Source organism: Astatotilapia calliptera, chromosome 14 (genome assembly GCF_964374335.1).
Source record: "Astatotilapia calliptera chromosome 14, fAstCal68.1, whole genome shotgun sequence".
NCBI lineage: Eukaryota > Metazoa > Chordata > Actinopteri > Cichliformes > Cichlidae > Astatotilapia > Astatotilapia calliptera.
In genome coordinates, this window is record NC_137435.1 from 19,792,491 (window position 1) to 20,042,500 (window position 250,010).

General features: G+C 41.0%; 16 protein-coding genes across 25 annotated transcripts; 9 read left to right on the forward strand and 7 right to left on the reverse strand.

The window, feature by feature from the left end:
- Window positions 1-8,075: 8,075 nt before the first annotated feature.
- On the reverse strand, window positions 8,076-17,380 carry ccdc92ba (coiled-coil domain containing 92Ba). Its single transcript, XM_026192778.2, has 4 exons — window positions 16,928-17,380; window positions 16,540-16,680; window positions 12,119-12,166; window positions 8,076-9,605 (listed from the first exon to the last, which is right to left on the reverse strand). The coding sequence occupies exons 2-4, from the start codon at window positions 16,670-16,672 to the stop codon at window positions 8,872-8,874; spliced, it is 915 nt and encodes a 304-aa protein (XP_026048563.2). The 5' UTR covers window positions 16,673-16,680; window positions 16,928-17,380; the 3' UTR covers window positions 8,076-8,871.
- Window positions 17,381-20,563: 3,183 nt separating this feature from the next.
- On the reverse strand, window positions 20,564-43,593 carry tlcd2 (TLC domain containing 2). Its single transcript, XM_026192550.2, has 4 exons — window positions 42,911-43,593; window positions 42,532-42,614; window positions 37,907-37,989; window positions 20,564-21,597 (listed from the first exon to the last, which is right to left on the reverse strand). Exons 1-4 carry the CDS (start codon window positions 43,087-43,089, stop codon window positions 21,217-21,219), a joined length of 726 nt encoding a protein of 241 aa, XP_026048335.1. The 5' UTR covers window positions 43,090-43,593; the 3' UTR covers window positions 20,564-21,216.
- Window positions 43,594-52,934: 9,341 nt separating this feature from the next.
- On the forward strand, window positions 52,935-62,108 carry aifm4 (apoptosis inducing factor mitochondria associated 4). Of its 4 annotated transcripts, none has more exons than XM_026193402.2 (20): window positions 52,944-53,068; window positions 53,850-53,934; window positions 54,898-55,006; window positions 55,824-55,933; window positions 56,016-56,125; window positions 57,131-57,175; window positions 57,261-57,342; window positions 57,530-57,642; window positions 57,750-57,836; window positions 58,393-58,484; window positions 58,587-58,717; window positions 58,874-58,989; window positions 59,079-59,150; window positions 59,363-59,426; window positions 59,621-59,697; window positions 60,313-60,430; window positions 60,526-60,624; window positions 60,725-60,800; window positions 60,890-60,994; window positions 61,918-62,108. In XM_026193402.2, exons 3-20 carry the CDS (start codon window positions 54,918-54,920, stop codon window positions 61,946-61,948), a joined length of 1,617 nt encoding a protein of 538 aa, XP_026049187.2. In that variant the 5' UTR covers window positions 52,944-53,068; window positions 53,850-53,934; window positions 54,898-54,917; the 3' UTR covers window positions 61,949-62,108. The 4 variants fall into 4 exon arrangements, with proteins under 4 accessions (XP_026049186.2, XP_026049187.2, XP_026049189.2 ...); XM_026193404.2 differs by having other exon boundaries at window positions 54,917-55,006; XM_026193401.2 differs by lacking the exon at window positions 53,850-53,934 and having other exon boundaries at window positions 52,935-53,068.
- Window positions 62,109-63,678: 1,570 nt separating this feature from the next.
- Window positions 63,679-68,797, reverse strand: LOC113036976 (arsenite methyltransferase). 2 transcript variants are annotated; one of them, XM_026193633.2, is made up of 10 exons: window positions 68,459-68,797; window positions 68,050-68,183; window positions 67,539-67,689; window positions 67,327-67,463; window positions 67,160-67,229; window positions 66,975-67,056; window positions 66,749-66,880; window positions 66,535-66,677; window positions 66,251-66,373; window positions 63,679-65,993 (listed from the first exon to the last, which is right to left on the reverse strand). In XM_026193633.2, exons 1-10 carry the CDS (start codon window positions 68,492-68,494, stop codon window positions 65,916-65,918), a joined length of 1,086 nt encoding a protein of 361 aa, XP_026049418.1. In that variant the 5' UTR covers window positions 68,495-68,797; the 3' UTR covers window positions 63,679-65,915. The 2 variants fall into 2 exon arrangements, with proteins under 2 accessions (XP_026049418.1, XP_080145111.1); XM_080288985.1 differs by having other exon boundaries at window positions 66,749-66,901.
- A 334-nt stretch (window positions 68,798-69,131) lies between these two features.
- Window positions 69,132-84,940, forward strand: prpf8 (pre-mRNA processing factor 8). Its single transcript, XM_026191462.2, has 43 exons — window positions 69,132-69,423; window positions 70,113-70,266; window positions 70,383-70,551; window positions 70,661-70,825; window positions 70,924-71,142; window positions 71,238-71,450; window positions 71,633-71,758; window positions 71,910-72,015; window positions 72,283-72,473; window positions 72,634-72,753; window positions 72,872-73,061; window positions 73,186-73,305; window positions 73,532-73,666; window positions 73,776-73,905; window positions 74,019-74,215; window positions 74,475-74,681; window positions 75,026-75,189; window positions 75,314-75,440; window positions 75,767-75,959; window positions 76,101-76,288; window positions 76,390-76,628; window positions 76,720-76,866; window positions 77,003-77,213; window positions 77,339-77,455; window positions 77,572-77,819; window positions 77,920-78,099; window positions 78,186-78,321; window positions 78,615-78,784; window positions 78,971-79,100; window positions 79,220-79,366; window positions 79,465-79,625; window positions 79,751-79,942; window positions 80,066-80,303; window positions 80,436-80,564; window positions 80,716-80,829; window positions 80,944-81,117; window positions 81,241-81,434; window positions 81,570-81,809; window positions 82,815-82,956; window positions 83,051-83,191; window positions 83,287-83,426; window positions 83,677-83,879; window positions 84,334-84,940. The coding sequence occupies exons 2-43, from the start codon at window positions 70,122-70,124 to the stop codon at window positions 84,486-84,488; spliced, it is 7,053 nt and encodes a 2,350-aa protein (XP_026047247.1). The 5' UTR covers window positions 69,132-69,423; window positions 70,113-70,121; the 3' UTR covers window positions 84,489-84,940.
- A 390-nt stretch (window positions 84,941-85,330) lies between these two features.
- On the forward strand, window positions 85,331-93,723 carry rilp (Rab interacting lysosomal protein). Its single transcript, XM_026191463.2, has 8 exons — window positions 85,331-85,936; window positions 87,697-87,820; window positions 89,094-89,215; window positions 90,712-90,897; window positions 91,153-91,322; window positions 91,422-91,547; window positions 91,659-91,742; window positions 92,218-93,723. The coding sequence occupies exons 1-8, from the start codon at window positions 85,607-85,609 to the stop codon at window positions 92,336-92,338; spliced, it is 1,263 nt and encodes a 420-aa protein (XP_026047248.1). The 5' UTR covers window positions 85,331-85,606; the 3' UTR covers window positions 92,339-93,723.
- A 372-nt stretch (window positions 93,724-94,095) lies between these two features.
- scarf1 (scavenger receptor class F, member 1) lies at window positions 94,096-101,578 on the forward strand. The gene is made up of 11 exons (XM_026192169.2): window positions 94,096-94,371; window positions 94,640-94,701; window positions 94,788-94,889; window positions 95,021-95,561; window positions 95,925-96,143; window positions 97,388-97,516; window positions 98,076-98,182; window positions 98,296-98,413; window positions 98,537-98,661; window positions 98,885-99,022; window positions 99,148-101,578. The coding sequence occupies exons 1-11, from the start codon at window positions 94,271-94,273 to the stop codon at window positions 100,260-100,262; spliced, it is 2,757 nt and encodes a 918-aa protein (XP_026047954.1). The 5' UTR covers window positions 94,096-94,270; the 3' UTR covers window positions 100,263-101,578.
- On the reverse strand, window positions 101,222-107,229 carry vtna (vitronectin a). The gene is made up of 8 exons (XM_026192170.2): window positions 107,031-107,229; window positions 106,345-106,464; window positions 105,860-106,252; window positions 105,607-105,746; window positions 104,658-104,814; window positions 104,417-104,569; window positions 103,846-104,334; window positions 101,222-102,080 (listed from the first exon to the last, which is right to left on the reverse strand). Exons 1-8 carry the CDS (start codon window positions 107,086-107,088, stop codon window positions 101,959-101,961), a joined length of 1,632 nt encoding a protein of 543 aa, XP_026047955.2. The 5' UTR covers window positions 107,089-107,229; the 3' UTR covers window positions 101,222-101,958.
- A 1,376-nt stretch (window positions 107,230-108,605) lies between these two features.
- Window positions 108,606-120,309, forward strand: sarm1 (sterile alpha and TIR motif containing 1). Of its 3 annotated transcripts, none has more exons than XM_026191999.2 (9): window positions 108,606-108,670; window positions 110,857-111,441; window positions 114,291-114,909; window positions 116,368-116,580; window positions 117,068-117,159; window positions 117,240-117,566; window positions 117,667-117,856; window positions 118,550-118,671; window positions 118,933-120,309. In XM_026191999.2, exons 2-9 carry the CDS (start codon window positions 110,978-110,980, stop codon window positions 119,039-119,041), a joined length of 2,136 nt encoding a protein of 711 aa, XP_026047784.1. In that variant the 5' UTR covers window positions 108,606-108,670; window positions 110,857-110,977; the 3' UTR covers window positions 119,042-120,309. The 3 variants fall into 3 exon arrangements, with proteins under 3 accessions (XP_026047784.1, XP_026047783.1, XP_080145110.1); XM_026191998.2 differs by lacking the exon at window positions 108,606-108,670 and adding an exon at window positions 110,275-110,424; XM_080288984.1 differs by lacking the exon at window positions 108,606-108,670 and having other exon boundaries at window positions 110,452-111,441.
- On the reverse strand, window positions 120,265-125,927 carry slc46a1 (solute carrier family 46 member 1). Its single transcript, XM_026192005.2, has 6 exons — window positions 125,392-125,927; window positions 123,506-123,897; window positions 122,930-123,408; window positions 121,932-122,015; window positions 121,552-121,708; window positions 120,265-121,453 (listed from the first exon to the last, which is right to left on the reverse strand). Exons 1-6 carry the CDS (start codon window positions 125,698-125,700, stop codon window positions 121,399-121,401), a joined length of 1,476 nt encoding a protein of 491 aa, XP_026047790.1. The 5' UTR covers window positions 125,701-125,927; the 3' UTR covers window positions 120,265-121,398.
- Window positions 125,928-136,929: 11,002 nt separating this feature from the next.
- Window positions 136,930-158,659, forward strand: foxn1 (forkhead box N1). 3 transcript variants are annotated; one of them, XM_026192001.2, is made up of 9 exons: window positions 136,930-137,449; window positions 149,654-149,735; window positions 150,353-150,649; window positions 150,842-150,937; window positions 151,088-151,209; window positions 151,333-151,429; window positions 154,573-154,780; window positions 154,885-155,346; window positions 155,715-158,659. In XM_026192001.2, the coding sequence occupies exons 1-9, from the start codon at window positions 137,292-137,294 to the stop codon at window positions 156,023-156,025; spliced, it is 1,833 nt and encodes a 610-aa protein (XP_026047786.2). In that variant the 5' UTR covers window positions 136,930-137,291; the 3' UTR covers window positions 156,026-158,659. The 3 variants fall into 3 exon arrangements, with proteins under 3 accessions (XP_026047786.2, XP_080145112.1, XP_080145113.1); XM_080288986.1 differs by having other exon boundaries at window positions 136,931-137,449; window positions 150,353-150,937; XM_080288987.1 differs by lacking the exon at window positions 136,930-137,449 and adding an exon at window positions 141,606-141,765 and having other exon boundaries at window positions 150,353-150,937.
- Window positions 158,660-160,121: 1,462 nt separating this feature from the next.
- Window positions 160,122-184,989, reverse strand: unc119a1 (unc-119 lipid binding chaperone a1). Its single transcript, XM_026192734.2, has 5 exons — window positions 184,615-184,989; window positions 164,496-164,609; window positions 164,203-164,296; window positions 161,299-161,471; window positions 160,122-161,193 (listed from the first exon to the last, which is right to left on the reverse strand). The coding sequence occupies exons 1-5, from the start codon at window positions 184,736-184,738 to the stop codon at window positions 161,081-161,083; spliced, it is 618 nt and encodes a 205-aa protein (XP_026048519.1). The 5' UTR covers window positions 184,739-184,989; the 3' UTR covers window positions 160,122-161,080.
- Window positions 184,990-185,746: 757 nt separating this feature from the next.
- Window positions 185,747-189,695, reverse strand: crybb1l3 (crystallin, beta B1, like 3). Its single transcript, XM_026192733.2, has 6 exons — window positions 189,439-189,695; window positions 188,411-188,484; window positions 188,171-188,289; window positions 187,949-188,081; window positions 187,324-187,466; window positions 185,747-186,755 (listed from the first exon to the last, which is right to left on the reverse strand). The coding sequence occupies exons 2-6, from the start codon at window positions 188,474-188,476 to the stop codon at window positions 186,587-186,589; spliced, it is 630 nt and encodes a 209-aa protein (XP_026048518.1). The 5' UTR covers window positions 188,477-188,484; window positions 189,439-189,695; the 3' UTR covers window positions 185,747-186,586.
- A 2,763-nt stretch (window positions 189,696-192,458) lies between these two features.
- Window positions 192,459-195,519, forward strand: cryba1a (crystallin, beta A1a). The gene is made up of 7 exons (XM_026191321.2): window positions 192,459-192,528; window positions 192,691-193,025; window positions 193,528-193,594; window positions 193,754-193,872; window positions 194,142-194,283; window positions 194,611-194,753; window positions 194,977-195,519. The coding sequence occupies exons 3-7, from the start codon at window positions 193,556-193,558 to the stop codon at window positions 195,122-195,124; spliced, it is 591 nt and encodes a 196-aa protein (XP_026047106.1). The 5' UTR covers window positions 192,459-192,528; window positions 192,691-193,025; window positions 193,528-193,555; the 3' UTR covers window positions 195,125-195,519.
- A 2,527-nt stretch (window positions 195,520-198,046) lies between these two features.
- cpda (carboxypeptidase D, a) lies at window positions 198,047-219,683 on the forward strand. Of its 2 annotated transcripts, XM_026191320.2 has the most exons (21): window positions 198,047-198,846; window positions 199,447-199,694; window positions 204,597-204,739; window positions 205,076-205,245; window positions 210,589-210,986; window positions 211,093-211,284; window positions 211,838-212,005; window positions 212,248-212,357; window positions 212,509-212,611; window positions 213,341-213,483; window positions 213,570-213,739; window positions 213,848-214,150; window positions 214,250-214,445; window positions 214,593-214,728; window positions 214,903-215,049; window positions 215,895-215,993; window positions 216,078-216,139; window positions 216,383-216,514; window positions 216,657-216,842; window positions 218,348-218,450; window positions 218,710-219,683. In XM_026191320.2, the coding sequence occupies exons 1-21, from the start codon at window positions 198,197-198,199 to the stop codon at window positions 218,934-218,936; spliced, it is 4,086 nt and encodes a 1,361-aa protein (XP_026047105.1). In that variant the 5' UTR covers window positions 198,047-198,196; the 3' UTR covers window positions 218,937-219,683. The 2 variants fall into 2 exon arrangements, with proteins under 2 accessions (XP_026047105.1, XP_080144478.1); XM_080288352.1 differs by lacking the exons at window positions 215,895-215,993; window positions 216,078-216,139; window positions 216,383-216,514; ... (1 more) ...; window positions 218,348-218,450; window positions 218,710-219,683 and adding an exon at window positions 215,682-215,884.
- A 7,347-nt stretch (window positions 219,684-227,030) lies between these two features.
- On the forward strand, window positions 227,031-249,393 carry gosr1 (golgi SNAP receptor complex member 1). Its single transcript, XM_026192055.2, has 9 exons — window positions 227,031-227,187; window positions 230,001-230,112; window positions 230,837-230,924; window positions 231,050-231,157; window positions 232,175-232,266; window positions 234,863-234,937; window positions 246,566-246,595; window positions 248,472-248,554; window positions 248,795-249,393. The coding sequence occupies exons 1-9, from the start codon at window positions 227,154-227,156 to the stop codon at window positions 248,917-248,919; spliced, it is 747 nt and encodes a 248-aa protein (XP_026047840.1). The 5' UTR covers window positions 227,031-227,153; the 3' UTR covers window positions 248,920-249,393.
- Window positions 249,394-250,010: the final 617 nt, after the last annotated feature.

The window sequence follows — 250,010 nt, forward strand, 5'->3', positions numbered from 1 at the left end:
CTAATTTTTGTTTGACCTCTCTGCTGTAAACCTGTCAGACGTCAACTTTTATGAAAATCTTGTGACTCAAGAAGGATGTAATCTAAGATTTTCAAATTGATACCGTAGGCGCATCTACTAGAATGCTGAGGGTAAAACTGGTGGATTACATTATTTTTGCATATTTTTCATACTTAAATGTGTCATCAAACAAAGTTCAATATTAGAGAAAGATAGCTTAAGTAAATATAACATGCAGTTTTCAAATGAATATTTAATTTTTAAGGGTTAAAATTAAAAAGCTGTACAAACCTTCCTGCCCTGATGCAAAAAAGAAAAATTATAAATTAGCCGTGATTAAGTTTTGTGGAAAAATAAGTTCAATGTCGGTAGCCAGTCATTGTACTCATTATTGTCAGAACTGTTGAATCAAGACTCGAAATAGTCTCAAAACATATTATCCCATGATCTAAATAAACAACAGCTGAGAACCAAAGTCATTGACATCAATCAATCTGGAAAGGCATTACAAAGCCTTTTCTAAGGCTTTGGGATTCCAGCAAACTTGATGATGAGAGCCATTATCCACAAATGGATAAACGTGGAACAATGGTGTACCTTCCCAGGAGTGGACAACCTACCAAAGTTACTCCAACAGCACTCCAACAACTGATTCAGGAGGTAATAGAAGAACCCAGAAAAACATCTAAAAACTGCAGACCTCAGTTAAGGGCTGAGATCATGATTCAATAATATGAAAGAGGCAAAAATGGCATCCATGGGAGAGTTCGAAGGAGAAAACCACTGCTGATCAAAAAGAACAAAAAGGCTAATCTCGCATTTGCCAAAAAACATCTTGATGATCACTAAGACTTTTGGGAAAATACTCTGTGGACTGATGAGACAAAAGCAGAACTTTCTGGAAGCTTTGAGTCCATTAAATCTGATGTAAAACTAACACAGCATTTCATAAAAAGAGCACCATACCAACAGTCAAACGTGGTGGTAGTAGTCTGACGGTCTAGGTCAGCTTTGCTCCTTCAGCACCTGATTGACTTGCCATAATTAATAGAACCATGAATTCTGCTCCTAAATCCTGAAGGAGAATGTCCATCTATCAGTTTGTGCCCTGAAGCTGAAGCATACTTGGGTTATCTAGCAGGAAAATGATCTGAAACACACCAGCCAGTACACGTCTGAATAGCTTAAAACAAAATGATGAAGGTTTTGAAGTGGCCTACTCTAAGTCTGGAGCTAGATCTGTTTGAGATGCTTTGCCATAACTTTAAACAGGCATTGGAGGTTTTTCAAGCTAGAAAACTCTCCAATGTGGCTGAATTATAACAATTCTGCAAAGAATTGTCAGTTATTAAACCGCAGTTACAAGCTCAGTTTGGTTTGAATAGACAGGCGTTTCTCTGCTTTTTAAATTAGACTTAAAAACCTTTTAATTACTCTTGTAGTTTGAACTGGATTACATAACCATAGCCCCATGCTACTGGAGGACCTCCCATGATGGAGTGAGCACCTTTCTCATCTCCTCTAATCTCTCCAGACAGATACCTCTCTGAAGGTAAATCTGCCTCCCCTACCACACGTTTCTAAGCCCTCCAACCTACGCAGTGTTTAATGTTATACTTCTTTTGTTTACATCCCCTTCTTTTCACTTTACCCTTAGTCAACTGGTCGAGGCACATAGCCGCTCTCCACCAGGTTTGTTTCCGTTAAAATAAATGTTTTTTTTTTATCTCCCATCTGTCCTCAGGTGCTGGATTAAAGGGACTCATTGGATTTTATCTCTTCTGCTGAAAGGTCAATGCTGATGAAAGTAAGGTGCCATCAGGCACCTGTTGTTGGTGCTTCACCAATAAAACAGAAGTGAATTCAGGTTGATTTCGCTGAACTTTAACAGTTTGACATAGAGATGGACCGATCCGATATTACGTATCGGTCCGATACTGACCTAAATTACTGGATCGGATATCGGAGAAAAATAAAAAATGTAATCCGATCCATTAAATATCACGAAAGCACCTCACAAAACTTGCAACACGCCGTAACTCACCTCAGAACGTTAGCAGTCGGAGCAGTATGCATCACGTGATAGAGCGGCTGTGGCATGCGGGACCTGTGGTCTGGATAGCATTTGGAGCTTCGCTAGCAACCCGGCATTTCATCTCCAACAAAGTTATCCCCGAGAGAAGTAAAGCAAGTGTGTAAGTCCATCTCTGAATGTTTGTAAAGCATTCCTGCGTTAAGCTTAACGAGCGACTGCCTCTCGCTCTCCGGCTGCTACTTCAATCATGAAACTGCTTAATGATCAGCTGATCGGCTTTTCTGTCTCGAGTCCGTGTCTCTTGTTTGTTTTTGGCCCACTTTGCACCAGAAAGAGGAAACCAGCGGCTGAACAACAGCAGCACGTTTAAGCTTGATCAGCTGTTGTTAGAATGTATTTAATATTTCTTTCTACTCGAGGATCTTTTTCTACGTAGCTGACGCTGGTAACTGTGCAGGGGCGGATCTAGCAAAGTTTAGCCAGGGGGGCCGATAGGGCATGAACAGGGAAAAGGGGGCACAAAGACATACTTTTCTTTCTTATTCTCATTTAAGATGTCTCGCTTTTAATTATTTAATATTTATCTGAATCTTACACCCAAAGTTTTAATCTGATGTAAAATGTATAGAAGTCCATTACTGTATATAGTGACTATTAAGTCTAATATATATACCCTAGTAAGCTATAGTACTTTTTCCTTTGGGAAGGTACCATCTGTGCAGTCTGCAATTTTGTTGAAGAAAGATGTTGAATCTATTTAATATTTCTTGAAAAAGAATTGATTTCCGTGCATTTTTTTTCACACTGCATCAAATTAAGGTTGATTACGTCGATTAAGCATCATGAGGTGGAGCGTGAGGGGTGGTTCCCTATTTTTTATTTATTTATTTTTGTTGTTGCTGGGAGTTGGAACCCTGTTAGTTAGGTTGCTTAATATTTATGCTAAGTACTCTTTAAAATACCAGAATAGGGAGGATGGTGTAGGTTTAAGTTTATTAGATTGATCAGTATTGCTGAACTATGAAATATTTTTTTTTGCATACAGGTATAACAGAATAGCTTTAGTGTAGTTGTTGTTTTAAACTTGAGTATGAACTTATACAAAATGCAGCAAGATATTTAAAAAACAGTTTTGTTGATTAAAAAACACTATATCGGATTCATATCGGTATCGGCAGATATCCAAATTTATGATATCGGTATCGGTATCGGACATAAAAAAGTGGTATCGTGCCATCTCTAGTTTGGCACAGACACATGAGCTTGTGTCACTCACACTAGCTCCTCACTTCCAGCAGCTCACTGAGATTCATCTATCCATCCATCCATCCATCCATCCATCCATTCTCTATTACTTTTCCAGGTTTGAGTCGCAAAGACAGCAGTCTAAGCAGAGAACCCTCTCACCCCAGCCACCTTTTCCAGCTCATCCGTTGAGTGACATTGAGTTGTTCCCAACCCAGTCAAGAGATATAATTGCTCCAGCGAGGTCTTGGTCTGCCCTGAGACAACCTCCCAGTAGGACATGCCCCAAACACCTCGCCTAGGAGGTAAATGGACTGGCATTAGTAAATGTTTTTCCAGTCAGTTTAAGCCCTCAGAGCTGTTTCTTACTAAAAATCTCATTCTGCGTTCACACACACATTCATGTAAGCAAATCTTTTTTTATTGTTACACACTTTTAACCTAACAATCTCACACAGTCTCAGTCCGATGATGTGTTAGGGTCAACTCGGGGTTCAGTATAAGTCCAAGGATACTTTGACATGTGAACTAGGGGAGCTAAGGGATCGGCCTTCGGGTTAGTAGACAAGCCACTCTTCCTCCTGAGCCACAGCCACTTTCTGTTCATACATAAAGTGCACAAAGTATCTGCTTTCTGCTAGGAAGACTGCCTGCTCATCCATGCAGACACAGACAATATGTTACACATAACCTGACACATGCAAAGTTGGGCTAGCCTGCATGCTTTCTGAGCATTCAGCGAAATCAACCTGAATTCAATTCTGAAAAGGATAAGCAGCAGAGACGGGTTGATGGTTTTACCACATTGTTTAGAGACAGAAACTAATCACATATTTTAATAGTAATATTTTACCGTGTAACAGACCCATTGATGCTCATTCCCACATCAAAGGAAACTATAATAATACATGAATACAAAATAATTTAATCACTTTATTGACAAAGCAAGAAGCAGACTTGACAACCTTCCAATTTATTTGGGTTATGGGTACAGTAAATCACTGTAGGAAGCAAACACAGTATATGCGGTAATCAGTCATTAGCAAATAACAACCCAGAGCAACCTCTCTCTGTTTTGCATGTTGGGTATTATTGCTAGAAACCACATAACACATCAAACGAGATGCTTCACGGTGCCCTGAAAATGCTTCTGTAAGTCGGAAAATCAACCAGGAGTCACCACAAAGACCTGGAAGAGTAAAACTGACAGAGATGCTGCTGTCATGTGACCGATATGAGGATTAGAGTCACATGAGTGTTTTGAAAGATGGAAGACGTTCTCTGCGGATGTGTGCAGATCATTACCGTTTGTTTGCATGATGTGAGATATAGTATGCTATGCTCTGAGGCAGTGAAGATTTTGTTGAAAGAAAGACATCTTCGTTAGGCGTCGCACCGTTTGTCTTTGTGCTAATTTCAGTGGTGGGCCTCTTTGGCTCATTAGCGTTTTCCCTCAAGGCAGACAAACAAGTCGTCAGTCTCTGAGTTGTAAGAACTGTAGCAAAGATGCGTACAGCAGCCAGTATTTTGATGTTACATAAAAAGCATGGATCATCTGCTGTGAAATCTATTAAACTGATGATTACAGGTGGATGGAGAGTTGAATCTACCTGGATAGGAGGTGCAGTGATTAACTCATGGAGTCTAACAGTCTAAAGCTCAGTTTTCCCTGTCAGAGAAACTGTTTTGGACAAGACAGCTTTGCACTTATATCACCGACTATCTCATAAAACTTGAGGAAGAATAGTGCACACGGTCATGCTAATGGCTTCCCAGCTAAGAGGTGAATGGAAACCCTTGTCATGTTCGCATTTCTTTGCTAAAAAACAAAACAAAAGAAAACAAAAGAAAGAAAAAGTGTACTTCACTCAGGTTGCATCCAGACCTTTTCAGGTGGCATAAGAATATGCCGATTTACTCACCGCTGCGTCACGTGCAACATATCATTGAATCCCTTAACATTTAGCGTAGCAACTCATCTCATAAAGAGTCAGTGACAAAACTTTAAAATGGAACAATCCATCGGACAGTTCAGAAAAAAATAAAGCGAAAACACTGTGAGCTGAAAAATTACAAAGATAGAAACTCTTTTCACGCCTCAAATGTCCTTACACCAGCTGACCTCACCTACTCATAATATATAAATATACAATATATATTGCTTTATTAATAATAGTCCTACAAACATGATGCTAAGCCGCTAACCGGTGGCTTAGGAGTGAAAGAAAATCCTTACAATCAAATTCAGTCTTACAGGAAGACTCGCATCAAGCTGCGGTTACTCAGTTAGGTTATGGCTCAAGGAAAGCATTGAAGAAAAACTGTGATCTGACTTATATGCAAACCCCAACCAGAGTTGTATAAAAGGAAACCATCCGTTAAGTAAAGACTTGTAGTTTCCTTTGAGTCCGCGTGCACGTTTATTACATCACGACTCCTCTTATATATTATAAGGCAGTAGTTGCAGTGTATATGATGGTAAAGTCATAAACGGGCGCCGTTAATGCAAGCCGTAGCATAAAAGGTTGATTTCACCTGCTTGCTTCATGCTGTTTGCTCATTGTTTCACTAGGGGCCACCATATGCATGTGTTTTGATAACAGAGGGTAACAGCCACTGCATCCGTGTGCACTCACAAGGCTAGTTTGGGAATTTGTTAAATGTGTTTTTAAAAAAATGTGAAAGGAAATTCCATCAAAACAATCATCCGGCTCTTCAGTGTAAGACACATCATCAGACACATCATCAGACACATCATCAGACACATCATCAGACACATCAAGAAATCTAATTTTTTTTCCTGAGGTAAAAAAAAAGAAAAAAAGAAAAAAAAGTGAAACAAAACAACACAAGACCCTCAAACACAAATATGCCGAAGAAGGCGTCGTACGTGTGTGTTTTCTGTACACAGCCCACACCTGAGTAAAGTGCACAGTCCAGTGAGTCAGAACTGATTATCACCAGCATGTGGCCTGTTTACACGCAAAGCAGGCCCTGCAAAGGAAAGGCAGCACACCACCCCAATCCATCACTTCTTAAAACATACAGACTGAAGTTTCATGTGGCTGACCGCTCCTCCTTTAGAGACAGGCACTGATAAAATATACTGTGTACCTTAAAGGAATTAAGTTAGTTATTTTCACATTGTATCTCTACCGCTATTTAAAAATGAATGACAAGTTGTGATGCTTTCTTAGTAATGTAGTGATACTATTTTGTCTTTTTCTAATGTTTTTTTAACCTGTTGGCTGAGATTGATGTAGACAAACAAAAGTCTAATGACCTTTAGTACCTTTCAGGACTTCAGATTTGCACGATTCACAGTTCAAAATAATTCTTCTTCATCTTACACTTGCCCTCATCCACTGACTGAAACAAGCTGTTGTAGCTCCTTACCCTTTAAGCCAGCCTTCTTCTGATTGGTTGCCTCTCATAAGCAGAAGGTTTGGACGATAGGTGGGTGGAGCCTGAGAGGACCACATAAGGATATCTCCTCCCTTCATCATGCAGAGGCAGTAGACTGAGCTTTTGCCTTACATACAGTACTTAAGAAATGTATTAGACCACCGCCCAGTGTAAGGTTTATGCCTCAGCTGCCCTAAGCGAACAGTATCTGTAACTAATTTTTTTTTAATGTTTCTGTAATGGTTAATATTCTGTATGCACATTTTTAATGCTAAAATATAATTATTGTCGTCAATTATTACTTTCAAATCAGCTGCTGTAGAAAAAAAAAGGTATAAAAACAATATTAAAGCACATTATATTTTTTTGGTTGAGATGCCAAATTGTATTAATTTACTTGCATTCCTGAACAGAATTTTTGGTGATCTAATAAATTTGCTTAGAACTGTATTTACAACAAAAATAATTTTAAAAAAAGCATAATAGGTCCACTCTAAAACAGCGGTCCCCAACCTTTTTTGCGCCACGGATTTGTGTCCGGTTTATGTCCGACAATATTTTCACAGACCGGCCTTTAAGGTGTCGCGGATAAATACAACAAAATAAAACCTGTACAAAAAAAGACGATTTATTCATAACACACGGGAAAAGACACAGGGAAACCAAGTTAACGATAAAACGATAAAAAAATAATGATAAAAACCGATAACAACCCTGAAAACCGGGTTAGGGTTAGCCTCGACTCTCGCGGCCCTGTACCAAACGACTCTTGGACCTGTACTGGTCTGTGGCCCGGGGGTTGGGAATCGCTGCTCTAAAGTGTATCATGATCTGGTCACTAACCAGAACAGTGAAGGCGGGCTGTGGGAAAACGCTTTGTTGTTAGTTGAAACACTGATTGGCTGCTTTGCACATGGCAACAGTTTGCCTTCAGGCTTTCTGTGATGTGGGTGACATTGTTAAACAGGTGTACTCTGACTCAAACCAGCCTTGTAGCTTTGTTGCCCAAACGTAACCAGGCTGCTGTTAGGGAGTGTTTCTCAAACAGGCATTCTGCTGGTTACAGAGAAGAGTTTAGGGCCAGATTTATTAAAAAGGGCAAAATAGCGTGCTTTACAAAAGTTGCGCTGCTTTTTGAACGGTCAATTTCAGCATCAAGTTAAAAAAAATAAGACCTGCTTTTATTCTGTGTTAAATATCGGCACAATTAAAAGTAAATTGCATTATTAAATTAGTGTGCGTGCTTGATTTAAACATTCTCCTTCTTATATTTTGCACCTTGAGAAGGGAACTCCCAAAATTACATATTTAATATCAACATATCACAGGCAATCTTGTCACTGTGATCTCTTTCTGGATGCTGATAGTACTTTTTACTGTGCCGGGCAACATTTTAGTAACTCTGGCAGTTAGTGCCTGTTGAGTGAGCATGATATTCATTTTAGACACGGCCTTGATGCCAGGTAAAACTGACAGAGATATCTAAAGTCTGCTGTGAAAATGTGATTTGTACCGTGCAGTTATTTAAAGCAAGTTTCCTTAAAAATCGTTGCCTGGACTGATTACTTCTGTTTTTCAGATTACACCGGGGACTTTGATGCATGGCTATGGATTTTTTCCAAAAAGAAGTAAAAAAAACAACCCAAAAAACCCAACAACAACAACAAACTATGTATGTTTCTATTCAAAGTGAGGAATTTCCTGGGGATCAATCGTTTTTTCATGTGCCTACCACCTCAGATATATTCAGCTGTGCCGCACGCAAACACTCAGCCACCTAGGGTGATTTATGAAGGGCCTTTAAAGGTCACAGCTGCCTGGGTAACACAACTACCACAGCAGCTTCTAGTCCACTCTAAATGACTGCTACCACGGTCAAACTCAAACCAAGAAGGGGGGGCTACCATAAAATAAGGCCCCGCAGTATGCAGAGAGTATCTGACAGCAGTGTAAACAATTCCTTCTAGTTTAAAAGACTGACCTAAAGTGACACTTACTGACTTTTGCGAGTTATTTAAGGTTACTTCAAAGTTCATATTTTAAAAAGAGCGTATAGTGAGTGTGATATAATAAAATGGCTAAAACCAGTGTCAGTGTGGATTCAGTCAAGGTGCAGAACAACAGTTATCACCATTAACAGTCTGACAGATGATACAGTGGTTGAAATGCACATGTCACAGTAGTTACTAATCTGCTTGCGTCTCCGCAGCGGGAGGCGCTGCTGCTGAAGACACCAGTCTAGCAGCTTCATCTTGGGGCTCCACTGGCCCTTCCCCACCCCCTGCCCCTTCATCGTCCTCCTCTTCTTCCTTCTCCATGCCCAGTGGAGGCTGTCTTTGTGCCGCACTGTGCCTGGAGCGGGCCCTGTGCCTTCGAGGGTGGAGGAAGAGAGCAGGGTCCGGCATGGCTGTGGGCTCTGCAGGGCCCGTCACTTTCTCTGTCGGCACACACTCTCGGGAACGCTCAACTCTCGAGGAAGCCCTAGCGCTCTTACGTTTTGGTTTAACCACAGGAGAAGAAGGCGAAGCTCCTGAAAGCATCTGTGGAGAAACTGTGGAGTTATACTCAGCACCGTACTGGAGCCCCTGGTTGTTGGCCCTGGAAAGCAGGCCCTGCCTCTGCTGCATCCGCTGCTGGTGCAGTTTCTGCCTCGCAGCGTGCAGCTGGAAGGAGAGGTATGCCGCAGCCTCGGTTTGTTTCTGCAGCTCCGTGTTAAGGACGGTCGAACAGTGGCTGCGGCTTTTCAGCTCCTCCAGAAAATGGCGCTCTTTTTGCTTGAGATTGGCTCTGAGAACTCCCACCAAAGCCCCTTTCTGAGTGAGCTCCTTCCTAAGCTCTCCCAAGACGCACTCCTTTTCTGCCAGGCGGTTTTCAACCACCAGACTGCGAGCTTCCAAGAGCTCCTCTTCCTCCTGCAATTCTGATGCAGACCAGAAATGCAAATTATAAACATGTAGAGTTTCAGAATAAAGTTTGTTTCACATTTATGGAAACCTCTCTGGTATGCAACATACTCTCCTCTGTTTTACCATCCATCAATCCATCTTCTGTTGTAGCGACACCCAGACCTCCCATGTCCCACCCATCTCAACTGTTGAGGTGCTCCCTCATAACATCATTATCCATTTTTTCCTACCACAGGGCCTCCTCCCAGTTTACCATGCCCAAAATACTTCATTTAGGAGGCGCCAAAACAGCTCCTTTAAATCTGGAGGAGCAGCATTAACTCTGAGCCACTCCTAAGTGACCGAGCTCCTCAGTCAATCTCTAAGGAGCCCAGACACCCTTCAGAGGAATCTCATTTTCTGCCGCTTGCATCAGCAATCGAATTATTTTGGTCACTACCCACAGCTGATGGCCATAACAGCGCAGATCGACCAGTAAATCGTCAGATTTGCTGTGAAGCTCAGCTGCGTCATCACCATGAAGACAGAGCTGAGCTGAGACCGGTACAGCATCCACAATACTGCAGACGCTGCACCGATCCATCTGTCAATCTCCTGCTCTCATTTCCATCCTGGGGTGGGCATCCCACCATTTTTCTTTATGTGATAAAATAATCAGAATGATTTTTTTCTGGAGAAATATAAACATTTTCTCCTGACCTAAAAAATGAAAAGATAAATATTTTCTGATTGATAAATAATCAAAATTCTCGATCAATCACTTTGTTTTGGTCAGTGGATCAAACTAATATTGTCCTCGTTTCCATTCTGATGTTTGATAATGAAGGGTCGTTTTTTGTGAGGCCGTTCGGTCCATATTATGGGAAGATCTGTGTGTTACTGTGATATTTGATATCTTTAATATGTCCTGCCCACTGCAGGCCGACTGATGCTCACATGCCGAATTTGTGGATCAGAGAAAAACAGAAGCTACAGCTTGATTCATGTGTTTCACTTCTTATCACCAAAGCAGAGCTAATGCTGCTCCATAAGCATTTATATTCTGTACAGTATGCAAAGCTTGTCCTCACAACACAGTCCCACATTTAAACAGACTGCACAGACACAGACTTTCATTCAGGCTACTACTAAACGCCTTCTCTGCCAAGGTCGTGTTTAACACAGCACACTGCTCATTGCTTTTTCTCCTTTTTGCCTCTGTAGACGAGCTTTCATCTCTTTTTATTCCAGTAAAATTCCCCACAGGGATGAGAGGCAGGTATGGGTGAAAAGCCCTGAGTCAGTGCGGTTACCTCAGGGCTTACTGAGCAGGAGAAGCTGCTGGAGGAGCAGGAGGAGCAGGGGATTATAACCACAGAGGCCGGCATTGACCCTTCTGCCCAGAGGGAAACCGACCTGAAAAATCCTAATAAGCTGCTTCATATACTGACAAAAGCTTTGAAATTGGGGGTCCAAACTGTAACATCTTGCAGCTTATGGTATCCCATTCATGTAATTTCTCTGTCCATGACAGGCCTTTTATTGGGTTTCATCTCTGTTACTCATTTATTTCTTTATTTTCTCCATTTTTCTTACAGGATCGATCCTCTGAAGGCCGACCGGCTTCTCTTTCGCCCATCACCACACCCCACCTAAACTCATACGCCTGCTATAGAACTACCTAATGTGAACTTTACGTCCATCCATACGCCTCCATGTCTGCAGCTGACTGCACTCTGCCGCCTTTCCTTTTGCCTTAATTGCCCTCCTCTCTCCCCCTTGTTACTTCTCTCCTTTCTTTTCCTCTCTTGTTTGCTACATCTCCTTCTCTCTCGCTCTCAGCAAAATCTGTAAGTGGACACCCCCACCGGGACCTCGAGGAAAAAAGGAGAGCAGAAGACGAAAAAAAGAGGATGGATCAATTTGCCGGGGTGAGGAGGAGAACACAGGGCTGTGCTGCATGATGTATCGTGAGTGGGGGGATAACCTGCCCTGGATAAAGTAGATGGGATCTAATGGCTGAGTAATGCAGCCAGGCACAACTCCTCCCCCCTGCCCCCCGCACTCTTTACAAGCACACGCACATTTATACAGCCTTTTGACTGCTCTTTCTGGAGTCTGTCTCCAATTCGCTGAGACAAAATGGTGCCTCTTTCTGCACTGAGCCACCTTCACGAGGTACGCTTTAGCCGCTGAGACAGTTTCTTCATCTTACGTGTGAAGCTGTAGCATCTTTTTACACACGTGGCTTTACCAGAGACTCCTCCCTCCTGAAGAGAGAGGCAGCGGTGGCCGACAAAGATCTGTTCCCTGGAGGATGCAAGGGTGGAAGCATGGCGAGAGACAGGGGTCATCTGGGGGTTAAAGCTGAGTATGGGGAGGGTGAGTGAAAACTAGCTCGGGGAGATGTAAACATGTGGCTGTCTTTGTGTCCTCAAAGCCAAAAAAAGATGACAAAAATCCAAGAGGCACGAACACAGTCAGGCACGGCAGAGAGAGGAGAACTAGGAAGAGCCTGTGAAGGGAGCGTATGTGAACTCAAACATACCTATTTGACTCCTGCCCGGAGGCTTCATCTTCAACTCGCTTGTCAACTCTGAAAAATGCAAGAGACACACAAAGACAGCGGGAAGAGAGAGAAATCAAAAAAATCAGAGATTAAACGCAGGCGATCAGAGTCTTATTAAAGCTGTATGCTGACAGTTTGTGTTTGCTGCTGCTGGTGGTTAACATAACAGATGCTCGATGCAGTACATCCTCGGCGAGCTCATGCATAATTTATGAAACAAAATCTGAAACTTTACATCAAAGACTGAGTGCTAGAGACTGCCACAGTCTGGATCTGTAAGGACACATTTGTCATATTAGCATTTTATTTTATTATCCTTATTTTTGGGATATAGGAGTGAAATCAGCATGGTGGAAAAAGCTGCTTTTGACTGCTTTTCTGATGTATATTTTGTTTTACCAGCTATCTCTCTGCAAGTTTGATTTGGCAAATCCAACCCCAAAAGTTTTTCGTGCCACCGCCGGGGATCTTTTGCTTCTTAAACAAACGTGTAAACCACTACACTGTGGAGCCACTCTCAGTGTAATCAGAATATATTTAAATAAAAATGCAATCCCCGTGAGCTGTGCCACATTTAATAAAACATCCGATGAAGCTAAACATCCTGTCGTGCTTTGTACGAGAGAATCATTTCAACTTAAAGCCACAGCTTACAATCATATCATTAAAAGTACCTTTACATTATTTTAATAGTTCTTTTTTCCCCCCCTTGTATAGCACTTGAGTGAAGATGTGCATCTCTCTGTTGTATCTGTGTCTGCTGTATGCTTTGTCTGGCTTTTATGTCTCACATTAGGCGCTCGCCTTTGAGTCCATTTCACTTGAGCCATAAAAGCAAAGCAAGCAGATTAGAGGCACTAGAAACTCAGCAGCTTTTCTGGACAATAAAACGCATCTGATCAAAAGATCAAGCCATTAATGCCTTTTTTAGGGGTATATCAGGCAGGAGCAACAGTCTCAAATAGTGGCAGTGATGTTAAAAGATGCTCAGTGTGATATGCAGCATATTTTTAGATGGATAAAATAAAGCATTTCTGATATGTTAAGATAATGTGTCAGACTGAAGTATTCAGTCGTTCAGTGATTTTTGGACTATATTTCTGCATATAAGTGAGTGCAGAGGGGCAGACTGCTGGTTGTGTCTGTCCTGTCAGTCATCTCGACGGTCATCCACAGCAGCCTGACTGCAGCAGGAAAATCTCCACATTCAGCCTTTTTCTGCACACACCACAACACAGAGAGCGGTGCTTCATTTAATTCCCCCGTGACCAGAAAAACTCTTATTCTCTTGAGATATTCGAGTTTATTTAAGTCAGAAATTATGAGCAGTGAACTTCAGGCTTTTTTTTTGATGGAAGAATTTGCAGTGTATACAGAACAGGCTGTACCATCATGTGCGTGTGGCTTGGTTATCCCTAGCCTTTCTTCTCCTCTTGCTCTCTCTGTCACACCCTCTCTCCTTCCCTCTGCAGTCAGCATACTGTAGCACACCCACCCATGCAGCTGGCATGAAGAGAGAAAGACAGATGGGGGGTGTGAGGGTGGAGGGTTGGGAGTTAAAGAAGGAAGGAAGGTAGGCGTGAAAAAGAAAAGGGGAGCTCCAGAAAGGCACACTCAGTGATTGCACCCAAATGTGAGTGACTTCGAAAGCATCTTATTTTCTAGTTATCACCCTCATTCACAGCTTCCATGAGCCTTGAAACTCCGTGAAATTCATTTAGCAGCGGGGGAGCACAGAATAAGCGTAACTCTAAGAATTATTCCTGACACAATGAAAATCAGTCACTCAGCACATTGCAATATCCAGCGTGTGCAACACTTTGTAGGTCAGTCTTATCTCCTGCAGCCTGACTGAGCGTTCAAGGCTTTTGTTTAGTCGATTCAACCTTGAACATTGGAAAGATATCTGGAAGGACAAATGCAACTCGTTTCTGGGATGCACAAAAAACGCATTAGACCAGACAGGAAGACCTCATTTACAAACAGTGATGCAGCTTGTAGCTCATGAAGAGAGAAGCGCCTTTATGTGCTGATTAGGAAACTCTTGGAGTTGAGAACAGTGAAAAAAAAAGAAAAAAGGCAGAACTAACGTGCACAACAACACTGTCAGCCCAACCTTGCAGTAACCTTCCACGCTTTATTAGTGAGCTGGCAGGGTACACCTCTGAGTCCTGCAAACTGCATTAGCCTATCTGTTCTTCACTGCCTCAAGTTACAAATAAAAACGTTCAGCAAAGAAAACTAACTAATCCGTGACAAGCAAATATTCAAAGACCACGGACAAAAAAAGCGACATCTCTCCTCCTTTCCTTTTCCTCGCTTGTTCAGATACATACGACTGTTTGATCTTTGCCTTAAAAAGACATTTGCATGGAAAACCTTTTAACAGCTTTTCCACTCTGGCCCGACGGCATCGTGAGAAGCTTTAAAGATGTTCAGCAGCAACAGCTGCTGAGTATTGTTTTTAGTGAGTGCAATCCCACAGAAACCTCTGAGGAATGTGGAAATTAAAGGCAACAGCAAACTGGAGTGAGGAGAGCAGGCCGATGCCACCAACTGCTGAGGAAAGATGATTTATTTGTGTACACGTACTTCTGGGGGCAGAAATGCACTGTACTGTCTTTACGCAGGTTTGGCCTCGTTTCCTTGCAGCTGACAGAAATATGACTGAAGCTCCATGTGGACCAAAAAAAAAACAAAACCCACTGCTATAAACAATCTGTAAGAGCCCCACATTACAGTGGGAGAGCCCACAGAAACAAAAGGAAAGGAAGAGGAGGAGATGGCAAAGAGCAGGCCAGCTCTCTCTCTGTTGGTGGTGTCATTGCCACACGCAGCTGCACTGAGCAGATGTGACATGTGTGCGGGAGAAACACAAAATAATGGACCCAGCCCTTCCCCCATCCTCCTCCACCCCCTGCAATCCTCTTCGTATGGATTACTAAAGCTATAGGACCCATGGACTCATTACAAAGCACGTGTATTTCTGTGTCTGTCAATTAACTAATGTGTGTGCTGCTGGTTGTGCACTGGGGACAAAAAACTGTTCACATAACAGGATTCACGTCCCAACCAATGATGATCTATTTTAGGCTTTTAAGCTAGAATTATTATAACAGGGTTGATGGTTAGCCAGAAATAAACAAAAACATCTCCACAAGAAGGCTAATACCAGACTGTGTGTGTGTGTGTGTGTGTGTGTGTGTGTGTGTGTGTGTGTGTGTGTGTGTTTTCATGTGCATCTGGATGCTTGATTAAATGGAAGAAGGCACCATCCATTAGGCACCAAACAGGAAATGATGCAATCTACAGGAATTGTAGCATGACATCATCATGTAAGCATTGTCTGGCACTGAGTGGTGCTGCAGACACACATTAGAAGAACAATGAGGACACACACACACACACACACACACACACACACACACACACACACACACACACTGGCTTTAGCTCAGTGGATGTGTCTCCTTAAAAAAATTAAATGTTATAATTCAGTGAAATCAGGGAAATGACAGGATCAAAATATCAGAGTGTCTGATGGTTTATTGTGAGGTTAAAACCCCATTCAAAGAAGGCTGTTTTCCAAAATCTCAGTAAATCCTTTCTCTGAGGGTAAAAGGTCAATTAGATTGGTCTTAGCTGATTAATAAAGAGCTGCAGAACACCAGCAATGCCTAAAGAGGATTAGCCAAAAGGATTCTTCAATTAAATATGAACTCATAAGACCGCAAACGATTAAAAATTAAAATGTACATTACAAATGTACCTTCCAGTGTCCACTCGGTACTTTTTTTGGGAGGGGTTTAAAATTTTTTTTAAACACATCTTGGACACTCAGACATTGTGTATCCTCACATCTTATATTCTATAAAGTAACAGAAGTCATTTAAAATAAACATATAGCAGAAACCCAAGAGGAAAACTGATTTAACCTCGTAGGACCTGGCTTCCACATATGTGGTCATCACATTTTGGGTTGTCTAGACCAAAATACTAAATCTTGCTCTACAAGGGCCTGATATCCACTTACGAGGACATTATACTGCCACTGTTCTGTCGAAATTTAAAACAAATGTCCTGATATGTGGATCTCATTTTTCTCAGAAGCAAAAATCATGTAAAAAAAAAAAAATCAAAAAAAAAAAAAATCTGGTAATTCTTTGTTTTTGCATTCATCAGGTCCCAATCAGTCCAAATAGCAAAGAGAATTTAAAAATGCATGCCATGAAAGAGTTCGGGTCTTAGGAGGTTAAAGAAGCCAGGAAGTACTCCTGCTGATTCTCTAAAGGCCATGTGGTTAAATATATTTTTAGCGTCAGTAGAAGTAGGGGGTCAGGTAGAGTTTTTTAGGGCTTTACTTTCAAAAACAGCAGCAACAGCAGCTGAGAACCCCTCACCTGTGCATCGTTTCTGCAGGGAAAGGATCTCCAGGTGAAGACCATGGAGCATGGAGAGGTGCTCCTTCCTGAGGAACACCATGCTCCTCTCCACACCCTCTATCTGCTGAGACAAACTCCTCTCATCGCCCATGGCTGAGTCTAAAGAGACGAGAGAAGGGGAGAGAATCTGCGTTTACTCCTGCCAGACACTAACTTAGAAATTCAGATTACAACCTAGGAGCTCCAGCGGCTCCACGTAACTTTGTCTTCAGTGGGAAGTGCCCGCTCGGAATTGAGGTCATGCTGGAGCTATAAATAAGGCATTGATAACCAAAAAAAAAAAAATCAAGCCTGACCGATAACCTCGACTTATATTTCATTAGATAATATAAGTGTCCCTGCTTACCTTAAATTGACGTTAAGTACCAAAATGTGAAGAAATGTGATTTGCTAGCGTTATAAATACGTCCTCCGGTCCGAGCATGCTGGCCTCCGGCGTCGGTCCAAATCCTGCGGGCTGCCGCATTCACCCAGACATTTTATCTGGAGCGTTTAAGTGCTTTTCAGCAGCATGTGACGCTGTTTGATCAGAGGAAGAGCAGGAGGAGGAGGCTGGATGGGTGCGTAAAAATGCAAAACGACGCATGGCACCGCGATCCGCCGACACCAAAAACAATCCCTGCTGAAACATCTGCAGGGTCGATCATCAGCAGCAGGAACATGAAGCTGCTTTGAAAACCGACGAGCAAAGTGCGCAGTCCATTTTTTTTCTTAACGTGCGCACCTTTCCTCCGCTCCCACCAACTGAGGCGTCATCGAGCTGCTGGATGAGCAGCGAGTTGAAGACGGTGATGAAAACAAGCCATCGTGACCAGAACACGCGAGAACATCGTACGACGGGGTCAGTCCGCCAGCTGATTGGCTGAGCGGCACATCACCGCTCCGAGTCGACTCTGTGGAGCAGCGGTCCCCAACCCCCGGTCCTCGGACCGGTACCGGTCCGTGAGTCGTTTGGTACCGGGCCGCGAGAGCTGAGGCTCAGGTGTGAAATGTATAGTTTTCAGGGTTTTATCGGTTTTCAGCGTTATTTTGTTATCGTTTACTCGGTTTTCCTGGGTCTTTTCACGTGTGTTATGAATAAATTTTCTTTTTTTCGGTACCGGTACTAGTTTTATTTTGTTGAATTTATCCGCGACACCTTAAACGCCGGTCCATGAAAATATTGTCGGGCATAAACCGGTCCGTGGCGCAAAAAAGGTTGCCCGCTGCTGTGGAGGATCAAGGCGCAGCTCGTGCGTGTGAAGACGCGAAACTTTAAAGCCTCGCGTGCACGAAGCGTGTTTGCTTTGTGCACTTTAATAAAAGGATGCGCGTGATTCCAGCACCGTGGACAGCGAGACACTGCTGCAGTGGTTCTCAACATGAGGCATGACCTTGAACAGATTTTCACCAAAATTAAATCAGCCCCGGTATCTACCGTCACAAAAATTTAACACAAACTCAAAAACTGTGGATGCCAGAGTGCTAACAAAGAGACAGACAAACACATAGATCCAATTACATACTCCCTCCTTCAGGCGAGAGAATAAAAAACAAAAACTCGACTGTCACTCCCCCTCAGCCTCCTGGTAGATGCACATATAGCCTAAATTTGAAAATCGTAGCTGATCATCAGAAAAGTTGATTTTTCTGATTTTGACCTTGAGGACAAGGTCGCTAAAATTCGAACTCGTCCAACATTTTTACTCTTCTCGAGTTCTGGGTAGTGGTTGCACAGCTGGAGCCTATCCCAGCAGCACACCGGGTCAGGTCTCCAGTCCCCTGTAGGACTAAGTGAAGAACATACAACATGAATGTAGGTCTGTGTAAAGTTAGTTTGGGCTATAAAGAAGTAAACGCTGTTTGCATTTCTTTCTAAAACTTGTTAACATATCTAACCTTTAGTGCTTTTCGTAGATTCACTGTGATCTGTACATTTTAATGCACTTATAATAGCAGAAGATGGAGTTTGGACAAAATAATCCCTGTTAAAATAGTTCTGGTTTTTCAAAATAAAAGAAGATAGTTTTAAGAGGTCACCACAGTGATGAGTGTCACATGTTTTATTTGACAGGACGTCCTTCCTGACCCCAAAAGCATTTGTGTCACCTCCGCGGACCTTTTGTTTCTTTAATACGAACAATACCTTTGATTGGTTGGGTCCACCTGAGTCTGGGTCACGTCACCCATGACTAATAGTGAGTCGGACGCCCCAGATCTGGACCTCGAACTGGCTTCTTCTTTTATAACCCCGATGCTAATCCAAAAATCTGCAGAGAAACTAAAACAGAACGCTCATTCCTTTGATTTTATTCACTTATTTTAATCGACACATTAAAACAAATAGCGTTGTTAGATAAACATACATATCACAATTTTAATTACAAAACAATTTTGACAAAACTTGAAAAAATAAAACTGTTATATTTACATGCGACAGTCTGATGACAGGATAATTTTTGCTTTCACAAAGAAAGAAAAAAGTGAACTTCATGAATGAATAAACAAGGGCACACTGATGGAGTAATTATAATTTGTGGGTTTTGATAAAGTTGGTGGACTTTAGAATGCCTCTTGGCCTAAATATTTTCTCGTTATGCCGACAAGTCACAAATATTGAATCTCAATATTTAATATTTTTGACCTCATAAGATCTGGGGACAGTCGCATTTGGAAATCAAAGCCATACAGGTGATCAGAGCTACTACGAATGCTTTAAAAATAAAATAAAATCATCAGGTCATTAATATGACTTGGCTGCTAAGGCGTGTCACAATTCATTAAAGCACACAGCAACATGATGAACAAATGATGTCATACAAGCACAATTTCAATAACATTACAGTCGTATTCATAACAGGTTCACGAGTAAAAGCTTGTTTGTTAGAAAGAACTTCAATTACCAACAACAAAGCTGCCCTAAAAAAGCAAATTTAACATTCAAAAGAAAATTAATTAAAAACAAAAACAATAACTCAAACTTTTGTCTTCTCCCAAATAGTGTTTTTGTTTTTTGCTGTGCGCTGTGATTGTTACTGGGGCTGGAAGGCCTGCTTTTCACGGCTTGAACATAAACCTATTCAAGCATGCACACTGTGAGGAAACTGCACGTGAAGAAAGGAGGAAAAAAAAAAATTGCTAAAAAAAATGCCCTCCCACCCTCTAACAACATGTCTTAACACAATCATGTCAGCGACAGGAAAACTCAGTGAACACTGTGTCACCTTAAACTCGTCTTTTATAGCACAAATAAATTACAAAGATATACAACAAATCAAACACTGATTATACACAAAGGCAAAACATCAAAAATATCAAAAGCAAAAAACTAAATCACATCAATTATATTTCCATGCCATAGAAGAGCTATAATGCTGTGAGCTGAGCTGGAAGGAGAGGCCGTGTGAGGCTGTGTAAATAACGGTCTGCTGTATTCACAGCTCTCAGACCAGTTTGTTCCCGCCCACCTCGGGGTTTTCTCTGCTTTCTGTCGCGCTCATCTGCGACTTTAAAACTAAATGCAGGATGGCAAAGATCTACAAAAGCCCTTCAAAGTAAAAGCATCTCTGGTGGTCTTGGCTGAGCTGAGGTCACTGAGGTGAGGTGTAGGGATGTGCTGATACTTCCTGCCTGTCTGAAAGCTCCTACTGCAGACGCACATGCCACGGCGCACTGTTGAAATATTAATTGCTATTCTAATTATTGAGTTTACTCAACTAATCTACATCATTTAGGTTTTCCTTTCACTTCACAGGGTTCAAGTTTAAAGCGCAGCTGCCCGCTCATGGACAGTGATGCCATCAGTGGAGATTTCGCCTCGTTCCTCTGAGGTTTACCGACGCAAAGATCCCGCCGCGTGAAGGGCACGAGCTGTGTTAAGCATCAGGGTTAAATGTAAAAGGACAAAACAGACACACGTTGTTGCCTCCCAGTTGTCATTATTCTTTCGTTAAGCAAAGATTTGCATTTGCTTGATTTTCTTTATTCAACAAGCAGACATTACTTTTGTTCCTTTTTTTTTTGCTGCCAATCACCGGCAGCATTGCGAGTGTTGGAAAGAGGCAAAGAACTGGTGTGAGCCCTGAGGTAGCAGGCGGTTTTTAGCTGAGGAGATTTGGTGGGAAAGGCATTCACCTCTGACGTCACCCCCACCGAAGAAATAAAACTCACAGCAGCATAACGTGTATATATCCTATGTATAGAGATATATGTCTATATATGAATAAGAGATTATTGTTCCAAAGTAAAGAGAGATATTTTATATTTATGTTTCTGTTTCCGCTGGCTGCATACATGGACGTTTGAGGGGCTCAGTGCATTGTCACTCATCGCGAGCTACATTTTAGGATCGATTGAGCTGAAACGCCGTGTGACAATAAGGCGTTTGGTGTCTCACAAGGCCTCGATTTGTTTATATGAAGCACTGAAATATGGGAGAAAAACTGCAGCTGATTGGTAGATGGGTCTGAGGTGAGGCTGTTTGATTACACTTGGAGTACTTGTACCTGTAATGTAAGGGAGGTGCAGATCTCTCTGTCTTTACAGCTATGAGTATTTAAACGCTTGCAGTACAGACAGTACAGAACCTCAGCCACGGCGTGTTAATGTACAGTAACGTGTGCCCCTCTGAATCCTTCACCTTCCTCCCCCTCCTCTCTACATCTCCTTTTCTTTCTTGGCCTCCCGGGTGCTGCTCTTTAAGAAGTCGCTCCTGAGCAGGCGGCAGAAGAGGACGATGTTCATGGCCGTCATGATGGCCATGCCCACGCTGCCCAGCGTGTAGGCCAGGAGGGGCACCTTGTCCCTGTTGAGCACCAGCCACCGGGTCATCCAGGCCAGCGTGTTGATACGGAACACCACGTACGTGCCCAGGTTGATCATGCTGTTGACGCGGTACAGCGTGCTCGCGGCCATGTTGGCCATGCGCAGGATCTGCCTGATGTGGAGGAACACTGAGTTTATCTCCACCAGCAAGGCAACCACGGCGAAGCCCACGTAGCGGCACGACACCACAGCGAGGCCGAAGCAGGTGATCACCTACAGAAGAAGACAAGGAGAGAAAACGGCACAGAGGAACATTACAGCAGGTGAAAAAACAAAAACAGTATTATCCACTACTACTAGTTCTACCATAACTACCACTAGGATTATAAATATTACTCTCTTCTCGTCTGTGAGTGCATCACTTTTTCATTGTGATGCACTCACCAGCAGATTCATTAGATACTCATCTGCTCTTTAATGCAAACATCTAATCAGCAAATCACGCGGTAGCAACTTAATGCATTTAGACACAATCAAGTGAGGTTCAACGCGAGACTCAGAATGAGCACGAAAATGGGTCTCAGTGAGTTTGAATGTGGCATGGTTGCTGGTGTGAGACGGTCTGGTCTGACTGCTTCAGAAACTGCTGATCTGCTGGGAGTTTCCCACATGACCATCTCCCGGGCTGAAAAAGAGCAAATTCGCAGTGCAGTTCTCTGTGTGTGGTGTCGATCCCACAGGTCAGAGGAGAATGACAGGCTGTCCTGAGCTGATCGGAAGGCAACAGTAACCAGATATACACTTTTTATGCTGGTGTAATGCTGTGGAGAATATTTTTTGTTGTTGGTGCACTTCAAAAACTAGCCAGTGTTCACACATCACACCCATTTTTGCAGGAGATCCTTTAACCAGGGTCTCCTGACTCTCCCACATGTTGATATTAAAACCAGAGGCCATCGTGCTTTTGAGGTTGTGGCACCCTTATTTTGGAACAGCCTTCCTGATGACTCTGTTATTTGTTTTAAATGACTCCTGAAAACACATTTTTATAGGTTAGCTTTCCTTTAATCTTTTATTTGCATGTATGGAAGTGCCAGTGAGTGTAGAGAGCATATACATATCTTAAAAGCTTTTACGCTCGTCATCATTGAATAAGTTTACAAGATAATGTTTAACCAGACACTATGTGCTTAATGGAGTTTGATAACTGATATGATAAAAGAAAAAAAAAAATCATAGCACTGTAACTTAATCTAAAAACATGGCAGTGAGATTTGAAGCAGTCGCTTTCTCTTATCTTCTCAGCCTATCAGGAGGAGGCGGATGTGTGAACATCTGAACTTCTGCCCTGAAAACGCACCGCCACTTATGTCAGGATTTTACTTAACGACCACGTGAAGCTCCGCCACTCCCACACAGTGCTTATGAAAGTCTGTGATGTAACTGACACGGACGCGCCACAAGGTGGCAGCATCATCATTCAAACAACTCAAACCCTGGAGGAGTCATACTGCAAAAATTATGGGATGTTGTGAAAGAAAGAAAACAAAAAGCTGCTGTGCAACATTTTCCCAGCAGTCTCAGGTATAAAATCTGGATGACAGGAGAGCGTCTATACTCCGTTCGGCCAACTCTCCACAGGAGCCGCGCACATTCATCAGGCTTCATTCACACTCAGTCACTGCACCGCTTAAACTGGCTTGTTTATGCATTAGGAGTGGAAGCTGGAAATAAAGGTGGACTTAAGGAAAAGCAGAAAACAGCTGCTACAGGTCACGGGGTGCTGTGATGTGTGAAGTGACAAAATGACCCTTTCAAACAGGGCTGGCTCTGTTGGAGAAACATGTTGTGTTTCATGTGATGACTGTAATGTAGCAAAATGTCATGTGACGCGTTCCTGTAGATTAGGCAACAAGCCATGTGAGGGTCACACCATCCCCAGAGTTGCACATGTTACAATATAGCGGATCCATTAGTGCCAAGAGGTAAAGTTCGACGTCTTCTTCTTTGCTGGATGTGTTTCATTTCCTCCTAAACTCCTAAAAGCAAGTGCACACTGTGACCGCAGCACAGAGGAGTTACCTCACTAAATTTCATTTTAACTGTAAAAGACTATTTTTGAATTCCACCTCACTCACAACAAAACACACACTCAGAGCACAAATCACACCATTTACCTGCCTTTAGCTCATAATGACAGTAATAACTAGGAACTGCATTTGGCAACCAACCTATGCCTCATAATTTGAAAGGCATACAGCACCAAACATTCACACACAGGTGAGATCACACACCCAGCAGTGGCCCGGTCACCCTTCTCTGACATTCCTCTGTGGCAGCACAGGTGCTGACTCCAAACCCCTCAAAATAACAAGGTGACGTGTCATGTCATGACATTTTGTCACAGGTTGCCAACAACATATGAATGGATTAAGCAACTTAGTAATTAGTAACTTAGTAAGAACAAAAACCCTGTGTTACACTTAAGGACAGTGCGCTCCGTTTCCACCACTGAAAACCAAAAGGATGAATGAAAAGTCCAGACTGTTATCATTTAGACACACAACATGCACCAGAAAACACTCTCACGGGTACCAACAGAGGACCGGACACCTGCGAATCATCACACACACGCTCCAGTTAGCAAACCCACAATCTCACAGTGAATTCAAATCTAAGTGACAATTGTCAACTCAAAAACTGCAGCTTCTCTGGAGGCCACACGAGGTTGGTTACAAAAGCAAGTCAATCCCCATGCCCGACTTTAAAGGCTGCTACAAAAACCTGTTTGGCCTCCAAACAACTGAATGTGAGTGAAAGCCGTTGTTGCTTCCTTCACAAAACAGAGTTTCCATGAATAGCTACCACATCAAACTGAGAGCTCTGAATCAACTCCTCTGGTGCTTTGATGAGGGCACTCACTGCCTTCAGGTTAATTTACTACAGTAAGGACAGCACAGTGGAGGGTCTTTGACTGAAAAACACATCCAAGCTCTATCCCTGTTGCTAAGCGCATCAATAACCCTTAGTGCCCTTCTCTGTCATCTCCCAAGCACTCAAGAAGAAGAGCAGTCTGCTTAACCTGTGTAATCACCCACATATCCACACGCCCCCATAAGCAGCCAGACTACAGTTACAAAATCTAGCAGTGGTCTTTATAGAAGCTCATCTGAAGTCTAATCTGATGTGGGTGAATAAACCACGTCAGAACACGGGTCCTTATACAATCCGGTGATAAGGTGACACAGATGGATTTAGTCTTTGTTCATTGTGTCATAAAGGAAAAAAAACAACTACATTTACTACAACAACACCACCCGCCCCTCTCCATGGTTACTTAAAGAGAAAAATCACGTGTGTCCACTTTGGCAGTTCGCTCTTTTATTGGTGTTTGTTCATGTCCTTTCAGCCGTTAACCTAATCTTTATCTGAACGCTGATAGGAGAATGCCACGCAGGGCCAGAAAACATCTTCGGTAATACTTTTCAAGGCTGCTGAGAGTGTCGTTAAACGGTTAACGGTAATGGGTCGTTAAAAAAAGAAAAGAAAAAGAATGTAAGAAAAAAGGGATGTGCACAAAAGTCCTGCTAAAAAAAAAAAAAGATCTGAATTTATTTATTCCAATGATATAATGGAGTGTGAGCACAGTGCATGTGACGCAGGTGTGCAAACGCTCCACTTTCAGGAGTTTTAACATTGCTGTTTTGCAATAAACAGCTCTAAGAAAATCATTCTTATGGATTGGATTCCTCCAGCTCCCCTTGTGGCCGAGCAGCCACCAGATACCAGAAAGTAGCCAAAGCTGATCCTGGTGTCTCCCATCTGTTTGTCATTTCTAAGCAATGGTGGCCAACCCCGATTATCAGTTCTGTGGTCAGCACTCTGCACTTATAGAGGGACTCCCAGTAATCCCACTCCCCCCTACACCACCGGTCTCTGCGTCTGTTGTGATGGAATTAATTCAGGATTAACTGGATTTGCCACACTGAAGCACATCTTTCACACAGAGGAGCACAGGAACACCCACATATGACCCCCATCAGGTAACTGCACAACCCACAGCAAAATGGAATTTAAAAAACAAAACCCCATCATACCACATTTAGCTGTTAGAGTAAGATTTTTTTTTAAACACATTAACATGAAAATATACTGGTTGAAAAGCTTGTTTTATATATGGGAGTGGTTAAAAAGTTAAAGGAAGCTTATCTGAGGAAGATTTTGTGGCATGATTGAGTTTTTTATGTCAAGAATGAACTTTAAGTTTAATTCTTTGGAAAAACATGTTAATGCTTCATCTGCAGGAGATGATTGCAACATATAAAAGAAAAGAAAAAAAAATCTAAAAAGGCTTTAAATTTACCGTGGGGAGCCACTTCACTAAAATCACCAAGCTCAAACATAACCTTGAAAATTTTTAACTTGATTGAAAAATAGTCTCATACAACATGTCTATAATAAGTTAGTAATGAACCTATATTACACACACCTGTATGAAAACAAAGCAGCACGAGTGTTTGTTGCTGCATTCTTTTCCCTGTGGGCTCAATTAGACAGACAGGTGAGGGACCATCACCTCTGCCCTATTTCAGGGGGAAAACACTGGGCGCTGAGATAGTGAAGATGACAGAGGTTGTCACTAATCCCAAGTTTTCCCAAGCTTTAAAGGAAAGGGACCAACCCAAAAGTGGGGCAAAGTTCACGTGATAGATGTGCAAAGACTTATATTTGTGCTGAAAATCGGTCCGTGCAGGCTGAACTGACTAGAAGTACCAGAGCGGATAAACCTGATGAAAGAGGAAGTTATTTCTTCCTTTTTCAGAAATCTTCAATCAAACATTGTTGCAAAGAGAGGTAACACCTGTTAAAAAAAAAAAAGAAAAAAAAAAGGGACGAAAGTTAGTGAAAAGATTCCCGTGACAAACCAGTTCTTTCAGTACTTCGTACTCTGACTCAGTCGGAGAAGAATTTCAGGTTTCGGTGACGTGCCGTTTGCACAAACTGAACGCTGAATAATAACTAAAGAAGGCAGGGAGGTTATTAACAAGGGAGGTGCAACGCTGTGTTTGCAGTTTACGTGTGTGCACATGTGTGGGAGATATATCACAGACATGGGAGACTGAGGAGGTGCTTCATCAATCAAACAAACCCGTCTGAGTACAGCACAGTACAGCTGTGCAACACAGTGTGCCATATAATAATAATCCTGATAAACGGATGTAGGTGCATGTTTTATTATTGATTATTTACTGCTCTACACATATAATATATAAGCACATAAGATAGTCACAGCTCATAAAAAAAATCTGTTAATGGATAGGCCGAGTGTGTCTAAAGAAGAGGGCAGGAAATGCTTAGCTGATGGAGAGGAAACTACAAAGAAGCTCAATGCATAGGATGCTGGAAAGTTGTTAGTAGGTACAACAGCAGTGGAGCGATGGGGAGATGGGACCATAGCATGCTAACAATCATGTGCACAATCCAAAGTTTGAAGGTTCACGCAGGCCTGTCTACAAGAATGAGGCATGGGGCCCATAACTGTTATCATGAGACCTGTGTTAACTCTGCTCAGCTGACAGCAGCACAACATCTGGTGAGTAACTGCACAAATATTTGTTCGTGCATCTCCGTGATCAGTTTAAATTGTGTGTATGGCTTTCATTTGTAGCCGGGTATGTCTCATTTCAAATACAGGCTATGGAGCAGGGCTCAGTGATTGGTCAGTTTTGGTGAAGCTTGAGCTATTTTCACACGTGCACAGCAGCTCTATGGCGTCCCAGCCTTTTTGACTACTACTTATTTTCCCTTTGCTTCATAGCACAAAGTCTACTGTTCTTTGGATAGTATGCAAAGATAATAAGAGGTAATCCTGTAATAGGTAACTCCTGCACACATTACCCAGGTGGCACCCTTGCCTAAAAATCAGTAAATCACACACATTTCCAGGAGCGACAGCTGGGCTAAAGCAAGCGACCTCATCTTTGGACAACGTTTGGATTATCCCGACATCTCTGACGTTCCTGTGTGAAAACAGCTTTGGTCACTCGAGGTTTTCAGGCACTGGCTGTGCAGAGACAGGTAGTGGTTATTTCCAGTGGACTGCATGCCTCATCAATGACCTAACTTCTGTCCGCAGTGGCCAAGGATTTGAGAAGAGCGCTGATGATAGGATTTGCAGTTGTGCATGTTTTGGTCATCTTTAACCGTAAAATAAGACAGAAGAATCCTTAAAGTACCACAACACGGCTGTATCCATAATCCTCCATTAAAGACAGCGTAGGCTCAACAGACCGTTTTGTTAATAAAGAGAATATAAACCTTTTTGGATGCAAAGATAAACATAGCTTCCAGATCTGACCCACTGACACCTTTATCCTGTAACGCTGTAATCTTAATAACACACATGATAGAAAAGCTGGGACAATGTCTCACAAAGGATTCGTACTCGTATAAGATTTTTAGGGGATGCGCCTATAGTTTTAAGTTGTCTCGTTCTTGAGTTCTTGTGTTCACGCCGCCCACTGGACAGCCATCCGGTGGGTTACAGCAATACTCCAGCTGTCTTTCTTGGCTGTGGGGTAAAAAGACGATGAAGAGGAGCGTGCTTTAGGGTCAGTGCACCTTCAGTTTATCGTGACGGGTGTGCTACCTTACGAGCGTCCATCTGCGTTTCAAAACAACAGTGAAAATGCTCAAATGTGTCACACCTCAGCTGTTTGTCACCATCCTGCAATCTTTGTTATGTGCGTCACTACTGTGTTGCATTGTGTTATATTCATGTTCTTGTCCTGTTCACTGCTTGCAAAGTAAGATCATAAGATTTTAGTTGGTAAAATGCTTTAAAATCTTAACTAGCATGTTAGTTTGGAATATCAGATACAGACCATCACTGTGTTCACCTTAATGATAAATGATTGTTGCCTTTCTTAATGAGAGGTTGAGGCCAAAATTAGCTCTGAGGTTGGAAAGACATTTCTGCCACTCAAGAAACCCACAATTTGTCAAGTTAGAACTATAGTTAGCGCGTGCACTGGTGAAATCCCGATGACTACAGTAGGACAGGTGAGACTAACGACATGGAAATGAAATGGTTAACTGCATTTACTACAAAGGTTAAACATAAGGTTGTTCCTCCGCTGTGCTCTCACATGCTTTCACACCCACCCACACCCAATCACACGCAAGAACCTCTGGTGTTCCCACAGTAACTATCTTTTTTTTTTTTTTTTAATTATTATTAATTTTTTAAGCTTTCGTTTGAGGCTATGAGGTGTGGAACTAGTGGAGAACAAACACACAGTTGTTATGTGCCCCACCTCGCTTTTTCTGACGTGACCTGCAGCTTACCGACATCTACTCCTTCCTTTGTAAACCCACTGATAGATGAATGCCTCTACAAACAGCATTCCTGGTTGTTATGCCAACAAGAACAAGCGCCATTTCGCTTTTTCAAAGCCAGCCTCTTTGGGAAGCATGGCATGTGTGCTCTTTCCTGCTGTAGGCGGAAGCCACTGTAACAGAAAAGCCTCACTGACACTTAAGACTGATGCACCGTGATGGGCTTCACATTGTTCTGGCTGCTGTGCTCTCTATGGTTTTGTCTTAAAAACATTTTAAAATCCAAGAATCAATGATAATATTTTTCCCCCAACTTCTCAGGCACTACAGATGAATCGGTAACTAATTCTTGTAAGAGAAGCATGAGCAAATTTGCCAGTGTTTTTTGTTGTCACTTTACATTAGTAAGCACCAACTATGCAGGCACCCTATGCACCCTAGGTGTAGACTTCAAAGAAATATAACAGGAATGACTATTTGGCCGATGTGCTTCCAGCAATCTGTGACGTTGTCTGCAAGACAGTGTACAAAATAACAAAACTATGTGACCCGGACCCCAGCAGACTTGCAAGCACGTAAGGTATGATCGAGGCATGGAGCCGTACCAGCCTTTACACTCTGTCACTTAACAAGGTCTCCGTCGGATGTTGGGGAACAAGGACATTACCTCCATTTTAGTGACATGTCAGTGTAGGAGCTCAGAGAGTCACAGATTATACACAGGGGATGTTGCAGCAGTTTGAAAAAGCATTAGAAAAATGTCTCTCCACCTACACCAGCGCTGATGTGGAGGTTTTCGTCAGCTCTCCCACTGGTATAAATGGTGCAAAGCTGTGGGAATATCACCAATATGGCGTGCATGAAGGCATTCTTATCCCGAACTGTGAATTATGCAAAGTTACTCTAGTAAGCCCTAAGCAAAACATATGAAACAGGAAATGAGCAGTAAACAAGATAAACAGATAAAAACTAGCCACTATCTGGTGCTGGACCGGTAAAACGTGTGAGACCCGGTGGGATAAGATGCTACTGCAACAGGCATAACAAACAAAGTCAAATGCCTCTACAGCAGGCAAAAAGCTCTGTATAAACAAACAAATACAAAGTCCAAAGCATCTCTGTCATCCAAGACAAGAAGCTGCGGTCACTGAAATTGTTGTTTTATTTTCCTACTTTGTATTTGTTGCATCATGAGTATAAACTGTGCCTGTCTCAAAAACAACGGACAAGGAAGTTCTTCAGACATACCATGAGGGTGGAGAAAAAAGAAAAAACCTCAACAAAAACCAGATATTATACTACCAGTGTGGAGAATCTCATTGGTATGTAGCCATGTGAGTGGGTGGTACAAGCTGCGGAGAGTAGGTGGACGAGTGGGGACGGGGGAGATGTTTGGCAGTCACACAAGGATGGAGGGGTGGAGAACAAGGCAGAGTGTGTGATATATGATGTATGGCTCCAGAACAGAAATGTGTGGAGAACGAGCGCACATTTGCAGAAGCCCACTCAGGAAGTTAGAGGTTTTCTGCTCCATGTTGCTCATGGGAGCCTGAGGTTCATGTGGAGACCAGATGTCTGCCCTCCTGTCTGGATATACACACAATCTGGGGATTTGCGGGGTTCCCCCACCAAAGAAAAAAAAAATTGAGCAACATACACATGGATAAACCATATTTCATGGCCAAAATAAATATATGCCCACATTCCAGTCTCTGCCATCTCATTGGCCTACTTTACTCTCAGCGTGTTGTCTTTGTATTTCTCAGGCTGAAATACGACTACTAGCAAAGACAAAAACACGTCATATGCGCTTAAAAAACAGCTGATGTTAAACTTCCAGTGGCAGAGGAGGTAAAGGCTCAACAAATTTCTGCATGTGCAATCAGGAAATATTTAAGTTCTGCGGTGGAGTCAGGGTTCCTTAGAACGAATACTGGAAGGAGTAGCTGATAAAGCTACAAATGTGCAGGTTAATCAGGTTTCAGTGTCGAATGATGCAGAGGATATGCGGCAGGCAAGGCATTCCAGTAAACATGCGTCCCGACACCAGTAACAGCCAAATAAAATATGTTCAAGCCTCTAAATGTGGCATTCCCCACTGGGTATTTGAGACAGCTGAGCTCTCCTCCCACAAATATCTGTTTTCATTCCTGGTAAACTGACACAAGGTCCATTAATATCTGATGTTTGCACAACATGAAGCAAGAAGGACTGAGACTATCCCAGACTGAATTTGAAAACCTGGCTAAAAGGATTTTTGTGGAACACCGATAGAAATGAAATGGACACAGCAGAAGTTTTATCCAGGATTTGTCAACATCTAGAAGAACAAGAGCAACTATCTAGGTGTAGATTTGTCCAATTCTTTGGTTTATTTACTTCAACATAATCAGGACATTAGTCATTTTAACCAAAGATAAGGCTGATGCAGCTCTCTGACCTATATTTAGGAGTTTACTGAGTCAGTTTTACTCATGAAATCTATTGGAAAGGTGTGCTTTAAAGCAAAAGAACCCAACTGCACTTTGTTTACAGCACTATAATAACACAATAATAGTGTTGCAATAATTTAGAACTAGGTAACCATGTAAAACTATTTAATTACATATATCTTACTTTTACATATAAGCTAAAAGTAAGAAACAGCCTAGTATTAACAATGTTTTTAGCCAAGTAATGTATAGGGTTATCATAACAGATTAAACTGAATGTAAGAAACTAACAGTTTAATATATTTTCTGGTTATTACACAAAAGCTAATACAAATGTTTCCAGGTACTAAACTATGGCAGACATGTGCCCTAGTACTAATGACAACAACATAAAATATGTTAAAGCCAATAAACAAAGGACAATTTTTAGGATATAAGGTTGACTTAATTTCAGCATTACACATCGTCATCATTACATCATTATACTAAAAATATTTAGTTCCAAATAGTGCTCAGAAAGTACCTCTTTTGTTTGCGAGTCATTATATTACAATACTACTATTGCCAACTGGTTTTACCTCATAGGTATTGTTACATTAGAATCTACATTATTACCCCTAGTTAGTTTAACATTACCCAGCAGGGTTATTACTTGGTTTTACCTTGTAATTAAATGGTAAAAGCTATTACATAGTTATGTCTTAATCTAATTGTTTCCCCCCAAATTACTGAGTTGTTTTGAACCCGTTTTAGAAGTAATGTGACAGATGATTAATAGCTCCATATTTCACTGTATGTGTGATCTGGGCTTTTTATTGCAATATTGGAAATAACAGAGCAGCTGAGAAGTTAATGGCTTCCTCATTAACAATCCTATAATTCTGCATTTGTGTTTAAAACACCAACTTGAGCATTCGAAGTATTACATGGGACTAATGAGAGCATACATGATGAGGAGGAAAAATAGTAGAATCATCATCAGCAATACTATACTTAGATTTGGGTTTTTAAAGGGCTACAGCAGTCAGGAAGCAGTCAGTTAACCTGTGAAGCCCTGATCTGCTTCAGAGAAGTGTCTGCTATGGTACGGCTCACTGAAGATAACTCAATTTTGCCTAATGAGAGAGGGATGACAGACATTTATGAAAGAAAACATGCCGCAAAACATAAAATCCCCTGTGAAGGAGCTGTGAGTTTATCTGTGCTTCTACTGTGTATCATCATTAAAACCTCAAACGAGAACATTCAATATATACTGTTACTCACATGCTTTCAGGCTTCATGGAAAAAAAAAAAAAGTCTGTCCTACTGCGTCTGGCTGGCGTCCTTCTGCTTTTTAATTATGTGCTCACAGTTTCCGAGAGTCATGAATAAATATGGCTGAAACATACTCATCGTAGGGGTGGGTGTTTTCTTTAGGCGATCACTTTGGTACAGTTTAGCTCAAACAAAGGGAAAAAAATTGACATTATTTAACTATGCCCTACTCTAGAAAGCTCTGCACAATATTTTTATCACACATTAAATATACCATTGTAGGTACATATCTTTGACCTTTAGAAGAAGCCACCCGACTCCTGTCAGAGTGATCAGGCCTTCCTGTTTTGCAAAGGAAGCTTGAGTTTACGGCAGACAGGATCTCATCAGGCCCGAGTGAGTGTGGCAGGGCCCACATTTTTCTGAGACCGAAATAAGAAGCTGTATTCTGCATAGCAGTCAATAAGGAGGAGGGGGAAAAAAAACTTTCCATGGAGAGTTTGACTTATTATTTCTCCTGGACCGCGAGAACAGATCAGCAAAACTGCACTGAAGTTAGTGTGCACTTCACATTTACAAGACCTAGCAACAGGTGTGACCACAACTGACATTCAAAATGTATTTTTACACGCGTTTCCACCTGTAAAGTCAACAATATTTAGTCAGAGGGTTTGTTTTGAGCATTTTATTTTATGGCCTACATTAATCAGCAGTCAACATATAAGGATAAACTTTTTTAAACACATGTTCAAAACTTTTCTCTAAAGACACACCCTCCCATATTTTCCAATAACTTGTGGACAATATGGGAGGGTGTGTCTTCCAGTCACACAATTGCTCTACATGCAGCATGGCATATGCACATTTTAGTTTGCATGTGTCACTGCTCAGGCAAAGCCAGATTGTACACTAGGTCTGCAGCAATGGGGAGATGAAATGCAGGGGGAATATGAATCAGCTGGCTGCCCATATGAGCTGAAGATTAACTAGAGAGCAGCCTTCTGTTCTAGGACTGCATGGCCAGCTGGTCTTACTGGGTTCAGGTCTTAGCACACTGGGAAAACTCCTTGGACTTCAGGTGACTGGTATGTGAACACCTGACACAGTAACCTTCTGTATACCATATGCATTTGAAAGAAACAAGGAAAAGAGCAACAAAAGTAGAAAAGAAATGAGTCAAGATGATGTCAATATAGCGAAAGAGTTGAGGGAGGATTGCTTAACGCTGAAATGAAGCGGAGGACGTCACAGAAAAGGATGAATGGTACAATCGGGAAACGAAGGGTGTAAAGAGATTTAGTTTGCTGAGAAGCACAGAGAGCTGTGTGAATGGCCTCCCACGCTCTAATGACAATCCGAAGCCAGCTGGCCTGGCCAAAGCACCCATTCACTAAACCTCCAGGAAGTGAAAGAGGAAAAGACGAGACTTTCAGGAAAAAAGGGAAAACAAATATCTCCTCCCAGTTAGTCCTTTGTCACCTACAGACAAGTGATGCTGGAGCCGTTTCTCACAAATAATCCAAAACATTTGAGAATTTCTAGCAAAGCTCATTTCTAGCTCCATCTTGACACTGTTTTACTCCACAAGAGTATCTTTGCATAATAATCCATCTTTACCTTACACCTGCCCTCTCTATATGACAGCCTTCTTCCGATTGGCTGCCCTTCGGAAACAGCAGCTTTGAACTGCAGGTTGGTGAGGTGGTAAGGACAGTGATGTCTGAGTTGAATAAGAACTAAAAACCAATTTTGCCAAAGTTTTATTAGCAAAATAATGCTGGAAAATAATACTTTTAGTGTTACCCGGCACCTATAAAGCCAGACAAAGACGCACACTGAGAATCCCCAGAAAAATCAATCAATAGCAGCCCTCCATTCCAATATTTCCAATGTTTGTTATCTTAGTTGTATGCAGTGAAGTTCTCTTAAAACTATGTCCACAAACACATTTAGTGAACAGTTTCTGATACCTAAACACCAAATAATGTATTATTTTGCCCCAAATCCTGTTCCAGCAAAACTATTGGATATGAGCACAGCCATAAAGATGGTGTTGCTGGGAACTTTTCTTTTTTAATGCTGTGCAGACTGAGATTGACCAGTGGTTTCTTGTAAACCTTCCAAAGTTTAATTAACTGCAAATTTGCTAGATGCAAGTATTTCTCCAAGTGCAAGTGTTTGCATCATTACTAATAATTCAAAGAACACACATGGTTTGACATTGGCAAGTTAGAAGAAAAAGAGATTAATAAAGTCTTTTTTTTGCATGTTAATCTAGAGCTTTTGAAATTTTAGGAAACACACACACACACACACACACACAATTGCACTCTAGCCACTGAGTACAAACAGAATTGCTCCTGCCGGGTCAAGTGCTCAGTGACCACTTTGATAATGACAGTGTCCTTCCAGCAACCCACAAAGAAAATCTCAAATATTTGTTGTATTTTTTGCTTATGCACACTTTCTGTAATTGATCGGACATTCTGGTGCCATTTCAGGGAAAACTTTTGAATCCATCAACTCCTCTGAGCAGGCTTTTGTTGTGGCATCATGTAAAATAACTAATAATTCACAACTAAAGAAGTTTTCTTAAATTTAAAATGAGGGATTGGATTAACTACCGAAGATGGAGAAGAAAAGTTCGACTGAAACGTGAGGTGGAAAATACAATAACAACGCGAACACTACTGACCAGCCGTCAGCTACAGTATCAAGTGATGGGATTGGTTGAAACGGGGCCTTAACATGGCTGTCAAGCTGTGTGGCAGAACAAAGGAAGCGCACTAACAAAGGGGACCATATTTATCTTCATGTGCTCTCAGTGTCGCCTCACACCGGAGACTGTTTTTCCTTTGCTCAGCTTCACTCTCAAAAACCCACCAAAACCAGCATGCTGGCCTGGATGCATGTCGGGCGTTGTCCTAAAACAACACTTGATTCAGGCGGATTCATTGCTCTTTGGCGATTGGTTAAAGGAAAAACAAAAAACCCAAATCCTCACAGAAGAGTGGAGACAATACCAGATCGATGATGCATGTCAGATATCAGAGAAATGACGTGTATAAGGAATTTCCATATACTATCTTGGAATCATTTGCATTAAAAAAAAAAAACATAACGGATGAGCCAAAAACATTCCTGTATCTTTCTAGCGATAGCATTTATTTATAGCATTTCCGAAATACAAAGAGTTGTTTTTTTAACACATACTTTACATCTACAAATATGCAACTGGAAGATCAGCGTGATAATTTCCGGTGACCTGCTTTTTAAAGTCTGCAGAAAAATACTTCCACACAGTTTATTAACACCCAAACAGAGGCTTAAATTGTGACTGCTGCACAGTACAAATCTGCTCCAGCCCTGGCAGCAACCTGCACCTGATAAAAATTTCAACAAAGCTCTTGCCAGTAATACACTTACACTAACAAGAGAAAGAGCTTGGCAACAGAAAGCAATACACAACACCTGCATGGTCCTGGATGTAGGTCATGCAGTCAGAAGCGTGGAGAGAAAATAATCAGTGCTCCTTTCCCTCTTTAGAGCAAAGCCGGAGGAAGGGTCAGATCCTCTGACCTCCACTTCCCCTCAGGAAAATATGCCAGCATGCTAGGGGTCAACATGCCACTAAGATGCCCCGCTTTCACAGGAATGTGATAGAAACAAATGAGTGGTTGAACAGTGAGTGTGAGGGGGGAAGTCAGGAGGACTTCAAAGTTCACAAAAAAGCAGGTTGAAGTGAAGTGGAGGGAGGCTGTCGCACTGGTATGATCATCCCTTTAGTCCTCGCTCTATGTTACTTGACAAGAAAGACCGGTATTTTGTCTTTCTCGCAGGTGCACCAGTACTCTGAGCTGAGATCACTCTGGAAGAGGCCTCTCTTATAATGTGAAACAGCTTTAGCCAAGATACAGTGGGGCAAAAAAGTATTTAGTCAGCCACCGATTGTGCAAGTTCCCCCACTTAAAATGATGACAGAGGTCAGTAATTTGCACCAGAGGTACACTTCAACTGTGAGAGACAGAATGTGAAAAGAAATCCATGAATTCACATGATAGGATTTGTAAAGAATTTATTCGTAAATTAGGGTGGAAAATAAGTATTTGGTCACCTCAAACAAGGAAAATCTCTGGCTCTCACAGACCTGTAACGTCTTCTGTAAGAAGCTTTTCTGTCCCCCACTCGTTACCTGTATGAATGGCACCTGTTTGAACCCATCATCTGTATAAAAGACACCTGTCCACAGCCTCAAACAGTCAGACTCCAAACTCCGCCATGGCCAAGACCAAAGAGCTTTCGAAAGACACCAGGAAAAGTATTGTAGACCTGCACCAGACTGGGAAGAGTGAATCTACAATAGGCAAGCAGCTTGGTGTGAAAAAATCAACTGTGGGAGCAATCATCAGAAAATGGAAGACATACAAGACCACTGATAATCTCCCTCGATCTGGGGCTCCACGCAAGATCTCATCCCGTGGGGTCAAAATGATCATGAGAACGGTGAGCAAAGATCCCAGAACCACACGGGGGGACCTGGTGAATGACCTGCAGAGAGCTGGGACCAAAGTAACAAAGGTCACCATCAGTAACACACTACAACGGCAGGGAATCAAATCCCGCAGTGCCAGACGTGTTCCGCTGCTGAAGCCAGTGCATGTCCAGGCCCGTCTGAAGTTTGCCAGAGAGCACATGGATGATACAGCAGAGGATTGGGAGAATGTCATGTGGTCAGATGAAACCAAAGTAGAACTTTTTGGTATAAAGTCAACTCGTCGTGTTTGGAGGAAGAAGAATACTGAGTTGCATCCCAAGAACACCATACCTACTGTGAAGCATGGGGGTGGAAACATCATGCTATGGGGCTGTTTTTCTGCCAAGGGGACAGGGTGACTGATCCGTGTTAAGGACAGAATGAATGGGGCCATGTATCGTGAGATTTTGAGCCAAAACCTCCTTCCATCAGTGAGAACTTTGAAGATGAAACGAGGCTGGGTCTTCCAACATGACAATGATCCAAAACACACCGCCCGGGCAACAAAGGAGTGGCTCCGTAAGAAGCATTTGAAAGTCCTGGAGTGGCCTAGCCAGTCTCCAGACCTCAACCCCATAGAAAATCTGTGGCGGGAGTTGAAAGTCCGTGTTGCTCGGCAACAGCCCCAAAACATCACTGCTCTCGAGAAGATCTGCATGGAGGAATGGGCCAAAATACCAGCTACTGTGTGTGCAAACCTGGTAAAGACCTATAGTAAACGTTTGACCTCTGTTATTGCCAACAAAGGTTATGTTACAAAGTATTGAGTTGTTTTTTTGTTATTGACCAAATACTTATTTTCCACCCTGATTTACGAATAAATTCTTTACAAATCCTACCATGTGGATTCATGGATTTTTTTTTTTCACATTCTGTCTCTCACAGTTGAAGTGTACCTCTGGTGCAAATTACTGACCTCTGTCATCATTTTAAGTGGGGGAACTTGCACAATCGGTGGCTGACTAAATACTTTTTTGCCCCACTGTATGACATCATTTGTCTTTTATTTTTGAACACGTACCACGATGTGATGAAAGAGCAGCTCCCAGGACTGGCTCAGCTTCTGGCTCCTCAACATGTCAAAGAAGTCATAGATGAAGTAACCTGTGGACACAGAGAGCATTTCGTTAATCACTCGATCAATCAAGCCAAACGCACCAGATTCCTCTGACGACATCAGACTCGAGCTCATCCAAGCGTGTCTGCTTCCGTGACGGCAGCGAAGGCAACCAAGATGCCTCTTAGAGAGAGCCTATTCATATCCTCCACTGCTATGCGCCCCTGGCTGCTATTAGCCGTATCCATGGTGATGGCTTTTTAAAATGCTGAAAACATAATGAAGGCTTGAGGATGGGGACGGATGGGGTGCGAGGGGCATTCATCGAGGCTGGATTTAACTCCATTATGTTGGAAATTTGACACCAGGACCCTTCTGTCAAGCTTGGGTTCCACTCGCCATAAACAAATTAGAGCCCACCACAGATTAAATAATCCATGCAGACTGACATCAAGCTTTTAATTTACGCGTTGCTATTATCTGATCACCAGTGTAGTCTTTTAGACACCAGCTTTTTCAGCTTCAAAGGTTATTTTCAGTCAAAGTCATGACATGCCAACCGGAACACATGACTTGCTGTGTTTTCATAATGATTCATTCAGTATTGTCTGACACACAGGTGTGAAAAAGAGGAGTGACAAAAAAAAAAGAAGAACAAAAACAAAAAAGGAGGGTGTGTGTGTTTTTTTTTTAAATGATGGGCACATCTCCAGTGTAAAGCTGACACAGAACAATCACCAAAGCTCAGAGAGGCAGAGAAGATGAGTTTCTACTGGATTCTTCCAAATGAGCTTGATTGTCATGCTTACATTAGAGGAGGGGAATTGCTTACTTAAGCAGGGGCAGTCAAACGGTGTGATTTTAGGGCCGATACGTGACTTCAGTGACTTTGTTGAAAGACTTTCATAAGTACGAATCTGAAAACTGCTGTTCACAAACGCTGTCGATCTAATCTGACTGAGCTGGAGCTGTTTTGCAAAGAAGAATGGGCAAAGCTGGTAGAGACATACCCTAAAAGACTGGCAGCTGTAATTGCAGCAAAAGGTGGTTCTACAAAGGATTGACTCAGGGGGCTGAATATTTACGCACACCCCACTTTTCAGTTATTTGTTTGTAAAAAAAAATGTTTGGAATCATGTCTGATTTCCGTTCCACTTCTCACGTGTACACCACTTTGTATTGGTCTTTCACGTGGAATTCCAATAAAATTGATTCATGTTTGTGACTGTACTGTGACAAAATGTGGGAAAGTTCAAGGGGGCTGAATACTTTTGCAAGCCACTGTAAATCAGTACAAATGTTGCAGAAGGACCAGAGCTGTCCTGTAAGGAAACCCACCAACATTGAACACTTGAAGTTGTTATAGGCACGGGAATGAGCCGGAGTACTTGAACGGCAAGTATAAAAGATTGACGCAACAATTTCTCCATCTGAAACTCAAATTTTTGGTCATTCTCTCAAAATGCCAACTTACTGACTTCTGAGAAATTAACCCGACATTTGGAGTTATTAACTCAAAGTTACAACTTCGCTCTGTTTTGGGAAAATGTTTTGTTTTTTTTCCAGTGGCAGAAAAACACCTTCATAGATGGGTGAAGCCTTAAACCTACATCCTCTTAACTCCTAACGAGAGAGCTGCATACAGATTTGGGATCATACAGAGGTTTATGGGAAAACTCCACAATATCCTGACCTCTATAAACATTTTCCTGAGCAGTTTATGGGCTCAGGTCAGACCGAATAAAACATCAAGTCCATTTTATAACTTGTGCTCATTTTAAGTGTCTGAGCAGAGGATCATCCAGGCTCATTGGCTAATAACTCGCAAGTGGTTAGCCAGGGAGGATGCAGCACTTACAGTCAGTAAGACCCGCCCCTTATTAGTCATGGTTTCAAAACACCAACATGGCTAACAGAACTTCATGAATGGGTGAAGTCATAGAAGCTACGGCCATCTTTTATACTGTACTTACGCACATGTGCTCACAAACTTTCAAACAACAGGGAATAACAGCATTTTTTAAGTAAAAGTATACACAAAAAATCTCCCAATTTAAACTAGGTTTGACAGGCAGTTGGAAGGAGATGCACAACAGTACTTAAAAAGTAAAATAAAATATATATGGCATGAATCTTATTATGCTTATCACTGTATAATGAGAAAGCAGGATATTGTGTTAAATTTTTTATCTCAGAGACAGCTTTATGTACTGGACAAAAGTGGGGAACCACTGCTGTCATGTTACTGTGAGGTCTGCAGCGTGGTAACACAGCGAGGAACAGCGCACAAATCTGCTGCCCTAAAGTCTCTGAAAACCTGCTGAGGGCCCAGAATCACTCCACATTTCTGCCTTTCTGTGGTATCTGATGTGGACAGCTTGCACACATCAAGTGACTTTCTTTGCACAGTTGCCGTCTTGGTCAAGTCACATGACTGTAACAGGGGTTACACCCAGTGCTTGGGACCGATGATAATGGCCCTCATTGATCTTCAGATCCCAACACTGCTCCTCGTTTTCGTCCCCTCCAAAGCAGCGTTTCCTGAAGGAATGTCAAATATCCCGGGAATCCTCTGTTAGCCCTCGCTGGCCCGGCACAGATCCAATAAATGTGCAGAGTTAAGAGAGCTCACGTGCCAAAGGCTGCTCCAGAATACTCAAAGCATTAATGAGGAAAAAGTAAAAACAGAGCAAAGTTGCTATTTTAAGAAATCGGGGTAGCAAGAGCACCTTGGTTTGAAAGATCTTAATGAAATCAGGGAAAATCGAATTTTTGCAAGTTTCTAATCTGGTTTAGAGAGCTGATGGTAAAATTCAACGTAGCCCACTTGATACACAGTATGTGAACTTCAGCCGAGCTTAATTGATTCAGTCAAACGCAGTTTTAGGTTTAAACACATCCTGGTAGCTGCTACGATGATATTGATTAATTTAACGGTAAAAAAGAAAGCAGGTTAAACCTGTGGTTTAGCTTATTCACTATTTCAAGGCTCTAGGGTGTAAAAATGCTCATTTTAATGTCCACACCATTCTGATTTGGTCCGGTGTGATTCAGATTATCTGATAATATAAACTTTATTTATCTCAAAAACTGAGAAATATCTCAAGTTTACAAATTAACCTAAATAAAGTTGAAAGTATATGTGCAGCAGGTAAACAAACATTACAGAGGAATCCCTCACATGGGGGATAAAAGTGAGAAAAATAAAAATAAAAAGTAAATTTTTTATAAACTCAATAATTGCTGTTGAATATATTTACGAATATATTTTTTTCAGATAAAGTAAAGTGGACTTGCCCTTTTTGAGCAATCTTTGAGTCAAACCATGCACGTTCCACCATGTAAAAGTTGACTTTAAACCTTTTTAATCATTTGCTAACAGAACTGTAGCAATACAAACAATACTATTTGTTTCAGTCACATTTCCAGCATGGACTCTTTACCCTCCTCACCGGTTACCCAGTTCTCACCTATGACCCTCAAAATTCGTGTTTTTTTTGTTTTTTGTTTTTAAAAAAAAGGTGGCTCACGATCTAACAAATCTGTTAGATGACTCAGGTGAATTAACCAGCGTAACAAACAGCAGGGCCGCACAGTGGCTCATCAGCCAGTGTAGGTTTGAAGCTGTCCCAAAGACCTGCTTGTCGGGTTATCTGGTGATTCTGAAGTGGCTGCTGGAGTGGCGGTAAATGGTTATCTGCTTCTCAGTCTGTTAAGAAAAACGGTGACTGGGTGTGCCAGCGAGAGACACGTGTGCAGAGGGTAAAAGTAATAAATCAGCCATGGATGAAGGTTACATGTCTGAACCTATGGGTGATAGTGCTATATAAAAAAAAGGGGGTAAAAAGGTAAACCTGCACAGCTCGTGCAGCAGCTGCACCTGTTACTGGACCTCTGGGGCAACATGTAACATATGTGTGGCATTACAGTTATTTTGTTTGAAGCTCTGAAGAAGTTTGACTTACTCATAACCACAAGCATAAAAAAAAAAATCAGTAGTGGTTTAATTCTGTAGCAAAACAACAGCTGTTTCCTAAGATGGAGATATGGCCAAACTGGAAATTTTTAAAACTCAAGTGGTTCAAACTGATGTCTCCAGAGGTTGAACATGCACATTCTGACACTCCTACCCACATCTGCTGCACTAAGGGAACAATGAAATAAAAAAAATGCATATAAAGTACATAAAAGAACTGAATTAAATAGATAAAAATCAAGAAAACAAATATCTAAATAATAAAAAATGAAAATGTAACTAAAATATCAAATCATGATTAGTTTTATTTAAAAGAAATAAAGAACAGTAAGCTAAGCTCTGTTAAATCACTTTTTTTTTTCATTTGTTGAGATGAAATTCAGTTAAAAAGGGGCCCAATTGGTTAATCTAATATAGATAACTGCCAAGCTATGGCTCGGATTTGCCCGTTAAAATAAAAGGTTTTACATAAACGACGTAAGCCCTTTAGTCTGGAGCTACTTTGGCGCCATCCAGGAATTAGATTTCACACTTCCCCTCAGGATGGTTGCACTCAGTAAAACCGTACACATAGCGTCACAACTACGAGATAACTAAGTAGGAGACTACTCACCGATTGAGAAAGACACCAAGGCGTGAGAAAACACGGAATGAGTCTCTATGAGATCCTCGGCCATCTGCGGGTGCAGGAAAAAGCTGGAAAAACGGATTGACAGCGGTTCAGATAAAGCTTTTCCAAATGCCTGGGTCAGTAAGTGCGCTTCTTTTAACACATGGGGTCATAGGGATAAGCAGAATAAACCATAAGCTATGTAAACAGTGACTAAAGAAGTCAAACAGCATTAAAAATAAAATCAAATACAGCCGTGTTTAAAACCACATTATGGACCCATCCCTGCGCATCCATCTATGCGCACAACCAAACCAAAACCCAACATTTTCCTTTCCTCCAAGCAGATCTACACTGAATTAAAAACTTCTTAACGTCTTACCAAAGCACTGCCCACGTCGCGGTGATCATACTGTGCACACACGACGTGGAGATGTTTCTCCATTTCCAAACGTTCCTGCAGGCAGACTCGGGTGCGGGGAGTTTTCCGACCCCGCTGTTCACGAACTTGAAAAATCCCACAGAACCCCCGATCGTCAAAATCACTGACCCCAACTCCATCGCGAAAAGGTTTGGTCCACGAGGTGAAGACTTCAAAAGCCACAAGTGCCTCCCCCCTTAGTCTCCACAAAGTGAGCACTGATATATATAGACGCGACGGTGGTGGTTGTGGCTGTGCTGCTGGCGACCGTGGCCCAGACAAACACACGACAGCGGGCTTACTTGTTTGCGACGACCCAGACAGTCACGTTAACACACTGGAGAGCCCCCGATCAGCTCAGGTCACCAGGCGCTCCGTTAGGGTCGTGAAACGCACGGCTTGGCGCTTATTGTCCACAGAGAGAAGGCGTGGACGCGTCTGGTGAATGATTTCCCGCTGACATGCACTGAACGTGGAGTGATTTCTCTCTTTTTTCTTTCTTCTCCCTCTGCCTATAATAATCCCGTAAAGAACAGGTCCGCGATCACAGGAAGAACCGGTAGGTGTGAATGGAAGCTATCGGAGTGATGCCCTGTTTCCAGTTGTGAAACCACCCTGTTGTAAAACCTCATCCGTGCTTGTGTAACTTTTTGACATCAACACACCAAACAGCAGCTTCTCCCCGCCCTACTATGAAGGGGCGCGGCCAAGCGCGTTTTCACGTGTTGTGTTGAGTTCACGTGCTGTCCGAAAAGCCTCACATAACTTCTCTCGTAACATTTACGGGGTTCATAACGACTATAAACATTATAGGTATGTGTACTTTAGACTTTGCTGCTCTGAGAGGCTCTGCGGGACAGTGTTTCAGTGAATACAACACTGCCTATTTTACGCACTGTTATACTCTCATTTACAATTTATAACTTTATAAAAATAAAGAAATATCTTCTTTATTTGGCTGTTTCCTTTGATGGTTGCCACAGTCAATCATTTGCCTCCATCCTACCCTATCATCATGCACGTTCTCCTTCACTACATCCATGAACTTGCTCCTGTCCATTTTTGACATCCTTTGGTCCACCATTCCTCCAATGCGCATGTCCAACCCATCTCAGTCTTGGGTCTCTACCTTTGTCTCCAAACTGCTCCACCTGAGCTGTCCCTCTGGAGTAATCATTTCTCATCATGTCCATCCTCTTCAATCTTAACACCTTCATCTTGGCCTCTGGTCTTTATCTTCAAACTGTGCATCAGAGCAGGCTTCACTATTGTCTTGGAAACCTTTCCATTCACTCCTGATGTTATCTTTCTGTAACAAATCACCCATGACACTTGTCTCCACCCACTCCACCCTGCCTGATCTATCTTCTCACTTCTCTTGTGCACTCTCTGTTGCTTCGGATGGTTGACTCCAGGTATTTAAACTACCTGTACTCCCTGCAGCTTCACTGCTACACCTGTCCGCATCACACGGATGTATTCTGTCCTCCTTCCACTGACTTTTCCCCCACTCCTCTCCACAGCATGCCTCCACCTTTCCAGACTCTCTTCCAAGCTGATCCTTGATGTAATCCCACCCCCACTTTTAACGCATCGGTCACTCCGACCACACACCTCCCCACTGCCTCACTGCCCTGCACCACCCTCACATACTTCTCTGCCGCTCCAAACCTCCTCATGCAGTCCCACAGCTCCTACCTTGGCACCCTGTCACATGCCCTCTCATATCAACAAAGGCAAAGTGAAGCTCCTTCCGACCTTCTCTACCAACTGTTAAAGACAGCAGTTGAATGTGCAAACAGATATTAATTGCTGGACCATCATGTGCAGTTTTTATAACAGCTTGTTATTGTTGCTTTATTCAAAGAACAACAAAAACAAACAAACAAACAAACAAACAAACAAACAAACAAATCCTCCAGAATTCACTCGAACCTCCCATAAACAAAGTTGTAAATTACAAACAGCCTTTAAAGCATCACCGCCTCTAACGCAAATCATTGGCTCAGAAACCACCGCGGATTCATGGGAGTAGTAGTTTATTTGTATATGTGACTACAGATCATATAAGGGAAAGCGTGGTGCTTTGATTCTGACATATTTATGATATATGAGTGCAAAATAAATAATAGTGGTATGATCCACTCTTTTCTGAATTTACATGGAAGCCAAATTAATGTTTTGTTTCCCACTCATGTTTTTTTCCCCTGTGGTAGAGACCAAACGAGCGCCGCTTTCATTCACGTCCGGACCTGAACATGCACACAATGATTGCTGTGATCTTTAATGACACAGCGACATCACGCGGCTAAAAGCAAAAACGCACACAACCATAAAGCGTACTGAGCTACAAAGAAGAGCAAAATGATTTGTAGGATGAGTGTTTTATTCCAGTATAACAACCAAAGACTAATGCAGCATAGATTAAAAAACAATACACTTTGGGTTAAAGTAAGATTCAATAAGCTTCTCAGCTGTATAAGAGGTGAATGAGCTCTACCACCTCCTCCATATGGGGTAGCTCAAAAGTGGGACGGCCAATATCAGAAGGTTCTGATTGATAATCAATCTCTGTCTCCCCAGTCCTTGTGTCAAAGTGTCTTTGGGCAGCCAAAGTTATTGCATAAATTCAAGTTGACAGTGTGTGTGTGTGTGTGTGTGTGTGTGTGTGTGTGTGTGTGTGTGTGTGAGAATGTTATATAAATACCATTCCCAGATCAGGGCATTAATATACCCACTTCCATATTCTAAGGGCCAGCTGGAGGGCCAGCTCTGTTCTAGGATGCCCTCTGGTCCCAGTGGAGGTGGTGGGTGAAAGGAGAACGGTGGCTGAGCTGTCATCCTTGTTGGACAACATCTCCCACCCCATGTAGGAGACTCTGACAGCACTGAACAGCTCCTTCAGTGTCAGGCTGCGGCCTGTGGAATGGAGAGATTTCGCAGGTCTTTCCTCCCCACTGTTGTCAGACTCTACAACACACACACACACACACACACACACACACACACACACACACACACACACACACACACACACACACACACACACACACACACACACACACACACACACACACACTCTTGCCCTTTCTCCTTGATGTGTAATTTCCCGATATAACAAAGTATTTTATTCTATTTGTATAGTACTTATTCTATTGTATATAGCATTCTTTCTATTTTGTATAGTATGTTATTCTCTTTAACTTATTCTATTCTATTGTTTTTATGCTTTTCTCTTATTTCGCTTAATTTTTTACTGCTCTTATACTTTCTGCTGTGACCAAAAATTTCCCACGTGTGGGACTAATAAAGGTTTATCTTGTCTTATCTACTTTACTTACTATTTAAATAAAAGTTCTTTGAATGCACAAAATACACTTGAATATTTTTGGCCAATATATCTTATTGCATATAATTTCCCCCCATTTAGATCATAATATATTACCATTGGTAAGGTGACTAACACCGACTGGTTTAACCTATTTCGTGTATGTTTGGTCAGAGATTATAAGAGACTGGCTGACAAATGCACCTCACATTCAGGTTACGGCATGTTTATGTTAAAACTATAGACACAAGGGAGATGTTTCTCAGAATTGTGGTTATGGCTCATGGGGTTATAGCAGTGTGTGTCTGTTTCCCAACACAGGAAAGGACCTCTTTGTTTAAAATCCAAACATACAGCCAAAGATAGACTATAAGGGCCACATTTTTTTCACTAAAGCAAAATCCTTCTGAACGTGTTTCTGTGCTATGATACTTTATACTTCTACTACTGTCATGGTCCATGGGAGTGTCTGGGGTTTTTCCACCTGTGGTTGCCAGTCTCCTGTCCATCCCTTTGGGGTGGAGCTTCCTGCGTCTCTCCTGGGCCTTTACAAGTAATCAGCAGGAGGGTTTCTTAAAACAGGGCAACCTGCCACTCCTCACCAGTTCGTTGTGCACTCTTCGGTGGTAACTAGGCAGCTCTTTTTGGAAATTGTTTTACCTGTTTTCCTCGTGTAATGTTGTCTTCCCTGTGTACAGAGGGTGTGGCTTCCTGTGATTGGTCTCACCTGGAGTTGACTTCTCACTCCTCCGTTCTGTAAACATCTGACTCTCCTCCTTGCCTGCTTGGCTGCCCCCGGCCTGACCTGCACCCCTCTCTCGTTCCTACGTTTATCGCTGCAGTCTCCCCCGCCCTATAGTTCCCATCGTGATTGTTCCCGTTGCCATCCCTACCCAGATCCTCACTTCCCTGTAGCCTTCACGGTTCAATAAAGACTCTTGTAAAAAGTTCCCTGGTGTGTTGTGTCGGGATTTGGGTCCATTCCTTGTGCGAACCTTTGGTTCATGGCAACTATACTTTATTTTGGATGCAAATACTGTGTACTCCATGTCATTTATGTTAAAAGGTTCATTTGATTATTATTCATTATTCATGCATCCGAACAGTATTTAGTAACAGAATGGTGGTGTCTTTTCCCCCCGCCTTTCAGCTCTGGCTGTACACTATGCACACTACACTATACATCTATTAATATTACTAATGATAATAAATAAATAAACACTAAAGTAAAAACCTTTTCCCACATAAAAAAATAAATTGGCTAACAAGAGTAGACTATAGAGAGTTTATAGAGCTCGTCTTGGCTAAGTAAATGTTTTTGGCACAACAGTGGATTCATATCATGACAGGGCAGGTTTTCATGTCTTCATATAAGTTGATGGTTTTGCCACAGTAAAGTACATGTCACTGCTCAATCTTGCTGAGTCATGTAACAGGACAAATAAACGGTGCACCATTAAAGGCTTTCAACTGTCTTACAGATTTATTGTCAAAATGTTATCTTTTAGCGCCTCTTTATTTGGCCTGAGAAATGAGCTTAACCATTTCTTCTCCCCACAGTAATTCTTAATTCCAAAAAGAACCTTCACACCTAAAATCCCAGGACCAGACCTGTTCCACCTATTCAAGTCCTACTTACTCATTTTTCAAACTTCACTGAGAGTTTTTACTGAGAACAAGAGGTGTAAATACACATCTTAATACTGCAAAAAAAACCATGGAAAGCTCAAAAACGAAAGTCCAAAAGCTGCTACAGGTGTTTTATATTTAATAAGTTTTCTGTGGGTGTGTGCAGCTTCCCTCACTAGTGATTTGCGATACCACTGATTTCCTTTCCGATCCGATACCGAGTAAAATTCACGGTAGTATCGACGATACTGATCCAATACCGATACTCTGTACAAAAACTTAATGTTTCATTGTATTTCATAATACAATATATAATTGTATTATGGTAAATGGCCTCTATTTGTATAGCGCTTTACTAGTCCCTAAGGACCCCAAAGTGCTTTACAATACATTCAGTCATCCACACATTCACACATAGGTGATGGCAAGCTACATTGTAGCCACAGCTGCCCTGGGGCGCACTGACAGAGGCGAGGTTGCCGGACACTGACCACCACCAGTAGGCAACAGGTAAAGTGTCTTGCCCAAGGCCACAATGGCTGAGACTGTCCGAGCCGGGGATCTGACCGGCAACCTTCCGATTACAAGACGAACTGCCAACTCTTGAGCCACGATCGCTGTATTATGTACATATTATCTAATTGTAGTTCCTTCCAATTTAGATGATCCGAATGATATAGTTTCTTTCCACGGTGTTCCTGTTAATGAAAAACTACAAATTTACCCCAAAGTACTAAAATATCGATATTTTAATATGAGAATCGATTCTAGAACATAAATTACTGGCATCAGAAGAATCGATATTTCAGTATCGATCCGCACACCACTATCCCTCACAGTTGTACTGACGTGTGGGAAGTGGAAGAGGAGGACAGTAGCATTGAATTTCTCGAAACCTGTCACCCCACCTCGAACACATATGATAGGCTGCTTTTGTCTTTGCAAACAACAGGCACCATTAGAGTGTCCAGCTTCAGAGGGCTAGGAAATAAATGAGTCTGTTTTTTGCTAAATCATCATTGCTGTCGTCTCTGTCCTACCCTTTTCTGATTACATCACAGGAACATTTAGTTTTTGTTGTTTTATTTCCCACAGAGTAGGACTCTAAGTTAGGAGAGAAAGATGCCTTTACAACAACAGCGGTTAGTTTCGAGCTTAGTTTAGTTTAGAAGTCACATGAATCATCAGGCATAAACCACGCTTCTTTTATAAATTTCACAATCAACAGAGATAAGAGAGAAAAGCATCCAGAGGCAAAGCGTCACCGCCTTGGATCCTGATTGTGCATTGCCTGTTATGTTGAGAAGATGAGGGTGAGAAGCTTTAAGGTTTTCATGCATTTATTCAACAGTCTGCACAGGAATATTCATTCTTTCTATTGGACCGAGGTGAGAAACAACCCATACTTATGTCAAGCAGCATCATGATCCAATAAAAGAATGATTCACATAAATCCATGAGTATGGGTTATAGGTAACAGTTTTCAGGGGTTTCACTATCACGCACGCTATGATATGGTACTACATTATTGAAGGTCACATTGCCTCATGATTGGTAATTTGGTGATGGGAATGGTCATTTGAGGGCTTTTAATGATATGTTTGAACTGTTCTCTTTCTAGAGTGGAATGATTGTCCAGTGTACATATTCAATGATTTTGACAAACAGACAATTAAAAAGATAAGACACACTAGCAAAAGATAAGAAGAGAACATGAGCAGATTTCAGTCTCATGTTTTAACTGTATTTTTTCACAGCAAGGCTAATGACATTTGAATGATTGTTTCTTGAGCTCTGATAACCTTGTGTATTGTTGTTAATGAACTCTTCTTCCTTTGGCAGCTTCCTTTAGGGGTTGTATGGCTCCATCCCACCATATCCACACCATCCTTTGTGATCATTTTCATGTGCTAAGAGCTTTGTGTTCATCCATTCAAACCATCCAGCCTCATCTCTCTTAACTTTGTTTCCAAATTCACTCCACCTGAACTGCTCCTCTGATACATTCATTTCTCCTTTCTTATTCTAATCATAAAATATTACAGAGCATTAACATAAATTCCTCAAAACCCCCTAAAACATTGAACAGAAAACTAAAAACCAAGGGTCCAAGACTCAGGGAGCAATTCTTTGCCTCCCTCTCTTCTCTCGTTTTCTGTTAATAATGACACGCCTGAAGTATCATTTGACCTCTAAACGAAGCTGATTATCCACAACAAGTGTGTTCTTAACCACTGTTGTTGTAAAAGCATCTATCTGTTCTGACTGTGAGTCCTACCATGGAGAAAAAAAACCCTATATGTTCCTTATAAAGTGGTCAAAAAGGGTAGGACAGAGACTTCAGCAATGGTGATTTAGCAAAAACCTACTTGTAACTGTCATTGTCATGATGACCCTGAAACCCGACACTCCTAGCACTGCTTATTGTTTGCAAAGACAAAAGCAACCCATTGTATGTGCGAGAGGTGAGGTGATAGGTTTGGACAAATTCAACGCTAGTGTCCTCCTCCTCTCACATGCCTGTACACCTGTGAGGAAAACTTCACGGGCAAGTACGCACACTTTTTCATTTTGTTTGATTTATTTTTTTGCTTTAAATTCAGTTTCAGTTAGTTTCCAGATGCGATTCTCTTATTTCACTTTTGTTTTTAATAGTCTGAAACTGTTTGGTATTATTTTAGTTTTTATTGGTCTTAATCTTTTTAATTATTATTATATGGAGGGAGTAAGTCAGTGGCAATATTTAGGAAAATGTGTACAGGTGTTATAATAAAAAAGCAGTAAACTCCCAGTGGTGTGGACACCCAGAATCTCAAAAAAGTTCTGATAACATTTTTTTTTTTTTTACCAAACTAACATAAACTATATTATAGCTCATTGTTATTTATAGCTAATCTTAGAAAGACTGTTCAGTACAGAAATTAAGCCCAACAATCATGTTTTACAGTCCTGTGGTCTCAGCCTCAGATACTTACCAAATCAAAGCTCATATGAAAACAAACAAATGAACGAAAGATTTCTCCTTCATTTCTGTCAAACGAAGCTGTATGAAACATTTCCAGCGGTTGGTGTCATGGTTGCTAGGCAACCTGGGCAGCATGATGGAGGCCAGACTGTCCCATTTCACAAGCCTCAAACTTCTGGCCTTAGCTTTCTTTGAGTACGCGGCCCTTGTGGACCGTTAAGGCTGCGTACTTTAAGGCTGCAGACCCTGAATTGGGATACAGCCATATAATACTGATGACCAGTGGCGGTTTGGCGCGCACACACACACGCGCGCATACATAAAACATATTAAGGATTGTACATTAACATAAAACTGTTGTCGGAACTAATTAATATTAAAATCTGTAACATAATGTATTGTTTGGAGTTTTGTCTGTTACTGTTACTATTTTTACCATTTCTTTTTGGAGCAACTGTAATCCACATTATTTCCTTAGGGATTAATAAAGTATTCTGATTCTGATTGTTTCAGGTTACATGACCTGCCATTATCCAATGACACATCTGCTTACCTGTATCTTTTGCTCGTTTCTCCTCCTCTTCTTTTCTATTTTTTTCTAAAACTAAGCACCTGATGGCTTTGAACTTTTCTTGTCCACCTTCCATTGGTTTTAATTTTGCACTCCAGTATGAAGATCCCCCATATCGAGGATTGCCACAACATAACCTAATAGACCTACACCTTAGTTCACAGATTCACTTTGTTTAAGGTGTATTTCTGGGATTTCGCACAACCCAGGATTCAAATCATGAATACATAATAGGCTTGGATTTCAAACATTATGAATGAAATGTGCTCTATTTGGAAGCAGCCGGCCTCCCTCCCGTTTCGACGGGTTGTGTGTGAGACTTTAAATCATCAAACTGTAAATTATAAATTTTAAATTGTTATTGATCCCTTTACCCCGAGTCCTAAAGTGTATATTTATTTTCTTACTCTTCTTATATTTATTGTTTGTTTACTTGCACTGCTGTAACTGGAGCCTCGTCGTGTCGTCTCTCTATATACTGGACTGTATGTAGTGGAGATGACAATAAAGTTTACTTCAGCAGCAAGCAGGCGCACAGAGGACTCTCGCGCTCACTTTTTGCATATAGAATTTATAGAAAAAACATCGGTGCAAATTATAAGTCTGTATTATAATGTCTGGTGTTTTCGTGTTTGTTGTTTTGTTCTTATTTTGTTTTATTTTGCGAGTTGGTTATTAGATGCCGGCGTTTTAGGCTAATAGTTAGGCTAACAGACTTACCTCTCATCTTTTCTTTCCTCACAAAACCGATAGATCCTCCACTTCTTTTAAGTGTCACCCAGCGCAATTCTTAGCATATTTTGGTTCCTGCAAATGGTCTGTCGGGTTATTGTCTCCCCAGGAACACTTCCCTTGTGCTTTTGGGAATCTGTTCTTTCCTATTTCTGTTTTCGTTTTTCCTATTTGTGTTTTGTTTTTCCTATTTCCATTGTGTTTTGTGCCTTTGCAGTGTTTTTCTTATCGCTGGTGTTTTCTTAAGTTGCAGTCTGTTTGGCCTCTCAGGGCCACCGTATCATCATCATCATCAACTCTCACCACATGACAGCTGTGATTGAACTAAAACTGGGTTATGACTTTTACGTTTAAGGAATAGAAACTAATTTTCAAACCTTTATGCTTTGCCTCTTTCCATGTAGCTAATAATAGGGCACATGGCTGTACACAAGCCTGAAAACCATGCACAGAATCAGAATCAGAAACTTTATTGTCATTGTCACAGCATGCTGCAGATCATTTATGATTAAATGCCCTCCCTCCCCCCACCCTGGTGTGCCACCCCACTGACGACAGCCCAGTAACGCCCCTGCTCCTTGCTATTCTACCGAGTAAAACCTGCAAAAGCGGTTCTGCAGGTATCTATCCTCTGGTACACAGGTGTTCGTACTGATCCTTCGTTAGTCAGCGCTAATCTTTTTTTTTCATGGCGTAACTGTACGGTCTGTTCCTCCCGTATACGGACTGTATACGCTATACGTGCTGTGCAGCCCATTGTCAATCCCTTTATTGTTCCTCCTCGGTTACGGTTGGCTGAGGGAGGAGCTCGCGGGACCGGCTGGCTGTCACGCGGGGGGTGTTTATCTGACAGTCTGGCATTCTCCTCCGTGCTGCTCAGCTGCAAGGAAACAAGTGAGTGCAGCCTCAGGGGGCTCGCTGTTTGTCTCTTTAAACCAGCTAGCTGTATTTTTATTGTATACGTGGAAATAATGCGTAGTTTCTGCACGCGGAGATTTCGATATCGCTGTAAGCTAGATGTAAATCACAGTCTATAGCGGGGGTGTCAAACATAGGGCACGGGGGCCAAAATCTAACGGCAAAGACTCCGATGTCATACCAAAAAGTGATTTTTGCTATTTACATGTTTGTTATTTGTTTTGTTTTTTCGTTGTTTAAATATTGTTTATACAGCTAAACAGGTATTGTGATATATGAAATAAAGAGGTGGCCAGTTTTTGCAAGCATCATTATGACTCTGCTTTATTGTCCCCACTCCGTGTTTGACATTGTTATCAGCCCAGTCCATTTTATTTCTTAAAATATCTCTACAGAACTTTTATGTTTTGCCGCCAGCTTGTCCAAGTCTCTCTTGAGACTGTTTACCTGGATAAATAAAGATGTATAAAAGTCACAACAGGCAACAACTGATTGCAGCTTCTGAATTTTTGATCTCATTGTGTCTTGACAATGATTTATGTTTAACAGATTATCAACAAATCGTATACAAAAGTTTTTTTGTATAAGTTTTACAGCTTTTCCTGCTGATAAAGACTGTTCCCCCTTGGCTGTTCATTATGGCGCCATTAATAAAAATAATACTAATAATAATTATAATGACAAATAATAAGTTAATAAGTGCTAGTTAAACAATTAAATGACAGCAAAATTCCTGTTTTTTTCTCTCTCTCTACAGCAGGATTTCATTGTCATGTAGAAAACCTGAGATGTACTGTTGGAATTGCACTTCTTTTCCTCAATTTATTTCAGGAATTAAACAGGTAGTTAAACTTTGTTACACTAAAAAAAAAAAAGGGCGATAAACCCTTAATTCTGATTTATACAGGCTGATAGACTACTTCAGTCATTTTGGCTGTAAAACTAAAAAAAAAAAAATCACTGAGGAGTTACTATAATGTGAAGTGCACATGGTAAAATCTATGCAGCGCTGATTTCACCATGTGCTGATCAGGCAGCAGTGCCTTGCGACTGTCTTGTGTTACAATGACACACCGAATGTCCCCGTAAAGCTCGTCTTTTTTCTGAAATGGTTTGAATTTTGTCTGTAGCATGAAGGGTAATAAGGTTAAAGAGAGCATGTAAAGAAAAGGTTAAGATGTGGGCCATGATGTAAAATTAGTTTGACATCATTGACCTATTGTGTGTGTGAATGTGTGTGTGAATGGGTGGATGACTGGATATGTAAAGCGCTTTGGGGTCCTTAGGGACTAGTAAAGCGCTATATAAATACAGGCCATTTACCATTTACCATTTATTGGTCTTAGTGTTAGCCTAAAGTTTTGGCCTTCTTATATATAAATAATGATGCTTGTTTACTTCATTTGAACCCTTGTTATACTAATAGGCTGCTGTACAGCTCAGTCTGTATATGATCTTCATCGATTCTGCAGAACGAGGCAGAAAGTGTTTTCTGTACCCAACATATTTTTTTTTCTGCATTTGCTCTCTTACCTTCTGTTAATTAGAAACATAGGTGAGCTGTGATTAATGTTTAATATTTAATTACCAAGAAGCGTTTCAGTTGAAATGTAGAAGTATTTGCAATGAAAATGTTTCACAGCAGCTAAATCCATTCATGTGTGGTTATTCTGGCCATATCCTGCATGTTGTCTGTTTTCTACTAAGCTGGTTTGTAGCTGACTTTGGTCTAGACACGCATTATCATAAATCTTGGCAGTCTGCGGGCCCACCCAGTCATTCTAACAGCAAACATGTTTACTTAGGGTGGTTAACGTATTGCAGGATGAATCAGTGCCAAGAAACCGGTCAAACGGAGACCCAGGAGGAGGTGACGGAACTGGTGTGTCAGGAGGCTGATCTCAAAGATGGACAGTAAGTCACAATGCAATTCACCACATCTGCTTGTGTACATTATTATTATTACATTATTGTACTTTATTGAGCCCCGTGGGGAAATTGCTCTCTGCATTTAACCCATTCACTCAGTGAAGCAGTGGGCAGCCATTGGGCGCCCGGGGAGCAGTGTGTAGGGACGGTACCTTGCTCAGGGGTACCTCAGGGTAGCTGTTAAGGGGAATCGAACCCCCGACCTTCCGATCATGGGGCAACCACTCTACCTACTGAGCTATCCCCGCCTTGTGATACCTTTGCAAACAGGAAACCAGGTCAAAAGTTCAAAATCAGTGCAGAGGGATCAGAGAAGCAACGGTCATATACGACACAGCGAAAAATCTAAGAAAAACAAACACCGGGAGCAAAGACCTGATCTGTCACCCAGGGAAGCATGGTATCTTATTCCAACGTTTCTTAACGAAACGGTGAATTGAAAGGATATATTTGAACCCAAGATGTTATATTTTCCTAAACCAAACCAAGTGGCCGAAGTAAAGGAAATAGTTTAAAGGATAAGAAAGCTCTTTGGTAGAAAGCCCTGAAGCCAGGCCTTTGCTGCTAATCTTAAAAGATGTGCAGATCAACCTTCGGGTGGCACAGTAATTGTGTGATCCATTACTTAGCAAATTAATTAGCGATATGTGATATTTACAAGCTGTTGGGAAAGAGCACAAAGACAGGGAGTTTAAAAAAAACAGAGGGACGTTAGATACAACATCAAAATAAAAGAGGAAAATGGTAAAAAACAAAGGTTTTTACAATGATTTCTTCTTTTGCTCCTTTTGTGTTCATGCAGAATGAAAGAAGTAACTGTGGGGGATCAGAAGGTGCTGCTAGTCCGCAGCGAGGGTCAGTACAGCGCTGTTGGAGGCAGGTGCTCTCATTACGGTGCACCTCTGATCAAGGGTAAGGACTTAAGTTACGTCTCGGCTATTTATCTTTCTCGCTTTCTTTCACTTTCTAAGTTGCATGCTCTGTGTTAATTCAGGGACGCTGGTTGGTGACAGAGTGAGATGTCCTTTTCATGGTGCGTGCTTCAATGTCAGGAATGGAGATATTGAGGATTATCCAGGTCTCGACAGTCTGCCCTGCTACAAGGTGAAATGGCACTTATCACAAGTTCATCCAGGGTTTTCTTTGTCATGATTCTGGTTTTCTGCTCAGTCACTTCCTGTATTGTGAAATATTTTCTGTTGGCTTTTTTTTTTCTCTTTAAAGCCCTCCTTCTGCCACACCTGTATTCAAGTCGTCTCTGCAGTGTATATATACAAACACCTCCTGCCTAACACTGCCATGTTGTCAGATATTCTTGGTCAAAGGCTTTAAAGAAGTTTGCGAGTGGTATTGTTTGTTTCATCCCTCACTTTTTGTTTACACCTACCTCAATTCAACAGCTGGATTTTTGGATTTGACCTCTGATTCTGTGGCTTCCTGCATTTGGGTCATTTTCTCCATTGTTTATTACATTTTCTCACAAATTGATGGATTCATTTTGTAGCTCACCTGCCCAAAGAGTCGATCAGCTTATGCCATGGTGAGGTGTCCCTCATTCATCTGTCCCATCTCGCTTCACCAGAATCACTACACCTACAGTTTTGGTCAAAAATTGGATCACTGTGATCACCTAATGCGTCTTCACTCAGATTGTGTTCAAGTTCAAGGTCATACATGTTACTTTTACAGGCAGTAACGTGTGTATTGTGATCGCTCATGAGACGATTTGACTAATATACCGTTGAAGTTCTGGTTCCAGTTTAATGTAATTGTATAAAGAATAAAGATATATTAAAGGAGTTTAAATTAATTAAGGGCTCAGATCATTTTAACAATATTTATATTTATATTTGAGCTTATGAAAAACATTTAGGAGATAGGCTGTGGTTTTTTTTGCATCTGAGCTTCTCAAACAGGGAACGTTTGATCAAAAAAAGGCAAAAATAATGTATGAAAAGGGCTTTTCTTTCTAAACCTATACACGTCTGGTTCTGTTATCCTATCTCATTATGGTTCAGCAAACTTTCTGCCTATTAAAAATGTTTTCAGGGAAACTATTCTGTTCACCTACAGTCAGGCAACAATCATAAATGTGGTTTCATTTAACAGGTCAAAGTTGAAGAAGGCAAGGTGTACGTTTCAATCAACAAAAAAGTAAGGCAGATCAGGTATAAGACGATTAAAATGAACCAAAGTGCACTTTTATGTTGTGTTACAATGCACTGTGTGTTTGTCTCAGTCTCTGACCGCAACCAAACGGGTAAAAGAGATGTGCAGTGTGGTGCCGGACGTCAAACATACTATTCTGCTCATAGGAGGAGGTGAGAACTTTGTAATGAATATGAGATGGAAATATTCATCAGTCCGTTTTAACCGACAGGCAGGTTTAAGGCATGGCAGCTTTTTGTACTATTTAAAGTATTCAGGCAAAAGTGAAGACAGAGACTAGGAGGTATAAAAAAAAAAAAAAATAAATCACAGTCCTGAACATAGAAACTGTAATTTCAGGCCCCGCCTCTCTGGTCTGCGCTGAGACGCTTCGGCAAAATTGCTACCAGGGTCGCATCATCATCATAACTAAGGACTCCGTGCCTCCATTTGATAAACCCAAACTGAGCAAGGTAAGCACCAGGATAAGGGGGTAGATGCCCCATGTGTTTGTATTTCTGTCTTTTGATTTGTGTTTTTCTCTCTGAGTGGTTTTAGTGAGTGGCATTCCTTCTTTCAGGCTCTGAATGTGGAGAGCAGCAGCATCCTTCTCCGGCCAGATGACTTTTATCAACGATACGGGATGGAGATGTGGACAAAGAAAGAGGTTAGAATATATTTTTGATGCACTCTCGCCAAGTTTTGGAAATCAATCTTCTCTTGGGGAATAGTAAGATCTGCGGGCCTTAAGAGGGTCTGCTGTTTGGTAATCGGTGTAGTATTAATAGCAGTTTTATTTATTTAGTATATTTAATTATGCTCAGACTCAACGTGCTTAGCACAGAAGATAAAAACATAAATGCCTGTGTAGGTTTACAATAAAAACAGCAAAATAAAACTAAAATACAAGCGAACATACACATGCACACCCACACACACTTAGTCCAGTTTCTTGGCCTGTGAGAGAAGAAAGGTTTTTAAGTCTGTTTCTGATTGTAGACACAGCTGGAACTGACCTCGGGTCAGTAACTGAAAGTACCCTCAGCACGCTTGGATCTAATTCTGGAGATGGTAAAATGGTAAATGGACAAGTTCTTGTATAGCACTTTTCTACTTGAGCAGGATTTTAAATGTAATTGTGTTTTGAGCTGGGAGCCAGCGAAGTGACTTGACTACAAGGGTATGTTTTTGTGTATGTGTAAGGTTTGTGCGTTGCTTTGCAGGTGGTGTCAGTAAATCCAGCCAAGAAGGAAGTGAAAATGAGTGATGGCACTCTGCAGCGTTACGACCAGCTCCTCATCGCAACAGGCTGCAGGTGAGACCGTCTTTAATGAGCAAAAGCAAACGTACATTGTATGTGTCACAACATGTCACAAGTTGTGGTCCCTTTTTAAAATTTTATTTTTTTTGTTCACAGGGCACGGCCGCTCACCTGTCCTGGTTCAGACCTGGAAGGAGTAAAGTTACTGCAGAGTTACGAAGACGCCAAAGACATTTACAGCTCCAGCCTTGGCCAGAAAGTAGTTGTTACCGGAGCGTCTTTCATAGGTTATTAAATAAGGTTTCTTTTTTTATGTTAAAGAATGAGACATCTTTCATCTTTTTGCCCATCGGGGTTGACGTGACGCTCTTTGCTCATAGATATCTGACAGCTATGGCACACAAATGTGCACGTCGCTGATGTGTTTTTCATTTGCATATTAGGTATGGAGGTGGCGTCCTACTTTTCAGACAAAGCTGCCAGTGTGGCTATGGTTGGCACTACTCAATACCCGTTTGAGCGCACTCTGGGGTCAGAGATCGGCCAGCTGAGTATGCAAGTGCGCGACTATGATGACAACAGTTTTCAGTGCTACTCTTTTGGATTTTTTTTAATTAACATAATTAAAACACAGTTTTTCACTTTCAGATGTTGGAAGAAAAAAATGTGAAGTTCCACATGAACGATCGAGTCACCGAGATCAGAGGAGAGAATGGGAAGGTATCTCTGCCTGCCATTATTTTCATGACGGACGGTTTGGTTAATGATTGTAGAACAGGAATACATGTCACCCGCAGCATTAGTAACAAAGATCAAACATCAACCCTCATGGTATCGCTTGTAAAATAACCCATTATCTCTGAAGTCTAATATATTCTGCTTAAACAGCCATAACTGATGTTTTTTTTTTGGGGGGGGGGGGGGATTTTCAGGTGAAGCAGGTGGTGTTGAAGAGTGGTGTAGTCCTGGAGGCTGATGTTGTGATTGCTGGCATTGGTAGTTATTTTTCTACTTCAGTGTTTAGGTCTGCCTGAAATGCAAATCAAGTTTGGGAGTGTTTGAGTGTGGAGACGTTTGGATGTGTGGTGTTTGCTAACATTGCTTTATGAGTGATGACTGTTTTAAACAAAGTCAGACAGAAACTTCCTGTGTAGTTCCACCAATATCAGAGTCAATTATATGTTTTTCAGGTGTAATCCCCAATTCAGACTTATTGGCAGGAAGCGAGGTGGAAGTGGATTCAAGGAAAGCTGTGATTGTTGACAAGGTAACGCAGCCTGTAGAGGGCACAGCCGAACTTATGCTGATATAACTAAAGCATAAAGCATGGCACCCAGAGGTGTCTACGTTTCTTTAACTGTTACCGTAAGCTTTGATGGTGAGCCAGCATCGTCAATATGAGTACACTTTTGCTTTTCCTACGTTAAAATTAAAACTTTTGCTTCAAAAAGGTCTCTTTCTTACATTATCTGCACATCTGATGACCGCTAACCAAAATAAACCTGTCAAATCAACAGTCTGGTTTATGACCATAGTAATGTTTCCTCAGTTTAAAATAAATAAATAAAACAGCTTCACAGCATCTAACAGAGTTATAAACACTCTCAAGGAGGCGAAAGTGTTATTTTCAAAGTCTACAATCAAGAGACAGCGTCATGAATGTAAATGGAGAGAGTTTACATCAAGGTGCAAACTACTGATTTCACTCAAGGACATGGAAGGCCAGATTAGACGTTGCCTGAAAACATACAGAGGCAAAAACTAAAAAAAAATATAGCCCTAACTGTGTGCCCTGATGAATGGAGGGAATAGCTGCATGTATGTATTTTACACGTCTTATGTTGAGGTTCTTGCTGTAGCCTTTATTCATCTATTCTAACAGTTCATGAGGACGAACGTACCAGATATTTTTGCCGCTGGAGATGTTACCTCTTTCCCTCTGACCATTCGAGGCGACCAGAGGGTCAGCATTGGTCACTGGCAAATGTCACACGCTCACGGTGAGAGGCTAAAGGACTGTGTTTTTCATTCAGTTGAAAACTTATAATGGGTGATTTAATGCCGAGTTAAACCTTATCATTGTCTTTTGTACCAGGAAGAGTAGCAGCTCTGAACATGCTGAAGAAATCCACAAAAATCGAGTCTGTTCCTTTCTTCTGGACTGTTTTGCTTGGGAAGAGTATCCGATACGCCGGTGGAGTGTTGACTTCTAAATGTCACCTTTAAAATGTAATTTTTTTTTTAAGATGAGGCTGTGTTAAATCTTTGTTCCTCCTCTCATTTCCTCTTTCTAGGCTATGGGGAAGGATACACAGAAATTATATTCAAAGGCAAAATGGAAGAAAGGAAATTTCTGGCTTTCTACATAAAGTGAGTGCGGAGTTAGCCCCGAACAGCTGACCATAAGCTCGTCCTCTGTGTGTAAAGTTTCTCACGTTACCCTTTTTTTTTTTTAACAGGGATGATGTGGTGGTGGCAGCGGCCAGCCTGATGTTCGATCCTGCCGTGGCTTGCATCGCAGAGCTGATGGCTAGAGGCCAAATCTTAACAAAAGCACAGGCTCAGTGAGTGCTGTCCTGCATTTATACAAGTTAGACTGTAAAATATACAAAAATGTTTAGTTCCTCAACTGTAATAGCAGTTACATTTGTTGTTGGTTTCTTCCTGTTAAAAGGGAGTTTTTCCTTCCCACAGTTACCAAGTGCTTGCTTGTCGGGAGTTGTCTGACTGTTGGGGTTTTCTCTGTATGATTGTAGGGTCTTACCAAAAAAAGCACCTTTAGGTGATTGAGATATATATATATATATATATATATATATATGCTGTGATTTGGCACCATATAAATAAAATTGAATTGAACCATGCTGCTTTCCAGTTACCTTTAAAATTAAATGTTCGAACATCTAATCTCCCATCTAACTGATGGGAGTGACATTGACTTCTGTATGATCAGAAGCCATATGCATTGCCCCCTGCTGGTCACTAGAAAAACTGCAGCTTCTGCATTGGCGTCACTTTTTAGCCTTGGAAGTTATATCCTTTTCTTTACAGACTAAAGACAAACCCTATGCAGGACATACGGGACAACATTGTCTGTCATTTATGTGTCATGTTGAAATCCACTGGTGCCTCTGTTTGCTTTCCACTAAATTCTCAGAGGAACATCTGGTCCTTCAGATGCTAAATTCTTCAGTATGATTTATAGGTTAGCTGCTTATGGCATCTGTCTGCCACATGGTGCTATGCAGGAAGTGAGAAGTGTATTATTGGAGTGTTTATGCTAAAACAACCTGCAATCTAAAACATGAAAAATACTTAAAGTAAAATTTGATGACAACTATTATTTATAGCAGTTTTAACCACTACTGTATGCTACCGAAACCAACCTTAGTTCATGTTTTAAAAAATAATAAACCAAGCCACTAGCTTATAACGTGAAAGCTGCTCAGTGTTTAATTTTTGTTTTCTCCTCTTCTCTTCTGTTCAGAGCTGAAGACCTGAGCTGGCTGCAGATATAACCAGGATTTACGCCTCTCAGCGATGAGTGATGTCATCTCTTGCTTTGGTTTTCTCTCCTTCTGTCTGACATGACATCAATTAATCCACTTTCTGCCTCAGGCTGCCTGGAAACCAGCCGGCCTCTCTTATCTGCTCTTATTAAAGAGCCATGTTACTATAGTAGCAGTCACAGCTTTATTGAATTCTCTCTTTGTGCACACTGATCTCTTTAATGAGTTTATTTTTATGTTTTTCTGGTTGCTTTACTAAAGGTGTGATGTCTTAGGAAGGTACAGTCTGTAGTTAAGGTTAGCAGGCAACATTAAATTGTGACAAGAAAAATCCCCCACACATCTACTCCACCAGCAGCCTGAATCCCTGGGACAAGACATGAGGGATCTGCGCTTTCATGTTGTTTACGCTAAATTCTGATGTTGAACTTCTACAACTGTGCCATCAGCAGCGTTCTGACGTATGGATTTCTAGTGTGGTTCCCCAGCTGCACCAAGGCCGATCAGCAAGCACTCCAGCGGGTGGTGAAAGAAGCTGGCAGAATTATTGGAACAAGTCTGCCAGAGATCAGTAATATCTTCCCCACTCGCTGTCTGAGGAGGGTGCACAGTATCCTGCGGGACCAACATCACCCTGCGCGCCACCTTTTCCATCTGCTGCCCTCAGGGAGAAGGTACAGGTCTATACAGGCCAGAACATCCAGACTGGCCAACAGCCTGTATCCACAGGCTGTGAGGCTCCTGAACTCTCTGCCCCCCTCTCACGGACAATAACCATATCCAACTTCTTAATAGCAATGAACTGGTCTGCATTGGTGCATCATATCTTTATTCTCTTCCCCCTCCTGCCCCCCCCCTCTTTCTTAAATAGATAACTATCATATCTGATATCATATCTCACAGTACAATAATATTGAATGGGTTGCATTGTTGTATTTTGTCATGTTTCTCAGGTCTTCGTCTGAATTTCTACGAACATTATTGCTAAGGATTGTCTTATTGCATTGGAGTCACACTGGGTTAAATATGTACACTTGGGTTTTAAGGGGTATTCATTATTTTCTTCTTTTTTTGGGTTGTATGGAAGCCCCAAATGCAATTTCATTGTTCTTGACAATGACAATAAATAAATAAATACTAAATACTAAATTCTGACCCATCTAAACCTCGCAACAGAAATCATCAGACCAGGTAACATTTTACATTCTCTTGTCCATTTTTGATGAGCCGTGTAAACTGAAGCTTCAGTTTCCTTTTCTCAGCTGACAGGAGTGCCACCCAGTGTGGTCAGGGCTCTAGACTAACTTTTTGCCATGGGCACAAAAGTTAGGCGCACACAAATTTTATAATAATTTATATAATATAATGTGTTTTTCTGGATACACTGTGCTTTTTCACCAATCAAAGATTAATGACACCGTGTCAGAGCACTGGCTATGAATTTCAGAAGGATCAGGCCTTAACTTAACAGAAAAGTTAGCAATAGTTCTTTTCCTATTACAGCTACATCCACTTCTGTCGTGCCTAGGCTGCTCACTAGGGCTGGGTATCATCACTGATTTCTATAATCCACTCGATTCCGGTTTTCAAAGTCCCGATTCGATTCAACTTAGCCTCAGACAGTCAGAAATATTATAATTCTGATCATTTATCAGTACTGACTTCATCAGAATTGTGAACATCACAGCAGATGCCTTTGTGTGAATGTAACTGAGAATAAAACACAGAAAAACATGAAGGAGATTTTCCTGGTCTGGCTTTTTATAGCAGATAACCTTAAAAATATTCTACAATGTTCTGCATATAAAGTTTAAATTTCTTCAGTATTGAATAACAGAAAAAATAGGCTTTCTTATCCGAGGTCATTTAAGTGAAAAAAGAAAAAGACAGCAGCCAACAGCGCTATAAACAACGGTAGACTGGTGGGTAATAAGCGAATGAATAAAACTGTTCTTGAAGTAAAGAGAGATAGAGAGATAGCCAGCTGTGCATGAAGTGTGATTTTAATAGTCGTGGAAGCAAAACAGCAAAATTCATGACGACATTGATCAAATGTGAAGCGCAGTTTGCTGCTTCTTTTGCTGCTGGCTCGGTGAATTTTGGTTGGAGAGAGACAAAACCTGCAGCTCAGAATCAGCGCAAAAAGACGTAATCACAGCACGGACCGGACGCATCAGGATCGTTAAGCTCCGACAGCGTGTCCGTCTACGGGCCGTCGGGTGAGAAAGCCGAGAAAGACAAAATTGATTCTGATGCGTTGGTCCGTTCTGTGTTTACGTCTTTGTGTGGAATCCGTGTACCTGCTCTCATCTGCTGTATGGTTGTTGTTGAAATGGTTTTGTGAGCTTTAATCTGAGAATCTGGCGTTTCTGGCCAAACACAGTTATATTTAAAAGTCGATTCAGGATTTAATGAATTGATATCGCTTTATTCAAGCTACTCACCTCCCACTTCTACCTGCACTTTCAACTGGACCACGGCCAATCAGAGAGGTCCCGCCCCTGACTATCTCTGATTGGTTTAGTCCACGATAGGGGCATAATGTGTGTCTGTTGTTGACCACAGGGAAGGTTGCAGATTTTTTTTTTTTTTTGCTACCCGAACAGTTGGTCGCACAGGTGCAACCGAATATTTTTTTTTAGTCGCACCACTGAAAAATTTGGTCGCATAGCCCTGGTGGTCCTCTGCTGCTGTAGCCCATCTGCATCAGGGTTTGAGATACTGTGCTCCCAGAGATGCTTTTCTAGATATCTTGATTGTAACCAATGGTTATTTGTTACCTTCAGCTTCAGATTGAAGCTGTCTGGTCATTCTCTTCCAACATGAACGAGGCATTTTTACGCTGAGTACTCACTGGATATGTTCTCTTTTTTTAGACCGTTCTCTGTAAACCCTCGAGATTTCTATGTGGGAAAATCCCAGCAGATCAGCAGCTTCTGAAATACTCAGACCAGCCAGTTTGGCACCAACAATCTCATCACATTCAAAGTCACTTAAAGCAGCTTTCTTTCACATTCAGACACTAAGTTTGAACATCAAGAGATAACCAGCTGCTGTGATGTGATTGGATGATTCAATATTTGTACAGTTGAGCAGGTGTACCTAACAAAGTGGCCACTGAGTGCATTTGGATGTTTTTATGAGCTGAAAATGTTAAGACTTTATCAACTTTCTCAGTTACTTAAATGTCTTTCATTTCATACTATACACTCAAAACTTCTTAAACACACACGTCACTACACTTCACATGAGAATACAACATTTACATTTACAACATTTACAAAACACTTTAAAATACTGCCCATGAAAGATAAATAAGATAAAAAGTTTGTTTTTGACCTCTTTTTTTATGTGTACTGTAGTGCCTTAATACATTATACAACAGAGTTGTAGCTCATGTATTCCTTATGATATGAGAAAGTGTGCGGCATCTTTAAACATGTTTTAGTTCCTTAAAATAAACAACTCCTTTATGGTGGTAAAGATGTTAAACATGTGCGACACTTTTCTGTTTCAACACCCCTGAATGTTTACATCATTTCGTATTTAACACTGTCAGCCTGTCGGCAGCTGCTCATCATGCATCCACTTCAGTACCTGAATGTTGCTGTTTAAATCCCCTATAATGCAGTCGTTTTATTATGCTGTTGTAAAATTCCATGTCAAATATTAAACACGGGTTATTATGTCATTAAGTATTTCTATTTCCACTTCTGTAAATGTTGTTGTTCACATGGTAATTATGACATCAGCATAAAGAAGCTCAAACTCTGAGTTGATAGTGTTACAGAGAAACATACTTGTTTTCTACAAAAATACATTTTATGTCTAAATATGAAATATGGAGACACGTCACTGGCCACGATCTGTGAGATTATCTACAAGATTCCCCATTAGTTAGTAAAATTATGTCTTTATAAAGCCGAAATTCAAAAATAACATTTCTGTTAAGCCTTCAGATCAGTCACTTGCCTCTTCATTTGCTTGTTTTAGAGCACTGCTTCACGGAGGATCCCAGTTTGTCAGCCAGCAGAAATGGGTTGAGGTGGCAATACTGAGAAGATAAAACTATGTTAATATCATAACTTAAGCACGCTGAAGCGTTAACTCTTTCCCATATCAAAACACCAATTAACGACCTGTACCTTTAATAATGAGTTCTGACATCTCAGTCAATATCACTAAAAACGTGATTTGACGACCGCTCAGCTCAGAAAAGAGCTTCAAGAGTTTTTCTTAGTTCGCTCTCAAGGGGTAAAAAGTTAAAATTTAAAAGCATTTTAGCCACAGTGAACTTGTGGTGTTGGATACCTCTGGCGTTGTCTCCGACTTGGACTCCTGTTTATCCAACATCTGGATTTTAAAGTCGGAGGAGAAACGGGAACTCTGGAGGACTGCTGCCATCTCTCCGTTTACCTGCACTGCTACGTCTTTCTGTGTAAGAGGAAAAGAGTTTAATTGGATATACATGTCGTTTTTCTGAAATTAAAAACCATAACACTTCCAGACTAATTATCACCTGTGTTTTTAGAATAAAAGCAGGTTAATAAATGTCTCTGCGTACATGCTGATAAGAGAAAGGGTGCCTTTTATACCTTGAAGCAGTGGGAGGAATCAAAGTCCAGCTGATCTGGGAATTCTGCCAACGTCCCTTTATAGGTCACAGTAGCGTTTGACATCGCTGGACTTCTGGGCAGCTTAAAGAGCCTGTAAGTGCCTGAAGCATAACTGATGTCGCCTACAAAATGAAGAGCTTGCTCAGTTGTGAAATCAGAGTGAATGCTGTCTGAAAATGTGCCTCTTTGTTACCTGCTTTTGCTTTGAGCTCACTGTTGTAGACCACAATGTGGCTCGCTGAGATGAGGTGTGGAGAGCTGAAACCCATGCTGCGGGCCAATGAGATTAGATCGGGCCAAAACAGAGAGCCGCCCATCCCCTCACCTAAGTCAGAGGAGACGGGGACTGAAGAGTTATCGGTGACGGCAGAGATGGTTGGCTTTGAATTAACTGGATTTAGAAGTAGTGTTTGTTTTACCCCACAGGACTGCGTCTTGCTTCATGTGATCAGGGATGATCTTACTGGCAAACATATCACTGAAGTAAAGCTCACCTCCCTCCTGTATGAAATAAGTGAGTGCACCTTGTATTCCTATATTTCTTTGTGTGTGTGTGACAACATGTTAACATTTATTTGTGTTAATGATGATTCGTCAGGGTAACCTTCAAGACGTTGTAGGCTTGCTGCAGCACCGCTCTTTTATCAGCACATAGACAGATCACACAGTTGGATCTGAAGAGATTACAAAGAGGGGAAAAAACTTTAACAACCAAATTAAAGCTCCTTTTTTTCACCTGACACCCAACACAACTACATCATTTAAACCTACATCACTACATCCATGGAGTCACTCTGAATGCCAGCTTCGTTGAGGTTCTCCATGTAGCCCTGGACAAATGTAACGTTGGGCTCCTTATAGCCAAACTTATCTTGATGATACTGAACATACTGACGAGCTGCTGTGATCTAAAAGAACATGAATTAACTACATCAGGAAGGGGCAGACATCAAAGTGCCATCTGTGCAGAAACCTGTAATTACCAGCTCCTGTGTCATGTCGATCCCAGTCACGTGTCCATTCGGCCCAACCAGTTTACTAAAAGCATAGCAGTCTCTGCCGGAGCCACTGCCGAGATCCAGGACTCTGCAGCCCTCGAGCTTTGCTGGAAATGGAAGACCACAGCCGAAGAACCTGAAGAGAGCCAATAACACCAGTCATTACAGGAAAACCTGTTGTCTCTAATCAGGCAGTACAGAATGATCCCATAAGTGGGAATCTCAAAAATCTGATTGTCTGGGTCTATTCCATGTCAGCTGACCAAATGCTTCCAGCCTGAGCAAAAGTGAAAAGATCAGGATAAGTGGAAGAAAATCTATGGAAAGATGTGGTGTCTGGTAGTAAGATGTCTAAAGTTTGTGATTGTGATGGTGTTTGGCCTTGCTTTTCTTAAATGAAGTTTGGAAAAATTCATATTTGTGTTTTTTTCACTGCTGATATCTGGTAAGAATAAAAACACCTTTAATTGCTTATGATTACAAAGCGAGATTTCACCTTTTGGTCACCTCAGGGTGAACCTCACTCAGAGCTTCGGTAACACTTCTGGGCGCTGGTCTGCAGGACGATCCGCAGGAGGCGGCACCTGTCTGCAGATCACCCGAGGACTCCAGCCGCTTGCCGTAGTATTTCTGCACAGCCACATTAACAGCTGTCCTCATGCACGTTTATTAAGACAACGTACAGCAAAGTTGACACCGCAAACCTTTCTTTTGCAGAATACATAAAATAACCTGAAAAGAAACTTATTAAAATCAAAAGAAATTCCACTGGTTATAAATTAATGGCGCCCGAGCAACTATTCTGCAATGCTCGAATAACTGTGGACAAAATAAAAAAAATGTCCATAAACTGTGAATGAACAGAAAGCTGAGCAGTGTCTGGGCGACACTCAGGACTAGAGTACCTTCACATTTTCCCGCACGTCCTCACTGGTCGCCATTTCTTCCGAGAAGCTGTCAAAATTACAAAAACTAAATTCAAATGGTGTGAAAGACGACAGTGGGGTCACGTCTGGCCGTTCTTCCGGTGTGGTCTTTTCACAATAAAGGCATCATTGTTTGTCTGTCGTGACCGGCTTTTTTTTGGCGGGGGGTGGCGGCAAAGCAATCTACATTTGTCTTGATGCATTCTCAATCATCCAGGAAAGTAAATCTCCAAAAGTTGATTCTGTTCACCTGGACGTAGCGTTTTGTGGGAGAAACGTTTCCTCACTCATTCAAGTGACTTCTTCAGTCTCCAGACTGTCCTCGGGTGAGACTGAAGAAGTCACTTGGATGAGTGAGGAAACGTTTCTCCCACAAAACGCTACGTCCAGGTGAACAGAATCAACTTTTGGAGATTTACATTTGTGTTTGTAGTCCCTAGAGAGGAGTACAAAGGACGAAAGAGAAATGACGAAAGAAATAAATGACTTCAGGTCAGAAATAAAACAAGAAGCAAATAACTAATGAAATATTTGGAATGTGATTAAATAATACAACAAATCAGCAAATCATGCTTTTGTTTAAGCAACAAACTTTACAGGATCGCACTCCAACACTGCAGGGGGCAGTAGTGCGCCGGAAACGGGATCATACGGGTATTCGCAAAAATTGCGCTTGTTTAACTTCTACGCATATTTACTGACGTAAAGCAGATTCTTTACCGGGGGTTGAGAAATATCGGACGTAACCGCCGTCTGTGAATACTACTGAAGCTCGTTCATCGTGTGTCCGCCGTCGTGCGTCTATGCAGTTTTGTGTTAGCGCACATCAACCCAACACTGAGGCGGAAAACACGGAGAATAAGAAAGAAATGTTGTGCTAGCTGACTGTGTGCGGGTTAAGGCTTTATCCAACGATAAGAAACACTGGGAGTGAAGTAAGCGAGGTACGTGTTGTTGAATGCATTCTGTTATTGCTTAGTTTTACCTCTCACCCAATCGTTAGCCACCGTGCTAGCTTTAGCAGTTGGCGAAGTTGCCGCTTCCTCCACGCTTGGCCTAATTAATAACAGGTGCTGCGGCGTGAAGTACAATGTGTTACATGTAACATAATGTAGCCATTTATGAATGATATCCCGAGTTTACGCCGTTTCTGGACGAGCTAACAACAGTTAAACGCGGGCAAAGTTCGCCTTGCTGTTGCAGTTTTGTGCCATCCGGGAGGCCATGTTAGGCTAACCTAGCTAGCTCATCAACTGTGAGCACGAAGATGTTGAAGCTACACAGATGAGTTAATGTGAAATAAATGCATTTTCTACCGAATTAAGAAGCTAGTTTTTATTTTTGAAAGGCGTTTATGTCAAAGGCCATTCTATTTTCTAGACTTTGCAAGGCATTAAGCACACGCGTTCACTTTGTGGCTTCTGTTATTTAATCTGTGGGTTGCAGGAGCCAGACAAGGAATTCATGTGCCAGTGTAATATGTTTCTGATCAGTTTTTTGTTTCAGTTAAATTAAATGTAATTTGGGTTTTTTGACATGTAACGCCTCTCTCCTCAGGGTTTAGATTATATACAGTTATAATCAAAAACCTCACTTATTTTAATACCTTGGTTTTTGTCTTTGTTTTGGATAGTGAGGCACCATGGCAGCTGCCTTTCCTTACAGAGGGGTCCCTGCAGCGATGCCACCCGGTGTGCCACCAGGGGTACCAACTGCTGTACCGCCTGGTGTGCCCCCTCCTGCACCTGTCCCAGACTACATGTCTGAGGAGAAATTACAAGAGAAGGGTATGTTGTTTGTATCCACTAAAGCGGGACTTCCATGTTTTGAGCTTTTAGCAAAGATGTTGTCACAAATGGACAAGATTAACTTTGCGATTATTAAATGTCTTTCAACTCTACAGCAAGAAAATGGCAGCAGTTACAGGCAAAGCGCTACTCAGAAAAGAGAAAGTTTGGCTTTGTGGATGCTCAGAAGGAAGATATGCCACCTGAACATGTCCGCAAGATCATCAGGGACCATGGAGACATGACCAATAGAAAGTTTCGCCATGACAAGAGGGTCTACCTTGGGTAAAGATGACTCCTTTATCCCTTTTTAAAAGTCTTAACAAAAGTCGGTGTTTTTTTTACTTCTTGATAACATCTTCATATGCTTGTTCTGTGTCTGTTTGTTGAACAGTGCCCTCAAGTACATGCCCCATGCAGTGCTGAAGCTGTTGGAAAACATGCCGATGCCTTGGGAACAGATTCGAGATGTGCCCGTGCTTTATCACATCACTGGAGCCATTTCATTTGTCAATGAAATCCCTTGGGTCATTGAGCCAGTCTACATTTCACAGTGGGGGTAAGGGAGAGTTTCTATTGCTGAAAACTTTCAAGCCAACTGTGATCATTTCCATTCAATAAAATGTAAATTTGTCTCTTTCCCGATTTTAATCCCAGCACCATGTGGATCATGATGCGTCGTGAGAAAAGAGATCGTCGGCACTTCAAAAGAATGCGCTTTCCACCCTTTGATGATGAGGAGCCGCCACTGGACTACGCTGACAATATTCTTGATGTGGAACCCTTGGAGGCCATTCAGATGGAGCTTGATCCAGAGGAAGATGCTTCAGTTGTGGACTGGTTCTATGAACATCAGCCCCTCAAGGACACAGCCAAGTAAGCAGCCATGGCTCTCTTCACAGACAGGTTTACATATTCAACTGATAAGTTGCTTAAAACATTAATTGATGATTTATCTTTGTCTTGCTCAGGTTTGTGAATGGAACCACCTATCGTCGTTGGCAGTTCACACTGCCTATGATGTCCACACTGTACCGTCTGGCCAATCAGCTTCTGACAGATCTGGTTGATAGAAACTACTTTTACCTCTTTGACCTGAAGGCTTTCTTCACGTCCAAGGCTTTAAACATGGCCATCCCTGGAGGACCAAAGTTTGAGCCGTTGGTCAGAGACATCAACCTCCAGTATGTTCTTTTGCCCTTTTATAAAATGAATATTCTAAAGACTTATTGTTATTAATGTTAATAAAGTGCAGAATTTAAATGTTTCTTGTAATTGTTTGATATTGCTGTTTGATTCCAAACATAATGTGAAAATAGAAGCTGGCGTTTTTGTGTCCTAACTGGTTCCTCTGTATCCTCTGTAGGGATGAAGACTGGAACGAGTTCAACGACATCAACAAAATCATCATCCGACAGCCCATCAGGACAGAGTACAAAATCGGCTTCCCCTACCTGTACAACAATTTGCCCCACCACGTCCACCTCACCTGGTGAGAACTTGAAATACCGGCTGACTGAAAAATCCTTTTTCATTCAAGACAGGAGAGACATTCATCGCTTATAAACGTCATAGATTTGTTTTATTTTTCATAATGGCTATATAAAAGCAACATTTGTGACGTTTTTGTTTTTTTTTCCTAGGTACCACACACCAAATGTGGTTTTTATCAAAACAGAAGACCCCGATCTTCCTGCATTTTACTTTGACCCACTGATCAACCCCATTTCACACAGACATTCTGTTAAGGTAAGTGTTGCACATTATCTACTTGTCTCCCTTTGGTGAATAACACCCCGCATCAAAGTCCTCTTACAAAGGCGCACTTGCATTGGACTGCTTGCCTGTGCGTAAGAACTGGAGGAATAGTAAAATGAATGGTGACTTGTTATTATTGGCTGCAGCTGCAGATCACCTTTCACCATTCAGATAACTCTTCTAGTTATTTTATAGTCTGTTGAATTCCAGCCCTTCTGCCCTTAAAAGTGATTCATTGTTTTTCCTGTGACCTCTCAGAGTCAGGAGCCTCTGCCAGATGATGATGAGGAGTTTGAGCTTGCTGAGTTTGTGGAACCCTTCCTCAAAGAAACCCCACTCTACACAGACAACACAGCCAATGGCATTGCTCTCCTGTGGGCGCCGAGACCCTTCAACCTCAGATCTGGCCGAACAAGACGTGCCATCGATATCCCCCTGATCAAGAACTGGTGAGCAAACTGTGAAGCTGTTAGGACAGGAGTAAATCTGAAGTACTTTACTGTTTGAAGAGATGTTGGCTGTGTGGAAGATTTTGTTTTGCATTAGGGTTAAAATAAAATAAAAAAAGTCTGATAAGTATTAAACATATGTTGCTAAAATATTTTATAGGTACCGCGAGCATTGCCCTGCTGGACAGCCAGTGAAAGTACGTGTGTCATACCAGAAACTGCTGAAGTACTACGTGCTCAATGCTCTCAAACACAGACCACCCAAGGCCCAGAAGAAGAGGTGTGCATCCTTGGATTTATTTTGATATCCTGCTTTCACGCATTTTTAATTAAACCTTTATTTATTTTGCTCATTATCCAAGTTCATCTGTAAAAGTTATCCCTCTGTTGTCTTGTAGATACCTATTCCGCTCCTTTAAGGCCACAAAGTTCTTCCAGTCCACAAAGCTGGATTGGGTGGAGGTTGGCCTGCAGGTTTGCAGACAGGGCTACAACATGCTCAATCTGCTCATCCATCGTAAGAACCTCAACTACCTGCATCTGGACTACAACTTCAACCTGAAGCCTGTCAAGACACTGACCACAAAGGTACAATCTGCAGAGCAGGATCTAACTTCACATTTTGTTTTTGTTAAGTCTCTGACTGTATTCTAGTATGAAGTGCACTTCGTTTGACCATTGCTGACCTATGACTGTTTTTTGCCTCCTTCAGGAGAGAAAGAAGTCGCGATTCGGCAATGCCTTTCATCTGTGCAGAGAGGTTCTCCGTCTAAGCAAGCTGGTGGTTGACAGCCACGTGCAGTACAGACTGGGAAATGTTGATGCCTTCCAGGTTAGTTGTGAAGTGGAAATTGGCCAAGCTTTGCTTTCATAGGGTAGCGGTAAAAGCGCTCTTTAATGAAAAGCAGTATAAAATGCAAGGATGTATCTTTTGTATTGATAAAGGATTTTGGGAAATCTTTTTCATGTTCATAAGATTTTATTTGAATTTTTTTTTCAGTAGTTATTTTTATGTATTGATTTGCACATGTGACCAAAGGTGTGTTTCTGTGTTGCAGTTGGCTGACGGACTGCAGTACATCTTCGCTCATGTGGGTCAGCTCACAGGCATGTACCGGTACAAGTACAAGCTGATGAGACAAATCCGGATGTGCAAAGACCTGAAGCATCTCATCTACTACCGTTTCAATACCGTGAGTAATTGCCCCATGTTAACAATTTGCACACTTAAGGTGAAGCTGTTTTCTGTATAAATATTTTTCCACAATCACATTTAAGTTTTAATCTTGTCTGTGTTTTCAGGGTCCTGTGGGCAAGGGACCAGGTTGTGGCTTCTGGGCCCCTGGTTGGAGGGTGTGGCTGTTCTTCATGAGGGGCATCACCCCCCTGTTGGAGCGGTGGCTCGGAAATCTGCTGGCCAGACAGTTTGAAGGTCTGAACATACATATTTTACTTGTGTGATTCTCTGACACGGTCAGTTATTCTCTGAGGGAAACCGTAGCAGTTTCAGCAGCAGCGGCGGTTTTGCTTTGATTTCCTCTGCAGGACGTCACTCGAAGGGTGTTGCAAAGACTGTGACCAAACAGCGTGTGGAGTCTCACTTTGACCTGGAGTTGCGTGCGGCTGTGATGCATGACATCTTGGACATGATGCCTGAGGGGATCAAACAGAACAAGGCCAGAACCATCCTGCAGCACCTCAGCGAGTCCTGGAGGTGCTGGAAAGCAAACATCCCATGGAAGGTCAGGTCTCCTCAGGAATCTTTTTGACATTTGAGTGTCTTGTTACGTTTGAATGGATGGCCTGTGGTTTGAAAAATAAGGATTTGTGAAATTCTTGATAACATGAATAAAATATCAGGTAATTGGATAATAAAGGGAACAGTATTGAAAGCACTGATTAGATATTGGAACAACTTCACAAAGATACTACAAACATTGTTAAAAATTAGAATTTAAGTGAGAAGAAAATATCTAATGTTATCTTTTTCTTTCACTTTAGGTACCTGGATTGCCTACTCCTATTGAGAACATGATTCTGCGATACGTGAAGGCCAAAGCTGACTGGTGGACCAACACAGCCCACTACAACCGTGAGCGAATCCGTCGCGGAGCCACTGTGGATAAGACGGTGTGCAAGAAAAACCTGGGCAGACTGACCCGTCTGTACCTGAAAGCTGAACAGGAGAGACAGCACAACTACCTGAAGGTAATACTCTAAGAAGAAATCTTAAAAAAAGAACTCTAGTAAAGTCCCTGCATTGTCAACGCATTTAAGGTGAAATGATGATTGTTGTCCTCCTACAAAGGCGCACTTGCATTGGACTGCCTGCCTGTGCGTAAGAACTGGAGGAATATTAAAGTGAATAGTGGTTCTTTGATTGCTGGTTGCGTTTGCCACTGGCCCTTTACTATTCAGACACTTTTCTGATTATTACATGATGTTATAATATACGAAAACAGGTCTCATTGTATCTCTGTATCAAAGGTAAAAATGGCTGCATCCTTTAGTTTTCTGCCATATAATTGAAAGTGTGTGTATTCTGTTTACAGGATGGTCCCTACATCACTGCAGAAGAGGCCGTGGCCATTTACACCACCACTGTGCACTGGCTGGAGAGTCGGCGCTTCTCACCAATCCCGTTCCCCCCACTGTCTTACAAACATGACACCAAGCTGCTCATCCTGGCGCTGGAGAGGCTCAAAGAAGCATACAGGTAAGCAAGCTGAGAACATTGCCTTTAACTTTAGCGATGCATATCTCACATCAGGCAGCAGAATTGCCAGAGTATGTTTTGCTTATTATTAATTTGTTTCCATGTCCACTCTAAATCCTTCCAGCGTGAAGTCTCGTCTGAACCAGAGTCAGAGGGAGGAGCTCGGGCTCATAGAGCAGGCCTACGACAACCCTCACGAGGCTCTTTCCAGGATCAAGCGTCACCTGCTAACACAGAGAGCCTTCAAAGAGGTCAGGGAGAAGATGTGTGGATACTTTCTAAGAGTTTCATTTAGTTAACAGGGATGTTTCTGGCTTTAAACAGTAGACAAGAACACTAGAAGAAAATGTATTGCTCTAATTTATTTTTTGTTTCACTGGTCAGTTTACAAACATAAGTAACATAAATGTGAGGCAGTATTTCCTAGCTTCTGTGTAGATACATAGTTACTGGGATGTCGTTTTGGGAAACCACCAGAAGAATTGATTTCTGTTACAGCCTTGAGTTTCTCTGTTGTAAAAGTCTTTCTTCTCATCACATCCGTTTGTTAGTTTCTAAGTGACTACTTCTTTTGCAGGTGGGTATCGAGTTCATGGACTTGTACAGCCACCTGGTGCCAGTGTATGATGTGGAGCCCCTGGAGAAGATAACTGATGCCTACCTGGACCAGTACCTGTGGTATGAAGCAGACAAGAGACGCCTGTTCCCACCCTGGATCAAACCTGCTGATACAGAACCACCACCGCTGCTGGTCTACAAGTGGTGCCAAGGTAAGACTCGAATATAGCTGATTGTGTTGTGTAGTATCTCAGAAAGGATCCAGAATACAATATAATCTCAGTTTGAATAACATTGTGGGCAAATGTGATGACATTTTCAGCTTTATTTAAATACTCCTTTATTCTATTCAGGCATCAACAACTTGCAGGACGTGTGGGAGACTGGAGAAGGAGAGTGCAACGTGATGCTCGAGTCCCGCTATGAGAAGATGTACGAGAAGATTGATCTGACATTGCTCAACAGGCTGCTGCGTCTTATCGTTGACCACAACATTGCTGATTACATGACAGCCAAGAACAACGTGGTCATCAACTACAAGGTAAGGGTGCTTATTTCTTTTCATATAGGAGTTTTAAAGATAACTGATTAGATTTATTTATTTTTTGAGTGTTTCTCCACATCTTTATTCCTCTCACATAGGACATGAACCACACCAACTCTTACGGCATCATCAGGGGTCTCCAGTTTGCCTCGTTCATCGTGCAGTACTACGGTCTGGTGATGGACCTCCTGGTTCTCGGCCTGCACCGTGCCAGTGAGATGGCTGGTCCCCCTCAGATGCCCAACGACTTCCTCAGTTTTCAAGACACTGCCACGGAGAGCGCTCACCCAATCCGACTGTACTGCCGCTACATCGACCGCATCCACATCTTCTTCAGGTAGGATTGCACTAAGTGATAAGATGACATTTTCTCACTTGTTTGTTTGTTTTTACACATTTAAGTGATGTCACTGTTTTTGTGGCTCTAGATTCTCTGCTGATGAGGCCAGGGACCTGATTCAGAGGTATCTGACAGAGCACCCGGACCCCAACAACGAGAACATTGTGGGTTACAACAATAAGAAGTGCTGGCCTCGTGATGCCCGGATGAGGCTGATGAAGCATGATGTGAATCTGTGAGTTTTTCTTTCAACCTTTCACTCTTAAGCTTGTAGATTATTGTTATGTAGATCTAATCTTTGTTGAATATTGCACATAACGAAAATTAGACTTTATGAAAAATGGCTTGAACTTGCCAAATAATCTTCCCAGTGGACGCGCAGTGTTCTGGGACATCAAGAATCGCCTGCCCAGGTCTGTGACCACAGTCCAGTGGGAGAACAGCTTTGTGTCCGTGTACAGCAAAGACAACCCCAACCTGCTCTTCAACATGTGTGGGTTTGAGTGCCGCATCCTTCCCAAGTGTCGCACCAGCTATGAGGAGTTCACTCACAAGGATGGTGTCTGGAACCTGCAGAATGAGGTGAAATTTATAATGCTAACAAACCTGCTGCTATAGTGTCTGGAAAACAAATTAAAGAGACTAAAGAGACTTTCCCTTTTTTGATTAAATGGGCTTGAAGTTCACATTTGTATTTATTTGTTCAGGTGACCAAAGAGAGGACAGCACAGTGTTTCCTGCGGGTGGATGATGAGTCAATGCAGCGTTTTCACAACAGAGTGCGTCAGATCCTGATGGCCTCTGGATCCACCACATTCACCAAGGTTAACAGAGATCTTGCTTTTTATAAACTAGAGTATTATTGTTACATTCATTGATCCTTTTATAGCTGCATTTAGATCAAGGAAAACTTACTACTTTCTCTATTTTTAATCTTCAGATTGTGAATAAGTGGAACACAGCTCTGATTGGTCTGATGACCTACTTCCGTGAGGCTGTGGTAAATACACAGGAGCTACTGGACCTGCTGGTGAAGTGTGAGAACAAGATTCAGACACGTATTAAGATTGGTCTCAACTCCAAAATGCCTAGCCGCTTCCCTCCCGTGGTCTTCTACACTCCCAAAGAGTTGGGTGGTCTCGGCATGTTGTCCATGGGCCACGTGCTTATCCCGCAGTCAGACCTGAGGTAGGTCTCCTTGCAGATCTGTGTGAACTTCTAGTCTGTAAATTCATTCAGCTGTGGTGTCTTGACCAATCACACACTCATTTGTCTCACTCTTTAACAGGTGGTCCAAGCAGACAGATGTGGGCATCACCCACTTCAGGTCTGGAATGAGCCACGAAGAAGACCAGCTGATCCCTAACTTGTATCGTTACATTCAGCCATGGGAGAGCGAGTTTATCGACTCTCAGAGGGTCTGGGCTGAGTATGCGCTCAAGAGACAGGAGGCCATTGCCCAGAACAGGTAGAGCAGATTACTCTCTTATCTGATTTGGACTCACTGCAGCTAGTTTAGACACCATAATAACCGGTGTTTCATCTTTATTCCAGGCGTCTAACTCTGGAGGATTTGGAGGACTCCTGGGACAGAGGAATCCCCAGGATCAACACTCTTTTCCAGAAGGACAGACACACACTGGCCTATGACAAAGGCTGGAGAGTCAGAACTGACTTTAAACAGTACCAGGTATGATGGAGACAGCGATGTGCAAAGAGCAGAAGTGTTAAGATTCTACATAAAAACATGAAGTGCCTTTTAATAATTCAGGCATTCTAAGTAAACTCAAGCAGATTAAAAATAGTTGGGACTCTTGGTCTCAGTTGCACTCTGCAGCAGTTGTGTTGACTTTAATGGTTTACCGATCAACAAGACTGTTTACAGTTTTATTTGTAATGCACGTGTCTGTATGCTATTACATGATGTTTATCATTTAGCTATTTCCAGCTATTAATTGTATTTTCTTCCTTGGTTGGTTGCAGGTGCTGAAGCAGAATCCGTTCTGGTGGACACACCAGAGACACGATGGCAAACTGTGGAACCTGAACAACTACCGCACAGACATGATCCAGGCGCTCGGTGGCGTGGAGGGCATTCTGGAGCACACACTCTTCAAAGGCACTTATTTCCCCACCTGGGAGGGTCTCTTCTGGTGAGAGCACTTTAAATGTTTACAGGAATTAATTATATTGCAAGCATCACACAATAGACTTTACACTTGGATCACTTTGTGTGCTTTTCTCGATACACTTGGCGAGTGTATAACTGCCAGGAAACTAATTTGTCATAAATTTAATTAATTGCCTTTAAAAACAGATTCTCTCTCTGTGCGTTTTAGGGAAAAGGCCAGTGGCTTTGAGGAGTCCATGAAATGGAAGAAGCTGACTAATGCCCAGAGATCTGGTCTCAACCAAATCCCCAACCGTCGTTTCACTCTTTGGTGGTCACCCACCATCAACAGAGCCAATGTAAGTACAACCAGGAACCAGAGAGGAAAAGAAACATCTTACAGAACATATGAGTCTTTGTTGTGTAGGAAAACTAAAGATTGTCTGTAGTGGCTTAGTTTGTATGTTTTTATTTCTAGGTGTATGTGGGTTTCCAAGTGCAGCTTGACCTGACAGGAATCTTCATGCACGGCAAGATCCCAACGCTGAAGATCTCCCTCATTCAGATCTTCAGGGCTCACTTGTGGCAGAAGATCCATGAGAGCATTGTCATGGATCTCTGTCAGGTAGGTTCTGTTCATTTACCAAACTTTTTCCTCAGCACAGGAATTATTGTGCAAGTCAGAACGTAAATTTGTATGTTTTTTCTGATTCTGGTTTTCAGGTGTTTGACCAGGAGTTGGATGCTCTGGAAATTGAGACTGTGCAGAAGGAGACCATCCACCCCAGGAAGTCCTACAAGATGAACTCATCTTGTGCTGACATACTTCTCTTTGCATCATACAAGTGGAACGTCTCCCGGCCTTCTCTGCTTGCTGACTCAAAGTATGACTTTTAGCATGATTTTAAGTTTTTTAGGGGATGAAACATTAGTTTATAATAGAATAATGAGGTCCAAAACAGAAAAGTGAAAATCTTGTTTAAATTGAAATGTTCACTTCCTCCTGCAGGGACGTGATGGACAGCACCACCACACAGAAGTACTGGATTGACATTCAGCTCCGATGGGGTGACTATGACTCCCATGACATCGAGCGCTATGCCAGGGCCAAGTTCCTCGACTACACCACAGACAACATGAGCATCTACCCCTCTCCCACTGGGGTGCTCATTGCTATTGATCTGGCCTACAACCTCCACAGGTTAGTATTGTCTAAGGGCCAGGTTTTGAGCACTGTCTTGTTTGAAGATAGGAAACAAGATTCTTATCTTCAATCTTTAAGCATCTACTTAAACCCAGCATTTTATGTGTTCTTGTTTTGTAGTGCGTATGGTAACTGGTTCCCTGGAGGCAAGCCTTTGATCCAGCAGGCCATGGCTAAGATCATGAAGGCCAACCCTGCCCTGTATGTGCTCAGGGAACGCATCCGCAAAGGTCTGCAGCTGTACTCCTCTGAGCCCACTGAGCCGTACCTGTCCTCACAGAACTACGGTGAACTGTTCTCCAACCAGATCATCTGGTTTGTGGATGACACGAATGTCTACAGAGTCACTATCCACAAGGTAAAAGGGTGTTTTTGTAATTCTAGGAAAGTAAAGTGTATTTTGCTTTTGAATAATAATAATAATAATAATAATAATATAAAAAAAAATGCAAAAAATGTAGTCGCATGTATTCTCCACCTATTTCAACAGACCTTTGAGGGTAACTTGACCACGAAGCCCATCAATGGAGCCATTTTCATCTTCAACCCGAGGACCGGTCAGCTCTTCCTCAAAATCATTCACACCTCTGTGTGGGCTGGGCAGAAACGTCTGGGACAGGTACATCCCTTACACTCAGAAATACAGCATAGCTTGTGGCAGAGATATGAAATATAAGGCTTTAGTTAGTAAGTTAATTATTTTTTTTTATTTTTTATTTTTTTATCAAAGGTGTTTAACTTGATTTTTTTTTTTTTTTTTATCTCTGTAGCTGGCCAAGTGGAAAACAGCTGAGGAAGTGGCTGCTCTGATTCGTTCCCTCCCAGTGGAGGAGCAGCCAAAACAGATCATTGTGACCAGGAAGGGCATGCTCGACCCTCTGGAGGTGAGACTCTTTATGCTAATAAAACTTTAGAAGATTAGCTCAGTGTAATATTTCAAAGGTGAAACCAGACTGCAGCACTTTTCCAGTTTGTGATGCATTGTTCTCCCTGTGCAGGTCCACTTGCTCGACTTCCCCAACATTGTGATCAAAGGCTCGGAGTTGCAGCTGCCCTTCCAGGCCTGTCTGAAAGTGGAGAAGTTTGGAGACCTGATCCTGAAGGCTACAGAACCACAGATGGTGCTGTTCAACCTTTATGATGACTGGCTGAAGACCATCTCGTCCTACACAGTGAGTTTCACACCAGGGTTGTAATTGTTTTACAATGATGGTGGTTTTTTGTTAATTTTTTGTTAAAGCCCCCTTACTCTCTTCCCTGTGTAAGTAGTTTGTGTTTGGTTGTCTGCTCCGTAGGCCTTCTCTCGACTTATCCTGATCCTCAGAGCGCTCCACGTCAACAATGACCGTGCCAAGGTGATCCTTAAACCTGACAAAACAACTATCACCGAGCCCCATCACATTTGGCCCACGCTCACTGATGAGGAGTGGATCAAGGTGGAAGTGCAACTCAAAGATCTAATTTTGGCTGATTATGGCAAAAAGAACAAGTAAGTCTTCAGTTTGAGTTCCCAAGTTTTGCACAAACTAATTGCTGTATGTACCTCAAATAGCTGCTTGTTTTCTGTAACTTGGAGCTAAATATAACCAGTTTTGTGGTCAATACTTCCTGTGTCTCCTTTCAGTGTGAACGTAGCTTCACTGACCCAGTCTGAGATCCGTGACATCATCCTGGGAATGGAGATCTCAGCTCCGTCTCAACAGCGCCAGCAAATTGCTGAGATCGAGAAACAGACCAAAGAACAGTCGCAGCTTACCGCCACACAGACCCGCACGGTCAACAAGCATGGAGACGAGATCATCACCTCCACCACCTCCAACTACGAGACCCAGACGTTCTCATCCAAGACTGAATGGAGAGTCAGGTATGAATGCAGCTTCTGTGGGGTTCAGACTTTGTTTTAAGAGCTCACTCGTGATTGAGTAAAATATGAAGTAGGGCTGCACGATTAATCGCTAGAAAATCGCGATTCATACTTATGTGAGATCTCATTTCCAAATGACAACGATTTAAAAAAAAAAAAAAAAAAAGACGACGACAACTGTACCGCATTTTGATCCGGGACGTACTCTGTATGAAAACAAGCGCTCACTCTTCCTGCTCAACAAATGACAAGGGCGGAGTCTTATACCACGTGATACAGAAGCTGTGCCATGTGATGCTAAAATTAGCAGGGAAAAAACAGCGGAGAGCACGTCAGGGATGACGAGAAAGTGACAGGAGAAAATCCGTCCCGGTCAACCACCCAAACATCAATAACGGGAACCTTATACAGCGCTTCCCTATACACGTCGAACTCCCGCAGGCACAAAGAAATTACGGAGGCTATTACTTATCACCTGACCAAAGATATGGCTCCCATCAACACTGTGCAAAACGAGGGATTTAGGAAAATGATCAACACCCTAGACAAATGCTACACAGTGCCGTCCCGCAACTATTTTTCTATTGTTGCACTACCTGCTCTATACACGCAGCGTCGAGCAACGGTGGAGACGGAATTTCAAGCAGTACAACATTTTGCGGCAACAACAAAACGTGAGACATTTGTTGTTTTTATGTTTATTTGTTTTTATGTTCAGTCTCAACTGTTACGAAGTTGATGTGCAGTTAATAAGTGCAATAAATATTACACTGGAAAAGAAAATCGTGAGAGAATCGTGATCTCAATTCTAAGCCAAAAAATCGTGATTCTCATTTTATGCAAAATCGTGCAGCCCTAATAGGAAGACCAGTGTGTGAATGTGAGAGTGAATGAATAGTGGTATTGTAAAGCGCTTTGGGTGCCTTGAAAAGCGCTGTATAAATCCAATCCATTATTATTATAAATCATGTTTGTTTGTTGTTGTTTTTTTCCCCCCCATGTCAGGGCCATATCTGCTGCGAACCTTCATCTCCGAACCAACCACATCTACGTCTCATCTGATGACATCAAGGAGACGGGTTACACCTACATCCTGCCCAAAAATGTCCTCAAGAAATTCATCTGCATCTCAGATCTGCGAGCACAGGTATGTATTCATCATATTACACATCACTTCATCAACTGAGCCCATTGTAACAACATGCTCAGGTATATATGCTGACCATATTATTTTGTTCCAGATTGCAGGCTACCTGTATGGCACCAGCCCACCTGACAACCCCCAGGTGAAGGAGATCCGTTGTATTGTCATGGTGCCCCAGTGGGGGACTCACCAGACTGTCCACCTGCCCAACCAGCTGCCTGGTCATGAATACCTGAAAGTAAGTTCTGGTTTATTCTTAGCAATTGATACATGATAGCGTTGCTGGTTGCTTTGTTCCAGCTTTAAAGCTTTATTTTTATTTTCCCTAAACAGGAAATGGAACCCCTTGGCTGGATTCACACGCAGCCCAATGAATCGCCGCAGCTGTCCCCACAGGATGTCACTACCCACGCCAAGATCATGGCTGATAACCCTTCATGGGATGGAGAAAAGACCATCATCATTACTTGCAGGTAGGCTTTATTACTTTGCTATGAAAAGAGTGTAGGAAGGTAAAATCTGTAGCAGTTTAAAAGAAACTAACTTGAATGGAGTTTAAAGTATTGCAAGTTCAATACGCAGTATAGTGATTCTATTGGAAATCCATTTATTTATATTATAATTTTAAAAATGCACCAGACTCTTTAAAAGAAATTGTAGTTATAACTGTATTTTCAGACATAGTTGACTTGTACTTAAGAGTGTCTTGTCTGTGCTTTTCAGCTTCACCCCAGGTTCATGCACGCTCACAGCCTACAAGCTGACACCCAGCGGGTACGAATGGGGTCGCCAGAACACGGACAAGGGCAACAACCCCAAAGGTTACCTACCGTCTCACTATGAAAGAGTGCAGATGCTGCTGTCTGATCGTTTCCTGGGCTTCTTCATGGTACCTGGCCAGTGCTCCTGGAACTACAACTTCATGGGTCAGTATTCAAAGCTCTTGTATTTATATTAGTATTGCTTGCTATATATCTGTTGCCAAATCTGCCCTGAGTGCAACGTTTTGTTTTCTTGTTTTTTTTTATTTTTTTTTTTTGAATGATCAGTAGGATACATTGATGTTTCCACTGCCCCAGTGTCTGTTTCATTGATTTTAGTGTGCAGATTTGCTTCACAATTACTTAGATTCAGGGATGTGAAACTCATTTTGCACTTTAACCTTAAATTGGCTGGACATTTAGGCAAAATGTGAAGACATTTAGCTAAACGTTTAATCCCTGACATATTCTAATGTAAGATATACAACAGTATGCCTTCTTTTTCTACATGATAAATGTGTAAAATGACAAAATTAGTTCTGGTCGCTCGCCTTATGGCACCCCTGCTCTAGTTATTTATATATGCTAATAATAAACCTGTCAATTCCCTTTACCACAGGCGTGCGCCACGATCCAAACATGAAGTACGACCTCCAGCTGGCCAACCCGAAGGAGTTCTACCACGAAGTCCACCGGCCCTCGCACTTCTTAAACTTTGCCTCTCTGCAGGAGGGCGAGATCTACAATGCCGACCGCGAGGACATGTACGCCTGAGGGCAGACGCGCTGCACTTGACCTGTTTCGTTGAAAGCTCTGCCAGAATTATGTGGCGCTCAGATTTCAGAACCTGTAATATTGCTATTGAAAAAGATGTAACTGTGATGATGGAATTCTTGTTTTGTTTTTTAATGTAAAGGCTTTAGGATCCTTTTTGATATTTGATATTACTCTACCCTCCCCTCTATTACAGTAAGGCTACTTCAGTCTTTGTGGCATCTCACATGTGCATTTGTGTAGTTTTCAGTACACAGTAATTTGGTATAATATTTGATCAGACCTCTGTTTAGGAAGGGGAAATGACATGCTTACTGTTCACTCTTTTGAGAATTGAAACTGAAAGTTGTTCTTTCATGCCAGTAACGCCCCATTATTACTGTGTTGTATGTGTACTGTACATCCTGTCACACCATAGCTTGAGTTTAAATAAAGATCTCAATTTTTATGAACAGTGTGGTGTTAATGTCAGGTTTGGGGTTTTTTTGGCCCCCAGAGGGGAAGTAAGGCTGGACAGGGACTTTCTGGCTCACTTCCCCTGTTTTGAGAGGTCAAATTGCTTTCTCTTGAACCACTCATATTGGTTGCGCTTGCCTAAGCATATTGGTATCCCCATAATAAGCCAGGACTTTACTTTCTGTTTTAGTCTTGGTTAATGAAGCTATATTTCCAGGTTTATGTGCAGTTCTGCCGTTATTTTATTTCCCTAGACAGTTCTAGGCCAGCATTTCTGACTGCAGATCTGCAGAGGAAATTAAGTTTACGCTTTGCTGCATGCATCAGTAAGCTCGACCTAGCAGGCATACTTGTGCATGTTTCTCTGTACTCGCACTACATTGGTCAGAAAAGTAGGAGGACCCAGCAGCGAGTACACAGCAGCCTACTGTCCACTGTTGTGCTCGGTGTCTATTTTTTTTTTTTTTTGGGTAGGCTGATGTAATGTGACCACACATTAAATAAATGAAGTGGCATCGTCGTGAGCGGAGCAGGTCAAGTTTAGACGTGTCGGCAGAGGGTGAGGTTTAAAGTTTGCACGCTGATTTGGTTGACGGTTTGCCGTCACGTCTCCTGTCGGTTTCGATAGTCTGTGAAGAGCATGTGAAGCGAGCTGCTCGGACATGGAGACGCTCTCGGAGACCAAAAACTTGGAGGACTGCTTCGGCAGGACGTTTTCCGCTCTCACCGTCGATGATGTGTACAAGATAGCCAAAGTGATCGGCACCGATGTGGAGAAACTCATCGACGGTTACGGCAAAGAGAGCGCTGAGGGTCTAGTACCGAAGATAGTGAAAGTGCTGGAGCTGCTGGAGAGCTTCGCGTCGAGGAACCACGCTCACAAACTGAGGGAAGAGGAGCTTCTGAAGACCTTCGAGACCATACAGCTGCAACAGCAGAAGAAACGCGGGGGGAAGGAAAACGACGAGGCCAACGATAAAAACGAGATACGGGTGAGAGACGTGGGGGATTTTCAGTCACACCACCATTTTGTAAATAATACAACGGCGCCTGTGCGTGTTACTCACCGAGTGTGCGTCTCTGTGTTATAACAGCAGGTTAATGGAGCTGTTTGACAACGAGTCTGATGTATTTCGAGGTGATTTTGCGCCGTTTGGGTAACCTACATGCTACTGCTCCCAACTGTAGTGAAAACGTAGCTCCATAACTCTTTTTTTCTGTGATACTATGTCACTGTGAAACTAAAATTACTCTTGCATATATATTTGCATGACCTCGCGTGATATAAACCTTATAACTGCCTGTTTGATATCAATCCACCGCCACCTTTAAATACCTGAAGTTCCGCCCCGTGTCGTCAAGGCAACCACGTAGACCGACAGTTATTCTTAGACTCTGTAATTTAACAGTTTTCAGTGAGAATATTTAACATTGGCATAGTTTAACTTTAATTGTTATGTCCCCTGTTATATATTGTAAAATGTATTTTATAAATCACATGATGACACAGCAGTGATTTTAGCTTTAGCACTGGGAGTGTTACCACCCACACTAGAAAGAAGCTAGCTAATTAGCAGTCAGCCACTTAAGTAGCATCTTACCAGTAATCACTTGGTGTAAAGTACCACATTTAAAAGGGACTTTTCGTTAATTATAACTGTAGCTATAGAGTTATAAATGTTGAAGAACCACGTTAATACGTTCATGAGGTCATAGCATCATTTAGGAGCTTCTGCAGTACTGTACACAAGTTTTGTGCCACCTCATTTATTTATATTTTGCTTGGAAAATGCAACGATTTATTGAAACTATGTGCATACATACATGGGAATACAGTTTATAAGGTAAAAACAGAACATGTCAAATTCTAAGGAGCTCCAAAGTCAGTATTTGGATTGGCCACCTTTAGCCAACACCCAAAGCTCTGCTTTGGATCTCACACTGCTTCATGGATGTTGAGGTCCTGTGTTTGTGATCATTGTCATGCTGAAGAGTGAAGCTATGCTGGTATTGCATGATGGATCAAATTCAGATTCAACACTCTATAGGGCCTGTTGCCACTGATTTTCAGCCCAGTTCTTCTTTGTCAGTCTTTTCTCCTGTTTTCCTTCTTTAAGAATGGCCTCTTGGCAGCCACCCTTCCACTGAGAGCATATCTGATGAAGCAGCAGATTGTAGATCAAACGAAGGTTTAGATGCATCTCTCAGGTCCTGTGTCATGTCTTTTGTCAGACTATTTCTCTCTTTATTTAGTGTTTGTGCTGCCATTATATGGAAAAGCTCTGCTGTCGTGGGAAGTCAGACTTTGCTGTTTAGATGTCTCATAGCCATTAGAGAAACATCTGCAATTTATGCTTATGTGTATGGGTCTTGAGATATTTTTTATGTGCAGAGACTGGATCTCTGTGGTGTCTTGTCTAGTGTGGACCTTGAAGGGGGAGAATTCGGGATGGGGGGTTGGAGGGTGTAATGGACATACAATTGTTCTGAAATCAAGATCGACTTTGCTGTTGTCATGATGTCATGTATGTCATGGTTGAAATCAATAAAACAAAGTTGGAAAAGAAAAACATCTGCAATGACTTAACACTACACACCTGCTTGGACGCAACTGGTTAACTTGAATCCAGATTTTGAATGCTTTAGAGATTTTCTACAGCTTACATCAGATCTTTTTCCCCCTTCTAAAAATGCAATACAACCTGCTTTTGAGGTTTTAGTTTCACAGTCTGACTCCTGTCATCTCATCCAGGAACTTCAGCAGAAGGAGCAGCAGTGGAAGACGAGGTGCGAAGAGCTGCAGGTCCAGATACAGCAGCTCCAGGAAGACAGGGAGGTGCTGGAGAGCAGGCTGAGAGGCAGCCATGCACAGGAAGGTATGTATGAGGAATTATTTTTGTTGAAGTGAACTGTAATGTAAGGTATATCATAGGCTTCTAAAATCGGAACTATGTGAAAATCAGTCCCCCCCCCCCCCCATCCAAAAAAAACAAAACAAAACAAAACAAAAAAAATTCAACATGTTATAGAAGTGCAGTAAGTGCGTGCTCTTCAAACAGGTAAATCAACCTCGAGGTCTTGTGGTTATGTTGGTTTTTTTACTTCATTCTAGTCTGTAAATGTGACATCAACCAGTTCCAGTAAATATTTAAAGCAGTGGGTTAACCATCATACTCTCTGAGGCTGAAACCAGTCCAACTGGCCATCGCTGTGTGTATAGTGCAGTTATTTTTGCTGGCTGAAGTTCATAGTTGTGAAAGTGTTCAGAAAAAGCAAACATCAAAATTAAACCCTGACAACAACCTGAACAATTACTCTGTACACTATAAAAATTAAACAGCAGAGAGATACGATCAATAGTCTTTTAAACATAATATACAGTAAGGCTCCAGTTTTTGCGTACTGGCAGATAAACTCATGCCGTCTTAACTTTGTGATTTATTTGACAGGACGCCCTGAGGCAGGTGAACGTGACTATTCATTTCATGTAGTAAAAGTGAAATGGCTGTTTGGCCACTGAGGTTCACCGCAAATATGCTTTCAGTTATTTCAGTTTTGATGAAAGGTCACAGAGTGTAAGGGTTAAAAAGAAATGTTATTATTATCTGCTCATTTTTACTGCTGGGTGAACTACATGAAACTCATTTGCTGAATTGTTGGCATCATTTGAGAGATGCACTTCTCAGAATCTGTTAATGTGAAAGCAAAACTATTTGCAAAGCAAGATAACAGTAGATGCAAGCAAGAGATACTGTCTGTGCTCTGAAATCTCAAGTCTCTGTAGAATGAATCAAGATTACGTGCAGCGTGCTGTCCTCGTGCACATTGACACAAATGGGATCAAGGTATTAAGCTCGTGTAATGTTGAGGTCTTGTGGTAATTACTTATGCTGACTTTTGTCTTTCGATATTATTTAGTGCAGATTTTCTTAGAAAGAGTTTGGGCTCATGAGTTTATTACATTTTAGATGACACGAGTAAGCTATTATGAGCATTAGCAACAATAAAACACAGGTTAAATGTTAAATCCAATTTGAATGAGCGTAAGCTATGAAATTATGAAGACAAAGAGGGACAAAAGTAGTTAAAAAAGTAGCTACACAAAGTTGATACACTTTGTGAATTTGTGTGTGTGTGTGTGTGTGTTAGACCGTGTTCAGCGGCAGGAGCGTGAGGTGATGCTAAAGCTGAAGGAGGTGGTGGATAAACAAAGAGATGACCTGAGGGCCAAAAGCCAGGAGATAACTACCATCACCAAAGAGGTGGAGGCGGTAAGGAGACATACGATATAATTCACTCTTAACCTTTTTTCATTCTTTCTTTTTAGGAGGCTGATAGATTAACTTTCTTAGATATTTTCTCGTTTTCGGACCACTCTGTGTAAACTCTATAGAGATGGTTGTGTGGGAAAATCCCAGCGGATCAGCAGTTTCCGAGAAACTCAGTGCAGCCCATCTGGCACCAACAACCATGCCCGTTCAAAGTCACTTAAATAACCTTTCTTTCACATTCTGCCGCTCAGTTTGAACTTCAGTTTTTGCCATGTGATCAGCTGATTAGATCTTTGTTTAAACAAGCAGTGCTTAAAAGGTATACCTTATAAAGTGGCTAGTGTGTCTATCTATTTTTGATAACATTATAAGCTTTGACATTTCTGTTGTGATGTTCCACTTACAAATATTTTAGTGACCTAGAGTAACAAGTTTGACTGCTGCAGAGGCCTTGAGGCAGATGATTCCCATGGTGACAATGGAAACTAATCTAAAGATGGAGCTGGGTCGGGTTAACTCTTCACTGAAAACATCTTTAATTTAATCAAAACATTTTATCATTTCTTTTAAAGGGAAAGGAAATAGTAGAAGTATAAATAAACAAACATTAAAATATATTGGCTCGGTCACTTGAGAATTAAGATGAAAACATGTATGAAGTGCAGCCCTTAAATAATAAAAAGTGTTCTTTGTCCATGTGGATCACAAGGTTACACTCAATCAGATTTATGGCTGCAAGTTGTGTTTCCTTACAGACTTTCTGACTTTTCTCATGGAAACAGTAGCATTTTTTTCATTATTCTCAAACCCTGTTTTATGTATTGTGTTATTTCTATATATATCATACATACTCACATACACAGTCGTGGAGTCATGTGTCGCACAGCAACACAAGAGAACTTGCATCATGTAAACCGCTCTAACGGAGCCACTGAAAGGCAGAAAGTGTGCTAACTGTCAGGAAAAGAGGGCAGGGATTATCCGCACAGTTACTGCTTGATGATTTAAGCTGCACTTTAGACAAGTCAGGGCACTGTTTTCATCTTGGTACAGCCACAGTGTGGGTGTGTGCTATTGTGTGAGTGTTTGCACGTGGCTGTATGTGTGTCAGGGCATGTATACCACATGATTTAAATAGCGGCCATAACTGGGTGTGTTTGTTAATGCTTGGCGTTTTGCACCCAATCAGCTGACTTTTAAACAGAAAGAAAAACTCACTTCATGGTCAACTGGGGGAAGTAAAAGAGTTGGCTTTGATTTGGTTAACCAAGGAGTATTTTTTATTTTATTTTAAATAATGCCTATTTTTTAATCCTTTATATTAAGGCAAAGTAATCTTATATACCACATTTCCAATTTCCATTTTTGTGGGTCAGCCTTGGTTCATTGATTTAGCCATAAGCTGTGTTTATAACTGTCTGCAGTACTGCTCATGATGCAAATTTGTAAATCATATATATATGTGTATGTTTATGTGTGTGTGTGTGTGTGTGTAGCTTCAGGAGCAGCTGGAGCGCTTTATGAAAATGAATGCAGAGTTGCGACACAAGCAGAATGTTTTGCAGGCCCAGCTGAAGAGCACCGTGGAGAGGAAGGCCGACATGGAGGCCGACCTGAAGGAGAAAAACAAAGAAATAGAAAACCTCCAAGCACAGCTCGACAGAACCAACAGCAACACGCCGGTATGCACACCTTTCACACTGGATACGACAGATATGTTTCTTTACTTTCCCGCATATTGAATAAGATGCTTCTTAGAGATACCTTAATATTTACTTAAGGCCTTAAAAGGGAAATCTGTGAACTTTGGACTCCAACGTCACTCTAGAGTGTTTAGAGAGTTTAAACTTGCACTGTTGATCAAATAACTGCTGCTCTTTGCTGAATCAGCTTTGTGGTTGAATTAATCTGTTGATCACTGTTTGTTGTCCCGTCAGTCCCGACCAAGTCAAACAGCACAGGAGCCAAAGAAAAAGCCAACATCCGATCAGAAGGATCCCGATCAGCCGTGCTTCACCAAGAAGGAGGTGCGCGACATCCTTTTCGAGAGGAACGAGCTAAAAACCAACCTCTTCCTGGTGCAGGAGGAGCTCAGCTACTATCAGAGGTGGGTTTTCTTGTTTGGGTGCGTGTGTTCTTGTTTTAGTTGATGGTCATGGTGCCAGTGAAGTTGTCTACACGCTGAAAGGACTGTATGTGTCTGCAGGGAAATACTGAACGAGGAGAGGTGTCCAGGTTTTCTCTTAGAAGCTGTGCGCTCTGCCATCAAGAAAAAAAGAAAGCTCATTAAAGCCAAGATGCTTGGGATTCCTAACAACGAATGCAGCAGCAGGTATTTCTTACAGACATGATTTCTAGAACAACAATAGGAAACAATGCGCGGATTTAAAAAGATGTTCAGAAAGCGAAAGGGGTTTGAGTGACTCTGTTTTTTCCTCGGCAGTGATGAGGAAGACAGGAGTTCTCTGTTTGGCCAAACAGAAGTGGATGGAACAGTGAAACCGGCTGAGTCACGTATTCGAAACCTGTGAGTACGATGTTGGACAATCACTCCGCATTGGTCAGACTGGAAGCCAGAGTCCTGGTTTGTAAAAAGCAGCAGAACCTGGTGGTGTTTTATATTTATGTTTCGGCTTATATTAGTGCTCTTTTCGTTCCTACATGAGGTCACAGTGCTGATTAAAGCTGTCATTCGTCTCATTTCCACATCTGCTGCACATTTACTGAAACAGAATGCTGGCAAAATGAACCATAAATTAATTTTCAACAGCTTCAGCGCTTTGCACTGTTCCTGTCAATAAACATAGAGCAAATGCAATAAGAAAGTGAACCACTCAGAAAGAAAGAATAAAAGCAGAAACACTGCAGACATCACTCCATCTCCCTCGCTCTGTTAACAATGTCACCCTCCTCAGATTTTGTCAATCCCAGTCTATATTTAGCAGTAATCCCTGACTGCAGATCTGATCTCAGGCCTGTCCCTTCTGCTCTGTCGCCTGCAGCTTTGGCTTCCTGACGAGGTCAAGCAGCGGCCCGGGTCCCACCGACGTGAACAACTCCTCCTGGGAGATCATCAGAGACTCCGAGGCCAATGAGGAGGCGGAGCAGCTGAGGTCTTCCTGAACGCGTTACTGAGCACAGAGATTGAACTGAGAGATTTCTCCAAGTTTGACACTCAGACAACACTTTCTCCTCACCTCAGTCACAACTTCTCTGCGGTTTTTGCTCAGGGCAAAGGTTATGAGGACATTTGAATGCAGACCCAGAGCACCGCTGGAAGATAAAGAAGCGCTTTTAAACAATCCCCTCTTATTTCCTGAAATTAAGTTTCAACCATGATTAGTTCATGTCTGATGCCTTCCCCTTTATCATGGAAGGAGAAAACAAGAGGAACATTGTGTAACTACAGTACGATATAAGAAATACTGCTATGATATTCTGTACAGGAAGACAATCATGATTTTTTTCATTCTTAGAAAAAAAAATGTATTTTTGGTAATTCAGTAAAATCAGATTCAGTGTTTATATGTATTTTAAAAAAAACCAAAGACATAGTTTGAGTTTTAAATAGATATAATTATCTACTTTAATAGTACATAAAGCAGTAAATTAAGTTCTGCTCATTTTATAACTCATACAAATATTTTCACAAACAATTACAATCTAACTCATACCTCAGTGAGGGAATTTTAAAGCCATGTGGTTACTCTATGTTTAACCTCCTAGGACCTGGCGTCCACATATGTGGACATCACATTTTGGGTTATTTAGACCAAAATACTCAATTTTGCTCTACAAGGGCCTGATATCCACTCACGAGGACATTATACTGCTACTGTTCTATCAAAATTTTAAATGAATATCCTCATATGTGGCTCTTATTTTTCTTAAAAACAAAAATAAAGAAAAAAAAATCTGGTAATTCTTTGTTTTTACATTCATCGGGCCCCAATATGTCCAAATATCAAAGAGAAACTAAAAATGCATGCCGTGGAAGAGTTCAGGTCTGAGGAGGTTAAATGATCTGAAGCACTTCTATGCACAAGGAAACAGAAAAGTGAGTGCAGTGCAGGTTAGGAGAGTGCATCTTAACCCCATAAGCCTTATTTTAGTGCTCGTAGTGTAAAAATCAATCAATCATGTATCAGTATTCGGGTATTTGATGGTGGTGCCCTAAACGTGTGCTTTCAGCACCACCACTTTAAATGAACCCCTCTGTTCCCTCTAAATGTAGTAGAAACTACTCAGGCAGGCCAGTGGCATGTGTAAAGGGAGAATGAATGAACATTGAGTAAAGCCACCTTCTCCTGACATCCTTTGTGGGCAATTTATTTTTGTAAGCATCTTTGTAATGGAGCATTTTCTTTGTTTGTTTTTATGATGTAAACACATTTAAGGTGTTATTTGCCATCTGAGTGAATTTTATTATAAAACAACTGAAAAATGTGTGACATTGAGATTTCAATAAAAACATCTATTAAACAGAGAATATATTTACAAAAGTGAAACAATCTCAGTTCATTTTTTTTACCCTCATAAGAAAAGGAACAAAGAATGCTGAATAAGCTTTCACTGGATCTCAAATTGATCACATGGGCATCTTTTCACCGACTTTCACGACTTATAAGGAAGACAAAGGCTTCCTTCATCATCTCCTGTAAGACCTACTGCAATAGATTCTGACAAAAGGGTGACCATCAGTACGTGTGTGCTTGTTCGTACGCGCCCCATCGTTGTGTACGGCGAGTTTTGTGTGTTAGTGTTCGACCATCTTTAAAAAGCTCTTGTGTCTGGCTGAATAGAAGGAAGTGGCTCTGACTTCCCCAGGAAATGGGAAGAGGAAACCCGGGGGCTTCGACCTCTCTGGCTATGCTGGAGCCACAAGACGACTCACCGGACAGAAAGAGAGAGGGAAGGGTGGAGGGAAGGGTGGAGGGAGGCTGAGAGATAGGTACTGCCCCTCGTTTTTCTCCCCTCGAGTTGAGACAAAGACAAGTTGGGAGCAGAAATAAAGACGGGAATATATTTGTCCCTGGTTGTGCTTTCAGATTGGAGATGAAGCTTCTCCTCAGAGCTCTCAGTGCTCTGCTCTGCTTCTCGCTGGCCTGCGCTCACACTCTGGATCCTGCTGGGAAGAACGTCTGCCAGAATATAAGGTATATTCCAGCTTTTCCTTCACTCGCACATACTGGCTTTTGAGTCTTAAGTGGCAACAGCGGGTTACCGAATTAACATTTTTGGCGGCCTTCGTCTGGCTTTGAGTTCTTGTGATGAATATTAGTGCCATGAGATTGTACTGTTGGCTTGTGGGTTGTGTGGCCCGTCCTTCTTTAGGATGACATGGCTGAATGCAGGCACTGGAGTGTTTTTTCTACTAAGGTTTCAGATTTATCAAGCTGATTTGATGATGTCTGTAATTCTTAGGGATCCCTCTAACCTGTTCTGTTGCCTTGGATGGCGCCAGGAGGGAAAAGAGTGCACAATACGTAAGTTCTAGTATTCTAATGATTATTATTCCTATGCTGTTACCACTTCTACATTGGCTTTGTTTTCTCTTTGTGTTTGTGTGCAGCTGTATGTGAGGGTGAGCAGGCCTGTTTGAAGGGTGAGATCTGTTTATATCCTGGATTATGTCGCTGCCCACCTGGCTACTATGGTGCTGAGTGCAAAACCAGTGAGTTAAAACGTCCATTCGTTGTAGAAGAAATAAGAAAAATAACAATATAAAAACATTATAGTGTTGATAATTACTATATTTTAGTCTAGTAATAGCTCTTTATGTACTCACTGGTGTGTTGTTTCTAGACTGTCCTCTTGAGTTCTGGGGTCCAGACTGCCGTCAGATATGTAAGTGCTATCCTAACGGGCGCTGTCATCCAGCCACTGGCGAGTGCACCTGCCACCCACTCCGTTGGGGCCCACTATGCAAGCAAACCTGCAGGTGTTCCCGGCACGGGCGCTGCCACCCCATCCACGGAAACTGCACCTGCGACACCAGCTATTCAGGTTCAACCTGTGCCAAACCGTGCCAGTGTGATATCGGTGGGTCTGTAGGCCCCAGCTGTGACCAGCAGACAGGCAAGTGTCAGTGCCACAAGGGGCACTGGGGGATGAGGTGTACAAACCCGTGCGACTGTAACCAGTCCCCGTGTAATCAGCGCAATGGTGTGTGCGAGTGCAAGCCTGGCATGTGGGGAACCAGCTGTGACCTGAGTTGTAAATGTGACCTCAAACACAGCAGCTGTGACGTAATGAGTGGGACGTGTCTGTGCCACCCAGGATACATGGGCCTCTTCTGCAACCAGCCCTGTGAAGCAGGAAAGTATGGCATTGACTGTAAAAGGAGGTAGGTTTCTATGTGTGTGTGTCTGTGTCTCTGTTTGTTTGTGTGTATATCATGTTTACATATCTTTGTGGGGACCAAAAATTGAAAGCTTGCTATACTTGTGGGGACCAACAACCCCTATGAGGACGAAAAACCCGTCCCCATGTGTTCGAAGGCATTTGTGAGACTTAAAATGTGGATTTAGTGTCAGGGTTAGGGGTAGACATTCATTTTTGATGGTTAGGGTAAGTAGCTAGGGAAAGGATCATATCAATTAGATGTCCCCACAAGGATATAAAAACACGACTGTGTGTGTGTGGAAAGAAAGGTGGATACACGTGAATGTGTGTGTTCTCACTGCTGAACTTTATCCCTTGTCTTCAGTTGTGGTCACTGTAAAGACAACCAGCTTTGCTCTCTGATCGATGGCACATGTGCAGCCTGTGAGCCGGGCTGGAACGGTACGCGATGCGACCGCCCATGTTCATCTGGTTTCCATGGTGATGGCTGCAAAGAAGGGTGTCCACGATGCAGGAACAATGAACCCTGTGACCCAAAAACTGGGTTGTGTCAGAGTTGTGATCCCGGATGGACTGGACCCAGGTGCGCGCGCATATTTTGGGGAAACATTAGCAACAATACATAAAAATTTACACTATTTACAACTAACTGCTTTACAAAGTACATTACGAGTCATTATTTTTCACCTTTTTTTGGTGCGTTTTTACACTTTGACATAATCAAAGCAATTAATAGGTAAAAGGAAAGAATTAGCTTTCAAATTAAAACCTTATTTCCAAAAAAGTAGGACGCGTGATGATTTGCAGATCTCATAAACTCACATTTTAGTCACAGTAGAACATAGAAAATGCAATTTAAAGAAAAATATTTACACATTTTTGATTTGATGGTAGCAACACATCTCAAAAATGTTGTGAAAGGGTCATGTTTACGGCTTTGCAGCATCCCTCATGTCTGTTTTTAATGCAGTGCTGTCTGAAGGCTCGAAGATCACGGGTTTTGATTTTTGGTAGTGTCCCTTGCACACAGAGATTTCTCCAGATTCTGTATTGTAGATAAAAAATTAGTCAAAGCTGAAGTTGTTCCACAAGTTAATGGCTCAATTTTTTTGAACCTCTGTCCATCTTTACTTCTGAGTTTTTTGGGAATTGGGGTTCTAAATATACAGAAATGCTAAAATGTAATAACTGGCTACTTAATCACTGTGTTATTTTAAAAAAAAGAATAAAAATGATCAGCGGCCTGCACCTCACTGGTCTTAGGAAGCATCCTGTGATCAGTGTGGTTCATATGCTTTAGCTCAAACTGAAAAATCAATCAATCAGTAAATTGTCTGTCTGTCACAGATTATAGTTATTTTTGTCAGAAGCTCCATTGTCATCCTGTGGTGTGATCTGGGGACTGAAAACACTTCCGTACTTGTGCATACAGCTGTTCGTGGGAGGCTCTGACGTCCGTGAGTTGGCTATCAAAGCGCATTTCACTGACTAGAGACATAATCAGAAAGTCAGACCCAGAAGACAAGAGATGATTTGAGTTTAACAAAAAGAGATGAATCTGCTAAAAAGTCCAAGTTATTCACTGCTTACAACTGTACTGCAGTCTCTTGAACATGACGGATTCAAAGAGTTGCTTGGAAGAGTTAAAACTTATGGATTAAGTTGCCTAAAGATGCAAAATTAATAAAATGATCCATGTGGTAAAACATGAGCACTGCTTATGACACTTAAGCTCAAAAACAGTCTGCTTATAGAGGATGGAAAGTTTGTACCGCCAACAGTGTAAGTGTTAGTAATCTCTGTCCTCGTTTTTCTGTCCTCGTCCAGGTGTCAGGAGCGCTGCCTTAACGGGAGGTTTGGAGACGCCTGCCTCTTGACGTGTAGTCCTTGTTTTCATGGCAACTGCCATCATGTGACAGGAAAATGTGTCTGTGCGCCAGGCTTCCAGGGAGAGAGGTGAGAAAATTAAAGCATTGCTTACTGTTGGATAGACTTACTGTTGCAGATGCAGCGTTTATCAAAGGTTAAGATTTTAAATAGTTAAACTGCACTCCCAGATCAGTTAAAGACTGTGTTTAACTGACAATCCAGCAATTTAGAAACTTACAATTAACCTAATTAGTTGTGGGATGTTCCAAAAGGTGGTAGCATTGCAGAAGTTTTCTAGTCACACCAACCATGGTAAAAAAATGAAACTAACTACCTTCATGACTTGGATGTCCTTTACATTATCCAACCATATATTGCCCACTGGTGTAATCGCAGTCAAGGTTTCAATTAATAAAACTACATTGAACTCTTTTCAAGAAGCCTTCAAATTTAAATTTTTTCTGATTTCACTCTTTCTCTTGCCCTGAGTGTACGATCTGAGGTTAGTAGGTTAAAACATGGAAAACGTGGCCCCTTTAACTTTCTTCTCTGTGATGCTTGTACGTCATCGTTATGTGTTCACCCAGTACTAAAATAAAATCTTGATTTAACTTTCTTACTCACTGTGACTCATGGATGTTTCCAGCTGTAACAACAGCTGCCCTGCCCTCCGGTTTGGCTTCAACTGTTCTTCTGTCTGCGACTGCGGTGAGGGGGTGGCCTGCGACTCTGTGACCGGAGCCTGTCCTAACAGTACGTCCATCCATCCACTCAGTTATCTGTCAGTTTTGTGTATAAATGTGTACATTAGTGTGTCTTGTACTTTCCCTTACATGTTTGTGTTTGTGTGTGTGTTTGAATGACAGGTTACAGAGGTGCTGTGCTTGCGGGTGTGCTGGTTCCTTTGCTCCTGTTGCTTCTTGCTGTAGTTTGCTGCTGCTTGTGTTGTGGAGGACGCCCGGCTGGTGACAGAGACAAAGACAGGTCAGCAGCTACCTTTCTTTTAGGCATTTTATCTTCACTTTGCATAGACGGTAAAACATGGAAAGCAGGCTACGTTTATCATTCTATATACCGGTAACTTTACATGATTTCTTTTGGTCGTAGTACAACTGTTGCTGATGGCGGCTTCTTGGTTCGGATGAAGTATCACGTTTATAGCGTCCTGGCAAACATTGGCGCTGCCCTGCCGTGTATCTCTGCCTGGTCCTCTGGCCTGCCTCGTGTCACCGGTCAGTCTTGCCACTCACAGTGCTCACAGTGTAATGCAACTATTGTATACAAACTTCATAAAAGTACAAAAAAGACTATTTTAATCATCATTAAGATTTGAATTCTTTTAAAATGTCTACTGTGTGCATGAATTATGACCAGAAGCTGTGATATTTAGTTCTATTATTATTATTATTCTTTTTAAATTAATCTGCTTTCTATGTCTCATGTAAACACACACAGTGTCACACCATGACCCTGAGCTGACCTTCAACCACAGCTTCATTGAGCCTCCTTCCTCTGGCTGGGTGACGGAGGGATCGTCCTTCGACAGCGATGAGGAGACGGGAGAGGCTCTTTACTGCGTCCCTCCAATGGAAGGTAGAGGCAAAAATAAAGTTCACCAGTTAACAAAGTTTATAGTGCCCTCTTTTGGTGCAAGGTAGAACTGCCACTTTTAAAAACTCTTTCTGGCACTGGTTGATGTTTTGCTCTGTTTCTGTTAGACATCCCGGCTGTGGCGGGCGGTGAGTTCCAGGAGATGAGCTCAAAGTGTAACATGTTCTTAGACCCATCGGGCTTCAGCAGCGAGGACATCTCCTCACCCTTTAACATCCCTCGCACCTCCAGCATTGCCAAGGCCAAGCGGCCATCCGTCTCATTTGCTGAAGGCACCCGCTTCAGCCCCAAAGAGAGGCGTGGCTCTGCTCAGGACCCTTGTGCTCTCCCTCGCAGCAAACCCAAATCATCCTGGGGGGTTTTGATGCTATCGGCCCTGCAAAGTCAGGGAAGCACAGCTAGAACTGGGGAGGGGAACGGACTTGAGGGCGAGAAGGAGAAAGATGGAGTGGATGTGACCGACAGTCAGGAGTTAAACTGTGAGGAGGCTGACCAGGAAGTAGACAGAACCCCATCAAGGTCCACCCTGCAGGTTCCTGGAGCATCAGGACGGAGACGGACTATGTCTAACACAGCTGCTCATAAAGGGACATCGTCCGCCTCTGATGCTCAAGAAGGGGGCTCTCATAAGGTCACCACTGTGTATGTGACGGTGGGTAAGGCGGGTAAGCCCATCACAAAAACAGAGCCGAGCTCTGAGGGCCCCGTTCAGGCGATGCTGCGAAGACTGGGCAGCCTCCAGAGGCAAAAAGAGCAGGAGTCTGGCAGGCCTAAGCCGAAGGGGAGTGAAGGCATCATCAAACCACCCAGGAAGAAGCTGGGAGCTCGGGCGGCTGTTTGGGAGCAGGGAGGACCGTCTACAAGGGAGGCTGGAGTTTGTAAGCCAATCAGGAGGAAGCACTCCTCCCACAACTGCTCTGATGCAGCTGGATCGAATGGCACACTGCCAACAGAGAGTGGCACTCCAAAACGGCCGCTGTCGTCCATTTTAAAGAGCGTGCCTGAAGTGGCGTCAGCCGACTCGGGGTCTAATCTGCGGGCCGAAGGAGACGAAAGGCAGCACGCTGCCTCGCATCATGAAGAACAAATTGAGAGCTCCTACCGGACTCTGAGACCCGTGGGAGATGGCACAAGCCCCATTGAAATCATCACCAACGAAGGAGCGGCGGTCAGTATGACTGATGAACCCTGGTACGAAAATGTCCAGATCAAAAACTCGTGACCTCTGAGAAAACGGGTCAGCAGGACTGATCGAAAAACAGCCGCATGTTTGTTATCCTGCAGTTATAACTGAACAATGGGGAAAGCTTCTCTGAGAGATTTGTGCAGCTGCAGCTCACATGACTGAAATAACAGAGAAATTGTGATTTTAAAAATAGCAACCGTTAATGCAATTTCAAACAACAGATGGAACAAGAAAATAGGGTGTTTTCTAACAAGAACGCTACACAGTCCGTTGTTGCCTTGGTGTTGTTCCCACACTGTAACCCATGTTTCCCCAGTACCATGACCCTGAACTGACCGATCATGCTGTTATGAATTTTTATCTTTGTAACTTAGTTTTTCTTCAGGCCTTTTCAATACTCACTAAACATATTTTCCCTAAACCTATAACCAAGTGTTTCTGGCTTAACCTAAAAACAACTGCAACTGAAAACTGAAACTACTCTTTTTAGTATTATTTTAATCTAAGCCTAAAAATCTAAATATTTACTTTTACATTAGCACAAACTTACAGTCTTGTGGGTGAAAGTCCTGCATTTAGACTTTCATTAGCCAACAGCTTTAGGAGCAACATCAGCTGGGTCCTGGGTTTGAATCCATTGGCTGTTTTGGGGCCTTTCTGTTCTCTCTGGGTACTCTGAGTCCCTCCTGCAGCCCAAAGACATGTATGTTAGATTAATTAGTGAATCTAAATAGGCTGAAAGTGTGAATGTGTGACGATCGATGGGATTGGCTCCAGCACCCCCATGATGGATGGATGGACAGATGTAATATCTGCACCTATTGTGCTTATATAGTCAGAAAGGATAAATGGAAGTAAAGAGTGGAAGTTTGTGGAAAAAGAAGCAGTGATGAACATCTGGGTGGGTTCCCAGAAGATAATAAAATGAGTGTGATGAACTTTTTGATTGATTTGATTGATTCAGTTAAGTGTGAGGAAAGGATCTGAGTCTGCTGCTCTGTGGATATTTTATTAGTCTTGGATGAAACTCAGGTAAGAACAGGCTGTAACAGATTGTAGTCGCGATTCACTCAGAATCAGTACATGCTTTACACATGAGGGAAAAGCCCGGCAGGGTTGTTTATTCTATCGTATAAATCAGTCAGAGAACTGGAATTGTAAAAATGTTTGTACTTCTGTGACCCGATGTTAAGTCCACAGCGCACGAACACTGCTGTGGGGTTAGAAACACATTGCTGCCCTGCTTGTGACCACTGGTGAATTAAACCTCCCCTGAAGTCTGTGTTAATATTTTATAGTATTATTATTTCACTGTATAAACATGACCGTGATTAATAAAAAGACAATAAACACTTTGGCTTTTGTAGATACATTATTCAAAATACACGATAAGTAATGAATACAGTAATAATTGCAGATTAATTATCATTAACAGAGTTTAGCTTTCAGACGGATAAACGTTGCTGTCTCTGGGTCTCTCTGTTAAATGTGTTTTTCACTTTAGCTGCGTTTAATAAAGCTGACTGAAAGTCAGCCAGCTGAACTTTGGCCCTAAGCTGCATGTGGACTCTCACCGATACACCAATATTTGCTGAAGTCAGCTAGCTGTGTGTTACACTGCGCATGTTCGACACTTTTAACCCCTACCACTGCCTACTGCAGTAAAAACAACAGCTCTATTACACGCTAACTGGGTTACACTGATCAAAATAACAAACTAAAATTCTGGAAACTACTTCTTCTCTGCTCCAGGGGTGTCCGAACAGCCGAGCCAGTACTTGGCGATGGATCTGGGGTACGGAGGAACAGCAGGATCAACTCTCTTAGTCCTGATATCCACTCTGTAGTATTTATCTAGAAAACACAAAAACTCACTCAACACATGCTTACCAGTCACAGTTAGTATTCATATTGTCTGCTTTGTACACATACTATACTATTATTATAGTGTGTGGAGTAGTGGTTAAACATAAACCAGAATGACACTGAATATGACGTAAAGATTACAAACAGAAATGCACTTGGAGTAAAGTATAAAACAGAAACAATGTTAGGCATCTGTTTTTTGCTGTATGAACTATATACAGCATTAAAATGTAATGAAACTAGTGTGTGGTGAGAGAGAGCCGAGCAAGTTAGTTCCTGTTGCCTCCCCCAGCTGTCTGCCGTCTACAGCTGTGACTCAGCTCTTAGTTTATGTGCCAGCAGTGTGAAGACCAAACACACAATATTTGAACAATGATAAAATCATCATTGTTATTTAGTCATTTAACCATTATTGTACTAGCCTTCATAAGCATTGCTGTTAATAACGGCCCTGCTTTTGCTGTGAGCGTGAGATATTCTTTTTCTTTAACATCCTCATCTTCCTTAAAATAGATTTGATTTGATTACAGTTCCCAGGAAACCTTGAAATAAAGACAATAACTCATGGGATATGCCTTTTCTCTTTCCTTCTGCTCTAGCTGACTTTGTAATGATTAATGTACACTCACTGATAACTTCATTAGTTAGGGGTAGAATGGTGAAGAAAGGTGATTTAGGTTCTTTTTGACTGTCGCATGGTTGTTAGTCACCTCAAGGTGCTTTAAATTGTACAGACCCTACAGCAAAACACAGAAAACCCCCAAAATTAGACAGCCCCCAGTGAGGAAGCATTTGGTAACAGTGGGAAGGAAAAACTCAATTTTAACAGGAAGAAACCTCTGGCAGAACCAGGCTCAGGGAGGGGCAGCCCTCTGCCACAAACAGATGGAGTGTTGGAGTGTGGAAGTGGCATTTTCTGTGTGAAATGCTTTGATAATGCCAGCGGAAAGAGGAGAATAGCCAAAGTGCTTCGAGCTGATTGGAGGACAACAGTAACTCAAAAAAGGCACTCTTTACAGCCAAGGTATGCAGAAGAGCATCACTGAACGCTCAGCCCTTTGAAGCAGATGAACTACTGCAGCAGAAGACCGCACTGGATGCCACTTCAGCCAGCTAAAAACAGGAAACTGAGGCTAATAGAAGCTTGGGTAAACGTTGCCTAGTCTGAAACATTCAGATAGCCGGGTCAGAATTTGTTGTAAAAAAAAACATGGATCCATCCTGCCTTTTCCCAGCAGTTCAGGGTGGTGGTGGTGTCTTTGCTTACTTCAGGCCTCTCAAACACCGCCTACCTGAGTATTAATGCTGACCATGTCCATCCCTTTATGGCCACAGCAAACCCATCTTCTGATTGCTGGTTCCAGCAGGATAGCAGACCATGCCACAAAGCTCAGATCATTTCAAACTTGTTCCTTAAATATAACAACGAGTTCACTGCACTCAAATGACCACAGCCACGAGATCTCCAGGAGAACCTTTGGGATGTGGTGGATGTGCAGCCGATAAAACTGCAGCAACTGTGTGATGCTATCATGTCAATATGGACTGAAATCTACAAACTGTTGCTTAATTTAACAAAGAAAATGTTAAACTGTTCTTTTTAAATGCAATGCTTTGCTGCTTTTCTAATTTATATTACTATGAATTACAAAATAACCAATTAACCACATGTTGTAAGGCAGTGGAAATGAATGATTGAATACATTTTCAGAAACATTGTTTGATACGGTGCGTCCCATTCTGAATCTGTTACCTTCTTTGAAGAAGTAGACGGTCTGTATGGGCATCTCCCTTTGGAAGTCGTAGCCGTATCGGTAATCTCTGGAGTCATAGTTGCCTCTGTTGTTCTGGCCATAACGATCTCTCCGTCTGTCCTGGTCCCAGTCTTGATCCCACCGTCTGTCCCAGCCTTGTCCCAGCCTCTCTGCCATTTCCATCCTCCTCTCTGCCAGTCTCATACCCATTTCCATCCCTCTTTCAGCAAATTCCCGCCCCATGTTCATTCCCTGCTCAGCAAAGGAGCCCCAGGAGGGTGAACGATTTTGTCTCCGCCGACCCCACTGCTGGTTCCACTGCTGGTTCCACTGCTGGTCCCACTGCTGGTCTTGCTGGCTGTTGTAGCGGCGTCGCGTCGACCTCCAAGGACTGATGTAGATTCTGCCCGCCATGGCAGCATCCACTGGAGACCTGAGGCCCTTCCAGTCCTTGTTAATAAAGTGGTGCTTACTATGATGCTGAGGCACTGCAGAAGATTAAAAATAAGTTAAACCACACACACGTGTGACTCCTGTCTGCACAAATAGGTCTATAACTGCACAACTCACGGTCAGAGAAGAGCTCGCCGAAGAAACGCTCATAGTTGTTGTAGTACACATCAGTGTAGCGCCTGAAGGGAGTGGACGGAGAGCTCTCAGACATTTTGATGCACTCCTCATGAGACGGCTGGTGCAAAAACTCATACACATAATACTGGTCACCTGCAGAAAGGATGGTATGATGAGCCACTGATGTTCAGTACTACAGGAACAGCTGGAGATGTATGCAAACCAAAACGTCTGGTTGTACCTTTGAAAAAATAGACCTTCTCTTTTCCGTGGTGGCTGTGGGCAGGAAGGGCAAACGCTGCGTCCACATGATCGGGAATCCGGTCAAAGCCAACGTTTATGTATCGGGGATAGTCATCATCCAGCACGCCATTGTCAAACCTCCAGTACTTGTTTCCCTACATGGGTAAACATCAAATTTGTAGTAGATTAGCTTTTTAAAATACTTTTAAACCTAAACTATGACATAATGTTTCCAATATTGGCTTTGCCCTTTATAAGGCAGTCATTGAAATACATGGAAATGGAAAATTTGAGTGTTATTGGAGGACATTAAAAAAGCAAACTTTTTTCAAAGTTTTTTTTACTTTTTTATAGTGCAAAGTCACTGAAGTTATCATATATGGTTCCTCACACATTTAGAGCATTTTTTTCTACAAAAGACTATAAGAATAAAATACATATTTAAAGGAGGATTTATTTTTGAACATTTTCCTGGTTTCACACTGTCAATTTTCATAAATATAACACACATATCAGAGTGCAGCCCTGCCAACCCCTGTTAGTTTTAATGCTTTAACCACAAGTGTGGGAGTAGGTACGGGGGAAAAGCCAATTTCCTAAATTCAGGAAGAATTTGATTGGAAGTTTAAAATGTTCCAGGCCTTTAATGATTGGTCAGATGCAATAATGTCACATAAGCTGATCTTTGCTGATTAGCTGGGAGAAATCCATGTGTTTCTACAACCTCCCAGTGAGTCACGAGGAGGCCAATTTTCATGTCCACTTAAGTCACCAAATATGGCTCCTCGCCCAACAGTACTTTATTGTTGTGTTGAATTTTCTTTTTTTTTCTATTGTTGAATTATTATTTTTATTCTCTTAGAGCTTTTGATTTCTTTGGAGAGTTGCAAACAATTAAAGTGATCAAAATTATTAAGATAATTGGATTTGATTTGTTTTGGTTCCACCTTAAAGATGTAGGTCTTCCCCTGACAGTTGATGCGGGTGAACGCAGCATCAATGGACCCGCTGATGCCCCACACATCCTTAATGAGCTTTGGATAACCAGGGAGCACTGCCTTCTGGTCAAGTTCAAAGAAGTACTCCCCTGGAAAACAAAGCCAGAGCGATCATGCTGTTTTATTTGTTACTTTCAAACATGAGCGAGACCATGACAGAGCCTGAAAGGTTGTCTTGTAACAGATGAATTCACTCACTGACCTCTGAAAGCATAGATGGAGCCATTTTTGATCTGCATGAAGGCGTCAAAAGGTCTGCCACTGCAGACCTCAGCATCTGGGTCAGGGGCCACGGTGGTGGCTGTTGTGGCAGGAACTGTGGTCACCTCGGTTGCTGCGCTGGTCGTGATGGAGTCCTCCAATGTGTGGGTGTCTGGGTGTGTCGCACGTGTCGGCGGGATGTTAGAGACTCTCAGTCTGGTCGGTCTGGTCATTTCCAGCGTGGTCTCGGGGCGTTCTTGCGCTCTGGGATTGAAGTCCGGCGGTTGTGTAGGCCTCAGCTGGTTGCGTGCTGAACGACGTGTGGGCTGAGGCGTGCTCTCAGATTGCCCATCGTAATAATCGTCTTCAGCAAACTGAAATGTGTCTCCGCGAGCTGAGGGGGGTGTGAGAGAAATGTCAACATCCATTTTTGACCTGTGAGTTCTTAACAGAATGAATGAACCAATGAGCAGGGAGGTTTCTTACTCATCATATTGCAGGTGGATTCAAAGTCAGAGCAGCAGCTTTTGTAGTACTTGCACATGGAGTCACACTGGCACTTCTTCCGGGCGTCAAAGCCATTTTCGCAGCGGTCCAAACATGACTCTGGAGATAAAACAACATGCTTCAGTCATTCCCTCTCTCCGCTGTTTGTACCTCAGAACAAAATTCATTTCCTCCTTTGGATAATAAACGTAAATTTGATTACAGCTCCCATGAGGCTTTGACTGTATGCCAGCGGCACAGACTCATGGGATATCAAAAACTCAATCTTACAGTGAATTAGGCAATATATTAAAAGACAGTTGTAATAATTCAAAATGATTACAGTTTTGTAGATTTAACAAAGTGCTCTAAAGACTTTACTCATTTTTCCACACATTTAACAACATTTTGGAAACAAAATAATTAATTTATTATGAAAATAATCAAATGAATTGTTTTTTATTAGCTGTACTGACAATAATAAATATGTCTACTTGTTAAGCAAATTGTTTGCTAGTGCCTCAAAGTTTATGCGTCAGACATTTTAATACAACAGTTAATGAACATAATTCAACTTTTACCACCCAAATTTGTACGCAATAGGTCCCAAATCAGATCTGAAGCAGGGTCCTGAACAGAGCACAAAGCTACTCTATGAAGTCAAAAGTAGATTTTGTTAGACTCACCGTCTGAAGCCAAAGTGTCGGCGAGCAGAGCGAGCAGCAGCACAGCCCACAGGTCCATGTTGCCTCCTCTGTGTCCGAGGACAGACTGAGGAAATAATGAAGGCCTGTGTGCTCCCTATCATTGGAAGCATGTGCCAGTCACCCCACCTCCTCATTCACTTGAACCTTATTTGCAGACTTCTGTCTACTCGGACAAATAAACACAGACTGAGAGGGGGAAAAGATCAATGGGGTGGGTGTGTGGATTACTGTTTGACCTCTGACCAAAGATGTTTGTACATTTTAAGTAGTTTGTGGTCATTTTTACAGATTTCAATTATTGAAATCAACATTGACTCTAAATATTCTAAAGACAGATATTCTACTCTGGCTGATAATAACTTTAAAGGCCTTTTCTGATGAAAAAATGGTGAAAAGCATCTTTCAGGATTCCTTGTAACTTTTTAAAAAAAAATGAAAAATGTATCAATAATCTGGTCTCTTGCTAAATAGGAATTTTTGGCATTATGAACAGCAATATATTAATTAGAGATATTTTCACTGTAAGCAACTATTGTACACTGTGAAATGCACTATACACAGGTACACACACACACAGGTCTTTATCACCAGCTTCCACATTTATTTATAGTTTTCCCAGGTTATGATATGAACACAGTCTGACAGCTGTCGGTCCCAGCTGATTTCCCTCTCCCTCCGCTCCTCTCCGTCTCTCTATAAAAAGGGAAGGAAACCATTATCAGTCCAAATCGCCATCAGCTGTTCTCACCGGCATTTCCAGCACCGCCCCGTTGAGCCCACTGCACCACTCCTCCCCTGCAGCCGCGCCCGGGACCACACCTCCGCCACATACACATATCATTTTAACACTTTTATACACCACTCTGCATTTGGTTATTAGCTATTATTAATCTCTGGCTCTCATTCACAGTGTGTCTTTTGTCTTGTCTTCCTCCCTTCACCCCCAGCTGGTCATGGCAGATGTTTGCCCCTTCTTGACCCTGGTTCTGCCGGAGGTTTCTTCCTCTTTAAAGGGAGTTTTTCCTTCTCCAAAGTTCTTGTTCATAAGGGGTTGTCTGATTGTTTGGGTTTCTCTGTATTATTGTAGCCCTTACCTTACAATACTGTTGCTGAGATTCGGTGCTAAATAAATAAAATTCAATTGAACTGAAATATTACCTTTAATTGTCAAAAGCTTGTTAGAAACTATAAAACACGTCACAGACTTCTGGATGTTAGAAGACAATTAATAATGCTCATGAATGAGACTAAAGGCAAGGAGGTGTGTTTTATAACTAAACATGTTAACAGCACCTCCACATTTATATCACAGTTTATTATATTGCACGTGTATTTCAGTAATAGGCTGTTTATTTCAGTATAGTGGTGTACACGAATTCAAATTTCCGAGGCCACAGGTGGCCACGTGGGCGTTATCCATAACCATAATCTATGTGATATTTCTAAACTATAATTTATCCAAGTACACATCAGTTAACCAAGTCAGTCGGTTCTTTTGCAATGAAAGACATAAACACTCATATCACCGGTTAGTTACCGCAGTGCCGGCTGTTTAATTCACAGGAGCGTATGCAAGTAACCATGGTAACCACGGACTCTGAGCGGCTGGCTCGACGCAGGTCAGACAACTTTTACATATAAGATCTTAAAACAGGACACAGACACTGTAATTGCTGACCTAATATCAAATGTATACGTGGACTGAGTCTATGTTTGACGTTTGTTTTTATATCTAATCTTTACTCTCAAACCTTTAAACAGCAGCAAGTCTGCTGCTAAGAGAATACAGACTCAAACCGATTGATCATTTCTTTTTAAAGTCATCTGGAAGCGCCACGTTTTCACTCAGTCTTTTATTTACAGCACGATTTAAGTGTTTTAAACGGGGGAATGATGGAGGAATGTGTTGTAAATTAGCATGGTGCCTGGCATTGTCACGGGAGCATGCAGGTATTAATTTGGTGATTTATTAAATGTAGCCTATAAATGTTATTATACTTTATTCTAATCTGCTGCTAATTAGCAGTCTTAATTAGCAAGTCTTACGCTAATGGAAATGCAGATACCACAGAACACACAGCGTGAATCTGATCTGCGACAAATTGAAGCCTTCATCTCTTTTACAACAGTGTGGTCTCAGACTGGTATATTTTTATATTCTTTATGCTTTAGATTTTCGAGTCTCTGGAATAGTTGATAGTAATGAGGATAATTTTCTGTAAAAGAATATTGATATGACCTGTGAATTGGATTCATAGATGACCGTTAGGTTAGTTTGATGCCAACACTTTCATGTCAGCTAGGAAACTCTGGGTTATGACAGTTGTGTACCAGGACCTGAGCTTTGTCGGTGGTATAACAGCTCAAGCGCTTATGAGGGGAACAGGTCTATCACATGCTTTGCTGTGAGTCTGGGCTGGGCAGACATCTCCGAAATCATCGAAGAACTTTTGCAAATAGGCTCTATCATGACAAACCGACCAGATATCTGAAGATTAAACCACTACATTCTCGGCTAAAAAAAATAAATAACAGTGCATTTGGTGAGACAAAAACAGGGTATTTCAAAGTACAGTTTAGTTAGTTTCCATATCGTTAGCTTCATAGCATAAGTGCCTAAGTCATTGACTTAGGCACTTATGCTATGAAGCTAACGATATGCTGGTTGTTGGTGTGGAGAAATGCCCAAAAGAATGGCCACCAGGCCAAAGCAATGGCTTTGACTTGAACAGCGTTAACCCCGCCCCCTGAGTTTAATGGGTGAGGCTGACAGGTAAAACGAATTCATCAAGACAGCCACAGGGTCAGGACTGCCAAAATGAATTAAATAAATACATCATTAAGTAATTAATTAAACGGTTCAATAATTAATTAAAATAAGAAATAAATAAATAATTCATCAAATTTGTCAAAAATTAATTAATCAAATATACAATTAAGCAATTGTTAATTAATGTGTCATTAATTAAATAAAATTTGAAATAAATAAAAAGTATGTATTTAATGTTTTAAATGAAATGAATGGGCATTTTATTAATTATTTAAATATTTCTTTAATTAATTACTTCAAATTTCAATTAATTATCGACATATTTAATTAATTATTTAATGGCGTATTTAATTCATTCATTTCGCCACTCCTGGCCCTCTATATCTACAGAGGGCCTGCAGTGTTTACAAACGCCCTTGCCACTATACGCATGCTCTGACCGGCTGTGATGCAGGGAGTTGAGAGATGATGAGGAGCGGTGCTGCTTCTTTCACTGTACATCACTGATAACATATCCGGCGCCGGTGGGCGGTGCGAAGCCTTGAAGATGCAGGCAGCCTGCGGATGCTGACCAAAGGATGTCAGGCGAGGAACTTCCGCAGGGTACGAGCGTTACTTTTGATATTTTTGGAGAAAACAATCCGCGGCAGCGCGCTGGATGCGTTGGAAGGGAAACTATGAGAACTAAAAGTCTCCTTTGTTAGCCAAGCCTCAGTGAATGAATGCGAGCGAGAATACAGACAACAATAGTTTATTGTTATTCTTCTTAGCAAAACGAGCAGGCCGTGCCTCCCAGCGTTTCGGTTCGAGGTCTTGTGCGCTTTAAGGACACTTCTACAAATTGTGCCCACTAACACATCTACTGAGAGAGACAAAGCAGCAACTGTGAAGCGTAAATACCCGCTGATCTGCTCAAGATCTGCTCAGACGTCTTTAATGGCTTACTGGCGCGTATGACACCCAGAGAGAGGTGATGTGCGATTTGGTGAAAGGTGTCACTTTTGATTAATAACCGAGGCCTTGCTTTTTCTGCAGGAGTTGGCTTTGTTTACAGGGCGGCCAGTAGGCTGAACACGGATCACAGGCCTTAAGTGAACACAGCAGTGCTGCTTCTAGCAGTGCGCATCCAGATCGATCACATTGTTTGTGCCGGTAGATGCTTTTCTCCCTGACGCTCTTCTTGTGGAGGCTCTACCGACATTTCTACATCATGTTCAGCTCTGACCGGCTCACAGTCCCGGATTACGTCAGCCGGCTGCAGAGAGGGAGGAGCGGCTCCGCATGCGACCCCAGGGCCATCTCTCCGGGGATCAATGCCGACGTCCAGGCGGTTTTGGACACGTCACTTCCCGCCCTGCGCTCCGCCATCAGTAGGCTGAAGTCATCCAGGGAAACATCGAATTCAGATGAGACCCGTAGAGCTATCGCGGAGATCTTCCAGCTGGTGGAGGAGGCCTGGGTTTTACCTACCGTGGGTCGTCAAGTGGCCGAGGAGATCTGCAACAGGATCCGGCTGCATGGAGGCCTGGAGCTGCTGCTTCAGCTCCAGCAGTCGCCTGCTGTGGAGATAACTTACGAGTCTGCAAAACTGCTGGAGCAGATACTGATCTCAGAGAACAGGTATGGTGTAACGGTGTGATGCGGTGCAGGACCGCAGTAGACTGTACTACATTGCAGTCTGTTTTTGTACTTAGACATAAAGTTTAAACACTGCTGCGGGTAGTGCAGTATTTGTGTTTGTGTGTCTCCATATTTGTCTGAGTATTCTAGTAATCACTTAGTAAATGATTATAAAATGTGATCTTTATTTACTGAACCTTTATTTAATGGGGTTAATGTGACTCTTGAGATTATTACTCTCCTTTCCACAAGCAAGCTGGCCAAGACTGGCAGCAGTACAGTTTCAGAAATGAGTGCTCAGCAAAAATACACAAAATAAGTGTAGTACATTTCCAAGTCATCAATTTAAACGTCAGCGTCTGGGGCCAGAACACAGGGGTGGTCAAATATTTGCAGCATGAAGAAGGTGAAGCTCAACACTTGTAGCATAAAGAACAACTTTACTGCTTGGCATCCACGATCCAGATGATTACTCTCCAGATCCAGATGAAGACTACAAGCCGAAACGCGTCAGTCAAGCGATAAAGTTCATTTTTATAGTACAAGTGTTGCTGGAGCGTCTCCATGCAGTTCGAAAGTAGATGAAGCTGTGCCAGACACCTCTGCTCTGTTTCTACAGCCTGAAGTAACTGATCAGTTATATTCACCAGGAATCGTATGAAGTTTTAGTTGAAGGAACTTCCTTGCAGGCATTATACAAATGCATATAACAACTCTGATATGACGAGGGAGCAACAAGTCTCTTTGTTGCCTCAATATACAGACAGCTGCTGAAAGTGAGGTGTAAAAGAGAGTGAGTCATCTATTATAATTCTTAAGCACTTATACTGAGATACTGATTCACAGCCCAGGACTGCAGTGATACGGTTCAGTGGTTTTGAGTTTGCATTTGAGAAGATCATCAGTTCGGTGTCGTCAGGATTTCAAACATGTTGTGCTGTAATGTACTAGCAGCTGATTGCAGCTGAAGGAGAGGCTGGGTCAGAGTATGTGCAGAGCAGTCCATCCACCTTGTTATCATCATTACAGTGAAAGGGTTCTTTCAACTGAACCCCAGGGCACACTTTTAGTTGCATTAACCAAGTTGTAAGTGATTCCCTTCTACCTGCATGTACTGAGATCTGTCTGCTGAATACTTTTAAAACCATGCAGCGTTTCTTATGTACACCTGTCACAGAAATAACATGTAATGTTGCAGTTTGAAACAACAAATTTTACTTAAACAGACGTCAAAAGCTATAATAGACTGAATTCACACTGACGTACACTACCAGTCAAAAGTTTGGACACAACTTCTCATTTTATTGTTTTTTCTTTGTTTTCATGACTATTTACATTGTAGATTCTCACTGAAGGAATCAAAACAATGAATGAATGAACACATATGGAATTATGTAGTAAACAAAAAAGTGTAAAATAACTGAAAAGTCAAAGTCAACTTTATTTGTCGATTCTGCCACATGTACAGGACATACAGAGAATAGAAATTGCGTTACTCTCAATCCCTAGATAAATAGCAAATGAACATTTAAATATATTTAAATATAAAAGTGATTAAAAATGCAAGTAAAATAATTAAAAAGTAAAAATTTAAATAAATACAATTTTACATATAACAAGAAAGCTATACAATATACAATATAATGGGTAAGTGACATTGAGTGTAAAATCATGCTTTATAGTCTAGATTCTTCAAAATAGCCACCCTTTGCTTTGATTACTGCTTTGCACACTCTTGGCACTCTATTGATGAGCTTCATGAGGTAGTCACCTGAAATGATTTTCCAACAGTTGTGAAGGAGTTCCCAGAGATGCGGAGGATTTGTTGGCACTTTTGCCTTCTGTCTCATCCCTTTTGCTAGTCCATCTCATCCCAAACCATCTCGATTGGGTTTAGGTCAGGTGACTGTGGAGGCCAGGCCATCACTCTCCTTCTTGGTCAAATAGCCCTTACACAGCTTGGAGGTGTGTTTGAGGTCATTGGTCCAACTAAATGCAAACCGGATTGAATGGCATGTCACTACAGGATGCTGTGGAAGCCATGCTGGTTCGAATCCCCAACAGTGTCACCAGCAAAGCACCCCCACGCCATCACACCTCCTCCTCCTTGCTCCATGGTTTGAACCACGCATGTAGAAACCATCTGTTCACCTTTTCTGTGCCGCACAGAGACATGGCAGGTGGAACCAAAAATCTCAAAATTTGGACTAGCACAGATTTCCCCTGGTCTATTGTCCATTCATTGTGTTTCTTGCCTCAAACAAATCTCTTCTGCTTGTTGCTTTCCTTAGTAGTGGTTTCTTAGCAGCTATTTGATCGAAAAGGCCTGATTTCTGGCGGAACAGTTGATGTAGAGATGTGTCTGCTACTGGAACTCTGTCTGGAATTTATCTGGACTCTAATCTGAGGTGCTGTTAACTTTTTGAGGCTGGCGATGATGATGAATTTATCCTCAGCAGCAGAGGTGACTCTTGTTCTTCCTTTCCTTCATGTGAGCCAGTTTCGTTGTAGTGCTTGATGGTTTTTGCGACTGTACTTTGGGACACATTCAAAATTTTAGCAATTTTTCAGACTGGCTGACATTCAGTTCTTTAAACAATGAGAGACTGTCGTTTCTCTTTAGTTAACCGATTGGTTCATGCCATAATATAAATTCTAACAGTTGTCAAATATGGGTGTTAGCTGTGTAAATAAACTCTGATCAATTTTTCTGTTAATTAGTGATAAAGAATGTGGGATGGTGGGTATGAACTTCAATTTCTTGGCTGCTGAAGTGCTGTCACTCAGTCTCCCAGACCGTATGAAGTCTGTATTTAGTGTTTGTTACCATCTTCCAAATTTGTCTACAGGGATTACGTGGCTCGCATAGGTCTGGGGGTCATCCTCAACCTGACTCGTCAGCAGGAAGATGCTCAGCTGGCTCGGAGCGTCTCGGGCATCCTCGAGCACATGTTCAAACACACCGAGGAGACGTCTATCCACCTCATCACCAACGGCGCCCTGGACACCCTCCTCTTCTGGTGCCGAGGTACGGACCCCACTGTTCTGCGTCACTGTGCCGTGGCACTGGCTAACTGTGCGATGTATGGAGGCCACTGCTGCCAGCGCTGGATGATCGAGAAACGGGCAGCTGAGTGGCTCTTCCCACTGGCCTTTTCCAAAGAGGATGAACTCATTCGTTTCTATGCCTGTTTGGCTGTAACTGTGTTAGCTGCAAACAGAGAAATTGAGAAAGAGGTGGTGAAATCAGGGACCTTGGAGCTAGTGGAGCCATTCATCGCATCTCTGGATCCAGAGGACTTTGCCCGCAGTTTACTGGACAGTGCAGACAGCATGCAGGGAAGGACCGCATCTGACCTGCAGCAACTTTTGCCGTTACTGGATGGCACGAGAGTGGAGGGAAAGTGCATTGCAGCCTTTTACCTGTGTGTTGAGGCCAGCATCAAGTCCCGTCAGCGCAACACAAAGGTAAAACTGTCTCTCTTATTTAATGAGTTGGAAAGACATCAGATGCATAAAATAATAAATAATACTTCCAGTGGCTGACACATAGTATTTATTTTTTAGATTAATGAAGTGCATGGATTTTATAGATATTTGAATCAAAACTGATTATAAATTAATAAAATAAATTAACAATTCAACATATTCATTAAAACATTACTTAACAAATATTACTAACATCTAAATCCTCTACAGAGTTATTGTATCAAGGTCCCAAAATGTCTCAGACACAGCACCACTCAAGCCAAAGGGAAGATCCCAGCACTGCTCACCTGGGTGTATTTATAGCCCTCAGAAAAGCTTTAGAACATTTATGCAAGAAGAAACAAGACCTGAAGATCAGGATTAAACAAATGAAAGAGGAAAAATGCAACAAATTACAGAAATGTTGAAAGAAAATGAAGAGCAGAGAAAATGCAAGTTCCAAGACATGGAGAAAAAATGAAGGCCTGAAGTGATGTTCGACGAAGTTCTGAGAAGGAGCAGAAGGAGCTTTTATGGAAGCAGCACATGAAGAGATGCAATCCAAGCTCCAAGCCACAGAGAAAGATAGACAAAGCACTGAGAAGAAATGCACCATTGCTGAACGAGAAGGAACAAAAGGAAGCAGTATACCAACAAATCGTGTGCAAGCTTCAAGTATCGGAGAAAAACAATGAAGATTTGCGTGTAATGTTTGAGGAGGACAAATCTCAGAAAGACATGAAGTCTTTACTTCAAGAACTACAGCAGAGACATGAGGCCTTACAAACAATCCATTAAAAAAAGAAGAACAAAAAAGGACGTGGAAGAGGAAAACAAAGAACTGCGAGAAAAACGTGAACAAAAGCAGGAAACCTTAGAAGAACTGGAGAGAAGGTGTAAGAAGGTGTAAGTGCAGCATGAAGAACTTTTCAGAGAGAAGACAGACCTCATAAAACAGAACAAAGATCTGCAGGAAGTGTGCCTGAAAAAGCAGAGAAAGCAGTTTAGGTTTTTCCACAAGAAGGGCTCTGCTGCTTCTTCAGTTCAGCCTGGACAAGAGTAGCCTCATCTTCCTCCTACAGAGGCAAAACCTGCAAACAAATTCAGTGTGCTTCAGGGTCTTATGCAATTTTAATGTTGTTAAGAAACATTACTGATTGAAATCATCATTTAGCAGTACTTAAGAAAAGCTGAATAACTGAGCTTTATTTAGCATGACTCCTTGTATTTAGCATGAGTCGACAGGTATAAGTTGGATAACAGTTCAAAACAACCTCACCTTAATTGGAAAGTAAAATTTGAGAAAATTCTCACGTTAATTATTTGCCTTTATTTTATGAAGAGATGTATGTTTTAGCGTTGACTGATTCTTTTAAGCCTTGTTGTTGTGGCAGGTGGCTATTTCACTTAAAATTGAAATATATTGTGGCTGATCCCCAATTTCTCCTTCCTTTTCAGATATTTCAAGAGATTGGTGCTGTGCAGAGCCTCAAAAGAATCGTCATGTACTCCAGCAATGCCACAGTCTGTGCCCTCGCTAAGCGGGCGCTGAGCATGATGGGAGAGGAAGTACCGAAACGAATCCTGTCAAGCGTGCCCAACTGGAAAACCTGTGAGGTGCAGACGTGGCTGCAGCAGATCGGCTTCAGCGCTTGCTGTGATCGTTTTCAGGTGAGCGACACATTATTCCTACAGAAAGATGAAATATCTATCCACACGTTCATCTCACAGCTCAGTTTAACAGCTGAACTGACATGGATGTGGTTTGGGTCTTAGGAGTGGTTTAGTGGAGAGAACGTTTTTAGGGTCAGTTTTGCCTTTTGCACCGAAGAATATCATTGGACTGCCAATTAGACTGCCCCCCACCTTGTACATTTTTAAAGTAAGGCTTAAAACTCATTTTCATTTCTTGGCTTTTATCCTAGAGTGAAAATTGTAGGTATTTAGGTACTTTATTGCCTCTAGTATATTTGTGATTCTTCAGATATACTTATTGAGGTGTGTGGGCAATGGTGTGTGCGTGTGGTGTATCTTTTATTATGTTGTGTAACCCTCATTTTCACGTACAGTGTGCTGGCCGACTTTGTTGTTGTAAACATGCTTTATAAATAAAATCAGACTAAACTGGCCTGATGTGTTTGGTGATGTTATTACGTAGGAACTCCAGGTGGATGGAGACCTTCTTCTGAACATCACAGATGAAGATTTGAGCTGTGATTTGAGCATGACTACCAACCTTACTCGCAAGAGGCAAGTGGTGAATAATATTTGAACCCGCGTTTATTTGTCTTGAAAAAAAAACAAACCCTCTAATTTGTCTGATCATCCAGGTTTTTGAGAGACTTGCGTGTGCTGAAGACTTACGCCAATTACTCCACATGTGACCCCAACAACATGGCCGACTGGTTAAGCGAGGTGGACCCCCGTTTTCGTCAGTACACCTACGGCCTAGTCCAGTCAGGCGTGGACCGTCACAACATCCAGAGCCTGACCGATAAGCAGCTCCAGCACGACTGCCACATTGAGAACGGCGTCCACAGAGCAAAGATACTGTCTGCCAGCCGCGGGCCCTTAAAACTGAGCCACACCGATGCACAGCCTTCAGGGCCTGACGTCTTCATCAGCTACAGACGAACCACGGGCTCACAGCTGGCCAGGTTAGAACTGGAGAAGATTTTGTGCAGAAGGTCATTTAGGATGAAGAGTGAGATCAGATAAGGTTAAAATTAAATCCTGCTCATCTTGTTTTGCTCCCAGCCTATTGAAGGTGCACCTGCAGGTTCGAGGATACAGCGTCTTCATAGATGTGGAGAAGCTGGAGGCTGGTAAATTTGAGGACAAACTCATTCAGAGTGTGCAGAGAGCACGTAACTTCATCCTGGTCCTGTCTGCCAGTGCACTCGACAAGTGTATGGGAGACACAGCCATGAAGGACTGGGTGCATAAGGTCAGTTTTCCATTTCCTGCACACGATGGTTGAAATGTCAGGGCTAATTATGTCTAATTTCTGCTGAAAAATGTCAGATCACTGCACCTCGAACTCTTCTCGAGATGTTCCACAGTAGTTCTGTTCATGAGGCAATTGGATTACATCAGATCAGATTTGTGAGCTTGCATTTAAAGTTTGTTCTGTGGAGTCATTTTTGGAGTGTTTTTGTATTTTCAGTGGAACACAACTCTCTTAAAACTCATGAATAGGTTTATAGTTCCATTTACACCCACTTAAATTCATGATGGCGGGTTTTAATAAAATATCATGACTAAAAACTGAATTAACGGAAATCCCACTCTGCCTAATATTATGCCATTAAATACCTCTGATTCAACAGGACATGGGACCCTTGGAGGGGTCCTGTGGTGTCTGCTCCCTGTGATTTGTGGGGTTGGACTTGCTCTAGGACATCCTATCCTTGGTTAGAGGTTAACCAAGCGTACATAGAGGTTCATAATAACATGGTTAGGATGTATGTTATTATGAGAACGCATGATTCTTGTGTCGGGCTCTTTGCCGTGTTGCTCACACTGTTCCTGAGCAGTGTTTGTGTTGTGGTAGGCAGTTTTACCCTTATGAGGGAAGCTGCTGCCATTGGGGAGTGAAATTCAGATAGATTATCTCCAATTCATTTGTTTCATCTTGCAGGAGATCGTCACGGCCCTGGCTGGTAAGAAGAACATAGTTCCTGTCACAGATAACTTTGCATGGCCTGACCCCATGTCCCTGCCAGAAGACATGAGAGCCATTCTCAACTTCAACGGCATCAAGTGAGTCCCTGCATACTGTGCTCCGATTGGACAGTGGACACAGTCCTGTTGTGATGTGCGGGGAAACTGTTTTCCCACCAGGTCTAAACCACAGCTGTTTGTTCCATTTGTACTGCATTTATTACAATCTCCCAATAGCACTCATATTTCTCTCATTAATATTTCAGTCACTTTAGTGCAGATGTGTAAAAATTCCAATTAGAGGGAACTGTTTTCCCTGAATCGACATCATCTAATGCCTGCTGACGTCTCTTCACATAGGTGGTCCCACGAATATCAGGAGGCTACGATCGAGAAGATCCTGCGCTTTCTGAAAGGACCCCAAGACCAAGTCGACCGCTCAGACGGCTCCAAAGAGCAGAAGAAATAAACTGAGATAAACACAGTCCGATTTCAGCTATAATAACTATCCATGATGCCAAAATTCCACATAACCTACAGTGAATAGTCTGGCAGCTTTCCCTGCTCTGACCTAATGCATGTGAAATGAATCCGGATGTTTAGATTACTTGCTGACCGGAATACCTGATATGCACACACTTAATTATTAACAATAAATAGAACTGATAAGGGGATTGTATATAAAAACTCTAAGCCTTTAATGTTAGTCAGTGCTGTATATGTGTAATCAGGTACAGTAAGCGCCTTCTGTATCTCAGGAAAATAACTGTGATAGACCAGCTGACATGGACACCCAGCAACATTATCACTGCTAACACATCAGTGTTCATCAAAGCTCCTCTATATGCAGTCGTCGTTTTTTTTAACCTGTGTACATCAAATGGACCAAAGCAGGTCTCTGACTTTACCAACATTTCTCCCGTTTTCATGTTTGTGTTGTGATAGAAGAAATCTTCCTCGGCAGACTTGATGATTTGTTTAGGATGAGTGACTACTGTGAGTTTAATCTAAGCCCCAAATTTAACCATAAACAAGTGAAATATGTGTAGCGGGAATAACTCCATGTAGCGTTAAACATACTGTTCTGTAATAAAAGTGGGTAAAAAGTACCTCAATATCTGTTCTGTTTTACGGTGTAATTGTGAATTACCACACTGTGTAATCCATTATTACTGCTGACATAAGACTTACTTCACCACAGTCTGTCCAATAGTTATATGTCTGCTTTTGAACTGAAAATGTATCATCCATCCATCTTCTGCTTATCCAGTCAGGGTTTTGGGAGTGGGTGGGCTGTTTCACCCAGCTGTCACAGGGTGAGAGGTACACCCTGGACAGGTGGCCAGGCTATCGCAGGTCTGACACACAGAGACAGATGATCATACCTACAGCCAGTTTAGAATGACCCATTAACCCCATGCGTGCCTTTGGACTGTGGGAGGAAGCTATAGTACCGGAGGGAATCCCCACAGACATTGGAGAACAGAGAGGCCCCAAACAGCCGGTGGATTCAAACCCAGGACAATCTTGCTGTGAGGCAACAGTGCTAACCACCACACCACTGTACTGCCCCAAAGTGTATCCTTGTTCAGAAAATAAATAAATAATTAAACACAGCAATCTGACACACCTGTCCTGTATTCATGAAGCATAAATGTACACCTGTAAAAACCAACAAAAGCAGTCATCCAGATGTGTTAATCAAGTTTATTAAATAAAATTGTGTAACTCGATTAACAAGATTTTTGGGGTTTGAAATCATTAAATTATCACACTTTATATTATAACAGATCACTCTGTTGACAGAACTGTAAGTGCAAAACCATAATTTAATTGCATTTTGTAATTTTAGAAAAAACATAAAATGTTAAAAGTTAAAACACAAACATCACTTATTTTATCACTTAAAAAATGTACTCTAAAATGTATTCAGATTGCTAAATATTGGAAATTATAGAAGAACAGACAGGTTTCTCAGACAGTTGTAGCACACTGTATGTTTTCTAAGGATGGCTTTGGTCACATGATCACGCGAATCTTGATAATCAGTTAATGGTAGGTCAGTGGAAACTTCACTCAGCCAAGTAACTTCCCTTTGTGCATTTAAAGCTGATTCGACAGCTCCTGTTCCTTCATTGTGCAACTAGGACGTGACACTGTGTGCACGGCTTCTGCATTACTTCACAGATCAGCGTGTAATGCAGAAGCAGTCATTTAGATAAAAATGATTAACATTCATACAATGGAAAACATTCCTGATTGATTCTACATATGGCTTAAATCAGTGACACCTGGAGATATACAACAATTACATACATTCACGGTTTTAACTAACAGGAGTTAGTTAACAGGAGTGTGTGTGGTCTTCTGCTGCTGTAGCACATCCGCTTCAAGGTTCCACTTATTATGCACGAGGTACCGCCATGTGATCAGCTGATCAGATATTTGTATTAGTGAGCACTTGGACGAAATCAGAAAGCAGCAATTTACAAAATAACTTCTTTGTTTTTGTTGACGCGTTACATAGAATCTGTGACGACACTGCAGTGTCATGATCTCCGGTGCTCTACAATAGCTCATGATATTAAAAAATTACATCAAATTTTAATTATAAAGACACATTTTTGGGTTTGGCAGAACTGTCAGTCAGGATGTCGTTTCTTCATCGCTTACTTATTCTTTCTGGTGTAACAAGATGGAAATATCCCATCCCTGGGTGAGCGAATAAAACTGCAGACACAACGGATGCCTCTGCTCACCTTTCAGACTAACACCAGGATGAACCTGCACTCTCTTTTGTGATCCTGCCCTCCACCTCTCTGCAGGTCAGGACACTGTGGCATCTCTCTGGTCTCTCCTTTGTTCCAAACACTGCAGAGTCCTAGAAATACAGACATGAAGATGGTCAGTAATGACATTTGTCTGGTTGTTTACAGCCCATAAGACTAAAGCCAGTCACACAGGCATGAACAGACTCACCCTATTATCCCAGCTGGGATGAAGAGGATGATAGCAGCAAAGAGGAAAGGGAATCCCTTCATGAAGTGCAGGGTTGCTGGGTAGAGGGAGTTGAAAACGCCACTGCCCACCAGATAACACAAGCTCTCCACACAGGCAACAGATGCAAACAGGGCACCTAAGAAAAAGCACACACACACCCAGTAACACAATTACACATACAACCTGCAGAGCACAAGCTGTCCCGCGTGACAAGGGAACATGTGCTTCAACTGTGCTGCTGATCTAATTAGTTCACTGGCTCCACCACTGCACAGCTGACACACTGAGCTCTCTCTCTCACACAATCCGCACAACTTTGGTTTTAAATGTGTAACACTTGTACACGATCACGGGCTGACCCTGCTCTGACGGCTCCACCAACTTGGACAGCTTGGACCTCAGCACAGGTGTCGATGTCATGAAGAGCAAACACAGACCATAACCTGGGGAGAAAAAAACCCAAAACCAAAACAGATTTTTATGTTTATATGCGTGTAATTGTTTAATATCCATGAAATAATCCAGAGCGGGTGAATAAACTGTGTTAATTATTTCTAGAGGTTACAATCAGAGACAGTTTATTGTAGCCTTGTACTCAGGGCTGACAACCCTGAGTACAAGGCTACAATCAGTGGCCTTTTGTTCACTGACGTGTCATTATGTTTAACATTTGCTTTAAAAATAACAATAACATGGGGTAAAAGGATTTGAAAAGCACAAATACAGGAAGATAATCAAAGTAACAAGCAGACATTCATCCATTCACTTATCCTTGAAAAGGTCTAAAGGGAGGCTGGAGCTTATCCCAACTAACATAGGGCGACATGCAGGGTGCACCCTGGACAGGTTCCCAGCCTAAGATAGGGAGATAGACAGCCATTCACACCTATGGGCAATTTAGATTCACCAATTAACCCAACTGCATGTCTTTGGACTGTGGGAGGAAGCCAGAGCACCGGAGAGTACCCATACAGACACGGGGAGAACATGCAAACTGCAAACTCCACACAGAAAGCCCCCGGCCAGGTAGCCAAGTTGAACTTCTTGCTGTGAAGCAACAGTGCTAACCACTGTGCCACCATGCTGCAGTGACATTTAACTCCAAATTAAATTGACACCAATATATATTGTAAGTCTTAACACAGACAAAACTTTTTCTTGGGCAGAGGCCGCATTCCATTACACATAATAGAAGAGAGAAAACACCTAATCATGGTAAAGTACTACAATAGTAAAAGTCATCTTCACTTAATTTATCCTACCTCACATTTTTCCTCACATAGTACATTCAGATTGACTTTTTACAATCGGTTTATAAACCATCTGGAGGTTATGAATGTGCTCCGACACCTCTCACCTGTAAACATGAGCTGAGTGCTGTTAGCCACAGAAAAGACCACCAGACCAACAATGTTGGAGGCAAGACCCACAAGAGCCACCCAGGAGTCCTCCATGCAGCGCTGCATGATCTTTATCCCCGCCAGACTGCTCAGGTAGCCCAGGTGGTGAGCTGCTGATCCGTAGCCAATAAAGTCTGGGCCCCAGCACAGAGGCGAGCTCAGCTCGTACAACACGTACAGTTCTCTGGAGCCAAAGTGAACAGTCACCACCAGAAAGAAGCACAGCGTGTAAAGCCACAGCTTGCATCTGTGAAATTGTCCTCCAGCCTCACTGCTGCTGCCTCCTGATGAGTAGAGGTGCCAGACAGCTTTATGGTGTCGAGTAGTGAGGAGCTTAGCACTCGGGTCTGGCACCACAGACTCACGGACAAAGAGGAAGGCATACAGAGCTGACACCAAGTTGGTGGCCAGCACGAGCCAGAACGGGTTGATGTAACTAAACAAAGCACAGAAATAGAGAGGTAAAGCTTATATGGTTGATTTAGATATATATTAGAGCAGTGTGAACAAACCTTTTAACACACATTCCTTACCCTTGAGCCCGCCGCCACTGTCCTCCAATGATGCTGGCTAGCATCCCTGACAGGCCCAGACACGCCTCTAGGATTGCCACCCTGAAGGTGCGAGAGCGCCTGTCACTGATATCTGCCACATAGGCAAAGCAGCCTGCCAGGACGGCATTAAAATCACCCGACAGGCCGCTAAGCAGCCGTCCCACTAGAAAGTAGACCACGGGCAGCTTGAGATACATCACCACAAGGTACACGATCGTCTGCAGGGCCAGGCCAAGGTTAGGGAGGATGAGGACTCGTCTGCGACCAGCGAGGTCACTCCAAGAGCCCAGGAGAGGCACAACCAAGAGCCCGACAGAAAAGCCCCCCAGACTGATGTACAGGTTCCAGTGTGCTGTCAAGGTTTCCACCTCCTGAAAAAGACACATTTAACAACAATCAATCTCAGTGATCAGCGAAGAGGTGGAGAAGATTTTTTAATAGATGCTGTGTTTCTACTTTTTGTTTCTTAGCTGCATCCCAGGTGTAACTCTGTCTGTGCACCAGCGTAATTAGACCCATACATCATTGCGTCTGATCTGCCCAAACACTAGTTTTGCTTCACCTTTTTTAGCAGAGCGTGTAGATTGTATTCCTTTTTCCCATTTTCAGCATGTGACTGCTGTTCCTCATTGTTGAACTGCTTGTAGGTTCAAGGCTTACGACTCCTTTTTTCCTTAAATGACTACACATGCAGCCATTCAGGTGCTGATGATCAATTTACTTAGAAAAAAAAGCCTTTAAAACACATCTGCATGTCTTTATGTGTGTATTAGTTTGTGCATTGCTTTTGTTTTCTCCAAATTGTAAGCACTTGACAGGAGGTCTTGCATATCTTTAAAGGGCTTGCGTGATAAAAAATGGCCCTTTTGGTGATGCTTATAACTATATGAGCGTGCTTTACTTGTTAGAACAGGTAAAAAAAATATGATACAGGAATGGCTTATTTTTAGGATTGCTTTGCATGCAGTTTCTTCAATAAGTGTTTTCATTTTGTTGTTTGTTAAGGGTAACTATGTAACCTGAAGAAATCAACAAAGTGGGATGGCCTCTCCTACTGAACCAGTTAGTTTAACTGTAAATCTAGCATGTTAGCATTACTTTGTGTCTCACTTGTGATGAATAATAAATAATGCTGCAGGTTTGCTGGCTGTTCAACAGAATATTGGATTAGTGAGTCATGATATGAGATGAGAGTCAAAGTCAGATTTATTGTCCATTCTGCAATATGTCCCGGGTATACACAGGATTGAAATGCCGTGTTTCCCTGACCCATGGTGTGCAGCGAAATTAAATAAATATAATAAATTAAGTGAGAAGTTTTTCAGCTTTTTTATATACAAGATATTAAGTATAAATGTTTTTTAAAGCCTGCATAAATATTCCAAGTAGCAAAAAAAATGAGGGTAAACAGGGTACCACAGTCCTTCTGTGGACTAAATCACACATTTCTCCGTGGTCTTTGTCAGGTTACTTCGTTAGTGCTTGTAAGCTGTGGTGCTACTTGGGACTGTCTAAACCTATTGGGGGTGGGCATATTGTTTTATGCATGGCTTCATTAATAAAATCAATCAACAGTGTTATAGTGTCTACAACCCCTTTAAGTTTTCCGCCATTATAGAGCCTGAAGAAAAGGGTTAAAATACATTGAATTTTTAAGGTTATAAACATGTAACGTAATATTAATGAAAGATGTTTTTGTGCTTTTCCTGTTATAAAAATACTTCACAATGTATTAAACTCACGTTGAAAAGCCTTTATTTGTAACGGCATACATGGTTTTTAAATTAAAGGGTAATTCAAATGCTTTTCCCACGCAGAAAAGACGTGGACAGCAGCAGCAGTACATTTCAGGGTGACCGGACTACCTTCTGAAGCGGGTCGGGGGGCGCTGAGCTGTTGCCGCACTCCGACCTCTTGGAGCCGTTGTAGCCGAGGTCTTCGCTTATGCGGTCCCACAGGTACTGGGTCGACAGAGGTGCCTGCAGGGCCAGGGAGAACATGGACAGGAACAACACCGGCTCCACAGACACCGGCAGCGAGCATGTAACAGGCGGTCGTACGACGTCGGTGGACGGTACACCAGGCTCCTCTTTGTTTACGTCGAGCTGTGGTTCCTCCGCTGTGTCACTGAGGACATCTCCGTGTAGGATCGCCGCAGTGTCCTGCTCGTCCATGTTGGATCCACTCAACTGTAAACATTAAGTGTGTTGACTAGTTTAAGCTGCCTGTTAACGGAGTATACAGTGAAAACGAGAGCGTGTGCGGCTGGCTAACAACGGTTACGCTAATGAGAGTGAAGGTAACTTTACTGCAAGCTCAGCCAAAATCAATGAAACAATAACATGAACCGTAAAAGCGCGGGCTTTGCGGCCTCTGCTGGACGAAGAGGTGAACTACATTCCGAAATGATAACTGCGGTGGGTCACGAGTGCCAAAATGAATTAACGAACTATTTCTTTAAATAATTAATTTACCCCCCCCCCCCCCATAACAAACACAGCTCTCATATTTAGTAGGGGTGCAACGATACACAAAATTCACGTTTCGGTTCGATACTTTGGTGTCACGGTTCGATATTTTTTCGATACAAAAAAATATTCATGCCTTTTTAATTTGTCATTTATTAAAATTATAAATATATATTTTAACTCAAAAGTACAGTTTTTAAATTTAATGTTGCTGAAACAAAAGTAATTAAAAAAATAAATATATCTCAGGGCTCTCAAAATTTCAAAATCCCTGGTAGCCCTTCGGGCAGGGACTCTTCAGTTTTTGGTAGCCCAAAATAAATGTAAGTAGCCCGAATAAAAAAGAGAGCAATTTTTTGATTGATGTTTTGTTTCCTTTACAATATTATACATTAAAGTATAATATTGTAAAGGAAACAAAACATTAATCAAAAAATTGTTGAAAAACAAATTACAACATTGTATAAAAAATTACAATCATCAACTCAAATACTTGGTTCTAATTGAACAGAAATTTCTATGAACTTGTAAGAACTGTGTAGGACATGAATCAGTCTGTGTCAGATCCTGAATTTGAAATTTCCACTGAAGTCACGGGTAAGAGGCAAGTGGAACCAAGATCGAGGCCATTTGCTTTTTGAAGTTTGCAAAGACTGCTAAATTTTGCCAGTGGTAGTTCACTCTTTGCAACATAGTACGCTGTTCTAAACAGATTTTTCAAGTTTATTTTTAGTATGTTATTTGCAATTGGTGTTTGTTCTGGGAAAGCTATTGCAGACTGAGCAATAATGCATTTCTTGCATTTCTCATGGGTTCTAATGGGGGCCTTTCTTAAAATGACTGGTCCCAGTAACAAAGGCGCTTGTCGACTCATAAATCGAGAGAAAACCACCAACACACCCGGCAGAACATTATGTTATTTACATGGGTGCACATAAGTGGTCCGCATGTGCGCATTCGCTGTCAAAATAAAAGACGCGCACCAGATAAGAAGTTGCAACGCGCGTTTGTGTCCATATAAAAAGCGCTGTTTTTGTCCGCTAGAGTGGGATTTTCACGGCACATTCCGCACCACATCTCTGTGCGTTCATCATTTGTTTGAAGCCAACTCACCTCCTGCAACCACTTTTCCGAGAATACGTGCTTCTTTTGTGGTTCGGACTCCTTCTGACATTTGTTTGGAGGTGGAGGAACACCAAAGTAATTGCTTAAAGGAGCTTGCTTCTTCGACATCTTTAAGAGTTCTAAACAAATGTCTGTCCTCCTCCAGAAAATCTTATGTATGCAAACACGCGTTGCAACTTCATATCTTGTGCGCGTTTTTTTTGTTTTTATTTTGACAGCGAATGCGCACCTGCGGACCACTTATGTGCAGCCCCGGTTATATAGCTCGTCATATTGCAGCCACAGAAATTCTTTTGTCCATGAAACCATAAAGCTGCACTTTCTTTTTGCCTTATAGTCTGATTTGTCGTAACTTTTCCGTTTTGTGGTAAGCTTTTCTTTGGCTGTCACTTCTTCACCCTGACCTGTCTTATTTGGCTCAGCAGAACTAAAATATATATCCTGCTGCTTTTACACACACACACACATAACGGTCAGCGATTCTCTGCGCGATCAACCTCTCATATGTTTAAGCTTGCTGCGGGAGATTTCACTTGTCATGTTTGCATAGTAAGCTAACGATTGATAAGACGATGTCAGAGGAATTGGTGCGCAAATTATCATCACTCACCAATCAGTACTGTCGCTCTCTATACACAGTTCGCACGATTGCAAAGTGAAAGCAAAAAAACAAGCGCAAATTCAAACGCGATTTCAATATGTCACATATTGACAGTGGCTCACCGATGCCAATGACATAATTACCCAGCTACATTTCCGAAAGAATGCAAAAGCATTGACATATATTTTTCCTTCCTACGATAGCCCGACGGGCAGGGCAGAGATAGATTTTGGTAGCCCAACTGGAAAAATCGCTAGCCCAGGGACGTCGGGCTAGCGATTTTTCAAGCCCTTTATCTGATTGAGGAATCACTCATCTTTGGAAAAGAGAGTTTATTACAGAGAAAGGGCTCTTTCCAAAATAAAAGCAATACTATACGCTTCTTCTGGGCTATATTCTCAGCAGCATATTGTAGCGGGTCAGGGCTGTTCGGGGTTCTGTTTGTACAGTTATGTTTTGTTTATGTTGCCATAGTGACGGGTGACACCCACTCGCCGCGACGGTGTGTCCTTCCGGGATCAGAGGGCGCCCTGTGTGTTGTTGTTGCTGTGCGGTTGCCACGCTGAGCAGTTAGCTAGCGGCAGTGTTCTTCTGCAGATGTCAATAAACGGCTGTGCTCCCTGGCTAGTTCACGGGAAGCTAGACCAAACGACACCTCCATCTCCTCCTTGTCTGAGCTCGCCACATTGGTGTCAGAAGTGGGATGATGGTGGCACCCCATGTTCTGACCCGAGTGACTTTTCCCCCGCCGGTCGGGACCGGCCGGTGCACCAAAAGAAGGCACCTGGACATTTGCAGGACTTTGTGTGCGGTAATGGGGTCGTCGGGGACGACTGACCCCTTAGGTGGGGGCTATGTAGCGGGTCAGGGCTGTTCGGGGTTCTGTTTGTACAGTTATGTTTTGTTTATGTTGCCATAGTGACGGGTGACGCCCTCTCGGTGCGACGATGTGTCCTTCCGGGGTCAGAGGGCGCCCGTGTGTTGTTGTTGCTGTGCGGTTGCCGCGCTGAGCAGTTAGCTAGCGGCAGTGTTCTTCTGCAGATGTCAATAAACGGCTGTGCTCCCTGGCTAGCTCACGGGAAGCAAGACCAAACGACACCTCCGTCTCCTCCTTGTCTGAGCTCGCCACAATATTAAACATATCAGGTCCCCATAAGGAGAATCATGTGCTAACGGCTGTCTAAATGACTTGGGTTTGTAGCATGTATGCTTGTTGTTTTTGTCTGCTTCCACTTGTCTTTGCACTAGGATGATGTCGGCGTAAATGTGCAGTCATATTCGTTGTGTTCCCACTAGTGCTGTCAGCGTTAATCTCGTTGAAATGACCTTAACGCCACAACACGGCAAATCTCCGTTAACGAGCTACCCCTGATCACCCCGTGCATGGGGCTAGACGGCTAACACATTAACGAGCTAACTGCGCTAACACACTAGTTCCCACCCATGTAATTGAGCATTGCGTGGCACATCCAACATACTGTTTTACTTTAGTCCATGACTCGCTTACCTTCAGGGTCATATGTCACATGAAAACCAAAATAATTCCAAACGCCAGATCTGAATGAGGGTGGGGGAGGTTCAATTTGCCATGTTGCAAGAGGAGCTTAACTTCTGTCTCGCTAGCTTGCCCTGCGCTCTTCCTTCTGACAATGCTGTCTGTGTTGAACGCTCAGTGGATCTGCGCTCGACAGTGCAGCCTAGATGGAATAGTCGAACGCAGATTCACTGAGCGCTCAACGCAGACAGCATCGTCAGAAGGAAAGTTGATAAAATAAATTACAAATTTTGTATTGTTCGATACATATGCGTACCGAACCGAAAGCCCTGTATCGAACGGTTCAATATCGATACGAGTATCGTTGCACCCCTAATATTTAGATTGTACTCTTACAGCCTTTCTTTCATTTTTTTCATGACAATGATGATGACATAAGAGTTTATTTAAAAAATTAAAATGTTGAAATGATACAAACACGTAAACGAAACATAAGGAAAATATTAACGAAACATTTATTTTTCTTATTATTATTTGTGTGTTTGTATAACTATATATCTAGATATTTACATACACTCACTGGCCACTTCAATACTTACACCTTGCTAGCAGCTGTGTTTTGCAAAAAAAAATATTTATATTATGTGTAAGTATATTTGCCTGAATTGATAAATAGCCTACAGTAAACAGGCATTATGAAGGGGTTATATGTAAAATAAAGAAATGACCTATTTTGGAAGAATTTTTATTCCATGAACTGTGTGGAAGGCAAACTATGGACCCGGATGCAGGACTTGGGAGACACAAAAAGCTTTAATGCTCATAATAATATAAAGAAGTCCAGAACAATCGCAGGACAGACAGAGAATCCAAATATCAGGAATCTTTAGGGAATGACAGGGCAAGACAGTGCATGAATACAATAATAGGGTAAGAACATGGTGATTTTGGTAATTTGATAAGTGTTATTAATATAATTATGAGTAATTCATTCATCTAAACCCCTGGGGCTGATCTGGCTGGTAAATCAAACTAAATGTGGCTGGATTCATGCAGTATAGATAAGTTACACCTAGTTGGTTAACCTTAGTGTGCTTGCTTGTTAACATCATTGCACGAAGTACTTTCTCAGACTCAGAAAAAGTATTGATGCTTACTTGCCTACTTTCTACATAACTTGATTCTGTAATTGTAGTTTTTAAAAAGAGGTCTAAAATTAAGACTCAAACGAGAAGCCAACTTTAGAGCACTTATTTACAGCCTTGCAAAAATACTGCACTATCAGTTGAAAAATCCTTCCTGATTTTAACATGATTCGAGTCATGTGGGCACACATGTTTTTTTCTTCTTTTTCTTCTGCTCAAAGTCAGTATAAAAGGCACAGAGAACATCTGTATTTGCTGGCCTGATGAGATAATCTGCTAAAAAGAGAATAAAACAGAGGAGTCAAGGACAGACATGAAGAGAACATTAAAAGACACTGGCTGTAAAAGTTTGGCACTTCTCTTAGAAATCTACCCTCAAGCAGCAATAAAATAGAACACTAATAATAAAACATTTCCTCACCCCTGAATAACTGAGCATTAATAAATATAAGATCTAAGTTCTTTTAAATAATTGCACGATTAGGCTGCTAAAATGGTTCTGAGTTATTTTGAGACCAAATAAAATCTAATTTCACTTCTGTTTGCTGAATCACAAGCGGCGGTTCAGGTCAGTTGGCAGAAATGGTGACAGAGCAATGCTGAAAATGAAAGCACACATCAGTACTCTGTGATTCTAGGCAGATTTTATTTCATTCAGATGGGTGCTTTCCTTTTTTAAGCTCCACTCCTTCAGGTAGTGATCAACAGCAGCATGCAGATCTTTCTTCTTCACAAGCAAATTTCAGTTTCTTTATGCTGCACAGAGGACATTTAAGATACTTAAAATAATTACACATCTACCAAAATACATTGCTGTCACTATTATTTTTGCCATTGTTAGTTTTAATTGATGGTAAAATTTATATAGCGCTTAATAATGCGCAAACTATAATATGGATTTTTATATTAGCCCTCAGGTTCCTATCAACATCTATCTGACAGTAATTTAAAAGTCACAGTAAGAAAAGCTTGGGGGCTGGAACAACATGCTTTTCTGATTAATTTTAATGTAATTTCTTTTTGTTATTACATACAGTGACAGTAGGTTATTTAAAGTTTCGACCACATGCCAATAAAAACACCTGTAAAATGTTTGCTGGCTTTCATTTCACCCACACACTAATGTGTAGGTGCAATTGGGTGTGGAAAAAACAAAAAGGTGCCGCCCTTGCTGTCGTTTTCTCTGTCATTCAATTGTTTAATTAAAAAACTGACAAGGTTCAGTGGGTGGTTATTAAGGTTGGCAGCCTGTAGCCATGGCACTACAAGAAAGAAAGCAAGAGCTGTTATTTATAGTGTATTCAATACAGAAACTCGCACCAGGTACTTTATTACCAACCACTGGATAACGCAAATATCTAACCAGACAGTCATATAGCAGCAACTCAATGCATTTATGCATGTAGACATGGTCAAGACGACCTGCCAAAGTTGATTCTGAGGATCAGAATGAGGAAAAAAGATAATTTAAGTGAGTTTGAACGTGGCGCGGTTGTTGGTGCCAGAAGGGCTGGTTTGAGTATTTCAGGTATTTTGCCACACAACCTTCTTAAAGGTTTACAGAGAACAGTCTGAAAAAGAGAAAATGTCCAGTGAGCTACCTACCTGAGTATCGTGTCCATCCCTTTATGACCACAGTGTACCATGTTCTGGTGGCTGCTTCCAGAAGGATGTTTTATGTACTCACATGGCCTCCACAGTCATCAGATCTCAATCCAATAGAACACCTTTGGGATGAACGGGTAGAAGAGATTCACATCAAGGATGTGCAGCTGTCAAATCTGCAGCAACTATCCGAGGAATGTTTCCAGCATCTAGTTGAATTTATGCCACAAAGAATTAAAGCAGCTCTGACTATGAAAGGGGCCCAACTCAGTACTTGCAAGGTGTGTCCACTGAAGTCGACAGTGAGTGTACGTAATTGTGTTTTTATCATTTATCTAAAATATATTTCTCATTAATCTGAAATGTAAAGTTTTTTTTTCCGAGTTTGTGTTTGTATCAGGCTTTCTGATTTTCTGACATATGCACAAACTCTCTGTATGCTATTCCTGAGCAATGGCCTTATAGGAATCTCACCACCCATCAGCACAATGCCAGTAAAACCGAAATGTCATCACAACCTAAGATATTATCTCTAAAGCAAAAGTTTACTCACTGATATCCTTTTTTTTTAAAAACTTTGAAAATACCTTTATCTTTGCAGATATCAGAGGCTTTTATTTTTTACACAACTCATGTTTGCCTCAGGCAATAACACTGATCGCTCTTTTCTGCAGAACTGATTTGACTTTATGTACTCACACACGCACACACGCACACACGCACACACACGGGAGAATGCTCTGGATTGTCAACATTTTAATTTCATGAAAGGTTTTACACTGGAATCATAACATTGGTCTTCTTGGTAAGTTACACCCATCGGCGACTAAAACCTGTTTTTACAGATGATCCTGCTGCAGCATTGAGACATAACCAATCTTTCAACTTTTTTAATCAACCACATTCAGGGATTTATTCTTGGGCTATTTTGGGGTTAGGTGGGATGACGTCCAACATTCATGCTGTTACATGAATACCTGCTTACAATGTGGCTGAAAATCAGAACAGTCTACATCTGTATCCAAACTTTGCAACCTAATATATATCAGATTGAGAGGTAATCAAAAAAGACATTTGTCTGGATTTATATTATTGTTCTATGTTGTCTTCTTTGTTATAACATGTTCAGGCCTACATCACTGACCCTTGGCATCGTGTAATCTCTGACCAAACTGACATGTGGGATCATATTCAGGTAATAAAGCATGCATGAAGCAATGTCCTTATTTACCTTCACAGGAGACAAAGTGGTGTTGTGTCAGTTGTGCTGTACTGGGATACAGTGCATACCTTTGCTTGTGAGTACCCCACTGCATGTTATCCTTTTCCCATTGATGGGCATCATGGAATATAGCAGTGCCATATAGCAGGCATGTTTTTAGCTGCTATATATTTAAACTGTTGTAATGTCTGTGTGCATTTATATGTATTTGTCAGAGACTGATAATTGTTTCTCCCGAAATCCTTTTACTGCTCGCCCTTTCTTTGTTATGCCTGCAGTTCATTATACTGGGTTCTGTGGATTGTACTCTGTGGAACTCTGAAAGAACAGAAAGGATTATGAAGGCAACAAGACATACCAAACAATCAACGGAGCGATCAAAGATGAATATAAAAGCATGGAGCATGAGCTTCGCAGAGGGCTGTGCGCTTGTTATAGTCACATTTCTGGTTTTGTCTGAGTTCATACTTGGCTGAAACCACTGTGCTCCTTTTAACAAAGACAAACTCTTGGTACAGTAGTTGTTTATTACACAGCTTTGGATGTGTACCGATCACCAAATAGTGACATCTTGTATCAGTGCGGGCTGTTATTGTATTAACCTGGTAATAATTGCTTCTCTAATCTTTTGGGTTTATTAACACGTTTCTAGGAGCTTTATTTTTAGACCCATTTGCTGAAATAGAATCGTGATTTTTTAATTTAATATAGGAAATTAGGCATATGATGTTCTGTGGCCAGAATAAGACCATCATTGTTGCTCTGCACCGTCTCCACTTTACCCCTGATGCTGTGGGAAGTCCAGAGGTCACCTAATGAGATCAGTATAGTTGTTTATAACAGGTATAAAGTTATTAACACTTTTATGATAAAAAGATGACTGGCACTTTTTCAGGATCAGATTTTGAAGGTATGAAATCTGACACTGAAGGTTTATCGGCTCTATTTTATATGAGTCTTCCTGTTCACTTGAAATGGAACCATCTTTACATTTGTGCTTTCATTTGCAGAGTCACACTGACACGGTCATGATGAAGAAACAAAAGCACAAGTCAGCTTGTTTTAGGAGGATAAGAGGAGGGATGCTAAAGTAAAAAGACTTTTCATACTGTGATTATACATGCAGCACAAAGGAAAGTGTGCTTTTCACTGTTGCGTCACAGTTTAACCTCTGTAACTTCTCTCTTAAAGATAAAAACACAGCTTTTTTACGATTTTATGCTGTTTTCTGTAACAGCCAAAGATACAGTCAGTTACTTTTACCGCCTGTGACAACTCATCTCGCTGATTCAGTGGTTTCTAATTAACTTTATACCAACTCCTTGCAGAGATGTAGCCTGATAGCCTCAAGGTCAAGCCTGTGCAGCAGTTCCTGCTGTGCTGTTCATCAGTCAAACTACTTCAGTGTCAAAGATTAATTTTTCTTCCTTGGTAACTTAAGTTGAGCATGTCTTGCTCCTGCTTATGAGCAACAAGGCCGTGGTGCTCCTCAAAAAGCTGAAACATCAGTGTGTTTTGCACACAGAAGGGTGACATAATGATTAACACACACTTGGTTTAAAAGGTGTGATGCAGACTTTCGGGTGCCAATAGTCCATTAGTCACTTTGGGAAAGTGGAAAAACCTGTTGAAGTACAAACCAAGTTACAACAACACATTAAAGCATTCTTGTGTTTCATCTTTGCGAAATACATTCATTATCTGGAGACAATATAGAGGAAGGCTTTCGGACAGAAAATAAACAGCTATCGAGGTGCTTTTGATGTTATTGTATTTCTTTGTCTCCTTGTTCTTGTCGTGGTTCCACGGAGCATCCTTTATGCTCCGCTGAAGATGATTTGCATTTGCCAGATGTTCAGCAAGACCATATTTTTATAAAGATAATGCAGTCTATTAATATTTGGATGTTGGGATCAAGAAGTCTGAAATTCCACTGTGGATTGAAGAAAGAAGAAAAAGAAAGAGATTAATCGCTTTGGCATTTCTACATTGCTGTGTGTGTGCTGGTGGCCACATTCACTGAACGTTCCAGCAGTGTTGTTTCCACCAAGGTCTTTGTACTAATACTGGCCTTCATGGTGAGACACAACATGACACTAACAAGAACAATAAGAAGAAGAATATCATGAAAACCTTTCAAACAAGCCCACAACATGGTGAATATCACCCTCAGAGGCAGAGATACAAATCTCTTATATCTTTAACCTTTAAATGTATTAAAACTTCAATAAGTTCATCTTGGTTTTGGTCATTTGTGACTTAAAAAAAATGTATTGCAAAACAAAAAGCTTTACAGCCTGGCCATGCACATCATTTGGCTGTGATAGTATTTTAATGTTTGTATAGATTTACATACAAAGCTCTATAAGTGAGCATGTTGATATGCACACAGGGTTTTGGATAAAGATTATATCCAATTTTTTGATAAGCAGCTTATATTAATCCTCATATATCTGATCTTTATTATCTAATTGCATGGCCATAATATCCTGAATATTACCATGGAAACTGATCTCAGGAAGCTTAAGCAGCAAATGCAATGTGAACGTGCCTCCGTGGTTTGATAAATTGCCATCGATCTTATTAGAAAGCTGATGGTGTTAACAAAACATTGCATTGTCTCGGGTCAAGCACTAGACATAATTTGTTTTCTTTGAGCGAAGGCAGCAATCATCCCGCTGGAGTCATAACAGCCATCATAACCACTAACGCGGGGAACATAGCCACGTTTCAGCTGAGTGTATTTCCAAGCTGGGCTAATAGCAGTACTAATTATTTGAAAAACATCTCCTACTTTTGCAGGACTGCAACAACGAGGCTTGCAGCTGTCTTTGTAGTTCTAATCAAAGCTCCTTCATGTGGCCTGATAGCCACTGAGGCCTCTTACTGAGTGACAACACTCAATCAATTTTCAAATTTTCTGTTTTACAACAAGCAGGTTACAAACTTACAAAGTAAATAACAAACAGTTCTTTACTTGTATTTCTGAGCAGAAAAAATAGTTTTAGTTGTGCAGGTATAAAACTGCATTCAGTTTGTTATTTGCCTAACCTGGTAAACATGGTTTTGATATAGTTGATATATATATGAAAATGAAGTAGATTGTTAATTTTAATGTTTTTGATTTTAGATATAGGGGATTTGTATAATCTTTATTACTCATATTATGAACAATCCCCCTTTTTTTGCAATATAGATAATGATTTTAGGGTTAGCCCCAATTTAAGCACGGTGAAATCAGTGAAAAATAGAGAACATGGAGCAAAATGTGGCCCGTAAAATATCTTAATTCACTCAATATTGAAATGCTTTTTGAAATGTTATGTTGGCTGTATTTTAGATTGGCTCTTTCAATGTCCACAACATCGATATGATTTTGCACTTGATTCCCAAGCAGCATCGTTTTAGTTTATTTTGATTTAATGATACTTTATTGACCCTTAATTGGATGAGCAGAACAGAATGAATAGATGGATGGATATTTTATTGTGTTTGCATTTTATACATCTTACATAATGGTTCACATTAGGTCTACTGACAGGATATCTACATAAAAATGGCTTCGTGGGGATTGCTGTTCCTCTGTTCAACCTCAGTACAAATTGTGTTTTTGGTATTAAGCATACATGTGAAACTGCAATTCTGTCAGTATGGTTAGATTGATTATCACATTTCTGTGCACTACCATGTGCACAGAAATGTGATAATCAAACTTTTGATTATTTGATCAAAGGTAGAATATTTAACTTACTTAAAGAAAGCACATCTTTACAATAGCGACACTGCAGATCCAAGAGTTGTAGTTACTTTTAAATCTAATGATGGGCTCAAATCTCATTGCCATCTATAGGATTATGACCACTGACCCCTCGGCTGATTTAAGGAGAGCCATGGGAACAGGAGGCAAATCCTTTCAAGGGGTCAAGTGGGAGAAATTCAAAATGATTGAAGGTCAGAAAAATCTATTATATGACGCTGATTGAAAACATTTCATTGAACCTCTTGGCAGGGGGCCGTATATCTGCTGTATGTGAAGGCATGGGGCAAAAAGGACTATAAAATGGTGGAAGCAGAAAACTCAAAGGGTCAAAGGAGTAAGCAGGTATGAAGCCCAGAAGATTTTTATTTAATCTACAGACCATGCTCCTGGTAAAGGCTGGACGACAGCATCACACAAAGGAAAATCTATCACTCGCTCTCAGGGATTTGATTCTCACAGTTATGGAGGTTCAAGAAGGTCCAACTGATGTCAGCTATCAGAGGTAAGACTCAACATTTATGCCTTTATATAGGATGTGAGGGGTTATTACACCACTCACATCCCAGTGTTGTGTTTTGTGCCCTGTAATGCTGCAGTACAGCTCGGTTATCCCAAGACTCAAGCTACTGATCATGTAATAATAAGTGAGAAGAGAATCAATATGATGCATAATGATCTGAAATGCAAGTGGAAAGCTTTACTGCTTTAATGCACCTCTGATTTTTAATAACTGGTCATGAAATGGTAATTTCTTTCAAATGGGATACCAAGAACAGTCATTTGGAGAAACAGCTGCACATTTTATTATTCAATATCCCTGGGATACCAACTGTAATTACTGAATTCATTTAAGTGCACACTGAGCCATAAATGTGAAGTACTCTGTGATAAAGCTCGCTGCCTCAGGCACTCTGAATGAATGTTTTCCTGAGTTTTTAAAGGCCATTCATAAATCATTATTTCTAATGTGGAATTTCAGCTCTATTCTCACTTTATCGCACACACCCCTGTGTGCGATAAAGTGCTGTGTACTGTGTACTGACACGTGTGTAGCTTCAAATGCTTAAATTAAACAGGATGGCTAAGCTGTGGATCTGAGGAAGAAAATATAGTCGATGGCCTGGTGTCATAACGTCCACTTTGGGAAGAGCACGTGCAGCCACACCATTAAAGGTCCACCCTATAATAGTCCTGATTTGTTAATGATCACACATATTTCATGCTTACTGTAATAAAGGAGGTCTGCTATCAGGTAAAGTTCTGCTTAGATTTAGCTGTATACATTGTTCTTGTAGCTTTAAGGATTACTCTCAGCACATGTAGATACACTATGGTTTTCACGTTTCAGCCACTTTCCCCCAACATTCCTTATCTCTCTTTATCGTTTGTGAATAAAGAGTCAAATGCCCAATTTGTCAGTTTGAGGCCATGCAAAACAAAACAAATCAATGTTTAATTTAAAAAAAAAAAGCATGTTTGCCTTCAGGTGATATTTGATTGACAATTTATGTGATCTGATGGCCACAGGAAATCCATCCCTCTTAAAAAGGTTTACATTTTGTCATATGTATACAAAGAAGAGACAAAAAAAAAAGAAAAAGAAAAAATGAAAAAGATGGGCCGTCAAACGCTGCATACAGTGTAAATAAAAACAGAATGCAGTGATTGGCAAATCTCAGATGCTCATATTTTATTCACAATAGAACAAACATGTTGAAAATTGATCATTTTAAGAAACATTAACTCATTTTAAATTGGATGACAGGATTATGTCTCACAAAAGAAGGGAGATGACAACAAAATCCTGTAAAAGAACAAAGAAACCATTTTTACCTACTTGTTATATTGGCAACAGGTCAGTAACATGGTTTGGTATTAAAAACAATCTTAGAGAGGCAGAGTTTCTCCCAATTAAAAATGGGCAGAGATTCACCAGTCTGTAGAGACAGTGCCCAATATTATCATAAAATGAAAAGATTCAGTGGAATCGGGAGAAATCTGTGTGCAAGGGATAAAGATGAAGATTACATCTATGTAATTTTCAGGTCCTCGGACCGCACTGAATTAAAAACCGACATGATTCTGTCATGGAAATCACCTGATGGACACATGAACACGTTCAGAAATGACTGTCGATATGTAAACGTGATCCAGAAATGCTGCTGTCTTCTCTGAACCACAGCAGCAAAATATTTTGGGAAAACTTGAAAGCTTTAATACTAAACTGGACAAACTTTTTGAGATGTGTTTTTGCCATTGATTTCAAAATAAATGAGCATTTTTCTTAAAATGATACATTTCCCCAGTGTAAACATTTGATATGAGTAAAATAAGGGTTTATGAGATCAGCCAATCATTGCAACCCCCCCCCCCAAAAGAAACCAAACACCCCCCCCCAAAAGAAACCCCCAAACAACCCCCCCCCCCCCCCCCAAAAAAAAAAAAAACAAAAAACAAAAAAAAAACCTGCTTCATTTATTAGCTGGTACCTAGTCTTATTACTCCAGCTTTAAACACCATTAAAATTTTATTGAACGGAAAGGTAGACATATACATGCGTGACTTTTAATCAATAACTAACACAATGAGAGACCCGCTAGTTAACCAGGGTGAATGCCAGTTTTTGCCCATTGAGCGCTAGGATAGGCTCCAGACACTCAGACGACCCTAAACTAGTTAAATTAACATAATGGATGGATAACTGTCGACTGGACTAGTGATGATGGTAGAATTTGTTAGTGATGTTTTGGGTAACAACACATAAAACTAATATCTTTAAAGAACAAGAAAACAACACCAGGTCAAAATTCAAATATTAGCCAACAAATCACAAACATGACGTCTGTTTCACATTGTAAAGTATGTCATGAAGCAGGTACTGCATATGAGTGGTGTGCTAACATATTACAGCACAGCTCTGCTTTGAGCTGAAAAGCAAAGTTAGCAGGCTAATAATGCTAACACGTTTAGCAAATTTCCATTTTTATGTTGATCATTTTGGGGTCTTTTTTTAATTTCCAGGAATGACTTTAGTTTTTGCGGATAAAAGATAAAAAAGAAAGTTTAAAAAAAAAATTATGAGGGAGTAATCCAGCCGACAGCTGCTAAATAAAGATCAGGAAGCAATTTAACAAGTACATGCCCGTCGACAGCGTGTCAGCAGAGATATTTATCTATTTAAGGTACATACCATTTTGCCATATCTGCTATTAGCGAGTCTGTGGTGACATGGAGGGGACGGTCAGAGAAGAAACAGACATGAAAATGTCATCCTTTTAATTTATTGTTTAACCCATTCATTTTCATAATGGCTTACAATGTAGGTTAGAGGCTGATCACTGACCTGATCAAACAACTAAACTGGATGTGCAAGTTAGTGTGCATTTGTTTTTCTGCAGGATTTTTATTTGTATATAGCAGAGAGTAAATTATATGCAAAAGCCCTCAAAGAAAACAACATTCACTCTAAACATTCACTCACCTGTCATGATTTTAGATCTGGCTTACGTGTTATGTAATTCTAAAGATATGTCAAGTTCAAAACCGTACAAACTGTGCTCTGACTTGCTGTCAGAGGCATTGTTTTGTTGCTCCAGCTCTAGAAAACATGATATTGCAACTGAGAACAGCACCAGAGCAATTATTTTCCAGAAGACATTGAGACTTTGACTAAAGAGCCCCCCAGATTCTGTTCCCACATTACTCCCTCCTCAAGATCTTCATCTTTGGCAGAAAAGGCCTTGGGCACCATCTTCACTCTGCAGAGGCCTTGCATTGTAACACAAGAGTTTATTCAGTCTGTAACTAATCCTCAGTCTTTCTCTGTCATTCGGCCTCACCCTCTCATTGAGGACAGGGTTTGTTCAAGGTATAGCTACGAGCTAAGGCTGCTGTTGTTCCTGGTTCATTGGGAGGATAGGATAGGAATCTACCTGTATTGACATACCTTTACTCCCTCTCTCACATTCTTCGGTAAATATCTACCTCAGTTTCTTTTCAAGCTTAACAGCTGATTTTTAAACACTAGTTCCTAAAAATATCAGGGATCTTAAAATGTACGTGGGAGCTGCCTGGTGGTCCTAAGATCAGTTTGACTTCAGATTCTGCAGCCCGTAAGAAACAACTGGTGGATATGTCCACGAGGTATGACATTTACTGTTACTGGTTACATCAGAAACTAACATTTCCAGAATGACTGCTTCTGTTCACTAGCAACAGCAGCAGTGGCGCGTTTGTATTCTTGCAGGCTTCAAATGCACAAACGGTGTTGCCTGCATTCACCTGTGCACATGCTTGTTTGAACACTCAATAGTTAAATGAAAACAGATCATAGTGAAGGCAGCCTTTGCCATGGGCAAGCTCAGAAAGCAGGGCAAGATGCCCGTTCTGTGCTGTGAGCGGTGCTGTATTTTATGTCCCGTACAGACAGCCAAACATTCAGAGAAAAGACTGATGGAAGGAGGAAGAGAGGGCTGCCAGCTGCCAGTGACTGCACCAAGTAGATCTTTCGAAACCTGTTCCAGCAGGTTTTTCTTTCTTATTGCTGGGCTAGCTTGGACGAGTGCCACACACACACACACACACTCAAAACATGAGGATGATATTCCGAGCTGCCAAAATCTGAAACCAACCCATCAACCATTTCCATACACATTTAAACAGTCAATCTAATCGAAGTACCTCACTATCAGGTATAAGGAAGTGGGAGGTGCACAGGTCCACAGGAGAAATAGACTTAAGCTGTCAACAGAGGTTAGAGGGCTGAGTGAGAGAACCTAACTGGGACAAGAAAGAGCAGCCACTGAATCCAAAAACTAGGTGAGTTGATTTACTAGTTGTTGTATCATTGTAGGATCTTTACCTTACAATATAAAGTGCCTTGAGGAGAGTGTTCTTGTGATTTGGTGCTATGTAAATAAAAGTGAAATGAATAGTTGTGGTAAATTTTTGTAAGCTTTCTTTGATATTTTCTGACATTGTTATTTTTATGCTTACCATGAGTGAGTTAGTTTATTATCCTTCTATTAATGGCAAAGTTGCAGCACTGCAGTATTGCTGCTGGCATGGGTGCAGGAGAGGAATCCTCATTAACCTCTGAACTTTGAGTGGCAACGTTCTCATGCCAACACAACTGTCATCGGTATCATCCAGGCCATTAACAGATCTGCCTGCTCTTTTTTTTTTCCCATAACAACAGACTTCGAAGTGAATTACCCACCTTCACAATCGTGTGCGTAAAACTTAGCTTGTGGGGAGAAACAGTAATAATTTAGCTTTGCTTATTCTGACAGTTGACTGCTGACATATGCATCAAGCTTCCTCATTTTTTGTAGAAAATGTTGGCGTAAGGAGGCATCTATTCCAAACAAATTGCATGATAGCAAGCAGTTAGAAAGAACCCCTATACATTATGTAAGCCTCACAACATCACCCAGAGAGAATTTCAGCCTGCAGCAAGAGAAGCATTCATGAGAAAATGAACAAATTTTACTTGATACCTTATAGTTAGTGACAGCCACCAGATTTGTTTCCATTAAAACAACTGACATGTGATCTAAAGGGTTTAAAGTAGTTGACTAAAATGAAAACAGTAAATAGTCCAGCTGGATGTGGATGTCTTGGAACATTACCTTAATTTGCACACCCCCATGGAATGCAAATACAAATGACACATTATGCAGCAGTCAAATCCCACATGAATTCAGGCCAGATACTGATTCAATACAACAACCATAAATGTACCACCCACTTCCTGCTCACCAGACCACAAACTTTAAAATCATCCGGTCTGTGAAGACGTAACTGAAAAGCAACTCAGCTAGCCAGACAATTGGTATCTCGTCTTCAGCTTACCTGTCATTTAGCTGTTTGCGGTTACTGGCACTGCCTCAGATCATGAGATTTGCATATTAGGATTTCATAATGGGCTGAGAAATATGTGAAGAGTGGAATGGGAGTTCTTGAAATGCTGAATCACTGAGACTGAGTTTAGAGGGAATAATTATTCAACTTGACAAATGAAAATTTATCTGCCTTCTACTAACACAAAAATAAATACTACTGACCTACATACCACATCTTCCACATTAATTTCTGGGCGTGTCCTGTATGATCCTGTGAAACTGGCAGCAGACCCTTTGGATCCTGTGGGTTGAGGGGTGGCACCTGCATGGCTAGTCCTTGTTGTCTACATCATTGGTTATGTGTCAAAGAAGCATCCATATGGATCCCAAAACCTAAGGTTTCCCATCATAGGGTTTTATTGTTAATACAACTGCCCATGTTTTAAATGTGATAGCTGGCCAGTGTAAGTGATTTAAAATAAGTCCATCATCTTCTGAAATTCTTGCCCATTCTTTGCAAAACAGCTCCAGCTCAGTCAGATTAGATGGACAGCGTTTGTGAACAGCAGTTTTCAGATCTTGCCACAGATTCTCGATTGGATTAAGATCTGGACTTTGACTGGGCCATTCTAACACATGGATATGGCTTTATGTTTAGGGTCGTTGTCCTGCTGGAAGGCGAACCTCCGCCCCAGTCTCAAGTCTTTTGCAGACTCCAAGAGGTTTTCTTCCAAGACTGCCCTGTATGTGGCTCCATCCATCTTCCCATCAACTCTGACCAGCTTCCCTGCCCCTGCTTAAGAGAAGCACCCCCAGAGCATGATGCTGCCACCACCATATTTGACAGTGGGGATGGTGTATTCAGAGTGATGTGCAGTGTTAGTTTTCAGCCACACATAGCGTTTTGCATTTTGGCCAAAAAGTTCCATTTTGGTCTCATCTGACCAGAGCACCTTCTTCCACATGTTTGCTGTGTCCCCTTCTAGTTTGTGGCAAACTGCAAACGGGACTTCTTATGGTTTTCTGTTAACAATGGCTTTCTTCTTGCCACTCTTCCATAAAGGACTACTTTGTGCAGTGCACGACTAATAGTTGTCCTATGGACAGATTCCCCCACCTGAGCTGTAGATCTCTGCAGCTTGTCCAGAGTCACCATGGGCCTCTTGGCTGCATTTCTGATCAGTGCTCTCCTTGTTCAGCCTGTGAGTTTAGGTGGACGGCTTCGTCTTGGTAGGTTTACAGTTGTGCCATACTCCTTCCATTTCTGAATGATCGCTTGAACAGTGCTCTGTGGGATGTTCAAGGCTTGGGAAATCTTTTTGTAGCCTAAGCCTGCTTTACATTTCTCAATAACTTTATCCCCGACGTGTCTGGTGTGTTCTTTGGACTTCATGGTGTTGTTGCTCCCAATATTCTCTTAGACAACCTCTGAGGCCGTCACAGGGCAGCTGTATTTGTACTGACATTAGATTACACACAGGTGCACTCTATTTAGTCATTAGCACTCATCAGGCAATGTCTATGGGCAACTGACTGCACTCAGACCAAAGGGGGCTGAATAATTACGCACACCCCACTTTTCAGTTATTTATTTATAAAAAAAAATGTTTGGAATCATGTCTGATTTTCGTTCCACTTCTCACGTGTACACCACTTTGTGTTGGTCTTTCACGTGAAATTCCAATAAAATTGATTCATGTTTGTGGCTGTAATGTGACAAAATGTGGGAAAGTACAAGTGGGCCGAATACTTTTGCAAGCCACTGTAGCTGGAAATGTGCCGCGGGCACATTCATACATTTGAATCAGCTACAGCGTCTTGTCCACAGCTTGTCAGCTTTCACATGCGATTTATTTATTATTCATTCCACTGACAGCCATCGGTGTTGTTTCTGTGACACAATCATTAGAGAAGAATTTGCATATTATAAGCTCAATTTGTCACCATAGGGCAGGGCAGAATCTGACATGTTACTGTTGAAGGTTCTTTAAGTCAAAATGTTTTCATTAGCATTGCATAAAGGTAAGGGTAAAGTTTATTTATTAAGCGCTTTTCATAGACAGGTAGTCACAAAGTGCTGCACACAGATTAAAATAAACAGTACAATAAATAGACAATAAATAGCAAAATGCACAATATACACAATATAGAGTTTAAATGTAAATTAAAAAATCTAAAAATATGAAAAGCATTGGTCAACAGAAAGCTTGTTTAAACAGTAAAGTTTTTAACTGTTTTTTAAAGGATTCCACAGAGTCAACCAAACGTAGTTGTAGAGGCAGACTGTTCCACAGCCTTGGTGCCACAGACTGAAAGGCTCTGTCCCCTTTCATCTTCAGACGTGTTCTGGGAGCAACCAACAAACTCTGAGTCTGTGAGTGGAGACAGCGAGCAGTAGTGTATTTTGTGAGAAGCTTGGATAAATAATCTGGGGCTTGGCCATTTAGTGCTCTGTACGTTAAAACGATAATTTTAAAACGAATTCTAAAATCTATTGGGAGCCAATGTAAAGAACATAAAATAGGAGTGATGTGAGCTCGCTTGTTAGAGCGAGTTAGTAGTCTGGCTGCTGCGTTTTGTATAGCATATATTACTGCAATTAAGTCATTGAGTGTGATTGGAGAAAAATAAGTAAATGACCCGGGACAACAAGGGGCATCTTCATAGGGGGAGGCACTCGAGGAGATTTTGGATCTCAAGTCCATCACCTTATTTACAAAGTAATTGAGGAAAGTGCTACAATCTTCGTCAGAAAGTAACACAGCATGCTGAGTTGGAGGAGAAACAATACTGTTGATAGTATCAAATAGAATTAATAGAATAAAATGGTCACTTTCATTCTTATTGTTTCACAGTACATTAAAAATAATTGCAATTGCAAGACTCATATAATGATAAAGAATAGATGTTAAATGCTCATAAAATTTCATCATCTTTGTCCAGTTCCACTGAAGCACATACAAACCGAACCACCTGACTGAATTTATCAAATATAACAAAATAATAGCACAACAAAACCCATTTTAATATTCACATTAAAAAGTACACAAATTGAATTTTTTCATGCATAACATCCACCATCCTACATCTACTGCTGCTTGCAGAGGTCAAAAAGTATATTATACAATATTTTCTATATCATGATTAAAACTTATGTGTAGATGCAACCACAGAAATTGTGACACTTTGTGGTAAAATCTACACCCATAAAAAAATAATTTCCAATAATTTAAAACAAGATTATTTAGCTTGAATAATTTACATAACAAATAACCCCGAACTGAAGATCAAAGGGTTGCAGCATTCACTCTTAGCACAAAACTCTGATCTTGTGTTTAATTTGGACTATTCTGCCTCTATGTATTAAACATAAGAAGCCAAGTGGTCATAATCTAACAATAAATGACACAAACTATCTCAGTAGTTAAAAGCCTGGTTTACAGTTAAATGCTAGTTAAAAGAGGCTAACTGTGTAAAATCCAGGAAAGTGTCAAAAATGGAAATGCATACATGCAATACATTATTTGTTCATGTAGAGTATTACAAGTATCACATGCTCTGTTAAGTTTAAAGAATTATTTTCTAAAATAAAATAGAAAACTCACTAGATTGCTGATTGTTAAAAGGGAATGTGAGTTGGAACATTTAGAAAGCATAAGAAATAGAAAGGAATAGAATAAAATAGCAGACATGAGAGTCATGAAGCTCCTTGAAACTATTAGCGCACAATTTTATCCTGACTTGCTGATGAATCCTCACAGCTGACCTATTTACAGATTTAATACTTACACAAGATTAGTCACTTAAATTTCTGTCTCTTGTGCATTAATAGTCATCCAAAAGTACCATAAAAAGCATGGACAAAATAAAAAATCCTTTTCATATATGAGAAAGATTTTTAAGACTGAACAGGTATGCGTTTTTTCATTTTGGGTAAATTTCACATCAAAGTCTTGGTAGTGTCATGTCAAGTGTAGGAGCCTCTCAACCGCCCTAATACATGTATACTTTCATGTTTAAATAAAATGGAAATCATGAACACTGATCTTTGTAACATTACAAAACTTTTTTTGTTTTTTTGTGCAAAATGAGCAAAGAGATAGAGGAACAACCTCTCTTTTTAAGATAGATGCAGTTTTTAAAAACTACACAACTTTTAGGTATTGATTTATGGAAACACAGATAAGCACACATACACACACATTATGGCCACCGCTACAGCTCCTTCTTTTCTTACTAAAAGTGCATCCGTTCTAGCTGGTGACAGTGTCTGTCAAGCAGATGAGAGGATTTGTTGCCACAGTGATGAAAACGTCAATCTCTCAGCTTTCACCTCGACACTTTAGCCTCCTTTGATGTGAACAGAAAGAGCTACGATTGCTACTTCTCTCTTTTCCACACACAAACTTTCTAAGAGAGGCACTTTGTCCGCCTCAGCATTACTTTACTTTACGTGACCCAGCGCCACGGTTTGTTGGCAGTTTTAATGAGCTTGGTTTATGTGGAGGCTGAGGTTACCTTTACTGGAACCAGGGCCACGTGTCTCACACCTCTGATGGGATCACATAACACTTTCAGATAACCCTCCTGACCCACATACGTCCACCAGCACTTTGGAGTTTTAATGCTCTGGTGGTGAAAATGAACTCAGCTGTTCCCACGCCTGCATTCGTGCTGTCAGATTTACAGTAGAGAAATGACTCACACGATATTATCACAAAGGATCAGTGAACAGAAGTGCTTTCCCCAAACATGTCAGAGTTGATTCCTCTTATGTGGCAACAGCAATATGAATCAGATTTCACCACCGTCCACTTGAGTTTTCTCGTCATGTTTTACTCCAGAATGAAGGGAATTGTGTTGGTCTCTAGCAGAGACCAACACAATTAGCTTAGCTTAGCTTAGCATGATACTGGACACAGGTAAAACACAAAACCCAATGCAAAACAACAACTTCAAATTACAGTCCTGTGCAAAAGTCTTGAGCCACCCCCTCATTTCTTTAAGCCAGATTTTTTAGTAGTAGTTGAACAATTGGTTTTATCTTTGGACATTGGCTGCTTTTTCACTTAATTTAGCCCTGTCCTTGTACCCGGTCATTTTCAGAGGAATGTTTAGTTTGTTTGTTAAGCCATTTAACAATGTGAATCATTTGAGGTCAAAAGGGGCACCCACCCCAAGGAATAAACCAGTGTTGTGTCAAAACATAACAGACAACTTAGCAAAGAACTGATTTTAAATCGCATGTTTAGGCAATTTGTTACTTATAACCTGTTGTTCCAAGTAGTTGATTGTTGTTGTTTTCAATCTTTAGTTTTATGTATGAGAAATGCCAAAGATAATACAGTTTGACAGACATGAAATGTTATTTTAGCACCATCAAGGTGGATCCAAAAGAGTTATTACAGTAGCTGAAAACTTGGCATTTCTCAGTATAGTGTTCAGTGTGTCTTTAAAAGACTTAGGAAACCGGATCGGTAGGGGGGAAAAGGAGAATTCACAGGCCTAGAAAACTCTATAGCAGATGAACAGTATCAGTATCATGTCATTTAAATGTATGAAAATTTACCAACTACCTCAGACATGTAGTTGGCTCTTCAGTTCTGTTTACTCAAGTGTCATTGGAAATGTTCTCAGTGAAAGGATGGCTGTCGAGAAACAATTCTTAAAAGATGGGAAACAGGGAGAAGAATGGAAAAAGCTGGACAACTGGACTGAAAATCAGTGTCAACAGATATTATTAATTGATGTATACAAATCCATTATGAATGTCAAAAGAGAGGTACACGGTGAGTATCTGTAGAAGTCCAGTCCTTGAGAGCTACTGTCCTGCAGCGTTTAGATGCATCCTTGTTCCAACACATCGGAATCAAATTAATGGCTTGTTACCAATCCTTTGCCAAACTTGATGGCAAGTTGAAGAGGTAATTCAGCTATTTAATTCAGCTGTGTTGGAGTATAGATGGCTGTCTCGATGGAGTTTAATAAATTCAGCCACCTGCTCCTTGCTATGTAAAATATAACAGGACACTGGCGTAAATGCTTGATCATCTCACACTTCTGTTTAATCAGTTTTCTTTTTGACGTTTATTCAGCTGTGTGAAAACTATAACTTTAATCTCAACCAAACCGATTTACTCACGAACTAATAAAACACTGAAAAAAGCCAAACAAAAACATTAAATGCATTTGGACAGCATTTGTCGCGTCGCTGTGACGTAATCGGCCTACAAACGCGGCATCAGGAGGGTGCAGCCTATGAATTTGGACACCCCCTGTATCTTGAGGACTGGAGTTGGAGACCCCTGGTCTACAGCCATCTTTAAAACACAGTGGAACACTATGAGCCTTGGATTGGCCTCCCCAAAGATCAACATTATCGACAGTGTGGACTAATCTTGACAGAGAACAGGACAAAATGCAGCCAAGATCCAAAGAAGAGCTTTAAATGTCTTAAAGACTAATTGAAGAAATTACAAGAAAGCTTGCCTAAGGCTGCGTTAAAGATGCTTTTGCGTTGCACTGCATCAATTTCCTATTTTCCTAGCAAAATATAAACAAATGTGAGCTTTAACTGCACAGCTTTTGCCAATTTTGTCACATCCTAGCAAGCAGTGCAGTCTTTAAGCTGTGCACTGCTAGCTTAAACTAAGATAAGCTAAGCAGCTGCCAGATACAACATCATTATATTTAGCATACAAAAATGACACCAGAGTCAGTCTCGTTGTCTTATTTTGGTCCAGCAGCATTTAAGTTTTTACTAAATTACTTTCACAGCTTTTTTTAACGTTCAATTTGACTAAAGCCCCTGACAACAACCCAAACGTTTCTCATTTAGCTTGTTTTCACAAATGTCTTCACAGCAGCAGGTTTTGGTGCAGGATGTCACAGTCACTGACATTTTCCCCGAGCAGCAAATCTCATCATCAAACATCACCCCCTCAGGTGAGTCTACACACCTGTGAACCCTTTGGAGCCTCACATCAACAGATGGTAGAAACAGAGGCAGCCGCCTCTGGCATTGCTATTTTAACCCAAAATGACCTTCTTTTTTTTTTTTAATGTAACACTGCAAATAAACCAGTTCTGAATCTGCTTTGAGTCACATCTAGCTGCTATCTGCATTTCTGTGTAGTGTTTCTGAATTAAACTGAGTGAGTTTTTCAAAAATAACAAGAACAAAGTATATGAGGGCGGGGATTGTACAGCTACCCACTTGCAGACAGATACAACTTATGCCACTTTAATGCTTATTAAATAGAACTTAAACTACTGTCAGGATAAATAAACCCGTCTTAAATCCTTCAAAAAGACTTCTGACACATTTTATTTTGTGGCCACACTCTAAATAACAATAAAATAAATAAGAATAGTAATAAATAAAGATGGCACACTTCTCTGTTTACCTTAGGGGATTCCCTGGAAAAACTGTTATTGAATTCTTTGTTTAAAATTAAAGTGGAGAGATGGGTGCCACCTGTTTTGCAGCAGTTAGCATATTTGTATTTCCAAGTAAATCCAGCCTGTGTCAAATCACTGTGATGATGGTTTTCACACCACAGACCAAAGAAGGCAGCTGCTTCACCCAGGAAAAGAGCAACACCTTGAGTCTGAGAACTGCAGCAGTGAGCAGGAGGCACAGCGCTGATGGAATGATCAGTTCACGGTCAGGGCGAGGGGACCTGGACGCTGACCGTTTCCACCCGTATCAGCGACAGTTCAGTGACGGAGCAGTGACAGAGTGCCTACAACAGTGCTCTTCTTCCTTTAGCAGTCTGCATGAGGTGTGCAGTCCTGGCAGTCATTCGCACAGCAGCGATATGCCACCATCCTGGGACCAGTACAATGGCAGCATTCAGGTTTCTATCCTTATGATACTCTCATTTTATCCTTCCATATTAATAAAGTTTTGTACAGCCAAAAGCAGCCTGATTGATTTGACACAGGAAGATAGACAGGCCAAAAAAAAAAAAGATCCACCACATCACAGCAAAAAACACTGTCTTGAAAGCTTCTCCAAACATTTTTCCTTCATTTACTTACATTTGCAGAACTCATATCCAGAGCTACCAGGCATACCTGTGGATCCTCCCTGTTTTCTATCTCAGAGCTATCCATCCTACAGCTCAGCAAGTCCTCAACAACAGGTGAGTGTCCTGCTTCAGGCACTCAGAAATGCTTTAGAGGACATGACATTTAGGACACGAGTAATATCTAATATTTGCATTTATGATATGGTGTGCACATTGGACTATAACACAGTGGTCAGATCATGATTTCTTCTCTGTTCTCAAAAGGTCTCTTCTAGACTGTATCCTAACAAGGACCAGTCCAGCACCTCAAAATATAGTCTCTCCAGCCAGTCACACCAGGACGACACCACACAGTCCATCTTTCCTAAGCCCATTTACTCATACAGGTCTGAAGCTAAATCTTTTGTCTACCTTTTTTTACTTACTAATATTTAATACTGTCCGTGCTATCACAAGCAGGGTAGCTTTTTAAAATATATAATTATAAATAAAATTCTTTATTGTGGCAGCATTTTGATTTTCATGGCTCTGAAGAACAGCAAAACAGGAAGTCTCCCAGTCAGCGAGATCTACAGCTTCATGACTGAACACTTCCCATATTTCAAGGTACCACAACGTTATTATTAAATACTTTACTTAAGCATGTTGGCTCACTGAGACCAAGGTTTCTTTTCAAGAGACATTTGTGTGCTAAAGACATTTTTGTTTTAAGGGTAAACATACAGACACGTGATATAGAAACAAAGCATGTGACATAGTCACTATGACCCAGTGCTTTGAGTTTATTTTTGACTTTTGATTCTCTTTCTTGGATTTAAGTTTTAGCTTTGTATTAGTTAGTCCTGAGTTTTGTATTTTCTAGTGCATCATAGTTTATTATTTCTAGTTCCTGATTCTTGTTTTGTTACATTAGCTCCCTTTCGTGACCAGTCTGTTTCTAATCTCGTCTCTGTGTCTTGTCATCAAGAGCTCCTGTTGTAGTCTGTCTAGTCTCTATGGTTTGTCTCTTCAGTCAGTCATATTTCCATGTTTGTTTATTTCCAGTCCCTGTGTCAAATTCATGTGTCTCAATTTTGGTCTCAGTGTTTGTTACTTCCTGTTTTATTTTGATAAATATATAGTACTTTTTCCTTTGGGAAGGTACCATCTGTGCAGTCTGCAATTTTGTTGAAGAAAGATGTTGAATCTATTTAATATTTCTTGAAAAATAATTGATTTCTGTGCATTTTTTTCACACTGCATCAAATTAAGGTTGATTACGTCGATTAAGCATCATGAGGTGGAGCGTGAGGGGTGGTTCCCTATTTTTTATTTATTTATTTTTGTTGTTGCTGGGAGTTGGAACCCTATTAGTTAGGTTGCTTAATATTTATGCTAAGTACTCTTTAAAAAACCAGAATAGGGAGGATGGTGTAGGTTTAAGTTTATTAGATTGATCAGTATTGCTGAACTATGAAATTTTTTTTTTGCATACAGGTATAACAGAATAGCTTTAGTGTAGTTGTTGTTTTAAACTTGAGTATGAACTTATACAAAATGCAGCAAGATATTAAAAAAAAACAGTTGTTGATTAAAAAACACTATATCGGATTCATATCGGTATCGGCAGATATCCAAATTTATGATATCGTATCGGACATAAAAAAGTAGTATCCTGCCATCTCTAGTCCTTACTCCAGATTAGTCGCTGCTGTGTTCACAGCTGTCTCAACTTCCTGTGTCTGTCCCAGTCTTCCCTTGCTCTTTGTTGTGTTCTTGAGTATACAAGTGTCTCTTGACACTGAACTGACATGTGGGACTTCATTGTAATGGGCTTCCTAAATGTTATTCTGTGTGTTTAATTGAAGTGGAACCATGAGTGTACACTCAAAAAAATCTTTATGCCCAAAATGCTGATTAACGAACTGATTTGGTTTTTCTTTTTGCGAATTTAAAGTGTAAAAGATTCAATATAATAAATTACCATTAAAACTTGATTGATATGTGTGCAGTTTATACCAAGCGTATTTTCCTTAGTGATTAATTAATTAATAGTAGTTTAAATAAACAAACTTTTCAGTACTTCAGAAACGTTTTTTAAGGGCAATTTTGTAACAGCTGTTCCAGGGTAAAGGACAGAAAAATACAATTGTTAACAAACGTAACAGAAAATAGTTGTAAGACAGTAGCTCATATATTTAAATGGAGCATTTTTCATTATTAAGCGATTTTAAGTGTTTTACTGATATTGCAATTTTTTTCTGGGAGCCATGGAAATCACTTCATGGGCTTGGGAACATTTCTGAAAACCCATGCCTCCTTTCCAAAGCTGTTCAGTGGGCTGAATTGGGGACTTTGCTGGCCCATTTCTTATGTTTAACACCCCTGCTATACATCATTTGCTCTCAGTTCTCACGCACGGTATTAATTTACAAATAAAACAGTGATGCACTTTTTTGTTGGAGGGAGGTATACATATCAATGCATTGCATCCTTTTTTTGGTGAGGAGTTCTAAGTAACAGATTAGATTAGATTAGTTACGCTCATAAAATACTCCACATCTAAAGGAGCCAGCTGAGGTGGTTCGGGCATCTGACAAGGATGCCTCCTAGGCGCCTCCTGGGTGAGGTGTTCCGGGCATGTCCCACCGGAAGGAGGCCCCGGGGCAGACCCAGGACACGCTGGAGAGATTATATCTCTCGGCTGGCCTGGGAACGCCTTGGTGTTCCCCCGGATAAGCTGGAGGAAGTGGCTGGGGAGAGGGAGGTCTGGGCTTCTCTGCTTAGGCTGCTGCCCCTGCGACCCGGCCCCGGATAAAGCGGAAGAAAATGGATGGATAAAATACCTTTATACTTTTTTAGTGGATAAAGCCGCATTGTGTCAGAGCTGATGTAAAAACAGAGATATATAAATAATAAATTTTTGTATAGCAGTTGACAGATGTGATCATGTTAAAAATGAATGCCTTTATTCATTAATTTTGATAAATGAGGCAGCTGCAGGGTTGGACTTGAACCCTGCAAACGACAAATATTTTACATTTTCCAGCCATCTATGAATCAGTTCAATAGGTTCAGAGTAACTTCTGGAGGGAGCTGAAAGACTTGCTGCCATTCATATTAAAGATGGCTTATAGATGGCTGTTTTCCAAACAGCTGCCTAAAAAAAAAAAGAATGAAAAAAAAAGTTAAACATATGCTGCAGGGCTCGAATATACATGAGACAGATGAAATGATATTTGAAGAAAAGTTGGGTTCACTTTGTAAAAGCTGTTTCTAGATACGTCTAAATGCTTCAATCAACACATCACTTATGTGCAGTTCAGTGGACACTTGTTATGGCATGCAGATACCATTTACTGGCAGAGCAGATGGTGGCAATATTAATATACTGTGTGTTGTAATATTCCCTGCAGGGTGGACTGAGTACCCTGATTTTATTAGATGGTTCACAATTAATTTATAGTTGCTCTCAAGATATTTTAACAAGAATGTAACACATGCAGCGGAAGACAATCAGGCAAGTGAGGTCGAGTTTCTTTCAAAGTCATACTCAAGATGTGGAAAAAAAAAACTGTGGAAACTATGGAAAAATGTTCTGTTTGGAATTCTGTATAGGGTGTTCCCCGAAACAATGAATCATAATAACATTCATGAGCCAGCAGGAGAATTTGTCCAGTTTGTTTAAAGTAAAATGAGGTGTCCCGGCAGCCAAGTGGTTCACTTTTAACATAAATGTTCTTCATTTATCTTTTTCTTCCTGTGTTCAGACGGCTCCTGATGGATGGAAGAACTCTGTGCGGCACAATCTGTCCCTGAATAAGTGCTTTGAGAAGGTGGAGAACAAGAATGGCAGCACGTCTCGTAAAGGCTGCCTGTGGGCGCTCAATCCAGCCAAGGTGGAGAAAATGCAGGAGGAGCTGCACAAGTGGCGCCGGAAAGACCCCGTTACTATTCGCAGGAGCATGGCAAAGCCAGGTCAGTCCCGTAGGTATCCAACCTGAGAAATTGCAGAGTAGAAATTAAGGTATACAGAAGATTCTTTTCTACTACTTATTTTGCTTGTTTTACTTTTCCTGTAGAAGATCTTGATCGACTACTGGGAGAAAGACCGGAAAGACTCAGGTCTGTGCCACCGAACCCCAAATCAGGCACATTAACCAGAGCGACCCCCGTCTACAACCCCTCCGCTTTTACTTGTACTCCAGCTGAGCTTCGCCCAGCATGCCAGCCCATTTGCCAGTCACTTTATGCTCACCTTCAGCCTCAGCAGCCCTTCTACCTCCCCCCTGCTGTCACACACCCCAGCAACTCATTCGCCCTCTTCTCACCCTGTGGACAGCAGCCTGCAGCCGGTATCCCATCATCCACTGGAAGCCTCAACTCACCGGTAGCTGGGAAGATACCACCTGTTTATAACAATGCTCTCCAGTGTGATTACAGTGTTGAGCCAAGGACCACCATGCAGGAGTTTCTGCTGGAGGGAGACACCACTTATGACATTGACATGCTCAACCCCAGTCTGACTGACCTTCAGCTGCAAGGTATGAAAGACAGGGACAATACGGAGGGAAAATGAGTGCACCAAGATTTGCTTGTGCAAGCTTCAGCAGATATTTATTACTGATACTGACAAACTGGTTTAAAAGCTGATAGGAAAGAAAAGGGAATTTAGGAGCTGTGTCTTAGTTGCATAGTTTGCCCACCAGAGAGCACTGAAGAGTTGAGTTCCTTGCTTGGTAGACAAAGCCCATCATAATCTTTTACACAACTTTAGATCAGTCTGCATTTCTGCAGGCTGCTTTAACTGTAAAAATAACAAAATAGCAAACTGTTGTGTGAGTGTAGCATCCCTGCTAAATAATGATTGGTGTTGCTCTCTAAAATATGACCTGTGGTTCCTTTTTTGCAGGTAACCTGTGGGAGGAGCTGAGAGTCGACAGTCTGGTGGCAGAACCACAAGTTAGCACAAGCTCGTCCGCTACCTTTGTCCCTCAGAACCACCACATCCAGAGCAGCGGCCTGCATGTCGTGCCTCCCATCAGTCAGACATCAGCTGTGGTTGCCAGCGGTCGTTGTGAAGCGGAGTACGAGGACGGGGACGAAGGGCGAAATGTGGAGCAGCATGGCTGTTTTAACGGACTAAATCCCGTATTATATTCAGGAGTGGAAAGCTTGGCTGGGTATCTGACCTCCTGCACTGCATCCGTCTCTTTAATGTAAACCTTCGCTCTATGGATTTGATGTACCATGTGAGTCTGAACGAGGAATATAGTTTCAAGCAGTTTCACACTACAGTGTATGATTGGTGGTAATTTAAGCCCCGTGGCGTGTCCAGCGGGGTGGCCTTGGGGGGCCCCCCCCAAACCAGACTGGCCACCCCGAAGCTAAAACAATAAAATTCAATGAAATATCAAATGTATGATTATGTTTCATAGTGAAGCTCAGATATCCGAGTGTAACTGAATGCAGCTTCTGCACTATGAGCATCATGTTAGCAAAGGTAGGAGAGCCAAGCACGAAAGACGGCACCACAGAAAACAATTTTTCTGCGAAAGATTAGCAGGTTAACATAGCTGGACTGGCCATCGGGCATACCGGGCATTTGCCCAGTGGCTGATGACTTATTTATTTATTTATTTTGTAACGGCATGAACAATGAGAGGTGGTGGATTGGCCAGATGCTGGCCGATGTGTAAAAATAACTCAGTTGTTTGGTGGTGGCTATGGCGGAGCTTCCACAGAGGCAACAGGTGGATGCAGGAGGAGGAGAGACCCGAGGCGGCCGCCAGTCCGAGTGTCAGGTGAACTGAACTTCAGATAAGAAGTTATCACCTGCAGTCTCTCTGGGTCATATATAAACCAAGTTTAGGTGGAGTTTATTTTCGTTGTGCTGACTTTTTACAGTCAGTTACAATAACTCGTACTGCGTGAGCTAGCATGACAGAGTTTCTATACAGCTGTGTGGGTGCTATGATGTTACTGATAGTGAACTTTATTGTATTCATAAGGTCAGTTAGTAGAGTTGCCAACGGCTCCTTAAAAATGGAATGGTCCCTCATTCAGAGAAAATATTATGCGTCTCGTATTGAGCTGAGAAGAGACGCAGTTTGTCCCGTACTTCAGCTAGAATGAAAAAAAGACACAAAGCTGGAGTTATTCTGTGTCTTTGCTGCACAGCTGCCTCTTCTTCTCTCATCCTCTCACCCTCCCTCTCCTGTTTCTACTTCAATCATGAAACTGATCAATGATCAGCTGATCGGCTTTTCTCTCTTGTTTGTTTATCGCCCACTTTGCGCCAGAAAGAGGAAACCAGCGGATGTCGCCCTAAACAACAGCAGCATGTTTAAGCTTGATCAGCTGTTGTTAGAATTTATTTAATATTAATTTCTAGTATCAGCTGATGTTTGCTGGAGCCACAGCTGTAAACCTGCTGGTCATGATATCAGTTTGTATATCTGGTGAGAGGGAAACATGAAGATGAAACCAGGAGATGTCCTTACTGAAGCATCAGAGCTGTGATGGAGAAACAGGTTTACCTTTTAGGTGACATGAATGAGTTGAAGTTATGAACTGTTTCTGAGAGACTAATAACACCAGGCTCCTTTTTTAAGCAGCTGACAGCTGGTAACTGCAGGGGCGGGTCTAGGAAAGTTTTGCCAGGGGGGCCAGGTAGGGCATTAACAGGGAAAGGGGGGCACAAAGAAATATTTTTATTTCTTATTCTCATTTAAAATATCTCGCTTTTATTAAATAATTATCTGAATCTTGCGAACAAAGTTTTTATCTGACGTAAAATGTATAGAAATCATACATATACCAAAAAGACTATACATCACTGTCACAACAGCGTTTGTTTTCATTCAAAGGCTTTATGGCTTTAATTCCTGGTGGGCTGGTCTGTAGTCAAAATGCCCAATTTTTTGTCCCAGTCCAGCCCTGCAGGTTAATACTGGCAGTGTCACCATGCCAGCTGACTGTATTTCATCATCAGCCAGTGTTGTTCTTTATACATCAATATTACCAAAGTTTACCATAAGGCAGCATAGAAAGTATTTACTTGCTTTCAGGTTTTATTCAAATGTTAGTCTTTTCAGTTGTTTCCTCACTTTTTTCCTGTTTCAAAATCAAACACCAGTTTGTGAGAAGATTATCTTCTTTTTTTAATAGGCAGAAAAAGTTTTGCATTGGCTAATTTCCCAATTGTATGTTAAAAATGTTCGTATTTTAATATTCAAAAATATTTTTGCCCAAAACATATGTGCACTATATGTCAGTAAAAATACTATGCAAATATTGCTGTCCTTGAATGCTGAATAAGCACTGACAAAGCACTGATTGTATCTCTTGTACTTTATCAACAGAGTATCTAAAAACTTTGCACCGTAGTGGTTAAAATCTCATTCTAATAAGAGTTAAAAGTGCATTTGGTTATTAGGTTTATAGGGTTACTGAATTATGGTTAACGGTTGGTAGAATTTTTTTTAACATTATCTGCCAATTACATCTGCCACCCTTCTCCAAATCTGTGCCCCTACCTGGCCCCCCAACAAAAATTTTCTAGACACGCCACTGTTGAAGCCATCGCTGCAACAGACTCTGATGAAATTGGTTGTTGAGATTTTCACTGCATGCAGTCACAGTTCAGCTGATAGGACAGAAGAGCTCGTGTATAGTTATTGTCTGAAACATTTTTCCGCCTCCATTTCTTCTTATAGCTCCTGATGAATTAGACTATTCAGTATTAGAGGTTTACAAAGTGCATGGAGGATAAACTCAGATGGATCAAAACCCCAGTAACACCTTAATCAGGTCATCGCAAAGAAAGAGGTTAACAAACCCCCCCCCCCCCCCCCCCCCCCCCATGAAAACCAGAAATATATCAGTCAAGCGATATTGTTGTTGCTGGAGTTTTTTTGAATCGCTTCATAATTAGCCAAAAAAGTTTGATACACAGAGGATAAAAAGAGAAATGGCTGAATTAAAACTGTAATTAAAGTACTTAATAAGCATAAAGCTCTCTTGCAAAACTATATATATATATTTTTTTGAATGTATCTATTTATTTACACCTCCCAGAGTGTGCTGTCACATTGGTATTTTTGTGTATCCCAGTATTTTTAGGTAGTTTAAGGAATTATCAGTTTTTTTACTGTTTGTAAAATAAATAAATAAATCCAGTACAAAAATAAATGTGAATAAATCAACTGCTCCTGTGTGAATCTGTGCACACTTATGAGCTCTTCTACGTGGTTAATAAAATGAATAAAACAAAATAGCTGTAAACGATCGTGTTAATAACATTTTCTATTATTAGAATTTTTCTCAACCAGCTATGATTATGCAATAACAACTGTAACTAAAATTTGAAGAAAAGCAAAGCAGCTCCTCTCAGGTTTATAAAGCCTGTCTATAAAGAGAGTTTCGCTGAACTGTTAAAGATTTCCTGTTTTGGTTCATTGTTTCTTCCTGCGGCTCACTCCCTGATCAGCAACAAGCAGCAAACAAACACAACAAACCTTCTTCACAGCAGCTGTTTTTGACTTGAACTAGTCAGCAAGATAAGGCAGGTGTTACTAATCACGTTAATGAAGGCTTAGTTTCTAAGCAGAACAGCACCAAGCTTCATTAATGTGATTAGTTACACCTGCTTTTACCTGCTATTAGAAGAAAACAGTTGGAAACCGTTAGAATATTCTGTCGATGATAGATATTTGGATGAAACCAGGTGGTTGGAAATATGACCTTACATGGTTGCTAATTTTGCTCTGAAAGGTTTCCACTGCCTCTGGGTGTCCAAAAAACCCCTTGTTGTTTCATGTTTATACACCATTGACCAGAGTCTGTGTATCATGTACTCACTGGCTCAAACCATGCACAGTATGTGCTGAGAGGGAAAAAAAGAAAGAAAAGATGCTGATGATTGATGAGTGATACAGTGGGAGATGCAATAATAACGGTGCAGTAAGACTGTTGCTACAGAAGATGGCGACAAAAACACGTTTTGCTTGTTGCGTGTTAGGAATAATCTTTGGACATGCTTTACTTTCTGTGTGCATTTGACTGTTTTCTACATCAAATAAGTCAAAGGAAGAAGAATTCCAAGTAAAAGCACACAAACGACCTGCGGATCTTAAAGTGTAGAGGATGTTAAATGGAAAGTCTGCAGTCTAGGGAATTTATAAACCACTGCAGTCCATTTAAAGGTAATCAAGTTCAGTCAATAGTATCGTCTGTACCTCAACTTTAGGTCTTTTTTCTTTTTTAGTGGGTGTATTTGGAGTGAACCTCACTGTTAATGAAAAAAACCCAGCAAATATCAAGGTCCCACAAAAATCCCACATTTATTGCAGTTATGGAATTTTGGTTGTCAAAACTTTTTTACATACTTTTATTTATTTTTTTGCTTAAAACATTTATTGTAATTAAAGTATACACAGTGCTCAGTACTACAGAGATCGTACTGGATATCAAAATTGGTATCTGACTTTGGGCTAGTGTAACTCTCTGACACTTTTTCCAAAATGGCTATTTATTTAAAAAATACTCCTCACGCACTACAGTAGTAGTAGTACTACGGACATGAAAATATATGACAACAAGTGACACATTCACAAAGACAGAGTACACAGTGCCGTCATTCAACTGAACGATGGCAGATCACAGGAGGAGGACCGAATCATTCAGATGTGTGTGCCACTACAAAGACTTTGCTGAACCTCTGCAGTACAAATACAGTGAGACTCCTATACAAACTATATACTGTAAATATACATCTGATTTTTTTTATTCTTACTGCTTTTAGGGCAATTTCATTTCCTCCTTTGTCTCATTCTGTGTTTCCGCCTTGTCTGTTTGACTTCGGTTTCTCTTCCAAAACACACAAAATAAAATAAAAAAGTTTTCCTGATGAGAAACTGGAACCCACATATACAGACAGAAAGCAACACTATGTACAGACACCGCATGTGTTTGCTGCCCACACACTCACTCACGCACGCTGATGCAAACTGAGGATAAAACTTGCAGAATTCAGTGTTTCTGCAAAAAAAAAAAAAAAAAGAGGCAAAGGGAGAAATCTGATTGGCCGGGCAGCTCAGTACCTGAATGGAAATGCATGGAGCTTAACAGGGAAGGAGACATGAGTATTTAATGCCAGTGATTTGTCCATCAGTTCATCTGTTTCTGGTCCTGAAGTGATAGCTGGATTATCGAAAATGTCTAAAACAGGGAAGGAGAAAGAGAGAAATGGTGGAGGGTTGCAGGATGGAGGCTTTCCTACGGCCCTCCGCTGTAGGAATAATCTGCCTTGTTGTGCATCACCAGCTTGTTGTCCACAAAGTAGAAGCTGTCAGACTGTGTCTCGTAAGGGTGCAGGATCATCTCACGCACTGAGAGAGGGAGAGAGACAGCACACAGCGTTCTAAAACATCAAATCCATCTAAACATGGGGCGGGGGTATTTGTCTCGAGTGCGTCGGAGTGTGTGACACTCACTCATTTCCTCGGACAGCGTGGGGAACTCATAAATGTGCTCGCACGTGTTCTTGCTGCTGGGCATGCAGAAGCCAAACTCGAAATCAAAACTCTTTAGCAGCTGATCGCGGAAGTAGTGTCTCTCAATCATACGGAAGTTGTTGATGGGGGTGTCACCAACCGTGAACTCCACTCTGCAGAGACACAAAGTGGACAAAATACACCCACCAACGAGTAAGGGAATGGAAATACAAACTGCTGTCGCTGCTTTTGACACTTATGATAACAGTTGTAAGAACGCAACAAGGGAAAAGCCTAGTAACAATCAATCTAGATTATCTGCAAACCCAATTCCAAAAGGGTGGCTGCTTAAAACGTGAATAAAACTGAATGCAATTATTTGCAAATCTCAGAAATTCCATATTTTACTCACAGCAGAACACAGAAAACATATCAAGTACTTAACCTGAGAAAATGTAACATCTTAAGAAAAAGCTTGTTTTGAATTTGATGGCAGCAGCACCTCTGGAAAAATTTGGGACAGGGTTTGTGTTCACCACCGTGTAACATCACCTCTTCTTATAACGGTTTGTAAAATGTAGGAACTGAGGAGAGCAGCTGCTGGACTTTTAGGAGAAGAATATGGTGGTGTTTCTAGATTATGGATGGATATGTCTTTTTTGACTGATTTGTGGAATTCACAACAAACTGTGATCAAAGAAAACGATTTCTGGAAGAGTTCCTGATTCCTGACAGAATCATGTCTGTTTTTAATGCAGCACAGTCTGAGGGCCTGAAGTTCACAGACATCCGATAAGCAGCACCTGGCTGCTACTAAAGCCTCTTAATTCCTATGGAAGCAGAAAGGATGCAAGTCTCCTTTATTAGGTTATGGGAGAGTGTCAGATCTGAACACGCTGAGTAGCCTTTAGTGTTTAATTGCATTGGTTGCTTCAGAGCTCTAACAAGTAGCTTTCACATTAGAAATAAATAGCAGTGAAAAAATAAACACATTAGCTTTATTATTTTTATGCGGTTGTGACGAGCAAATCACTTTACTTACAACACACTGCACTGCTCTCTTGTCTTAATTATTCTTTACTGTTATATTTTTACATTCTGCTTACATCTCCATCACCTGTTCCTCTGATAATGTCTCTGATTGGAGCAGACCATGTGCCATCGATCCCCTTTTTGCTTGGAAGAAGAGCGAAACAACACGTCAAACTTTTATGTGAGCCTGAAGCAGAAAGTCTGAGTTAAATAAGAGAGTCGATAATCATAGTCGTGATACCTGTTATCTCTGACTGAGGTTTCACATTTTGTTAAGCCCGGTAATGCAAAGAAGGCCTGGTTTTGTTTAGCTTGCTCTGGAGCACACCCATAAAGGAGGCTTAAAAAAAACATAGTTTGGTGAATTAAATGTGATTAGAAATGATAAAAAGGATAAATCAAAGTTATAAAATTAAAAAATGAAGACTGTCAGGGGTTTTGAGTTTTGGGGAGTTTTGGGTTTTCTATAATTTTGTATTCTTATCTTGTTTTATGTTTCTATACTCTATAATATTGATATTTAGCTTGCTGTATTTCTTAGTGTTTATGGGACCTTTTTTTCAATCTTGGTTGTTGTTTTCACAACTTTAGTTCTGACCCTTTGTTGCAAAGACCTTTAGGTTTGGTCTGTGTTTTGTGGGTTTATGACTTCCTTTTGGTTTTCAGATAGGAGCTCTCTGTTTATGTTGTTAGTTTTACTTTCCTTGTGTTTATGATTTCTTATCTGTGCCTTTAGTTCCCTGCTTGTTTTAGCTGACGATAGGTTTTTAAATTCCCTTTTGTATTCCAAATTCTGTTCCTTCCATCTTATGTTTTGACCTCTTTTCAATTCAATTTCATTTATATAGAACAGCAATTACAACAGCAGCCACCTCAAGGTGCTTTATATATACCTACAAAAAGACTACCTCCATGAGCAAGTACTTGGCGAAAGTGGGAAGGAAAAACTCCCTTTTAACAGGAAGAAACTTCAGGCTCAGGGAAGGGAAGCCATCTGCTGCGACCAATTGAGGACGAGGGGGAGAAGACAGGACAAAAGGCACATTGTAGGAAACACAGAGATGAATAACTAATGATTAAATGCGGAGTGAAAAAAGGTGAATGAAGAAGAAAAACCCAGTGCATCATGGTCCCAAGTCCCCAGCAGCCTAAGCATATTGCACACTAACAAAGGGATCCAGCCCTAACTATATAATTGTATATTTGAGTCTTGGTCTCAGTGTTAGTTATTTCTTGTCTTATTTTGATAGTCTCCTGTCACTAGTGCTTTGCATTTAATTCTACTTCCCCTGTCGCGCCATCTCTGATTGGTTTCAGCTGTCCTCCCACCTGTTTCCTCTCCGGTGTATATCTATTGTCTCAGTCTTTCCTCCTTGCGTGTTTTCTTAGAAGAGTTGTAGTTTTGGCAAGTTTGTTCTTGACCTGCATTATTTTGTATTTTAGTAAAAACACAGCATTAAAGCTGATTTTGAGTTTACTTTCCATTTTCTCAGGCCTACATTTTGGGTCCATCCATCCAGCTGTCAAATGCACTAAAACCATTTACTCTACAGGTTAACACACACATAATCCAAATAATAATAATAATGATGATGATAATACTACTACCAATAATAATGATACAAATTTAGGGCTAATCCCAGTTTAGATTAGTCAGTTGATGTGTTGGTTTGAAATCTGCACTCAGTCTCATGATGAGCAGTTTTGGCTACTTGGTGCCCGACTCAGCAGATGGGCTGGGCCACTCTGTTCACACTCATCGCTGTCAGCCTGCTGCCTGTGACACCAGAGCCTACACATATCCTACTTCCGGTACGTTCCCTCAGTCGGAGCAGCAGGGTTGACCGGATATTACACCACATGGGGACTTACGTGGCTCCAACCTGCCGCAGCTGTAGGAAAGCCGGGGTGAACTGGTATCGGACAAAACGGCCGGCATTGGGGTCACACTGCTTTTTACCACCAGCTGAAGACAAGATGAATAAAAACAACAAAAAGCAGTCAGCTTTTTGAGTTCCAGCCCTTGCTCGGCTTATTTGAGCTATGCACATATGCGTGCAGGTTTTTCCTATTAAACTGATGAACCAATAAACCATCTGACATACTGGAAGGTTTTTGGACCTGCCATATAATGTGTTATCTAGTTTCTGCACGTTGGAGCTCACCTGGTGTCGGAGGTTTGGTGATCTCAAAGAGGACAGTCCCCGTTTCCATGTCACGGATCTTAAATCTGGTGAAGTCGATCATGTGGACGTTTTCTTCTGGAGAGCAGAGGTAATCTGAAGACAGAAAAAAAGAAAAAAATGTGTCTTAGGTTCTTCTGTTGTTTTGTACATGATACAAAACCAACTGTCAGTTAACCACAGACTTCTGTTACACTCCAAGAAACAGTCATATCTGTTGTTACAGGCAGGCCCGAACCGGTCTCACATTCATAAAAGCCAGCTCTGCGCTGAAGAATAGTCACCGGTGTAACATCACAGCGGTGCCAGGAAAGCCATTTTTGCACGTTTTTATCTTCCTCTGCGCCGAGAGAAGTCACAATACAAAACTCCCTACTTCAGCGACTTCAGTGAAAGCCAAGACAGACGTTCAGGTCACGCTGAGCTCAGGGAATTGTCTGAGTCGCTCAAAAGGATAGACACACAAAGCAGAAGCTAAACACGTTACTCAAAGTTTCTAACTTTCAAAGCAACTCACTAATCTCTCATATGTTTGTACTTATGTGCACCGGAAGATACGCCCAGAGTCAGGTTTGACAGCGGCAGTTATGTAGTCTCATTTCTGGCGAGTGATTGAATTGTTTTTGTGATTGGTTTGAGTATGCATATACTTACCTTCAGATAAAGAAATCTTACAAAACAATACAGAAAACAATATGGTGATCCTATTATTGTATGCATGAGTTGTATGTTAGGGTTGTTTAGAAATAGCTTTTCTTTATTTAACTTTTAACTAAAGTTGAAGTTTAATGGCTTAAACATAGTTTTGCTCTGGTTCTATGCAGAGCCTACAGACAGCTTTGCAGATCAACTTCTACATGCATTTATATAGAGAAGCAAAGGTGCTTTGTGTTGTAAGATAAGGATCCTACAATCACCTGGGAGCGGTGTTACAAACAAAAATAATTTCCCACAGTCACCCAATTCAGTTCAATTTAATTAATTTCAGTTGTATTTAGTTTTCATATTGGCAGCTAACAATAACAGTTGCTTCAGGTTTTATACCTTGAAAGCCCCAAACAATCTGACAGTCCCCTATGAGCAGCACAGACAATGTCGCCTAATCATTCAAGCCTTTGTATGTGAAGAGAAGGATTCAATTCTGGATTACACTGGGAAATAATAAAGAGAAGCGCATATATGAGAAATATGATCTCGCTTTCTCTCTCTAGTTGTTCCTCTCTAGACTTTTCAGGGGCCTTTTAGAGCCAACCAAAGGTTTTCTCTTTCATGGGGAACACATCTGCCTTCCACTTTCCTGCTCTGGACTGCACTTTTCAACTATTCTGTATTTGACCTATGCAGGGCATCATCAACAACAAAGCTACATGTTATTGTTTGGAGAACTGCATCAGTTGCATACCTGCTTAGGATCTACAACCGGACACCAAAGCAGCACTGTAAATCTTGCCTCGTTGTGGCTGTTTTTGAAGCTTATGGATGGCTCTGGACCACAACTTGGTTTTTCCTGCTGTAAATTCAGGCTGGTGGGAGACCTCCCATGGTGCAAAAAGCAATTCTCCTCTCTTCCTGTGCCTTTATATGCCACATTACATTAACATGTCTTCAGTTTCTCCTTTTTGTTGTGTGTTGTTGATTTTTATTTTATTGTTATTTTTTTTAAAGAAACATTGTATTGGGTCAAAGCAAACATTCTCATTCTCATATAATTTCGGATGCTGTTACCTCTCATTTGCTGCTCTCATGTGCTGAAAATCTAAATTACGATAAAGAATTTTTGTCCACTTTTAAAACACGTCTTAACCCCAATTTTATCCTTTGATTTTCAGCCTCAGCGAGACTTAGCTTTTCTTGTAATTAAATTAGCTACTAACTAATTCATTAATTACTTTGCTTTTTGCTTTCATTTGTTTTTTTATTAATGTATTATATAATTTTATTATTTTGTTCCAATGTTCAGCACTTTGCATCACCTGTGGTTGTTTTAGAATGCTTAATGAATAAAGATGATGATGATGATGATGATGACTTTTTTACTGTCCTGTAATATTGTTGACCAAACAGGTTGCTTTCCGACAATAACAATAAATGTTTTTTTTTTATCACTTTTCTCTTTCAGGATTTTGATGGCATTAAACCAAAGAACTGTCAGATTTGGCCACGTTGGCGCTATGTGTGCACGTATGTGTGCACGTATGTGTGCGTGGCATGTGTGAGACACTGCCTTCCCAACGGGGCAGGATTAGATCTAAGAGGCTTATTGTGTTTTACCATCACATGGACTGACTGTTTGAGAAGCGCAGACACAAATGCACACACTGTATCTCATTAGGGTATGGTAAGGGCAAGTATTATTAGCTGTTTACGTTGCGTAAGTGTTGAAGGGTCTTTCTCTCTGAGCCTTTCATATGATACATTAAGAAAGACAAACATAAGTTACACTAAATGCGTTATCACCTGACTTGAACGGATCTATGTATTTGTACACACACACACACACACACACACACACACACACCTGCACAGTTACATCTTTGACTCCTTCCTTCTGAGGGTTAAGGAGCAGATGGGCCACACAGGCTTTAGCCACCTGCTCTGAGGTATTTATAGACTTCTTCATAAAGGTTAACACACAACACTTAATGTGAAATTTACTGAACACCAATAATAATCATAATCAATCAATCAATTTATTGATAAAGTAATAATAATCTTAAAAAAGAAGAAATCTGAATGCTGTTATGCCGGAGTTAAAGAAAATCCCTTATTTTGCACGGTTTTAATGGAGATTTACACAGGTGGTGAAGTGAGACCCATTACTTAACAGACCTTATTATTTTTTCTAAGGACAGTCTCTTTGGTTCTTTAGAGTTTCTTTCACACTCCAACCAATGCTAACATCTGACATGTATTTTAACTCACAATTTGCATAGAGTTAAAAACTTTATGAGCTTTGATATTTAGGTGAATGAGATCGTGTCATCTTTCTACGGTGGCCCTGTGAAGTCAAACAAACTGCAACTTAAGAAAAATGGAAAAACACCACAAAAAGCAGACAAAACAAAACGGAAGTGTTTTTGGGAGACAATTATGTGACGGACCAGCTTCAGACGTGAACTGCACTGTAAAAAAAGAAAAGAAAAAAAAACTTAGAAGAAGAAGACAGCTGTAAAAACTTGATGCTGGGAACCCAGTTGTGTATTCTGTAAATCATCATTTGTTTTTCGGTTGGGAATCTGTGCAAGCTTTCTGGAATGTCATGCGGAGTTAGCTACAGTCCAGGGGGATTCAGTTACCACATTAAACATTAAGTGTAATTCAATTTGGGATATTTGATCATTAAAAAAATGAATTTGCTATTAATAGATTAATGTGGATACTTTGACACTAAACCATGAACAGAATGGCTGAATGAACGCAACCCCCTGGTTTAGTCACTAAAACAGTTACCGTTAGCTTGTCACTTCCGCAGCTGGTCCGTCATGGTAATGCTTCCCCTTTCTATGAGGTTATTTTTCTACTGTCTGTTGTTCTTTTGTGTGTTTTTGCAGCATTTTTATATTGCTTGTGTTTTCTGAAACTGGAGTGACTTTCCATTTTCATAGTGAATAACGGCGTGATCAAGAGATTTTTGCCTTTTAAAAAAAAAAAATTTCGGTTACTTTCTGAAACAGTGAGAGTATAGATAGCGTGTGTTTATTTGCAGCGCCCTCTAGTGCTGTGGTTTTTTAATGTGAGGGGCTTATATGCACTGGGAACATTACTATAAGCCTAATGTTACTGCTGCAAATGCAACTTTCACATAGGATTTAAAGAGTGCCTGCATGCTATGTGGCCTAGACGCGATTAGCATGGAGTCGTTTTGAAATAAACCCAAGAACTGAAATCGTCGTCTTGGCTGAAAGCTGAATCAAATACTGTTATCTAACACAGTGCAAAACTACGCTCTTCATGCTGCAGAGATTAGATGCTTGTTTGGGTTACTCACACTAATAACATAAGTATCTACAACCTCTCTCACCTCCCCCAAACCATTTACAGCTCATGTTTAATATGACAGCATGTCAGGGTCCTGAGCTAAATGACTGTTTCAGGGATGCAGCAGAGTCAGAGAGGAAAGTGTTTACACTCAGGATCCAAAGCTTAAAATAGCTACTGTAATTGCAGCTTTGACATTATTTTCAAAGTGAAGGATGTATTGGGTATGTTACACTGAAGTCCATCGGTGTGTTACCCTGCTCCCACGGTTAAACCATCAACTTAAAAAGGAAACTCTCGCATGCGTACTGCACTATTCAAAAGTCTTGAGCTACCTTTGATTTCTTTATATTCTGCTATGAAAACAGGAAATAGGTGTAATGACTTATTGAAACATCAGCATACATATATGGAAATACTGCATATAAGGCACAGATAGTTACCATGCTAATAGGCCTGAATGTCAGTATTTGGTAAGGCCGCCTTTATTCTTTAGCACAGTCTGAACTCTCCTGTTAAACTTTCTTGTAATTTCTTTAAGGAATAGTTCTCCAGGCTTCCTAAAGGATATTCAAAGCTCTTCTCTGGATGTTGTCTGCCTTTTGTTCTGTTCTTTGTCAAGATGATCTCATACTACTTCAATAATGTTCAGGTCTGGGCTCTGGGGAGGCCAATCCATGACTGATAGTGTTCATCTATGTGTTATTCTGACAGGTATGCTTTTACTGCACTGGCAGTGTGTTTAGGATGTTTGTGATGCTGAATAATTAAGCTATTGCCCATCAGATGATTTCCAAATGATACTGGACCGTGGATCAAAATTTGATGATACTTTTCTGCTTTTATAGTCACATCGATATTTACAAGATCTCTAACACCACTGGCTGAAATGCAGCTCCAAACCATAACAGCCTTTACCGTGTTTTACAGATGGCCTCTCTCCTTCCTTGATTTGAACCAAAACTTTTCATAAGACAAACATTCTTCTGAAAATGGTCAGGTACAAGGACTGGACTGAAATTATGTGAAAAAGCAGCCAATGTCCAAAGAAACGCTGAAAGGACTTCAGAAAACCTGGAGAACTATATCTCGCTCCTCGGAAGCAAAATATATAAGAAATGACGGGTGGTTCAAAACGTTTGCACAGTACTGTACATACAAAATCAAAGATTAGGTCAGAACTATTCCCACAGTTTACTCACAGTATATTATAACATTGCTAGAACGCCTTTGGCTGTTTTGATCGAACGAACATTGACTGAAAACTCAAAGTCAGTGCTCTTTCCCTCTGTCCAGTAAGAATCTTTTATGTTACAACCTCAAGGAAAACTGAACTCATCATTTTTGGTGAAATAGCCCTTCCTTTTCTCACAATCTGTCTGACGAGTGCTCTAAGTCTATTTTCTGTAACAGCTACTAAACTTGCTGTCTTTGTGGACAGATGACTGATAGATGTACTTGGTGAATCAGAGACGGCTTCTTGCCAAACCTGATGAAAAAGACAGATGGAGCGTTTCATCTGATAGCAAAGCCAATGAAATCACTTTCATCCAGTGCAGTGCAAGAATTTGCACACTTCTGTGTGCTCCTACGGTCGCATGAAGCCCAGACTACACACTACAAAACACACTTTGATTTCACAGCCTCTGCACATGGAGCAGCTTGACTGATGATGGGTGACTGCCTTTCAGAGATTTGTAGTAGTCATAAAATATACCCTTTCACATGCTCGGTGTTTAGAGAACACAAAATTTGGTGTGAGGGGAAAAACACACAAACTGAAGGAAAAATGTCATTTTCAGTTTGTGAAACATATTTAGAACACCAAAAAAGAAAGAAAGAAAAAGAAATAAAAAAAGACAGAGAAGTACAGTATAAACAAATAGGTCTCAGACTGGTTTCTGAAAACATGTAGCTGGGGCAAATCTACCTACTATAGCACATTTGGAATTATTTATATATCGTCTGTGAAAGCAATTAAGTTAGGAGTTAACTCTGCTCTAGATGGTTTTCATCCTGCTCGGGGGCTACTCCACCAGTTGTATCTTTGGAAGATATTTAAGGGTGTGTGGGAGTTTACCCAACCAGTCTAAAGGCATTGGACTGCTTTCTTTAAGGTGTCCTGTGAGGGGTGTTTCAGGAGTCTGTTGTAAGTTACGTAACTGCTGATTAATGGGAAGAAAAATACTACTGCTGAAGCCAGCATCTTAACATATTCCAGCCATGAAGATTACCCCTGCACATTTAAAAAATTATGCTCTGTGTCAATGTGACACAGAGGTCTAGAGCAAGCATCCATATGTGAGGATTGGGAAGTGACCGTCGTCTAACTATTGTTTCAATCAGCGCATCACAAATACACAGTGCTAAAGGGCACTGTATGTACCTCTAAGTGACTTTCAGAAAACAGCATTATTTAACACCTGGGGAATAAGAATAAGCTTAAAATAGAACATTTTAGGCTTTACACACAGTAAGTTTTGTCCAGAGAGTAAAACTTGTTGAACGCGTAGCTTCACTGGTGCTGTAAAAAGGAAACCTGTACACAGCATCTCACTAACAAGGAAAAAAGTACAAGAAAATAACCGTCCATCATTGTAAAGACAGGACATCCATAAAAATGTGGTTAAAATGATGGTTCTATTCGTCAGTTTGCTCTTCTTTCCTTTTTGCACACACACACACACACACACACACACACACACACACACACACACACACACACACACACACACACACACACACACACACACACACACACACACACACACACACACACAAAGTGCTGCACTTCACTTCCTTCAACACTGTCACCTAGCAACGCTCCTTGTGATAGAGCACTAGCTCGATTAGCCAGTCTTTTTCCTTCTCCTGTTCCACCTGCCTGCTCCACAACAACAAGGTGCAGCAGCAAATCAAAGGAAAGCATCTCGGATTTGACATCAGTCGTATGCAAACGAAATGCACCACGTCTGGGATCCAATGGAGGTATGCCTGAGGCCTCCTCCTATGGAGGTTTGTGCAGGATGTGCCTGAAGTGCAGGAGAAATTAGACATCCTGTGGCAGTGAAAACAGTGACTCCACTTGTGACATGAGACCTTACTGTACTTGTCATTTTGCTGAAACATGTCATTATCTTCCAGCTCAGGTAGGCTGCCTTTAATTCTGCCTTTGCCTTTTGAATCTCACTCTAACCTCGACACATCTAATTTCTTGGATAACAATCAGACTCATGCTATTAGACTAACATCAGGCTTTTGTTAAATACATGAATTTTCAGTTGTCAACAGAGTCCTGAAAAGAGGCAGCAGCACCTCTACAGAGAGTAAAATTAGCACCAAGTCAAGAGTCATGCTGTGCTCCTGCGTTCAGACTCCCAGAGCCTGTCTGACGGGTGCCACTTATAGCTCCCTAATCCCTGAGATTAGCCCGGAGTTACAGACTTTCAGCCACAGGGATTGACTCCACATGGCTCATTCTTTGACTGCGTGGCCTTTGATTAGTTTTAAGACCTTGTTTTGAATAAATCTAAGAACACAAGTAAGGAAAATGCAAAACATGTTTGCATGTTTTCACCTTAAATCCATAGCCTTTGGCTGCTTGTGGCATTAGCATTACACGTTGGAGTTCACGTAATGATGTATGGTGCACCTGAGTGCGGCGGGTTGTTTCATGTCTCTCAGTTAACAGAACCTGCAGGCAAACTGACAAATGGTGAGGTTCATGGAGAGGTTGCATTCTGAGCAGCTGAATGCAGATGAGATTTTTCTCCTCTTATCTTTCTCCAACCAGAAAAAAGAGGGGGGAAAAGATCCGGGGCTTCCTGTATCTTATGATCAGTGCTGGTGGTAATTCTTTACATTCGTCTGCAATGCACTATGGTTCCTAAATTAAGTAATCACATTAGTTACTAATCAAATATTTATGTCAATTTTGTTACGCAAGTTCTTTAATTACCTGCATAATTTTTGCTTGTGCACTAATCACTTGACTTTGGTTCACGTGGCGGATTTGGATAAAAATAGCAGAGTCGTCTGTAGCTTCTCAGGGGTGGATATAACAAATAATCTTGTGGACATTTGTTTTCGTATCTTAGTGAGGACAAACAATTGACATAATGCCTTCCCTAGCCACTTGCCCTAACCATCAGAAATGAATGCCTAACTCTAACCTAACCATAAACTAGTTGTAACCCTGACACAAAACCCACATTTTGAGTCTCAAAAATACCTTTAAACTCGTGGGGACGGGCATTTTGCCCCCACAAATATATTAGCATTCCAGTTTTTGGCATATTGAAAAATGGCACTTTATGTATGTTGATTGCACTTTATGTACGCACACACACACACACACACACACACACACACACACATAAAAGCACACAAAGCAATGAAAATTTGAGAATTTTTTTCCCTTTGTTTTCTTTTTAAGATGTTGGAGTGAAAACAGATGATAGCATTCACCTAGCTTACTACAAGGAGTGATTGTTGTTACCTCTGCCAGCTGTTTTCCTTTTCCACCCTTTATGCCTAGCTATGGTGCAGTGGTTAAAACATTTGCTTGGCAATTGCAAGCATGCTGGTTTGGTTCCAGCTGGAGGCACAAATCCCTTCTGGGGTTGCCTCAGGAAGGGAATCTGGCATAAAACTCTGCCAATGCAGAGCAAACATGCGGTGCTACCCAATGGAACGACCCCTTGTGGTAACAGAACAGCTGAGAGTAGCTTTTATGCCTAAACTAGCCTTCAGAGAATAAAAAAGTAAAATCCCTACAAAAACTGCAAATGCTGAAATTAAACATATAATTTCTCTTTTTTGCTAGCAAGGCAAGTTTATTTATATAGCACAATTCAACAACAAGGTGATTCAAAGTGCTTTACAGAGACATTAAAAAATCAAAAACAAATAAAAAGCATGATTTAAAATTGATTTAAAAAAAACAGTAGATAAAATCTGTAGTTAAAATGTAAGTTTTGAAATTTAAGCTTAAAAGTGTGGATTTGATGCTTTATTCAAATGCAGCTAAGAATAGGTGAGTCTTCAACCTGCATTTAAATAAACTGAGTGTTTCAGCTGATAGCAGGCAAAGATCCTCAAAGATCAGCAGGTTTGATTTGTAGGGTAGTGCACACATGTATACTGAATGTAGGTCATCTGTTCTTCAGGTGGAACCACTTCAGTATGGAGTATGATATAACCTCTGCCTGGTAGTAAACACACACACTCCACCTCTCTTCATGGACATCATCCATTTTAAAAAGTGCATAAAATAGCTCAAATTAAACTGCAGAACAAAACAGCTCAAAATATAAAAACATATTTAAAAAAACTGATGTTTTTATTGTAACTTGTAAAACTGCACCTTGCAAATAGATAGAGACTGCTTAAAGCAGCAGATTCAGCAGCACACTGATATGAATATTTGAACTCTTATAGTATGGGCCTCCAACCTGTGGCTTTGGATCCATATGTGGCCCTTCCACCTGTCTCCAGTGGCCCCCTTTGGCTCTGATAAGAAAACTAGATTAAGAAAATGATCCTCTTAAATTCTCTAGACCTCCGTATCAGTGGCTAGCATGGATGCACATCTATACACGTCCTGTTTTAGTGTCCTTAGCTATGAACTGAAAATAAAAGTGTCATAAGAAACTTAACAGTGATGGTCAGATTTGTTTGCTTTAATCTCCGATGCTGCTGGTATACTTTACCTGTGGCTGGACTTCTGTCAGAATTAATTTGAAATGTGTCTTTTACTATTTTCCTATATTTCAGCAAATACTTTTATCTGTTTCTCAAACTTATTATCATTACTTATAATTTAATTCCTTAGCACAAGCATGGGAAGAACTCATAATGGCTCAACTCTGTTTTAAAGTGGGTCTATACGGTTTGTTTTTCTTTAAAATTGTTCTGTTTTGTTGATAATAAAACATAAGCAAACTAAACGCTTTTAGTTATTTTAGGTCTCGAATTTCATGAATGCAACAAAATCTTGGTAACACTGAAAAAGAAATGCAACGTCAGAGTACCAAATAATCACTATAACTAGTCTACTGCAGAGTAATTACATGTGGTGAAAGATTTTAACTATTTAAACCTGTTAGCAATGTTACTGTAGGTTAATTTATATGTAACAAGCCGTGTCCCTCCGTTAAGATAACATTAGAAAAAATTTATTTATTTATTTTTTATCTCAAAGCTGGGAAATTCTTTCGTTATAATAGGTAAAAAGTGAAGTTCAGCACAGCAAACATCTAACAAATAGCCTGCATAAGTCAACACTGTGGGGCTCTAGTTTCTCCCAATATACACAGCGTGTAAATTTAACACTACTTTAATGTAAATACTTTTATTTTTCCTTTAGTTGAAGAAGATTTACAAGATGGTAGTGAGGCCTGCTGCAAATGAAACCAGATATTTACATACACTTAAAAAAACACAAAAACATTTTCTTTACCCTCAAAGATGAAATCGGGTCTTGTTTTAGATCAATAAATATTAACGTGTTTGTTGTATTTATGAAATGTCTGAATGAAGAAAGAGAAAATTGTTATGTATTTTTTTTATTACTTTCATCAAAGTCAGAAGTATACATATACTTCCTTTGTGTTTGGTTTGCCCTGAAACTGTTTCACTTGGTCAAACGTTTTTGGTATCCTTCCACAAGCTTTCTACAATAGCTTGCTGGAATCTCGTCCCACTCCTCTTGACAGAACTGGTGTAACTGGTACAGGTTTGTAGGCCTTCTTGCTCGCACTCGCCTTTTCAGTGCCACCCACAAATTTTCGATGGGATTGAGCTTTATGATGGCCACTCCAATACCTTGACTTTGTTGTCCTTAAGGCACTTTGTAACTAATTTGGAGGTAGTGCTTGGGGTCATTGTCCATTTGGAAGACCCAAGCTCTAAATTCCTGGCTGATGTCTTCAGATGTTGCTTTAATATGTCCACATAATTTTCTTTTCTCATGATGCCCTCTATTTTGTGAAGTGCACCAGTCCCTTCTGCAGCAAAACAGCCCCACAACATGATGCTGCCACCTCCATACTTCACAGTTGGGATGGTGTTTTGAGGCTTCGAAGCTTCCCCCTTTTTCATCATTACGGCCGAACAGTTCAATTTTGATTCGTCAGACCAGAGGACATGTCTCAAGAAATTAAGATTTTTGTCCCCATGTGCAGTTACAAACTGTAGTCTGGCTTTTTTAATGGTGGTTTTGAAGTAATGGCTTTTATCCTCCCAGAGTAACCGTTCAGCTTTTGGTATTACGGGACTTGTTTTGTTATGGATAGTGACACTGACGTATCAGTTTCAGCCAGCATCTTCACAAGGTCTTTTGCTGTTGTCCTGGGGGTGATTCGCACATTTCGCATCAAAGAAACATTCCTCTCTTGGACTCAGAATCCGTCTCCCTCCAGATGATTGGTTGTACGTTCCCATGCTTTTTATATATCTTAACAGATGAACGTTGGACCTTCAGGCATCTGGAAATTGCACCTAAAGATGAGCCACACTTGTGGACCTGTTTTCCCATGATGTCAAAGAAAGGCTCTGTGATTGGGGTATGCCTTTATATGCATCCACAGATGTGCCACCAACTCAAATGGACTCAATTAACCTATCAGGAACTTCTCAAGCTCAGAATGGAATCATCTGGAGTTTTCATTTTCTTTAAAGACACAATAAACTTAGTGTATGTATACTTCTGGCTTTAAAGAAAGTAAAAAATACATAACAATTTTCTCTCTTTTTATTTTGACGTTTCACAAATACAGGAAATATGTTAATATTTATTGATCTAAAACAAAAAAGTTTACTCTCATTCGATTGTTGATGGTAAAGAAAAAAATGTTTTTGTGTTTTTTTCTGAAGTGTATGTGAATATCTGGTTTGAGCTGTGTGTTGTTGTATGGTTTGGAGATGGAGGCACTGACAACAAGACAGGAGGCTGAGCTGAAGATGTGAAGATTTTCATTGGGATCAACCAGGATGGATAAAATTAGAAATGAGTGTATCAAAAGGACAGTAACTTCTTCAGTTTAAAAGTTAAAAGCTCTTGTTGTTGATATTAATGTGATTGTGTTGAAAGTAGTGCAGTGTCCTATTTTAGTGATGGTGTAAAAAGAAGAAAACGCCCATTTTTTTTACTAGTATTGGACAACGAATGTTAAAGATGGAGGAGAAAAAAAGGAAGACCACAGAAGAAGTTTGTGGATGAAGGAGGACACGCACCTCTGTGGCGAGCCCTAAAGGGAACAGATGAAAGAAGGTTTCATCTGTAAAGGACGTCCAGCTCAGCAGAAAAGCAAAGAGTAAAGTTGACTACATCCTGTTTAGGATCACCCATTTTTAATCTGATGTAGCTCTTTCAGAAAATTCTTCCTATCAGGAGGAGAAAATGAGCAGAGATCCAGCATGAATGGCTACAAGCATATGTTTAGTCTCTTGAAGCCACAGTAAATTTTCTAGACTGCTGATTGCAATTTGTAAGGGGCATGAAAAAATATTAATGTTACTGAATAAGCAGAATATTTTCCAATTACTTATTCAGATGCTCCACTGATGATTGTCATTTAGCTTAGCTATGCTGGGGAGTCTAAATTCATCTTCAAGTAAAACTAAAGGTTTATTACACTACGAGGGTTCTGGTGGCATCTTCGCATACACAACTGAACTAAAATTATTCAGCACCAAACCCTGACCTGTGGTAATTTTTCTATTTCAGCTCTCACGGTTTGTCATCCACAAGCAATCAGAATTGATTATATGACTTAACACAAATACCAGCACCAGCCAGTAAGCACAGAGTCATAGGTTATTGATCAGTAACCATGTTAGACCCGATACAGGGTGATGGCCGTCTCACAAGTGCACGTTTACCATAATCCAATTGCTTAAGCAAAAATTAGGCCTAAACTCATGTGAGGGACACCTCACGAGACCGTGCCGGTGACTGATGTGGATTCAAAAGCCATCTCTCTGCGCTTCAGATCGCTCCGAAAGAATAACCTTGCGACAGCTGTGCATGGGAGATTAAGAACCGGCTGCACCAATCAATTTTAATTAAAACTGTATCCATTGTGCTGGCACACATCACAGAGTGGAAATCCCGCCCGATGTAGATAAAGCGCTGCTCTGTGTCCCAGACTTATTAAGGCCAAATAATTGATTGCCCATTAATGTAAAAGGAGCAAGATCGCTTTGAGTAAATCATCTGGATAATTCAAAATTACACACAAGTGATCCTTTGAGTAAAAAGACCCACAGTCTAAGAAAGCATCTAGTGTGGTCATGCTCCTCTCTTCCCACGAAGGTGTCATTTTTTACACTGAAGATAACTTTTTTTAAAACCTGGCTGTATTTTGGAAAAAGGGAAGTGTCAGGTTCCAAACTTTACATCCATCCTTCACGAGACCATTACAACAGGTACAGCTGGATGAAAGCTCTCTAAGGGTGTTTTCAAACCTATAGTTTGCTTACTTTGGTCCAAAGCTACTTGTAAACTTGTAGCAAACTAACCACGTGAGAATGTTCATTCCGCTCATTGGCCAGATGTGTCTGGGGCGGGAACTACAAAAGTAAATACAGGAAGAAGGTTCTGTATTCTGGACCTGTGCTCATCTATAGTACACAGTAGTAGTATCAGGGTGGGATCATGTTCACACCATAAACAAACCGCTCTGGAGACTGAGACTCTTTGGAGGAGGTGGTCTTGGTGCGGTTGTTTTGGTCTGCAACCGAGTGCGATTACCATGTTCAAACCTGCACAGACGAACTGATTTAAACTGACCAATCTCCTTTTTCAGGCTAATTAGGACATGAATGAAACAACATCGAAAGCAAAAAAGTCAACACAAACTAAACTTCTACTGCGTGCATGTGTGCTTTTGTCTCAACTAAAGATAGCTGTCACCTTGAAAAGTGGTAAAATCTAGTGGTCATTCTATTCATAATGGACATTGTGGTTTTAAGAGCAGCATGGTGATTAGTACTGTTACCTCACAGCCAAAAAGGGCTTGGGTTCAGATCTGGGCTGAGGCATTTTTGAATTGCATAAGCAGTCTGGACAGTTTCACATTACCAGGTAACATGATGAATGTAAGTACCCAGCAAAAATTGTGTTAAATGATCGCTGTTTTATCATATTTAAGAAACAGTTCTAAAAGTTGTGCTGTTACAGTGGGGCAAAAAAGTATTTAGTCAGCCACCGATTGTGCAAGTTCCCCCACCTAAAATGATGACAGAGGTCAGTAATTTGCACCAGAGGTACACTTCAACTGTGAGAGACAGAATGTGAAAAAAAAATCCATGAATCCACATGGTAGGATTTGTAAAGAATTTATTCGTAAATCAGGGTGGAAAATAAGTATTTGGTCAATAACAAAAATACAACTCAATACTTTGTAACATAACCTTTGTTGGCAATAACAGAGGTCAAACGTTTACTATAGGTCTTTACCAGGTTTGCACACACAGTAGCTGGTATTTTGGCCCATTCCTCCATGCAGATCTTCTCGAGAGCAGTGATGTTTTGGGGCTGTCGCCGAGCAACACGGACTTTCAACTCCCGCCACAGATTTTCTATGGGGTTGAGGTCTGGAGACTGGCTAGGCCACTCCAGGACTTTCAAATGCTTCTTACGGAGCCACTCCTTTGTTGCCCGGGCGGTGTGTTTTGGATCATTGTCATGTTGGAAGACCCAGCCTCATTTCATCTTCAAAGTTCTCACTGATGGAAGGAGGTTTTGGCTCAAAATCTCACGATACATGGCCCCATTCATTCTGTCCTTAACACGGATCAGTCGTCCTGTCCCCTTGGCAGAAAAACAGCCCCATAGCATGATGTTTCCACCCCCATGCTTCACAGTAGGTATGGTGTTCTTGGGATGCAACTCAGTATTCTTCTTCCTCCAAACACGACGAGTTGAGTTTATACCAAAAAGTTCTACTTTGGTTTCATCTGACCACATGACATTCTCCCAATCCTCTGCTGTATCATCCATGTGCTCTCTGGCAAACTTCAGACGGGCCTGGACATGCACTGGCTTCAGCAGCGGAACACGTCTGGCACTGCGGGATTTGATTCCCTGCCGTTGTAGTGTGTTACTGATGGTGACCTTTGTTACTTTGGTCCCAGCTCTCTGCAGGTCATTCACCAGGTCCCCCCGTGTGGTTCTGGGATCTTTGCTCACCGTTCTCATGATCATTTTGACCCCACGGGATGAGATCTTGCGTGGAGCCCCAGATCGAGGGAGATTATCAGTGGTCTTGTATGTCTTCCATTTTCTGATGATTGCTCCCACAGTTGATTTTTTCACACCAAGCTGCTTGCCTATTGTAGATTCACTCTTCCCAGTCTGGTGCAGGTCTACAATACTTTTCCTGGTGTCCTTCGAAAGCTCTTTGGTCTTGGCCATGGCGGAGTTTGGAGTCTTACTGTTTGAGGCTGTGGACAGGTGTCTTTTATACAGATGATGAGTTCAAACAGGTGCCATTCATACAGGTAACGAGTGGGGGACAGAAAAGCTTCTTACAGAAGACGTTACAGGTCTGTGAGAGCCAGAGATTTTCCTTGTTTGAGGTGACCAAATACTTATTTTCCACCCTGATTTACGAATAAATTCTTTACAAATCCTACCATGTGAATTCATGGATTTTTTTTTCACATTCTGTCTCTCACAGTTGAAGTGTACCTCTGGTGCAAATTACTGACCTCTATCATCATTTTAAGTGGGGGAACTTGCACAATCGGTAGCTGACTAAATACTTTTTTGCCCCACTGTATCTGGTTGTCTGCTTCAGCTGTTTTGTGGATGTCATGGTTGTTAAGAAGAATTTTGGTACATTATGATTTCTCTATGAAAACAAAACAGAAACTTAAGCACCATAAAATGTGATCGAAGTCATGGCTTTGATAGCTAACCTGCCAACACAACATGGACTCTAAAAGCTTGTGTTAGAAGGGTCTGACTGGACCGTCTCTGGTCTCTGAAAAATAAAGCCAGCATGTAAGTGGCTAAATCTTCACTTCCTCTGTGTGCTGCTCAAGACTGACTCCAACAGGTTACAAAGTCTAAAAGCTTACAGCAATGCAATAATGTAATGCAATACTGTACTAAATTCAGTAATTACACTAGCTGCAATTGTGTCATTACAAAAGGTCTTCATTTATCTGCGTGCCGCTTGGATAAAGTTTTTAAAGTTCATGTGTAGCAGGAGGAAAATAGCAGCGCAGTCTACAGCAGACATTACTTTTATTTTTAGTTCCCAGAAGGGCAAGAGAGAGAAGGTAAAGTGCAAACTGCATCCAAGACAGAAACAAATGCATTATACTGCTTCACAAGCACCTGCAGAGACAACATGCTAATGCAAAGCTACACAGCAAAATCTCCAGTGTTAAATTAACACTGGAGAGTGTCTATATGGGTCCACACCTCTGAGTGTTAAATACAACACGGTTGAGTGTTAAATTAACACTTTTGACAGTGTTATATGTTTAAAAGTAACCTAGTCAGTTTTGAAGATTAACAATGGCTAACACTGAGCAGTGCTGATTTTCTAACACTGGAAAATAACTCAAAATGTTAGAAATATTCCAGTGTTAGAAAATCAGCACTGCTCAGTGTTAGCCATTGTTAATCTTCAAAACTGACTAGGTTACTTTTAAACATATAACACTGTCAAAAGTGTTAATTTAACACTGGAGATTTTGCTGTGTAGTAAAGAACCCAGGATGATGTTAAATCTGAATGTTTGCTGACCCCAGCCCAGTACCCAAAGCCTGATCTTCAACAGGTAATGAAAGCAGTGATGGACAATCAGGTTTGAAGCCTTTGTTTCTACCATTTTATGTTTCTAATTTAAAATCACTGTGGTGATAGCTTTGAAGTCTCTTTGGCCTGGTTTTCAGCTTTATGGTTGTACCTAAAAACTAAGAGAAAATAATACGTATTTATTCTCATTAAGGTACAAATAGGGTAGAGCTGTGGAGACCTGGCTTGTCTGGTCTTGTTCTGTTAAAGCCAAATAAAGATCTGTTAGTCTGTTTAACTGACTGGCCTCCAAGTTGTCCGGCAAACCTCCACACCACATGCCCGCTGGACCTGCTAGCCGCTCCTTCCTCGCCAGACCACCTACAGCCTCATCTAGCATCGAACAGTCATTAGACTGAACCTCTTTACTGTATTTGTGTCTTTTGGAGCATTTATGTTGGATTTGTTTGGTTGCTCTGTCATCCAAGCAAATCCATGAAGCAAATCCATGAAGTGTATCCATCATTATGTTCATTCATTCAAATTAGCACTAATTAGCCTGTATGGGTGTCTTTGCATTGTAGCTGTCAGTTTATGATTGCAGCTAACTGCGCTAACTAGCATTAGCTAATAAATTAGCACTCCATTCTTTCATCCATATCAGGTACAGTGCAACAACAGGCTGAAGAACAAAACCAGTAAGCCCATCTTTGATCATGACCTCAGTGTTTGAAAGTTTGGCTATGTATATTGGTTGTATCAACAGCAGAATATAACAGTGAATGCATCCACTGCTGCACACTGATATCATAAACCAAACACACCCACAGTCACAACCCTTCCCATAGCGTTCCAACAAAGGGTCATTTCTGTCTGAATCCACCTGCTAACAGCAGTATTTCAGGGATCTGGATCTCTCAGGTAGCTGTAATCTCACTGTGGACTGTATGTTTTAAATTGTCAGCTGGAAATTTAAATGCATTTTCAGCAAGAGGCACAATTTTCCTGAAATCCTGACTGCCTTTCTGCGGCACTCAAGTGCACTTACATGGAGACATAGTTAGACATGGTGGATGACAGGAAAGTGGCTACAATAGAGAATTAAATAAACATAGAATGTTTCCAGAAATGTCTGTAACAGGATCAAATATTTTAAATTTAAGTCTCCCGTTTTTTCAGAAATCTGTGTTTGATTATAACCAAGAATAACATATTTCACACCACTCTTGTCCATCAGTAATTCTTGATATGAGGTTACAGGATTGCAAGCGCAACATTAATTTAGTGTCAGCAGTAAGCCTGCTTACAGTATGTCCGTCTGCAGCCATATCATAAATCATCTGTAATGCAAACAGTGAACTGATTATGTGCCATTTTTCATGTCACAGCACTGTTTCTCATCTGCCTGGATTATATTGCTTCTCCGTTCTGCCTGTGTGACAATGAGGCGCTGTGCCTTGCTTATCAGCACTGAACCACCATGACAGACTGGAGATGGGCTGCCCCAAAATGGTGGCATTTGCTTCCCAAAAGCACAAAAGGAGAAGTCATTTACACAGCAGGCTGCGGTATTTTCTGCAGACGCCTTTTCTCTAAAAGATTTTCTTTCCCTTGCAGCAGAAAACAATAGCCAAAATTATATGAAACTGTGCTTATCTGTGGGATATGTGTGTGTGTGTGTTTTTTGTTAAATGGTGAGGACTTGGAACCACTTTTGGACACCTCGGTGTGAAATAGGGCTTGACGACAGGTTGAAAAAGTCATCTTTCACCATCGAGGATTACAGCCACACCGCGTGTCTATAACAGGGTGCAGCTCAATAAATGAATGAGTGGCAAGCACATTTGTAAGCTTATTCCTAGTCTCCAGGGTCATTAATTACCTGAGGTGTATGGCTCCACTGCAGAATGCTGTTACAGCCATTCTGACATAATCCAGATTACATGTCAGTGGAGAGCGGAGATTACCGCACCATCACGAGTGATTTAGGAATTATCAGGCTGATGCAGGCCGAGCACTGCCTCTCCTCTTCTGAGGGGTTACTGGATGAAAATCCATGTGACTGTTTGAGAAAAGAATGAGAGCGTGACTTAAACCGAACTGAATAAATAAAAATAAAGGCAAAAAAATTGGATTTGTTTGCCTTTTCACTTTGTCGAAAGATCAGTCACTTGTTGAAATCCCTTCTTGTTGCATGATAATAGTTGGGAAATCTTAACTCTAATGTTTAGATTAGCATCTTTTTTTCTCATTGAGTTGGGGTGTGATTTAGTGCTTCATCACACAGTCTTTTAATACTGCATATGGATATTCCAGTCATTAGTAACAGTTTGGTCACATTTGCTCCTAAAGTTGTTAAGATGAGGCTCAAAAAAACTAAAGTAAAATCAGCTAATCACATTTCTTTGCTCACACTAACTGTCGCAGGCCTCGAGTAGTGTTACTATACTGTAAGTTTTCACACAAGCCACCTCCACAAATTGTACAGTTTCATAATAGTGCATCCTTGATCACCACAGAGATGCAATAGATGGACTAAAAGCACCTGCGTGAAACATCCTTGTGAGAAGAAGACACGTGAGAGAGGCTTTCACTGTTCCCCTTCTCCAGCACAAGTTTATTAAAGTGTTGGGAAAGCAGGCCTGGTGCTGGGGAGAGCCTCTGTGGCCTCCCTGCTTCCATTACATAATGTGGAAAGTGTCAGTTATATATGACAAACAACAAGTTAATGGTATCACTGTCTTGTTTTTGTTCCAACTGTCTGAGAGGAGCTATAATCAGTGGATCACCTCTCCGGCCACCTGTTACCTCAGAGCCACAGGTATCTTGAGGTGAGGGAGTAGTAAGCATCACTCAGGCCCCCCTCCCCTGCAGTGGGAGTTGAGAGGCGCACATTAGAAGCACCTACACTCACCTGCTGTCTCTTTCAGTGCCTACACAGTCAAACACAGAGGTACAAAAACAAAACAAAACAACTGGAAGCATTCACACACACACACACACACACACACACACACACACACACACACACACACACACACACACACACACACACACACACTGATGCATTAGTAGTACCAGTCAAACTTTGCACGGCAAATACATCTGCAATTGGACGAGACATCTAATCTACAACTGCACACTGACTGAAACGCACACTGATTACAAGTGGTTAATCTTTTTTTTTAAGCTATAACACTCGGAGGTTATGTCAGAGTCGCTGTCCATGGTATCTGTCAACAAGGAAAGCACATTTACAAAAAAAGACACCGCGAACAAGGAAGGAGCACATGGGTCTGCACTAATCCCATCTAACAGTAAGGCTGAACTCATCCCCCCGTATCGTGCGAGTTGCGGCGGGTTACTCACTCTTGGTGATCTTCTGTAGCCCGAGCACATCCTCGGGCGTTATTACGGTGTGTTTGCGCAATTCTTCTTCGGTTGTAACCGGGATGCCCATGTCTGATGAGTTGCAGCCTTGCTGCACTTTCATGTCCGGCAGGAGAGGGTTGTTCGGAACGCGACCTGGCAGGAACTGAGGCTTTCTGATGTTCTCGGCGTCGTCGCCGCAGGAGCCGATTTACTTGCGCCTTTAGTTACGCGATGGCTAATACGCCGTACAGCAAATAGGCTCTACTCTGTTACAAGAATAACTCATTCTCCGAGCCTCCTCCCCTTCTCGATCCGGTAAAAGATAAAAATCAGCCCTCGGCTCCCTCCCTCCTTCCCTCCTCCTCCAAGCCTCATCGGCTCTCTCGCAGCTATTTAATCCAAATCCTGCGGCTTTAAAGCGACCGGCGATGCGTGGCTGTCCGTCTGCGCGCCTCGTCATGCGCTGCCGGTGCGTGCGCGGTTGGCTTTTTGCTCAATAACAGTTTCGCACCTCCGAGATGAGCTCTGGCACCTCCCGCGTGGAAGTTAGTGGGGGTCAGGAATAACCGCTGGAAATCGTATTGTGGATGGTGCGTTCACTGCACTGCTGTGTGGAAAGAGACAGAGGTGCTAAAGTGCACGGCGGAGCTCGAATGTGCAAGCTACACAACGCAAGGCTGTCTGTTTTTGTTTTGTTTTTTAGGGCAGTTATTTAGCCTCCGAAATATAATCGGTGCTGAGGCTTGGAACTGCACAGCTGAAGAGAGTCATCAAGATAGAAATGCAGAGCGACCGGCAAACCAAACAATGTCACGGTATAGTCACAGAACTATTTAGACCATATGGTCTAGATTGTGCTTTGACACTGTCTGCTTTGAAGATCCACGTGTTCACATCTGTCTGAAGCTTGTGTGTCAGCAGGTAGGGTCCAGTGAATGTGTTGAGAGTGAACCAGAAACAAAAAACTTGAGTTCCAGGCTGGAAAATCAAAAGAGCGAGCTGAATGACAAAGCAAGGCACTTCAGACTGCTGTTTCATAGCCAGTCTGAGCAGCATCGAACATCAGCAACATCTGAAGAAAAAAAAAAAACAACAAGAGGGAAAAGAAAGTAGGCCCAGTGAGACTTGCTTTCAGGTACAGTTCTTTTATTTTTCCATTGGAAAGTTGCTTTCCAGATGCCAGCATCCCTGAGAACATTTAAAATGCAAACCTTCTGGACAGCCCCATCAGTGAGGTGAAACAGGCCAGCCAAAAGATATTCACATCAGCAAACCCACAGCTCTGCACTGCTCTTTTTTCTTCTTCTTCCTTTTAAGTCTATTTTAATGATTAACCAGCATTGCCGTCCAGGCTCTGAGTCTGTTGCTTTGCGATGAGGATATGGTGCCTCCCTCTGCCTGGAGAAATAACTGCAGGCCATGTGTTGGGTTGAGAGCTGTCCATGGTAGTACTTTGTAAGCAGATATGATATGTGTACCTTTATTCTAGACTAGACTATGGATCCCAGGAGAAGGAGAGCTCCGTGATGAACAGGCTTAGTGACATCATTTCAGCTTGAAATACATCATCGAGTAAATAAAAATAAAATCAAAGAGTTGCAGGTATGATTGGAAAAATAGCATTGAAACAAACTAATAAACACAAACCATTAAATCCACTAATCCCCTTTAATTCCCTGTTCAGATAAATCATATAATCTTTCCATGAGGTCTGTAGACAGAGAGCTTTGCTACGTTTTTTTTTTTTTAAACCTGTGTTACAGTTACTCTGAGAGTCTGTGACAATAAGAAATTTTCATCCCATTCAGAATCGTTCACCCCGCCACATACTTCCAAATCCTACCAGGAAACAATATTAAAACGCTGTTAGCTGGTGTGGCCATGTGGCTGCTGAAGGATCTCCAGGGGATGTTTTTAGCAGCATGACTTCACCCTTGCTATTCCCTCCTTTTTAGTCAACTGGACTCCTCTATGCGGTCATTTCGAAGCAGCCCCTGCGGTGCGTCTGCATGTCTCTCACGCGGCGGATGGACTGGATCTGGGGGTGGTGGGCTCCCCACTCATTCCAGTGCTTGAAAGGACCCATTTCAAGCATATATTGGTAGCCACGGTAGCCAGGGTACTGGTAACCCACCCAGCTATGTGAAGAAGACAGAAACAGAGGTTAACTACAATGCTTTAGCTTTCAGTTTTCAGCTACGTTGCTATACAAATGACAAAGGTATTTTCTGTATAAGACAACACCTCCCAGTGCTTCGTATTTTACATCTGTTTTCATATTTATTTGTTCTGTCTTTTCTTATTGCACTGTGGATTTCCATGTTGTAATTTTAAGTATTTGATGGGCTATACAGGTGTACACTGTCTGATGGTGTGTTATATTTCTTGGTTATTATTTTTGTCCGATCTGTGAGACTACAGATGAAAAGGAGCCTTTTGACTAATTCTGGAATCTTTGAATCTGAAGAGCCCAAATACACTAAAGCTATAAATCATCCATGTTATCTGACAGAGGCATTTTGGATTCCGGCCTTCAGTGAGGTCATCAAGTCTACCAGTTATGGCCCAATCCCCCTCCAGTCAGGGTGAACAGTACCCCTCGATCACCCCAAAAAACATGCCCTAAACAGAGAGCTCAAACCAAGTGGGGAGTTGCCACTGAGCCTGAGTCGAATTAGCCAAAAAAGATAACTAGAAATGGCTTACGTTCCACCGGTGACCTGAATGCTGGCAACACGATCCTGGAAGCCGTAAGACCACAAACTTGGAATATCCTCGTCGCACACTTCCATCTTACGACCCTCAAAATTTGCACATTCATACAGGCAGATCTTGTGGTCCTGCGGGTCCTGTTGGAGAAATACATTGTTTGTCGCAGATTGTGTAAATGTTCATATTTCTATTCTAGATTAACAAACAAAACAAAACAAAACAAAAACAAACAAAAAAAAACATAACCAAAGCATTATTATGATTACTGAGGATAAATGATGTATGCATAAATACACAATGGTTGTGTAATATAAATGTTTTAGAAGATAAAATCAAATCCTTGAAAAACAACAGTGAATACTTTTTGTTGTTTGGGGGTTTTTTATAGTTGAAAATGAAACAGCTGCAAAAAAAAGACATCTAATGAATCCTTTCATCCAAAAATGGAAGAAGACTATAAATACACGTGTGAACCCCTCCCCTCACACAAAAAAAAATAAATTCCTTTGAGCCAGCAAAAGACAAAAGAAAGAATAGATGGACACGAGCTGCAACGTGAGGTGGACACCAGAGACTAAACCAAAAATTGACAGGCTGAAAAATGTCAACCACAACTTACCATCCGGAGAGGTCTGATTGACATGATGCGGTCGCACCTGTAGCTGTTGGACCAGGTGTCCCAGCGGGGGTACTCTCCTTTCTCCAGTATGAACATCTCACCGGTCATGTTCTGCTGCTCATACCCGACCCAGCTGGAGAGGCGGACAAACAGATAAGGAAAAGGGGCAACCTAAAGTGTGCTGTCACTCACAGTGTGTCTAACACGGGGTCAGTGACTTACGGTCCGATCTCTACCCGGATGGAGCCGATTCTCTCCATGCCCTTCTCGCACAGGTTACGGGACTCTCCAAACAGGTCCATTCTACGTCCCTGGAAGTTCTCGTATTCATAGAGGTATATCTGGAAAGCAAAAACACACTGAAAGCATTAGTTTCTCAAGTACAGTACTTTAGATACATAATTACTTGTTTTCATGTTTTTTTTAGGGCTCTTGGTGTTAAAAAGAAAACCGTAGTAGTACCTTGTGATTGCGCAGCCCAATGGCAGAGTGGCTGCCTATGCTGCCTTGAGCACCTGAGTGAGACATGATCAGCTCTAGAGGGAAGAAGCATGAAGTCAGTCAGCTGTTTTTAGAGATCCTGAAGAGGATAATTACTTCCACTCGACTGCTGGAACATGGCATAAACTCCAGCACGGCAATTAAATTAAAATAGTGGTCATTTAAAATCAAAGATTACTATTCTTTTCTTTTTCTAAAGATTCGCTGGATAGATCCTTGATGCTTATTCATTTAAAAGTAGGTTTTTCTCAGAGTTATCCAATGGCTGTTTTCAGATATAGCTTGTTTTACTTTTGCAGTCTATAAAACGAGTCAACACAAAGCAAACTGAAACACATAATTTGAAGTCAGTTTTTCTTCTGGCACATCCAGCAGTGACATCACAGTTGGGATCAAGGTGAGAACTTCAGCCACACCAGTTCAACAACAAAAACAGGGTTTAAGTAGAGTCAAGCTGCTCATTAAGGATAAAAAAAAATCCGTTCTGAAAATGATTGAGCTCATTATAAAATAAAAAAATAAACTATGGGTGTCTTTATATTCAAGCATTTTGGACACATCGTTATTATGTGAACATAAATCTAAGGCTGATCAGTTTTTAATGCTTAACTTAGTTATAATAACTCACTTTATCAGATTTTGACCTTAAAGTTGTATTTACTGTGTAAATATTCCAGGACTGCAAGAACATTCAATGATCATCCATAAATCTGTCAATAGTGGCCCCTGAGCGGCTTTTTAAGGACAAAAGCACTGGGCGCAGTCTCTTATCTTTCTCATTCATGTTAACTTCAGGGTGACAAATGAACACGTAAACTGCATTCTGTGTCAATATTCCTCCTGTTCAGGCCAGAGTTAAGGTTTAAGAGAAGAGGCAGTCCCTAGTTGGTTCTTTGAGTCCAAGGTGTCAGTAGACAGGAAAACAAACACAACATTTCCAAATAACGAGTCTAGCAGTTCTTTAAAAGTTAGAAAGAGGAAAAACTTACAGTTACAATTGAAGGAATGGCCGACCTTTAGAGAAAGTGATGGACGCCGACCTTATGAGAGGGGATATATATATACATTCACATCCAAACCAAGTCTACAGAGGCAGGATTCCGGCTTCTCATTGGCTGTGAGCTGGCTCACAATGTGGGGTCAAAGGGCACGCTGCTAATCCGTGGACAAGTCATGATGACTCAGCTGCTCCTTTTGTTGTCCTGGACCATTGTGGGGGACCAGGGACAGTCACTGCCATCAGCAGAAAGTCTGCACACACACACACACACACACACACACACACACACACACACACACACACACACACACACACACACACACACACACACACACACACACACACACACACACTTAGGTGTTTGTCCTGTGTGTGTGAAGCTGTCACTTCTCTTCATGACTTTCTTTTAAAAAGCTTTTTCTTTTCCTCATGTTTTTTCTTTTCTGTCTTTCATTTCATTTTCACTTCTTGCTCTGTGATATATATTTTTTTGGCTTTCACTTTCATTTTTTCTCTTTTTTTTGATGCTTCGTGCATGCAGTCTAAGCTTTTGAGCCCCACGTCTCTAATATGCTGACTGCAGTAGCTTTTGTATAGGCAGGCAAACGGACACTCTTTGGAACATTTGGGTGGTCGACAGGCTATAGTCATGCAGATAGACATGCATCCATGATTGTATCATACAGACGCTTTATTTTCTACATGCACAGCAGCAGACTTGCAGAGTGGCAGCTTCTTGACATGACTTGTGAAATGACCAAAAGACCAGAAACATTAAATGTATTTTTGTTTGCTATATTAAAATAAAAACACGGTGTCATTTTCTTTTACAGTCATGGTAAAAGCAAGTGCACTCTCTCTTTCAATTTTAAGGTTTTATGTATCTGGACACAATGAAAACATAATTCTAGTCCTTAGCAGTGTCACGGCGATTGGGATGAGCCGTGTGGAGAAAATAAAGGAGGATCCAAGCACAGGCACTTGTGGAGGTGCGAAGGAGGTTTGTTGTAAAAATAAAACACAAGGTGAAAAATGGCAGAACGGAACTAAAGATAACCTAAAGTGTAAGAAACTAAAGTATCAAACATGAACACAAACATGACAAAGGGTGAGCAGAGGCATATCAAGGTGGACAGCAGGGTGAACACACGGTGGATACACAGACAGACCAGCAACTGGTACACGAGTAGACACAACTTAAATACACGCAGAAGAACACAGGGAGATTACAAACAGGTGGGGAACACAGCTGGGAGTAATTGACAAGACGAGACAGGGGAAGCAAAACTGAATACACTGACATCAGACATGAACCTTCAAAGTGGAACATGGAAACATACACTGACAAAACTCAGACCTGATACTGGCTGTTTTCTCAGGCTTATATTATATTATATTATATTATTTTTGTGTGTGTATGTGATGTGTTGGTTGTCTGTTTGTTTGTATGGACATACTGCAAATCAATTTCGCTGTAGTGAACAACTACAGCAAGTGTGAGCAACTCTATAAAAGTGGGACTTTTAGCAGTTTGGTGGTCTGTAGTATTCAGGTGTGTGCTAACACAATGCCAAGGAGGAAATACATCAACAATGATCTTAAAGCAATTGTTGCTGCCCATAAATGTGAAATTAAGGCTATTTTCAAAGAATTAGAAATGAGTCATTCTGCAGTAAGGAAAAAAAGAAGGAAAGAAAAACGACTCAAATGAAGAAAACATTCAAGATTGTTGCAAATCTCCCAAGAAATAGACGTCCTGCCAAATTTGCACTAGACTGTGCAATGCTCAGAGTAACTGTGAAAAATCCACGAGTTAAATCTCAGACACTAAAGGCCTCAGTTAGCATGTTAAATGTTAAAGTTCATGACAGTACTATCAGAAAAGGACTGAACCAGTATGGCTACCAGGAGAAAACAAACCACAAAACCTCTGGATCAATTTCCTTTCAACAGAGACCAAAATGAAGAAGTTTGGCCGTAATGCTCAGCACCATGTTTGGAGACAATCCCCCACACCTTATCAGCACAAACACTTCATACCAACTGTCCAGCACTGTGGTGGATGAGCGATGATTTGGGGTTGTTTTGCCCTCACAGGACCTGAGCATCTTGCAGTCACTGAGTCAACCATGAACTCATCTGTATATCAAAGTGATCTAGAGTCAAATGTGAGACAGATAAAACTTCTCTGAAGCTTGGTCATTCAACAGGACAGTGATCCCAAGCCTTTTCTGTATTGGTGACATATTTCTTTCCATTTAGTTTGGGTTACACTGATTTCAACACTGTACTTGTATCTTTTTGACATTTGAGAAAGTAATTTCACAATGGTTTACCTCTTCAGCCTTGAATGTTAGATCAGCACAACAGCTTCACTTAAAATAAAAAGAATTCACAGTGTCCATGTTTAATCAAGTGGTTAATTATTCAAATGCTAAACCAAAAGTTTCTTAGATAAAACTCCAACAGGTTTTCTGCTTCAAAGCATTAGTTTTTCCTCACTGACCCACAATATGCAGGATGTGAAGCTTTAATCTTCACAAAAAGAGTGTAATTGATGCCGCCTGTATGAATATCTTTGCAGGAAATTAAGTCAGAAATTATTATTTATTTTTTCTGCCTTAAAGACAAAATTATATTAGTGTGCATAATAATAACATGTGAAATGCCACCTATTCACAGACAGCCTTTGACTTTTTAGTGCAAAGCAATTTTTGGCTCCTTTTCATTATCATTATTATTATTATTATTATTATTATTATTATTATTATTATTATTATTATTAACAGTAGTAATAGCAATATGCAAGGAGAAGATGAGTGTACACTGGAAGGTCAGCTGTTCCCGTGTAAATGGTTTTCTCTCTGTGTGTCCTTTGTAAGCTCTGCATGCATGTGTGAGTGCATGAATGAAGCCATTGCATGTCTGTCTCTGTCCATGACAGTCTGCCTGCATGACTGAGCATGCGTGCACATTGATTTGAGAGGGGAGAGGTGAAAGGATCGGAGACGTGGGGTCAGTAGAAGCGGACATGATGTACAAATCTGAGACAGAGCACACCGCATTCTGGAAAGACCTTGTGAGTAAACAAGAGACAAGTTATCTTTTGTATTAGACAAATTTTTATGTCCCCCTAGATTTTGAAAAACCTTTACTGATGAAAAGTCTAAGCTTGCCTATCTTTTTTCAATTTTTTTGCTTTCTAACTTAATTCTACTTGTGGTGCTTTTCCTATTTGCAGGGCAGTCTCTGCCAGGACTGTGAACATCTGTTATCTGTTATCAGACTAGGCCGTGCCAGGACTTGGTCCGGCCCACCGGTCATGGACCATTTAGAACTTGTGCTTATCTGCACTGGGCACCGTGCCCTCCATCCAGTCCTACTGCAGCTAAAGCCCAGCAGCTCAGCGCCGAACAATGCACGGAGCAGCAATGTGCTGACTCCTGCCCCGACCCACAGGCCCAGCTGCTTTTCAGCACCAACATGTATAAATAGGTCCGTTTACTCTGAGGTCAGGACATCGTTTTTGTGGAGCCCCCTGTGAGCACTGAACAGCTATTCTTTGGGGCCGGTCAGGTAAGCCCTCTATCTCAGTCCATTCAGCCTATACAACCTTGTGCAGACTATTGTCACTTACATTTTTGCATTTTTTTTTTCCTCTTTGTGGATTTCGCTGAGTCACATGAATGTAAAGACAGAGAGCAGACATGCATATGCAAAGGTGTACTGACGACACACAGGGAGGACATGTATGCACTGTGTCTACATCTGAACGTGGTTTCATCAAGTGTGGAGAATTTCCCATAGTTAGCTGTTTCAAGCCCAAACATGTATGACAAAGGCAGTATTGTTATATATGTCAAAAACATTCTAATTAATGAACTTTGTAAATTTTGTTATAAAATTTGGTCAAATTCAAAAAAAGACACACCAACATGACACATAAAATGATGACAGTCTGTAAGATCCTCTTATATTTTGCATAAAAACTGCAGAAACGCTCGTTATTGTTTTAAGTGGTGTGAATGATAAGCTGTATGTTTAATAAATGCAACACTCCCTGCTCTTCATTCTGAAGGTATATCAAGTCGGAAACACAAAGTAGCATGGCTCTAAACAACCCTAACCCACTGGGACCATGGAAAGTGAGTCTGACGCCCTTGTCATGGATCAACAACAAAAGCAGATAATGCTTTTAAATATCAAGCCTGGCCTGATAAATGTGTGACGTGTGCATCTGTGCACACATCAGTGTGTGCGTGCAACATGTGCATGCTACATGTATGCATTTGTGTCCGCTCCAGATCACAGTTTATGACCAGGAGAACTTCCAGGGGAAGCGTCTGGAGTTTACCTCAGCCTGCCAGAACATCATGGAGTGTGGCGTTGACAACATTCGATCCTTGAAGGTGGAGTGTGGCGCGTAAGTCACCCACAGAGAAAAGAAAATCTCGAAACCAGAGTGTGACCTAAAACACATTTATCATTTATTAGAAAGATACTGAGAGATCTGTTAGTATTTAAACTCAAAACATAACATCTGAAATTACTTATAGCCCTCACTTATAACTATTTAAAGTTCACTATAAGCTTTTTTAAAATATACAAAACATTTGCCTGATGTCTTCTAATTGGTCTGTGTTCCTGTGATCCAGCGATGCATTCATGTGTCTCTCTGTTTGTTCGTGGCAGCTGGGCAGGATATGAGCACTCCAGCTTCTGTGGCCAGCAGTTTGTTTTGGAGAGGGGAGAGTACCCTTACTGGGAGTCATGGAGCGGCAGCAACGCCTACCACATTGAGAGGATGATGTCTTTCCGCCCCATCTGCTCTGCTGTGAGTTTCTGTCCTAAATCAGCAGCTTCTGCTTTTTCTCCATCTATACAAAATGTAAAAAAAAAAAAAAGTATTTGTCTCATGAAATGGTCTCATGTGTGTGTAAAGCTCAATAGAGTGACTAATAAAGGCGCTGAGTGCAGCCTAAAATAGAATGGAGTGCACTTGCAACTTGTAAATTATTAGATTTTGGGCCCAATTCACACAATTTTAATGATTATTATGCAACTCTTTTATGCCTGGAAGGTTGCTACCTCATTACTACACCTATCACCAACATCATGTGTTCTTTTGCCTGTTTTCTCTGGCTGACTCATGCTCGCACAGAATCACAAGGAGTCCAAGATGGTGCTATTTGAGAAGGAGAACTTCATGGGGCGCCAGTGGGAGATAAACGATGACTATCCTTCCCTGCAGGCTATGGGCTGGGGCAACAACGAGATCGGATCTATGCAAGTTCAGAGCGGCGCGTAAGTCTCGACATCGGAACTCGTATTACTCTTTACAGGCTTCACACATGTTAAAATTGGAACAAGTGAAGAAAACTGTAGCTGATAGTGGCTTCCAGGCTTATCCACTGGCATACAACTGTTGTCTTTTCCTCCTGTAGCTTCACGTATATTTTTCTAAATGCATTTCATTTCACTTGCTGTCTAAACCACAAATTCCCCTCTCCTCCTCCTCCACCACCAGCTGGGTGTGCTACCAGTTTCCAGGTTACCGTGGTTACCAGTACATCATGGAGTGTGACCATCACGGTGGCGAGTACAAACATTACAGAGAGTGGGGCTCCCACGCTCAGTCCTTCCAGGTGCAGTCGCTGCGTCGAATCCAGCAATGAGACCCCGCGGCCTCCTCTCCCAGCCTCTCGCTCTTTACCTCCTCCAGATCTTCCCTCCTGCTCCTCCTCTTCCACCCTTAACCCAATCATTCCAGCACCTTCTGGTGCTTTATCATCGAGATGTTTACGACACTTTTCTTGTCTGTTGCCAAATAAAAATAAAGAGAAAACATGAGAAGAATAAAAGAAAGTTAAAAACAGGCCACTGTAGAGAAGCTCCTGACTGATGCCCCGCTGAGGAAAGAAAAGGAGGACGCTAAAAACAGGCCTCAAGGCAGCAGCAGGGTGGTGATGTCACTCAGAGTCATTGCTCCTCATATTTGTGGATAACTGTGGTGCTGCCAGTGTTCAATAAAGACAGAAGAAGGCAACTTAAATAAAGAGTCTGCTGCTAACCTCTGGTGTGCTCAGTTGTGATTTATTTTAAAACAGCGAGCTTTGCTTTAGGCTTCTCTGTTTAACTGTGACTATTTGCAGTGAAAAGAAGCTGGGAGCACATAAGGGATAGTAGGTATATTGGTAGTCATGTTTTGTTTTACGCCTTAATAGAAGCAAAATTGACTTATACTTACATAACACCTTTCTACTCCATTTGAGCACTCACAAGTGCTTTCTAGTACAAGTCACCCAATCACATACCCTGGTACCCTGGTTCTTCCATATTTTACATATTGTGTGGAAGTGTGGGGAAACACATATAAAAATACAACTAATCCATTAGTCACAGTACAGAAACGAGAACTGCGTATTATTCACAAGGCTGGTTATCTAGATCATACTCACAAACTCTTCCTTCAGGCAAAGTTACTTAAATTCCAGGATCTGGTTAATTACAATACATCTATAATCTTATACAACGCCTTTAATAAACTTCTACCTACAAATTTACAAATTATATTTGAAATTCGAGAAAGGGTTTATAATGTGAGAGGCTTCGGAGAATTCAAATTACCCAGAACTCGAACAACCTGTAAAGGTTTTTGTGTGTCTGTATGTGGTGTGAAAATCTGGAACAGTCTGAGTTTACAACTGAAACAATGCAAAAATATTCATAGATTTAAATTCCTCTACAAACAGTTGGTCTGGTCACAGTATACTCAATGATGGTTTTGTTGTGCTCTGTAATGTCTGTTCTCTTAACATTGCTGGTATGAATTTAAAAAAAAAAAAAAAGTGTGTGCGTATGATTGTACATATATGTACATGTGTGTGTAGATATATATGTATGTATGTATATGTATGTGTGTTTGTCACTATGTAATTATTATTGCCTGTTACCTGTGGTAACGCAATTTATAATTAATATATATTCTGTATTCAGTTATGAAGGTTCTATTTGTTGTTTGCGAGCTGCCGTTGAGATGCTTGCATGTGCCCGGGGCTGTTGATGGTTTGTTTGGTTGCAACGATGGGCGTAGCTGCGGGAAGCTTATTGTTTTTTGTTGATGAGTGAGTATAGGGGTGGGATTTAATAAGTTTTCTTCGTCCCACTCCTTTTCAGGTAATTTTTGTTTTTGTTTTGTGCACTTTATGTTCAATATATGTATTCTTGTTGTGCCTGAAATGAACAAATAAATGAATGAATGAATGAATGAATGAACATGCACTCACACTCGGATCAGGGGCAACTCAAGGTTTAGTATTTTGCCTAAGGAGTGTCATTAGCCAGTACTAAAGCTGGTTAATTATTGGAAAGCACGAGCATCTTCTTGAATCTTTTAATGTGGAAATGAGACTAATTACTTAGAAAAATTAATTCAGCTTTTAAAATCAGGACACATTGGGACTTCCTTATAATGACTAACAGCAGGAAGCAACAGCACAGATAAGTAAACCACACATTGAAATTCTTAGATCCCTTATGCTAAACCTATTATATCTAGTTTAGTTTGCCGCTGCAGCTTTAACCTCTGCAGTTATAGTTTAGAGTTTAGCCAGAGCAGTCTGAAGTTAAACATCTCGGGGGTTTCAAAAACTTTGACAACTTGCTACCAGCTCAGGGAAAACAAAGCACTTTGAAAGCATTTTGAAGTGTCCTCAGAACCTTTGAAAGGTGAAAAATACATGTATTGAAAGATTTCCAGGCTGCATGTACATCCTAGCCTGGAAAATGTGAGGAGAGTTTGTGTTTTTGAAATCTGAAGGCTCTGAGAGATGCTTTGGATTGCAATTTTCCAGAATTTGCTAATATTGGTAGCATCCATTCTTTCCCATTAGTGGTGGTCATACAACCCCACAGGAGGATATTCCTACCCCCCCATGCTTAACAGCTGACAAATTGGGATAATTTTGTTCTCCAGACACTAAAGCGTTGATTTCTATGCTCTAAACATTGGTTTTGTGAAGAGATTGCAGATAAAGTGTTCATATGGACAACAGACCTCCCTTTCTTTTAGCAGTTCCTTCTTGTCTAGTCGAGGCCCATAATGGCCACATAATAAATTAAAAACCATATGTAATAATATAAAAATAAAAAAGACAATTCAATGTATGAAATAATATACTTAAGAGATCAAAATACCATATGAATTTAAAATGCTTTAAAACTGTACAAAATAGACGGTATTCTGTTTTATATCAGTCCCCCATTCCAGTAAAATTAACCCTTTTAAAGCCAAATGTAGTATATTTGATGAGTTGTTGAGTGCTTTTGGGACTTATACAGAATTTTCTTCTACATTTTTAGCATTTTTATTTTAATAAATGACCAAAAAAGACGGATGTACCAAGTACGATACAAATTAAAGCTAATATATATAAATTGTTATTCAATTTTTTTTTTAATGGCCAGGTTCAATAAACACCGTTTTCAACAAATAGATTTTTCTGGCAATTATTTCGGGCTTTAAAGGATCAAAGGCGGAACTACTCCGGCCCACCTTAAAATCTGACGTCACCACGAAGCTCCGACCCTGTGAGGTGAACGGAAGTAGATGGAAACAGGCAGGCCAGAACAACTGTGGCAGCGGAAAGACGTCCGTCCGTGCGGAGCCAAATACCAAAATATCTGAGTGTAGTGTTTGTTGTTCAGTTAGCAGTTCCGGATGGTGTAGAAGTAGAAGACAGGTCAACATGGTGGCTAACTGGGAACATGTCTCGATGACGCTGAAACTACGGGTGTCACTTTTCGCCTTTCTTTTCCTTTTTGTCGTCTCTCTTGGCGACGACAGACTGCTCGGCACAAGAAGCGCCCGAGCCTCTACGGAGGAAGCGGTAGAAACTTACGACATATACTACAATTATAATGAACTAACAAAACGTTTACAGTCGTTAGCCCAGAAATACCCTCACATAGCTAACCTGTCGACTGTAGGGCAGTCCGTGGAGGGCAGGCAGCTGTGGGTGATGCGGATCACCAGGGACCCCGACAGGAAGTCACTGGGGAAACCTAAATTTAAATACGTTGGGAACATGCACGGCGACGAAACCGTATCCAGACAGGTGCTGGTTTACCTAGTGGAGTACCTGCTAACCAAATACGGGGAGGAAGAGCGCATCACTGAACTGGTGAACAGCACGGATATTTACATCATGCCCAGCATGAATCCCGACGGCTTTGAGAAGTCCACAGAGGGGGACTGCAGTGGTGATCACGGCGGTCGAAATAACGCCAAAAATAAGGACCTAAACAGAAGCTTTCCTGACCAGTTCGACAAAGCCACCGTGGATCCAGCTAATATCCCCGAGGTGATGGCAGTGATGAGATGGATCCAGGAGAAAAAGTCAGTATTTTTGGCGTTATTTGTTTTAAACACGCAGATACCAGATGTTTTTGTCCAGCTATTTGAGGTTTTGACTCGTGTGGCTTTGATACTTTAGCTAATCTGTTTCCAGTTATTGTCTAGCTAGTTGTGGAGATCAAAGAGCAACTCCATCATTCACAAGGAAGTGCAAGGTTCACAGAGTAAAAGTTGTCACACTAGCTTCACAGCTCTTTGCAAAGGGGGGATGCACCTCAGGTCATCCTACATTATAGGCATTTCTCTCATCATCACTTTTTTATACAGAAAGGTTCACAGTTTCATCCTAATTTAATGTACATGTCCATATGTTGAGCCTTTCTAGCGTTAAAGCTGGGGTTGGTTAAAGTCCTTATTCTTTATAGTTGTTCATGATATTCAGCCAAGAATAATTTGATGTGTCAGCAGTCAAACATGATCAAGTCAATTGTTCATAACTCAGGCTGACAGTCTTTTTAGTGTTAGATTCTTTCTTTACTTCATGGCAAGTAGAGACATGAATGTTATGGTAACAAAGAGTTTGGAGCACTGTGAATTTTATGCTTTAAAGCTAGTGATATAAATCTGTCTTTATCTCCTTAGATTTGTGCTGTCAGGGAACCTGCATGGTGGCACTGTGGTTGCCAGTTACCCTTTTGATGACTCAGCCTCCCACGATCAAGAAGGTCACTACAGCCCGTCGGCGGACGATGGTCTGTTTCGCCACCTGGCCCTGGTGTATTCCCAGAATCACCCTGTAATGAAGACCGGTAAGCCTCACTGTCCTGATATGCCAGAAGAAACATTTAAAGATGGCATTACTAATGGAGCGGCGTGGTACGACGTGCCAGGTAAGACAGCCAAGTTTCTTTGCTCTTATTGATCTGTGCGGGGCAGAACGCCCTCAATAATCTATCAGGGTAAATGAGGTTATCTCACTGGATTCAGCTGAATAAACTGAGCTTCGTTAATCATATAATATTTGTTTCTGCTAGAACTAAACGTATGATGTCCTTGTTTGTTTTTGGACAAGGACATAACAGTCCAAACTGAGACACTTTGTGTGTGTGAAGGCATGGAGATCAGTGGAACCGGTATGTTGTTTCTTTGAATGAAAGCTGATTGTTGTGTAAGATGGTTATTTAGTCATTGTTCTGGAAAGTCTACTTTGCCAAGCAGGTGAGTGTGGTTGCAAGCTGAATGTTTTCTGTTACAGCTGCATTGTTTGCATTGTATGTAGGCTGCAAGCTGTTTGAAGGGTCTGGCTTAGAGATTATTTCAGTTTTCTTCACACATGCACTGCAGGCAAGCAATCTTCTAGAGATGTGAAGGATGGTGCAGATATAGAGTATCCAGGCAGCACCATCACTTAAAACAGATAAACAAACTATTTATGTTGTGAAGTTTAAAGATTTTTTTAAAGATTCTTCCATGATAGATTGCATGCAAAATATCTGCATTTGCATCAGAGAAAACATTATGCCACATTCCAGAAATGGCACGTAGTAAACCTTCTTTAAGGCTCTTTATTTCTTCATTAAATATAAGCTTGGTTAAAACAGAGCCGTTATAATAGCGGGACATGGCATTCCAAAATCCATGCAACAATTCAACAAAACAAGGGGCGATCGTGGCTCAAGAGTTGGGAGTTCGCCTTGTAATCGGAAGGTTGCCGGTTCGAGCCCCAGCTTGGACAGTCTTGGTCGTTGTGTCCTTGGGCAAGACACTTCACCCCATGTTTGCCTACTGGTGGTGGTCAGAGGGCCTGGTGGCGCCAGTGTCCGGCAGCCTCGCCTCTGTCAGTGCGCCCCAGGGTGGCTGTGGCTACAATGTAGCTTGCTATCACCAGTGTGTGAATGGGTGGATGACTGGATATGTAAAGCGCTTTGGGGTCCTTAGGGACTAGTAAAGCGCTATATAAATACAGGCCATTTACCATTTACCATTTACCAATTCATGCAAAGATGGCGGTTGAAAAATAATTTTCAGTGGGGGGGTAAGCTTTTTTTTTCTTCTTTTTTTGTTCTTTTTCTTTTTTTTCTTTGTTCTTCTTCCTTTTTTTTTTTTGTCCCAGTGATCATTGAGTTTAAAATTAATTTAGATAAAACTTCACAATAACTGCCTCCAAAAGTTCCCACAGTTGTTTCCTGATTTCTAGTAGCAAGACGTCTTTGTAAAACACATTATAACGCAGTGTTCATCTAGGGTTCATTTATTTCGCTGCATTGTTTAACACATGATAGCCAGTTCACAGCCTCTTTAATACATGTACATATAACAGAATAGAGGTCTTATGCTTAGTGCTTTTGAAACACAAAGAGCTTAAGTGCTTACAGTGCTTCGGGATTTTGACCCTACTCCAAAACCAGAAGTGCACTGCTCATCGTGTTTGTGCCTGCCAAAGCCTGTAATTATGCAACATTTTAGAGCTGGAGGCCTCTTATGGCTCTGTGGGCTGACTCTTTTCAGTTGTCAATACACTGCATGTATCAGTTTCTTACATGAACCAAACTAAAAGCAGTTTGTTTTGTTTCCTTGACTTCAGTGTAATTTAGGCTGAAAACAAGCTCTTCTCTGAACCTGAGGGCCAGAAACTCAGTCAGCATGCTCCTCTCAACCTTTGTTTTGTTGGCTTGTCTGAGGGGTTGGGAGTTGGTGATGTGTCTGGAGCGTCGGGTTACCAAACTGCTCTTCCTCTGTATTGCGCTGTAGTAGATGTCAGGTTAGCGGTGGATTTGCCTCAACCAGATTAACTGCTTTGATTAAACTCAAGCTTTGTGTAACTAGCGTGTCGTTTACTCTTTTTACTTGGGTGGCTGTAGGTAGAGCCAGGTCATCTACTAATCAGAAGGTTATGTTTATAAAAGTGTCTGTCAGCCAGCTATTTGAGCAAAAATACTTAAGATACATCTGACTGAATGCACCTGTATTTTCCCAGCTGATTTTATAGTCTATGCAGTGAAACTCTGAATATAAAGATGGCTTAAAAGTAAGCACTATTTGTTCTTGTTTCAGTTTGTCATTAAATGGAACAATATTTGTTTACCACTAAGAGAAAAGGAAACACTAAATCATCACCTTAAAGGCTTAAATAGCAGGCAGTATATCCTCGTACTTATCAGAAACACAGTGAAAGAAAAATTAATGTTCAGGTTAAATATTATGGATCCTTGACTGAAACATCCACTATTTACTCTGTGGAGGTTCACATTGTTAGTATGAGACACTTATTGAACCTCTTAGCAGCGATAGTATTCATATCTCACTGATGAAGGAGGTGCCAAGAACAACCTTTGAATTGACAATGGGTTCATCTGTCTGCCATGCCACAGTGGATGAAATGTCACGACTAAAACCGGACTAATGGCAGATGATGGAAGCAGTCAGGCCATTGTGTGACGTAATTAGTCATCCAGGCAAAGCTCCAGGAATCAGGTACAAGGGATTTGTTGTTTGGGAGTCAGAGCTTGAAATAATAATTGTGCATAACATGTAATCGTGACCTATAATCGTTTGACACGGTCTATTGTTCGCGTGCTCTTACTTTTGAACTGTGTTTTGTTCATGTAACCAGATCTGGTGTTATTGATGATGTGCGTTGCTGTCTCCAGGGTCTTATCTGTTTGAAATATTTTTGGCTCATTTAGTTGCTGTCTGTGCTGAAAGAAACGCGTCGCTGCATAGACACTTACAAGAGAACAAGGTCCTGAATCTAATTTTACTGCATGAAAATACCGCTCCACAGCCACGATTATCTGACTGCTCTGCCAGTGTCTGAGTTCACTCATGCCTCTTATAACCACACTTTTAAAAAACCCAGTCACCTGACATTTATACTCTATGCCCTGGGTTGCTATCTTAAATGTTTGACTCAGCTTCTTAAATCAGCACTCTGAGTTCAGGGTGTGTCACTGGATCCGGTACAGACAGGACATGTAAGGTTGGGGCTGCTCTAGGCCTTTTTGTGTGTTTATCCAACTCCTGCATATGCAGGATGTTTGCTTTAAGTGATTTGCCTGAAAGACAGCGAGACTTGGCTAACATCTTATGACCAAAGACAAGCTTCTTATTTTTGTCATGTTGTTGTAGGCAGTTGGATTTAGACATAGTTGAAACAGGGGAATGCCACTTACTGCAATTATTCTACTTTAACAGGTGAGAGATTTTAAGACCTGTTTGCTGCTTGGTTGACAATGCCCCTACTCTCTCTGTTGTGAACACAGTGATTAAAGCGTTACCCTGACACGTCTAAATACACCACCCATATTCCAAATAAGCCCAGAGGCCATGCTTCCTATTAAAAAGTCAAATCTGGCTGGTAGCTTTAAAAGTCACAGTTTCAGATAGTTTACTTGTTTAGCTGCAGCAAGAAGGAAGCTTTGTATTAAAGACTAGCTTTGGAGTCTTTGGAATTCTTTATTTAGACTGTTGAACCCCCTTTACAAAATAAACTTTTGTGTTTATACCATGTAGACACACAAATGATGACTATATTTTGACCCTCATCTTATGCAATGACTGTGTATTAGAAAGGGAATCTTTCAGTGGTTGGTACGAACATAAGGTTATAGAGCCGTAAAAATGCATTTGTTTTGGTATAGGAAGAGTTCATCACTTTGCTTGCAATGTCCCTTTTCAGCTTCCATTGAGTGAACTGGCAGACACTCTGAGTTTCGGGCAGCCAAACAGCTGTCGCTTCACGAGGGATGACTCAGAATAACTTGTATTTTTCCAAGGCTGCTCTCTGAGTTGAGTGTACCATATCACCATCTGTCTTTAGGGTGGAAGAGATTCATTGAGATTTTCATTACTGTGTTTTTTTTGTAACATAGTAAAGCCAATAATACAACAGACAAGCAGACCAGGTTTATAAAATGGTCAGCAGTAGGGCTATTTGGAAGATACTCAGTGGGTTATACAAGCAAGTAGTATTTTTAAGAAAATGATTGCAAGTAGTGTAGACTAAAGTGGTGGTGAGTATTGTGACAAGGTAGGGGCTTTCCATACGCTTTTTTTTTTGTACATTTTCCTTCTCAGATTTACTTGCATGTGGCTTTGTTGTGCATCACAAATTTTGTGTGCAAGCATTTTCTGTTGTCTTGTGGTTTGCATCTTCCTCACTGAGGCTGGTGTAAGCTGGTTTATAGAAATTTTGACAGACCCCCTGGCTCAACTGTGTAGGATGAGGGCAGAGGGGGAAAAAGAGAAACGAAGCCCATATAGAAACAATGAAATGTGTAACAACAAACCAACAACTCTCGGCACTTGGTAGGGCAAGCAGCCGCACATCATTGGCATACAGGATTGGGGGCAGAAGTGTCTGTTGCATTTGGTTCCCGGGGCCACCAAGCCAGGAGTCATGGAAACCTTGCAGCCAGGAAGCATCTGACTGCCTGCTCATGTTCCACAGGGATGAACAGCCTGCCCTTCTGTGTGTGTTTCTGTTTGCATTACTGGACTGCAAGGTGCCTTGCAAACCCCAGATGTCGGGGCTTGTTGCCACACTAACTCCCTCTGTAAACTTTGGCACTGAGGGGGACAAAGACAGGCTTGAACTTTTACAGACAGATCCTCTTGTATAATAAACAGTTCTGGCACTGCTGGATTACCGTTCAGGGTAGCATAGTATGTAGAATATGTAATTTTTGCATCATTTGCATGCATCTTTTTAAATGTGACTTTAATATCGATTTAGCTGTTTCTAACTTGTGCTTTTATGTACATGTTTTTTATGTTCTTTTTCTTTTATCCAGGAGGGATGCAGGACTACAACTACATTCATGGAAACTGTCTGGAAATCACCATGGAGCTGAGCTGTTGCAAATACCCTTTTGCTTCTGAGCTCCAAAGGGAATGGGATCTAAACAAGGAATCCCTGCTAGCCTACATAGAACAGGTACATAAGAAATAAATTGTCCATAAGATGTGTCTTTTGTTTGTTTATATAAAAGAATAATAGCACAATCAACATCTCTGTCATGCAGTTTCTCCACTTAAGCCAAGTGTAAGGTTCTTTAACTTTTGTTGAAAATCATAATGGTCATTTAAGAAAATGCATACAATTTAAAAAAAAAAAAAAAAATTAGCCTAAAGCCACAAAGATGGTATTTTCAGTGAATTAAAAAAATCACGTTATTACAAGTGTTTTATAGATTAATACCAACTTCAGTCAAACCAGTGATTTTATAACCACTGAGGGTTTCTTTGCACTCATATTACTGCTGTCTTCCAGGTGCACATCGGTGTTCGTGGCTATGTGAAAGATGCAGTTAGTGGTGCTGTCCCTAGCAATGTCAGCATTGTGGTAGCAGGCGTTCGCCACAACCTGACGACAGGGGAATATGGGGACTACTACCGCCTTCTGTTACCAGGAACATACAACATAACAGCTGTGGCTCCAGGGTGAGTGCACATAACAGGTTTTTTACAAACAGAGGTTATTCATTAGTGGAAACACTTAATGCTGGGCCAGATCTCTAGTTTCAGTTCAGTGACCAGTGACGGCCCAGAGGTTGCAGATTGCTCCCTGCTGATTGCTACCAAGGGTTTTTTTTTGATAGAGTTTAGACTCGTTTGTTGGGTTAGACCAGTGGTTCCCAAACTTTTTTTGCTAGGGCCGCCTTTGTTTTACAAGAAAAATGTCCCCTGCGTGCGCACGCACGCGCACAAACACATCCTCCAACCATACACACCCATATTTTGCTCTATTGCAGTTTATTTCACACCTCAAACATTTAGTAAACAATTAAGCAAATACAAGTAAACTGCAATAAATTACAGGTAGTAATAAAATAAACTACTAACTCTGTTACGCTACGTCCACACCTACACGGGTATTTTTGAAAACGCAGCTGTTTCTATGCGTTTGGAGCTTTCGTCCACATGTAAACGGCGTTTCGAATCACTGAAAATGGAGATTTTTTTTAAAACTTCTTTTTTGTGTTAATGTGTGGATGAGGAATACGTGATTTAGACAGGGGAAACAAATCGTGGCAGGATCAGCCTAGAGGTCTGCATTCCCGCGGCTGTCCCGCGGGAGCCGCGGGACCCGACCAGATTTCTTGCGGCGCGGGAATAAATTTCCAAATAAAATGCGGTAGCGGTCGGTAACTCTGGTGTAATTTGAACGGGAGCGGGCGGTCTGAAAATATAGCGTGCCCGACATTTTTTCGGAACAGCATATCTGTGATTTCCTCATTCTAATTGAGCACTGGTACAGCCAGTGCTCACGCCTGTTACACGCACTGAGCGCATGGATCAGTGCTTTTTGCAGTAGGCCACAATGCTGTATTCGTTTTTATTTATTTTATTTTTGCAACACGTTTTCCATGTTAAAAGATAAATGTTGCATGTTGACAGATAAATGCATCTTGTTTAAGAAAAATAAATACAATCATTGCACAACCTGCAGTTTTATCTGTTATCTCTATTTTTTGGTGGTACCCCATTTAAATGTGAGATTTTGGAAACCAGATCTAAATTTAGCGGGAACGGTCGGGTCGGGTAGAAAATTATTCTAAGCGGGCAGCGGGTGAACAAAGACTGAATATACAGCGGGAGCGGTCGGGTGCGGTACAAAACCTTGCGGGAGCGGGCGGGAGCGGGACTAAAAAAACATTCCCGCGCAGACCTCTAGATCAGCCTGATGTTATTTGTATCCCGCTGTAACTTTACTGTATAAAGACCTAACATCTCCAAAATGACAGGAGTAGTTAATCATTATGAGAAGTGTTTGTGAACTAAAAATGAAGAATGTGGGATACTGTTTGTCCGTGATTTAAAGAGCCCAGCGCTGCTCCTGACGCAGGGAAAAGCAATTCTGCAGGGGAGACCTACCTCGGCACTTGTGCAGGTGAAACCAAAGGGCAGATATGCTTCACCATATTTTCTAGTCTTTGGCTTAGAATGAAATTGGTTTGGAAACATATTCAGCTATGCTTCATCCCCTGCTTTGCGCTTGTGTGGGCGCCCCCTGCTAGCAGTGTCCAAGCGTTTTTTTTGGCGGTTTTTTCTCCCCCTTTTCATACCGCGCCCCCCCTGCAATGGCTCTGCGCCCCCCACACTTTGGGAAGGTCTGGGTTAGACCAACCTTGATTTTGCTTACTGTATTTTCCGCACTATAAGGCGCACTTAAAATCCTTTAGTTTTCTTAAAAATCGACAGTGTGCCTTATAAGCCGGTGTGCCTTATATATGAATTCTGGTTGTGCCTACTGACCTCGAACTGATTTTTAAATTTTACAAGGGACTCAAAAATCAGTCAAAAAATGTTTTACTGCGACTTTGGTAAGCTACGAAGCCGCACTGTTTGATGGATTGTCTGAGCATTACGGCTGCCATAGTCAGGAGCCTCGCGGAGTAATCTGGGTCATCCGCTTCAGGTTCCAAAGTCAAACGAACACTGCGGCATCACTGAGAGCTAAAAACTGTCCAAATTCATTCATCTGCAATAAAATGATCAGTGTTGCTGCTTTACCAGGTGTAACAATTAAGTTTAACATCCAGGCATCCATGAAAACAGAATTTATAAAATTTAACAGAGTTGGAAGTTGGAAGCAGCAATTTAGCTCGCTAGTTTCCACCTACACATGATATAGCATGTTCTGACTGAAAGATTTCTGAAAAAAGTAAAACGTACAGGCCTGCTATCACTTCCAACATAAATGAAGACAGAAAACTAAACAGCAGTGACATTTGTAGGGTTACTGAAGTTGGGTTAGCTGATATATCATGATGTGCTACGTGATCGCTAGCAAAGCTATGTTAGCATAAAATAAACAGTGAAGCTGGAGGCCGAATGCTGTTGCTTGTTTCGCTTAATGCGCCTTACAATCTGGGGCCTGTTCTTCGTACCGCGCTAAGTGAGTTAGCTGGATGAGATTGTTGACGATTTCGCGTGATCCTGGATCGTTCGGTTCCCCGAAGCCCATCCGGGACTTGCTGTCATAGCAACAGAGCCGTAAGCGTAAACCTGCTGGGGAGCAGGTTTACTTTATGTAAACAGGATTAGATCGCGGCCACGCAGGTATGTCCGCGTCATTCATACGAAAGCAACAGCGATATCCCACCACTGTTTCACCATAAATAAATAACATCAATGTAACTAAAGATAATGCAGCACTTGATCCTTTTATTGATTTCACACAGATACATACAGGTCATTCCCTAAAAAAGGGAAATGTACTATTAACATTCTATTACATGTATGTGATTATTACAGATGTAATTCATATTTCAGAGTAGTAATTGTAAATTACTTCGTGTAATCAAGATGAGAGACCACGGCTATAAAAGCGAAGGTGGATTTGGGAAGTCTGTCGCAGCCATGTCCTGTCCGTTTACGCGAGCAACCCATTGCGGAAGGTGCAAGATTGATAAGGAGAGTCCTCAGAATTCAGCGTATATTGCGGGACAGACAGGATCCTTTAGCTCAGCGCGACAGTGTGCTCATAGAGAGATATCGATTTTCCCGTGAGGGTATTATTCACTTAACCAACTTGTTGACGAGGGGGTGCAGGACCACCACCTGTCTTTTTTTTTGCTCTGCCCTTTTCTTGGTTGCTGTTATGAACAAACAAACAGAGTATTCCAGGGTCTCTTTCCAAGAGACGACAAGCAATATAAGTGATAAATATTACCATTCTGTAGAATATTCTTATATTTCACTTTTACTTGTTCCCATGTTCTAGTGGGTCCTGTTGTGGCTCTAATGTGAAAGGGGATATAATATAACATATTATAATATAATATAATGTAATATAATATTGGATAATATGGTGTGATATGATAAATCTACCCTACCGCCTACTGGTCTTGGCCAGAGGGGCCGATGGCGCAATATGGCAGCCTGGCTTCTGTCAGTCTGCCCCAGGGCAGCTGTGGCTACAACCGTAGCTGCCTCCACCAGTGTGTGAATGTGAGAGTGAATGAATAGTGGCATTGTAAAGCGCTTTGGGTGCCTTGAAAAGCGCTATATAAATCCACTCCATTATTATTGTTATTATTGAATTACTTACGAGTTTGATTTGTTAGCAACTTTCTGCCAGCCCTCTCTCCTTGCTTTTGCAGCCTTTGCAGTGTTCCCTTGCGTTTTAATTAAACTCTGAAACTCCTGAAATCCCTCACTCAAGAGTTCTTGCTCTGCTGCCGAAAAATACCGAGCGCGCTCCTTCGACATTTTCGCCGACCAATCAAAGGGTTGCCGATCAATGTTTCTACTATCGATGCGTAGCCCCTGTTGGGCCACCCAGTGATCTCACATTACTTCATCCAGCTATACTAATCGTCAACAACAGGTGTGTTCGGGGAACCGGAATAGCGAGCTCAGAGTTGGCGCGATGATTTGGTCTTGGATGTTTCATTTGATCTTGGATGTAGTAAGCGACGTACGAAGCACAGGGCCCTGGTGCGCCTTATGAATGAAAACAGACCAGTTTATCAACAGTGCACCGTATGGGCCGAAAAATACGGTATATATAAGAGTAATGCAAGTTAGACTAATGTGAAGTTAAAACCCCGCAAAACAAAACGATTTCTTAATCTCGGGCTAACTAACACCCAGTATTGTGTAGTAAGTTACGTGTGTCTTTTTATGTTGCCTCAGGTCAACTTTTATTCACTAAAACAGAGGCATCTACCGACCATACCCTATATGGACAAAAGTATTTTTGAATTCAGCTTTTTTTAATGAGTTAGTCTAAGGAGTTGACTGAATGATAGTGTGCTATCTAGACAGAATTTGTTCTTCTGTTTTAAATCCACCCTGTATATATGATGCTGGTAGCTGCAAACCCCACTGAAACCCTACCCCTACGCCTTTAGTGTACCTGCCTGGAAATGTAACTACACCTCTTGTCGATGAAGCTCACAGCTATTGTGATTGGCTTATTGCTCTTGAATAGTCTTATGCATTTCTAGCTGCTATTTTGCTGCAGTTTTTTGAGAGAATCACATCACTTCAATATAAGGAAAGTTAATCATATCCTCAATATAAGGGCTCATATGAGGCAAAAACAATCTGGTACCGCATATAAAAGCCCAGACGTGACTACAGGATAACATGTAAAACATCACGCAAAAGTATGAATGCTGGTAGTGGTTTTGGTCACTAACACAGGTTATGTTGTACGTTCTAAAAAACAGCTTCTAAGCCAGCCACAATTGGATACAACTGTTGCAACAAACCAGTTAGTGAAATTTATTTCCTCTTGAATAATTGAAGTGGTATTATTACTTTAAGACTTTATTACTATTATTATTATTATTATTTATTACTTAAGACTTTAGGGATAAAAAGTTACATAATAGGGTCACTGAGTGACTGAATCGTAAAATTAAGTCTCCAACCTTCTGTTAACTTCCTGCGTCATTAACATCAGCACAAAACTGTGTGCCAGGGACTTGCATGCGTTTCTATTGCCAAGGAGGCCGTGTAGGTGTAACATGTAGGCGGGCCAGAACTTTTGTCCCGATAGTGTGTATCTTAAACATTCTTAAACATAACATTTTACTGTCTCTAATATTTTCCTGTGATTGTCTTTAATACAAGAACAAATACTAAATATAATCTATGTTTACACACGTTGCCTGCATAGCAAGCTACATGACTCCTAAAAAAACATACCTGACGTACATAATTGGATCGAAACTTGGTTAAAAGAAATGGTTTTCTTTTGGTACACTCAGTGGAAAGTTGTGTTGTATAACAGATTAAATCTCTTCAACATGTGCTTCTTTCACTGTACAGGTACATATCAGTGACAGTCAGCAGTGTCGAGGTCTCTGAGGGCAAGGCAAAAGAGCTTAACTTTACCTTGACACCTGTGGTCAGTGAGGCAGCAGGTAGCAGCACCACTGTGGCTACAACCTCAGTGCAGTCCATCAGCCATCCAGACAGTTCCACTACCAGCTCTTCTGGCTCCACCCAGACTCCGGTGGTTACTTCTGTTTCTCCAACTTCACACCAACTGGCCAACCAGCCACAGGAATTCCGTCATCACAACTATGCAGACATGGAGCTGTTTCTACGGAAGTACAGCAGCGAGTTTCCTTCTATTACCCATCTTTACTCTATTGGACAGTCTGTAGAAAAGCGTGAGCTGTATGTGATGGTCATCTCAGACAACCCTGTCACTCATGAGCATGGTATGTGATGATATTTGATTTAATGTTTTATTTTTTATACCAGTAAATCTTGAAAAACATCAAATGCAAACCAGAGAGCATCATTCTGTCTGTTACACTCTCCCAGGTGAGCCAGAATTTAAATATGTGGCCAACATGCACGGCAATGAAGTGGTGGGTCGCGAGTTAATGCTCAACCTCATAGAGTACCTGTGTCGTAACTATGGTACTGACCCAGAGGTCACCGAGTTGGTCAACAACACCCGCATTCACATCATGCCTTCGATGAATCCCGATGGCTACGAGGTAGCTGAGGAAGGTAAGTAAAAGGGTCATGTGCATATTCTGTAGAGCTCTTTACAGGCTTTACTTATGGCTTTTTGATACGTAAGGTGTAACCTTACAGGCCTTAAACAGTAATTTGACTAAGCGTTCCTTGAGTCTGTGGCAACTATTAAATTACTGCCTTTGCTAATGAAACTGCATTACAAACTGACCACACCACATTGGTGTATACTTGATATCTTTAGTGGTCACAAAGAAAGAAGCAATTGACCCTGGAGAGAGACATATGAGGAGTAGCTGTTCTTCTCGGCAGAATTATATTATCTCCTTCCATGCTATGCCGTCTGTGTTAAAATAGCTTTCATTTCCCTTTGTGAGCACGTAAGTGTCCACAAAAGGAAGTGTATGAAGTCATACATAAGTGTCTGACTTAAGGGAAAGTTTGACAGGGCATATCCTGTGTTTGCTAACAGCTACTGTTGTTTGCCTATGTAAGGGAGTGTTGTGGAGGAGGAGCCGAGGATGTGCATATGCTGTGGTTATGGATGCATGTAGATGGCTGCTCACCGGTGTTTGTTTCCTGACAGGTGATACAAATGGCTACAAAGGGCGTAACAACACCAACAATTTTGACCTGAACCGCAACTTTCCCGATCAGTTCGCCAACATCACAGAACCCAGACAGCCAGAGACTAAAGCTGCGATGAAATGGCTGAAGAGCATCCCTTTCGTCCTCTCAGCCAACCTCCACGGAGGCACGTACTGTACAGTGGTGTTTCAGTGTCGCGGCCAGCTTTTGAATGTGGTGATCTGCTAAGTGTTGTTAAAATTTGTAAATATTTTCTATATTTTATGGTTATGATAATTAGTGTTTTTAGTAACAAAAAATAATTTTATGTTCACAGACTACATTTTCTTTCCTACCCACACATTCAGATATTATTATTTGTGTGTATGTGTGTGTTTTACGCTGTATTATTTTTGTTGTGCAATTCAGGGTCCTTGGTGGTCAACTACCCCTTTGATGATGACAAAGATGGGAATAGTTACTACAGCAAGTCGCCTGATGACGAGGTCTTTCAGCAGGTCTCTAGAGCCTACTCACAGGTAACTGGACACCGTTGCTGTGGGAGCTGTTTGAGCCTGATGCTTATAGTTTCAACTTTTAGTACTAATGGAAGCTCATTGAAATCTGTGGAATGACTGTTTGAAAACTTGACAACAACAGTGATCATTGTTTGGTTTTACTTGTATGCAGGAAAATCCTCTGATGCACCAAGGACACCCTTGTGAGGACCTGTACCCTAATGACTATTTTAAGGATGGCATAACCAATGGTGCCCAGTGGTATAGTGTTCCTGGTATGCTTACACCTTTCATTAATTTTGGCATACTCCATGTTTTTAAAAATTCACGCAACCCTTTTATATAAGAGGTTAGCCTTAATTAAGATCTACTTGAATTCTTCCTGGCAAAGAAAGAAAGGAAAGAAAGAAAGGCATTAATGATGCCTTCACAGATATACCCCATGTTATGTGCACTTCTGCTGCTATACTGTCACGTATGCCGCCCTTAAGATGTGCGCTGATACCAAGCTGGGTGGTCTTTCTCCTTCTTAGCCTGGGGTACTCAGCTTTCAGTTTTTACAGAGAAGATTTCAGTTTTTTGTTGGTAAGACCGGAGGGATAGTTTTCTACTTTGCCCTCAGTATGTCTTTAGTAACAGAGTGGTCAGCTATTTGCATGAGAGAGTGTTGGCACTGCATCAGTAGTAGTTAAACTATGTTTTCTGGCAAGAAGGCAGGGAAAAAAGTGTTCCTGAGACAACGCAGTGCAGCCTAAAGGCACTATGGTGACTTGTAGTTCTAAAGTAGGTTTTGGGCTCTTCACCGGAATAAAAGAAAATGTGATTTTTATTCTATCAATGTGTAAATTGTATATTTTTAATGTAGAAAAGAATTCCCTAATTTTTATATTTTTCACAATAACTTTTTTTAAATTATTTTTTTATGTTCTGTTATGAAATTGTCAGATTATTTACCCACACAGTTTCTTGATATGACTCTAAAAAGGAGTGCATGTTTTTTCCAGGTGGCATGCAAGACTGGAACTACATAAACACAAACTGTTTCGAGGTGACAATTGAGCTGAGTTGTGTCAAATATCCTCTGGCCAAGGACCTCCCAAAATACTGGGATCAAAACCGGCGATCCTTGCTTCAGTTTATACACCAGGTAGTAAACATAGATCTCAACATTATCCTGAACCTTCAGCGTAGTTTTGCATTCACTCATGTTTTTGTGGGCATTTCCGTCTTTAGGTTCACACTGGGGTGAAGGGCACAGTTTCAGATATGTGGGATGGTAGGAGAATTCCCAATGCCACCATTAGTGTCGAGAAGATAAACCACAAGATTACTACAGCTCAGACTGGAGATTACTGGAGATTGCTGGTCCCTGGGACTTACGCTATCACTGCCTCTGCTCATGGGTAACAGCTTTATTCAGAAGGAAAACATAGTAGCCACATGAAATCTAGTTTCAGTATGTTTTTGTCTTATTGCGACCTTTATTTCTGTTATTCTGTTATGTTGTCTAGTTATAAGCCTGTGACGATCTACGCCACAGTCTCAAAGGATCGAGTGGAGGTGGTGGACTTCAGACTGACATCTGTGCGGTCAGAGGGTAACCGTCATTCTTCCAGTGGCCCCCGACCCACACAGAACCCATCTGAGAAGGAGTTTCAGAGCTTAATCAAGGAGCTCTCTGTAGGCCAGGGTTTAGATGAGTTGGTGAAAAACACAGCCACCGAGAGCAACTTCCGCTACCGACCCTCCAAAGAGATGTCGGCTTTCTTGAGAGGCCTCACGCTTAACTTTCCCCACATTACATATTTACACAGGTAAGAAGATTTTATTTTCCCCTAAACTGTGAGTCTGAACCAGTCTTTATTTTACTGCAGTGACCTATATTGTTTCTTTTTTTTCTTTTCTATGTCCAGCCTGGGCCAGAGTGTGGAGTATAGGACCATATGGGCTTTGGAAATCTCTAACAAACCAGGAGAATCTGAACCGTCCAAGCCAAATATTCGCTTTGTAGCAGGGATCCATGGTAATGCCCCAGTGGGGACAGAGCTGCTGCTGGAGTTTGCTGCCTTCTTGTGCATCAACTATGGCAAAAACCCAGCCATCACCAAGGTGTGCCTTAAGACCTCTTTATTATTATAACAACAGCATTTTTATCAGCTCGTTTTGGCTTTAAGGGAGCCAAAGCTTGATTTATTTCTCAATGAACATTTAGTACCTGTGAATATATGACTGTAATTGTTCCTTATCCTTCTCCAGCTGATCAACGAGACTCGCATATTCATTGTTCCTTCTGTAAACCCTGACGGTCGAGAACAGGCTGTTGAGAAGCAGTGCAAATCTACCCAGGGCTTGACCAACGCTCATGGCAAGGACCTGGACACAGACTTCTTTGGTCAGTTGTCTTAATTTCTGCATGTGTGAAGCTGAAATGAAAAACAGATTTAAAAGATCAGCTCTTCAAGTCAAGATTTCTTTTGAATGTAAAAAAGAAATGGTTGACGTTTACATGTACCATTTACAAAAGAAAAAAGAAAAAAAAAGATATTCTGTCTGTCCTCTTTAACAGGCAACGCATCACAGCGTTTGGTGGATCCCCAACCTGAGACCAGAGCGATGATGAACTTCATTCAAAGCCACCGCTTCACTCTGTCTGTAGCCCTTGATGGAGGTGCCCTTGTTGCCACTTATCCTTATGACAAGCCTGTCCAGACTGGTAATACCACTATGACAAGAAACAAAAGTATATTGTGTATAAAAATCTGAGAACACCAGGATAGCTCTTTGCTGATGCTGCATGAGTGCAACGTGACACTGGGCACCACTTTTTCACACATATGAGATTCAGGAAACATTAAAATAAAATTGTTTGAGTTTGGAGAAAGTGACATGTGAATGAGACAAACATCCCTTGTGGGCCTTTTCAGAAACCCAACAACGCTTGCTGTAGCTCATCTGTGGGCAAGATTTACTAAACAGGGAAAAATAGCATGTGACCCAATATCCAAATAGCGCTCATAGGTGTTGTTAGTTTTATGGGTGATTTACAAAAGATGCACTGTTTTCCAAACACGGGGGTGGTCAGTGCCTTTCAGTATCAGTCACAAAAAAACAAGCACGTCAGTGTATGTGGGCCTATGTATAGGTTGAATGCTGACTGGTTGAAAACTAGGCTGGAAAAATGAAAGTGGTCAAGACACCTTGGAGACTAAGATATCAAAGTTTAAAAAAAATACAGAAGGTGAAGCACAGATTGTTGCTGCAGTGGACACTTTTCATTGTTTTATCACTCTGTTTCACTTCAGCTCTTTGTTATCTCATAACTTTGCTCCTCTCTGTCGCTGGCAGGACCAGCAAGCGCACAAGTGAGAGCAGCCCACAGACCAGTTGTTTGTGACACTGCCCCCTGGTGATAGTAAAGATGTAACTGATGGTCTGTAGAGCTGATGGCAGAACCATGTTTTCCCCATTGCAGGCAGATAAATAAATCATTTGAAAACAGTTTCCTTAAAATCGCTGGTTTCACTGTTTAATTATTGAATCAGTTATTTTGTTTTTCAGTTGACAATGAAGGCACCTTGAAGTATTTGGCAACTGTCTATGCCAGCAATCACCCCAAAATGCACCTTGGGAACACTGAATGTTCAAATAATGGGCAGAGTAAGTCATACGACTGCTACATATGCTTGTCATGTCGGTCATGCAAATAAGTGGTTAATGGCCAAGTTTTGCTTTACTCATTAGGCAACATCCCAGATGGAGTTATGAGAGCAGCGGAGAGACAAAGTCATCTGGGAAGCATGAAGGTAAGTGTGTGTCTGTGCTGTCATTTTCTGTAATTAAGTTGGCATCCATCATGTCATTGTGTACAATCTAAAAACAAAAGGCACTACTTCATATTTAATTGGAAATGGAGTCAAGAGTGTTTGTTTTGAAAACTTCCTTGACAATTCTGAGAATCTTGAAGTTCATTTGGAGTTATTGATCAAGTGAAAATGAGAAGTAAAGCATAGGAAATGCATCAGCTTATGTCCACATCTCCTTTCCAGGACTTCAATATGGACTTTGGCCATTGTCCAGAAATCACAGTGTACACTGGCTGCTGTCTGTTTCCTCCCGCTGAGCAGCTGGCCACACTCTGGACTGAGAACAAGAAGTCTCTGCTAAGCATGTTGGTAGAGGTATGATGCATGATTTTATTAGGCAACTGCAGCGACATTGACATTTATTTATTTTACAAGTTATGGCTGCTGTAATACATAGTTTGTATTTTAATGAACTGTCATACAGCCACGCATTTCTCTTTGTTTCTGCTCCTTCCAGATCCATAAAGGTGTGCGAGGCATAGTGAGAGACAAGAGTGGAAAACCAATTGTTGGGGCGATCGTTATACTGAACGGAGGAGTGAGACTGTTTACTGTGGAAGGTGGCTACTTCCATGCCCTGCTAGCTCCTGGCACTCACAATATTGAAGCAGTTGCTGAAGGCTACCAACGCCAGCGTCAGAAGGTACTGTCTTCAACAGAATGTACTCGCTCGCAGGAAGAATAATATAATAGTTTACTGCTGTACACACAGACGCACACACGGTAATTATTTGTTGTTCAGAGGTTTATCATGAGGAGCTTCATTTAAAACATTTGAAGCTTTTAGTCAAAAACATTAGAAATATGATTATTACAATCATCCCACGCAAGGGTTGCAGATGAACAAAATGAAGCAACATAAAGACACATAAATAAGAATAACTCTACTACAGGTCTCATTTATGGTCTATATCTATGCAAGGTGTGGGACGTAGTAGACAAAATCTCTCCATCACCTCCACCTTTCCTTTTGGATGCTCTGCCATTTGAAGCATGGGGTAGGCCAGCTCTCTAAACAGATTTTCCTTGATGGTGTGTCCAAGATCCAGACTGTAGGCTGCGAGCTTCCCGCATGGCTTAAAGAGCAAGGGATCCACCACCGAGTGATAAATCTGCTGGTAGTCTCGCACTGTGAAACCGTGGATCATGAGCTCGTCACTGGAGTTTCCCTCTTCAGTAGTGACAACTCTGTTGCTCCGTGGCAGGTCTAAAAGATCTGGAAGAGCGGCGGCATTCCTTATATATCTGTCATCCAAGGGTTTTTTGTGGTCCGTTTCTTTTTGCTCCCACACAAGGTGCAAATCGTAAGCTGGAGCCAGCAAATATTTTCTCTCCTTAATCGTCTCGCCATATTTCTTAGGACACCGAATACTCTGCCTTAGACCATAGGGACGCATCTCATACCTCTGCAAAGAAGAGTGGTGTCAGTTTTGGTTGTGCCCCTTCAGGTTCTTTTGTGTGTTTATCATATATATTGCAACAAAAATATACGGTTACTGGGGGGGGAAGAAACCATTAAGGTACTTACTCCTTGGTGTATTTTCAGTCAACATCACTAAAAAAGGTCTGAAAATGTGGTTTTAATCCTTAATTCCTAACTAAGTACAGCTTTCCCATTTTTCTTTACACTGGATCATGAAATCGCTTCTTTGCTGCTGAAAACAATCAAGCAGGTTGCAAAAAGTAAGTCCTGAGATTCTTGTAATTTACCTCTGGGGTGAGTAAATTGAGATTTTTAGCACTTTTTCAGACATCAGACACAACCTGCACCAGATTATACAAAGCAGGCGCACCTGCGAGTAGCTCTTGCTGATTAGATAGTTAACAAGCCCAACTTCCAAGGAGCTTCAGCAGAGTGCTTAAAAACACTTTACCTCTCTGACAAAACAGCTCGATGTTTTCTTTTTGTTGCAAGTTTTAAGTCCTTTTAATAAAAGCAACAAAAAAAACCCTAATGAAACTTTGAGGTCCAAATGCTTCAAATATCTTTTGAGTTGTTTGTGAAATCCTGGAAATCTGTTTGAAGAGCCTTGATTGACATGACCATCAACTTTTTTAAGAAGCCTCTGATGACTACAGGAGAGAAGTGATTCTTATGTTTGACAACTTTCTGCTATCTAACTTTTAAATATTTCTTCTATCTTTTAGGTCGTGGTATCTTCCTTTGAAGCTGCTACTTCCATCATCATAGAGTTTGACATGGACAACAACATCTTTGGCCTTCCCAGAGAGTTTGTTGTAGCCAGTGCAGGTAAGCATGTCTTATAATGCAGCTTTTTGTCACCTGCTGAGAGCTGACGTCGCATGAATTATGCTCCTTGTTCATGAACAAGATAGATTTTCAGTGTTTCAGTAGATTATGCATTTCAAATTAAGTCTTAATGGTGGTAAAATCCACTGGCAGTTACTGTAGATCTCAGCTCTTTTGAGAAAGAGTGTAATTTTATTAAATTAAGAACAAAGTATACATAATGCCAAGTCATGCATGCATATTCTGTTCCTCCCCACAGCCGCCACCATGACAGCACTGGTGGTGACAGCGTGCATCATCTGGTGCGTGTGTGCCGCTAAGTCTAATCGCCAAAAAGATGGCTTCCACCGTTTGCGCCAACACAGAGACGATTATGACGACGAGGTCCGGCTCACCTCTATGGGCTCCAAAAAGTCCCTGCTTGCCCACGAGTTTCAGGACGAAAGCGAAAGCGACGAGGAGACGTTGTATGCCAACAAAATCTGAGGAACACAGCAAAAGTTTTTGTTTGCTAAGTGTTTTATTTGAAGCTCAGCCCCCTCCTCGCTGTCTCCCAAAGATCAAACACCTGACCCACGAGGACCACCATGAACTTGACCTCCATCTCTTTTTATGGCCAGTATGAAGGGGATGGAGACTATTTCTGTTACACCAGTATATTCTGAGGACCCTCTCCCTGTCATCCTGTCAGTGTCTGGACTGCAGGGGCTGCTTTTCTTCTTTTTCCTTGCAGATTTCTCTGATCAACTTGTTCAACATATGGAGCAAGGAAGAAATTAACAAAAGGAGGGTGGAAAAAGTGGTTCACTCCACCTTTGTCGTCATCCAGCCCTTACAGCAGCTTGCTTCTTTGTTTTGTTTTGTGTTTTTTGTTGTTGTTGTTGTTGTTATCCGAGCCAACCAAGAATCCTGTAAGACGACCACACATCCTGCCCGGCTGAGACATCAAGCCGAAATGTCCAAATAACTTTAGATAAAAGTGCGTTATTTTCCTTGTTTCTCTTCACTAATGTCTGTGAGCACCATGTATTTATTTTTATAACGGCTTTGAATTAGAAAGTAGGTTATTTCTCTGTGTCCAAGCCTTTGGGAGACTGAATCCAGTTCTGTGCCTTGGCTTCCATAAAGTTTACAGTCTCAGTCAGGCTGTAATGTGTGGCTGAAAGTAACATACTGGAAATATAATACCATAATACTGGAATTTGATCCATCTTATACTCAGGTGGAGTGAAAGAGAAACTTTTTTTTTTTTTTCTTGCCTCCTTCTTCTGCCGCCCCCTCCCTTCCAAAGATGAGTGGAACCATCAGGGAGAATGTTACAAGGCTTGAATGAAATGTTTACCAGAAAGTGGAGTGTGGACTTGATATATGTACGGTGGGGGGTGATGTGGGTTGGAGGGACTTGCACAAATTGGAAAGAATCACCCTTAATTTTTGGCCACAAAAAACAATGAATCTTTAAATCTGTAATCATAAAAAGAATGTATTTTTATTTCCTTTTTGTTTTAACAATAAGTTTGTTTGCAAGATAATTTCTGTATATGGAAACTTACTACTTTTGTGTCCATCACCTTTTGATCACAGATCACTATGTGTAATCTTTATGATTTGAGTTTTTATCTGAATATATTTGGCTTTTTTGCCTTTTTTGTACTAAATATTTTGATCACAGAATGAAAACCAGGTTTGACCATTCATGACTGTCTAAAACACCCATACCACACCATATAAAGGTTTTATAATCTTATATCTTTCCTGACTTATTTTAAATTGCAGTGATTGAGATAATTATGAGTTTGAAGTTTTTTGTGTTGGTAGTCCATCAGAGACCCTTTTGTCACTGTGTGAGGAACAGTGACAGCTGGAACAGGCTCCAGTCCCCAGCAGCACCATTTCAAATCACTGCGCTGGATCCTTGATCTGTTAAGTATCTCCTGGGTTGGAAATTCACGCTGTGATTTCTTTACATGGCAGTAGTTTGAAGCAATACAGGTGTGTTCTCTAAAGAATGTGCCCTGATTTTCAGTTTGAGAAGAGATTTCTTGACATCTGTGTAGGGAGACACTTTTGTACATTATTTTTCTTAAACTGTGTGTGTGAGAGAGAGTGGCACCTTTGAAGTTAAGTGCGTGCCACAGTCGGGCAGTTTTGTGTGAACATTTTATATGAACTGGAATCAACTGTAAATAATGTTGGTAATTGTAAAATGTTAACCATGAAACTACATGCAACAAAACATTTAAAATCCTCTTTGTGATGTGCACAAAAACTCACAGAACACAATCAAATAAAACTTCTCACAACACGTTGCTTTTGTGTTTACTTGTATGATAGAGAAATGAGAGTAACTTAATCATGAGGCAGTTTTTTTTTGTTTGTTTTTTTTTGCTGCACTAAATTAGTAGGAAACTGGGGATTTTTCACTTGTCAAATTCCCTTGTCGAGGAAAACTGAGCCAAAAAGGAATGAGGGAATTTATTTCCCAGATACCTGCACGTGGTGGTAGCTTGTACCGATGGAACGCATGGGCGGGGGGTTACTGGCCTTAAGCCTGGGTAATTTTTTCAGAACCCCTTTTGGAGTATAATTTGTTTCATAGTTAGATGCCTGACTGACAACTGTATAAAACAAAAGCTACAGACCGTATTGGTTAGCACTGTTGCTGCACAGCAAGAAGGTTCTGAGTTCAATTCCACCATCAGGCCGGGCCTTTCTGTATGGAGTTTGCATGTTCTCCCCGTGTTTGTGTGGGTCCTCCCTGGGTACTCTGGCTTCCTCCCACAGTCCAAACACATGCAGTTAGTGGGGATAGGTTAATTGATTAATCTAAATTGCCCATAGGTGTGAATGTGAGAGCGAATGGTTGTCTGTGTCTCTGTGTTAGCCCTTCGCCAGACTGGCAACCTGTCTAAGGTGTACTATTGACTCCAAATCTCCCGACCACTATGTCGATCTGAGACACCAAGACCAAGACCGGTCTCAAGACATCCAACTCTACCAGTTACTAAAGCAAATCATTCGTACTGTACAAATAATGTAAATATGACTGTGTATCACAAAAGATTGATATCAAACTGATCACTTGACCCATATTATGTTACTTGCTCCTCGAGTGAAACAACAAATTGCGAAGTGAAAAGCCGAACAACAATGCCGTTTTTTTTTAGAAAGTCTTAGCTTACATGTGTGTTTATTTGATATTTTCAGTTGTTACCCTCCACGGCTTAATAAAGCACTCTAAATTGGTTTCAGTTATGTACTGTACTGTCAATCTGCCCCAGGGCAGCTGTGGCTACAACTGTAGCTTGCCTCCACCAGTGTGTGAATGTGTGTGTGAATGGGTCGATGACTGGGTGTGTAAAGCGCTTTGGGGTGCCTAGGGGGGACTAGTAAAAGCACCATACAAATACAGGCCATTTACCATTTACTGATGAACTTAACATTTACCTGAGTTTTTTCTTTGAAAGAAGCCCCTTATTTCTATTGTTATTTTATATACAGTAGTATGTTGTTCAGTATATCTGTATGCAAAACAAGAGGAATTTCAACACACAGCAGTATATTCACAGTTGAAACCAGAAATTTACATACACTTTATGGAAAAAACAAGAAGATTTTTTTTTACTGTTAAACATCAATTTAGAGTAAACGTTTTTGTTTTAGATAAATAAATATTGAAATATCTTGAATTAGTTAAATGTCAGAATAAAGAGAGAGAGCTATTTTTTTTTATCACTTTTATCAAATTTAGGAGTACATGTACACTAAGTTTATTGTTAATTAATAAGAAAACTGCAGACGATTCTATTCTGAGCTGAAGAAGCTTCTGATAGGTTAGTAGAGTCCATGTGAGTAAATTGGTGGCACACCTGTGGATGCGAATAAGGCAAAACACAGAGCCTGTTTCTTTGACATGGGAAAATCAAGAGATGTCAACCAAAACACCAGGAAAAGAATTGTGGAGCTCCATAAGTGTGGCTCAATTTTGAATACAATTTGGTGCCATTTGCAATTAAGGAATACAGACAATTTCTCTCTTTACTCTTAAAGTTAACAAATATGTTTTTTATATTTATCCATCTAAAAAAATAAACATTTAGTCTGATTTGATGTTACAATTAAAAAAGTATTTGTGTTTTTATCTGAAGAGTTTGTAAATATCTGGTTTCAACTGCATATTTGATGATGTTGGTGTTTGGCTTGATTGTCAGCACAAAGAGGGAGAGAGAGGGAGGAAGAGAGAGAGGAGCAGAGAGAGAGAGAGGGAGAGAGAGAGGGAGAGAGAGAATGAGGACAGAACAGAGATGGAACAAGAGCAGGTGAGACAGACATGTTAGTCACATGGTTGTTTACCAAAACTCAACAGAACGTGTATCTCGTACCTAGTGTTTCTTTTTAGGTTTGTTATTTTTCAAATTCTATATTTATTAATTTATGCAGGCTTGTTTGCACAACAAGGCTAAATAATTATATAAACTTCTCAATCGAAATAGTGTTCTTTGGTAGAATTAAAAAATAAGTGTAGTGCAGGTCTATGATGATTTTCACAGTTTTGATTCTGGTTCTGTTTTGGTTACGTCCTAAAGTAGTCCTGAGTTTGAACTGTTGTAGTCCTGTTTTAATTCCCGATCAGTTCTGGATCTGGTTGAATTGGGGTTTAGTCCTCGTGTCTTGATTTGTTCTGCCTTGCTGCTTGATTAACAAACTAGTTTAAGGTGTCCTGCATATGTGATTTTTTTTTCCCTATATGAAGTCATTCTTTTTTGAACAAAACTCAAAACACAGCCAAATAAATCTTTCAGTCATTTCTAACACCCCCCCCATCTCACATGCATACTACCTTTTAGGGCTAAGCCCCGGGTGTATAAAATGTCTGGCTCCGCCTCTGCTTGAAAATAACTTAAAAGTTTATTTTGTGACCCAGAAAGAGTAATATTTAAAAGTTTTTAGCTGTGCTCCTCCAATCCAATATCTGACAAGCACACCAACCACAGAAGCAGCAGCAGTGATGAGAGCATGGGAGATGCAGCAGATTGATCCAAAACTTATGCAGAGTTCATTCCCGCCACAATAAAGGGATTTCCGGAAGTGGGGTCAGATGTTACCTTGGTTACACAGGCCTAATGTAGAGTAGGTTTTTTTTGAAAACTTTATACAATCAGGCAATCTGAGAACAAAGCATGATGTATAGACCAGCAAAGTCATGCTACATGTAATTAGCAACCACTTTATTAGGTACATCTGTTCCACTATTCATTGCAGTAATCCACAAATCTAATCATCCTTTTGCAGCAACTCAAAGCACTTAGACATGCAAACATCCTCAAGACAGCCTGCTGAAACCAAACAGAGGAAGAATGATGAATAAATGTGGCATGGCTGTTGTTGTCAGATGGCCTGGTGTGAATATTTCATAGGAGTGGGTTAAAAAAAAAAGATTTTCCAGTTCAAATCAGTTATAGCTTAAATAATGCGATATTGATTCATTAAATCCTGAATCGATTTTTGAATAAATATGTATTTTGTAAGAATCGCCAGAATCTCAGGTTAAAGCTATTTCAACAACCACCAAACAGCTAAAACAGCAAATGAGAGCAGGCAAACAGATTCCACACAAACATGTAAACACAAAGTGCGGGCCCCAACACATCAAAATCTGTGAGTTGTCGGCTTTCTCGCCCAACATGCCGCTGTGGCTGAAAGCCAACATCTCACAAATTCTGAAGCTGCAGGTTTTGTCACTCTTCAACCAAAACTGACTGAACAAGCAGCAAAAGAAGATCAAAATTACACTTCACATTTAATAAATACCATCATGAATTCCCTCTTACTTTCGCTGTTTTGCTTCCACCACAATAAAAATCGCACTTCCTGCACAACCCTCTCTCTATCTGTGTACTTCAAGAACAGTTTTCCATTCAAATCTCTGTTTTGTGCATGATTCACTTGCAGTGTTGGGGAGTAACGGAATACATGTACCGCCGTTACGTATTTAAAATACAAAATATGAGTAACTGTATTCCGTTACAGTTACCGTTTAAAAAGGTGGTATTCAGAATACAGTTACTTTGTTGAAATAAATGGATTACACTGCTGTACTTTCCTGTTTGATATTGTCGCGGGTCAGGACTGTTTGGGTTTGTTTGACAGCTACGTTCTGTTGTTCCAGGCGGCAGCGTTACGGTTGCCATGGTTACGGTTGCCATGGTTACGCTCTCTCTCTCTCTCTGCGACTGCGTGTTTCCTGGGTGAGAGAGCGCCTTTTTGTTGTTGTTGTTGTTGTGCTAAGCTAACAGGCAGAATGCTACAAGCATAGCTCTAAAGAATGTAGCCTCATGGGCAGTGTAGTCCGTGTTGCAGGGAGAATGGACTGCCATACACGTTATGGGTCTGTGAGCGCGAGGAGGGAGAAAAAGGGGAGTGGAAAGGTACGAGTTGTCATCGAGGAAAAACGGGAGCTGGAAGCATGTAAATATAATAATAACCACTGCAGCCAAGAAGAGAGCCTGACGAGCCCAGTTGTAAGTAAGCTATTAAGACTCGACTGTACACCGTGTTCGTGTTTTCCTCCGAAACAATAAGTTCCGTTGGAGCAGCCTTTCAACGCCTCTCTCTGTCTCTCGCAAGAAAAGTTGACCCACACAACAAAGTAAAGCTATTTTTCGGCTACCAGCCGACAGGGACCCCGCCGTATTAGTCAGAGGTCCCTTTACTACAGTTCGAAGTCGCCGACCTTCAGTAACAGTAATAAATCACACAGCAATAGTACATTCACGTTGTTGTAAAAAGCATGATAATATATTAAGTAATCCAAAGTATTCAGAATACGTTACTGTCATTGAGTAACGTAACGGAATACGTTACAGAATACATTTTGGGGCATGTAATCTGTATTCTGTAATGGAATACATTTTAAAAGTAACCTTCCCAACACTGTTCACTTGGTTATGCTTTTCTTCTCTGAGCACTCAAAGTGCTTTATACAACTAATTCATTCACTCAATCTCACCCATTCACACAAGCACTTTTCCCAAGCTGTTAGTGCATTCATGAATGCACCAACGTAATGTAATGTAAAAGGTTTATATCTTGCCCAAGGATATTTGGCAAGTAGACTAGCGGAAAGCCATGAATCAAGCCACCAACCTTCCGATCAGTAGATGACCTGCTCTACCTGCCTGAGCTACAGCCAGGTGTGCCACAAGGGTCCTGTTTGGGACCTTTATTGTTGTTGTTGTAATTGCTTTCTCTTCAGCACCTTCTGAGCACTCTTAAGAAGAATTTCTTATCACTACTATACAGATGATATTCAGTTATATATATCTCCTTTAAGCCCCAAGATGTTTCCAAACTACTTTGCATAGGCGCATAGACTCCATTAGAGGTTGGATGGCTGATAACTTTCTTCAACTTAATGAGGAGAAAACCAAAGTCCTTCTTTGTGCTTCCGATAAATTTGTGCCCAAGGTTATGGAAAATGTAGGTCCTCTTGCTACATTTGCCAAATCCTCTACTAGGGATCTTGGAGTAAACTTTGACTCAGCTCTGACTTTGGACGCTCATGTTAAATCTCTGGTTTGCTCCTGTTATTATATTTTAAGAAACATTGCAAAGCTGAATCCATTGTGTCATGCTCAGAACTCGAAATCGTCATACACGCATTTCCTTCATCTCGTTCGGACTATTGTAATTCTTTGTTCACTTGTTTATGTAATGCCTCCTGGGAACGTCTGCAGGGTGTTCAGAATGCTGCTGCAAGGCTTCTGACCTTGTCTTCCAAGTACTCTCATGTCACACACCTGTTGATCCAGCTGCACTGGCTCCCCATTAAATTCAGAGTCCACTTTAAGAATATGACTTTAACATTAAGGGCTCTGGATGAACAGGCACCGACATGTATCAGAGATCTTTAATATCCATACATCGCCAGCAGGTCCCTGAGATCATGTGATCAGGGCTTGCTGGTTGTAAATTTCAAAACTCAACCCCATCAATTAATTTGTTTTTGATTGAAATTGAATATTACTTAAACTCTCTTAAATTAACTTCCAATAAAAAAGGTTTATCATTGATTGGAGTTCATTCAGAAATGTTTAAGGTATGAGCTATCACAACTTTCAAGTACAAAGTTGTTATGAAGTCTGTCACATCCCCCCCCCCCCCTTTTTTTGTCTTTTTTTATCCTTTATTTATTTATCCTTCTTATTTCATTGTACTGTATATTGTTACTCTTATTTGCCTTGTATATCTACTGTACAAACTGAACTGGAATGACTGACTGTTCGCTTTATAAGTTCAATAAAGTTTGGAAAAAAACCCTCTTCAGCCGCTCCCTTCTGCCGTATTTTGCGGCAAAATTATCCACACCCACCGCCGCGCTATGAATTGTTGGATATATGGGACCACGAAGCGTGCACCGGACCACGCTTGATATTTGGGGAAATCGACGGCGCATTTGGAGTATGCATTTGAAGTACACTTCGAATTGGGACAGCCGTCGTCGCGTGGCGGTGACGTAACCGCACTTGAAATGCGTACTTCAAGCGTGCAGACCCTGAATTGGGACACAGCCAGGCTGCTACTGGTCTCTAGGTGACGCTGTGTTGTAGCTGATTGGCTGACGCGGTCGTGCGGTACGTTCTGTACGTTTTCTGCTGACACGTGACAGTACCCGGATTTTGGTGACGTCGCAGAACAACAAAGATGGCAGGAATAGGAACCAGCACGTACTGGGAAGGTAAGGCAACACTCGAGCCTGTTTACAGCAAGTAGTATTATAACAGCACTTTTTTTTTTTTTTTTACCGTTTTCATAATATCAGCAATCAATTTGCCCCTGTCACTCCACCTCTGGCTGTAAGAAACATGGTTTAAAAACATACATGCCACTACAATACCAAGTTAGCTCCCAACAAGCTAGCGAACTAGACGCCGTGTAAGTTCATTTAACTCTGTTCCTTCGGCGGTTTAAGCCGTGTCGTTGATCTAAACAGCTTATCAGCCTGGCACATCGAGTGTGTCAGCTGCTTCGTTAATTGTCGGCAGTGAGCAGATAGCGTTTTCATATTTCCCCCCCCTTGGTTAATGTAGTGTTAAAACAATGAGCTTTGTTGCTATAACGGTCTTGTTGCTTTAGCTTTCGGTAGCACAGGAGTTTTTTTTTGTTGATGTTTAATGCAGAAAACAAAATGGCATATTTTTTTAAAATTGCCCCCCCCCCCCAATCCGGTGACAACTGATACAACTGTATCAGTTGTCACTGGATTAGAGGCGGGGTACTCCCTGAACAAGTCACAACTAAAACAACTAAATTGCTCATGGGACATTTCACCTTCGTAGTACCATGTTGGACCCGACTTTGGTCAGAGACTTTGGTCTATATTCGCATGAAAACATCACACAGTTGGCGCCAATTTGTGAATCTCCTGTACCACTACATCCCAAAAATGCTCTATTGAGATCTGAAGCCAGTGGTAGCCATTTGAGCACAGTAAAGTCATTATCATGTTCAGGAAACCAGTTTAAGGTGATTTGAGGTTTGTGGAATGGTGTATTATCCTGCTGGAAACAGCCATCAAAACTGTGGTTATAAAGGGATGGATATGATCAGCAACAAGACTCTGGTAGGCTGCTGCATTTAATTAATAATAATAATAAATTTTATTTATGAGCGCCTTTCAAGTCACCCAAGGACACTTTACAATAGGATAAAACACTTAGTAATTGATGCTCATTTGGAGATAAGGGACCTGGTAATAGCCAGCAGACCATTATAACACCACTATGAGCTTGAGCTATTGATTCAAGGCCAAATGGAGCCATGTTTTCCTGTTTTTTTTAGGATTCTGCTATTTTAATGTTGCAGCAGAAATTAAGACACATGTACCAGGCAACGTTTTTCCAATCCTCTACTGTCCATCTTTGGTGAACCTGTGAACTGTAATCTTACTACCCTGTTTTGTCCTTAGCTGTCAGAAATGACACCCAGTGTGCTGTAGGTAGGTTATCTGCTTTAAGGTTTGATGTATAGTGCATTCAGTGATGTTCTTCTCCATACTTTGGTTCTTACAATTGTTTTTGTTTTCTATTTAAGTAGTTCTTGTTGCCTTCCTGTCAACTTGAAGCAGTCTGCCCATTCTCCTCTGTCTTCAACAAGGCATTGTCTGCCAGGGAATTGTTGCTCACTTGATATTTTATGTTGATATTTTATGTTTTTGGACCATTTTTTTGTAACCCCTAGAAATGGTCATGTGGAAAAATCCTGAGTCTGAGTTTGTGAAATACTCAGACCACCCTATCTGCCATCAACAACCATGCCACATTCAAGTCACACAAATAACCTTCCTTGACAATTTGAACTTCAACAGGTTGTCTTGACTATGTCTTGACTTGACTATGCCTAAATGCATTGAATTGAAGCAAAAATTTCCCCGTTGTGGGATCAATGAAGTCTTATCTTATCTTATCTTATCTTATCTTATCTTATCTTATCTTATCTTATCTTATCTTATCTTATCTTATCTAATTGATTGTCTGAGAGTGTCACCATCTACCGGAACCGTGTTTGCACATATACTTGGCCAATAAACACGATTCTGATTCTTCTTATTATGATATTTGCTTTAATGAGTATTTGGATGTGTGTATTAAACAAATTGGCTAGAAAGTGTTTAATAGTGCAGGGCAATATGGCCAAAAATATTTATCACGATATATATTTTGAAATTTGCAATAACGATATAACTGACGGTAAGCACAACCAGAATTCATACATACGGCGCACTTCAATTTTTCAGAAAATCAAAGGATTGATTTTAAGAGCGACTTATTTTCCAAAAAACACGGTAATAACGACAGCCCGCTAGCATGCTCTACCAAAAATAGTGCTTTGGTGTGTATCTGACGGACGAAAGCTAAACCAGTTCCACACCACTGAACCATTTTTACAAACCAATTCTGGTTCATCTGTTTCATTCAACGATCTGCTTTCGCCCTTCTCATTCTCTGTCGCCGCCATGCTTTTTCTGCCAGGTGCGTATGAAAACAAAGGCACTGCGCATGCACGCTTTACCCATATTCTATCGCGATATTTCATTTTCTTATCATTGCCCAACATTATACCGGTATTACCGTGAACGGTATGATAGGGCCCAGCCCTAGTGTTTAACATAAATTATTCCTCTGTATAGGTTTCAGTGTTACATTTTTTGGATATCTGATATAAAATATTTTTAATAGAAGATGCACAAAAAGATTTTCAGTTTTGAAAATCTTGTCATGGTGAAATTTTGTTCTACATAGCTCTCATACTCTACTATACACTCTCTGCACAGTCAGCAACAGACAAAATAGACATCACAGCTGAGCAGTAGAGTCAAGTTGTCTTCATGTTGAGTTGCTAATTAAGAAAATAGCATTACAAAAAAGTTGAATGGACCATCTATCTATCTCTCTCTATCTATCAATCAATCATCTACTCTGGGGCAATACTTAATTGATGGTGTTTTAGTTATTTTTAAGTATTTTATTGGGTTGATTGCTTCTGTTACAGATCTGCGAAAGCAGGCCAGACAGTTGGAGAACGAACTTGACCTGAAGTTGGTCTCTTTCAGTAAATTATGCACCAGCTACAGCAGCTCCAGAGATGGACGTCGAGGAGACACGTAAGATTTAGGCTTCTCACTCAACCGCAGAGTTAATAACTACTAAAAAGCTGAAACAATTAATATTCTTTTAGCAATAAATCTTTACCAAATGTAAAGATGTATTTATTGTATTTTATTGTTGTCATATTTAATCACATATTTAATATTATTCTTAAAAACAACGATATAGTAAAAAGATATAAAGATATAATGAAAGCAAAGATTGGTTCCAAAGCTTAAACTTAATGTTTTTTATTTTATTTTATTGGAGTTGAAAATGGGTTACTAGTCAAAATGTTATTATTTTTAATTATATTCATCATTCAGAGTTTTCATATCTAGCCTGAATTGTAATTGTTAAAATGCATATTTGTTAATCAGCTAATCTACAGCCACCCCTAAAGTAGCTTGAATGGAATATTCTAACACAAAAACTACATGTTTCTTTATTGCAGACCTTAAGGATTTTGAGACCAAGTAGGCTTTTGAAACATTACCAATCAAGAAAAAAAAACTTGATTACTTACTTCTGTTTGATTACAGTTATTTATTTTTTACTAACAGCTTTAAATTCTTTATTTGATGAATGTGTAATTTCTGCTATGAAATAAAGCACATTTCTTATCCATTAAACACAAGAAAACAGTACAAGATTTTTTTTAATGTGAGTTAAAAACCAATTACAAATAAGCTGCTTTAAATAAAAATTCTTAATATTCTTCCATCTTATTTTTCCTTTCAGGTCAGACACCACACCTCTGCTAAACAACTCTACCCAGGACAGGATGTTTGACACCATGTCAGTGGAGATTGAACAGTTGCTAGCCAAAGTAAGTAAATTGTCTCAGGTCAGTGGAAAAGGACGGCAAAAAGAATATAATAAGAACAGAAATGGAAATATGCCTCGTCCTTCGTGTCTATCCATCCGTCCACTCTGTTTCCTTCTCTCTCTCAGCTGACTGCAGTGAATGACAAGATGGCGGAGTACACCAACTCTCCGGGCGCAGCTGCTCTCAACGCTGCTCTCATGCACACGCTCCAGAGGCACAGGGACATCCTACAGGTTTCCTGTCTTGTTCCTTTTTTCCTGTCGCTCATCTGTTTTCTATAGTTTTTTTTAACATTTTTATTTAATTGAAATCATTTTCTTTCATAGCGACTTCTTCTCAGTTATAGTTACTGAACTCAATGAAGAGCCCAAGAACTACTTTCTAAAGCACATACTGAGTCTTAGGCTACGTTCACGCTGCAGGCGAAAGCACATCAAATCTGACTTTTTTGACCCTGTGCGACCCATATCCAATCATGGTGTGACAGTGTGAACGGCACAAATCCGATATTTTCAAATCCGATCTGGGTCACTTTCGTATGTGGTGCTGAATCCGATACATATCTGATGTTTTAGAAAGGGACTGCTGCTTGAATGGTCAGGTCGCATTAAATCCGTCTTCTACGTCACTGACACAAGACAGACACCAATTATCAGTGCCGGAGAAGCGCCCGATAAGACATCGCGAACGCTTCCTGGCCGTCCATTGCAGATGTTAGTGAAACTGTTGGGAAGACAACGTTGGAGAAACGTGAACATTTTATTTGTACTGTATAATCTGCAGATTCTGACAGAAATCTGCAACTATCCTTTGAAGCACCGCTCCTCTAAAACAGCAATAAGGATAATTATTAGGCCATATGTAAATAACAAAATAACTTTATAACTTAAAGCAAAATTGAGAAACGTGAAGTCTGAAACAAGTCTTTATATTAACGGCCATCAGTCAAACAATACTGTTTGGTCTGGGTCTAAACAGAGCGCGTTGTGTGTGACGTCTTCTTTTGTGCATGCAGGCCGCTTTGAGGGTTCACACTAAAGCGCGTTTGCTGTCACATTTTATTTGTAGTATGAAGAAGTAGACAAAAAAATCGGATTTGATCAAAAAATTGGAATTGAGTAATAAGACCTGCAGTGTGAACCTAGCCTTAGTGGTTCAGTTTTGTCCTGTTTACCACTTGTTTGTTTGTCTGTCTTTCCTGTATTCCTTTTTTTAAAAACAAAACAAAAAAACCTTTATTTTCCTCGAAGGACTACACACATGAATTCCACAAAACCAAAGGCAACTTTTTGGCCATCCGGGAAAGGGAAGACCTTCTAGGGTCTGTCAGGAAAGACATTGAGTGAGTACTCAGCCACAGCACCTTCTAATTTCATTTAGCTTTTATAGCAGTGTGGGAATGTTTTAATTAATTAATTAATTATTATTTTAATTAATGTCGTTGTTGTTGTTGTTGTTTATTATAAATTTAGTAAATGATAAGATCCTACACACGCATGCTTTCTTGTGTTTTGATCTGAAAGGGTGCTGAGCAATAAAAACGGTCAAGCACTGCTCTTATGTCGTAGACCTTATTCCTGAGAGGAATACGGTAATTGAAACTTCACTTCCATTTGGCATGTTCTTGAACAAATAGAAGATTCGTGCTCACTTTGGCCTTGCATTGAGGAAGTGCATCCTCTCTTCAGATTTGCACAGTTTGAGGGAATTTATTGAAACGAAGGTCTCCCTAGACCATGAGTCTTCTTTTTGCAGTGGCTTATTGATCTGTGAAGGCACTGATGATGGCAAACAGTGAGCACTGCAGGATTCTTATTGATCCTTCCCTGTCCATCTAGAGTACAAAGAGAAGAGTTCTCATGCAGAGGCGTCTTGCAGGCAGGCATACATGTTCAATAGGAATACACTCACTTAACTATGTATAAATATACAAATGTAGTATTCATTAAGTAATTTATAAAGCTCTTAAGGAGCTTACTATAAATTAAAATAGTTTACATTTTTCCAGAATGACCTGAGTGTGAAAAAACAACAGATTAAACAGCATTGGGTGCAGTTTTTCATTTAAATTATGAAACTAAGGATAGGGTACAGGATACTAAGCAGACTTTTGTGTAATACCAATTTGTGTCACGAGATGTTGTATCAAGTCATTGGACCCTCGAGTGTGTCTTGAGTCCAGCACAAGAAGAAGGTAAAATACCGATGAAATGACAGTACAGAAATGTGTAAAATATCATGACATTAATACAGTGATGGAATATCTGGTGCAGCTAAGCATTTTCTCTTTTGTCAGGCAGAGGGCAGTAGAGCTCTTGGCTGTGAAGTAAATGGACCAGCACACGTTTCAGAATATGTTTTCCATGTGGTAACAAGAAGGAGTCCAAACTATCTAATTGATACAAGCACTCAAATCAAGTGAGGCATATATCAAACACCATATCAATAACTTGCATTGTGCTTACAGACTACTGAAGCACACACACACCACATTCATAGTAATAGCATGCTGCAGAGCTGAGCTGAGATGTAACAACCCTTCTTCTCCTGCTTTGATTTTTAAATGTCAGCAACAAAAATGACAGTTTTCTATGATTTACATTGGTGCCCTTTTAAAAAGCCTCGCCGGAGTGATGAATCGATCTGTCAGTACAAAGAATTCTGGTCCCACAGAAGCATCAGCCCAGTTGCTAGGGTGGTCAGATTGGGCTCAAGGCAGTCACTCTGGGGTGTACTATATGTGCTCATAGCCTTCCTCCTCCCCTGCTCGACGAGAGGGTGGGGCAGTGTTAAATGACCAGAAACGAAGAAGGCATGGGAGTCAGCAGTTCAGGGCTGCTGATAGCTAGAGATTCATCAAACAGAAAAGAATGGGTTTGCTGTGTTTACTTTGTGAGTGGTGCAACGCCCATTCATCACTTCTGACTGCTCAGTAGAGGAGAGCACGGTTCTTTTTCTGTTTCTTCATTAACCATAAAAAAAATCTCTTTTTCTCCTTTTTTTTTTCTCTAGGAAAACAGTTCTTTGAATTTTGCTTTGTTCACTGCAGCAGCTTTAATTCAAAAGATCTGACAAAAATGACACATTTAAGGAATCATAATTTTTAAATGTCCCTGCAGTTTCTCAGACTCAGACCTACTTGGGCAGTTGGCCAATCATGGCTTATAGTTTTATGGAAACGCAATATTTAGTCTGAAGAATTATTATTATTGCAAAGGGTGGCATCCTTGGTGTGAAAATACAAAAAGGAAATTAGATATTTGATGCAGTGTTAAAAAAAGAATGGGTTAGAAACACAAAAAGAGCCATGAAAGACAATCAAGTCGTTAAAAAAAAGTTTAAAATGCTTACCTTCTCTGTCTGGCTTTTCTGATTAATTAATCATTACATAATCACTGTATGCAATAGCCATATATGCTACAAATATTAGCAGTTTGTGTGAATTAGTAAAGCGCTACCATACCAGTAAAGCGATTAACACCTTTAACGCTGTTATCACATTGCTAATGTGCAGTTTAAGGAACAAGGCCTTTACATTTTTATATTCCTTGTATATGCTGTGTGTTTTAGTGGTCCTTGCAAAGAAGAGTGAGATCTGCAGGATAAAACGCAGATTGTCACCTCACTTTGAAAGTTAGCCAGCCTTTGGTACCCTGTGGCAATCTGCTTGTGAAAATTACATTGGCAGCCTTACAGATTGCTCCTTTTTGATTGACTTCTGATTCTGATGTATGCAAAGTTACAGAGACAAGAATTGGGATCAAGGCTGTCGCCTGTTAACTTGGGCTGTCATTTTAGATTTATTTCTTATCTACACTTTGAAAACTTGATTTTGACACACAAGTAAATCTGACATTGCCTAAATGTTGAAAATTACCATTCATTTAAAAAAAAAAAAAAAAAGTATTATTCACGAGTGTATCTGCCTGCCTTTTTAGGACATACAAGAGCGGTTCTGGGGTCAACAACAGAAGAACAGAGCTGTTCCTAAAGGAGCATGAGCATCTGAGAAAGTAAGTTCCCAAAGCATTTGTATTATTTAACCATAGCAGTTAAAAGTAGAATAAGGTTGCCATCCTAAATGTGAAATAGTCCGATATTTTTTTTAGGAAAGCAAGCTGGAATAACCTTGATGGCGCAGGCCCACGATTTGGGAAAAACAAATAAAAATGTCTTTTTCTGACACATTCATTTGTTCTCTTCATGCGTTTACTTCATAGCAGATGTGAAGTTCTTCTGTTAATTCATAACTTAAGGTCTTATATGAGCATGCATGACAGAGAAGATCAAATCCTGATCTCTAGCAACCTTAGTATCCCACAATCTTTTGGCTGACTCTCAACCCCTGCAGAACAGCATGTGGTTCTTTTTTTATGCGTTTCCCTGTGTTTGTGCCAGAGGTGTTAGATGCACACTGCATGGAAAGTAAAATTGGATAGCAGCAGGGCACACACACACACACACACACACACACACACACACACACACACACACACACACACACACACACACACAAACATACCCTCACAAAGAAACGAAACACAAATTTACCACAGAGCTATTTACATGGCCAATACATAGCAGTGTGACTGATTAGTATTTGCATTTGTTTCCCATATCAAGTTCTCAAAGGAATAATGCTGCAATTATTCCCTCTCAAAGACCTCTCCATTCATTTTCTAACAGGCTTTACCTGCTCCCACAATGCATGGCTAATATTTATATACTGAAATTGATGTTTATGTAATGACCCTTTAAAATACAGTGTGGTCTAGTTAAATAACTTTAATCGCATAGCATTTTATGGATTTTTTTATGTCTTTGAAATAAAGCAGTTACACTTTTTTACTATATGTTCAGTTAAATATAAATTTGCATTTAAATTAGTAACTAACACGAAGCAACTAGCACGAAGGTCAGTAACGCTCCTGTTTCAACAACATTAAATTGTATTTAACAGGTATCTTAAATGTTAATCTAGCCACCTCCTCCAGCTTGTTTGAGGAAACACCAAGAGATTCCCAGGGCAGCCGAGAGCTATTATCTGTCCAACGTGTCCTGGATATGAATATGATCCAGAACCTTATTCTTTTGGTCACTACCCAAGGCTCTTTACAATAGTTGAGCGTAGGGACGTTGGACGACCAGTAAATCGAGACCTTTGCTTTTTCGCTTTGAGTCAATCTCCCACTCCCCTTGCCCATCACTCCTAAACAAGACCTTGAAATATTTAAACTCTTCCGTGGGACAATAACGCATCCCTGACCCGGAGTGGGCACTCCATCTTTTTCTAGCTGACGACCATGGCGTAAAACTTGGAGGTGCTGATTCTCATTCCGTCGCTTCATACTCGGCTGCAAACTGCTCCAGAAAAAATGAACAGAATCTGTGACAAAGGGCAGCACTAGCAAAGTCCAAAACCCACTGGGAACGAGTCTGACTTATTGCTGGCTATGCGGACAAAGCAACAGTTTCTGTGGGATCGAATGGGTCTTGGCAACGGGTCCGACCACGCATACTCCCGAAGCATTTCACACAGAATACTCAGAGGGTATGGCTTCTGCAAGTCCGCAAAACACATGTAGATTGCTTGGGCTACCTCCCATGAACCCTCAATCATTCTCAAGAGTATAAAGAGCTGGTCCAGTGTTCCGTGACCAGGGCAGTTATTTGGGACAAAAACCACATTGTTCCTCCTGTATCCCGAGGTTCGACTAACCAGCTGTTAGTCGAACCTCAGATACTCTACTTTCCAGCACCCTGACATAGCTTTTGGGAGGCTGAGGAGTGTGATCACCCTATAGTTGGAGCACAACCTCTGGTCCCCCTTTTTAAAGATGGGAACAACCACCCCAGTTTGCCAATCAGACCTTTGGATTGTCAAAGATCTTTTACCGTCCAACAAAATTCTTAGTTAAAGTCAGCAGTGCTACACCCACACTATACACAGTGCAGGTAGACCACCACTTTCCCCTCCTGAGTCAACTGATTGTTTTCCAGAAACCATTCGAGGCAGTCAAAAAGTATTTTTCCATGGCCTCTCCAAACTCCTCCCACAGCCCAGTTTTTGCTTCAGGCACTGCCCGAGATGTGTTCTGCTTGGCCTGTTGGTAACTATCGGCTGCCTCCAAAGTCCCACAGGCTAACCAAGCTAGGTTAGGACTCCCTCTTTAGTTCGATTACGCTCTTCACCTTCAGTGTCGACCATTTGGTTCAGGGGTTACACCCATGCCAGACACCAACTACCTTGCAGCCACAGCTCTGTGTAGCAGGTTCAGCAATGACTCAATGTCCCTAGTCTACCAATGGAATGTTGTTGAAGCTCTGCTGGGAGTGGAAGTGGCCTAGGGTGTACCATATGTCTCTGTGTTTTTTGTTTATTTGTTTGTTTGTTTGTTTTTTGACGGTATGTCTTTATAGCACCTATTTAATGGTACTGATAAACAGTATCAGTAAATTTAATACTGCAGTGAAAGTGTCCATGGCTCCTTCATCTCTGTATTCTGTAGGTCTGTAGTCAGTTTTATTTAATACAGTGCCAAATTACAACAACAGTCACCTCAAGGCGCTTTATGTTGTAAGCTATACCCTACAATAATACAACAAAGAAAACCCCAACAATCATATGACCCCTATGATCAAGCGGTTTGGCGACAGTGAGAAGGACAAACTCCCTTTTAACAGGAAGAAACCTCCAGCAGAACCAGGCTCAGAGAAGACGACCATCTGCCATGAGTGGTTGGTGTGCTGTGTCTATTTTTCTCTTTGTCGTCCCCCATTTCTTTTGTGTTGTCCAGAAGGAAATGGAATGCGGTGCTACAAATGCTGTGACTCTTCTATACTGACCTATAGGTGGCAGCACCATGCCAAGATATATAGCAATGTGCAAATAAAGATGAAGAAGAAGAGGACTGCAGGCCAAAAGAAATGGATGTAAATAATTGAGAGGAAGGAAATGGATTCAACACATTTGTTAGAGCTCAAGGATATAATCAAAGGTATTGCTGAGTTAAACAGAATAAAAAATGAGCAGAGGTATTCTAGCGTTCACAAAACACTCAATATTTGATGGTTAATTGGAGTACAATTCAGCCTGTGTAAGTTCAGTGGTTTTCAAGAATCACATAGGTACTGCTGACTGCTGAACTGTATAACATGACATTTCATTACCATGAATTGTTCAGGTGGGAAACATTTGGTCCTAGCATTCATATGGATGCTACTCTAACGCATTACTGCCCATGTTATTGGACACCGAGCAACCCCCTGATGGGGTTGGCGTCCCACAGAGAACAGTGTATCTTACCACACCACAGAAACTGCTCAGTGGATGTATCATACAACCCATATAACACAATGGATGCTTTAACAGCATCCCAGTACCAGACAGTACTCCTGTGACATAATAGCTGGAGATGGCTTCTATTTCGTGGCTGATAAATGAATATTTAGGTGTGCTCATTTTAGCACATGAGGGAGACAAGTTAATGCTTCAAGTGCTTGAGTGGGTCGAAGAATATTTTGGCTCCAAACATCTTAACTGAATATGTAATATAAATTATTTTAAAATGAAGATTATTTAAAAACACACACACACAGCTAAACATTACCATTTGAGATGCTTTCTCAGCAGTCAGGCTGTTTTGCTTGTCATTTGCATTTGATCAGGATATTGTTAATTAAATTTTGTTATTAAACCACAGCCCATACTATCTATAGGGCTTCCCCTTACCATTGGCATAGATGGGAGGGAAAGTGGATACTGGAGATGAGGATTGAGTTACACTTGATTGATCCTATTAAAGCCATAAAACAGGAAAGGGAAAAGAGAGAAAAGGGATGTAATGTGTTGGTGAGTATCACTGTTATCCACAGATACCCGATAAATATGAGAGATTTGAGTGAAAATCTTACTTTCCTGGCGCAGTCTGTGATGATCTCTTGTCAAAGGTGACTTTTATGGAAAAGTAGCATGAATAATGAGGTTTCTTTTATGTAAAGCTGCATGATCTGTTTTAATTTATTGAACTTTTTTTGCTTCATCATGCTGCCCCAATAATTTAGCGTGGAAAATGTAAGTAGGAGGCCTTGTGTAATGACTGTGTTTGAACCATTTATAAATTGGCAAATGATGGCTTGAGGCTGCCAAACTGGTCAGCTAAGACTAATCAATTTGCAGCCTATAAAACAGCTCTCTTGCAGTTAATCTACAAGCTACTGCAGTGAGTGAAATGCTTGCAAATCTCTATTGATTCTTAAGAGAACCCACTGAAACAAATATCAGTGAGCAACTTTTATTTATTTCATGACTGCACCTTCAGATATGAAGATTCATACCTATGTTTTATCATCTGAGAAGGGGTCCGCTTTACCATAGGAGTGAAAATATAAAGAAAGGAGACAATGTGGCAAGCATCTACAAAAAAAAATCATCCTCTTCCTCCTCACCTCAAGATTCATCACCTGAGCTGAAGTCAAGCCTCTAACACATGAAAATGTGTATAAACATGTTTATGTGTTCTAGATATTGTTGCAATTACTCATTTTCAGCAGCTACGAATGAGCCGGCTTTAACAACAGTAGCTGGTTGTAAGCTATTATGCCAGCTAACGTTAGGCTTCAGTGTCTTAAAAATCACATTTTCTCACTGACAGTTTGACACTCTGCGAATTAACTCTCGTATTTGTTCTCATGTGAGAATATAATTTGAGTCCAGTTAAAAAAAAAAAAAGTTTCATTAATGCTCGGTAACAGTGGATAACAATAGCTAACAGCGGTGCTAACCGACAGAAAAGTTCATTGTATCCTCAACATCTCACCTCAGTATTGCTGTCCTCAGGAAGAAGTGAGCTTCTCTGACTCCATGACTTGTATCGGATTCTTTTCACAAAGATTTACAGCCTCCTGTAAATGGTTACATAAGCTTGTCATCTGGCATATAAACAGTGGACTGGTTAGATTTTCTTAACCAAATCCAGTTGTTAAGTGATGACGTATAAACCCTGCTTCCAGGTCCAAACTACTCTGCGTTTATTAAGTGATCACTGTTGGCCTCTCTCGGCAGCACATTTTAAAGATTGGTTTTTAAAACCTTACAGTATAACTACAGACCAGCAAATACAACAACATATTAATTAGGGGTGGGGGAAAAAATCGATACTGTGTAGTATCGTGATATTTTGTTTGCTAATAATGTATCGATACAGGGACAGCAGAAATCAATATTTTGTTACAAAAAAAGTTTTTGTGGACTGGAACATGCTCTGACTTCAGAGCATGTTGATCAGCTCCTTTTTCTGAGCAAGAATCCTGACATTCCTTCACTGTCCAAATGTGTTTAACTTTTTTTTTTTTTTTTGGCAGCGATAAACTAAATTTAAGACATGTTTTATTTTAATTAAGTTTAAAACTTTTTTATTTAATGTAAAATTATATTTTGTTTTAATTTACTTTCAAATTCTTCAGTTGCTGAATGGGCTGCATAGTTTTCATAAATTGCATAGTTCAGAATAGCTATAATTGTACCAGATGGTTGCATTCAGTTAAGTTGGACTAGACTGTAATACAAACCGTTCAGTTTGTCAACAATAAAACTGACTGAAATGAGAGAAAGACTGAGTGTGAGACTTTGATATTAGATAAAATGAATATTGATAAAGCTTACCTTTATGTACAGAATCTGAATATCGCAAAATATTTTAAAAAAATTGCAATAATATCGTATCGTGCGTTAAGTATTGTGATAATATCGTATCGTGGGATGTATGGTGATTCCCACCTCTAATATTAATCACTAACCTTGTATTGTGGATGGATTATCTCAGTTGTTCTCCTGACTGAAGTTTGGCCCGTTTACAGCATCCTGCCATGCAATTGCATTTGTCCCTAACCATTGGAAACCCTCACATTAACTTGAATCAAGTGGAAAAAAGTTAGCGTTCATCCTCCAGCTTTACCGTGTTTACAGTATATTATGCTAACCATAACTGTGTAGCTAGCCACCACTTACCACATCATTATATACCAGCTTGCTCAACTTAAGTAACCCTACAAACGTCACTGCTGTTTAGTTTTTTGTCTTTGTTTATGTCAGAAGTGATAGCAGAGCGGTATGTATTAATTTTTTCTGAAATCCCTCAGTCAGAACATGCTATATTATCTTTAGATGGAAACTAGCGAGCCAACTCCCTGCTAACTTCAAACTCCGTTAAACTTCATAAATTCTGTTTTCGTGGATGCCTGGATGTTAAATTTAATTGTTACACCTGGTAGAGCAGCCACACTCATCATTTTATTAAAGATGAAAGAATTTAGACCATTTTTAACTCTCAGTGATGCCACGTTGTCCGTTTGACTGTGGGACCTGAAGCGGAGTTTGGACCCGGAAATGGATAATGACGTCAGACTTAAAGACAGGATGGCAAACCAAATAGTGAAAGACTATTTTTTTGTTTGTTTGTTTATTTGCTTGTTTGTTTGTTTTTTTTAACACACAAACAGTAGTAGAAACACACCGATTGGCCACAACTATTACTGGGTACAGTCTAAATTTAATGTTTTCGATCTCTCTTGGTTGACTAAAGCTGCAACTATAGCTAGGATTATGTACTTAAATTGGAAGGTGTAAGAAAAAAAACTTGAATGAAGTTGAATCCAGTCTATAATCTACTGACATCTAGTGGTGAGGTTTTATACACTGTAACTTTAAGATAGCTTTCATCAGTTTTCAGTATGTGGTTCTACAGCAGTCAGATGTTTCTACATATTAGAGCTGAAAGCTGTTTTCAGTTTTGTCACTGATACTCATTGCTTTAGCTTTAGTTTATAATAGTCTTTGGCAAGTGTAACTTGATGCCATTTAGTAATTAAAGCTACTATAAATGCTGCTGATCTGTTATTTCGCCTCATCATTGGTTCTTTCTCCATCCTTGTAGATCTGTTTTTCCATTTCTCTTTGCCATAGAGGTTAGCCTTCATAAATAAACAAGAGATAGGGAGGGAGGGAGGGGTAAGTCCATTAAAAGTTCATGCTGCAACAGCTTTAATGGTAGTGGTCACATAAGGACTTCTAGTTCAAACTCACAAGGAAATCCAATGATGATTCTCTGGATGCTTTTCTTTTCACTCACAAAGTTGAGTTATTAAGCTTTAAGATATGCTCTGAGTCTTTATTTCAGTAAATACTGTCACAACTCATCATTTTGTGTCCATTTAGGCTCTATAGTCTGCCTGTTTCTAAATGTGTAAGCTCTGTTTGCCAGGCTCATGAGAATTGCATGTGATGCTTTGCTTCAAGTGAAAAAGCATCTAAATATCATCTACATATCAAACAAGACATATTCAAATTGCGCATTTTTATAACAAATAAAAAATTAAAAAGTTAGTGCAGCATAACGAACAAGGGCATCAAATCGCACGATCCATGAGCCACATCCAACAGCTGCAAAGAACCTGCAATTTGTGAATGTTTCTGTTTGCTAATCATTAAGGCCAGCATGGTTGCTGAATAATTGTGTACTTTGCTAAGTTACTTAGGTAATTTAGCAAAGTACACAATAGTAATTTGGTGAGAGTTAGGTATTTTACAACTACAGTGCTTAGGCTGTGTGGGTTAGTTATCTTCACAGTTGTCCAGTTAATCTGTTTTCTTTTAACAAGGACAGTTAATTGCCCATTTTAATAATGAAAATACTCAAATAGCCAGGGCTGGTACTTCTAAAACTGTAGTGGCAAGTATATCATGCCAATATCTCTTTTATAATTTTTTTGCAAGGTCTTGATCATGGTGAACTCTTCAGGTTTTCCACCTAGCATTTTAAACAGGTGTTCAAAGTCTCTCTGTCACTCTGTTGTCTTCAAGATGCCTGCATTTAGTCTGTCTAGCCTGTTGCCGATTTTTAAGTTTGCACCATGGATACACGGTGAAGTGCTTTCTCGTATTTTTTCTATCACATTACAACTTACCACAGAACTAGTTCAGGACGTTTAGAGATTTAATTATAGATTTACCCAACAAAAGTGTTTGTGGACCAATTTGTGTCAGTTAATTTATGTTTTTTCACACTTTTGTAATGATATGAGGATAATACCACAGCTTATTTTAAATCTATCATCCATATCAACCATATTCACTGACTAGCTCACACAAAACAGTCCATTATGATCTATTTCATATCCATTTCCTTGTGAAAGCAATTTAAACATCAAGATTGTTTACGGTTTGGGAGAGAAGACTCATTTCAGTGAGTTGAAAGTGTTTAGCTGCTTACTGGCATGTTCTGATTTTCCTCTCAGTACTTAATGTTGGTAATGTTTTAGTGGGACTTCTCAGTAGCAAAACGTGTACCATAGCTTCATTGACAAATGATTCTCCTACCAGAAACGCTACATCCAGATGAACAGAATGAACTTTCTGGGATTTCCTTACCAGGATGACTGAGCATGCAGTTTATGTTATCTGTTGGCCCTTCAACTAAACTTTGATGTAAACTTTGGAGGTCATTCAAAGCCCTTCTTTGGATATTGGCTGCCTTTTCTTCTTTTCTCTGTCAGGACGATCCCACGCTGCATCAATTATGTTGTGGTACAGGCTCTGGGGAGGCACACCATGCTGACATAGGCCAGGTTTTTGGCTAAGAGCTCTTTGGGAATCATCGTGTTGATGCAAAATACAATGTTGTGTGTATCAAACTTTGTTATCTTTGGCATTTTTCATAGACTGAGCTGAACAAATGATGTGTATTTGCAACAAGCTGCTAGAAACAAAGTGCTTTGCTAAGTCGACTGTTATGTGTATACACAATACTGATTCATATTAGGTTAGTTAGGTGCTTTTTTCAGTTGAGTGGCTTAAAAGACAAAAAAAAAACCTTCCTCTGAAAAGGGTGAGGTACAAGGATTTGACTGAAGATGAGTGAAAAAGCAGCCAAACAAACTATGAAAGACATTCAGAAAGCCTAAAGGACTATTGGCTTGAGACAACTTTAAAGGACTTGTGGGCAGTACTGTTTTAATCCTTGTAGCCATGATTTTGCAATGCATGTAGTATTTTTTTTTTTAACATACTGTTCAGATGAAACCAAAGTGTACATAATTGTCAATAAGCATTCTGTCTGTGTGATCATTTGTTTGTGAATCGCAGCAGATCATATGGACAGTATGGGTTGATTCATCAAAATGGAAAGGGCAATTAGCTGGAAGCTAATGAGTGACTTAATGACGGCAGGAAAACAACTGACCAAGGGAAACAGAAAGAACCCCACTCAAAGCTGAAACCACAGAAATTCTAATATACATAAATGGCACAATCAAGCTCACCACTATAGCTGCAAAATGATTATGGAGGATATAAAGCATAAATCTTTTGCCACATCTCATCTCTGCACATAAAAACTCCATAAATCAAGGCGGATCCCGAGCTTTCTCTTTTTCCTCTTCAGCTCATTATTTATCAGCAGAACACTGTCAGGTGAAGGACAGTTAAAGGCTTCGTTTTTTTTGTCGCACCTCCTTCCATCTTTTAAGCAGTCTCTGTCCATATTGCATTCTTAAGTTCTTCTTTTTTGGCCTCTTTCAGACATACAGTGTTTATTCGCACCAATTAATTTAATATTTTATTAACCAAATACTTATTTCAAGTTTTTATATGTTTTAAAATCTCAGATCCTAGAATATAATTTCTGGTCTTTTTCTAATGCTATAAAGTCTTATTCCTACTGCATAATTGCCTAATTGCAGTCTTCTTCAGTCCACCCACCAGCTCCCATAATACATTTATTAAGTGAAATGGTAACTGGCATCTAACTCATAATGAAGTTAGATGCCAGTTATCATTTCACCTCCTGTAACTGATTTCATTCAGTCAGACAAATGCAGTTACGATCTTACAAACTACTGCCAAAAAAAGCAGGTTGGTGCCAGTGTGGGCAGCTGTGATCCAAGAACAGAAGGATGCACAGCCCACATTGTGAATATGCATTATAGTCCAATTGGTCCTGCCCACTCGCTGCCTAGAAGACAAAAAGTTAAATAAGACATATTACCTTTCAATACCACAGATAGTAGGGAGCTCTAGTGAAAAAAGGTCCCTTGTTATGTCTGGGCTTGGCTTTCTTTACCACTGTAAACACTCACTGCAAAGCAAAATAAAAGTCAGCTGGAGCAGAAAATAGTTCTATCAAGTCACAGATGAAGAAATGGACTGCTAATTGGTACCCAGTAATAGTTTATCAAAACTGAAGCACAGATATCTGAGACTGACTTGACCTCGCAGCAAACCATAATATTATTCAAATAAAAGCGCTCTAAAAGTTTATGATGCAGATGCATGCGTGCACACACACACAAACACAAACTGTGCATTTTCCTTTTTATTCTGAGTAAACTGATATGTTTCGTAGGTCATTATTTTGATTTGCTGTGGTACAAGACAACAGAGTGATATTCACAGGTGGGCAGACTTGAGCAAGTGAGGTACTGGAACCTAGAACGGGAGGTTTGCCCACAGGGAGCATAAATAAAAGTTATAAGATAACTGACTATCCACTAGTCAAAGAAAAATTGGCAGATTAGTCAGCTACCAAAATAGTCTTTAGTTGCCCTAATTGCTAGTAACCTAGAGGAACTACAGTTTTTGCCACATTTTCCAGCTCTTGGTGGTTTCCTCTCATGTTTGCCCATCAACAGAGAGAATGACAGAATCACAAAAACTGTGATGCAATCAGGAAGATCTCGCATCTTGCAAGTGAGGTATAAATCTTTTAGCGCCTTCTCTTACTTCATCTCAACATTGTTAAGAGCTTAACGGAAACCGCACATTGAGCATGCAGGTGGAGGATGTGGAGCTGCTGAATGGAAGATGAATGACTGTTGAACTATGAAATACAATCCCTGCAGTTTTGTTTGTTTGGTTGACTTTAGTTCTCTGGAACATTATCCAAATTGATTCCAATTAGAAGATAAACCGCTGAAAGCTTTTTTGCTTATGAGCAACCTGAGACACAAAACAAGTGTTACAGCATAAGAGGTTTGTGTGGGATTAGGAGTGTAGCAGTGCCTTCCACTTTCCCCTCTTTTATGCAGTGATGCAGAACGTTAACCTCCGGGCATCTGAGTTGGTTTATCCATGAGGGGAAAATGAACAAAACAAATAAAAAAGAGAAAAAAAAAAGACTAATGCCTTTTTGGTGCAACTCAGTCACTGCTATATGGGCCAAATATAATGGTGTTGTCGCCCTTGCAAACATCAACGGATCCGTTGCAGTTGGCGCATGAGTGTACAATTTGCTGGCGTTTGCTCCCATTTTAATGATAAATCAGTACAGAAGCTCAGAGACTCACAGATTGTACAGGAGGAGATCTTAAAAGACACTCAAAACTGTGCAAGTTTTGTTCTGTTTTTTAATTTAACAGAATCTACCACAACTCTTTCTTTTTTTTTTTTTTTGTGAAAAAGTATATCAGTCTTCCAACAGCTTGACCAGACCAAACCATACTGTAGCATGGCCTTTGGTTTTGTGTCAGGAAGTATACAAATTCTGCCAAATCAAGCATGCAGATTCCTTGTTTATTCTGCAGTGCTTGTATCAATATCTAACCAGTGCCCTTCCCTTGCGTTTTTCTCTCCTTCTCACTGTCTATAGCTCAGATCGACTGATGGATGACACAATAAGGTAAGCCCTTCTTTCCCTTATTCATCTGTGTCTGGTTCTTACAAAGATTTCTTCTTGTTTGTTGTTGCTAAGTATGTGCTCACAGAGCATTGTTGCTTTGCATTGATTTCCCCTTTATAATGTGGCTGGCTCTTTTCAATATAATTTAAAGTCTCTTAAGATGAGTATTGTTCTGGTTTCTGGCTATAGTTAAAAAATGGGTTTAAAAATTACAGTTCTCTCAGGTGTGACAGATAACACGTTATCTTCTTAAATATAATGAACTGTAGTTTACAGGCTATCCTTTTAAAAAGTTTTGTAGATGTAGTTAGTTTAATCTTAATGACCTCAGTCCAAGGAGAAGAGGCACTGTTTGCTGCACATATTGCATTAAGAGGCACTATCATAATTTGTGATCTGGGGTTTTATTCAACAGTTTGCTGGACAGTTTAACATTCCTCGTTTAGGTCACCAAAAAACAAAAACTGACTGATCAGAGTGCACTTCTGTCCTCCAGCTCTGATTCTCATGAGCCGGTTAACACTGACTAGTCGAGGTTGCTGGTATCAGCAAAGTGATTCTTCCTGACTGAGGAGAACATGATCCCCAAAACACAGCTCCAGGCCAAGACTGCAGATTGTCCCCTCAGCAACCTCCAAACCACAGGAGATGCTAAGACCCCACCCACCCGTACTCACACATCACACGCACAACACGTTCAGACGAACACAGTGGTCATAGTCTCTCAGTGCTCAGTCGAAACACACACACACACACACACACACACACACACACACACACACACACACACACACACACACACACACACACACACACACAGCTCATCATGTTTACCAGCCAAAAGAGTAAACAACTGGTGATTTCATTTACTTTGTTTTCACCGGCATCCTCTGGGGATCTTTTACTCTGAGATGGGAGGAATTGGTCCCCTATGACTAGTTCTGTTTGTCACCAGTCTGAATACTAGCATAATCCTACATGTAGTGAAAATTTAGAATAATTGAACATTTTTTGCTCGAATCAAAAATTTTCCTTTCTATAATATGACATATGTTCAAATAGTATATTATTCATTGTGTCGTATATAAGGCGCGTTAAACGGGTCTAAAAGCTTTTAGAATTGGCTGATGTCACATCATCTTTAAACCGATTAAATGATGCTTCTCAGCATGTCATGTCTTTTTAAAGTAACTTCTCTCCTTGCATAAGCAAACCAGTACCACTCGCAGCCACTGCTGCTGGCATCTAGCCATTAGTTATTGTTTATAGAACCTGTTTGTGGATCTTTTTTGGTACAGCTGTGGAGAGGTTACTGTAAGAGAAATAAATGATTATTAGGGATTAGTTCTTACAACTAAAAGTTGAACAAAGTGCTTGAAGGTGGGCTCTGAAGCTTGTATTGATTATTTTGTGTAACATAGAGCCTGAAACTTTTCCTGCCAACTGCTCAGCTGCACTTTGCTGCTCTGAAGATTCCTGAGGCCCAAGTTTTAGAACAAGAAGCACAATACCACAGCACATCTGTACTGCCCTTATAGGTGCCTAACCATCTCATAAAGATACTGCATGTAGGAGGGAGGAATAGTGTTTGAATGAGCAGGAATGATCACAATTTTAGGTTTTACCCTTTAAATCCTTTTCTGTAGTTTTGGTTTACAAAAAAAAGGTTTAGAAACAGTACTGAATGACACAGGGGATTTACAGCACCACGATGTTTGGTGGAGACAACCAAAGTAAAAAAAGAAAAGATAAAAATTACATTTTCTAACTCGCCTACAGTCAGAGGTACTTTTCCATTACTAATAAAGAGCAAAGACATGAAGGATTGTCACTTTTCTCTACTCATCTGTTTTGCTACATCTTTCTTTTTCTTCAGCATTGCTATGGCGACCAAGGAGAACGTAACCTTCCAAAGGGGCATGCTGAAATCCATACAGAGCAAGGTCAATACTCTGGCCAGTATCCTTTATGTTGCACATGTGCAGTGTTGTATGCGGGGAACCAAATGACCTCCTTTAAAGTTATCTTTAAAGGATTTCTAGACTGAAATCAGTATAGGACATTCAAAAATTAGCGCTCACATATTTGATAGAAAATGGTCTTTCTTATTAGGATTTATAGAAATGTAGCCAGTAATAGTGTTACTGAGGTTACTATATCCCATATTTGTGTATTTTTCCTTAATTTACACTCTTTCAGACCGTTTCCCAGCTATCAACAACCTCATTCAGCGAATCAACCTGCGAAAGAGAAGGGACTCTCTGATCCTTGGCGCGGTGATTGGCGTTTGCACCATTCTCCTCCTGCTCTATGCCTTCCACTGAAACTCAGTCTTTAAAGAGGCAGGATTCATCTGCTCTTTGTAGCATGGAAACTCTCTGGGGGCTGAGCTGAGTGATTGGAGGACCCTGGAGGTTCCCGAGCAGAAGGACATTAAGTTGGTCCAGTTTTGGGACAGGAGCAAATTTTGGCCAACATTTTCTACTGAACCTGTATTTAGCAGCGGGGACAGATGGCGGGTTGGTGGTTGGGTGTTTTCTGCCAACAAGAGAACGAAGACCAAAACTACAAATAAGACTAGATAAAAAATATATATTGATAAATCACCTTGAGAGCAATTCTGTGCCACTGAAAGTGTAAAGAGACTGAGATTGTGTGATGGATTTTTTTTTTTTTTTTTCACAGGTGAAGGATTTTAAGCTGAATGGTTGTTTTTAATTGGTGGAGTGGGATGGATAGTTAATTGTGGGCTTTACAATGTGAATTAATAAATTATTCATATCAGTATGTACAACAAAGTGTGTGACACTAGAAGATGCTCATTTAGAACATTTTTGAAACTCTATTATTTGAAACTTCATCAACATTTCTGCATAAATGTAATGCCACCACAAGGCTCCAATAATAATAATAATAATAATAATAATAATCTGTTACATTTTATGTGTTTTACCCGTGGAAAGTGGATTTATAAAGTTAATGACAGGTGGGAGAGAGATTCAAGAAAGTGATATTGAGGTTCAAAGGCAGAGCCATCGGTTGTATCTTACATTTTTACATTCAGAGGTTCTGAGCAAAAGTGTTAAGCCACCCCACATTTCTTCGTTTTTGTTTGAAAATGGGAAATATGTGCAGCAGTTTTTTGAAACATTTATAAGCCTGCGTTAACATACAGTTCATAAGGCAAAAAAAGGAGTTTGTACAGTTCTAATAAGCTTGAAAGTCAATATTTCGTGGGACCAGCTTTCTTGTAATTTCTTTTGTCTTCAGCAAAAGTTCTCCAGATTTCTTGATAGACGTTCAAAACTCTTCTTTGGATATTCGATGCCTTTTGTTCTTTGGCAGAGTGTTTGGGATCAATGTCATGCTAAAAAAGCTGATGGAACTGCATGGTGGATCAGTCTGATGATACTTT

Excerpts from the sequence above, each read along its gene's own strand:
- rilp (XM_026191463.2), top strand. The coding sequence starts at position 85,607 with ATGGAGACGCTCTCGGAGACCAAAAACTTGGAGGACTGCTTCGGCAGG. Across the intron at positions 89,216-90,711 it reads TCACCAAAGAGGTGGAGGCG|CTTCAGGAGCAGCTGGAGCG; the intron begins GTAAGGAGACAT and ends GTGTGTGTGTAG. Across the intron at positions 91,743-92,217 it reads GAGTCACGTATTCGAAACCT|CTTTGGCTTCCTGACGAGGT; the intron begins GTGAGTACGATG and ends TGTCGCCTGCAG.
- cpda (XM_026191320.2), top strand. The coding sequence starts at position 198,197 with ATGGTGGCTAACTGGGAACATGTCTCGATGACGCTGAAACTACGGGTG. Across the intron at positions 205,246-210,588 it reads ATAACAGCTGTGGCTCCAGG|GTACATATCAGTGACAGTCA; the intron begins GTGAGTGCACAT and ends TTCACTGTACAG. Across the intron at positions 216,140-216,382 it reads GTCATCTGGGAAGCATGAAG|GACTTCAATATGGACTTTGG; the intron begins GTAAGTGTGTGT and ends TCTCCTTTCCAG.
- foxn1 (XM_080288986.1), top strand. The coding sequence starts at position 137,292 with ATGAAGCCCAGAAGATTTTTATTTAATCTACAGACCATGCTCCTGGTA. Across the intron at positions 137,450-149,653 it reads ACTGATGTCAGCTATCAGAG|CAGCAGGTTTTGGTGCAGGA; the intron begins GTAAGACTCAAC and ends ATGTCTTCACAG. Across the intron at positions 150,938-151,087 it reads CAGCAAGTCCTCAACAACAG|GTCTCTTCTAGACTGTATCC; the intron begins GTGAGTGTCCTG and ends TGTTCTCAAAAG.
- gosr1 (XM_026192055.2), top strand. The coding sequence starts at position 227,154 with ATGGCAGGAATAGGAACCAGCACGTACTGGGAAG. Across the intron at positions 234,938-246,565 it reads GAGCATGAGCATCTGAGAAA|CTCAGATCGACTGATGGATG; the intron begins GTAAGTTCCCAA and ends CACTGTCTATAG. Across the intron at positions 246,596-248,471 it reads CTGATGGATGACACAATAAG|CATTGCTATGGCGACCAAGG; the intron begins GTAAGCCCTTCT and ends CTTTTTCTTCAG.
- tlcd2 (XM_026192550.2), bottom strand. The coding sequence starts at position 43,089 with ATGGAGTTGGGGTCAGTGATTTTGACGATCGGGGGTTCTGTGGGATTT. Across the intron at positions 42,615-42,910 it reads GCGACGTGGGCAGTGCTTTG|CTTTTTCCTGCACCCGCAGA; the intron begins GTAAGACGTTAA and ends CCGTTTTTCCAG. Across the intron at positions 37,990-42,531 it reads CTTGGTGTCTTTCTCAATCG|GTTACTTCATCTATGACTTC; the intron begins GTGAGTAGTCTC and ends CTGTGTCCACAG.
- scarf1 (XM_026192169.2), top strand. The coding sequence starts at position 94,271 with ATGAAGCTTCTCCTCAGAGCTCTCAGTGCTCTGCTCTGCTTCTCGCTG. Across the intron at positions 94,890-95,020 it reads TGGTGCTGAGTGCAAAACCA|ACTGTCCTCTTGAGTTCTGG; the intron begins GTGAGTTAAAAC and ends TGTTGTTTCTAG. Across the intron at positions 99,023-99,147 it reads CTGCGTCCCTCCAATGGAAG|ACATCCCGGCTGTGGCGGGC; the intron begins GTAGAGGCAAAA and ends TGTTTCTGTTAG.
- prpf8 (XM_026191462.2), top strand. The coding sequence starts at position 70,122 with ATGGCAGCTGCCTTTCCTTACAGAGGGGTCCCTGCAGCGATGCCACCC. Across the intron at positions 71,451-71,632 it reads GTCAGAGACATCAACCTCCA|GGATGAAGACTGGAACGAGT; the intron begins GTATGTTCTTTT and ends TATCCTCTGTAG. Across the intron at positions 73,667-73,775 it reads TCTACTACCGTTTCAATACC|GGTCCTGTGGGCAAGGGACC; the intron begins GTGAGTAATTGC and ends CTGTGTTTTCAG.
- slc46a1 (XM_026192005.2), bottom strand. The coding sequence starts at position 125,700 with ATGGACGAGCAGGACACTGCGGCGATCCTACACGGAGATGTCCTCAGT. Across the intron at positions 122,016-122,929 it reads CACTCAGCTCATGTTTACAG|GTTATGGTCTGTGTTTGCTC; the intron begins GTGAGAGGTGTC and ends TTTTCTCCCCAG. Across the intron at positions 121,454-121,551 it reads ATCCCAGCTGGGATAATAGG|GACTCTGCAGTGTTTGGAAC; the intron begins GTGAGTCTGTTC and ends CTGTATTTCTAG.
- ccdc92ba (XM_026192778.2), bottom strand. The coding sequence starts at position 16,672 with ATGGGCGATGAGAGGAGTTTGTCTCAGCAGATAGAGGGTGTGGAGAGG. Across the intron at positions 12,167-16,539 it reads CCTGCAGAAACGATGCACAG|AGTTGACAAGCGAGTTGAAG; the intron begins GTGAGGGGTTCT and ends TGCATTTTTCAG. Across the intron at positions 9,606-12,118 it reads TCCGGGCAGGAGTCAAATAG|AATTGCAGGAGGAAGAGGAG; the intron begins GTATGTTTGAGT and ends GGTCTGCATCAG.
- crybb1l3 (XM_026192733.2), bottom strand. The coding sequence starts at position 188,476 with ATGTCTCACTCAGGTGCTCAAGGCAGCATAGGCAGCCACTCTGCCATT. Across the intron at positions 188,082-188,170 it reads ATCCGGGTAGAGATCGGACC|CTGGGTCGGGTATGAGCAGC; the intron begins GTAAGTCACTGA and ends CCGCCTCTCCAG. Across the intron at positions 187,467-187,948 it reads CAATCAGACCTCTCCGGATG|GACCCGCAGGACCACAAGAT; the intron begins GTAAGTTGTGGT and ends TTTCTCCAACAG.
- vtna (XM_026192170.2), bottom strand. The coding sequence starts at position 107,088 with ATGGACCTGTGGGCTGTGCTGCTGCTCGCTCTGCTCGCCGACACTTTG. Across the intron at positions 104,815-105,606 it reads GGAAGACCTACATCTTTAAG|GGAAACAAGTACTGGAGGTT; the intron begins GTGGAACCAAAA and ends TTACCCATGTAG. Across the intron at positions 104,335-104,416 it reads CGGCGAGCTCTTCTCTGACC|TGCCTCAGCATCATAGTAAG; the intron begins GTGAGTTGTGCA and ends AATCTTCTGCAG.
- aifm4 (XM_026193401.2), top strand. The coding sequence starts at position 54,918 with ATGAATCAGTGCCAAGAAACCGGTCAAACGGAGACCCAGGAGGAGGTG. Across the intron at positions 55,007-55,823 it reads GCTGATCTCAAAGATGGACA|AATGAAAGAAGTAACTGTGG; the intron begins GTAAGTCACAAT and ends GTGTTCATGCAG. Across the intron at positions 59,151-59,362 it reads TCAGAGGAGAGAATGGGAAG|GTGAAGCAGGTGGTGTTGAA; the intron begins GTATCTCTGCCT and ends GGGGATTTTCAG.
- LOC113036976 (XM_080288985.1), bottom strand. The coding sequence starts at position 68,494 with ATGGCGACCAGTGAGGACGTGCGGGAAAATGTGAAG. Across the intron at positions 67,057-67,159 it reads AAGCCTACAACGTCTTGAAG|GAGGGAGGTGAGCTTTACTT; the intron begins GTTACCCTGACG and ends TATTTCATACAG. Across the intron at positions 66,374-66,534 it reads ATTCCTCCCACTGCTTCAAG|AAAGACGTAGCAGTGCAGGT; the intron begins GTATAAAAGGCA and ends CCTCTTACACAG.
- unc119a1 (XM_026192734.2), bottom strand. The coding sequence starts at position 184,738 with ATGAAAGTGCAGCAAGGCTGCAACTCATCAGACATGGGCATCCCGGTT. Across the intron at positions 164,610-184,614 it reads GCTACAGAAGATCACCAAGA|ATTACCTCTGCTCTCCAGAA; the intron begins GTGAGTAACCCG and ends TTCTGTCTTCAG. Across the intron at positions 161,194-161,298 it reads CACGCTGTCCGAGGAAATGA|TGCGTGAGATGATCCTGCAC; the intron begins GTGAGTGTCACA and ends TCCCTCTCTCAG.
- sarm1 (XM_026191999.2), top strand. The coding sequence starts at position 110,978 with ATGCTTTTCTCCCTGACGCTCTTCTTGTGGAGGCTCTACCGACATTTC. Across the intron at positions 116,581-117,067 it reads CTTGCTGTGATCGTTTTCAG|GAACTCCAGGTGGATGGAGA; the intron begins GTGAGCGACACA and ends GTTATTACGTAG. Across the intron at positions 117,567-117,666 it reads ACGGGCTCACAGCTGGCCAG|CCTATTGAAGGTGCACCTGC; the intron begins GTTAGAACTGGA and ends TTTTGCTCCCAG.
- cryba1a (XM_026191321.2), top strand. The coding sequence starts at position 193,556 with ATGGCTCTAAACAACCCTAACCCACTGGGACCATGGAAA. Across the intron at positions 193,873-194,141 it reads TTGAAGGTGGAGTGTGGCGC|CTGGGCAGGATATGAGCACT; the intron begins GTAAGTCACCCA and ends TGTTCGTGGCAG. Across the intron at positions 194,284-194,610 it reads TCCGCCCCATCTGCTCTGCT|AATCACAAGGAGTCCAAGAT; the intron begins GTGAGTTTCTGT and ends ATGCTCGCACAG.